This window comes from Microcaecilia unicolor, chromosome 11 (assembly GCF_901765095.1).
Source record: "Microcaecilia unicolor chromosome 11, aMicUni1.1, whole genome shotgun sequence".
In the NCBI taxonomy this organism is placed as follows: Eukaryota; Metazoa; Chordata; class Amphibia; order Gymnophiona; family Siphonopidae; genus Microcaecilia; species Microcaecilia unicolor.
This window is the reverse complement of record NC_044041.1, coordinates 161,850,930-162,099,773: the sequence shown is the minus strand read 5'-3', so window position 1 is coordinate 162,099,773 and position 248,844 is coordinate 161,850,930. Positions and strand designations below refer to the sequence as shown.

Genomic DNA, 248,844 nt, shown 5'->3' with positions numbered 1-248,844 from the left:
AAAAAAACGTCCAAATTCAGACTTAGATGCATTATCCAAAAATCCGCCTTGTGCATTTGACTTGCCCAAAGGCACAAGAAGCAGCAGTGGGAATTGAACCCATGTTGCCAGGATCAAAGCCTGCTGCACTAACCATTAAGCCACTCCTCCTCTGTTTTGGATGTCTTGCATTTGGACGTCTTTTGTTCGAAAATGGACCAAAGAAAAGTCCATCCAAATTACAGGACGTCCATCGTATTCTCGAACACAAAAGATAGACGTCCATATTTTTTGAAAATGACCTTCTTTCCTGTTCGGAATTTGGACGTCTTTGTAAAACATCCAAATTCTGATTAGATGTTTCTTTTGAAAATGCCCCTCTTTGTGAAGACTCAAGGAGCTGAAGCCAAGCCAAATTGTCCGATCTTGTATTGATAGTGCACAGCCCCACAGCATAAGCAGAGGAACTTTCTGTGTGCAGGGAGAATAGGTATGTGCATGCATGCTTCCTTGAGATCTAGAGAGCAACAGTAATCATTGAATTGTATCATGAGAAGTAGTGATCCCCAGCCCCCAAGGTCATCGTTGTCGTTGCCCCCCCCCCGGGCCACCGCGCCGCAGTCCCCACCCGCCCCCTCCGTCTGCCACTGGGCCAGGCCCTCTGCATTGAAATCATCACAGCGCCTCACCTGTCACTTCGCTCTGTGACTGAAAGCGCAGCAGCGACAGATCGAATTCGCCTCCCTTCAGGCCATCCCTCCCTGTGTCCCACCCTCACAGAAGTTACATCAGATGAGGGCGGGACACAGGGAGGGAAGGCCCGAAGGGAGGCAAATCCGATCTGCCACTGCTGCACTTTGTCACGGAGGTGACAGGTGAGGCGCTGTGATTTCAATGCAGGGGGCCCGCCCCGGTGGCGGATGGAGGGGGCGGGTGGAGACTGCGGCTCAGTGACCTCAGAGGTGGGGCCGAGGGCGGGTGAGATTGGGGACTGTGGCGCCGGACCCCCCTTGGAGGCCCGGGGAATTTTGTCCCCCCTGCCCCCCCTCTCGGTGGCCCTGCCCATTAGATATCATACCTTTCCTGGTGGGGATGCTGAAGCCCCACCAGTCAAAGAAATCTAACTGCCAAAGTGTCTTCTTCTTATTCTGCCTCAGGAGCGAGGAAGTCAGCAGGGTGCCTCCAGCCGCCAATGCTGGCACTTTCCGAACATGCTCAGTTCATGCATGAACTGAGCATACTTGGGGAGTGAAAGCATTGTTGGCCGGAGGCATTCCGCTGACTTCCTTGCTTCTGAGACAGTACAAGAAGGGGGTGACAGGCAGCAGCTTTCTTCGGCTGGTGGGGCTTGATCTACGCCACCAGTCATTGAACAAGTACTACTACTACTACTTATCATTTTTATAGTGCTACAAGGCATACACAGCGCTGTACACCATACACAAAAAGACAGTCCCTGCTCAAAGAGCTTACAATCTAGATAAGACAGGCAGACAGACAGAACAATTAAGGATAAGGGAATAAAGAGGTGATGATAAAAGGATAGGGCAAGTGAGCAGTGGTTAGGAGTCAAAAGCAAGTACTGCAGCTTTGAAGGGTGTCTGAGCCCAAAGGAGGGGGCCCAGGTCTCCAAGGCCCCTCCTCTGACCTCTTCCTTTCTCCTACCTCCAGGTCCCAACTCCTCTCTCTTATTCTTCCTCCTCTCCACTCCAGATCCATTATCTCTCTTGCACAGTCCGAGCCCAACATCTCTCCCTCCCTCCATCCTTCTCTCACGCAATTTGGCTTCTTTCTCTATTTCTCCTTCCCCCCACCCACCAACACCTCTTTTTCTTCCTTCCCTCCATCTTCACCCCAGGTCCATTATCTCTCTCTCCATCCTTCTCTCCCTCAATTTGAGTTCTCCCTACTACCCCCTCCCCATGTCCCACACCTCTCCCTTTCTTTCTTCCTTCCCTTCACCCTCTCAACTCATTTTTCTCTATCTCACTCTCTCTCTCTGAGCCCAACATCTGCCCCCTCTCTTTTCCCTCCCTCAATTCAGCATCTCCCCCTATTTCCTCCTTCCCCTATGCACAGTCCATCTCTTGTTGGTTAAGGTGATGGAAGGTATATATAGTCACTCGCCAATTCACGGACTACTTGACTTCCTTTTCCCACCTACACTGTTCACAATCAGGCTTCAAACTTATAGTACTGAGACAGTCCTTACCAGTACTACCTTTAGAAAATAAATCAGCATAGGTAGAAAAATCATTCTTCTTCAGTTTGACCTAGCTAGTGCATTTGATGTGGTCGATCACAATTTGTTACTAGTGCTAATGGACAATCTAGGAATAGGTACTTAATTGGTTCCAAGGATTTTTAAAATCCAGATCCTATCAGGTCAGATCACAAAGCTCTATTTCTCCCCCATGGTTACCAGACTGTGGAGAGCCACAAGGCTCTCCCCCATCGCCCATCCTGTTTAATATCATGACAGCCCCTCTAGGGAAGTTTCTGAATGTCCAAGGTTACAAAAATTTCATTTACACATATAACAATTTATATCCCTTTTGCCAATACCATTGAAGATGTGCTGAATAATATTAAATCTGGCCTTGATCTGATAGAAAATTGGGCCTCCACCTTTAAAATTAGAGAAAAAAAATTATTGATCTTATCTAACCCCATCACATTATACATTAACATATCTTTACCATCAATGAAGTAACTTATCCATTGGAGTCAGAACTAAAGATATAAGGAGTAATAATAAACTGGGTGTTTAACATCTACCGGACCTGGTGATCGCCTTTATGATATTATTGAGGCTGCTAATGGGTGGGAAAATGTGGGATACAAATGTTACAAATAAATAAATAAATATGCCTTTCGACGCCCAAGTTCAAGCAGTCGCATAAAAAGCATTTAGAGTAATGTGGAGGTTAAAAAGATTCCAATATCTTCAGAACCTTGGTACAATCAGTAGTACTATCACACTTTTGATTATTGCAAATGCCATTTATGCCGGCTGCAAAGAATTGACCTTAAAAAGATTACAAACAGCCCAAAACACCGCAGCCAGACTTGTTTACAAGGTCACACATTTTGAGAAAGCATTTCCTCTACTCAGGAAACTACACTAGTTCCCTCTAAAAGCAAGAACAGCCTTTAAACTCTGTGTATTTGTTTTCAAAACTCTATATGGGTTAACCCTAGATTATATGCAACCTTTAATTAATCTATCCTTATGTAACGCTGTTCCTGGTTCCAAAGACTATTTAACTCTCCATTATCCTAGTTGCAAAAAAAGTGGTATATAAATCAGTTTTCACACCAGGGTTCCCTTACCAATATACCAAATAGTGGAACTCCCTCCCGAAACTAGACAGCTGAGAGCATAATTATTTGAAACTCCAGAAATCTTTAAAACATTTAAAGAAATTTTTACTGATGGACCTCCCCCACCCCATAAGGAAGAATCCTAACCCAAAGTGTCCATTTCCATTCTTTTTCACTTCATAATGTTATTCTTTCAAATTAATTATCACATTCTATTTAATCATTGTTTAGTTCAACCCTACAAGTCTTTTATACTGATGTATGCATCAAGTAATTTGTATTGTTAGTTTAATAATGTTAGATACTTTGAACCCGATTTGTATTGTTAGTATAATAATCTGTTAGCCACATTGAACTATATTTATTTGTTACATTTGTATCCCACATTTTCCCACCTATTTTCAGGTTCAATGTGGCTTACATAGTACCGTAAAGGCGTTCGCCAATTCCGGTATGAACAAATACAGTAATGTTGTGGTAGAATAAGATTCTTATGTACAGACACATTAGGGAATCGTAGAGAGGAAGGGTTATTATATGTCCATTATGAGCTTTGGTTTCATTGTGTTGCAGGGTACAGGCATTTAAGTTGGGTCGGAAGGGTATGCCTTTTTGAACAGGTTAGTTTTTAATGATTTCCAGAAGTTTAGGTGATCATAAGTTGTTTTCACGGCTTTTGGTAATGCGTTCCATAGTTGTGTGCTTATGTAGGAAAAGCTGGATGCATAGGTTGATTTGTATTTGAGTCCTTTGCAGCTTGGGTAGTAGAGATTTAGGTATGTTCGTGTTGATCCTGTTGTGTTTCTGGTTGGTAGGTCTATGATGTCTGTCATGTATCCCGGGGCTTCACCATAGATAATTTTATGAATCAGGGTGCAGATTTTGAAAGCAATACATTCTTTGATTGGGAGCCAGTGCAGTTTTTCTTGGAGGGGTTTGGCGCTTTCGAATCGCGTATTTCCAAATATAAGCCTGGCTGCCGTGTTTTGAGCGGTCTGAAGTTTCTTTATAATTTGTTCTTTGCATCCCACATAAATTCCATTGCAGTAGTCTATATGACTTAGTACCATTGATTGTATCAAGCTGCGAAAAATTTCCCTCGGGAAGAATGGTTTCATGTGTTTGAGTTTCCACATTGAGTGGAGCATTTTCTTTGTTGTAGATTTCATTTGGTTCTCTAGTGTGAGGTTACGGTCGATTGTAAAACCGAGAATTTTCAGGCTGTCTGAGATAGGGAGGGTATAATCTGGGGTGTTTATGTTTGTGGGTTTGTTCGTTTTTTCTGTGTTGAGTTTTAGTTGAAATGCGTTTGCCCATGAGTCCATGAAATTCAAGCTGAGCTTGATTTCGTTGGTGATTTCTGTCAGATCACGTTTGTAAGGAATGTATATTGTGACATCGTCTGCATAGATGAAAGGGTTAAGGCCTTGGTTGGAAAAGGATTTGGCTAGTGGGGTCATCATTAGGTTGAAAAGGATCGGTGATAGTGGTGATCCTTGAGGTACTCCGCATTCTGCTTTCCACGGTGGTGATATGTTTCAGCTTGATTTCACATGATATGTTCTAGTGGTTAGGAAACCCTTGATCCAACTAAGTATGTGTCCGCCAATTCCGAAGTAATCTAGAAGTCTTAGTAGTATTTTATGGTTTACCATGTTGAATGCACTGGACATGTCGAATTGGAGGAGAAGTATGCTTTTGCCTGCTGCTATTTCCTGCTTAAATTTGGCGAGGAGGGTAATTAGTACTGTTTCAGTGCTACGGAGGGGGAGATATCCTGATTGTAATTCATGTAACATTGTGAATTTGTTTATATAATCAGTAAGTTGTTTGGTTACCATGCTTTCCATCAGTTTGACCACCAGTGGGATTGATGCTACTGGGCAGTAGTTAGTGATTTTGTTTGATTTTCTTCTTGGGATCTTTTGGTATTGGAGTGAGTAAGATGTTGCCATTTCCTTAGAGAAGAGACCTTGTTGAAGCACGTAGTTTAAGTGGGATGTAAGGTCTGTTTTGAAGCGGTGGGAGGCGGATTTTATTAGGTAGCTGGGGAAGGTATCCAATTTACAGTGAGTTGGAGAACCTATTAATCGCCTGGGTGACTGTTTCGATGGTGAGGAGAGCGAAGTTTGACCAGGTTCAGTCTGCTGGGTATTCACCAGGGGTTGGGTCCAAGCCAGTGATGAAATTTTCGATATCGGTGTTGTCCTGAGGTAGCGTGTTACGTAGGTTTATAATTTTTTCATTGAAGTATTTAGCAAGGTTGTCTGTATTGGTTGTGGTGACCAAGGTGATGTCTAGTAGTTTGTTCATGAGTTGGTATAATTTCTTCGTGTCTTTGTAATCTGGCCCTATTTTATAGTATGACCTTTTGGTCTGTCTTATTGCGTATTTGTATTTTCTTTGTATTTGTTTCCATGCGTTGAGTGTGTGTTCATCTTTATTTTTTTCCAAGCTCGTTCAAGTTTCCTGGATTGTGTTTTTATTTTTTTCAGTTCTTCGTTGAACCACGGTATCGAGTTATGCCTACGTAAGGTTCTTGTTTGTATGGGTCCTATTTCATCCAGTATGCTTCTGCATCTTTTATCCCATTCTGAGAGGTAGTATATAGTGTCCGTTTGTGCTGTCCATTCATTTTTGTATATCTGCTGCCGGAATGTTTCCGAGTCTATTTGGCCTCTTGTGCTGTAGGTTGTGTGTTCTTGTATACGGTGTGAACCCTTTTTCCACCATTTTAGGGATAGGTTTAGTTTGTAGTGGTCGGTCCATGGTGTTTCTGTCCATTTAATTTCTGTTATTAGGTTTATTTATTTATTATCTCATTTGTACCCCACAGTTTCCCAACAGTATCAGGCTCAATGTGGCTTACAATGCACCACAGAGGCAGGCGCCAATGCAGTAAAATGAAGCTAATACAGCAAACCTACAAGAGATAATGGGGAAGAATAGAAATGGATGGAAGGAGAGGGCAAAATTTGAGGGAAGGGGGATATGTCCAAATGTCTCTAGATCAGGGTGCTTCCAGCAGTGGATTCACTGGGGGAGTCCGCAGGGTAGGCACTTCTGAATAACATGGTCTTCAGCGATTTCCGGAAAGTTAGATGATCTGTAGTGGTTTTGATGGACCTTGGTAGAGTTCCAAAACTGAGTGCCAATGAAAGAGAAGGAGGTAGCGTACGCAGTCTTGTGCTTGACTCCATTGCAATTCGGATAGTGAAGGGTAAGATATGAACGGGAGAGCCGGAACGTATTCCGAAGAGGTGGGGAGATGAGATCTATCATATAGCCAGGTACTTCACCATAAAGGATTTGGTGAACTAGAGAGCAAAGTTTAAAGGTGATGCGATCTGTGACAGGGAGCCAATGTAGCTTCTTTCAAAGGGGCGTGGCAGACTCGAACTTGGACTTACCACAAACCAATCTGGCCGCTGTGTTTTGGGCTGTCTGCAGTTTCTTAAGCAGTTGCCGTTTACATCCAGCATACACTCCGTTACAGTAATCCAGGTGGCATAGTACGATGGATTGTATGAGGCTGCGGAAGACCTCGAGGGAAAAACGGTTTAATTCTTTTTAGTTTCCACAGCGAGAAGAACATCTTGTGGTGGCGTTAACGTGCTGCTCGAGTGTGAGCAGTCCAGGGTGACTCCTAAAATTTTGAGGCTATCTAGTATAGGCAGGCATAAGGTGGAGGGGGAGGCCTGTACTTGCTGTGTTGAGAAGATAATAGTAGGCAGTGGGTTTTGTCTGCATTCAGTTTAAGTTTGAAAGAAGATGCCCAAAAGTACATTGTAGTTAAACAGCCGTCCACTTCTCTTGAGATCTCGGACAGGTCATTTTTGAAGGGGATATAAAGTAATGTCATCAGCATAAAAATGCGGGTGAAGTCCTAAGGTACTTAAGGTCTTGGCCAGTGGAATCATCATAATATTGGAGAGAGTAGGCGACAGCAGAGAGCCTTGAGGGACTCCACAAGTAGCTTTCCATGACTTTGATAGAACTAGTTGGCGATTACCTGGTAAGTTCTGGCAGAAAGAAAGCCCTTGATCCAGTTATGAACATGTCCGCAGATTCCTAGGCTATCAAGAAGGTTCAGCAGTATGGCGTGATCAACCATGTCAAAAGCACTGGTCTGTGGACAGATTGTGTGAGATGAGGTCAAGTGTGTGCCCTTTGACATGGGTTGCTTGCATGTGTAGCCATTTAAGATCCCATGAGTGGATTGGGAAAATGTGGGATATAAATGAAATAAATACCTTAAAGGTGGTCTTCTGTTGATCCCTGCCAATGGCAGCATTGCACATATGCCTGATTCGAACCTTTCACCCTGGCCCATCCCACCCCCTCTAATATCACTTCTGGTTTCTGCCTGGGCAGGATGGGTCAGAGGGAAAGCTTCAGAGTAAGCCATGGCCAGAACATATGCAATGCTGCCAATCCCAAAACCAGCAGACCACCATTTAAGTAGACCTGCAGGGGTATTGAGAGGGGGACAGATGATGAACCCTGGATGGGGGGAGAAGTGTGAGCTGTAGCCCCACAAGCAGAACTGAGGGGTCACCGATGGATGCTATGGCCAAGGTAGTGAGCTCCAAAAGCCACAAGAGCTTGGTGCTGGCTCATGGGAGTAAATAGGGAGAGAGATAATAGACCCTAGGAAAGAAATGGAGACAATGGACCTGGGGGAAGTGGAGAGGGAGGGAAAGTTGAGAAAGGGAGAGATGTTGGATCTGGGGGTGGGAAGGCGGGAGATTACCTGGTACTTATTTTGTACCTAAGGCAATGGAGGGTTAAGTGACTTGGCCAGTCACAAGGAATTGCAGTGGGAAATAAATAACTACACACACAAACTATATATGTGTGTGTGTGTGTGTGTGTTAAATACAAAGAATGGATTCTTATTTTTGCTTTCCTTTTTTTTTTTTTTATAACAATATTGATTTATTAACTATGACACATGTCACATAAGGCCTTAAAAGTTTTTACACCATTCCCATTGCTACAATTACAATATCTGGTAGCAAATACATTTTAAAATATTGAATTAGCAGAAACTGTTCCCCAGAGACTTTACATTCATGCACTAAAATGATTGACCCTGGGGAATAAAACATTTAGAACCTCTTTTACCAAACCACACTAACGATTTCTGGTGCGGCAATGCAGCTTTGCAGGAATCACTAGTGCAGTTTGGTAAAAGAGGCCCCTAGTGGTAAAGAAAAATAATGTCTTTAGAAGAGGCAAAAAAAAAAGAATCAGTCCATCATTGATTCCAGAAAAAAATGCATCTACTAAGCCCTCCAAAAATAGAAAGCATCCAATTTTAACTCAGCTACTTTTTTTTTTTTTTTAGGACACACTTTTCTGGCTGCATAATCTCTCAAATCATTAACAACTTTTATTTTCTCTTTAATACTATTAACTCAATGTATGTTAATTCATCAATGTACATATAGAGCAAAAAAACCAGATTTTCATGTAAGTACCGGGAAATAAATGCTAATTTCAAGTTTGTTCAAGGATGTCTAATCCCCATACAATTAAAAATAAATTTTAAATGTACACAGGCAACCAAAAGGATTCAATATTTTCCCCTCTTTTATTATTATTAAACAAATAACTTATACTAGCTGTAGCTACAATTAAAAATACAACAGGTAATGCTGTACTTTGTTTTCCAAAAATTTAAAAAAATTGGGTGCTGAAAAACCAACTTAGGACATTATCAATATTGACATAGGTAGTGAACAGAGATGTCTGGTGGAAAGGCCTAACCGTGCTCAGAAGATGCAAACACAGACGGAATGGAGATATAAGGGGCCACTTTGGTCCCAGGCACAGAGGCCTGAAAAAAGAACACTAGTCCCATGTGAGCAAAGGGCTTACACATGCTTTCCAAAGCTCTTCTATGCTACCAGATAATTCTCGTTAGTCCAATAATAGGTTAAAATACCAGACTGCACAGTCACATCAAGTAACTCAGTTCATAGAGAGGTGCCCATCCTGGCACTTTGATCCTCTCCTTTGTCAATACATTTTGGTATCCGTAGTACTGATTTTCATATTAAAGAAAGGAGGAGGACAAGTAGCACAGCACATTGAGGATAGCTGAAAAGCCAGGATTGGCCTGTGGAGAATTTTACTCCTGAAAGTCAAGCTAGGTGCAGGAGAGGTTTATTTGCAGGCTCCCTTTCCTTAGTGAGAATAAATGGCACTGGTTAAAAAAAAAAATAGTATCACCAGTTATATACAAGTGTCTGTTGTGTTCAATCTGGGAAGGGTAGGAAAGAATCTGAAGGCCCTTTTACCTGGAAAGAATAAATAACCCCTGGTCTTGGCCTAGAGGTTTGCAAGGCCAAAACTCATATTTCAATTAGGGTAGCTCTAAGGATTTTTGATCTGTGACATGCTCATCTGCTCCCCATCCCAGAACTTTCTGTGGTGCAATAGGAAAAGTTAGAAGTGCTTCAGGCATCACCAACACCCATCAATCACTCATCTGTACCCTCAGCATCAATATATAGTAATACAATCCTTTTCAGTCTGTACATGCGACCACTGTGCAGGGCTAAAATCATAGTATACTGGAGCGTTTTTACATTATAAATGATCAAGACAACACTGCTCAGTTCTCTTCAGGAATGTACATGATCTGAAAACCCAGGCAGATTTTCAGCCTTCACTCCCTCCCAACAGGCTTTACTAGCTCAAAAACTTTTAACAAGGCTGCCAGCAGTCCATACACTAATTAAAAAAACTCCAACTGTCATTGGGGGGGGGGGGGGGGGGGGGGGGAGAGTTTTCATTATTTTCTCTTCCAAAATGAAGACAGCACTACACAGAGCCAATCTGAAAGTGCTAACCAGGCAGGGATGTAGCACTTATGTATGCAGCATAAGGGTCTGTATATTTGAAGGCCTATATAACCACAGAAAATGTAAACAAAAGCTTTCAACACTCCTCCTCCTAAACTTCTAGAGGTCCTCTTCAGGATACACTTCTGCTTTCCTTATGGTATAACATACTGGAACACTGTAGAGGTGGTACTGGGAGTGTGTCAAGTCCCTTCTCATTCCTAGAAGTGTAAAAAGCACTACATGCTATTACTGAGCAATAGCTGCCATTAATGGTATGTGCAAAATGTTGATGTTCTATCACATAAAGGGATAGGTTTTTATTCAAAGAAAATTAAAGCTGTACCTCTTAACTCAAAACAAACAAAAATCCCAAACAAATAAACTATGAAAGCAACAGGATTTGAGGACTAATTGTATGATTTTCTGTTCTATCAGTTTTTACCCATCTCAAAGATGCTGGGCAAGGCCATAAAGCTTCATTCTCACAATTCTTCCAGCAACAGGTAGCATAGGCTAAAATCAATGTGAAATAACTAGTTACTAAACTAATCTCCAATGCCACACTGACCATGTTCCAATTCCATTGTCATCTACAACAGAAATGAAAAAAAAATGAAAGGAGTCCAGGAGTTGGAATTAGTAACTACTGATTAAAAAAAATATATGCACACACACATACACAAGCTCCCCTGCTCTTGTTCACTGTGAAAACTGACCAGCAAAGACAAAATGGAGCTTATCAGGAGGGCTACTATGTAAACTGCTCCAACAAGAACTGTTGCCGTCTGCTGGGGATGGAACAGGGGTGCAGAGCCTTGTAAGGGTTTGTGAACGGTTTAGAGGTGCATATCTCTTTTCATATATTATATTTAAAAAAACTTTTAGCACTAAAGCAGCCTCATCATACATGTAGCACTGTCCTACTCAAGTACCTGAAGAGAGCTTTTCATAAATATAAAATTGACATTTAAATAATGATCACCCCTGTAACATTTAATGTATTTACTGAGCTTCAGTAAATTATTGGCAGAGTTGGAGAAAGCAATAACTGTCACACGTGCGGTGGCCACAAGCTGATATTTACTAGCCTGGTCACTGCCATCATGTTGCTCTTTACAAGTGACTTCTATGCAAGTCATCAGCCTCACCATAAACTAAAGCAGGCCTGGTTTTGCCCCACTACTTTGCAACAAATATTGTGTAGCCTTGCTTGGAAGTAAAATCAGGACTGGCTCAGCCTGTCCTTGATAATACAGGGCCACGTGGCAGTGGGATTCCTTTTGCCTCCCCAACTTCAGTCATATACCACCACTCTTCATGGACACATCCACACTACAGATTATAGATATGACACTGCTCAGCAGCCTGCAGAATGCAATCAACCGTCAACTACTTTGTTCTATTTCATGTGACAGTACTTGTATCCTGGCACTACCCCTCACAATTCTTATTCCCATCCCTCTCAGTGTATATGCTGTCCACAGACAGAATGAGGGGAGAGTACTCCTTCTCTACCTCCCAGAAAGATACAAAAATATGCATCTTGTATACCAGGGAGCTGCAACATATCCATTATTTACAGCAAATTGAGGCTTAGGTTGGTTTTGTTTAAAAATACGAATAGAAACTGCTGCTTATAGAATGTTTACAAAGATCTTTTGGGCACTATTTTGCGATACACAGAGTTCTTAAATGCATTTTATTTTTTTATTAGTACATAAATAACTCAATTTATTTCTAGAATGAATTGTTCGTTTCTCATGCCAAAAAAATGCATTAGAATCGGCAATTACAAAATCCAGAGCTACATATTATACAAATGAAAGATGGAAAACCCTTATCCTGTTCTACTGGTTACTTAAAGTGCAAAGAGAGAGAGAATGGGGAGATTATGAGTCACCCCACTGTTACTCTACATGCCTCAGCAACATGAGGGAGACACCACCCATGCAGCCCAGAAGAACTCTATCAACCAGGGTTTGAACAGATGCACCCAAGGGCTGGGAAATAATAGGGAAATGAACAAGGTGAAGACATATATGCATGTGCACTTGCATGCACTCTTGTGCATACACATACAACCCACAGGAAGTGGCAAACGGAGCATCTATAGAGAGGTGCTCCCCTACATTTTTAACACATACACACATCACAAATGCACATAAAGGAGGCACATATGCCACTCCGGGCATGCCTCTATGAGATGGGAACATGCAAAAATGTGCAATAGTTCCAGGAAATGTGGCATGAGGGAGACTTGTGTAGCTGATGACATGTAAGCGAAGACCCTCAGTCTGCACAGGTTCAGTATACCCTCAAGTAAATTGGACAGCCATATTATGTATCCCATTCTGCAATTACATATCTGTACCACCAATTTACACACAGCATTCTGACAAAATTAGAAAAGAGTGCAGAAATTATCACCCCATTTTGAATTCCTCCCTACTACAGATGCCTGCTTGCCAACACATGTGCAAAGTCATTCTTTAACAGGAATTTGCAGCAGGCAAAACCCTCACTTATTTCTTTACTAGAACGAACATACCATGAAGAGACTTAAATATTGTAGTGTATTATCTGTAGTGATGTAGTGTGCAACTGCTGCCACCCTCTCAACACACGCAGAGAAAAAGCCCCCCCCCCCCCCCCCCCCACATATTTAACAGTAGTGTTTCAGTGACAGTCTCTTAATATCTAGCTTGGCTCCTTCCTCCCTTGTCCCTTCCTATGCTAGGCTTTTATCTAGTTATCCTTTCCTCTAAGTGCTAATTACCATCTCTTGACTGCCAAATAGATGTTAATGAGTGGATACCAGATGGTGGCTCTGGCCAATCCAGAGTGATAAACAGGACCCATTGGCATACTGTATGTGTAAGTTGAGGTTGGGGGGGGGGGGGGGAGGAAGAGACCATAGATTCTTAGGTATAGGCCCAGTGTCACCTTTCTCATGCCACAAACAAAACAGTGGCTCTATGCCTCTCTCTGGAAATATACAGTGCTGCTGCTCCCCTCCTGTCAGTTATGTGGGTACAGTACACTATGAAGAATGCAAACAGAAGAGGCAGCAACTACTCACAAGTATTAAAAATTGTCAGTGTTGGAATAAAAGGAATCGCCAGAATCGGTACTGGCTGAATAGTGTTTACAGCCGAGCAGTGGCCTATAAGCAGGTAGTGATATGGGATTTCAGGAGAAAAGTGATGTTTGTTTCTCAAAGTAAAGCCAGCCAGTTCCTCCAAAGTAGTAGTTTCAACTGAACCTCTTTGCACTGTCTGTTGTAGGCTCTCAATACAAGTGGTGGTGGTAGCAGCAGCAGCAGCCAAAGAGCATATGCACAAGGCTGAATTCTTAGTATGAATTTGTGCACCCTCAGTTTTGCCAGAATGACATCCAACCCATACAACACAATCTCAGTACTTGAAAGATGAGTCTCCTCTCTAACAGAGGCATAATATATTGTGTCCCCCTCTTCATCTGAGCAGCTGCTTATCCAATGTCCCTTGCCAAACCCTCTCCAAGGCCTAGCTAAAGTTTGTAGTAATAGTACTGATGGTAGTAAAAGGGAATTGGGGTGGCTAATCAGATCCTGGGTCTCACGCTCTTGTCTCCACCTCATAGATGAGAACCTCCCCTTCCTCTGTTCCACTTCACAGTGTATGCTGTTCAGCTTGAAGCTGTGGGGGGAGAAGTGGCATCTGCGCTGGGGACTGTGGTGTGGGGGGAGGAGATTGTGGGGGAGATGGCAAGGTTGGAAAGGGGGTATGGGCTGTGAGAATGGAGGAAGGTGAGCTGGGCACAGCCCCAGAAGGATCAACAGGGGACTGGTGGTAAAAGAAGAAGGGGCACTGTTGAATAAAGAGTTCAATGATTGTCTGGTAGGTCCGAGTGGCAGTCAGGGCATCCATGGTGCTGAAGTCTGGCCGCATCAGTGTAGGCCAGAAACAGATTGACAAATTCTCACTGGTCATCAGATTCACCTTGTTATTCTGGCTAACCCTGGGGAACAAAAAAAAAAAAAATGAGTTAAGTTCATTGCTTAAAATCTAGAGATTATCCAAGCCTTTAATTAGTTTAGCTAAGCTTTATTCTCAAAAAAACAGATTTATGCTTTTTTTTCTGGTACTAGCATGAGCATTTCTGTAAACAAATTTTTTTTTTAAGTATTTGTTGGACAGATAGGATAAGATGAGACACAGGTGCTATCGTGAACTAACAGTATTCAATCCTGATCTGCTCTGCCAGAACCCTGGAAAGCACAAAAAGCTCTCTGAGGTTGTAGAAATGTTCCTCTGCCTGTGTGTAAGTTGCTCGTCTCCCTCAGTCTACTTCATCCATTTGGAAACAAATAACTACTACTACTTATCATTTCTATAGTGCTACAAGGCATACGCAGCGCTGTACACCATACACAAAAAGACAGTCCCTGCTCAAAGAGCTTACAATCTAGGTAAGACAAGCGGACAGACAGAACAATTAAGGATAAGGGAGGTGAGGATAAAAGGATAGGGCAAGTGAGCAGTGGTTAGGAGTCAAAAGCAGTGGTAAAGAGGTGGGCTTTAAGTTTGGACTTGAAAAAGGCCAAAGAGGGGGCTAGACGTACAAGCTCAGGAAGTCTATTCCAGGCATGAGGTGCAGCAAGATAAAAGGAACGGAGTCTGGAATTAGCAGTAGATGAGAAGGGGACAGATAAGAGAGATTTATCAACAGAACGGAGTACCCGAGGGGGGGGGGGGGGGCGTAGGGAGAGACAAGAGTGGAGAGGTACTGGGGAGCGGCAGAAGTCAATAAGAGAAGTTTGAATTGAATGCAGAAACGGATAGGGAGCCAGTGAAGTGACTTAAGGAGAGGGCTACTGTGCGCATAGCGACTTTAGCGGAAAATGAGTCGCGCAGCAGAGTTTTGGACTGATTGAAGAAGAGAGAGATGGCTAAGAGGGAGGCCGGTGAGAAGCAGGTTACAGTAATCATGACGAGAGGTGATAAGAGTGTGGATAAGGGTTTTGGTAGAGTGCTCAGAGATGAAGGGACGGATTTTGCTGATGTTATAGAGAAAGAAACGACAGGTTTTGGCAATCTGCTGAATGTGAGCAGAGAAGGAGAGAGAGGTGTTAAAGATGACCCCAAGGTTACGAGCAGATGAGACAGGGAGAATGAGAGTGCCATCCACAGAAACAGAGAAAGGGGGGAGAGGAGAGGTAGGTTTAGGGGGAAAGATGAGAAGCTCGGTTTTGGCTATGTTAAGTTTCAGGTAACGCTGAGATATTCAGGCAGCGATATCAGATAGGCAGGCTGAAACACTGGTCTTGATGCTGGTTGAGATTTCAGGGGTAGAGAGGTAGATTTGAGAGTCATCAGCATAGAGATGGTATTGAAAGCCATGGGATGATATCAGAGAGCCAAGGGAAGAAGTGTAGATGGAGAACAGGACAGGACCGAGAACAGAACCCTGAGGTACACCGATTGGTAGAAGGATAGAAGTGTAAGAGGATCCACTAGCGTGTACACTAAAGGTGCGAAGCGAGAGGTAGGAGGAGAACCAGGAAAGAACAGTGCCCTGGAATGCAACTGAAGACAGCGTATCAAGGAGTAGGCTGTGATCAACAGTGTCAAAAGCGGCGGATAGATCGAGAAGGATGAGGATAGAAAAGAGACCTTTGGATTTGGCCAGGAACAGGTCGTTGGAAACTTTTAAGTGCAGTTTCAGTTGAATGAAGAGGGCAAAAGCCAGATTGGAGTGGGTCAAGAACAGCTTGAGATGAGAGAAAGTCAAGACAGCAGTGGTGAACAGCGCGTTCAAGTAACTTGGAAAGGGGAGGAGGGAGATGGGTCGATAGTTGGAAGGACCGGTAGGGTCAAGTGAAGGCTTCTTCAGGAGTGGTGTGACCACAGCATGTTTGAAGGCATCGGGAACGGTCGCAGTGGAAAGAGAGAGATTGAGGATATGACAGAAAAGGGGTGAGAGTAGGAGAGATGGTGTTAAGAAGGTGGGTAGGAATGGGATCAGAGGAACAGGTAGTTCGTTTTGAGGAGGAGAGAAGATGTGATGTTTCTTCATCAGTGACTTCAGGAAAGGAGGAAAAGGACAGAGGGGTTAAGGAAATAGGGGAACGGACAAGGGGAGGGAGAGGTGGGGGTAGTTTGGTAGAGAATTAGAGGTTTATCTTCTGAACCTTGTCATGGAAGAACTCAGCTAGGGTCTGGGGAGATAGTGAGGGGGGTTGGGGGTGGAGGCACCTTGAGGAGAGAGTTTAGTGTGGCGAAGAGAAGTTGAGGGTTTGAGCCGAGAGAATTAGTCAGCTGGATGTAGTAGGCCTGTTTGGCAAGCAAGAGAGCAGATTGGAAGGAGGTCAACATGAACTTGAACTGTGTGAAGTCAGCAAGGGCACGAGATTTCAGCCAGAGGCGTTCGGCGGAACGGGTACAGGAACGTAAGTAATGGATTTTAGGGGTCAGCCAGGGCTGGGGTTTGGTACGTCTTATAGGAAGGGGCATGAGAGGTGCAAGAGTGTCTAATAAACAAAAAAACCTACAACCGCACTCCACACCCACCCACCCACAAGGGACACACAAACAGGGCAGCAGGTGGTGTTCTGCATGACAGCAGACAAGGCTCTACCCATCAGCAGCAAGGGAGCTTTGAATTCTGCTTAACGCAGGCTCCTGACCATTGTGAACAGCCCACATGCTCATGGAGCATTTTATTTAAATTTGCTACACCACCTTTGCTAACTAACAGTCCAAAGCAGCGTACAATAACCATTAAAAAATCAGGGAGAAAAGGGAATTACAACAGTAGATAAGAAAGAATGAGTCACGCACACAATAGGAAGACAAACAAAAAGAAAAACAAAAACAAAAAAACCCACCGAAAAAAAAAGCCCAGTTACATGGAGGGAGAGGGAGAAGGAGAAAGAACTGAGAAATAAAACAGGGTCAGTCACAAGGAGCTAAATGCAATCAGCCAGAGGGAGAGGGGAAGGCATGTTGAAAGAGACAGGCCTTAATCAATGATTTAAATTTTTTCCAGAGATAGTGGCACAGAAGCAGAACTTGCTGACGTGCTCACACCTATTTGGTACCTATAAAACCAACTTTACTTGTTGATAGCACATATATCCCAATACCTTGTGTTTTAATATATGCAAGGCCGGTATGTAATGGATTTAGTCTAGGGGATAGACTATGGTTTAGCCTTTGTTACTGAGACATAGTTAAATCAGGAAGGTGGTCCCAGACTGCATTTTATTTATTGCATTTGTATCCCACATTTTCCCACCTCTTTGCAGGCTCAATGTGGCTTACGTCATGAGTAGTGGAAATGCATGAGGAAGTATACATTTAGTAATAACAGAAGGATTTTGGGTAACATGATAATGATAGAACATGATAATATTTTTCAACAAATAAGAGATATATAAGAAATATATAAGAATTATATAAGAAAATATACATTTAGTAATAGCAAAAGGATCTTGGGTAGCGTGATGATGAGAAAACATGTTAATATTTTGGCAGGTAGATATAGTGGAGGTAGTTCTGGATATGTGTACATGAGTTCATATTTGTTGATCATTGTTGTATGCCTTGTTGAAGAGATGAGTCTTCAGCAGAATTCGGAAGTTAGCTAGTTCATAGATCGTTTTTAAATTGCGCGGCAGCACATTCCAGAATTGTGTGCTCAGGTAGGAAAAGGTTGACGCATCTGTTAGTTTGTATTTGAGACCTTTACAGTTTGGGAAGTTACACCCCCAGGTTATAGGGTTATTTATTAGTCTTGGTCTTCTAGAACAGTGGTGGAGTATTGATTTTACATAAAATTTAATGTCAGTTAAAGTTTATCAAAGCAATTGGAAAGGCAGCCTTGAATACCTCTTGGGCGTTAAGTCTATCCTCTACACAATCATACAGGATTGTTGCCTCATATCAAATCCCTAGTTAACACACGATCATGCTTAGATCTTTATTTAAAGTTATAGCTCAGCATAGCTTACATTTTTTGGAAATTTTAATTTACATTTTGAAGATCTAGATTTAAATGCCTCATAGTTCATGGAATTACTATCTTCCATAGGACTTACATGGAACCACAGAGAGGCAACACATACTGCCAGCCATGTGCCGGAAGCTATTTTTACATCTACACTACCAGTCAGATACAATTTAATAATAATGCAATCTCCCTTTTGATTTGGTCTGATTATACTAAAACTGAATTTATATAATCACATTTCAAGCTCAGATCAACCAGACTTTTATAGATACAATTCATGGAACACCAAGTTCAGAAATGATATAATATTGGAATACACAGCTCACACAGATAATTTATAACGTAGCTCCTAAGAAATGAGCCAAATCAAGAAAACACTACTCTCTCCCTGGTTCACTCCAGAGCTATTAGCTTTGAAATATCAGTGTAGAAAATTGGAATGATTATGGGTTCATTCCCATTCAGTTAATGATAGGGTGGAAATATAAAAAATTATAAGGCAAAAATAGTGGCAGCAAAGTATTTCTCTACTAAAATCAATTCAGGACAATATCAGTCTCGTACACTATATCATACTGTTGTCTCTTTCTGCTAAACCCACTCAAAGGTCTTCTTTAGTTCTCTCAGCAAATGAACTGGCAAAATTTTTAATTATAAGACTGAATCAGTAACAACTCAATTTAGTTCTTCACCTGAACATTTCTAGTTTGAAGGAAAGACCAATCCCCTACTAACAATAGTTCATAGTCTGGGAGTCTGGCTGGATTCTACTCTAGATGGTATGACAAGTCAATCATATTGTTACTTCAGTCTTTTTTCAGCTAGGTTCACTGCGTCAAATTTGCTCTTTTCTCTCAAGGTGATTTTCAGATACTGGTATCAGGACTAATTTTTTTCAGATATGGATTACAGTAATTCTTTATATTTAAGAATTTCTAATGTCCCAGCACACTCGTTCCCGTCAACGGCTTGCGTCTAAGGCCCCTGCGGCTCCCCAGCAAAAGGAAGGGACGGGCTTTTGAATGGCTCCAGTGCAGCATAGCCTCAGAAAAAGTGTCCATGCCGGACTTGCCGGTCGGGGGGAGGTTGATATTTTTTCACCAAAGGTGGCCTCTCTTAACCTCTGATCGGTGGGTTCTTCAAATAGTCCGCTCAGGATACACACTCAATTTGGAATCCAAACCTCCAAATTGCCCACCGGGAGCTCATTCTTACAGCTCCCAGCACAAGCAGGTATTTGTAGAAGAACTCTCCGCCCTTCTAAAGGCCAATGCGGTCGACCCCGTTCCACCAGGAGAAGAAGGGCTGGGATTCTATTCCTGGAATTACGAGCGATCTGGAACGCTCTCAAGGCTTTCAGAGATCGGCTGTCCAACCAAATCATGCTGATTCAGACAGACAATCAGGTTACTATGTATTACACCAACAAGCAGGGGGGCACCGGATCTCGCCCTCTGTGTCAGGAAGCCGCCCGGATGTGGCTTTGGGTGCGCCGTTACGGCATGTTTCTTCAAGCCACGTATTTGGCAGGTGTAAACAACAGTCTGGCCGACAGCTTGAGCAGGATAATGCAACCTCACGCGTGGTCTCTGAACATGGGCATAGTCCGCAAGATCTTTCGAGCGTGGGGCACCCCCTCGGTGGATCTTTTTGCCACTCAGATCAATCACAGTCCCTCAATTCTTTTCCAGGCTTCAGGCCCACAACTGACTAGCATCAGACGCCTTTCTCCTTCATTGGGGGACAGGCCTTCTGTATGCGTATCCTCCCATACCTCTAGTAGGGAAGACTTTGTTGAAACTCAAGCAAGACCGCGGAACAATGATCCTGATTGCTCCCTTCTGGCCTTGTCAGATCTGGTTCCCTCTTCTTCTGGAGTTGTCCTCCGAAGAACCGTGGAGATTGGCGTGTTTTCCGACCCTCATCACCCAGAACAAGGGGTCGCTTCTACATCCCAACCTCCAGTCTCTGGCTTTCACGGCCTGGATGTTGAGAGCTTAGAAATTGCCTCTTTAGGTCTTTCAGAGGGTGTCTCCCGAGTCTTGTCAACAAACTTGAATTTATGTCTCCATCGTTTTGACTCTCCTCAATAAGCAAAAGACATTTCAATATAGTTGTTCCTCAAAAAATGGAATTCTCTGCCTTTTAATGTTAGAATATAAACAAACTATCTGAGGTTTTGCAAAATGCTAAAAACCTGGTTATATGTTAAATATTCTAGATAATTTTTATAAATTATTTTTACATTTGTGCTGTTAAATACTTTCTTTTGTAAACTGTTCTCAAGCCCTTTGGGTGAAAAAAATAACAAACCATTTTTATATATTGTTATTCCCCCCCCCCCCCCCCCTCCCAAAAAAAAAAAAAAAAAAAAAGCATTGGCAACTGACTAAGGGCTACAGTGAATGTGATTGAGCATTGAATGGTGATCATGAGCACCTATGCTCTTCCTGTCAAGATCATGTGTGCGCTTCTCAGCATGGGGGAGACTTGGAGCTGCAGACTTAAGCTATACTCTGCTACCTTTTCTGAGGGTGCAGTCATTCCTAACAGGCTGTAATGACAGGGAACAAGGTGCAAAAATAAGGGGGCTGCCTGTTATACTTATTAACTCCCTAAACTCCTATCTTGCTCCCATTAACTTACAACCTCACTACTCAGTGGTAACTTACCCCCTTCATCATCACGATTCCATGGTGGTGGATTCTGCTCTCAGGAGAGCCAAGAGTACTAGGGACTATGCCTCGGTGCCCCCAGGCAGATAGTCTAGGACCTTGGATTCTTTTGGGAGAAAGACGTATTAGACCGCTATGCTCGCAGCCAAGATTCAAACATACCAGCTCTACACGATCATCCACTTGCGGAACTTGGTGAGGTAACTGTCGAGTTTGGTTGAAGCGCTTCCCCCGGAGCTTGCCGAACCTTTTCACCAGGTAGTCAGGCAGCAGAAGGTGTGTCGAAAATTCCTGGCCAGGGGTACTTGCTTATCTTCCCCAGGCAAGGGCAATCTCCTGGCCCTCGTGTCCATGGCTCGAGTGTCTCAACCTCGGAGACAGGCGCTCTACAGTCCATGTGGATGACCGAGTGCTAGAGCTACTGGGGTTCATGATCAATTATCCCAGTATCTGGGATCTTCCTCTTCCTCCCATGAATGCTCATCCTCGGTATCGGACAAAAGCTCTCTGAGAGAAGCCCGAACCCGAGCCTGTCTCAACGTCGAGGAACGATGACCTCGAGGGAGATGTCGAGAAGTCAACCCCTGCCTGGACTGTGGCGAAGCTTTCCCCGCTGACATCGGAGAGTTGACCCGGGTGGCAGCCGACGCTGATGCCGCAAGCGGCACTGAGGTCGGGGACCTCACCACAGGCGAAGGACCAGATGCCCAGATGCCGCTTCAACAGTCGGTGCAGAAGGCGCAAGCACCCCTGGCACCGAAGTACACTGGTGCAGCAATCCCTCCAGAAGCTCTGGAAGAAGGGCCCTGATGCGCTCGTCGAGAGCCTCCATTGGAAAAGGCTGTGGGACCGGTGCAGGAGCCAGTGGCAGAATCTGTGGGGGCTCGAGAGCTGGTACCAGGCTGCCAGAAGACCAACGCATCAGCACCTCCTGTATAGAGGGTGAGCGGTCCCTCTCGGCGCCGACGCTTCTTGGGTGCCGAATCCCTTGGCTCCCAGGAGCTCTCGGTACCGCGCATAGAAGGAGATTGATGACGGTGCTTCTTAGCCTTTGCTCGACGCCAGTCGAGACTCCTCGGTACCGAAGAGGAGGATGTGGAATCCTCACGCCTCCTCGGGGCCGGATCCGATGGTCCCGGGGGGCTTGCATAGCAGTAGGCCTCGAGACAGGTGGAGACCAACTCGATGCCTCGCTGCTCCCAGCACGATGTGGTCGTTCGGCAGCCATTACCTGTGCTCTCAAAGCCCATGCTTCCCTCGACGTCAACGCCGCCGACCTCGGTACCGAAGGACTGGACCGATCAGCAAAAGGTTTTTCCCCGTTGAGCCTCCCGAGACACTTGGGTCCATTTTTTCATCAAAGGACACAGCTTATAAGCAGCTGGTAGATGATCGGGCCCAAGGCACTGGAGACACCACGCGTGGGGGTCGGTACCTGAGATGGTCTGGTTGCACCGAGTACAACGCTTGAAGCTGCTGGGTGTCCTCGATGACATGGACGGTAAAACGGCAGCTGCAAAATTAAAGGGCGCGATTGTGCCAATCAAAAAGGCACAAAAAGGGAAAACTAAAAATGGCCACGATGAAAAGAAAGAAAACAAACTCGGTGAGAAAAGTTAGGAAATAAGGGACTAATAAAATTTTTCTTTTCTTTTTTTTAATTTTGTGAAAACTAAACAAAAAGGAAAATGAAGAAGCAAAAGAGGAAGCGTAACGCTAAGATCTCCTGGGCCGAAGGTAATGCAGCGAAAAAAACCTCTGTGTCACTTCAGTCGCAGAAAAAAAAGAAACTGAGAATGATACGCTCGTGCCACGGGCGTGAAGCCGTTCACGGATGTATGGTGCGCTCTGCCCGTGTACCAGAGCATTTTCTAGAGATTTTTATTTTGCTTGCAAAATTTTTGCTGGTTTCCTGGGCCGCCGCGGACATCGACCCAATCGTGAGAATAAGCAGCCTGCTTGTCCTTGGAGAAGCAGCAATTATACATCTCTTTGGTGCTACAATCAGCTAGCCTTGCACAACATGGGTGAGAAAGTATACTCATATACTTGTATTTATTTATAATTTTTTTGTAAACCTCGCAGTTTTTACTCTTCAAGGGAAGTACATAAGTATTGCCATACTGGGAAAGACCAAAGGTCCATCAAGCCCAGCATCCTGTTTCCAACAGTGGCCAAGCCAGGTCACAAATACCTGGCAAGATTCCAAAAAAGAACAAAACATTCTATACTGCTTATCCCAGAAATAGTGGATTTTCCCCAAGTCCATTTAATAATGGTCTATGGACTTTTCCTTTAGGAAGCCACCCAAACCTTTTTTAAACCCTGCTAAGCTAACCACCTTTACCACATTCTCTGGCAACGAATTCCAGAGTTTAATTACACGTTGAGGGAAGAGAATTTTCCCGGATTCGTTTTAAATTTACTACATTGTAGCTTCATCGCATGCCCCCTAGCCCTAGTATTTTTTGAAAGCGTAAACAGACACTTCACATCTACCTGTTCAACTCCACTTGCTGACATTAAATGTCATCTGCCATTTAGACGCCCAGCCTCGTAAGGTCCTCTTGTAATTTTTCACAATCCTCCTGCGATTTAACGACTTTGAATAACTTTGTGTCATCAGCAAATTTAATTACCTCATTAGTTACTCCCATCTCTAGGTCATTTATAAATATGTTAAAAACAGCGGTCCCAGCACAGACCCCTGGTGAACCCCACTAACTACCCTTTTCCATTGAGAATATTGACCATTTAACCCTACTCTCTGTTTTCTAACTTTTAACCAGTGTTTAATTCACAATAGAACACTATCTCCTATCCCATGACTCTCCAATTTCCTCCGGAGTCTTTCGTGAGGTACTTTGTCAAATGCCTTCTGAAAATCCAGATACACAATATCAAATGGCTCACCTTTATCCACGTTTGTTTGCCCCTTCAAAGAAATGTACTAGATTGGTGAGGCAAGATTTCCCTTCACTAAATTCATGTCGACTTTCTCTCATTACTCCATGCTTTTGAATATGCTGTGTAATTTTGTTCTTTATAATAGTCTCTACCATTTTGCCCGGCACTGACGTCAGACTCACTGGTCTATAATTTCCCGGATCTCCTCTGGAAGACCTAGAAGGCTCTTGATGTGATATGAGCTGGAGAGGAGAGCAATCACTGTGGCATGGACGCTTCTCATGCATTGAAGACATTGATGCAGGGGAGGTATGGGTCGAGTGTATAGAGGGAAAATGATAAAAATGCTTCTTAGGCTTTTTGCACTGCCAGTCACTCGATGCATGTAGCACCGATGACACGGACATAGAGTCCTGACACGTTCGTGGCATCAAGTCAATGTAGCACCCTCTCAAAGCTGCATCGGTATCTGATGTCTATGCAGTTTCCTCGTCGAGTACAGTGTCTCCTGCCATGCTTGATGTGGATGCCAAGGTTGATGCACAATCAAAATGTTTTTTTCACACTGCAGTCTGTGGGCTGCAAGAGACTTTGCCTGCATACACTGGCAGAGGTTACAGTGAATGTCTTGGTCATCTGGACCTAGGAACTGAACACATCAATTATGGGGGTCTCTGCCTGAAACAGTCCTATTGCATCAAGTACACTCCCTTAAAGCCACTCAGCACCCTTGATGACATGGAGGGAAAAACGGCTGATACAAGGTCAAAAGGCTCTATGGCCTGGGGAGATCATCTACCTCCAGCTCCTCACAGCAGTATTCTCTCTCTACTACTACTACTTAACATTTCTAAAGCGCTGCCAGGGTTACGCAGCGCTGTACAATTTTAACACAGGACAGTCCCTGCTCAAAGAGCTTACAATCTAATGGACAAGTGTAGAGTCAGTCAAGTAGGGGTAGTCAATTTGGGGCATTCACGATTACATGAAAGGTACAAAGGTATAAAGGTTAGGTGCCGAAAGCAATATTGAAGAGGTGGGCTTTGAGCAATGATTTGAAGACGGGTAAGGAGGGGGCTTGGCGTAGGGGTTCAGGAAGTTTATTCCATGCATAAGGTGATGCGAGGCAGAATGGGCGAAGCCTGGAATTGGCGGTGGTGGAGAAGGGTGTTGAGAGGAGGGATTTGTCCTGTGAGCGGAGGTTACGGGCGGGAAGATGAGGCTAGAGAGGTAATGAGGTGCTGCAGACTGAGTGCATTTGTAGGTAAGAAGGAGAAGCTTGAACTGTATGCGGTATCTGATCGGAAGCCAGTGAAGTGACTTGAGGAGAGGGGTGATATGAGTATATCGGTTCAAGCGGAATATAAGGCGTGCAGTGGAGTTCGGAACTGATTGAATGGGGGATAGATGGTTAAGAGGGAGGCCAGTGAGGAGTAGGTTGCAATAGTCAAGGCGAGAGGTGATGAGAGCATGGATGAGGGTTCGGGTGGTGTGCTCAGAGAGGAAAGGGCGAATCTTGCTGATATTAAAGAGGAAGCCCTTCATAGCCCCTTCACTCCTTCCTAGCCCTGTTCCCACAGCTTAAGTCCCAGCATCTGTACCCATCACTCATTCTCTCCTCCCTTTTCAGCTGCTGTCGTGTCTTTCACAGCAGACATCTCTCTCCTGCCAGTAACCCTCCTTTTAGTTCCTTTCATCCCTTTCTAAAGCCTCTTTATTATAGAGCTGCCAAGCAGGCCAATTTTTGAGGGGGTGATTTTGGGACATGCCTCTAGCCCAGCCCCACTCTGCCGAGCCCTACCCACTCTGCTTCCTGGCTCCCACCCTCCTGGTACACCTCAATCTCCTCTTCCTTCAATTCTTCACAGCATTAACAAGCCACCTCCCCCCTGTCAGCAGCAGGAGACATTAATAAAAAGTCATCCCCCGCTGCCATGGGACCAGTCTTTCAAAAGAGATCTGAATATAACAGAGGCAGTGTATGCAAATCTAGTTAATGCATATTCATTGCAGATATCCTGAAAACCTGACTAGCAAGGGGTACTCCAAGACTGGACTTGGGAAGCACTGTTCTAGTCAGTACATAAGAAAAAAATATTTTTTTCTGCCTTTGTTGTCTGGTCATTTTTCTAATTGTGCTGGCCCCAGTTTTTGGTTTCTGATTTCCTGTCTTCTCTTAACTCTTGCCATGGTTTCCTTGTCCATTTTGTCATTTCTTCTCTGTCCATGTTCACCACTCATGTTCCATTTGTGTTCCTATCCACCCTGCCCAGCATCACCTTTGTGTCCCTATCCTCCCACCATATTCAGCATCTTCACTCTATCTTGCCCTGTCCAGCACTGTCCTTCAGTGTCCCTATCCCCTCGTCACTAGCATCACTCCTCTGTATTCCTATCCCTTCTCTATAATGAGCATGGCCCCTCTGTGTCCCTATCCCCCTTTCCATGTTAAGCATTTACCCTGTGTCCCTATCCCACTCCCCATGTCCAACTTCTCCCCTCACTTTTCCCAAATTCTCCCACACCATGGCCCTCTCCCTTCCAGGGCTGGTATGTCTCCTTCTCTCTTCCTTTCCTCCTGTCCCCCTCCCTCACACCTCATCCCACCCCAGGGCTAGCAGCTCGCCCTCTCTCTTCCCTTTCTCACCCCTTCCCCCCTACCCTAGAAGTTCTGCATCTCTCTTTCATTTCTCCTGTCCCCCTTCCTGAGGTTCAGCATTTCTCCATATCTCTTCTCTTTCCCTTACCCTCCTCTCCAGGAATCCAACAAGTATCCAGTCTCTTCTTTCCCCCAACCCCTGATGGTCTAGTATCTCTCCCCCTTTCTCTTTCCCCCACAGGTCCCATCATTATTTCCTCATGTATGCAGTAAGCCTGCACAATTACATCAATATCTCACTGTGATTCTATAATATTTACACTGAGCAGGCCTACTGCGAACTTACTAGGTTCAGTATGTGTGCTGTAAGCCTGCTCAACGTAAATATTACAGAATTACAGTGAGATATTGATGGGGACAGATGGAAATAATCTGTTTAATCTGTTATGATGGCTTCCAAGGAAGAGTAGGAAACAGGGTACCTCACTGAGCTGCAGTGAAACCAGTCTGCCATAAGTTTTTCCTCAAGCAAAGATAAGCAAATTTTTTTCACATGTAAAATTTTTGAAGAATATGGGTACATTGAGTTTGAAAAAGCAAACTGAATACAGTTCCTGGTAGGTGTTGATACTATTGCATAAAATATACTCCACAATATTGGACCTCAAGGATGTGTGGATAAAGTCACCGATACAAGCAATAGTGGACGGTTTAGGCTCCATATTTGATGTTGTAGAAAGGTACCAGAGAGTGCTGACAGCGATATGGTGACACAAAAAGGTTCTATTTGCATATAAAAAATTTTTTTATTTATTATAGTATACAGCTACTAGTGGAACTTTCAACAATCAGAGGTGTGGTACATCCACCAAGAAGACAGCTACAGACTCCAAGCATGCTGACTGCGGTAGCTACTGTGTCCACTTCAGAAGTGCCTGGGCCATGCAAACTCCAGAAATTGCTGTCTGACCCTCAGCAATGACAACGCATAGACTCGTTTGAGCAACATGTCCATCTTCTGACTTCTGTCTTGACACTCCTTCAAAGTCAGGCTGCCCTCTACAGGGATCGTGCTTTATTTTAGTCATTGCCATTATGAGGGTAATTACATGGGGATGGCAAAACAGCTGTTTGAGCTCCTGCTGGGGCAAGGGATAGTATCTCTCCCTGTCTCTTGTCTCCTTCAGGAACGCTTCCAGTGTCTCCCATTTCACCATGATCATCCTGCAAAAAACTAGTGAAGGAGTAAGACTTTAGCACCTTGCACCATCACTCCTGGAGGGGGGCCAGTCCATCGCTTCCTCCATAAGAACCTCCGATATGCCGGGAGGAGACGGACCACCCGTGAGACACTACCCCCAGAGAAATCCTCTATCTTATTTATTTTATTTGTTACATTTGTATCCCACATTTTCCCACCTATTTGAAGGCTCAATGTGGCTTACATAGTACCGGAGAAGCCTTTGCAGGCTCCACTGTGAACAAATAAAGGGTGATGTTGTGGTAAGATCAAGTTCATGTGGCACTACCACAATAGGGAATCGGAGAATGGAAGAGTTGTGTTATGTCCATTACGTGCTTTAGTTTGGTTGTGTTGCAGAGATTAGGCATTTAAGTTGATCGGTAGGGTATGCCTTTTTAAACAGGTTGTTTTTTTAGTGATTTCTGGAAGTTTAGGTGGTCGTACGCCGTTTTCAAGGCTTTTGGTAATGCGTTTCACAGTTGTGTGCTTATGTAGGAAAAACTAGATGCGTAAGTTGTTTTGTATTTAAGTCCTCTGCAGCTTGAGTAGTGCAGATTTAGATAAGATCGTGTTGATTTGGATGTATTTCTAATTGGTAAGTCAATCAAGTCTGTCATGTAACTCGGGGCTTCTCCGTAGATGATTTTGTGAACCAGGGTGCAGATTTTGAAGGTGATGCGTTCTTTGATTGGGAGCCAGTGTAGTTTTTCACAGAGAGGTTTTGCGCTTTCAAATTGCGTTTTACCAAATATAAGCCTAGCTGCCATGTTTTGAGCAGTCTGAAGTTTCTTTAAGGTTTGTTCTTTACATCCCGCATAAATTCAATTGCAGTAATCTAAGTGGCTTATTTGTATCAGGTTGGGAAATGTTTCCCTCGGGAAGAATTGCTTCACGCGTTCACATTGAATGGAACATTTTCTTTGTTGTGGATGCCACTTGGCTCTCTAGTGTTAAGTTACGGTCCATTTTAACGCTGAGGATTTTCAAGCTGTCTGAGATAGGAAGGGTGTGATCTGGGGTGTTGATACTTGTGGGGATGACAGCACTGTGCTGGGATGAGGGAATGAGACAATGAGTTTTTTCTTTAATGAGTTTTAGTTGAAATGCATTTGCCCATGAATCCATGATGCTCAGGCCGAGCTTGATTTCGTTGGTGATTTCTGTCAGTTTGGTTTTGTAAGGAATGTATAGTGACATCATCTGCATATATGAAAGGGTTAAGGCCACAGTTGGATAAGGATCTGGCAAGTGGGGTCATCATTAAGTTGAATAGGATCGGTGACAGCGGTGATCCTTGCAGTACTCCACAGTCTGCTTTCCACGGTGATGATATGTTTGAATTTGATTTTACTCGATATGTTCTTGTGATCCAGTTAAGTATGTTTCCACCAATCCCGAACTTATCTAGTAATCTTATTAATATATTATGGTTTACCATGTCGAATGCACTAGACATGTCGAATTGGAGGAGAAGGATGTTTTTGCCTGTTGCTATTTCCTGCTTGAATTTGGCTAGAAGAGTGAGTAATACTGTTTCCGTGCTGTGTAGGGGGCGAAAGCCCGACTGTGATTCGTGTAATATTGAGGATTTGTTTATGTAATCTGTAAGTTGTTTGGTTACCATGCTTTCCATCAGTTTGACCACCAACGGGATAGATGCTACTGGACGGTAGTGATTTCATTTGTTTTTTTCTTGGTATCTTTTGGTATTGGGGTGAGTAGGATATTGCCATTTTCCTTAGGGAAGAGGCCTTGCTGAAGCATGTAATTTAGGTGGGATGTGAGGTCTGCTATGAAGCGGTCAGGGGCGGATTTCATTAGGTAGCTGGGACAGGTATCTAGTTTACAGTGAGTGTTGGAAAACCTACTAATCGCCTGGGTAACTGTTTTGACGGTAAGGAAGGCGAAGTTTAACCAGGTCCGATCTGTTGGGTGTTCTCCAATGGTTGGGTCCAATTCATTAAGGAAGTTTTCAATGTCAGTGTTATTCTGAGGTAGTGTGTTGCGTAGGTTTACAATTTTTCATTGATGTACTTCGCAAGTTTATCTGCAGATGGGATGTCTGTATTCGTGGTAGTGACCAAGTTGGTGTCTAGGAGTTTGTTCACGAGTTGGTATAATTTATTCATGTCTTTGTAAACTGTCCCTATTTTGGTTTTATAGTATGATCTTTTGGCCTGTATTATTGCGTATTTGTACTTTCTTTGTATTTGTTTCCATGTGTTGAGTGTATGTTCATCTTTTGTTTTATTCCATGCTTGTTCGAGTTTCCTGGTTTGTGTATTTAACTTTTTCAGTTCATCGTTGAACCATGGTGTCGAGTTATGCTTGCATGGGGTTCTTGTTCGTAATGGAGCAATTTCATCTAGCATGCTTTTGCATCTTTTGTCCCATTCTATGAGGTAGTATATGGAGTCTGTTTGTGTTGCCCATTCGTTATTGTATATTAGTTGCCAGAATGTTTCGTGTCTACTTGACCTCTTGTGCTGTAGGATGTGTGTTCTAGTATTCGTTGTATACCCTTCTTCTGCCAATGTAGGGATAAGTTTAGTTTGCAGTGGTCGGTCCAGGGTGTCTCTGTCCATATCGTATTTGTTATTGTTAGGTTCTGGTCTGTTGAGAGTTTGTGTGGGTTGCTTGCATTTGGGGCCATTTGAGATCGCATAAAAGGAGAAATTCCTTACATTCTCGTGCGTTGATAGAGTTCGGGTCTTCTAAGTGAAGGTTGATGTCTCCTAGTACTAGTGTATTGGAGTTGGTTACACATGTGTTTGAAATGAAGTCCATGAAGTTGGTCTGGCCTTCGTTCCAATTACCTGGAGGTCTGTAAAACAAGACACAATTCACATGATCGCGTAGGATTTTTTTGTGGATTCTGATTGAGGCAATTTCAAGTTGAGGTGTTATGGACTCAGCAGTGGTTTCGGTGGTAAAGTGGGACCGTTAGATTAGTGCTATGCCTCCGCCTCTCTTTTCTTTTCTGGTCCAGTTTGTGATTTTGTATCCTGGAGGGCACAGGTCTAGGATTATAGGGTCCTTTTGGTCATGGATCCAAGTTTCGGTGAGGAAGAGTAGGTCGAGGTTTTCTGACATGATCCAGTCTGTTAGTATTGCTGTTTTATTTACAGTGGATCTGGCATTGACGTAGCCCACTTGGATTGTTTGGAATGGGTCTTCTGTTTTGGGTGTTAAGTGGACTTTTGTTAGTTGTCGTTTCTTTGTTGAGGTGAGTTCCTTCCTTGATGACTTTGAGAGCCCATTGGTCTGAGGTAATCTTGGTCCACTCTTGGAAAAATAGAGTCAACCGACCCCCTATTTTAAGTCCAACAAGTGTGTAGGTCGAAAGGCTGCTCCCTGCCAAGCTCCTCTTTTGTCTGCATGAAAGGAATTTCGTTGTTGAAACCTAGGCCGCTGGAAGACTGGAGAAGGTCTACCTGGTCGATATCATCTGGTATCTTTAAATCGAGGCCTAGAGGTTCCCGAGGAAGCCGAGGGCTTGGGTCCTGTCTTCCAGAAGTCGTTGAGATTGGAATCCCCAAAATCCTTAACAATCTTTTCCAGCTCCTCTCCAAAAAGAAGTTTACCTCGAAAGGGTAACTTAGTCAGACGTTGCTGCCATGTCCGCGGCCCAATGCCGAGCTATAGCAACCTACGAGCGGTGACTGCCAAAGCCACACTCTTGGTCGAAGCTCTCACCAATCATATAATGCGTCGTTAGGTATGCTAGAGCCACCTCCATCTTAGGAAGGACTGACATCTGACAGGAAGGTCACGGGCTCCTGCTCCGCCAACAGCTGTAACCAATCAAGGGAAGCCTGAGCAGCGTAGGAACTGCACACAGAAACATTAAGAGCCAAAGCTGAAACTTCAAATGCTTGCTTCAGCATAGCTTCTAGACTTCTATCCTACATGTCTTTAAGCGCCACCCCCCGCCTTCCACCAGAAGGGTAGTTTTCTTGATGACCGCTGTCACCAAGGAATCGACACGAGGCAGATCAACATTCTCTGCCTGACTGGGCTGCACCGAATACTACTACTACTACTATTAAACACTTCTATAGCGCTACTAGACTTACACAGCGCTGTACAAATTAACATGAAAAGACCGTCTCTGCTCAACAGAGCTTACAATCTAAAATGGACAGACGAACAGACAGCTAGGGGTGGGGAAATTTGCAGTGGTAGGGGTGATAAGTGAGGGTGTTGAGTAAGACAGTCATGGTTAGGAGTCGAATAAAGGCGAACCATAGCTCTAGACACCTGCAAAGGGGCATCCGGCTCAGACCACTGCGCTGTGATAATCTCCTGGATGGCCTCATGCATGGAGAGGCCTTGGACTGTCCTCCTCATGCTAGCCATGCGCACATTCACAGCGGCAGCAACCGCGCCTCAGGGTCCTCATGTGCAACACTTCCAGGGCAGAAGAAACGAGGGAGGAAAACTCCTCCCTGTGAAAAAATCCATACCGCGGACATATCATCTGGTTCCTCCGCGGTAATCTCCCCCTCCTCTAAATCCTCTGTACCCAAGGCCTCAGGGAAGATCCTAAACATCCAGGAAGAGAGGGCGTGACAGAAAGCTGTCCAATAGAACCCCATCTGAGCCAGAATCTCTGCATCTGCGCTTGCATCAGACCTCCATTTTTAACCCTCTAGAGACACTACATGTCCTCATAAACCAGCTGAGGGAGGATGAGGAGGGGAGAAAGCACTTCAGCAAAAAAAGTCTGATGCAATAAGAGGGGATGAATTCAGGAGAAAAGTCTGCCCCGAATCAGCCACGCTGCCCTCCGCCGCAGCAATCATTCTAGAAGGACCAGCTCCCCTAGAGACATCTTCAGCCACCACACCAGTGAAATCCCTGCGTTTTGGGGTCGGAGTTTGAGTAAGCACCAGAGAACCAGGGGAAGAAACAGACGGCGATTCCAAAATGGCACCCGCATCAGCGTTCCCCACACGGGAAACTGGTGCTCCAGAAGAAAACGCCCCCGCATCTCCTCTGCTTGAGTTCAAACAGCCTGCGGAGCAAATACCTGCCGTCGACCTGCACTTCCCACAACGGGCACAGCGCTTAACATTTTCGGCCGCCATAGCCACAGGCAGCGCAATAGTAACACAGAGGTAACAGATAGAGAGAATCAAAAAGAGCTGCACTCACCCCAAGCTGAGGCAGCCAGACAAAATCCCTCAATCTCAGAATGCTGCCTCTGCAGACAACTGCCTGTCTGAGCAGAGGAAAACTCCCATACAGCAAAAGGAGCAGGAACAGAGCACTGCTTGAATCGCTCTCTGTTTCCTTCTTTTTCTTTTAAGTGAGGAAGTTAGCAGAGAGAAGCCAAGTCACAGGGAGAGAGGGACTTTCACAGGGTTAAGCAGGGACAGGCAAGCAAGCCAGAATGCCTTTAAAAGGGGGTCAGAGACCATACAGTCACCCCTGGTTTCAACTGGCTACCAGCCCAGGAGACTACACAGGCCCTGAAATATCCAGGAGTTGGGACAGGTCCGTCTACCACCTCCTGGAGATACAGATAAACTAAAGAGCTTAGGGGCTGGCCGGATGGTATAGCTCCCTTGAGTTTGGTTCTCTATCTCCAGTTGCTGGTAGGCGGACACAACCAACTGGTTTCTGGATTCATCTGCTGATGATGCTATGGAAAGAGGAATTTGGAAGGGAATACCTTTTTGTAGAAATGAGAAGCAACCCAGCTGCAAACATCAAAGAAATATTCTTAAGCAGAAAAACCACAGCAGTGGCTAGAGTGACAAAATCTTTTTTCTAAAAATATATAAAGATAGTACAAGCAGCACTTAGTTCAGCAGTCTGACATGGATATGGTCTTGTCATATTGGGTGTACATCTTAAGGCTGCTGGGGTCTTTTTTTTTTTCTGGGACAATTCACCTAATCCAGTCATTGCTGCTACAATTCTTGGCCTGGGGCCAAGCATTAGGCCTCTCACAAAATGTACAACTGTGGACCCTATATAAGGCAACTGAAGTTTGCTGTACAATGCCACCTCTCCCCATTCTCGACTATGAATACTTTCTCTGCAGTACAGGATGGCCTGAGAAACTAGGGACCTAATTCAGGAATGGTACTCCAGTCTTAAGGGGGTGTTTTTTTGCCACACTCAGTAACACAGTCACTGAGCCAGCCCCCATTCACTATGTTTGATGCCAGGGTAGCACAGCTATTCCTGCAACATAACTATCTTCTAAATATATTTCTCTAAATCTAGGGCTCTGGGTCTGTTCACCCTCTCTCTCTCTCTCTCAATTCCCTCCTTTCTCTAGGCCTGGGTAGGGTGACTATTTCTTGGCATGTCCATTCCATGTTTGCACTGCCAAACAAGGAGTCAGGCCTATTCATATCGCCTGTTTTTACTGAAATGGCGAGTACTAGTAATAACATTGGTTACAGTATATGACATAACAGAGCCCACATGCAGTTGGACCTCTGCCAGGAACTGAGATCATCATTTCAAGGGTCTATTATAGGGGCAAGTAAGGGTACTGAAAAAGAACATAGTACCCAGGCATATTAAGTACAAATACCTCCCCACCCTCTTGAGATCCCTGTAATGCATGGCTAGTACAATAATGGGTCATCCAAGCTCAGATACTGAGCACTCTAATGTGTCTTAGGAAATGGGGCCTAAAGACACATGCTGGACATACCGGTTTAAATGAGAAATGACGTATTTAAAGATCTCCTGGTTTTCTTTAGGAAACTTCTTCAGTACGTCCTTCAGTGCATACAGCTTGTGTTCATGATCATTGATTTCTGGAAGAGAATGAATGCTTTCAGACAAAATGAAAGAACCTAAAGGGACAGAAAAGCCATGTATGGATAAGAAATTTGAGTTTTAAGGGGGATAGGTGTTGGGGTTTTTTTCCCCCACACAGCAAGTGACTGGTGAGAGTATAAGACACAAGTTTCATCACAGTGTCACCAGCATTATGTTTCATCTTTATACCAGGAAACTAAGAGCTTATAACAGTGTAACTTTTCTTGTAATAGTTTTTTTTTTTTTTTAAGCGAGTTAAAGATACTGACTGCATCAGCAGCTCTTGTACAATAGAAGGCTACAGGGTATTATCCTTTTCTGCCAAAAGATGTCACTGCAAAATGTCAGCAGCAACTTACCAGCAAAAAGTGACCTACTGTTTAGCAGTGCAACCCTAAATGCATGCAATTGCTGCCACACCAAAACTTCAAGTCTGCAGCATCTACAGATCTCACCCAGCAAGCTGCAATTGGTGAGATAGGGAGGAAGGGGCCCTCAATAGTGAGCTCATAATTAAGAAACAGACCAAGTTCAAGAAGAGAGAATCTGAATGTGCAGTAGGACTAACTGTATAACTCAAAGTGTCCTAGATGACCTAATTAGACATGAAAGATCCTTCACACTGAAAATTCAAAACAACTTGTTCCATTCAGAGCAGAGAAATTTACACCCAAGCATACTGTGAGCTCTCTGACCAGAAGACGGCTTGACTGCTGTTACAAGATGCACCCTGGTGCACAGCAAAACATGGATTTCAGCATGCTTATGATCCCTGTTTCTCATGAAGGGAAAGACACACCAACACTGCTCACAATGCTGCCACAGAACACCACTTCTTTAAGGTCTACTAGCTCTGACTGTATGACTCAGAAGTACTTCCCAAATCAGGAATTGCTCTACATTTTCAACAATAAGAGCTCTTCCCTCAGTTTAATATAATCACCAATCCTACAGCAGTCTTTCATGACCCATTCTATTATCCTCTCCCAGACAGAACAGACTCACTGTGTGCCTCTACCAGCTCATTCTGCATATTGTAAGGTACAAGGGGATCTGGCAGCTCAGAGAAGAAGCTTTTCATTGCCCCAGCCACTGCATTCACTGTGAAGTCTTTCTCCACCAAGTCCAGGTTGTGATCTGAAAGGGAAGAAATGTTTGTCAAGGCAATTGCCATCCAAGCATGAAAGCAAGATGAAGCAACAATGGAGGGATAAGTTAAAGGGAAATGTATTCCAAGCATCTATCTCCATCTTGGCTCCACATGCCAAATCCAGAGCCTCCGTACGTATCCTGTCATTTAGCCACAGCATCCTAAAACTGGTAATATACAATGGGAGGGAGGAAGGAGGGAAGAAAAAATACAGAATGGCCAAGCCAGTGGCACAGCAAAGAAGACTGGCCTTCCACATTAAACACAGGAATGTCATCAGAACAAAACCATCTAACACCTATGTGCAAATTTCCTTCAGTTAGTCACCTTTACCTTTTATCTAACTCCTGTTACTCTAACTTATCTGCGTGTTCCACCTCCACTTACCCCCTTTGCTGTCTATTATGTTTTAATATGTATTCTGTTAACATTGTAAGTAGTACATTATGGCGCTTATTTTCAAAGCATATGGACATCCCAAAATGCTGAATGAAATGGAAGTCTATGTGCTTAACACATCCAAAACCCAATTTTGCAAAGGCAGGATTTGAATTCCAACACTGCCATAAGTCCAAATAGCAAGGAGGGCCCAAAATCACGACATCCAACAGCGATTACCAAAGTGGAAGAAACGTCTAAGTCTAAAAAGAAGGATATCCTTATTTAGACCTATTTCAGGAACGTCCAGGTACTAAAGGACACCCCGAATGAGCTGCTGTCCACTGGAAGGATTAATGCATGACACCTCCTTAATATCCCAGTAGTTACTGTCCCCTTCCCTCATCCATAAAAGTGACAATGGAAAGGGAAACTAGGATCCTTAACATCAGGTACGATGGGCATTCTTAAAGCAGGAAGCAAGTTTGAGAAGTAGCCTAGTGGTTAGTGCAAGGGACCCAGGTTCAAATCCCACTTCAACTCTTAATTTGTTTTATTGTGAGTCCTCCAGGAACAGAAAAATACTTATTTTACCTAAATATATAAGCCACCTGCAAGTTTGGGTATTCTGTTTCTGGAGGGCTCACAATTACATAATAAGAATAAAAGTGGGATTTGAACCTAGATCAATGTATTTCCTGCTCAAAAATACATGTGAGATGGACATCTGTTTTGGATGCCCTTTCGGAAACGCCTCTCTAGATAATTTGTACTGTTTGAATACTTTTACTGTTGTAATTGCTTCTTGCTTATGGAGAAATTAAGACCTACCTGATAATTTTCTTTCCATTAGTTCTTCATAACATGTGGGTAGTTATGTCCATCAACCAGCAGGTGGAGATGGAAAACTTCGAACTGAGCTGTACTCAGTCAGCCAGCCCAGTTCTCCAGTATAGCGAAGATACTTACCTGTAGCAGGTGTTCACCGAGGACAGCAGGCTGCTTGATCTCACGACTGGGTCGATGCCCACGGCAGCCCAAAAACGGCAATTTTTCCCAAGCAAAAATAGGCAAAGCTTTGCCAGAGCCTTCCAAAGCGCGAGGCGCGTGCACACCGTGCATGTGCGACCATCTTCCCGCCCATCGCGCGAGAGTCCCGCTTCAGTTATATAAAAAAGCAATAACAAGAAGAAGAAGAACTCCAAAGGGGAGGTGGGAGGATTTGTGAGAACAATCAGCCTGCAGTCCTCAGAGAACACCTGCTGCAGGTATGTATCTTCGCTTTCTCAGAGGACAAGCAGGCTGCTTGTTCTCACGACTGGGGTATCCCAGGCTCACTCAAAACAACAAAGAAAGGTCAATTGGGCCTCGTAACGGCGAGGACATAACAAGGATTGACCTACGAACTAGAACATCTAACTCGAGAGTGCAGCCTGGAACAGAATAAAAATGGGCCTAGGGGGGTGGAGTTGGATTCTAAACCCCGAACAAATTCTGCAGCACCGACTGCCCAAACCGACTGTCGCGTCGGGTATCCTGCTGAAGGCAGTAATGAGATGTGAATGTGTGGATTGAAGACCACATTGCAGCCTTGCAAATCTCTTCAATAGAGGCTGACTTCAAGTGGGCCACAGACGCTGCCATGGCTCTAACACTGAGCCATGACATGACCCTCAAGAGTCAGCCCAGCTTGGGCATAAGTGAAGGAAATGCAATCTGCTAGCCAACTGGAAAGGGTGCATTTCCCGACTGCGACTCCCCTTCTGTTGGGATCAAAAGAAACAAACATTTGGGCGGACTGTCTGAAGGGGCTTCTTCGCTCCACGTAAAAGGCCTATGCTCTCTTACAGTCCAAGGTGTGCAACTGACGTTCAGCAGGGCGGGTATGAGGACGGGGAAAAAATGTTGGCAAGACAACTGACTGGTGCAGATGGAACTCCGACACCACCTTCGGCAAGAACTTAGGGTGAGTGCGGAGAACTACTCTGTTATGATGAAACTTGAGATAAGGAGCATGCACTACCAAGGCTTGACGCTCACTGACCCTACGAGCTGAAGTAACAGCCACCAAGAAAATGACCTTCCATGTCAAATACTTCAGATTGCAGGAATTCAGCAGCTCAAAAGAAGGCTTCATCAGCTAGGTGAGAACGACGTTGAGATCCCATGACACTGGTGGAGGTTTGACAGGGAGCTTCGACAGAAGCAAACCTCTCATGAAGCGAACAACTAAAGGCTGTCCAGAGATCGGTTTACCTTCCACATGACAATGAAAAGCACTAATTGCGCTAAGGTGAACTCTTACGGAGTTGGTCTTTAGACCAGACTCTGACAAATGTAGAAGGTATTCAAGCAGGGTCTGTGTAGGACAAGAGCGAGGATCTAGGGCCTTGCTATCACACCAGACGGCAAACCTCCTCCATTTGAAAAAGTAGCACTTCTTTGTGGAATCTTTCCTGGAAGCAAGCAAAACCCGGGAGACACCCTCAGAAAGACCCAAGGAAGTGAATTCTATGCTCTCAACATCCAGGCCATGAGAGCCAGAGGCTGGAGGTTGGGATGCAGAAGCGCCTCCTCGTTCTGAGGTATGAGGGTTGGAAAACAGTCCAATCTTCATGGTTCTTCGGAGGACAACTCCAGAAGAAGAAGGAACCAAATCTGACGCGGCCAGAAGGGAGCAATCAGAATCATGGATCCACGGTCTTGCTTGAGTTTCAGCAAAGTGGAGGAGTGGCCTAGTGGTTCCCAACCAGAAGTATGGGAGGATATGGGTACAGAAGGCCCTTCCCCCAATGAAGGAGAAAGGCATCCAACATTAGTCTGTCGTGGGTTGAAGTCTGGAACAGAACTGAGGAACCTTGTGATTGATCTGAGTGGCAAATAGATCCACCGAGGGGGTGCCCCACTCTCGGAAGACCTTGCGTATGACACTCGAATTGAGAGACCACTCGTGAGGTTGCATGATCCTGCTCAGTCTGTCGGCCAGACTGTTGTTTACGCCTGCCTGATACGTGGCTTGAAAAACCATGCCGTGACGGCGAGTCCAAAGCCAGATCCAGACGGCTTCCCGACATGGGGGGCAAGATCCGGTGCCCCCCTGCTTGTTGATATAGTACATCGCAACCTGATTGTCTGTCTGAATTTGGATGATTTGATTGGACAGCTGATCTCTGAAAGCCTTTAGAGCGTTCCAGACTACTCGTAACTCCAGGAGATTGATCTGAAGACCTTTTTCCTGGAGGGATCAAACTCTTTGAGTGTGAAGCCCATCGACATGAGCTCCCCACCCCAGGAGGGATGCATCCGTTGTCAGCACTTTTTGTGGCTGAGGAATTTGAAATGGATGTCCCAAGGTCAAATTTGATCGAACTGTCCACCACTGAAGGGAATTGTGAAAATCGGTGGACAGCTGGATCGCATCCTCTAGATCCCCTGCAGCTTGATACCACTGGGAAGCTAGGGTCCATTGAGCTGATCTCATGTAAGACGGGTCAAAGGTGTCATATGAACTGTGGAGGCCATATGGCCTAGAAGTCTCAACATCTGCCGAGCTGTGATCTGCTGAGACGCTCTGGCCATGGAAACTAGAGACAGAAGATTGTCTGCTCTCGCCTCCGGAAGACAGGCATGAGCCGTCTGTGAGTTCAGCAGAGCTCCTATGAATTCTAGTTTTTGAACTGGAAGAAGATGGGACTTTGGGTAATTTTATAACAACCCGAGTAGCTGCAGGAGTTGAATAGTCATCTGCACGGACTGTAGAGCTCCTGCCTCCGAGGTGTTCTTCACCAGCCAATCGTCGAGATAAGGGAACACATGCACCCCCCAGTCTGCGTAGCGATGCTGCAACTACTGCCAGGCATTTTGTAAGACCCTGGGGCCAGATGCCAGACCAAAGGGCAGCACACAATACTGGAAGTGCTGCCCTCCCAGACAAAATCGAAGATACCTCCTGTGAGCTGGAAGTATCGGCATGTGTGTATAAGCATCCTTAAGGTCCAGAGAGCAAAGCCAATCATTTTTCTGAATCATGGGAAGAACGGTGCACAGGGAAACAATCCTGAACTTCTCTCGGACCAGGAATTTGTTCAGGGCACTTAGGTCTAGGATGGGACACATCCCCCCTATTTTCTTTTGCACAAGGAAGTACCTGGAATAGAATCCCAGTCCTTCTTGCCCTGGTGGAACGGGCTCGACCACATTGGCGCTGAGAAGGGCAGAGAGTTCCTCTGCAAGTACCTACCTGTGCTGGAAGCTGAAGGACTGAGCTCCCGGTGGGCAATTTGGAGGTGTGGAGATCAAATTGAGGGAGTATCCTAGCCGGACTATTTGAAGAACCCACCGATCAGAGGTTATGAGAGGCCAACGCTGGTGAAAAAATTTTAACCTCCCTCCGACTGGTATATGCGTCCGGCACGGACACTTTTATGGCAGCTATGCTCAGCTGGAGCCAGTCAAAAGCCCGTCCCTTGCTTTTGCTGGGGAGCCACAGGGGCCTGCTTTGGCGCACGCTGTTGACGTGAACGAGCGCGCTGGGAATGAGCCTGAGAAGGATGTCGAGAAGGAGGATTGTACCTACGCCTGTTATAGGCATAGGGAGCATTCTTCCTTCCCCAGACAAATCATCAACTAGTTGAGGTAGAGGCAGAAGGTGCCCGGCGGGAGAGATTGTCCATAGCTGTTTCCCGCTGCGTGATCTGATCGACCACCTGCTCGACTTTCCTCGCTGCATCTCAAGAAAGAATATAGAAACTGGAAAAAGGTGCAGCGAAAGGCGACAAAAAATGATAGCGGGGATGGACGAACTTCCCTATAAGAGAAGACTAAGGAGGCTAGGGTTTTTCTGCTTGGAGAAAGAGACGGCTGAGGGGAGACATGATAGAGGTATATAAAATAATGAGTGGAGTGGAACAGGTGGATGTGAAGCGTCTGCTCACGCTTTCCAAAAATACTAGGACTAGGGGGCATGCGATGAAACTACAGTGTAGTAAATTTAAAACAAATAGGAGAAAATCTTCTTCACACCGACGCATAATTAAACTCTGAATTCGTTGCCGGAGAACGTAGTGAAGGCGGTTAGCTTGGTAGAGTTTAAAAAGGGGTTGGACGGTTTCCTAAAGGACAAGTCTATAGACCGCTACTAAATGGACTTCGGAAAAAATCCACAATTTCGGGAATAACTTGTATAAAATGTTTGTACTTTTGGGAGCTTGCCAGGTGCCCTTGACCTGGATTGGCTGCTGTTGGGGACAGGATGCTGGGCTCGATGGACCTTTGGTCTTTTCCCAGTATGGCATTACTTATGTGTTTATTATTTATTTATTATATTTGTATCCCGCACTTTCCACTAAAAGCAGGCTCAATGCGGCTTACATAGTAATAGGTAACACAGAATTTTGTTATGTAAAGTAGGAAATTAAGTATAACATAATAGAAGGATGGATGGGTAGTAAATGGATGTTTAAAATGTTATCCCCCCGGCAAGGGACATCCGCAAGCCGCTGCTGGGTCCGACTGTCCAGGTCAGAGGCACGCAGCCATGAGAGTCTGTGCATCACTATACCTTGGGCAGCGGTTCTGGATGCAACATCAAAAGAATCGTAAGCACTCTGGTCAGGAATTTACGACACGCCTTCTGCTGCCTGACCACCTCCTGAAAAGGCTTGGCCTGCTCCAGAGGAAGCTTATCAACTAAGTCCGCCAGTTGCTTCACTGTGTTCCGCAAGTGAATGCTCGTGTAGAGCTGGTAGGATTGAATCTTGGCCACAAGCATAGAGGACTGGTAGGCCTTTCTCCCAAAAGAATCCAGGGTTCTAGATTCTCGTCCCGGGGGCGCCGAAGCAAAATCTCTAGAACTCCTGGCTCTCTTGAGAGCGGAATCCAAAAACAAAGAGTCGTGAGGTAATTGCGATATTGGGACTCAGCTTTTTTGGGGATGGTGGGATTACTTAGAGGTTTCATCCAGTTCCTTAGAAGGGTCTCCTTAAGGACACTATGCAAAGGAGCCATGGATGACTCCTTAGGTGGCGAAGGATAGTCAAGGACCTCGAGCATCTCAGTCCTGGGCACATCCTCAGATACCACAGGGAAGGGAATAGCCACAGACATTTCCCGGACAAATGATGAGAAAGAAAGACTCTCCGGGGGAGAAAGCTTCCTTTCTGGAGGAGTAGGATCAGAGGGAAGACCACAAGACTCCTCAGAAGAGAAATACCTGGGATCTTGCCCTTCATCCCACGAGGCATCCTCATCAGTATCGGACAAGAGTTCCTTAACTGCAGTCCAAAATCGGGCCCGTCTCGACGGCGATGCCAAAAAGTCGACTCCCATTCCGGCGGTGGTGAAGCTCACTCCAGCGATGTCGACGGGGAGTCGACCTGGGTGGCAGCGGACACAGATGCCGCAGGCGGTACCGGCGTCGGAGACCTCATCACATGCATAGAACCAAGTTGCCACTTCATCGACCGAAGCTGAGGGCACACGCACCCCGGTACCGGAGTAGACTGTCACAGCAACCCCTCCAGAAGACCTGGAAGAATGGCTTGGATGCGCTCGTCTAGAGTCGCTGTCGAGCAAGGCTGTGGGGTCGGTGCAGGAACCGGCATCAGAACCCGTGGAGGTTGAGGAGGCGGTACCTGGCTGTCAGGAGACCGACGCACCGACACCTCTTGTATGGAGGGCGAGAGATCCTCCCGGCGTTGGTGCTTCACGGGTGCCGAATCCTTCGATGCCCTGGAGCTCCCGGTATCGTGCCTAGAAGAAGATCGATGACGATGCTTCATAGCCTTTGCTCGATGCACGTCATCAATATCAATACTCCTCGGTACCGACGAGGACGTGGAATCCACGCGCCTCCTCGGGGTCAGGTCCGAGAGTGGTCGGTCCTGGTGGGCCTGCACAGCAGGAGTCTTCGAGACAGGTGGAGCCCCACTCGACGGCTCACTGCTCCCAGCGTGTGAAGGTCTCCGGACAGCCATTACCTGCGCTCCTGAGGTCGATGCGATCCCCGGTGCCGACGTCAAGGAACCGGACAAAGCTCCGAAAAGTCGGTCCCGAAGAGCTTGTCTTGACATCTGCGTCCGCTTTTTCAAGCTAAGACACAACTTACATGCGTCTGGGCGATGGTTGGGCCCAAGGCACTGAAGACACCACGCATGGGGGTCAGTACCTGAGATCGTCCGGTTGCACCAAGTACACTTCTTGAAGCCGCTGGGAGTCCTCGATGACATGGACGGAAAAATAGTGGCAGCGAAGTCAAAATTCTCGATGGTGCCAAAAGTACAGGGCACAAAAATGAGAAGCCGCGTATGACGGAAGTGAAAGAAAACTTAAGAGGACAAAAACTAGAAATAAAGGAAGTTTTTTTTTTTTTTAATTTGAAGGAAACAGAGTAATAGAAAGAAAAAGGGACTAAGAAACAACGGAGCAAAGCTCAAAAAACGAAGGCTCTTCATTGGCTGAAACGGAGAGACGGACAAGCAGCCACTCTCCACCACGGAAAAGAAAAAACTGAAGCAGGACTCTCGTGCGACGGGCGGGAAGATGGCGTGCATGCACGATGCACGCACCTGTTTGCTTGGGAAAAATTGCAGTTTTTGGGCTGCCCGTGGACGTCGACCCTGTCGTGAGAACAATCAGCCTACTTGTCCTCGGAGATTATCTAAACAAGCAGAAGGAATATACTAAACAACCTCTACAACAACTTTAAAGGATGCCAACAACCGGACTCCTGGAAGGTTCCTGGAGTCCTCTGAGAGAGACAAGAATGCGACAACCCGTGTACAAGTCAGAAATGCACGCCCCAGAAACAGGACCAAGGGTGGGCTCCTGGAATAGTGTGAAGAACTAATAGAAAGAAAATTATCAGGCAAGTCCTAATTTTTCCTTGAGTGGCCTAGTGGTTAGAGCACCGGTCTTGAAATCCAGAGTTGGCCGGTTTCAAAATCCCACTGGCTGCTCCTTGTGATCTTTGGCAAGTCACTTAACCCTCCATTGCCTTAGGTACAAACTTAGATTGTGAGCCCTCCTGGGACGAGAAATATCCAGTGTACCTGAAGTGTAACTCACCTTGAGCTACTACTGAAAAAGATGCGAGCAAAATCCAAATAAAATAATAATAATAAATTATGTTGCTTCCTACTACTCCAGGACATGTGGGATATCCAAAAGCGAACCCGGCTCTGCCACCTGGAGAACCAACATCCTGAATGCCCCCTCCGAACGGCACATTATTATTCTGAGAAGCCCAGAAAATATATTGTCGCTGCCCTGCAAACATCCACCGGGCTAACGAGGCAGAGCCACCCAGGAGGACGCCAACCACCAAGTAGCAAGCCGAAGAGAGTGTCCCTACCAACCACAAGTACATAAGTAATGCCTCACTGGGAGAAGACCAAGGGTCCATCGAGCCCAGCATCCTGTCCACGACAGCGGCCAAATGGCCATGGTGGCCAAGGACGCCCCAAGATCCAACATCTGTCACCCCCAAAAGGGCTGAACAGAGGAGTCAAACACCGGAAAGAAAGAAAAAAGACTCTTGACGGATGCCCAGAAGCCTCAGAAAGGCGAACACATCCCTCCCCTGGCGAAACGCCAGAGGATACACTGGACCAGCACATGCAAAAGAAGAGGTACGGTCTGAACCGATACCTCAGCCCCTGACAAAAGTGGAACAGGTCCCAGAACTACAGCACCTAAAACTCCACACTCCAGTGCACCGAGGAAAGATTCATCAGAAACACTGTCTGCAATGTGTGAACCATCACGTTGGCCATCCGGCGGGGTCTAAAGGGCAGGAACAGCAGAGTCCCGCAGCACAAGGCAGAGAGACCACACTGAACAGGAAGCCCAAAATGAGTGCCAAAGGCAACCCACCTCCGCATGAAAAACCAAGGATGAGGAGAAGCAAGGAACCATGCCCTGCACTGTGCTCCAGCCCCCAAACGTACGCCACACCTGAGCAAATGCCGAGGAAGGTGAGTGCCCACGGCCTGCAGCCGAAAAGCCAGAATGGACTCGGAGCCCCTTAAAGATACAAATCTACCAAACGTAGCTGAATGCAAGGACTTCCTCCAACTCTGGGAGCTCCATTGGCCAAAATACAACCCACCCATGTCAAAGGACACGCACTAGACATCATTACCCACAAATTCTCACCAGAGCTAAATATCACACTAAAAGATATAAAATGGACAGCCATACCATGGTCTGATCACTACAAAGCACACCTCACCCTTCATTGGCGAAAGAAAAATTCTCATCAAAAAACAAGATCAACTAACCTACACCAGGAGAGGCAAAATAGACCCACAAAGATTTTGGCAACAACTCTATATCAAAGAATGGACAGCACCAACAGAGTCTATCCAATTCCTTCAGGATTGGGGAGAACAGATGCAGAAGCACACTAGACCACATAGCACCACTTCAAACCAGAACCTCACATAGGAAAAAAAAAACTCAATACCATGGTTTAATGAAGAACTCAAAGAATTAAAAACAAAAGTCAGAAGACTAGAATGTGCCTGGAACAAGAAAAAAAGATGATTCTACATTCAATGATTGGAAACAATACAAAGAAAATACAAATACTCCATTAGACAAACTAAAAGATCTTACTATAAAACCAAAATCGGACCAGGCTACAAAGACACACACAAACTCTTCCAACTTGTGAATACATTAATGAATACCACCCCGGTCACTTCTAACAACACAGACACTCCATCAGCAGACAACCTGGCGCATTACTTCAAAGAAAAAATTATAAAGCTACGACTCACAATACCCATCAACACAACTGATTACGCAAAACTCCTTGAATGCCTAGACCCAACACCCGGGGAATACCCAGCAGACCGATTCTGGACTAACTTTGACGTACTATTGATTGACAACATCTCCCAGCTGCTAAAAAAAACTACGCCAAATCACAATGCAAACTAGACATTTGCCCTAGCTATCTTATAAGATCCGCCCCTCAACAATTCAAAACAGACGTCACGAAATACATGAATTACATGCTACAAAATGGTCTCTTCCCAAAAGACAAAGGAAACATCCTACTCACATCTTTACCTAAAGACGTAAAGAAATCCACAAGCGACCTAACCAATTATCGCCCTGTAGCATCGATCCCATTGATAACCAAACTTATGGAAGGTGCAGTAACGAAACAGATTCACAAACTACCTTAACAATCACTCAATTCTGCATAAATCTCAATCAGGATTTAGAGCGAACTACAGTACCGAAACAGCACTAGTAACTTTAATGAATAAATTTAAACAAATAATTGCAACTGGCAACAACATACTCCTTCTGCAATTTGACATGTCCAGTGTCTTCGATATGGTCAACCATGGAATACTACTGCACATCCTAGAATACTTCGGAGTGGGAGGTAATGTACTCAATTGGTTCAGAGGATTCTTGACAACAAGATCATACCAAGTAACAACTACAGCAGTGACATCAGCCCCATGGACACCTGAATGGGGAGTTCCCCAAGGATCCCCCTCTCGCCAACCCTCTTAACCTAATGATGGTACCTCTAGCCAAGCTCCTGGACAATCTAAATCTCAACCCATACATATATGCAGATGGTGTCACGATATACATCCCATTTAAACACGATCTAAAAGAAATCTCAAACGAGATTAACCAAAGCTTCCAGATTATGCACTCATGGGCGGACGCATTTCAGTTGAAACTCAAATGCAGAGAAAACACAATGCCTTATACTTACCTCACAACGTAACACAAATAAATTCCTCACCATAACCACTCCAAACCTCTCCCTCCCCGTCTCTAACACTCTGAAAATTCTTGGAGTGACCATCGATAGAAATCTCACACTTGAAAACCACGTGAAGATTACAACCAAGAAAATGTCCACTCCATGTGGAAACTCAAAGAGGTAAAACCTTATTTCCCAAGAGCCATTTTCGAACCCTAGTACAATCAATGGTACTACGTCACCTGGACTACTGCAATGCCCTTTACGCTGGCTGCAAAGAACAGACTATTAAGAAACTCCAAACCGCCCAAAATACTGCAGCCAGACCCATATTTGGAAGGTCAAAATATGAAAGTGCAAAACCCCTACTTGAGAAACTAAACTGGCTCCCACTTAACGAACGGATCACCTTCAAAATCTGCACGATTGTTCATAAAATCATTCATGGAGACGCCCCGTCTTACATGCTGGACCTCGTGGACCTCCCACCTAGAAATGCCAAAAGATCCGCCCGTACTTTCCTTAATCTACATTTCCCCAGCTGCAAGGGATTGAAATACAAACTAACACATGCATCCAGCTTTTCCTATATGAGCACGCAGATGTGGAATACTCTTCCAAACCACTTGAAAACAATTAACGAAATAACAAACTTTCTCGCTAAAAACTTATCTCTTCACCAAAGCCTACCACGAAACCTATAACTAACCACAACACATCAATACTTCCCCAACACTTTGATCGTCTTTCTATTATTGCTTGAGTAGATAGAATATTAGCCTTACTATTACTGTTATCTTTGTATTACCAAATGTATTTCTGTACCCTGAAATGGCGATGCCATGACAGGTTTTGTAAGCCACATTGAGCCTGCAAATAGGTGGGAAAATGTGGGATACAAGTGCAATAAATAAATAAATAAGATAGGTACTAAGGGAGCGTTTCAAAATGGGGGCACGCCAGTTCATGGATGAAACCTCTCGACGACAACGACGACAGCGAATAACAAGTTATACCTTTAACATTATGCCGCATACAAAGCGTAAAGGAGCGGTAAAGACCGGACCTCATCGGTCAGGACCTCTTCTCCTTCGCAGCCATCAATCGAGATGGTTCACCGTGTGAATGCCAGAACTATTAGCCGGGAGCTGTCCTGCTGTCTCTTTGTTGGGAGAACTACGAGAATTGGGATTTGATGTTACTCTTTCGCCCCGGCAACCCCACGTACCGTCTCTGCCCGAAGGTCTTCTCTCTCCTGTTGGGACGCCCGAACCAGAAGTGGTCGAGGTAGTATCCCAAGTTAGAGGTCAGGAATGGAGTCGAATCGACGGAGGTCTGAAATTGCTGGGTTTTCAAACCCATAGAGTTTCCTTGGTAAAACCTGAGACTGTTACCCTTGAGAGCATATGGGAAGCTCTCCAACAACTAGATACGAAGATTTCTAACGCAACTGATGGTATGGCAACACTCGTGAGTACTGTGGACAATCTTTCTAAATCTATAGATACCACAAAAACTGACTCTAAAAAATCAAATGGATCAATTTAAAAAGAAGTGGAAAAATTCCAAGGAACTTCTAATGCGATTATAAAAGATAATACAGCAATTCATAGGAAGCTTGAACAATTGGAAAATTATAACCGCAGATTGAATTGCGTTTTTTAAATTTTCCACAAACTGTTGGATTTTCACCTTAGACGCATTTAAAAGATACTTAATAGAGGTTTTGAAATATTCCCCAGAACTTATTCCTCCGATAAATAAAATCTACTATCTTCCACAAAAAAAGAAAAGTGAACCAGGAATGGATATGGAGTCACAAAAAGAAAAGAAAGGACAAAGCTTGAATTTAACTGAAATCTTAGAGTCCTCTTTAAATGAGGACTCTGAAAGAACTACTTTAATTGTTTCTTTTATTTTTGAACAGGATTTTGGAAGCAGTTTAAACGATTATTCTTTAGAAATGCACAGTCCCTGTTTTGTGGGGCGAAAATATGGATGTACTCAGATGTTGCCAGACAGACCCAGGAAAGAAGAAGGGCATTTTTAGCCATAAGAAAAGAGGTCTTAGAAATAGGTGCCTCCTTTTACCCTGAAACTACCCCTGTAAATGTGTGATAAAGTATTTGGGGCTTAAATATATCTTCTTCAATCCTGAGCATTTAAAACATTTGTGAATTCTAAGAAATTGTTGGCAACCTAGTATCTAAATGGGGTTAATTGAATTTGAATTTCTGGATTGGTGTATAAAGCTATATGCTGGTTTAATTTCTACTTAAAGTTTTCTTTCTCCTGGAATAATATGAAACTCCCCCTACAATAATTGTGGTCTAAAGAAGATTGTTACAATATGCCTAGAAAAATTTATCTGTTAAATTATATGCTTATCTGTATTTCTGACAAGTGATTTCACTTGAATTGTAAATTTAAAAATTACAATAAAATAAATAAACAAAGTGGGAGCTAAACCCATAACATCGTTCAAAGGTACGAACTATAACCACAAGGCCAGGGCTCTATACCACTCATATCCAACCAAGCCCTACCAACGGCTAGGCCACAAGACTAACAAGGAAGGGATCTACCAAGAGGACCAGTCCCAACCAAAGCAGGCCCCGAATCTGAGGAAGACCAGGTGAAACACCAACCCAACAACCACACCAGCTGAGTAGCAAGGCCGGGGCAGTCAGAATGTGGCGACCAAGACCCCTGTCCCTCTGTGACGAGCCATGTGCCACTACGGACAGCCTAACAAAGGAAAAAGAAGAAACAGGAGCTCCACATCCTGCCCCCGCTGAAAAGGCCATAGCTGGACCTAAAACCCTGGTCCTGTCAGCGATGAAAAAAAACTGCGGAACCTTGGCATGCACCTAAGTGCTAAGAGAGGGAACTCGGGAACCCCCTGGCGAGCCATAAGGAGCTGAAAGACCTTGGCAGACACTCCCCCATGCCAGCCCGAAGGAGGGGCCACCAAAGAGTCTGCCACCCCATTACAGGCCCTCTCAAACATGTGCCTCAGACAGTCAAAGAAGAGGCCCCACTGCCCAGGCCAGCAGCAGCCTAGCCCCTAAGGCCAATGGAGTGCAGCACTCAACTTATCATACACTACTAAGCCCAACTTTACATGGTTTTACTACTGTTTTATTAAAATTCTATTAACTTTGTATTTCAAATTACTATGTAAGCCGCATTGTGCCTGCATTGTGTGGGTAATGCGCGGCGTACAAATGTAATAATAATAATAAGCAGAATGGCCTGCAACTCCGATGAAAAAGGCCTGCCATAGCAACCTCCTGGGCTTCACGGTTACGGCTGTCTCCTTTGCGGAGTGGCAGACGCCTCCTGGGCTTCACAACTACAATAGTCTCCTCTCTTTACAGTAGCAGTTACTCTGAACTTCACAGACCGGCAGTCTCCTCTCTTCAGGGCTGTAGATGCACACAGCAAAGGGAAGCCTAGAATAGAGAACATTTCTACGCCACCAAGCCAGCAGGAAACCACTGACCCCCGCAGTGCCCACCAAAGAAGCAACCAAGGTACCATTTTTTTTTTTTTTACAAACCACTGAAGTGGAAGCTCAGCCCATGAACGCTCGTCAACCGCGGTTCCAAAGCAGAATTGCACCTCCCCCTCACTTTCACCTCAAAGGCATCTCTCAGCTCAGCCTCCACGACCGGGGGCTGTCCTGTGGCTGCACTCGAGCACTATCCTGCACTGCCTGCTCCATGTCCCAGGAGCAGCTGCAATGAAAAGAGCCCATCATCAGCCCTCTCTCTTAGCTTTAGCTGGCATCTTCTTTTTTTTTGTTTCCCCACCCAACTTTAAAGCTGTTGGTGTCAGGAAGCACTAGAGAGCAGAGGGAAAGTAAGAGCACAGGTTTCCACAGGGAACAGGGATAGGGATCTGGCACCAACAGTTACGACCCCCACTAGACCGTTATTCGCTAAGCTTGACTGGGAGACCAGCTGACCAACTGGACCAGGAGCAGGATCTCAGAACCAAGATGTAAAACATGTCCATTCACCTGCTGGAGATAAGAAAGTACTGGAGAACTGGGCTGGCTGACTGAGTATATATGAGACAGCTCAGTTCTGAATTTTCTATCTCCACCTGTTGGTCAATGGACATAACTACTCACACATCCGAGAATAGCGGGAAGTACAAATTATACTTGCTATACACCTCCTTGGGTGAATGTCTTCAGAAAGGCAGAAAATAAATTCTAATAAATAAAATAAACACTCCTCTTAGCTTGCGAGGTACGATGGAGAAGTTTAATTATTTTAAAAAAACACATACAGCGGTCTTTTGTGACTTAGTTTTATGAAGAACAAAACCACACAATGTCTCCATTAAAAATACCGCAGGAGCTAGTGTCTTCAAAATATCAACCAACCTGTATATGGTCCTCAGCACCTGCATAGCCAACATGCGGAGGGAAATACAAGCTCTAGACTTCCACCTTCACACACACAGCAGATGGATGGACTATATAACCAGCCTGGTGTTTTTACTGCTGCAACTATCAGACCATAGTCCACGTTTTCCCAGCTGAACTAGCTCAGGATTTATTGCAGTACCTCAAAATAGATTAACATCCAGATACATTGCATCTGAGAGTGTACACAAAGGCAAGCTTCATTTGACCTACCACATATACTTGTCTATAAATCAATCTCATCTGTAAGTTGAGGGCAATTTGGGACTAAAAATGACCAAAAATGATGTGATTCCATGTATAAGTCAAGGACCCTCACCGCCAACAGGTTTTTCTCCCTGCCTAACTCACACTCACACAGAGCCAGCAATATCCTTCTCCCTGCTCCTCACGCCAGCATGGCTACCACCATAGATCCAGCATGCAGTCTCTGCTGCACCCCCCGCCAACAGACCCAGCACGTCTCTCCTTTTGCTCACCCTACACACACACAGACAGCATGTCCTCCTCTGCTGCACACCCCTCCCCTCCCACATGCCACAGGCAGGATTGTCCTGATTTTTCAGAACACAGCCAGCTTGCCACCCTTTATATACACCCAGGACACTGGTATCAGTCTGCTGCCACCCCCCCCCCCCCGCCAGACACACAGTGCCACTACTTGTTTTCTCTGCTGACCCCCTTTCAAATACATACATCCAAGCATGTCTTTCTCTCCCCCCTCCCCCCCCCCCCCCCCCCCCGCCACAGCTTCTCACACAGCTAGCACTTTTTGTTTTCTTGGTTTCCCCACCCAATGTGTTTTAAGTTTTATTACCTTGAAATCTCTCCTTCATAGAGCACTGGCAGTGCAGCAGTAAACCTAGGTTGCCAAAGGTCTGCTCAAGAGCACTCCATCTGACTCATCCCGCCCCTCTGACTCAACTTCCTGTTTCTGCAAAGGAAGGTACGAGGCAGGGGGTGGGTTGGTGGGTGGGAATTGAGATGCTTAACTGCGGCTGGTGAAGGGAGAGGTGTGGAGGAGGATTCATTTCCTTAGTGCTATGAGGTTGTATCCATAGATAAGATGGCCTCAATTTTTCCGATACATTTTACAGCACAATTTTTCAACTTCATAGATAAGCATATGCAGTATGTTTTGAGGAAAGCAAAAAAGAGGTCACTCAATGATAGGTCTTATGATATAGATCTATGGTTATACTCTTGGGGAAGAAAAAGATGGATACAAGTTTATTTGAAAAAACTTCCCACAGAGATCTCTCTACCCTGTTGTACAAGAGTAGACAGAGGAATTACCTTGATCAAACTGTCTCTGCAGACTCTCCATCTCAGACTTGTTCCCACTCACACGGTAGATGCCTTCAGTACTTAACCCTATGAGGAAGCAGGAGAAAAGAAAAGTGGGTCACAAGAACAAAGAATGCAGGTTACAGAGCTAAGACTAAAAAAAAATACTGATGCTGATTGAGCAATGATACATCTTCTCTTGGAATACGGTGGCCCCGAATGGACTAAATATGGAGGTTGAGTGAGTCTAGGATGGGTTGCCTTTAAGAGATGGGCGGAGTTAGATTAAGGATGGGTGCATTTAATCTTGGTAATAGACTGTGAAGGCATGAAGCCTGAGGATCAGTAATCTGGGACCGGGACTGGACGCTAGTCCCGCTGGTGAGTAGTCAGAAATGCTATTTATATATTCCATGACTAAAGTTGATAAATATGGACAAAATATATCAGGTAAATTAATGATGAAGTTAAAGATGTGTTGTTGGGTGTTTATAGATAAGAAAATAGTTCCTCCTGAAGAAAAGGATTTGAAATGCGGCCAGCATTGGGAAACGTGGAGTAAAACAACTTGAGATGGCTATCTATTTTTCAGCTGTTCTGAACAACGCTCTCCTGCATTAATAGAAAATCACGTGTTGAAGACAAAAAGGTTATAAGTTGTTGAGGAGTGCAAGTTCGATGTTCTACGGCCAACCAATAAGGAATATAGAGATATTTTCAGGAAAAAGAACCTTTGGTTTTAAACGTTTGTTGAAACGTACGTGAGGATATGACAGCTTAAAAAATTCAAAAAGCTTAAAGGCGTTGACTGGATTTGAGAACTGAAGAGCGTGGAAACATAAACTGTGGAATGAAGGAACTTTCTGAAGCTGTGCCCACTTGATAACTTAGGGGAGTAATTGGTTGGGTGGGGTAACAGAACTTGGACCTCACCATCTAGTAATGTATTTAACTTGTTTGGTTAGGATAAGATTATTGTTAATAATGTAAAATGAACGTGATGTGATAAGAGGAGTCCTCAATGTGTATAAGTGAGTTAATTAATACATGCTGACAGGATTGAGCTTATTCAGTAAACAGGAAGGAAATGTTTGTTAATTGAGGTTTTTAATAAACCTATTGATAACTGAAAAAGATTTCTGGAGCACAATTTAATAAATGAGTTAAAATTTAATGCCAAGTAGTGAAGAGTGATGCACTTGGGGTGCAGAAATACAAAAGAGATGTACCGGATAGGAGGGGAGAGATTGTTAAGTTCAGCTCTGGAGAGGGTCCTTGGGATGATGGTGTCTGAAGATCTCAAGGTGACATAATGGTGCGACAAAGCAGTGGCCGAGCCCAGAAGGGTGCTAGGCTGTGTAAGGGGTATAACCAGCAGAAGAAAGTTGATGCCCCTGTACAAGTCGTTGATGAGGCCTCACTTGGAGTATTATGTTAAATTTTGGATTTGTCCGAGTTGTTTTTATAAAGCTTTCCAGTTTTATTCTGTTTGCCCACATCAAAAACAGAATAAAACTGGAAAGCTTTATAAAAACAATAAGCAAGCAAGCACTGAAGTCCCTGAGGAAGCCACTTTATGGTGAATCGGTGGCGCCGTTGGACATAAAAGCTAAGTGCTGCATTCTCTGCTTCAGTAGAGCGTATTGATGTTGTTCACAGTTGGCGCTTCCAGTATTATTATAGTGAAGAAATAGTTAATTTTGAGGCATTTTTATTTGCACAGAAAAAAGAAAAGAAGAATTAATGGAGATAAGTGCATAACCCTGATGACAGAAACTATCAACGGCCATTTTTTTTGGCATGTTGTAAACCTAGGATGTAAGGTCCGATAGGTTCTGAGGAGTTTTCTCCTACAAATCACTGTGTGATTGGCTATTTTGACTGGTGTGTTGTTATGTTTAGTATAGATTTACTGTTTGATCACACCGGTACACTCCTGCAGTTAAGGATTGAGTGTTGAATATATTTGTTTGTCCATAAGTAGGATACTGGCTACAAAGATAAAGAACACTCCTAGGCATTTGTATCTCACTATATTACAGAATGCAAACAAAAAATATCCCAAGGTTTTTCTCTCTCTACTCTTTCAATGAAGGGAATAAAAGCCATTTCCAAGTAACAATTTTACTTTATGATATATCTATTCCTTTATCCTTTAACTCATATAGGCTTCCTGAGGACTAACTGGAAACTATATTCACTTTAACAAGAATTTCTGCTCTACTGAAATACAAGAAAAACAAGATCACAAAAGGTTCCAATTCAGTCATACAATTATTGTTGTAGTACTTCTAGGTTAAGTCAAGTTTGCCGTATTTATAAGGATACAATATTTAATTTTTTTCTTTATGCTAACATTTTGTTTGAGAGAGATTCTGGATTCTACCCTGCTAAGAATAGTACCAAAATGAGCAGGTTAAAATAAATTACATAAATAGAACCTAAGCCAACAGCAGGATTCAGCGCTGGAGGCAATCTTACCTGTGTTTTCGATGTACTCAATACATTTTTCAATGAAGATGGGAATGGGTTTCTCTGGAGTTACTACACTGCTCAAAGGCACGCCAAAATAGTTACTCTTGGTGATGGATGGACGAGGTTTGAGCTTTGGTCTCTGAAAGAACAAAAAGGACCACAAACTCACAGCTGAATAAACTAGGCCAAATACACAAGCTGTCTCATTTTCATTTGCTCTCACATTATAATTTCTCTCAAAAGGGAACAAAATACTTAGAATAGAAAAGTGAGATGAACAGCAGGAGAAAGCTGTGTGATAGAGAACAACGGGCAATAGTAATCATATAAGGCGAAGATACTCACCTGTAGCAGATGTTTTCTGAGGATAGTAGGACATTTACTCTCATATATGAGCAACGTCATCCGACATAGCCCTGGTACAGATACTGCCCAGCATTCAAGTAGAATCTCAAAGCCTTTGGCAACGCTTTACCCCACATGGATGGGTGCCTTGCCATCTGACAAACACACGGACAGCAGTGCAGTAAAAAAGCTGATAGAGTACAACTCCAAGAGGAGGAAGGAGGTGATGTGAGAATAATCCATTTATTTATTAGGATTATTAACCGTCTTTATGAAGAGATTCACCCAAGGCAGTGTACAGCACATACAGTTTAACATAAAACTTGCTAAAAGCATAACAATAGTAAAATAACCAAGAATAAACATAAATACAATAAATGAGGTAAACTTGAAAACAGTAAATTGAAACCTAATAATAGAACTACCGTGAAACAGTATCAAAAATATACACATTTAATTGTGTATGTTTTTGATACTATCCTATCCATGTCCTGCTGTCCTCAGAAACATCAGCTACAGTTCAGTAACTTCGCTTTCTCCGAGGACAAGCAAGACATTATGTTCTCACATATGGGAATCCCTAGTTACCAGACAGAAAGCTAAGGCTCATTGCAGTCCAAGGTATGTAGTGTGCTTTCACTAGGATGGGTATGAGGTTAGGGGAAAAGGTTGACAGAACAATTAACTGATTAAGGTGGAAATCTGACATCATCTTTGGAAGGCTTAAGATGCGTGCAGAGAACCATTCTTTATGATGAATTTGTATAAGTGGAGTTAATTTAATACATTTATATCCTGCTTTTATCCAAGGCGGGTAACATATCAATACATAATTTTACATAGATGTCCATACATAGTCTAAGACAGTAGTCACGTACGTTGGTTTAGCTGGGTGGTAGTTATAATATATGGGGAGGACATCTAGTTGCCTGTGTCTATACATAGTCTTCACTATATAGGACCGGTAGTCACATATATAGTCTTCGATGGTTACAGTTATAATTATGTGGAGAGGAAACAGAATGGGTAGGTGCTGGGTGTTGGTTGAAAAGAAGCATAAACTGGAAATGGACTAGTTTAGGCCCTCATGTGGTTGGAAGGCTGTCATGAACAGATTTTTTTTAGTAACTGCTGAATTGTTAAGTGTCTTGTTAAATGTCTTCACATGTTCTCAGGTATCCTGGTTAGGGCATTCCACAAGGATGGGACGGCCAATGGATAAGGCTCATTATTTTGTCTGTACGTAGTTATTTGATTTTGCTGCAGGTAGACATAGTTGATGCAACTTCTTGGATCTTAGCGCTTGTTTCAGTTTATATGCTGGCATAATATTTCAGAAGTAGACTGGGACGTGTCCCCAAATATGTGTTGATGCGTCTGGGGGTGTAGCCAGACCTTGGCAGGAGGGGGGTCCAAAGCCCAAGGTGTTGGGGGGTGTAGCCTGTCTCCCCCAGACGCCGACCCCCCCCCTGCCACTTTTGACCCCTCCCAGCAATGGTACCTTTGCTGGCGGGGGTCCCCATCCCCCGCCAGCCTAGGTCTTCTTCAATGCCGGTCTCCGGTGGCGTTCGCTGATCTGTGCTGTGAGTCCTGATGTCCAGCACGTCCTGCACGTTCCTTTAACGGAGACAGGCGCTGAAGAAGACTAAGGCTGGCAGGGTTGGGGACCCCCGCCAGCAAAGATACCTTGCGACGGCAGGTCAAAAGTGGTGGGGGAGGGTCAGTGGGAGGAGGGTCAAAAAGTAGAGGGGGCCAGTACTAAATCTATGGTGGCCTATGCCCTCGTGGCCCCACCTAGCTACGCCCCTGTGATGCGTCATTACAAGAATCTTAAATTGGTACTCTGTACTGTACAGGAACTCCGTGCAGTTTCTTAGTGTTGGCGTGATGTGCTCCATGATTTTGGTACTCCAGTGATCAATCATTCAGCTGCATTTTGGATGACCTGTTAGAGCTTGAATTCAGGATGCTGGTATATCCAGAAATAGCGAGTTACAATAGTCAATTTAGTCAGTATTAGGCTCTGTACAATCATTCTGAAGTCATACGGTGTGACCACATCTTTCAACTTGCTCAACACGCGTAGCTGAAATCACATGGTCTATATGTTTTTCACATTGTCAAACTGGTGTCTAGGGAAAACTCCAAGGCTATAGACATAGGGCTTTATGATCACTTTCTCACCTTGATATTTGAACGCTGTTGGTAGGGATGAGTCAGGGGTCTTACAAACGTCTGTCTTTGCAATATTTAGAGCCTTTTGCCGGTCTCATCCAAATCAATAATTCAGTCAAAAATACTCTTCAGTTGTACGGATAAATCCTATCTTGTTTGAAATAGGGATAATGAATTGGACGTCGTCTGTGTATATTCTATATGAGATGTGCAAGTCTTGAAAGACATTTCCCAGAGATACCATAAATAGTTAAACAGTACTGCCAATAGGGCTGACCTTGTGGTACACCACTTGTAACTGAGAAGCAGTTAGACACTGATTCCTGTACTTTAACATGAAATTTTCTACTCTGTAGGTACGAGAGAAACCGGGATAAGACTTGACCCCCAATGCCCAAATCTGATAGCGCGTTGATTAGGAGTTGATGGTCTATGGTGTCAAAAGCTAGTGCAATGTCGAGTATGATAATGCAGAAGGGAAAATTAGGTTCTTACCTTGGTAATTTTCTTTCCTTTAGTCACAGCAGATGAATCCATAACTGATGGGTTGTATCCGCCCTACCAGCAGGTGGAGATAGAGAACACTGAAAAACCATAGTGCCTCTTGGACGGCTAGCCCCCAACTGCCTTCAGTATTTGGGATTTCCAAAGCAGAGTGAACCATAAAGGTATAGTAACACAAACTTTCTCACAGCGAACAAACGCCCCAGAACAGGAGCAGCAAAGGAGGGACGATCTCAACCTCCTGTAGTAGACACATCATGTAGAAATTCTGATAACTCGTTTTCCCAACTTCTCCCAATGAGATTTATATCTGCATGAAAGATCAGAACAAAAAACAAAGTCAGACAGGGAGGGATCATGGATTCATCTGCTGTGACTAAAGGAAAGAAAATTACCAAGGCAAGAACCTATTTTTCCCTTCATTGTCATCAGCAGCAGATGAATCCATTAACTGATGGGATGTACAAAAGCAATCCCTACTTAGGGTGGGAACAGGCCACACCACGAGCCAATACTTGAGCTCCAAAAACAGCATCCTGCTTCGCTGCAACATCCAGCCTGTAATGCCGGGCAAAAGAGAGCTGAGAAGCCTAAGTAGCCGCACTACAGATCTCTTGAAGAGAGAATGCACCCGTTTCAGCCCATGAGGAAGAGATGGCTCTCGTGGAATGCGCCTTAAACGCTTCAGGTGGAGACCAACCTGAAAGCAGATACGCAGCAACAGGCTTCCTTGAGCCAATGGGCTATAGTGGCCTTAGACGCTGGATCTCCACGCCGAGGACCTGACAACAAGACAAAAAGGTGACAGAAGTCATTAGACATCTGTAGATACTGCAACAGCGCCCCTGCGGACATCCAAAAGATGTAACTGCCCAAAGGAGTCCAGGAACTCTTCCCTAGAAAAGGAAGGAAGAAAAATGGGCTGGTTCAGGTGAAACGCTGAAACCACCTTAGACAGGAAGGAAGGCACTGTACGTACCGTTACTCCGGACTCCGAGAATTGCAGAAGAAAGGAGGAAAAGGGTCCCGACAGGACAACGCCTGCAGCTCAGATACGCGCCTAGCCGATGTGATGGCCACCAAAAAGACTGTCTTAAGAGTCACATCCTTCTCCGAAGCTCGCCGAAGCGGCTCGAAGGGTGAACACTGAAGAGCCTTCAACACTAGCCCCAGGTTCCAGGCCGGAAAGGGCAACCAGACAGGAGACGGAGCCTAAGCCACCCTCTGAGAAATCTGGCAATGTCCAGATGAGCAGCAAGGGACCAGCCAGCGACCTTCCCTCGATAGCATGATAATGCTGTCACTTGCACCCGCAGGGAATTGTAAGCCAGGCCTTTTTGTAAGCCCTCCTGCAAAAAGTCCAGCACAGTTGAGGACTGTAGCTCACGTGGTTGTGATCGCCTTTGAAACACCCCACGCCTCAAATTTGCGGCCAGATCTGCGCATAAGCTGCAGAGGTGGACCGCTTGCGGGCCTGCAAGAGAGTGGATATGACCTTATTAGAGTAGCCCCTTGTCTCTCAATTGCGCCCTCTCAACAGCCAGGCCATAAGACCAAATCGTAAGGATCCCCATAGCCACCGGACCCTGAAACCAACAGGTTAGGCACCAGGGACAAATGCACCGGCACGTTCACCAACATCAGGTGGAGATCCACATACACGGACGCCTGGCCATCTGAGCTATGAGAATCACGAGATCTCGGTAGTCATAATCCGCAGTAGACTCGTCCTATCAAGGGCCAAGGAGGGACACATACAGAGGCCCGAGGGCCAGGGTTGAGCCAGAGCATCAACCCCGCCGAGTGAAGATCTCTCTTCTGCTGAACACAAAAAAGGCGCGGTACTTTGGCGTTTGCACTTGACGCCATTAGATCCATTCCGGGTGTCCCCCATTGGCACAAATCTGAAGAAAAGACTTCTTCTGCCAGCTCCCATTCCGCCGGGTCGATTTGATGCCTGCTGAGAAAATCAGCTTGCACGTTGCTCTGACCTGCAATGTGAGCTGCTGACAGAAGCTACAGGTGTAGCTCGGCCCAGTGGCAAATCTGAGCGGCCTCCATGGCCAGGTGCCTGCACTGAGTGCCGCCCTGACGATTTATGTATGCCACCGCTGTCATGTTGTCTGACAGAACCCAGACAGCAAGCCCCTTCAGAGTCTTTTGAAAGGCCATAAGAGCCTGGAATATCGCTCTCAGTTCCAAGCGATTTATGGACCACCCCGCTTCCACGGGTGTCCACAGACCCTGAGCATAGCTTCCTTGGCAATGCGCTCCCCAGCCTAGAAGGCTGGCATCTGTTATCACCAGGAAGGAAGTGCCAGGGGCATTCCTCGGCACAGCGTCCTGTCGGAGAGCCACCACTCCAAACTGAGCCAGGCCGCAGGGAGCAACGCTAGTCTGCGTTGATATTCCTGGGACATCGGAGACCATTGTTGAAGGAGGGCAATCTGCAGAGGCCTCATATGTGCTCTCACCCAAGAGCACCACCTCCAAGGTGGCCGTCATCAACCCCAACGCTGGACAAAGTCCAAGCTCGCGGCGAGAGCATCCGCTGGAGCAGACAGACCTGATTCTGAAGCTTGCACCGCCTTTGGTCGGGGAGAAAGACCAACCCCGATGCCGTGTCGAACCAGACCCCCAAATACTCGAGAGACTGAGAGGGGGTCAGGTGACATTTGGGTATATTGACCACCCGGCCTAGCGCCTGCAGGACCGCCACCACTCTGGCTGTGGCAAGACGACTCTCGGTTGCCGAGTCCGCTCTGATGAGCCAGTCATCAAGATACGGGTGAACTCTGATACCCTCTCGCCTGAGACAGGCAGCTACTACCACCATTACCTTGGAAAGGGTACGGGGAGCTGTGACTAGGCCGAAAGGCAAGGCCTGAAACTGGAAATGCTTTCCCAACACTGCAAAACGGAGGAACCGCTGGTGTGGAGGCCAGATAGGAATGTGCAAATAAGCTTCTTTTAGGTCCAGAGACGTCAGAAACTCTCCTGGCTGTACCGCCGCAATGACGGAGCGCAGGGTTTCCATGTGGAAATGTCGTACTCTGAGAGCATCGTTTACTCTTCGTAAGTCGAGGATTGGCCTGAAAGACCCGCCTTTTCAAGGCACAACAAAATTAATGGAATAGCGGCCGCAGCCGCGTTCGGTGGGAGGCACCGGGACCACCGCTCCGAGGTGCAGCAAGACTTGTAAGGTCTCCTCTACCACCGCCCGTTTTACGGCAGTGCCGCATCGGGACTCCACAAACACGTCTCTCACCGGGGCACCGAATTCCAGTCAGTAACCTTCTCTGATCAGGTCCAGGACCCACTGATCTGAGGTAATCTTGGTCCACTCCTCTAGAAAGAGGGAAAGACGTCCTCCTATTGCAGGCAAGGAGGAGTGGACCGGTGTCCCATCATTGTGGAGGACGCCCCTGAACTCCTGGCCTTGAACCGGCCCCTGCGGAACGTTTGTCCGAGCGAAAGGAGTTCCTCTGCTGAAAACGGGCACGTTGAGAAAACCCAGCAGAGCGCCCCGGGCGATACCTTCGAGCTTCACGGAAGCGAGGTCTGGAAAAGGAGGGAAACAGAACCCTTGGAAGAAGGCCTCGGCCTGTCCTCGGGTAACCGCTGGGGTTTATATTCCCACAGGTCTTTCACAATCTTCTCCAATTCCTGTCCAAATAACAGGAGGCCCCAAAAGGGTAGCTTCACCAGTCTTTGCTTAGAAGCCATGTCAGCCGCCCAATGCCGCAGCCAAAGAAGGCGGCGGGCGGACACCACCACAGACATCTGTTTAACTGAAGCTCTGACCAGATCATACAGGGCGTCAGCCAAAAATGACAGGGCCGACTCCATCCGCGGGACAACCTCAGAAAGGGGGCCCGCATCATCGGCGGGCTGTTCCACCGCCTGCTGTAACCAGGAAAGACATGCCCAGACTGCATAGGAACTGCAAATAGACGCCCTCAATGCAAGGCCCGCAATTTCAAAGAACCACTTCAGCGCGGACTCAAGCCGCCGGTCCTGCATGTCTTTCAAAGCAACTCCTCCCTCTACTGGGAGAGTGGTCTTTTTTGTCACCGCCGTGACCATGCATCCACTTTAGGCATCCCCCAAGGGGCCAAGTGCTCCTCACGCAGAGGGTAAAACTGACCCATAGCCCTGGCCACTTTCAAAGGCCCATCAGGGTCAGACCATTGAGCAGAAATAAGCTCTTGGATGGAGTCATGCACAGGAAAGGCCCGAGTAGGCTTCTTAGTACTCGCCATCCTAAGATTAATAGAGGAGGCGTCGCCCTCAGCAGGATCATCAATCGAGAGGGCCTACAAGGCGTCAGTAATGAGAGCTGACAGCTCGTCGCGGGTGGAAAATCCGGACCGCATTGGGATCATCCAAATCCAGTGGCAAACAGGCACCCTCCTCTGGATCATCTGTCCCTGGGGGTCTGCCGGATCCCTCAGACTCTCCACAGCCCGAACACAGGGGGAAAAAAGGGTATGCGCCACTTTCAGACGGGGAATTAACCCGTCTATGTTTAGCGTGTTTCCAACACTCGGGGGAGGAAATAACCTCTGAAGTCATCCCCGGGGCATCAACACCCGGAGGGAAGCCAGGAGGCAACGCAGTGTCAGACACCTGCGGCAGAGCTCTTTTCAGCATGACTGCCTTATGCATTAAAAGCACAAACTCAGGGGAGAAAAACTCACCCTGACACTCCGCCTCCGAATTAGGAGAAACGGATGTAGGAGCTCTTCTGGCAGCCTCTAAACGAGGCGTCCCCCTGCCCTCAGACTCCTCTGCAACCGCGAGGGTCGAGGCATGCGGCGCTTCCAAAACGGCGCCGGCTGCCAGCTCCATCGAGCGGGAAGAAACATCGCTTGGCATGCTCAAACTAGCATGAGCGTCTAAGGAGCACGTTTTACACAGCCCCACTGCTGATCTGCGTTTACCACAACAGGAGCAGCGCTTAACTCCTTCAGCAACCATCGTCCGTTTTTTCACAGGACGGGAATATAGCAATAAAATGGCGGCTTCGCACCAAAACTTACCCCGATCGGAACGGCGTCCGCGGGACCTTCCCGGAGGAGCTGGGCACCACTCTCACCTCAGAACGAGCTCCGGTCAAGATGCACAGAACCAGGATCACTGGGAAAAGCCTCAGAACAGCCACGCAGTAAAAGCGCGCTTTTTTTTTTTTTTTTTTTTTTTTAACGCTGTGAGGAAAGTTGGAGGCAGGCAGCAACAGAGGGACTCCGGGAGGCGGGGGGGGGGGGGGGGGGGGGGGAATGGGTAAGGCAGGGAAAGGGCGAACCTATATGCCTTTAAAGTGGGCACCACCAGCCACAACACCCCTGCTCAACTGGCAAAGCACAGGAGCCACCCCAGGCAGTCTGAAATCCAGGAGCTGATCAAGCTACGTTCACACCTGCTTGGAGATAGGGAAATACTGAAAGCAGTTGGGGGCTAGCCGTCCAAGAGGCATTATGGTTTTTCAGTGTTCTCTATCTCCACCTGCTGGTAGGCGGATACAACCCATCAGTTAATGGATTCATCTGCTGCTGATGACAAGGAAATTAGTGTTCTGGTCCATTTCGATCCTTAGTTCATCTAGCATTGATAGTAGTAAAACTTGATGCTATGGTTGGTTCTAAATCCATACTGAAAATCATTTAGCAGGTGAGTTTCCTCCACAAACTCCTTTAGTTGGCTTTTCTCAATGATTTTTGCCAAGAAAGGGAGCACATAGATTGGTCTGTAGTTATTCATTATTTTTGGAACAAGTGTTGGTTTTTTTTTAGGAGTGGCTTAACAGTTGCCTCTTTGAGCAAGTCCACTAACATGTCTTCTTGAAGCGATTTATTCACTAGCTTTAAAAAAATGGGACAATTATGTCTGGCATTGCTCTCAGGATTATTGAACAGCAGGGATCTGCCTGCGCTCTGGTTGGAGATAGGCTTCACTAATTTTTCTATCATGTTCTCACCCAATAAGCAGAAAGGGTTCCAGGCTTGGTTTGCAGCCTCTTGTTTCAAAGCGTGTATAACCAAGGTCTCAGATTCAGAGATTGATATTTTGGGGTTCAGTTTCTGATGCAACCAATTTGCATATTCATGAGGATTCACATTCTGTGTTATCTCATCTTTCCTTCCCTCGATTAAGTAGTTTACTGTGTGGAATAGCTCTCTGGGCTTGTTTAGGGATGTTTTAATCTTGTCTTTGAAGTATGTTTCTCACTTCTTCCCATAGTATCTTGTATTCTACCATTTTGGTTCTATAAGTCTACAGGTTCTCATTGATTTTTGTTTTCTTCCATATTCTTTCTGCGGTTCTTAGGTCTTACTTGTTTTAGTGCTAGTGTCTCCTGAGCTCTTAATTTTAATAGTCTTTTTTGGTGCTATCTGGTCTAAGCTATCTATTATTGATTTTGTCCAGTGCTCAACTATGCAGTTTTGACTCTTATCTAAATTGTGTGCCTGTTTACCTGCCAGACAATCCTTTAAGTCTACCAGTTCAAATTTGGACCTTGTCATTAGTGTGACTCATCTATCTTTTTTTTCTTTTAAGTCTTTCAATAGAGAGTTCAAACATTACTAAAGTGTGGTCTGTCCATGCAATTTCTTGGATGATATACCCTTGCTGCGTGTGTAGGGTCTTTTACAATTTGAATAAATTGAAGCTGTTCTAGTAATAGCTTCCAAGTCCTTTGTTGTGGTGACAACTCCTCTATAGGTAGTTCACCTGGTACATTAAAGTCGCCTAAAATGCAGACATTCTGGGGGTCAACCGGTAGTGTGGATAGAAATTCTAGGAATGGTGAACAGTCGGTGGTTATTTTTCCTGGTGGACAATAGAATAAGCAGAAGGCTATGTGCTTACATTCTATTATAAGGAATTCTGCGCATCGCATTTTGAGCGACAGTGTCTTTTTATAGAATATTACTACTCCCCCTCCTCGTTTGTAGGACCCGCATGCCCATTCCCATTTATATTCCTCAGGGCAACGTTGTCTAACTACCACTATGCAAATAGGAAACAGACAATGTAGACTCAGCTCCAACCTTTCTTTCAGATGTCACTTCAAGAACCACACTTCTTGTGTGAAGATCTGGTCCCGATTCTCCCTTCCCACCCAGTCAAATGACCAACATATGATTAAGTCTGTGGCAAAATTCCCAGGTCACAATCAGCCTAGAGAAAAGGCAAATTAACAACCTCCAGATGCAACATGTTTGCATTCAAGCACAGCAGACTCAACAATGAACAAAGCTTTTTTTTTTTTTTTTTCTATTGCCCACAGTTCAGTTTTCCCTAGTGGATTCCAATTGGGCTCCTGTCTCTATACATGTGGCTTGTGGGTTTGTTAACTGGCTCTAGTTTCTGCATGAACAAACTGCCGATACAGCTCTGGTCTCACCTCACTAAACAGATGAGCCTGCAAGCCTGCTCTTCTCAGGTGGTGTCCCGTCACTGTTCCTCACTACTACTACTACTACTTAGCATTTCTATAGCGCTGCCAGCATCGCCGTGGCCCACACTGTTGGCCATCGCTGGGTCTGCGCTGCTGTTTCTCGCTGCCAGTCACTGTCTGCAGGCTGCAGGTAGGGATTCCAGCACACCTCTGCTGGTACTTGGCTCTGCACTCACGCCAGTCTCCATGGCAGTGAGGGCTTCGCCATTTGCCGCATGTCTCTCCAGAGCCGCTCAGTCCAACCGCCCTCCCCGAGTAGTTTGGCAGTGTGGGTCCGCTCCGACAGAAGTGGTCCGGTTGGCTGCCGATCGCTCCGGGATGTGGTCGGGCCCGCTGAGAGCTCGCTCTGGTCTGGAGCAGGTTGGCGCCACTTCGCTCCCCCACGTGGGTGGTCGGCCCTTCAGTTGGTCAGGCCGGCAACCTTGGCGCTGCTCAGGCAGTCAGGATTGTGGTTCCGGGCTCCCAGTTGGCAGGGGCAGCTGTGACCCAAGAGCTAGCCTCCAAGCATCTGTTTTAGTAAGCCATCTTATAATAGGCACAGCTACTAGGGCCTGAAGCTCACTGACCCTATGTGCTGAAGTGACCTCCACCAGAAATACCACCTTCCAACTGAAAAACTTCAAGTGACATGTCAAGCGACTCATAAGGAATTTCAACAACTGGATGAGGACGACACTGAGATCCTATAACACAGTGGAAAGCGTAATTGGGGGTTTCATTAGAAGCAAACCTCTCATGAATTAAACAACTAGAGGCTTACAGAAATGGGCTTACCTTCCCCATGATGATGGTAAGCGCCAATTGCATCAAGTTGAATCTTTACAGAGATGGTCCTGAGGCCAGACTCAGAAGGTACTCAAGCAGCTTTTGTGTAGGACAGGAAAAAAAGGTATAAGGTCTTGCCCCCAAATCAGACAGTAAGCCTCTTAATTTTAAAATTATATGACCTCTTTGTGGAATCTTTCCTGAAAGCAAGCAGGATTCTGGAGATCCCCTCATGCAGCTGAAGAAATACTAACTACGCTCTCAGCATCCAAGCCATAAAAGCCAGTAACAGAAGATTGGAATACAACAGTGATCCCTCATTCTGAGTAAAGAGGTTTGGAAAGCAGTACAATCTCCATGGATCTTTGGAGGCTAACCCCAGAAGTACAAGAAACCGTATCTGCCTCGGCCAGTATGGCGTGATGATGATCATGGTTTCCCAGTTCAGCTGAGTTTCAGTAAGTCTTCCACATTAGAGGTATTAGAGGATATGCATACAGAAAACCCTTTCCCCAGTGGAGGAAGGTGTGGAAGGTGTCCGATGCTAGCCTACCATATGATCTGAGTCTGGAGCAAAACTGAAGGACTTTGTTAAGGTAAGCGTCAAAAGGATTCACCACCGGGGTGCCCCATAATTGGAAGATCAGCTCAGCAATGCCCATGTTCAGATACCATTTGTGAAGTTGCATTATCCTGCTCAGTCTGTCTGTGACGCTGTTGTCTTTCCCTGCCAGGTATGTGGCTCTGAGTATCATGCCCTGAACAGAGGCCCATCGCCATATCCCAACAAGAGGTATGAACTCGTGCCTGTGTGCTCAAGGTAATACATTGCAACCTGATTCTCAGTTTGAACAATTATCTGATTGAACAACTGATCTCTGAAAGCCTTTAGAGCATTCCAAATGGCTTGTAACACCAGTAGATTTATGTGAAAGGAAGTCTGAATGGACCAGAGACCTTGAGTGTGAAGCCCATCCATATGGGCCCCCCAGCAAGGTTGGATGCATTCGTTGTCAACATCTTGTATGAAGAATACATTTGAAATGGAAGTCCCAAGGTCAGAATGGGCTGAATTGTCCACCCAAGAGGGACTCCTGTAGAGGAGTGACCGATATGAGATCCACTAAATTTCCACTGGGAAGCTAGGATCCACCGAGCCTCTCTCTCAAATGGAGATGTGCCATGGGCGTTACATGCACTATGGAGGAGGCCATGTGGCCTAACAATCTCAACATCTGCAGAGTTGAAACCTACTGGCCCTGCCAGACCCATAAGGCGATGGACCCTAAAACCTCAACCCAGGGAAGAATGCCCTGGCTTGAACCACATCTAGCAGGGCTCCTATGAATTCCAATTGTTGAGTGTGAAGGAGAAAGGACTTAGAGCTACTAGGGTTTGTCATAAAACACCCAAACGATTTTCTGCATGGTAGGTACCTGGAATCTACCTGCAGGAGGTGGTGGAGATGAAAACTAAAAAAATTCAAAAATGCATGGGATAAACACAAAGGAATCGTGCATAAAAGGAATGGAACCAAACCAACCTAGTGGCGACTGGATGGCAACTCCAGTAATTGGGAAGTAAAGCCAGTACCGGGCAGACTTCTTGTCTGTGCCCTGATCTTGGCTGGACAGATCTGGATAAGCCAGAGTGGGGCTTCAATGACAGACTCAGTAGTTGGAGAACAAGGCCAGTGCCAGGCAGACTTCTACAGTTTGTGCCCTGAAAACTGCAAGATCAAATAAGCATATATAGTATCGTATCATACCTTATGCTACAAGTTTATCTTGTTGAGTAGACTGGATGGACTGTACAAGTCTGTGTCTCCCATCATCTACTACGTTATGTTATTAACCCTGAGTGCCTTCTTTGGATATGTTCTCAGTCAATCACCCAGGCAGGGAAACAAGAAGCACTCCCGTCTACACAGTCATGCTGTAACTACAGCAAGACAACCGGTAAAGACTCAGTGAGCAGATGCAAGGCCCAAAGGCAGAATGCAATACTGATAATGGTGTTTCCCTACTCGAAATCTTAGGTACTTCCTGTGACTGGGAAGTATTTTAACTGAATCAAGGGAAGTAGGGTGCCCAGGGAAACCACCCTGAACTTCTCTCTGACCAGATATTTGTACAGAGCCCTTAAGTTTAGAATGGGATGACATTCCTTCATCTTCTTGAGCACTAGGAAGTCTTCGGAATAGAATCCCCTCCTTCTTCCCCATGGCGGCATGAGCTTGACTGTGTGGGCCTGTAGAAGGGAGGACAGTTCCTCTGCAAGCACAGCCTGGAGTTGCCAGCTGATATTTAACACTCTTGTTGGGCAATTTGGAGGAACCCAATGCCAATTTAGGGCATAACTCCCCCAGACTATTTGGAGAATCCACCAGACGGAGGTTATAAGGGGTCATCTTGCATGGAAAAAAAATTTAGCTTCCACCCTACCCAAAGGTTGCCTGGGAAGTTACTTTTATTTTGGCTTATATTGACTGAGACCTGTTCAGGCCTTCTGGGATCGCTGGGATGGCTGAGAAGGGCAAGCCAGAGAAGCATATCTATGCATTTTTGAGTAGTAGTATCTCCTTTGGTTCCCACCCAAAAACCTACGAAAAGTTGAGGTCGCAGGAGTGGGCCAAGATGGGGACATCATATGGGAAAATTAGGTTCTTACCATGATAATTTTCTTTCCTTTAGTCATAGCAGATGAAGCCATTACATATGGGTTGTGTCCATCAACCAGCAGGGGGAGATAGAGAGCACTCAACTTTTCACAGTGCCTCATGGCCAGCTAGCTCCACTGCCTCTCCAGTATTTGAAGCTTCCAAAGCAGTATGGCAAACCGCAATGGGAATAACATGAACTTTCCTCACAGCGAACGATGGCCCCTTAACAAGGGCATAAACTCAAAAAAGGAGGGAATGAACTCATCCTCCTGGAGGGAATAAACTCGTCCTCCACTTTGTATAAACGGAGGGAATACTTGCATCCTCCTGGAGGGAATAAACTCATCCTCCCAAAACATGAACTGGAGGGAATGAACTCATCCTCCTATAACCGTAACAAGAATCCTAAAGACTGTTTTCCGACTCCCCAAGGAAGGAATATAACTTCAGGAAACAAGAACAGCACCTAAAATCAGAATCACTGCAATACAGACAATCATACAAGGACGGCTCATGGCTTCATCTGCTATGACTAAAGGAAAGAAAATTATCATGGTAAGAACCTAATTCTCCCTTCCTTGTCATCAAGCAGATGAAGCCATTACGTATGGGATGTAACAAAGCAATCCCTAAATAGGGTGGGAACAAGCCACACCACGCGCTAGCACCTGTGCTCCAAAACGCGCATCCCTCCTGGCAGCCACATCCAGCCTGTAATGTCGGGCAAAAGAGAGCTTAGAAGCCCATGCTGCAGCACTGCAAATCTCGTGAAGAGATAGTGCTCGTTTCCGCCCAGGAAGAGGAAATCGCTCTTGTGGAATGTACCTTAAAGGCTTCAGGCGGAGCCCGGCCAGACAGCAGATATGCTGAAAAGATAGCGTCTTTGAGCCAACGGGCAATAGTGGCTTTAGACGCTGAAGACCCTCTGCGAGGACCTGCAAACAGCACAAAAAGATAATCAGGGGTCCTGAAATAATTTGTAATTCGCAGATACTGCAACAGAGTCCTGCGCACATCCAAAAGGTGCAACTGCTCAAATGAATCTGGAAACTCCTCCTCAACAAAGGAGGGCAAGAAAAACAGGCTGGTTTAGGTGAAACGCTGAAACCACCTTAGGCATGAAGGAAGGCACGGTCCGAACCGTGACCCCTGACTCTGAGAATTGCAGAAAAGGGTCTCTACAGGACAACACCTGGAGCTCTGACACCCGTCTCGCCGAGGTAATGGGCACTAAAAAGACGGCCTTCAGTGTCAAATCTTTCTCTGAAGCACGCCGAAGCGGTTCAAAGGGAGCCCCCTGAAGGGCCTTCAATACTAACCCCAGGTTCCAAGCTGGACAAGGTGCCCGCACGGGAGGAAGGAGCCGAAGCACCCCTCTAAGAAACTGTGCCACATCTGGATGAGCAGCTAAGGACACGCCTTCAAACTTGCCACGCAGGGAGGCCAATGCTGCCACTTGCACCTGCAGGGAATTTTAGGCCAAGCCTTTGTGTACACCATCCTGCAAAAAGTCCAGAATTGGCGAGACAGGAGCCTGCAACAGAGAAAGCGCTCTTGAAACACACCAGACTTCAAACTGGCACCAAATCCTGGCATAAGCCACGGATGTGGAGCGCTTACGGGCCTGCAGGAGAGTGGAAATTACCTTATTTGAGTAGCCTTTACCTCTCAATTGTGCCCTCTCAATCGCCATGCCATAAGACCAAAGCGGCAGGCGTCCTCCATGGCCACCGGACCCTGTGACAACAGGTGCGGAACCAGAGGTAACGGAAAGGGAGCCTCCAACAGCATCTGTCGGAGGTCCGCATACCAAGGCCTCCTGAGCCAATCTGGGGCGATGAGCACCACTTCTCCTGGATGCAGCCGAATCCGCAGGAGCACTCGCCCTATCAAGGGCCACGGAGGGAAGACATACAGCAAGCCCAGGGGCCAGGGTTGAGCCAAGGCATCCAACCCGGCAGAGCGAGGATCCCTCCGTCTGCTGAAGAAGCACGGGACTTTGGCATTGGAACTGGTCACCATAAGATCCATCACTGGCTTGCCCCATTTGGCACATATCTGCAGGAATACATCATCTGCTAGCTCCCACTCCGCTGGATCGATCTGATGCCTGCTTAGATAGTCGGCTTGCACGTTGCTCTGACCTGCAATGTGAGCTGCTGACAGGGACTGTAGGTGCAGCTCGGCCCAGTGGCAAATTTGTTCGGCCTGTGCAGCTAGAGCTCTGCACTGAGTGCCGCCTTGTCGATTTATGTAGGCCACTGCTGTCGTGTTGTCCGACATCACTCGGAAAGCCAATCCTTCCAGGGTCACTTGAAAGGCCAGAAGAGCCAGAAACACCACTTTCAACTCCAGGCGGATGAAAGACCACTCCGACTAGTCGGGCGTCCACAGACCCTGGGCATGCTTCCCCTGGCAATGTGCGCCCCAGTCCTTCAGGCTGGCATCTGTCACCACTAGGCACCAATCGGGGAGTGCCAGCGGCATTCCCCGCCGCAACATGCTGTCCGAGAGCCACCACTCCATATTGAGGCGGGCTGCAGGGAGCCAAGAAAGTCTGCACTGATAATCCTGAGAAACTGGAGACCATCGTTGAAGTAGAGAATACTGCAGAGGTCTCAGGTGCGCTCTCGCCCATGGCACCACTTCCAAGGTGGCCGTCATCAATCCCAACAGCTGGACAATGACCCAAGTTCGCGGGCGGGGCATCCTCAGGAGCAGACGGACCTGATTCTGAAGCTTGCACCGCCTTTGCTCGGGAAGAAACACATAGCCCGAGGCTGTGTCGAACCTGGCCCCAAAATATTCTAGAGATTGCGAGGGGGTCAGGCAACTTTTGGCCATATTGACGACCCAGCCCAGAGATTGAAGGACTGAAACCACTCTGGCTGTAGCTAGATGACTCTCTTTTTCTGAGTCTGCTCTGATGAGCCAGTCGTCTAGGTACGGGTGAACCCGGATACCCTCTCGCCTGAGAAAGGCAGCTACTACCACCATTACCTTGGAGAAGGTTCGGGGAGCTGTGGCGAGGCTAAAAGGCAAGGCCTGAAACTGGAAATGTTTTCCCAACACCGCAAACCGCAGAAACTTCTGGTGCAGGGGCCAAATTGGTATGTGCAAGTAAGCTTCTTTCAGATCCAGAGACGTGAGAAACTCTCCTGGCTGTACCGCCGCAATGACGGAGTGCAGGGTTTCCATGTGAAAATGCCGCACTCTTAAGGACCTGTTTAGCTCTTTTAAGTCCAGGATCGGGCGAAAAGACCCGCCTTTTCGTGGCACCACAAAGTAAATGTAGTAGCGTCCTAGACCTTGTTCGGCGGAAGGCACCTGGGTCCCAGCCCCTATCTGGCACAGACTGTGCAAAGTCTCCTCTACCGCCGCCCGTTTGGCGGCAGAACTGCATCGGGACTCCACAAACACGTCTCTCACCGGGGGCATCAAATTCTATTCGATATCCGTCTCTGATCAGGTCCAAGACCCACTGATCTGCGGAGAGTTTGGCCCACTCCTCGAAAAAGAGGGAAAGTCTTCCTCCGATGACAGGAAACAAGGAAGGGGCCGGCACACCATCATTGAGAGGGTCGCCCCTGAACTCCAGGCCTTGAACCGGCAGCTGCGGAACGTCTGTCCGAGCGAAAGGAGTTTCTCTGCTGAAAGCGGGCACGCGAAGTGAACCCAGCAGCACACCCCGGGCGGTACCTTCTAGCTTCACGGAAGCAAGGTCTGTAAGAGGAACGGACCGCCTGACCCTTAGAGGAAGGCTTCAGCCTATCTTCGGGCAAGCGCTGAGGTTTGGAATCCCCCAGGCCTTTAACAATGTTTTCCAGCTCCTCACCAAACAGGAGAAGGCCTTGAAAGGGCAACTTCACCAACCTTTGCTTAGAGGCCATGTCCGCCACCCAATATCGTAGCCAAAGAGTGCGGCGAGCCGCCATTGCTACAGCCATTTGTTTAGCCGAAGCTCTGACCATATCATAAAGGGCGTCAGCCAAAAAGGACAAGGCCGACTCCATCCGCGGAGCCACTTCAGATAAGGTCTCCACTCCATCACCGGGCTGTTCCACTGCCTGCTGTAACCAAGCCAGGCAGGCTCTAGCAGCATAACAACTGCATGCAGACACCCGAACAGTGAGACCTGCCAAATCAAAGGACCGCTTCAGAGCTGAATCAAGCCTGCGGTCTTGAATATCCTTCAGGGCAACACCTCCTTCAACAGGGAGGGTAGTTCTCTTTGTCACAGCCATGACCAGGGCATCCTCTTTAGGCATTGCAAAGCGAGCCAAATGTTCCTCACTCAGAGGGTATAATTGCCCCATAGCCCTGGCAACCTTCAAAGGTCCCTCGGGGTCAGCCCATTGAGCCGAAATAAGCTCTTGGATGGAGTCATGCAAAGGAAAGGCTCGAGCAGGCTTTCTGGTACTAGCCATCCTTGGATTAACAGAGGAGGCTGTGCCACTCCCAGGATCTTCAATCGAGAGGGCTTGTAAGGCATCTGAAATAAGCGCTGGCAGCTCCTCGCGGTGGAAAATCCTCACCGCACACGGATCATCAAGCTCCTGTGGCAATTCTGCACCCGACTCTGGCTCCTCAGCCCAAGAAGTTCTGCCAGACCCCTCAGAATCCTCATAGCCCGACCATGGGGGGGGAAAAGGGGGGTGCGCCACACTCAGAAGGGGAATTAGCCCTTCTGCGTTTATCAGGAGGATAAGAAACTGGCAAAGCCAACTCCAAAAGGCCAGGATCCACCGGGGGGGGTAGGCAGAGGTTCCGAAGATCCCTGTGGAAGAGCTCTTTTAAGCATGTATGCCTTATGCAGCATTAAAACAAAATCAGGGGAGAAAACCGCTCCCTGACCGCCCGGATTCTGCCCAGGGCTATCAGCTCTATTATTAGCCTCACTCAGAGGACCCCCCCCCCCCCCCCCCCCCGGATTCAGGGCTCTCCATCGCAACGGAGGCCGCACCACATGGAAAATCCAAAATGGCGTCCGCTGCCAGCTCAGAGCGCGAAAAATCGCCGCTCGCCATACTCGGGCCGGCTCTACCGTCTGTACAGCACGATTTACAGAGCCCCGCTGCTGATTTGCGCTTGCCACAGTTAGAACAGCGCTTTACAGTCTCCGCAGCCATCGCCGAAAATGGCGGTAAAATTCAAAATGGCGGTTCGCGCCAAAAACGTCCTGATCGTGGGCCCACCCCGGAGGAGTCAGAAAACACTCTTACCTCACTAGACCGAGTATCACAGCTCCGGTCCTGCAGAAGAATCTCACGAAAAAACCTCTTTTCCAAGATCGCTGTGCTAAAGTGCGACGCGACTTTTTTTTTTTTGACGCTGTGAGGAAAGCAGAGGCAAAAGAGGTAAATAAAATCACTCCGGAGGCTCAGATAAGTGGGAAAGGAAGGGAAAGGCGAACCAATGTGCCTGCATCCACTCAGTGGGAAAGGACAGGGAAAAGCAAGCTAATATGTCCACATCCACGGGGGGGCATGGATAATGCAGGGAAAGGGCTGACCTATGTGCCTTCAAAGTGAAGCTGCTATAGCCTCTAACACCACGGCTAACAACTGGCAAACCAGGAGCCACCCCCAGGCAGATTTTTGATGGAGCTCGAAGAAGCTGCAGCCACCCTGCTTGGGGAGATACTGAAGAGGCAGTGGAGCTAGCTGGCCATGAGGCACTGTGAAAAGTTGAGTGCTCTCTATCTCCCCCTGCTGGTTGATGGACACAACCCATACGTAATGGCTTCATCTGCTTGATGACAAGGAAATATTAATTTGCTTCTTGAAGTTATTGTAGTTTGTGTTATATTCTGTACATTATTATGTTTTATTCACTTTACTGTTTGTAAGCCACACTGAACTTGTGTCTATTTCAGGCTAGTGTGGGGTGTGTCATGAATAAATAAATAAATACATTTAATGGCTTATTATGAATAATCTGATTGCATTACAATCACTGTAGCCTAATGGCTCCAAAACTATTACCCCTACCAATAAAGACTAAATCAAATCAAAGTAGTTTCTCCTGTGGTCAGATCTTGGAACAACTGCTCCATGAAGCAGTCATTTATGGCATCTAGAAACTTTACTTCCCTAGCATGTACCGATGACACTTTTGCCCAAACAATATTACAGTAATTGAAATTTTCCATATTACATACAGAAAGACTGACATGGTGCATCCAGTCTGTCAGGGTAGAATCTACCATGCAGTGCAGATTACTTTTTTCATGTTTTTTAAAGATAAACACAATAGTGTTTTCTGCTGTTCCGAGTTTAGGGACTCCGTTTTTTGTTTCCATCCTCTCAAATGTTAGGGATCCACTCTATCCCACTATTTTTGAATTCCAGCCCTGTTTTTGCTTCCACCACCTCCTTTTGGAAGGGCATTCCAGGCATCCATCATTCATTCTATGAAGAAACAATTCCAGGTTGCATCTGAATTTAGCCACTGCCTTGTAATATTGTTTTGCTACCTTGGGATCCTCAGACACTGTCACCATAAGGTGTCCTTCTGGTCCACGCACACCAGCTTTTCTCTTTCAATTGCATACAGCTCCCTTGGGTTTCTGCAGCCCAAATGCATTACATTGCACTTCTTTGCATTAAAGTTTAACTATTAATTATTCAACCAATATTCTAGTTTTTGTAGGTTATTTCTCATTTTGCTACTCCCCCTGGGGGGTGTCCATCTGTTGCAAATCTTCGTGTCATCTGCATAAATGCACATTTTCCTCTGCTGTGTGTGTGGAAGTGGCTAAGAAAGCAAACAGAATGGTAGGTATTTTTAGGAAAGGCATGAAAACAAAAATGAGGACATTATAATGCCTTTGAATCACTCCACGGTGTGACCACACCTCTAATATCGTGTGCAATTCTGGTCACCACATCTCAAAAAAGATATAGTGGAATTAGAAAAGGTACAGAGAAGGGAGATGAAAATGATAAAGGGGATGGGACGACTTCCCTATGAGGAAAGGCTAAAGCGGCTAGGGCTCTTCAGAATGGAGAAAAGATGCTGAGGAGAGATATAATAGAGGTCTATAAAATGAGTGGAGTGGAACGGGTAGACGTGAATTGCTGGTTTACTCTTTCCAAAAATACTAGGACTAGGGGGCACGCAATGAAGCTTCAAAGTAGTCAATTTAAAACAAATCAGAGAAAATATTTCTTCACTCAATGTGTAATAAAACTCTGGAATTTGTTGCCAGAGAATGTAGTAAAAGCAGTTAATTTAGAAGGGTTTTTAAAAAAGAGTTGGATAGCTTCCTAAAAGAAAAGTCCTTAAGCCATTATTAAAATGAACTTGGGAAAATCCACTGCTTATTTCTAGGATATGAAGCAAAATGTATTGTACTGTTTTGGGATCTTACCAGGTACTTGTAACCTGCATTGGACACTGTTGGAAAAAGGATGCTGGGCTTGATGGACCTTCGGTCTATCCTAGTATGTTCTTAACCCTTCAGCAGTATTACTTAGAAAGGTACTGAACAGAATCAGTGCTAGGTGCCCTGAGGCACTCACTCACCCTTTCTTTCTTCCAAATTCATGTCACTATCACTGCCAGTGAACCAATTTGTAATTTAGTTTATCCTGGGGACCCACACCCAGGGCACTTACAGGATGATGATCAGAAGCCTCGCAATGTTCTAAACTGCGCTCTAAAAATAGCGCTGGAACAGTGCAAGGCTATAACGTCCCTATGATCAGAACTAACAGCATACAGATTTAGCCACACTATTAGTTCTGATCATAAGGGTGAAGGGAGGACTGTGCCTGAGAGCTCCCGCACTTGTTTGACAGGTCCGGGCTTTTCACAGCCCGGACCTGTCAAACCTAAGCCCGCCCCCACCCCCACCAGTGGACCTCCAAGCTTCCCCTCTCCCACCTCCCATATTGAACAAAAATGCCCTGGTGGTCCAGTGGACTGCTATCCCTCTCTCCTGACGCCGCCCCAACTCCCCCCCCCCCCCCCCTCGGTCCGCAGCCTACCTTGTTGTAGTAGTTGGAAGAGGGAGGGACTAGCACTCCCTTCTCTCCTCTTCAGGAGCCTCCTCAAAATGGCAGAGCCCTGCCCTGCCCAGTGCATCCTTTAGGGTTAACATCCAAATTAAATTTCATCTTCCTTTTGGATGCCCATTCTTCCACATTCCTAAGGTCCTCCTGCAATTTTTCAAAATCCACATGTGTTTTGACAACTTTGAATAGTTTTGTGTCACCCTCAAAAGCGAAGAGTAGCAGGCATTCTCTGAAGACAGCAGGCCTTACAGTCTCACAATTGTGTAATGCGATCCCCTTGCTGCTCAGTCCGGAACTTGTAACAAGCTAAAAAAACAAGAGCTTTGTGGAGCACAGGAGCCGCTACACCACACATCTGCGAGTGCTCTCCCACCTGCCGCAAAAGCATGGTTACTGCAGTTAAATACTACAGCATAAAAAAAAGGAAAAATAGGAGACAACTTCAAGGGGACGTGGGTGGATTTGTGAGAATATAAGGCCTGCTGTCCTTGGAGAATACCTGCTACAGGTAAATATCTTCACTTTCTCCAAGGATAAGCAGGCCATTAATTCTCACAACCGGGGTATCCCTAGCATCCAGGCTCATTGAAAACAACAAACAGTGGTCAATCGGGCTTTGCAATGGCAAGGACATACATCAGATTAACCTGAAACTAAATACAAACTGAGCGTGAGTGCAGCCTGGAACAAAATAAAACGGGCCTAGGGGAGTAGAGTTGGATTCTATATCTAGTCTCCCCTGGGCAGACTTCTATGGTCAACGCCCTGATCGTGACTGAATAGATAGGGATGGGATGGAGTGTAAATTTTAAGGGGCTTCGATGTTAGCTTCAGAACTTACTACAAGAACAGTACTGGGCAGGCTTCTATGGTCTGTGCCCAGAGAATGGCAAGGAGAAATCAAACTCAGGTATACATATAAAGTATCACATACCATGTAAAATGAGTTTATCTTGTTGGGCAGACTGGATGGACCATACTGGTCTTTATCTTCCTCCATTTGAAAGAATAATACCTCTTGGTGGAATCTTTCCTAGAAGCCATCAAGACCCAGGAGACACTCTCCGACAAACATAAGGAAGCAAATTCTAGGCTCTCAACATCCAGGCTGTGAGGGCCCGAGACTGAAGGTTGGTATGCAGAAGAGATCCCTCTTTCTGCATGATGGGGGTTGGAAAACACTGCAATCTCCACTGATCTTCTACGGATAACTCCACAAGAAGATGGAACCAGATCTGCCGGAAGCCAGTAAGGCGCAATCAAGATCATGGCCCCATTGTCTCTCATGAGTTTCAGCAAAGTCTTTCCTACAAGAGGAATGGGAGGTACATAAGACCCATCCTCCAATGAAGGAGGAACACATCTGACGCTAGTCTGTTGTGGGCCTGAAGCATGGAACAGAACTGAGGGACCTTGTGATTCATTTGAGTGGCAAAGAGATCCACCGAGAGGGTGCTCCACGAGTGGAAGATCTCACGGGTAATGCCCATGTGGAGACACAACTCATGCAGCTGCATAACCCTGCTCAGCCTGTCGGCCGGACTGTTAGTTTTGCCCACTAGATAAGTATTTAGAAGAAACATGTCATGAGGCAAGCCCAGCGCCACATCCAGATGGCCTACTGACACAGAGGGCAATATCCGGTGTCCCCCTGCTTATTGGTGTAGCACATGTGAACCTGAATGTCTGTTTGAATGAGCATAATTTGGTGAGACAGCTGATCTCTGAAAGCCTTATATGTACCTTATGTTCCAGATCGCCAGGAGCTCCAGAAGATTAATCTGAAGATCTGTTTTCTGGGCGGACCAAGCTCCTCGAGTTTGAGGACCATCCACACCCAACCCAGAAGAGATGCATCCGCTGTCAGCACCATTTGCGGCTGAGGAATTTGGAATGGGAGTCCCAGAGTCAAACTGGTTTGAATGGTCTACCACAGAAGAGAACAAACAAACTCTGGGGACACTTGGATGACATCTTCCAGACTTATCGTGGCTTGACACCACTGAGTATTATGTATACTGTGGACACCATGTTGCCCAATAACCTCAACATCTGCTGAGATTTGACCTACTGTGAGGCTCGTGACCTGCTGCGAGTGTCTGCTCTCGGCTCCAGGAGAAAGGCTCGAACCTTCTGTGTATCGAGCAGGGCTCCAATGAATTCCAATTGTTTAGTAGGGCGAAGGTGGGACTTGGGGGTAGTTTAAAATGAACCTTAGTAGCTCTAGCACCCAAACAATCCTCCAAATGGACTCCCGAGCACTGTTCTTCAACGTGCTCTTCACCAGCCAATCGTTGAGATAAGGGAACACATGGCCTTCTCAGTCTGCATAGCGATGCTGTGACTACTGCTACACATTTGTTAAAAACCCTGGGAGCTGATGCGAGTCCAAAAGGCAGCATGTGGTACTGGTAGTGATGTGATCCCAGCCGAAATCATAGATACTTCCTGGTGGGCTGGAAATATCAGGATGTGAGTATATACATTCCTTAAGTCCAGAGAACATAGCCAATCGTTTTCCTGAATCATGGGTAGAAGGGTGCCCAGAGAAACCATCCTGAAATTTTCTTTGACCAGAAATTTATTCAGGGCCCTTAAGTGTAGTATGGGACACATCCCCCCTGTCGTCTTTTGCACGAGAAAGTATCTAGAACAGAATCCACACCTTCCTCCCTGGTGGAACGGAATCGACCGCATGGGCCTTCAAAGGGGCTGAGAGTTCCATGCTGAGAGCTGCACCAATGAGCTCCCAGTGGGCAATTTGGAGGTTTTAGAAACCAATTTAGGGCATAACCGAGGCAAACTATTTGGAGAACCCACCAATCGGAGGTTATAAGGGGCTACCTTTTGTGGAAGAACTTCAGCTTTCGCCCTACCAGCAAGTAATCCGCTATGGACACTTTTACTATGGCTATGCTCTGTTGGAGCCAGTCAAAACTTGTCCCCTGCTTTGACTGGGGGGGAGCTACAGGGGCTTAGGCGCACACTGTTGATGTGAACGAGCGCGCTGGGGTTGTGCCTGCTGAGGCAGGTGAGAGGAGAAAGCGTATCTACACTTCTGCGAGTAATAGGCACCCCCTTCTTGACTTGCCCAAAAACTTCCTAGATGAGGAGGCAGACACAGAAGGCATTCAGCGGGAGAGTGTGGATGGTATCAGTGTGTTTTTTGATCTGGTCAGAGACCTCCTCCACCTTCATGCCAAAAGGATTATGCCCCCGGCATAGGACATCCGTCAATCTCTGCTGATCCACCGGTTTCAAGTCAGAGACATGCAGCCACGAGAGTCTGCACATTGCTATACTTTGGGCAGAGTTCCTGGAAGCCTCATCAGTGTCTTAGGTTTCCCTGACCAAGAACTTATGACATGCCTTCTGCTACTTGGCCAACTGGTAAAGCAATTCGGCCTGCTCTGGAGGGAGAGAGTCTGCCAAATCTAGCAGCTTCCACACTGAGTCCCGCAAGTACATGCTCATGAAGAGCTGGTATGACTGAATACAGGACATGAGCTGAGAGGACTGAATCATCTTCCTCCCAAAAGAGTTCAAAGTCCTGGCTTCTCTGCCCAGGGACATGAAAGCATAGTCTCTAGAACTCTTGGCTCTTTTGAGTGCGGATTCAACTACCAAGGAGTGATGAGGCAGCTGAAGCTAATAAAACCCAGGGGTACTCTGAACCTACTGCATTGTGTCAATCGTTTTGGGAAGTATCAGGACCGATAGAGATCTCATGCAGCGGGACAATCACAGCCTCTCTAGGAGGAGACTCGTAGTCCAGGACCTCGAGCATCTTGGCCCTGGGCTCGTCTTCCATCTCTAAAGAAAATGGAATGGCACTTGCCATTTCCTTGACAACAAAGGGAAAGGGAAAGGAAAGGCTCTTTAGCAAAGACTTTCTCTTTTCTTCTGGAGGGGAGGTGGTCAGAAGGAATACCATAAGACTCTGCTCTGAGAAGTACCGTGGATCTTCCTCAGACACTCCCATGAGCGTTCCTCATCAGTGTCAGTCAAAAACTCCATATGGGACAGCTGAGACTGAGCCTGCCTCAACTCAGAAGAGCCATGTCCTCAAGAAAGGCATCGAATGGGCAGCTTCCTCCTCAACTCTGGCAAAGCTTCCTCCACTATCGTTGAGGGCAAACCGGCTTGGGTGGTGGTGAACACCGGGGGCCACAAGCAACACTGGTGTCAGAGGCCACACCACAAGCTGAGAGCCAAACGAGGCCAAAACAAGAGGCATGGCAAGCACAAGCACCCTCGATGCCGATCCAGTCTGTTACATGAAGGAAGCCAGCCAGCAGCTCAGGGAACAAAGCCCAGATGCACTCGTTGAGGGCCGACATTGGGAAAGGCTGAGGGCATCAGCTCTGAGACAGTCTGCGGAGCTGCTGGGGTTGAGATGGGAGGCTGGTCCTGGCTGCAGCGAGACCAGCAAATCGGCACCTCCTGTGTGGAAAGAGAGTGGTGTTCCTGGTGCCGATACTTCTCGAGTGCCGAAATCAATGCCCTGGAGCTCCCTGCACCGTGTGTCATGGGGGAATCGATGCCGATGCTTCTCAGCCTTCACCCAAAGCCGGTCATCAAGGCACCTTGCTGCTGACGAGGATGACGTCAAATCCTCACGTCATCACGGGTGTCAGGTTCAACACTGATCCCAGTGTCAATAGGTCTAGTAGCTGTATGGACCAATGCAACACCCCGACATTGATGCCGGCACAACTGATGTTGATGTCGACACTGAGGATTCAGACCTGGCTCCAAAAATCTTCACACTGAGCCTCTTTGGATAACTGGGTTCTTATAACACAGGACACAGTAGGAAGGGCTATGATCTGGCCCCAAACACTGAAGACACCCACCAAGAATTGGTGTATATTGCAGAGATGGTCCTATTGCACCGGGTACAGCACTTAAAAGCCACAGGGAACTCTTGTGGATATGGAGGGAAAAACTTCCACAGCCAAATCAAACAACTCAATGATGCCGAAAAAGGGGCAAAGCACCAGAGGAAAAAAAAAAAAAAAAAAGAACGGGAGAACCTGTCCAAAGTCAAGGCCTAAAAACGGCCTAATGATGCAGAAAATAAAGGAAACTTAAAAGTGGGAAAAAGATAACTAAACCAATAAGGGTAAGGCAAAAAGAGTAACCAGAACATTGGAACAGCAAAAAGCAGTCGAAAAAAATGCTGAAAAGGCATCCAAAAACATCTTTAGGACCGAACTGTGAAGAGCAGAAATGTTACCCACGTGTGAGAATTATAACCTGCTCGTCCTCGGAGAATAAAACTTACAAAGTCCAATAAAACTAAAAATATCAAGGAGATAAATGCAAAAGAAAAAGGTGAAATTAGGACTTATCTGCTAATTTTCTTTCCTCTAGATCCTCCAGACCGTTCAAGACACTTGGGTTATGCACTACCAGCAGAGGGAGACCGAGAACACTAAAACTTCTTATACAAGTAGCCTGTGCAGACCTTCTACTAACCAGTAAAACAGTAACAAAGCAGAGGAAAAAAAAACACCTCCACCTAAACAAAACCACTGAATCCACACTCAGATCTCCTCCCCTTAAGACGGGGGAATTCAACTGCAGATGGGCACAAACTGATTGAACAAACTGCCCTTAGTAAAACTCCAGGACCCAAATCACAGGAGCTACTAGAAATATCAGCAACTGAAATCTAAAGAATTATCATACTGAACTGTTCGATACACTGGGGTGGGCTCTTGAACGGTCTTGGAGGATCTAGAGGAAAGAAAATTAGCAGGTAAGGCCTAATTTCACCTTCCTCAGCAATCCTCCAGACCGTTCAAGACGCTTGGGACGTACCAAAGCAATAAACACATCTAAGGGTGCAGGAGTGCAGCTCCAAAACTGGCATCCTCCCTTGCCTGTACATCCACTCTGTAATGTTTGACAAAAGAATGCAGGGAGTACCACACCGCTGCTCTACAAATGTCCACCGGTGGAACAAAACTACTCTCTGCCCAAGAAACCGCCATCCCCCTAGTGGAATGTGCCTTGAGCCCCACCGACACCGTACGGCCATGCAATATGTAAGCTGAAGAGATGGCATCCTTCAACCACCGAGCTATAGATGCCTTAGAAGCAGGCCGCTCCCTTCTTGGGCCCCCCATGAAGGACAAATAACCTGTCCGAAGACCTGAATTCCTCCGACCTGTGCAAGTAAACCTTCAACACTCTGTGCACATCCAATTTCGCCAAACGGCATCGAGAAGCATCCCCTGTCCAGTCCCCCAAGACCGGCAACGAAAATCACCTGATTGACATGAAAGGAGGATACCACCTTAGGCAAAGTGAAGGCACTGGACGCAGCGAAACCTTTTCCTTAGAAAACCAAAGAACGGAGGCCTACATGAAAGAGCCTGAAGTTCCGAAATTCGGCAAGCCGACGATATAGCTACCAAAAAGACACCTTCATAGTAAGGTCTTTTATCGAAACAAGACTCCAAGGGCTCAAAGGAGAACCGCCCAAGGAGTCAAGAACGATATTAAGATCCCACTGAGGAACTACCCGGCCGCTGAGGAGGACGAAGCAACTTCACCCCCCCTCAAAAAAACGGACCACATCCGGGGAAGACGCAACCAACCTGCCCATGCACCTTACTCCGAAAACACACCAAAGCAGCCAGCTGCACCCTCAAAGTGACAATGAAAGGCCCTTTCTCAAAACCATCCTGCAAGAAATCTAAAATGCACAACACAGAAGTGGTCGAAGGGACACATGCCCGGTCCCCAACCAATCTTCAAATATGCGCCACACACGCACACAGGCAAAGACGTTCGAACGTTTGAGAGACTGCAGCATCGTCTGAATCCCTGAGGGGAAAACCCTTTCCTTCTCAACCGTTCCTCTCAAGGGCCACACCGTAAGAGAGAACCATCGGATGCGGCATGACAATTGGACTCTGACACAACAGCACCGAGCCCCCCAGCCGCAGAGGCTCGCTTTCAACAAGCGCATCAGATCACCCTAACCATGGCCGACGCAGCCAATTCGGAGCCACCAACAACAACGACCCGCATGACATTCTACCCTCTGCAGGACTGACCTATCAAGGGCAACGGGGGAAACACGTACAGCAATACCTGCTGAGGCCACGGAAGGACCAACGCATCGATCCCTTCTGCTCACAGATCCCGCTGCCGACTGAAATACCGAGGAACCTGAGCATTCTGTGCAGATGCCATGAGATCACTACTGGCATTCCCCACTTAGAACTATCTGGTCGAACACCGAACGGTGCCGAGAGACCATTCTCTCCGGGGTCCAACATGTGCCTGCTTAGAAAATCCGCGTTCACGTTGTCCACCCCAGTCACGTGCGCCGTCGAAATCTGCACTAGATGCCTTTCCGCCCAACTCATGAGCAGAGTCGTCTCGATTGCCAACCGCAGACTCTTTGTACCGCCCCTGCCAGTTGACATACGCTACCGCTGTCGCGTTGTCGGACATAACTCTTACCACCTTTCTGACCACACTTGAGCGAAACGCCAACAGAGCTAGCCGAATTGCCCTCGTCTCCAACCGGTTGATAGTCCACTGAGCTTCCTCCATCGACCACCGCTCCTGCGCGGACCGACCGAGACACTGAGCTCCCCAGCCCAGCAGACTGGCATCCGTTACCAGAATCACCCACTGAGGAGGTTCCAACGGCATGCCCTTTTTCAGATGGGCCGAGCACAGCCACCCTCAATGGCAACCTCAATTCCAAACTGTGTACCTGAGGAGACCATCGGGACAACAGAGCCGCCTGAAGCTGACGTTTATGCGCCCTGGCCCATGGTACTACCTCTATTGTCGCTGCCATGAGGCCCAGAACCCGAAGGTACATTCGAACTGTCGGACTCTGAACGGACATTAACAGCCGGACCTGCTGCTGAAGAGAGGCGATCCGAGAATCTGGCAGAAAAACACGACCCACTGCTGTGTCGAACCGCACTCCCAAGTACTCCAGACTCTGCAATGGGATCAACTGACTTTTGACTACATTCACTACCCATCCGAGCGATTCCAGAAACGCGACCACCTCAGTCGTCGCCGCCACACTGTGAGCCCAAGACTTCGCTCGGATCAACCAGTCGTCCAGATACGGATGTACCAGAATTCCCTGCCTCCGCAAAGCCGTTGCTACCACCACCATTATCTTGGAGAAGGTGTGTGGAGCCGTTGCCAGACCAAAAGGCAGAGCACAGAACTGAAAGTGCCTCCCTAAAACAGCAAAACGAAGGAAACGCTGATGGGTCTCTCGAATCGGCACGTGCAGATATGCTTCCGTGAGATCCAGTGACATGAGAAATTCTCCCTGACGAACAGCCACTGTCACTGAGCGCAGAGTCTCCATGCGGAAGGATGGCACCTTGAGCGCCCCATTGACCGAGATCCAAAATGGGTCGAAACTGGTCCTCCTTCGGCACCACAAAGTAAATGGAATAACAACCCTTCTCAGCTCGTGCCGAGGAACGGGTACCACAGCTCCCAACTAGATTAAGCGACCCAGAGTCTCTTGAATAGCCCTTTAACTTGACTCGGAGAGTGACAAGGAGAGGGAAGAAACAGATCCGGCAGCGGGTGCTCGAACTCAAGCGCATAACCGGTCGCGAACGACCTCCAGCACCCACTGATCTGAAGTAATTTGGGTCCCCACCCCGACCTTCACCAGAGGTTGGACCCGCACACCTTCATAAGGAGGACTTATTACCATTTCATTCGGCACATCCGGAGGAGTTCTGACCTCCCCGACGACCCCCTCAAAAGGACTTGCGTCCGCTGGAAAAAAAACCGGCTTTTAGAAGGAGACACCAAATCGTGGCCCGGCCTGTACCGCCACGTCCTTACACCGACCTCTAGCCGAACCACCTCGACTAGCCCCTTAGGCTGTACTCCGGCAACCGTGAGACCTTGGTATCCCCAAGACCACTCATCAGTTTATCCAAGTCCTCTCCAAACAACATAGAACCTTTGAAAGGTAGAGAACACAACTTTGCTTTAAAGGCCGCATCTGCCACCCAGCCCCTAAGCCAAAGAGCCCTGCGAGCCGTCACCGCCAGAGCCATATTCTTAGCCAAAGCCCTTAGCAAATCATAAAGGGTGTCTGCCAAAAACGAAGACCCCATCTCCAGTTTGGCCAGGTCCTGAAACAAACCAGTCCTATCTAACGCAGGCTCATCCAAGAGCTTCTCCGCCCAACGGAAACAAGCTCTGGCTACCAAGACCCCACACCACAGGCTTGCAAAGCCAAAGCCGACAAATCAAAGCTGCGCTTCAGAAAGGACTCTAGCTTCCTATCCTGAGGATCCCTTAAGGATCCACTGGAATGGCCATAGGCTTAGTAACCGCCGTAACCACCGCATCCACAGTAGGTGGTTTCAGCAGGGCTAAATCTTCTGGAGGCAAGGGATACAGCCGCGCCATAGCCCTAAACACCTTACAAGTAGCCTCCGGCACAGACCATTCCTGAAAAACCATGTCCCTGATGTCTGAATTCATGGGAAAGGAACGGGAGGCTCTCCGAATCCCATTAACCAAGGGATCTACCTGGGGTCCCTCCGTAGAGGGAGTGGCCACTGGAGCAAACTTCAAAGTAGAGATCACCTGATCAATGAGCTCTAACAACTCCTCCTTATGAAAAAGCGAACCATTGAAGAATCTTCCCCAGGACTTAGCCCATCCTGATCCTCAGACACATCTAAGAGATTCTCCTCTCCTGGGTCACTTCAAACGTCCGACCCAGGCAGAGAAAGTATTTTCATAGGCTCTGAAATACCACCCGTGGGTGCTTAACTCCCACTGAACTAGCAGCCCCCGGGGAACAAACAGCCTGAGAGGGGCCAGCTCTCCAGGCATTATATAGAGACCAAACAAACTCAGGGGGAAGCCAGACCCCCCACCTGACGCTGAAGCCCCAACAACACTTCCCGCAGTCTCCGCAACGGACCCCCCCTCGCTCCCGAGGCGGCAGGTCCATCACGTGATCCACAGTTAAACTAGGCGCGCTTCCCGCCACACACGGGTCCCCCAGCGTCGGTACGGAATGTGCGGCCAAAAGGGCCGCGCTTCCCGCCAAAAACGGCTCCGTCGAGGATGACCCGGGACACGCAGCTAAAATGGCCACATTTCCCGCCAAAACCGGCCCCACCGTTGCTGGCCCGGAATGTGCGGTCAAAACGCCGCCCAACACCTCCGCCAACTCAGGGGAAAGCACAAGGGGCAAGAGCGCTGACAACGTAGGCTCCCCACAAAATTTACATTGGCCACCTTTCACTTCAATGCTGCGCTTCGCGCAAAACCGACTCCGCCGGCTTAGACATAATGGCCGCGAACACAATAACAACAAACAGTTGCTTTGTGCTCTGACAGACTAATAGGCAAAACCGCCTAAGGCAAGAACGCCCTTGAAGACGTTTTATCTCTGGACTGCCACAAGAACGGCCAAAATAGCCACCTTTTAAAAACGTTTATTTTTTTTTAAACCTCGTTGCTGATGCCTAAACACCTCAAGGGTACAGAATGAGGTCTGTAGCCCAGGTCAAGCAGTCCTCCAGAGGAAGAGCACAGGGGGGAGGGACCCGGCCACCCGGGTGTGACACCCCACAGGGAATAAGAAGCCCCTTAGGACTTACACCCTGTAATAGAGATCCAATTGTGGGTTCTCTAACATTTACAACCCAACCTAGAAACCCCAAACAGGCCTGCCAGACTGAGTACACTGCACAGGCTGCACACATCTACCCTCTGCTGAGACTGAGAAAATACTGGTTCGTAGAAGGTCTGCACAGGCTACTTGTATAAGAAGTTTTAGTGTTGTCAGTCTCCCTCTACTGGTAGGAGTGCATAACCCAAGCATCTTGAACGGTCTGGAGGATTGATGAGGAAAAGGGGAATTGGTCCAGTACTACTCACACAAAGAATGGCTAGAATATTTAGTATTTAAAGTCTGTACTATTGTCTTTTTTTTTTTTACGCACAGAGACAGGGAAGGCCACAAAAGTTTACCAAAAAAACAAAACAAAAACAGCCACACTGACAGCAGAGAAAACCATCCTCTCAGCTCCATGTAAAGACAACTATTAGTCCTGCGAGACTGAAGAGGGCTGCCAAAATCTTCTAGAAGCCTTAGAATGCTGGGCAGTGTTTGCACCAGGGCTCTATCAGCGTCGTCCAATCTGTGGTAAATGATGTCCTGCTTGTCCTCAGTGAAAAGTACTGCCAGCAGTGAAGGAGATAAGTGAAAAGAGAAGGACATGCTAGATGGGTATGGGTGTGAGTAGCAGCAAGGACGACATGCTAGATGGGTGAGAGTGTGTATGCATGTGTGTGCGTGAATGCGTGTGGTAAAAAGTACATGCTTGGTGGGTGTGGTGGGGAGCAGAAAACTGATCATGCTGTTGATGGTGCAAAAGTGGGGGGATGTCAACATTTGGCTTTGTGTGGCACGAGAATGAAGCAAATTTTAAAGTGCCCTAAAATAAAATAGTTGAGAAGCACTGATCTAAGGAAATATTTCATTTCAGAGGATGATGTATGCATGCAAGAGCCTCTTAGTGGAAGTCATGGAAACAAAGACAGGATCAGAATTCAAGAAAACATGAAACAAATACAGAGGATCTCTGAGGGAGAAGAACAAACTGTAAAACTAAGCATGTAGTGGATACACAGACTGGGTGGACCATATAGTCTTATCTGCTGTAATTTTCTATGTTGCTATGACAGCACATGCAATGAGGTTCAATCCTGTGATTGCAGGATGACACGACTTAAGCTGCTGTTTAACAAGGATAGCCCAGATCATTTCAGTTGACCTCAAAGAGAAAATCTTAGGAGCCATCAACTACGTTGAAAGAGGAAAATTAGATTTAAACCTAGTCTGCATCTTATCTTTATCTATCTATATCTGCCTGAAGCATGCCAACATGAGTGCCTCAGGAGTTCAAACAGAGCCAAAACCTCAAGATATTAAGAGGACAAAAAGAGTCCAGGAACCAAAAGCAAACCAACTCAAGTATTGAAAAACAGATCCAATGTCATATATCACGAAAAGACTAAGGGAGCAGCACAGGAAAGCAGCTGAGCAAAAACTCCTCTGCATACCAAAAGCACCTTCTCAGCTTCTCCAGGAAATGCTACATACCATCAATGATTTCAATCACTCAAATGGGGAAGAAACAATAGGGGTTCATTTTAGGCTGTGCCTTGGAGTACCCTATTCTACAACAATTACTTAAAATGAACTATGCTTGGGGTACATGGGCAACAAGGAACATGCAGTATTTATTTCAGTGGGTGGTTGGCATGAGCATGCATATAAAGTAGCATTTTTCAAGATACAATATGAGAACCCAAGGAATCCTCATTAGTTATTCCCTCATTCCCTCTCCTCCAACCCCCCTCCCCCCCCCCCCCCCCCCCCCCCCCCCCCCCCCCCCCCCCCCCCCCCCCCCCCCCCCCCCCCCCCCCCCCCCCCCCCCACCAACCCCCCCCACACACAACCACCACCTGTGCTGCCTCCCCTAGTTGTCCTCTCCTAGGATGCGCAAAATGTTCCTTCTCCTTGGATCCTCTCCATCAGGGTCATATGGAATGACAGCGTGTCCCCTCTCTATAGCCCTGTGAACTCAGAATCCTCTTCTTCCTTCCTTATATGCCCATCTCGTCACACTTCCAACACTGAAAACTGGTCCTATAACTTGCAATTCCCCTAGCTTTTACCGACCTGGTCCGATACAACACTGGCTTACTAATAATGGAAACTTTTCGGCCACGGTTCCAGGGAGCTAGTGTCCATTTCACTGTCTGAACCATTCCCACTGCATATTAGACTGAACCTTGTTGAGTTCAGGTATGGTGATAATTTACCCTGGTACTATCATGTGGAACAGAGTAGATATTTTCTTCCTCACTTCTTGGTTTTACCACTGAATCCATGGGTTCTGCATAGTCAGATGGATCAAAGCCATCTGAGGGTACCCAACTTACACATGCCAAGGACTTCCTCTGTCCATCCCTCGTTCCTGGTTCCAGGTATGTCGATCTCCCTTTGCAATGTCATAAGTAATGGAAGGCTTTGGTTTAACTGCCGGAGGTGTTTTGTTGTTCAGTTTGCTTTCAAAAGTGCTCATAACAGGACATGAATGATGATAGACTATCATTTCCCTCCAATTCCATGGAAAGCTTCGAGTGATCTTTGGGCAAAGCAGCCATGGATTGGTCCTCTCGGAATAAGATATGGTTGTGGTGGTGCCTCATTGTCTTCCTCAGAGTCCTGCAGGTTGGAGTTGCAGAGGGGTGAGCCTGCACGTGGTGAATTAAACACTTCTTCTGTGGTACTGCAGGCTTCAGCAGCAGTGTCATACATATGAGTGGCTTCTATTACATTTTTTTTTCTCCATCACATCTTTGAAAAATGGATGAAATATATCAAGTCTGAGTTTAGATGGCCACAAGGTATAAACTGTAAACTTTCCATCAATATCTTGAGCAATCTCCTCCCCTCAGTCCAACTGTTCTTGGCGTATATCATTGTCTAGACTGCTTACCAAGCCATTGGTAAGTGCCAACCAGTTTGATGGGTATAATGTCCTGAACTTCACATAGAAAGGCACGGAGCATGGCCAAGGATGCCCTACGCTTGGCTGAATAAAAAACAATGTATCCATGGACTAACTGGCTTTTCCTAATGCTAAATGAAGAATGGTAATGAGAGGACTGAAAGTTCAATGCGCTTTCTGTGTGTTCCTATTGGCAATTCAGCACAACAGAATTGCAGTTTTCCGCACTGGGAAGGTTTGCAGGTTGAGGACTGAAGGATAGGTAGAAGAATGTCAATCTGTGTTGAATGGGTCTCCACACATCAAGCACATAACAATTCGAGATCAAAATCCACCAGATCTTTCATACCTGATGTAGAACTTATAAGGTTCAAGTTACGCTTTGAGTCCAGCAACCCTTGCAAAACTTGAACCAATTTGCTTTTCATTAATGTTGCGCCCATAGCCAATGCCTGTAGAAGCTGGGTCAAGAAAGATGCCTGGAGTTTAACTAGCACCCTGCTGACCTTGCTGATTAAGCTGTGCGCTGTCTCACCGCTTGTGTCACCTCTCTTGTTAACCAATATTAATGTTAATGGCAGGTGAACTGTATGATTGTCCCTTCTGCCTAGGCTTGATTCTCTACTCTTTTCAATGCTTTCCACAATGTAAGACAGAGACTCTTTCGAATTATAAAGGCACAGACATCCATGGGGCTGAAATGTTGGTGTTTGGAAAGCATTCACTGGAAGTCGTACATTGCCCTCAATTGGTCTCAAGGAAAGTTCATACATTTGCCATCAATTACGTATTTGTCATCATTTGTGCAGAGCGCTCGTATCTCATTTGCCAACTCTCGTGCAAGTCCATCCTTACCAAGAATTACTAAATTTATTCGATCTACATTTGGGTCCAAAGAAGCATTCTTCTGATTGCGATCAGATGGCCTGATGACTCTTGAACTAACCAAGTGCTCAATTTTTGTGTCTACACAAACAGGGCTACTGGGGCAGGTTTCCTTTGTTGGGTAATATACAAAATGAATGTGTTTCAGGATCAGAGCATCCCTCTCTGCCTGTAGCTTTTGCAAAGCTTTAAATCTCGGTTCCTCACCAAGAACATCTTGAATAACACCCATTTTCTCCTTGCTGGCTTTGCATCCAGCTCCAGCTCATAAAACAACTCTGAATATTCAGAAGCAATTCCTGAAAGTCCTCTTTTGCCTTTTCTATGATTTCTTTTGGTGCTTGCTATAGATCTCCATATACACACTCTCTTCCAGCCACAGGTAAAATTCCTCATTCATAATAAAAACTACGAGCTTCTTCCCAAGGTTTGCCCAGGAGTTATGAAAAGGGATGTTTCCGGTTTCTCTTGAAGGCCTTTTTCATTTCGGCCCTCTCCTAGCAGTCCTCAGTTTCTCTAAGTGGGTTGCAAATAGAGCTCCTCTGCTGGTTGCGCCTGCAGTAGGTCAAAGGGAATCCTCTCGTCCTCCATATTGTCAATGGACTGGTTGCATCCCAGGGGGTCTCTTCTAGGATAAAGAACCATTTGGGGAAACTCTGGCTTGATTTCCAGGAGTTTCATCACTCTCACCAGTTTGACTGATCTATTTCATCCAAGTTTGGTATGAGTGTATCCAAAGCTGTGGGCAGTACTGACAAATAGGTCTTCCTTCTGTGCTCTATATGTTCCCAATTGAGACGATCCACGTGTTGCAAAACAGTTTCTTGGCTTTTTGTGTCCCTTCCAAATAAATATAGTCTTGATATTCTACTACAACTCTGCATTCTATGGCTGACATTTGGCCAAGTTTCATTATGGTTTTGACAATGCGACTTACAAGCCATTCATACTTGTCCTTTGCCGCAGCTATCTGTTGACTCTGTTGTTTCAGAGCTTCAAAATATGGGATGATTTTAGCTTTACCTCTACTCTTGTCTATTAGCTGCACTAAGGTGCTGAAAGCCAAGTCCACATTCACATTGGATCTAGCGGAAGTTTCCACCACCTGCAGATTCTTTTTACTTAAGGCGAAAGTATGCGCATCCCTAATGTACCGTTCTACTCCTTCATCGCACTTCATCAAAACCACCACTATGGGCTTTTTAGTTTTTGCTAGTTGATTGTAAAGGTTTGAAACAAATTTGAGCTGATCATCAAAGTTTCTGTTCATCCCCCTGCTGACATCTACGCAGAGAAGGAAGCCGTCTATTAGCAGCTTACCATCTGGCATCTGCTTCTGTTCAAAGTCCTGCTCTAGCCCCAGCTGATCAGTGCAAAAGTACATGAGTTTCTCAGCAGATGCCCAGTTTAGTTGAGGCTGCCCTTTTGATATAGGGCTGTAGGGCTGTACTACGCTGAGGCTGAAAAGTCTGATCATCAATAAATTCTGTCTGTTCAACGATGTGTATTTTACATTCCATGCAATCCTCCAGAGAACGCCCAACCCTCCCCCAGTACAAAAAGTGATCATTGTTGACAACTCGTCTCCAAAGTCAACTGGTGCTAAGGACCCGAGGTGTGATCAGGTGAAATCATCTGCACTAGGTCGTACAAACCGATTGCACAGACATGATTTCCCAAATGCCCGCCTTGCCCTTTTTTCTTTCTCGGTTCCAGACAATCCCACCACGCTGATATTGTAGGTAGGGATGCGACATCTTGCTTCCTTGCCATCATCATCGTTGTAGACTCATCCTGCCCAAATTAACTGCTGCCTAGAGGATTTGTGATTCCAGTACCCCCATGCAGTTTCTAATCAGAGAAAATAGAATATGTAACTATTAGTAGCTAGACAGACTACTGTTGCAGCCGATTGTTGTTCCATAATGCATGTGCCTGCAGCAGTGTGGTAATTGCTGATCCTCATAACTGGTCAATTTGTGTTTTATCCTAGAAAAAAAATAAAATAAAATAGTAGTCTAATCATGGAATACTATTTGAAATAAAATAAAAACAGCATAGAATGCAACCATAAGCTTGATGTTAAAATCTGAAAAAAACCTCATTTTACAGCCACTCTCAGGGTAATGTCTCCAAATAGTCTAATTTTGTTCATACCATTGTAAGGGAAATTACAGGGCTACTGACACAAATTATTTAGGATTACAGTGCAAGAACAGATAGAAGGTAAAGCCTAACCGATGCACAAACTGGCAAGATTATTAAAAGATTAATTTTAAAATTGTATTCCACTGAGGATCATTATTGGGAACTAGTAAAAAAAGGCCCGTTTCTGACACAAATGAAACGGGCGCTAGCAAGGTTTTCCTCGGAGTGTGTATGTTTGAGAGAGTGTGTGTGAGAGTGACTGTGTGAGAGAGAGTGAGACTGGTGCAAGTGTGTCTGTGAGAGAGAAAGAGTGTGTGTGACAATGAGAGTGTGCGCCATGGGCCCCTCCCTCCGAGTTCCAGGGTCGGGCCCTCCCTCCCTCTGAGTTCCAGGGTCGTCCCCCTCCTCCCTCCGAGTTCCAGGGTCGGTCCCTTCCTCCGAGTTCCAGGAGACCAAGTTTCAGGTTCCCCCCTCCCTCCCTCCGAGTTTCCAGGGTCGTCCCCGCCCTCCGAGTTCCAGGGGACCAAGTTTCAAGATCCCCCTCCCTCCCAGTTCCAGGGTCGTCGTCCCTTCCTTCCTCCCTCCAGTTCCAGCACCCCTCCCTCCGAATTTTAGAGTCATCTTCACTTACCAAGTAGGGGTTACGGCAAGCCGTCAGCAGCAGTAAAAGGCGTGCAGGCACGGCCCTTCTCTCTCTCTCAGCTCTGGTCCCGCCCTCATTTCCTGTTTCCGCAAAGGCAGGACCAGAGCTGCGAGAGAGAGAGAAGGCTGAGCCTGCACGCCTTTACTGCTGCTGCCGGCCGCCGTAAACCGGACTTTCGTAGTGAAGTGACTTTTAAAATTTGGAGGGAGGGGGCTGGAACTGGAGGGAGGGCGACGACACCCTCATGTGTGTGACATCGCATTCCGTTGCCTGGCACTGTGCAGCGTTCACTTCCGTGATTGGTCATTGCTGTTTGATGAGAAACCCGGAAGTACGTGACGTCAATTCAGGAGATGGATACTAGAGCACGAATGCTTCAAGGCTTCACCTTTTACGGAGTCAGCTTCAGAACGTTGCGGTGCTTTTTATTATATAGGAGGATGTTTTTTCCTACTGGCTGATAGTGGTGAAGTAGGACTATCTGTTAAACAGAAATAACAGTAAGAGCTTTCAAGATAGCAGTTGTCTTGTTTTAGATTCTCTTCTCATAGAAACTATTCTATTCAGGGTTATCATGGTGTGTGGGGACTCTCAGAAGGAACAGGAATTCCCTGCCAATCTGAAAGGGGGAAATGCTGCTTTCCTACAGAATGCAGTTTTAAGGAAAGTTACAGAATTTACTTTAAATGTAAACGCCATCTATTCATATTGTTTCACTTTGGAAACTGGTAATCAGTATTGTAGTCCACAACCTCCTGCTGTATGTTTATTTATATTAAGTAGTGAAGAAATGATGAGTATTTTTTCTTCAAAACTCTCCACTTTCTAGAACCCTTATTTCTATGATTTAAAAAGAAAAGGGAAACCGTTACCATGCCTTAAGCAAATAAACAGTCTGATGGCATGACGGAAATACATACTGATTACATACCAGATACGGCAGATTATTCAATAACTTCAAGTTTTATAATGACCCAAATACATTTCTTTATAACTCACATTTACATACACCCTCTAACTAGCTGAAGGGTAGTTATAAATCAATAACAAAACAATTATGATAAATAATCAACGCTAAACAGGACTTCACAATTGTTTTCATATTTAGGAGCTGGCCCAAATACTTAAGAGCCAGTGGCTGGGATCTATAACCCCGACTCCTCCAACTCAAGTTAAAAGCAGAGAAGGTGAGAGAGGGGTGAGGAGGAAGATTCTAAGGTCTGCTGCAGCAAATTTTATGGCCTGATGCCTGTTTTCCCCTCCCACTGCCACCTAGATTTGTAGATGGTCAGGATATAAACATTTTATAAATTAAATAAATCTATGTCTAAGGAAAAAAGAAAGCTTGGTAAATCTGCCACTTCAAGCACCACTGCAGGCCAATAGTAGAAATACAAAGCCAGCAGCCCCCCTCCCCTGGTGTCACTCCGTGTCCTTTTCTCTCCTCCTCCTCCCCTCCCTGCACTCTGTTGACAACCACTCTCGTCCCTCTCTTTCCCATCTGTTCCCCACCCCTTTATCCCCATAATTTCCTGTTTCCCAATATCAGCTATCCCTCCAACCCTAAAACACCCTCTCACACCTACCCAATATATGAACATGTAAATCCTCTTTACCTCAGCTTATGATCAATTGTATTTAAATCATGCACTGACTTTATCATAACCTTACTCTGTAAGCCACATTGAGCCTGCCAAAAGGTGGGATAATGTGGGGTACAAATGCAATAAATAATAACAACAACCAGTAGAGCCAGTCAGCCACCCACAGCAGCCCCCTATACCCCACCATGTAGCTAGCTACATCCCCTCAAACTAGGGCTCACCCCTCAGGAGTACAAACGCAACAATGCGTCCAACTTCTACCTCCAACTCTACGTAGCCAACTACTCTCCCCCCCCCCCCCCCCCCCCCCCCCCCCCCACCCCCCCCCCCGAGTTTGTCAGTTATCCTCCAGATTTCCCATCAGGCTAGCTCCTTACCTTGATCTTATCTTGACCTGTGGCAGCTACTACCAGTACAGGTGCTGCTTTTCTCTCTGCACTGCACACCTCTACAAGTTTGAGTAGCACAATGCAGAGATGCTCAAGTCTCACGAGTCGCATGGTACAGAGAAAAGGTGACACCTACACTGGTAGTACTGTGCAAGGAGGAAAAGTTCCTTTCCGCAATGTAAAGAAGAAAGTTCTTGCTTTGTAGACGTCAAGGTAAGGATAACTGCAGGAGAAAGTGTAAGGCGACCAGCTTGCTAGGGTAGGGACTGGGAGGTAGCTAACCAGGTCCCTAGGGTGATGATAGGGGCTTGCTAGGGTGATGACTGTGGGCAAGGGGGTGGCTGGGCAACTGTTCGGCTAACTGGAGTGGGGGTGGGAGGCTCGCTGATTACAGGATTGGGGGAGGGGGTTGCAGATATCTTCCAGAGCAACCATGCCTCAGCTAGAGCTTGAGTGAAAGTAGCTTGCTACCCAGATGGCAGTCTTATTTCTGCAAATGTAGGCAGCCTCAATAGTTGCCTTGAGCTATCTCACAATGGAGATCTTGGAAGCCACATGACTTTTCAGAGGGCCATGGAAGAGAACAAAGAGGTGATCTGAGAGATGAAATTACTTTATCACATGCAAGTACCAAAGAACCCTACAGACATCCAACTTGTGATGCCTTTGACCCAAAGCCACTGAGTCCACCCCACAAAGGAGGGCAAACATCCCTCCTGTTTCATGTGAAATGGAGAGATCAGCTTGGCAGAAAAAAAAGATAGTAGAGTATGAATAGACACTGAGGAGCCAATGCTCAAAGCTTACCGTGCCAGCAACGCCTGGTTCTAGCCAGTCTAGCGATCACGTTATTCAGGGGTAGATGCATCAACAAAACATAAAAGAACCAAAAACGTAAAAGTCACGTAGTAAACTTACCGATTTTGAAAAAACGATGGATGCTCTAAAAAAACAACTTGCAAATGTTTGGTGCGGTATTAAAAAGGTGGCTGCATGAAAAATATCGATATTCTGGTGATATTCTGGTGAAATCCCCGGTAGCGTGTAGGAAACGCATGTGCACAATAGTCATTTGCTAAACACATGGTATCACATGGTGTCACACATCATAGACGTGCGTCCAGGGCGTGTAAGATACACGTCACTCGGAAGCGGAGCTTATAGGCGCGCGAGTGACTTTTTGATCAAATACCTTTTTACACGCACATACGAACGTCCATATATGCTGGCAATACTTACGGATCTGGGGTACAAAGAACGCCTGTTGAACAGGCGCTGCAGTACTTCCCAGCCCTGGTCCAAGCGCATTATATTGCTCCTCTTCCTGGACGGGGGAATAAGCGCTTCTCGTTATTGTGAAACAGCTGCACCAGCCACAGCACGTCCATGTCAGAGAAGTTGGGCTTTCTCCCACGTGCAGCCATGACTTCTCAGACAAATGTACCCACGCATATATAGCACGTCGGAGGGTTATGCACGCACTACATGGACGTGTTATGACAGCTCTGGACTACCGGCAGGCTCTGAGCACACGTTCAATATATCATGGTAAAGGGTTTGGATTCCTTTTGTGCATGCATCGGAATCGGTAGTGCATCGCGGCGCGTCCACATTACTATAATAGTTAGCTCGTTTGCATTCCATTTTCATTAGTTGCTACCCTGATCGGAAAATGGCTTGGAGATGCCTTTTGTGCATGGCACATAAGTACATAAGTAATGCCATACTGGGAAAAGACCAAGGGTCCATCGAGCCCAGCATCCTGTCCATGACAGCGGTCAATCCAGGCCAAGGGCACCTGGCAAGCTTCCCAAACGTACAAACATTCTATATATGTTATTCCCGAAATTGTGGATTTTTCCCAAGTCCATTTAGTAGCGGTTTATGGACATGTCCTTTAGGAAACCGTCCAACCCCTTTTTAAAACTCTGCTAAGCTAACCGCCTTCACCACTTTCTCCAGCAACGAATTCCAGAGTTTAATTATACGTTGGGTGAAGAAAAGTTTTCTCCGATTTGTTTTAAATTACTACACTGTAGTTTCATTGCATGCCCCCTAGTCCTAGTATTTTTGGAAAGCATGAACAGATGCTTTACATCCACCTGTTCCACTCCACTCATATTTTATATACCTCTATCATGTCTCCCTCAGCCGTCTCTTCTCCAAGCTGAATAGCCCTAGCCTCCTTAATCTTTCTTCATAGGGAAGTCGTCCCATCCCCGCTATCATTTTAGTCGCCCTTTGCTGCACCTTTTCCTATTCTACTATATCTTTCTTGAGATGCGGCTACCAGAATTGAACACAATACTCTAGGTGCGGTCGCACCATGGAGCGATACAACGGCATTATAACATCCTCACACTGTTTTCCATACCTTTCCTAATAATACCCAACATTCTATTCGCTTTCTGAGCCGCAGCAGCACACTGAGCAGAAGGTTTCGGTGTATTATCGACGACTACACCCAGATCCCTTTCTTAGTCCGTAACTCCTAACGTGGAACCTTGCATGACGTAGCTATAATTCGGGTTCTTTTTCCCCCACATGCATCACCTTGCACTTGCTCACGGTTTACTACTTGCTCGCTTAATTGGCTAGAACCAGTTTAAAACCCACGTTACTGGCTCGTTTATTTTAGTGCATCTAGCCCTCAGTGTGTAATACACAACAGAGTTCTGAGTGGTTTTTACTGTTCGGGGTAGCAGCTAACGATAATCCTATGCAAATGTATTACAGGTGCACAAACAAGCAGACAGTCAATCTGGCTGGGGAAAGCCCCTGTAATGTCAGCTATGTCATCAGCTGGGGGAGTGGATAAACAAGCAGCCAGCCAATCAGCTAGGGAAAGCCCCTGTGATGTCAGCCAGGAGGGTGGAGAAACAAGCAGCCAATTAGCTGGGGAAAGCCCCTGTGATGTCAGCTGGGGGGAGGGGCAGAGAAACAAGCAGAGAACCAATCGGCTGAGGAAAGTCCCTATATCAGCTTGGAATCAGAGAGCAGAGGGAAGACAAGTAAGCTGCAGGAGAAAGGTGGAGCCAGAACTACAGCACTGCGAAGGAAAGGAGCCAGGGGGACAGTGGAACCAGCAAGTACTGCAGGGGAAAGGAAAGAGTACAACCAGCCCTAGCACATGTGCTAAGCGCTTTCCCTACCAAGCTGCTTGCAGCTCATTTGCTTGCAATATCCTTTGAGCATTAATCGCTATTTCCAAATCGTTTAAGTTCTAGAGAGGATCTAAACGGTTTTTAATGGGGACTTTTGTGCATCAGTCTCAAGTCCTCCACAAAGGAGAGGTAAGGGTTTCAATTATAGTGGTGACAGTCCCAAACAATTATCCGGTGAATCAGTGGAGGAAAAATCCTCATGTATCAAGAAATAGAGTCCAAACTAAGAAAATGTGGCAGAAAGACAGAAATATTTCCCATTGTTGGGGTGCCACAGGCTTGATTAAAAAGAACTTCAAAGTGCACCTAGATAAGTTGCCTGTACACGATACAACATGTGAACTCCAAAAGAAGCTCTCTTTGGCACAATGCAATTATTACAGCGAAATCATACTCTACATATCCTGGCTTAGAAGCAAGGTTCATTCCTGTCATGGTATGCACAAAACTAACCCATCTGGAGAATTGTCCCCCCCCCCCCCCCCCCCCCCCCGAGAGGTAAGGATCCTGAAAGGATGGGAAAATTAGGTTCTTACCTTGGTAATTTTCTTTCCTTTAGTAACAGCAGATGAATCTATTACGAATGGGTTGTGTCCACCTACCAGCAGGGGGAGACAGAGAACACTGAAAACTATAGTGCCTCCTGGACGACTAGCTCCATCTGCCTCTCAGTATTTGAAGCTTCCAAAGCAGTGTTAAACCGCAAAGTAGCATAACATGAACTTTCCTCACAGTGAACTAACGCCCCAGAACAGGAGCAATAACACAAAGGAGGGACGAACTCAACCTCCTGTAGTAGAACAGAAATCCTGAAGACTGTTTTCCAACTTCTCCCAATGAAGGAACATGTCTGCAGGAAAAACTGAACAGAAAACACAGTCAATCAGGGAGGGATCATGGATTCATCTGCTGTGACTAAAGGAAAGAAAATTACTAAGGTAAGAACCTAATTTTCCCTTCCTTGTCATCAGCAGCAGATGAATCCATTACGAATGGGATGTATCAAAGCAATCCCTAGATAGGGTGGGAACAAGCCACACCACGCGCCAGCACTTGTGCTCCAAAACGCGCGTCCCTCCTGGCAGCCACATCCAGCCTGTAATGACGGGCAAAAGAGAGCTTAGAAGCCCAAGTACAGTGGGGGAAATAAGTATTTGATCCCTTGCTGATTTTGTAAGTTTGCCCACTGACAAAGACATGAGCAGCCCATAATTGAAGGGTAGGTTATTGGTAACAGTGAGAGATAGCACATCACAAATTAAATCCGGAAAATCACATTGTGGAAAGTATATGAATTTATTTGCATTCTGCAGAGGGAAATAAGTATTTGATCCCCCACCAACCAGTAAGAGATCTGGCCCCTACAGACCAGGTAGATGCTCCAAATCAACTCGTTACCTGCATGACAGACAGCTGTCGGCAATGGTCACCTGTATGAAAGACACCTGTCCACAGACTCAGTGAATCAGTCAGACTCTAACCTCTACAAAATGGCCAAGAGCAAGGAGCTGTCTAAGGATGTCAGGGACAAGATCATACACCTGCACAAGGCTGGAATGGGCTACAAAACCATCAGTAAGACGCTGGGCGAGAAGGAGACAACTGTTGGTGCCATAGTAAGAAAATGGAAGAAGTACAAAATGACTGTCAATCGACAAAGATCTGGGGCTCCACGCAAAATCTCACCTCGTGGGGTATCCTTGATCATGAGGAAGGTTAGAAATCAGCCTACAACTACAAGGGGGGAACTTGTCAATGATCTCAAGACAGCTGGGACCACTGTCACCACGAAAACCATTGGTAACACATTACGACATAACGGATTGCAATCCTGCAGTGCCCGCAAGGTCCCCCTGCTCCGGAAGGCACATGTGACGGCCCGTCTGAAGTTTGCCAGTGAATACCTGGATGATGCCGAGAGTGATTGGGAGAAGGTGCTGTGGTCAGATGAGACAAAAATTGAGCTCTTTGGCATGAACTCAACTCGCCGTGTTTGGAGGAAGAGAAATGCTGCCTATGACCCAAAGAACACCGTCCCCACTGTCAAGCATGGAGGTGGAAATGTTATGTTTTGGGGGTGTTTCTCTGCTAAGGGCACAGGACTACTTCACCGCATCAATGGGAGAATGGATGGGGCCATGTACCGTACAATTCTGAGTGACAACCTCCTTCCCTCCGCCAGGGCCTTAAAAATGGGTCGTGGCTGGGTCTTCCAGCACGACAATGACCCAAAACATACAGCCAAGGCAACAAAGGAGTGGCTCAGGAAGAAGCACATTAGGGTCATGGAGTGGCCTAGCCAGTCACCAGACCTTAATCCCATTGAAAACTTATGGAGGGAGCTGAAGCTGCGAGTTGCCAAGCGACAGCCCAGAACTCTTAATGATTTAGAGATGATCTGCAAAGAGGAGTGGACCAAAATTCCTCCTGACATGTGTGCAAACCTCATCATCAACTACAGAAGACGTCTGACCGCTGTGCTTGCCAACAAGGGTTTTGCCACCAAGTATTAGGTCTTGTTTGCCAGAGGGATTAAATACTTATTTCCCTCTGCAGAATGCAAATAAATTCATATACTTTCCACAATGCGATTTTCCGGATTTAATTTGTGATGTGCTATCTCTCACTGTTACCAATAACCTACCCTTCAATTATGGGCTGCTCATGTCTTTGTCAGTGGGCAAACTTACAAAATCAGCAAGGGATCAAATACTTATTTCCCCCACTGTAGCTGCACTACATATCTCTTGAAGAGAGAGTGCTCCCGTCTCAGCCCAAGAGGAAGAAATCGCTCTTGTGGAATGTGCCTTAAAGGCGTCAGGCCGAGGCTGGCCAGATAGCAGATATGCAGAAAAAATGGCTTCCTTACGCCAACGGGCTATAGTGGCTTTAGACGCTGGAGACCCTCTGCGAGGACTGACAATGCAAAAAGGTGATCAGAGGTCCTGAAAACATTAATCATTCGCAGGTACTGCAACAGAGCCCTGCGCACATCCAAAAGGTGCAACTGCCCAAAGGATTCTGGAAACTCCTCCCTAGAAAAGGAGAGCAGAAAAATAGGCTGGTTTAGGTGAAACGCTGAAACTACCTTAGGCAGGAAGAAAGGCACAGTACGTACCATTACTCCGGACTCCGAACATTGCAGAAATGAGTCTCAACAGGACAGCGCCTGGAGCTCAGACACCCGTCTCGCCGATGTGATGGCCACCAAGAAGACTGCCTTTAAAGTCATGTCCTTCTCCGAAGCCCACTGCAGCGGCTCGAAGGGCAAACCCTGCAGAGCCTTCAATACCAGCCCCAGGTTCCACACCGGACCCAGGTTCCACACCGGACAAGGGGCCCGCACGGGAGGACGGAGCCGAAGCACCCCTCTAAGAAACTGTGCAATGTCTGGATGCGCAGCTAAGGAGAGGCCAGCGACCTTCCCTCGAATGCTGCCACTTGCACCCGCAGGGAATTATAGGCCAAGCCTTTTTTACACCATCCTGCAAAAAGTCAAGAATCGGCGAGACAGAAGCCCACATGGGTGTGATCGCCTTTGGAACACACCAGGCCTCAAACTGGCACCAAATCCGGGCATATGCAAAGGAAGTGGACCGCTTGTGGGCCTGTAAGAAAGTGGAGATGACCTTGTTAGAATAGCCCTTGTCTCTCAACTGCGCCCTCTCAATAGCCATGCCGTAAGACCAAAGCGGCAGGGATCCTCCATGGTTACTGGGCCCTGCATCAACAGGTTCGGTACCAGAGGCAAAGGAAGAGGAGCCTCCACTAGCATCTGCCGGAGGTCCGCATACCAGGGCCACCTGGGCGAATCCGGGGCAATGAGGGAGACGGGTGACTCCCTGGTGAAGCCGAATTCGCAGGAGTACTCGCCTTATCAAGGGCCAAGGCGGGAACACATATAGGAGCCCCAGAAGCCAGGGTTGAGCCAAGGCATCCAACCCCGCCGAACAAGGATCTCTCCGTCTGCTGTAAAAGCACGGGACTTTGGCATTTGTGCTTGACGCCATCAGATCCGCTACGGGCATTCCCCATTTGGCACAGAGTTGAAGGAACACTTCGTCTGCCAACTCCCACTCCGCTGGGTCGATGTGGTATCTGCTAGATAATCGGCTTGCATGTTGCTTTGACCTGCAATATGAGCTGCTGACAGGAACTGTAAATGCAGCTCGGCCCAGTGGCAAATCTGAGCGGCCTGCGCGGCCAGTGCTCTGCACTGCGTTCCGCCTTAACGATTTATGTAGGCCACTGCCGTCATAATGTCCGACAGCCAATCCCTCCAAGGTCGATTGACAGGCCAGCAACGCCTGAAAATTGCTTTTAACTCCAAGCGATTGATGGACCACTTCGATTCTTCGAGTGTCCACAAACCCTGGGCATGCCTCTCCTGGCAATGAGCTCCCCAGCCCTACAGGCTGGCATCGGTTACCACCAAGCACCAGTCGGGGAGCGCTAATGGCATTTCTCACCGCAGCTTGCTGTCTGAGAGCCACCACTCCATGCTGAGCCGGGCTGCAGGGAGCCAACTGAGTCTGCACTGATAATACTGGGAAACGAGAGACCAACGTTGTAGCAGGGAACACTGCAGCGGTCTCATGTGCGCTCTCGCCCAAGGCACCACTTCTAGGGTGGCCATCATCGACCCCAAGAGCTGGACAATGTCCCAAGCTCGCGGACGAGGCATCCTCAGGAGCAGACGGACCTGGGTCTGAAGCTTGCACCTCCTTTGCTCGGGTAAAAAAAAACCAACCCCGAGGCCATGTCGAACCGAACCCCCAAATACTCTAGCGATTGAGAGGGGGTCAGGTGACTTTTGGGTATATTGACGACCCAGCCCAAAGACTGCAGAGTACTGAGACCACTCTGGCTGTTACATGACGACTCTCTTCTGCAGAGTCCGCTCTAATGAGCCAGTCGTCCAGGTACGGGTGAACCCGGATACCCTCTCACCTGAGAAAGGCAACTACTACCAACATTACCTTGGAAAAGGTTCGGGGAGCTGTGGCGAGGCCAAAAGGCAAGGCCCGAAACGGAAACTGTTTTCCCAACACCGCAAACCGGAGAAACCGTTGGTGCGGGGGCCAAATAGGGATGTGCAAGTAAGCTTCTTTCAGGTCCAGAAACGTGAGAAACTCTCCTGGCTGTACCGCCGCAATGACGGAGCACAGGGTTTCCATGTGGAAATGCCATACTTTGAGTGACTTGTTGACTTTCTTCAAGTCTTTCCCTTTGCTTCGGTCTTCACCGAGGAGGATTTGGGGGGGACACCGGTGCCGGAAAGAATATTTGAAGCGGGGGAGTCGGAGAAACTAAACAAATTCTCTGTAACCTTGGAGGATGTAATGGGTCAGTTCAGCAAGCTGAAGAGTAGTAAATCACCGGGACCTGATGGTATTCATCCCAGAGTATTAATAGAACTAAAAAATGAACTTGCGGAGCTACTGTTAGAAATATGCAATCTGTCCCTAAAATCGAGTGTAATACCGGAAGACTGGAGGGTAGCCAATGTTACTCCGATTTTTAAGAAAGGTTCCAGAGGAGATCCGGGAAATTATAGACCGGTGAGTCTGACGTCGGTGCCGGGCAAGATGGTGGAGGCTATTATTAAGAATAAAATTGCAGAGCATATACAAAAACATGGACTGATGAGACAAAGTCAGCACGGATTTAGTGAAGGGAAGTCTTGCCTCACCAATCTAATGCATTTTTTTGAGGGGGTAAGCAAACATGTGGACAATGGGGAGCCGGTTGATATTGTATATCTGGATTTTCAGAAGGCGTTTGACAAAGTGCCGCACGAAAGACTCCTGAAGAAATTGCAGAGTCATGGAATCGGAGGTAGGGTATTATTATGGATTAAGAACTGGTTGAAAGATAGGAAGCAGAGAGTAGGATTGCGTGGCCAGTATTCTCAGTGGAGGAGGGTAGTTAGTGGGGTCCCGCAGGGGTCTGTGCTGGGTCCGTTGCTTTTTAATGTATTTATAAATGACCTAGAGATGGGAATAACTAGTGAGGTAATTAAATTCGCCGATGACACAAAATTATTCAGGGTCGTCAAGTCGCAGGAGGAATGTGAACGATTACAGGAGGACCTTGCGAGACTGGGAGAATGGGCGTGCAAGTGGCAGATGAAGTTCAATGTTGACAAGTGCAAAGTGATGCATGTGGGTAAGAGGAACCCGAATTATAGCTACGTCTTGCAAGGTTCCGCGTTAGGAGTTACGGATCAAGAAAGGGATCTGGGTGTCGTCGTCGATGATACGCTGAAACCTTCTGCTCAGTGTGCTGCTGCGGCTAGGAAAGCGAATAGAATGTTGGGTGTTATTAAGAAGGGTATGGAGTCCAGGTGTGCGGATGTTATAATGCCGTTGTATCGCTCCATGGTGCGACCGCACCTGGAGTATTGTGTTCAGTACTGGTCTCCGTATCTCAAAAAAGATATAGTAGAATTGGAAAAGGTACAGCGAAGGGCGACGAAAATGATAGTGGGGATGGGACGACTTTCCTATGAAGAGAGGCTGAGAAGGCTAGGGCTTTTCAGCTTGGAGAAGAGACGGCTGAGGGGAGATATGATAGAAGTGTATAAAATAATGAGTGGAATGGATCGGGTGGATGTGAAGCGACTGTTCACGCTATCCAAAAATACTAGGACTAGAGGGCATGAGTTGAAGCTACAGTGTGGTAAATTTAAAACGAATCGGAGAAAATTTTTCTTCACCCAACGTGTAATTAGACTCTGGAATTCATTGCCGGAGAACGTGGTACGGGCGGTTAGCTTGACGGAGTTTAAAAAGGGGTTAGATAGATTCCTAAAGGACAAGTCCATAGACCGCTATTAAATGGACTGGAAAAATTCCTCATTTTTAGGTATAACTTGTCTGGAATGTTTTTTACGTTTGGGGAGCGTGCCAGGTGCCCTTGACCTGGATTGGCCACTGTCGGTGACAGGATGCTGGGCTAGATGGACCTTTGGTCTTTCCCAGTATGGCACTACTTATGTACTTATGTACTTATGCTCCTAAGGTAAAATTATGTATAATCATACCTGATAATTTTCTTTCCATTAATCATAGCTGATCAATCCATAGACTGGTGGGTTGTGTCCATCTACCAGCAGGTGGAGATAGAGAGCAAACTTTTGCCTCCCTATATGTGGTCATGTGCTGCCGGAAACTCCTCAGTATGTCGATATCAAAGCTCCATCCGCAGGACTCAGCACTTAGAGAATTACACCCACGAAGAGACACTCTGCCCAGCTCACCACCGCCGAAACGGGGGAGGGGAATTAACCCAGCTCATCCCCACACAAGTGGGGGAGGGGAATCCGTCCAGCTCATCCCCGCGGAGCGGGGGAGGGACACCACACCCGCCGATGCGGGGGGATCTGGCTTATCCTGCAACCGCAACCGCGGGAGGAGCTGACTGACCCTAACACCGCCGAAGCGGGAGGGGTACAAAGCTGCCCTACAGCCGCACGAAGCGGGAGGGAGTGCCGGCAGAATTTATGTCTCAATCCAGCCCCGTAAAACGGAGGGGAGAGGAATGCAGCAGCTCACTGTAACACAAACTCGTCTCAACTCTTGAAGAATCCAAGTGAAAGAAGAACTTGAACACGAAGTCCTCCTGAAGTAACTGAAGGCTAAACTTGAACCTAAAATTCAACCAGAATATAAACAGTACAGATATCTGGGAGGGGCTATGGATTGATCAGCTATGATTAATGGAAAGAAAATTATCAGGTATGATTATACATAATTTTACCTTCCATATCATCAAACTGATCAATCCATAGACTGGTGGGATGTACCGAAGCAGTACTCACCCAGGGCGGGACATAGAAATCCCTGACCTCAACACTGAAGCTCCAAACCGGGCCTCCGCCCGTGCAGCCACAGTCAAACGGTAATGCTTGGAGAATGTATGAGCCGAAGCCCCATTGCCGCCTTGCATATCTCTTCCAAGGAGACGGATCCGGCCTCTGCCATCGAGGCCGCCTGAGCTCTCGTGGAGTGAGCCTTCAGCTGGATAGGCGGCACCTTCCCCGCGGCCACATAAGCCGCCGCAATGGCTTCCTTGACCCATCTTGCCACTGTAGGCTTAGCAGCCTGCAGACCCTTACGAGGACCTGCAAACAGGACAAACAGATGATCCGATTTCCGGAAATCATTGGTCACTTCCAAGTATCTGATGATGACTCGTCTCACATCCAGATATTCAAGAGCGGAGTACTCCTCTGGGTAGTCCTCCCTACGAAAGGAAGGGAGACAGAGCTGCTGATTCACATGGAAGCGAGAAACAATCTTGGGCAGGAAGGAAGGCACTGTGCGAATAGTCACTCCTGCCTCAGTGAACTGCAGAAAAGGCTCTCGACATGAGAGCGCCTGGAGCTCGGAAACTCTTCTGGCTGAAGTGATAGCCACCAAAAAGACTGCTTTCAACGTCAGGTCTTTCAGAGATGCCCTCGACAAGGGTTCAAAAGGCGGCTTCTGCAATGCTCTTAGCACCAGGTTGAGATTCCACGCAGGCACCACTGAGTGCAGAGGAGGGCGCAGGTGATTAACTCCCTTGAGAAAGCGCACCACATCTGGCTGCGAAGCCAGGGAAGCACCCTTCAGGCGGCCCCTGAAGCAAGCCAGAGCCGCTACCTGGACTTTAAGGGAACTGAGCGACAGGCCTTTCTCCAGACCTTCTTGCAGGAACGCCAACACTGAAGAAATTGGAGCAGTGAAGGGAGAAAGTGAGCCTGCTTCACACCATGCTGCAAAGATACGCCAAACCCTGGCGTAAGCAGTAGAAGTAGAGCGCTTCCTCGCTCTCAGCATAGTGGCGATGACCTTGTCTGAGAAGCCCTTCTTCCTCAGACGCTGCCGCTCAATAGCCAGGCCGTAAGACCAAAGGGAGAGGGATCCTCCATCACCACGGGACCCTGACGTAACAGGCCCTGCTCCACTGACAGCCGCAGAGGATCGTCGACTGAGAGCCTGATCAAGTCCGCATACCAGGGACGTCTGGGCCAATCCGGACCCACCAGGATTACCCTGCCGGGATGCTTTGCCACCCGGTCTAGCACCCTGCCCAACATGGGCCAGGGCGGGAACACATAGAGAAGCTCTTGTGTCGGCCACTGTTGGAGAAGAGCATCTACTCCCAGGGATCGAGGGTCCCGTCCTCTGCTGAAAAAGCGCGGCACTTGGCAATTGGCCGATGACGCCATCAGATCTAGGCTCGGCTGGCCCCAGCGCTTCGTGATGTCCAAGAACGCCTGAGCAGATAGTTGCCACTCTCCGGGCTCCAAGGTATGGCGACTGAGAAAGTCCGCCTTGACATTCATGACTCCGGCAATGTGGGCCGCTGAAAGCTGCTCCAGGTTCGCTTCCGCCCACTGGCAAAGACTCATAGCCTCCTTGGCTAGAGGGGCGCTCTTGGTACCTCCCTGGCGGTTGATATAGGCCACAGCCGTGGCATTGTCCGACAGGACCCGTACAGGCTACAACACCAGTACCGGGATGAACTCCAATAACACCAACCGAATGGCTCTGAGTTCCAGGAGGTTGATAGACCACTTGCCTCTGCAGGAGACTAGAGCCCCTGCGCTGTCCTTCCCAAGCAGTGGGCTCCCCAGCCCATCAAAGAGGCGTCTGTCGTGACGACAATCCACTCCGGGGTCACCAGAGGCAATCCTGCAGACAACTTGTCTGTCTGCGTCCACCAGCTCAGCGCCTTGCGCACTGCTGGGTCCACGGGAAGGCGCACAGCATAATCCTCCGACATCGGAGTCCAGCGCAGCAGCAGAGATAGCTGTAGTGGTCTCATATGAGCCCTGGCCCAGGGCACTACTTCCATCGTGGCCGTCATAGAGCCCAACAGCTGCACGTAGTCCCAAGCCCGAATAGGAGAGGCTACTAGGAACTAGTCCACCTGAGCCTGAAGCTTGACAATCCGATTGTCTGGCAGGAACACTCTGCCCACTTGGGTGTCGAATCGAACTCCCAGATACTCCAGGGACTGAGTCGGGCGCAGCTGGCTCTTCTTCCAGTTGATGATCCATCCCAGGGAGCTCACCAGAGCAACTACCCGGTCCATAGCTTTGCCGCACTCTGCATAAGAGGGGGCTCGGATCAACCAGTCGTCCAGATAAGGATGGACTTGTACTCCTTCCTTTAGCAGGAAGGCCGCTATGACCCCCATTACTTTGGAAAAGGTCCGCGGAGCAGTAGCCAACCCGAAAGGGAGGGCTCTGAACTGGAAGTGTCGTCTCAGGACTGTAAAACGCAGAAAGCGTTGGAGAGGAGGCCAGATGGGAATATGCAGGTTCGCTTCCTTGATGTCCAAGGAAGCCAAGAACTCTCCTGCCTTCACTGCCGCTATAACAGAGCGGAGAGTCTCCATGCGAAAGTGCCTCACTTTCCAGGCCCGATTGACCCCTTTGAGGTCGAGGATAGGCCGGACAGAACCTCCTTTCTTTGGAACCACAAAGTAAATGGAGTAACGTCCCTTGCCAATCTGATTTTTTGGCACCGGAACGACCGCACCCAGGCGGATCAGGTTGTCCAAGGTCTGCTGCACTGCCACAGCTTGACCGGAGACTTGCAGGGAGAGAGTACAAACCCGTCTCTTAAGGGTTGGCAGAACTCTAGCTTGTAGCCGTCTCTGATGACTTCCAGCACCCACGCGTCTGAAGTTATAGTGGTCCACTCGCCCAGAAACGAGGACAGCCGTCCTCCAATCTGCACTGGGGCGTGGACCAAGGCCCCGTCATTGGGTACGAGACCCTGGGGGAGGACCGGAGGGAGCACCTCCGGGACGGCGGTCTCTGCGAAAGGAATGCTGCTTGGGGGAGAAATTCCTCTTGAAGGAAGAGGGGGCAGAGGAACCCGACTTGCCCGGGCGGTACCGACGGGCTTCCAGCAACCGTCCTCTGGAGGTACCGGGACGAGTACTAGCCCGAGCCCTGACCTCTGGTAATTTCTTGCCCTTAGACGTGCCGAGATCGGTCACGATTTTGTCCAGCTCGACCCCAAAGAGCAGCTTGCCTTTAAAAGGCAATCTAGCCAGGCGGGATTTAGAGGCGTGGTCAGCCGACCAATGTTTCAGCCAAAGCCACCGCCGCGCAGAGACTGTCTGAGCCATGCCCTTAGCTGAGGCTCTCAAGACATCATACAGCAAGTCTGCCAAATAGGCTAAGCCCGAATCCAGGGCCGGCCAATCAGCCCTCAAGGAAAGATCCGAGGGGGAAGCCCGCTGCACCATAGTCAGGCACGCCCTGGCCACATAGGAGCCGCAAACTGAGGCCTGCAAATTTAACGCAGCCGCCTCAAAGGACGACCTTAAGGCCGCCTCCAATCTTCTGTCTTGGGCGTCCTTTAGGGCCGTGCCACCTTCCACCGGCAACGCCGTTTTCTTAGTCACCGCAGTGATTAAAGAATCCACGGTAGGCCACAGATAGGCCTCACGTTCACTCACAGCCAAAGGATAGAGGCGGGACATAGCCCTAGCCACCTTAAGGCTCGTTTCCGGGACATCCCATTGAGCCGCAATTAAGGTGTGCATGGCATCATGCACGTGGAAGGATCTAGGCGGGCGCTTCGTCCCCAGCATAATGGCAGAGCCAACAGGGGCTGAGGGAGAGACGTCCTCCGGAGAGGAAATCTTCAAAGTGTCCATGGCCTGTAACAACAGGTTGGGCAAATCCTCTGGGCTAAAAAGCCGCGCTGCAGAGGGGTCATCCGCTCCATCCGAGCGGGGATCTATCTCCTCCAAGGAATCCGCAAAGGACCGTTGGGAGACCTCAGACACGCTGCCCTCATCTACATCGGAGGAGACAAAGTCCTCCAAGGCCTGGAAATCAACCCGAGGGCGTTTACCTCTGGGAACCTCAACCTCTTTATCAGAAGAGGGAGCAGGGGCAGCGTTTTGCATGAGGAAAGCCTGATGCAGCAGCAAAACAAACTCGGGGGAGAAACCCCCCAGACTGTGCACTTCCGCAGCCTGGGCAACAGCCCTAGACGCACTCTCAACCGGCGCTCGCAATAGCGGGGGAGAGACATGCTGCGCATCCAAAATGGCGTCCGGCGCGAAACTCCGCGAAGGAGCCGCGCGGGAAGAACGGCGCTTAACTTTAGCCGCTTTGTGCCGTCGCCCAAATTAAGGGCGTTCATGGCATTAATGTCTCCAACCTCAAGGGCGGCCCACGAAGAAGCCGTCCGAGCCGCGTGGCCGGCCAAGATGGCGGAGGCGAGGAGCGGGGGATGGGCGTTTATGGCGGGAAAAAACCGCCACGCCGGAGGAACGACCGGGACATTCATCGGTCACTAAACTGTCACCCATCAAGGGCGAATCAGGTTGTAAAACCCCCGCATCCCCTCTAGAAGCGCTCCAGCGATCCGGGGAGCGACCCTTTGCGCCCTCGCCCTCCGACGCCATATGCCACGAGGAGAAGAATCGGGGAACCCCCTGCCCGCTATAAAAAGGTAAAATTACCTGCTTGCCGCTCCGAGCTGTAACGAACTGGTGTCCCAGTGAGTAGCTGCAATGAACGTTTAAAGAAACGTCGAATTAAACGCCTTTAAAGACGTTTAAAAATTTTTTTTTTTTTTTTAAACGGAGCCAGCGGGAGGGGGGAGAAAAGGAGGGACCTGGCACCACCAGGTTTGCACTTGCTCAAAAGAGCCCTCAACCCCAGGCCTCAACAAAACCTAAGGATTAGGCTTGGAGGCCTAGCCAGAGCTGCTGCTGTGTGTGACCACCACCTGCTGAGATAGAGAACATACTGAGGAGTTTCCGGCAGCACATGACCACATATAGGGAGGCAAAAGTTTGCTCTCTATCTCCACCTGCTGGTAGATGGACACAACCCACCAGTCTATGGATTGATCAGCTTGATGATATGGAAACACACATCCTTCCGTTTCTCCTATCTGAGATCCCTTCTCTACTTCCCTAATCTGAAATGTATCTCCCAGATCCTTTCACTTTCCCAACACCAACCACTAAAGCAAAGTTACTCACCTGTAACAGATGTTCTCCGAGGATAGTAGACCAAGTATTCTCACAGTTCATTCGAGGGAGCCCAGCGTAAACATTGCCTAGCGGTATTAACAGAAAGCTTAATGGTAAAGAATACAACTCCAACAGTGAGAGGGTATGTGAAAACACTTGGCCTTGCTTTACTTAGAGAACACCTGCTACAGGTGAGCAACTTCGCTTTCTCCAAGGACAAGCAGGCCTTCAGCTAGGAATGTCCAGCTATGAGGTTCACTGAAAACAACAATGCTAAGACAATAGGGCCTCAAATTGAGGCCTGCAATTCAGTCAGCCTGAAACTAATTATATACTAGTTGTGGACGTATAGCCTGGAACAGATCAAACCTGGGCCTAGGGGGGTGGAGTTGGATCCTACACACTGAACAAATTCTGCAGGACTGCTTGCCCAAACCAGCTGTCATGTTGGGTATCATGCTCAAGGCAGCAATGCGATGAGAATGTGTGGAAAGATGACCACGTCGCAGCATTGCAAATCTCCTCTATGGAGGCTGACCTCAAGTGGGCTGCTGACATAGCCATGGGTCTAACATTATGAGCCTTGACATGACCCTCTAGAGTCAGCCCAAAATGCGCTTAAAGATGTATTCTGCTAGCCAATTGAAAATTGTGCATTTGCCAATGGCTACCCCCCCCCCCTCCTGTTTGGGTCAAAAGAAACAAAAAGCTGGGTGGACTGTCTATGGGCTTTAGTCCACTCCAGATAGAAGGCTAAGGTTTGCCTGCAATCCAAACTATGCAGTACACTCTCACCAGGATGGACATGTGGTTTTGGGGAAAATGTTGGTAGAATGATTGATCAAGATGGAACTCCAACACTACATTAGGAAGGAAGAGTGCATGACAACTACTCTATTGTGATGAAACTTAATGTAAGATCAGCTACTAGGGCCTGAGGCTCACTGACCATGCGAGTTAAAGTGAACGTCATCAGAAATACAACTTTTCAGGTCAAATACTTCAGATGACAGGAATCAAGCCGCTCAAAAGGAGCATTCATCAGCTGGGAGAGGACAATGTTAAGATCCCATGAAACAGCAGAAGGTTTAATAGGGAGCTTTGTCAATAACAAACCTCGCATGAAGCGAACTCGAGGCTATACTGATATGGGTTTATCCCCTAAAAAACAATAAGAACTAACTACACCGAGATGAACCCTTACAGACTTGGTTTTCAACTCCGACTAAAGATAGGTATGGGAGGTATTCAAGCAGCTTTTGTGTAGGACACGTGAGAGGGTCTAAGGCCTTGCCCTCACACCAGATAGCAAACCTCCTTCACTTAAATTATTAACACCTCTTAAGGAAGTCTTTCCTAGAACCCAGAAAGATGCGGGAGACACTCTCCTGCAAATTTAAGGTTTCAAATTCTATGTTATCAACATCCAAGCCATGAGGGCCAGGGATTGGAGGTTGGGATGTAAAAGAGACCCCTCGTTCTGTGTGTTGAGGGTTGGAAAATAGTCCAATTTCTACAGATCTTTTGAGGATAACTCCAGAAGAAGAGAAAACCTTATCAGTCTCAGCCAATAAGGTGCAATCAGGAACATAGTTCCCTAGTTTTCCTTGAGTTTCAGCAGTCTTCTCTATGAGAGGTACTGAAGGATACACATACAGAAGTTCCTCTCCCTAATATAAGAGAAAGATATCTGACACTTGTCTGCCAAGTGATATGAGCCAGAAATAGAAATTTATAGTTTATTAAAATGTACTATACCACTGAAACTGAAATCAGAACAAAGCAGTTTACAAATCTAAAATATAGCAGGAAAGGAACTCCATAAATCATAGGAAAGAAACACAAGCACAACCAAAGAAATAAAAACAGGGATATAGTACAAAGAAGAAAAAAAAAATAAGGAGACAGAAAGAAGAATGGGTCAGCGTGAGACAGTCCTACAAGTTAATCAGGGGCGCCAAACGCTTCTTTGAATAGCCAGGTTTTGAGATCAACCTTAAAACTTTTTAACTGATGAATTTGTACGTAAAGATAGTGGTAAGTTGTTCCAAGGATAAGGGGCCAAAAAATAAAAAGCCATACATTGGGTGGAATCATGATGTGCAGTTTTCAGATTTGGCACAAGATGGTGGTCATTAAGAGATCATAGAACTCTATTAGAACAGTAAGGACTGGGAGAAGGTGGGACTTGGAGTAGTCCCTACTAACCCTATTTTATCTTTTACATGCTTTTATACATTATGTATTTCTTTATTTAAATGTTGCATTTTTATATATATATGCCAATGCACCTATTTTGTAGTTGTCCTCGATTTATATTGACTTTACATATTTATAGGCCTTAGATTATTATACACATATATTTGTTGCTCTCTACATTTTTTATGATATATTTTAAATCTTTTATATACATTTGTTGATTTCAACATTATTTATGATACATTTTATCTTTTACATGCTTTTATACATTATGAGTCCACACATATGTGTGTATAAAAATATTTTCTCGAGGTTTTCTGTGTATGATTCAGGATATCTCTATGCCTGTTTTACATCACTTTATATGTGTGTGTGTATATATATATATATATATGTGTGTTTTTTAATTATTGTATTTTCTTTGACTAGTTGTTTTAGACTCCTGAGGCAGGCCTGTGGCCAAAACACGGTACTGTGTCGAGTCTGTGAATAAAGTGGTACTTTATACATTAGTATCCCGTGTCCCTGGAGTCATTGGTCCACTTCCCTTTAACCGTTGTGTTCTCGTGGGAGTTAGTGTTCATCCACCTCGGTGGATCACCTTCTCCTTGATCCACTGGTCCTAAGTCAGAGACATGCAGTCATTATAGAGTCCATGCATCCCTACACCCATGGTAAAGAGCCTGGACTCGATGTCAAAAGAGTCACAGGTACCCCAAGCCAGATATTTTCTGCACTTCAGCTGCCTTCTGGTCAACGGGCAAAGCTCTGCGGTCTGCTCATGTGGGAGAGTATCCACAAGACTTAATGTACTGTGGACTACAGACTGCAAGTAGAGGCTCATGTAGAGCTAGTAGGACTGGATGCAGGCGAAGAACAATGAGGTCTCCTTCCAAATGAATCCAGTGTCCTGGCCTCCCTACCTGGGAGCGCTGAGGCATGAATCCTGGCTCTACTTAGCTCATCTGAGAAAGGATTCGACCAGAGAATGGTGCGATAGTTGAGCCCACTCGAATTTGGGAGCCTTTTGTATTCACCTTCTTAGGTGCAACTTGCAACAAGAGGGGAAATTCCCAGTACTTCATCAGTGCATCCTTAAGGAAAGGGTGCAATGGTACAGTGACCCCTTCCTTAGGGAGAAGACTCATAGTCCAGGACAGTCAACACCTCCACTCTGGGATCAATTTATTTGAAGAAGGTTGTGGTACGGTATGCTCCTATGTGTGTATTGTGGTCACAGGAACACTAATATTGTGGTACCCACTCTTCAACATTTTCATTTTGAGTTAGAGAGCTGCACGGAAACGAGGTTTGTGGCAGGGACGGAAGCAGTTATGTGGGGGTCCCACGGGTATGAAGCAGCTCTGCGGGGTTCCCATGGAAGTGTAAGCTACACCTGCACCAGCCTCTCATCGACCGAGTACCAAGTTCTTGAGTGCTGTCTCCTCCTCCTCTTCCTCCTTGCTCTAAAAGCACAAATGTGGAAAATTTTCCATTAAGGAGGTGGTAGAGACATAAATGATGATGGAATTCAAAAAGGCATGGGATAAACACAGAGGATCTCTAATTAGAAAATGGAAGTTATAAAAAACCTAACCTTAAATGGCTGCATGTGTGTGGATGTGTGAAGTAATGCTTAGATGGCGACTCTAGCTGTGATTAACTAGGGCCAATATCGGGCAGACTTGTATGGTCTGTGTCTAACATATGGAAGTCTGGTTTAGGATGGGCTGGAAAGGGCTTAGACAGCAACTTCTGTTTCTGGAACATAAGGACAGTTCTGGAAAGATTTTTACGATCTGTGTCCCACAAATGAGAAGACGCATAGATTGAAGTGGGCTTCAACGACAACTCCAGCAATTGGAACATAAGGATAGGGCCAGATAGACTTCTATGGCCTATGTTCCAGAAACACAAAAGAGAGACCATAATCAAGTATATATCACACTCATTGATTTAATAATGAATTGATAATGAGTGTGACTATTGGGCAGGCTGGATGGACCATTCAGGTCTTTATTTGCTGTCACTTACTATGTTACAATTAATCCTCTTTGCTCCCGGGCTGATGAGCAGATCTCAGCTCTGACACAGGCATGAGCATCAGATGTCACCTGACCTACTGGTGCGTGCATGTGACGACCTCTCAGCACACAGTGCCAGTAAATCAGAGACAAATCTTGCATGTGCACACCAGAATGTTCCAAGTTTCAGCTTCCATTCCTTCCTTGCCTACAGTGCTGTGGCTCAAATCCAGAGAGAGTGAGGGAGCTGACTGGAATTTTCTTTTATGTACCATTAAATTCTTGCAGGGAAGGGTGGGGATGGTTAAATTCTTGCGGGGACGGGTGAGGACAGGTTGGGATGGGTTACATTTTTGCGGGGATGGGTAAGATTCCAGTGCGGACAGGCGGGGATGGGTAAGATTTCTGTCCCCGTGCAACTCTCTATTTTGAGTTAACTAGGGCTGGTGCTTTTTCAGTGGCAGCGCCAGTGGAGTGATATAAACTACCCCAGCAACTAAAGGTGGAACCACAGCTTGCTATTTTTAAGAGGAACTTGAAAGATTACCTGTTTTGTAAGGAATATTTTGGGCCTGTTTGAACTTTTGCCTTTTTCTTTGGACTCATGGACATATAAAGGATGTTGCCAAAGTTTCCAAGGTTTGAGTATGCTTTTGTTTGCATTTTTATTGTGTATGTTTATTTTTTATCTCCCTGATAAAACCAATGAAAGAGACCCTCAGGTGGTTTCCTATAAGACTCCTCCTCCATGAAGTAATGTGGGTCCTCCTCTGAATCCCATGAGCACTTTCATTCAGACTCTTCATCATAGTCAGGTTGTACTGAATGAGTCTGTGCCTCTTCCATTCAGTGGATCTATGTCCATGCCCCAAAGAGCACTGAGGTACAGTCCTACTCTCTGACGCTAGAAAAGCTTCCTCCTCCAACACTGATAGTAGTACTGTATGCGCTGATATTGAGGTCGATGTCAACACCCAGAAAGATCCTGGCATCAAGGATCAGTGCACCAGCATGCAAGGAGCCTCAGGAATAATTGGCTCGATCCACAATTTGCACAAGCACTCTCAATGCCCAAGTGGTTTGCAATTGCAGCATCTGCACCAGCTCCACCCTGAGCATGGCTCAGAACTGCTCGTTGAAGAAAGGCATTGACAAAGGCGGGGGAGCCAAAAGAGAGGCAGCCTGAGAAGGTGTCCATGTCGGACTGGTAGTGGGGACCTGGCTGCTAGAAGACTTGCGCACCGGCACCTCTTCCAAGGATGGATAGCGGCCCTCCCAGCGCCAAACGCTTCTCAGGTATCAGCGATGTTGATGTCCTGGTGTTCCTGTCACCATGCATCAAGGAGGACTGACGCTTGTGTTTCTTGGCCTTCCCCTGATGCACAGTATCGTGGTTCTTCAGTGCCAACAAGGATGTTGAACCCGTACGTGCCCTCGGTATCATGGCTGATGCTGACTGGTCTCAGGGCCTACTCTCAGTACTTGATGTCAAGAGAGTTAAAGACCTCCTTGATGCTGGTGCACTCCCAGTGGATGCTGAAGTCATGGCAGCCATCGAGATCAATGTTTCCAGTGCCGATGTCCATGTATTAGGCTTTGAGAGCCAAAAAGCTTCTCCTGTTGAACCTGCCGCGCCCTGTGTGTCCTCAACTGCACTTGCAAACAGAGAACAAGAGTTAGGCTCATGGTCCGGTCCAAGCCACCTAATGCACCAGTTGTGCAGGCCAGTCATCAAAATCACCCGATTATACTGGGTGCACCTTTGGAAGCCACTGGGGGTCTTTGTTGGACATCGAGGAAAGATCACAGCCAAAATAAACTCCTCAATTTTGAACTGGAAAAAAGGAGCAGTGTTCAAACTGAGGTTGGTGTTCTGGCCTAAAATGGCCGAGCAACACAGAAAAATAAAGGAAACTTTAAGGGTCCAAAAACTAAAAGAAATTAAAAGGATAACTGAAGAAAGGATAATTAAAGAAAAAAAATTATCCAAGAGTACTGGGAAAAAAATGAATGGGAAGGCACAAGAGAAAAAGAATATGCACTTGAGAACAAAACACGCCCTCCTTGCTTGTGGAAAAACAAAGACTTAGGCGCTCACGCGTTGGGCAGGAAGGCACCAGCACATGCATGGTGGGATGCTGCTAGAATGTTCTCTGGTAATACTGTTCATTAGCATCCACACTGGGCTGTCAGCTGATGTCACCCAGCTGTGAGAATGTGAATGCCTGCTTGTACTCTAAGATCCCTTTTCCCCAAAAGTAGGGATCAAATTTGACACAAGAAACAGACAATAGTTCTGTTTTTTTATAAAGAGAAATTTATTCAGACCTGCTAATTTCCTTGAGTTCTGCTAGACTACCTGCTAATTTCCTTGAGTTCTACTACCTAGTCCAGACCAGCAGTATCTTGCTGAACAGTGCTGTCCTTTTTACTAAGGTGATTTCTCCCTTCCATCATTTTCCCCACTTTTGTTAACAGGATAATTCTGCTAAATCCCAGAATATTCACAAGCTGGATGTGATGGGATGCCCACGGGACCCTAGGGCCAGAATGGATCTAGCTGATTTCAGGGGCAGGAGACCCCAACTCCTGACAATCCGCAATCTGCTAAACTCATTCAGATCCTAGTGTGAATGGGGGAGTTCCATCACATTCAACTTGTGAATATTCCAAGATGTAGCAGAAGAGCCATTCCGTGTCAAGTGGACCAGGGGTCCCCACCTCACCATCTCAGATTTTGATGAAATTTGGTACATAGTTTCTTTATGATAAAAAACTAAGCTATGCAAAATTTTAGTTCAAAAGACTAAAAATTGGAGGTTCTAGGGGACCTCAAGTAAAGGGTTGCAAAATGTCGCCTGAGCAAAAATGACATTTTGGGCCAACTTCCAGAAGCTGTAAAACTGGAAGTTTTAGTAGTACAAGGGGGATATTTGGAGAACCTGCACTACTTTTAGGGCTTAATGAACCGGCAAATCCCCATGTTCCTAGTCCTCTTACTTTTTGAATGGTTTAAGCTCAAACTTTGCCAAAAAAAACGGCAAAAATCAATTTACAGCGATGTTGAGGCTGCTGTAGTTCCTAAACTAGTTGGCCTTTCAGGTTGATTTTTGGTAGGTGTACTAAATGCACGGCTGTAATGAGGCATTCCAATTTGCAGCACTTTCCTTCAAGTGGTTGAAAAATTGTAAGCGTTCAAAGTTGGTATAAAAAGCATTTTTGCCCATTTTGGGCTATCTTTGATGCCCTTGATCTCCAGTGGGACAGCTTCAATATTCTTTCTTTTAGCACCATTAGAAAGAGCAGATTTCCTTCTATCAGAATATGTAGTTTTCATTTTGGAGTCTCTTCATATAAGGATTGCAAAAATGCCCTCAAATGTTTGCGGGCAGCAGCCTGTGATTTCTTCACTACACCCTTGATACAAGTGTAGTAAAAGTGATTCTTCTTTCAAAAAGCACCAATTTTTTAAAATAAAGAACACATTATGTTATAAAACTGTATTCAAGAAAACTAAAAAAACAGGAATGTTTTTTAGGATGTGGAAGGATGAGGCCAGGTTTCATAACAGGTTTAAAGAAAACTGCAGTCAGTTAGGATGACCGACTTGGCCAATTATGATTGGTGGACCCTGTGATGTTGCTGGTGTTTCTTCACCCTTGCTACAGTTTGACCTCTTAGTGAACTGTAGGCATCAAAGTAAGCCTAGCAACAGACACTCAGGAGCCAGGAGGTACCAGAAGCATACAATTGGGCAATGAAACAAACAATTCTGCCTTGCAACAGGGTTCACGAATCATAATTGGCCAAGTCTAACTGGCTAAAGAAGTTTTCTTTAAACATTATGTTATAAAACTGTGTTCAAGTAAACTAAAAAACAGGGTGGAAACCATTGTATACATACATCTTGTTGAAGAAACTCGCACCTGCACCGACAGGCTCATTTATATTGAATTAAATGCCACAAATGAAGATATTAATCACTTTAGACTGAAGTAAAATTTTACCCATTGAAAACCTGATTGCAAGAATAAATGCGTTTGTTGAACTAATGCTAATGGTCATCAATGGATCCAGAAAGATCAGATGAATTTCCACTTTGCTCAGTTGGCTGTTCAAGTACATCAGAGTGTCATTTACTGACATACAATAAAAATAAAGGTTTGAAATTAATTGAAGAGCTTCTGCCTGATCAACAGAAGTTGTTACAAGAGCGTTCTGGTCAACTTTTCGATGCTGGATCAACTATTTACCTTCATCATGAATCCTTACTGTTGAAAAAGTTTGAATTTTTGCAAAGAACCTGCTGTAACCCATTTTCCAAAGGTGGTCATAATGCAAAAAGGGGCTTAAGAGTGCTGGATGACACACTAGCAGCCCAGCTAAAGGCCTTAACAAGCAAAATATTTGTGCCGGGTCAGAAACTATGTCCATCTTGTCGAAAAGACGTCAGTAACAGAGCTGCTGATTCTTTATCATCAACAGCAGCAGATGATGAACACAGTGACATTTCTGGCAAGTTGAACACAAGTTTGACATCTCTTGGTATTTCTCCATTAAAGTTCAAAAAAGTCAGCAAGCGTGATGTACGAGGCTACACCAAGCGCAAAATCAGGCGAGTGCAAAATACTTTATCATCTTGCAGTTGCTGGTGGCTTAGACCTAAATGAGTTTGAAACTCAACCTTCTACCAGTTAGAAATGTGACAAATGTTCTGATTATGATGACCTGCTAAACGAGTTGAAAAACAAAGTCCAAGTTTCAGCAAATCATGCAGAAAAACTGCAAATACTAACTTTAGCACCAAACAGCTGGTCTATTGAAAGAACTGCCTCAGAATTCATGGTTTCAACTAGAATGGTTAAAAAAGCAAGAAATCTGAAATCAGTTTGTGGAATTCTGGCAAAACCAGACAAGAAGAACGGTAAAGTTTTACCAGGAGAAACAGAAAAAAAAAATTCTTGGCTTTTTTGAAGATGATGAATTCAGTAGACTGTGCCCAGGGAAAAAAGATTTTGTCTCTGTCAGAACTGGCACTGAAAAAATTCAAATGCAAAAGCGCTTGCTGCTTAGCAATCTAAAAGAAATGTATGTTGCATATCGTACTCAAAATGGGCCAGAAGTGGGTTTTTCCAAATTTTGTGAGCTAAGGCCAAAATGGTGTGTCACTGTTGGCTCATCTGGTATGCATTCAGTGTGTGTTTGTGTCATTCATCAAAATGTGAAGCTTATGCTTGCTGGAAGCCATCTGCTGAACGAAGATTACAAAGCACTGATGGCTAAAACTGTGTGCAGTTTGGAATGCAAAGAATGCATGCTTCACAGGTGTGAAATATGTCCAGGTAAAGATGTGCTTGAAAATTACCTGACAGAAGTGTTCAGTGATGCTGACCCAGGTGAAACAATCAAGTTTAAGCAGTGGGTTCATACAGATCGCACCACACTGGAGACCAAACAGATGTATGTTGATGATTTTGTATCTGAGCTTGCATTGAAAGTTTCAAACCTGTCAATTCACCATTACATTTCCAAACATCAGACACAATACTTAAAAACTGTTAAAGAAAACCTAAATCCTTGTGAAATTGTTGTTCTCTTGGACTTTGCTGAAAACTACTCCTTTATTGTCCAAGATGCTGTTCAAGGTTTCCACTGGGAAAACAGTCAAGCTACACTGCATCCATTTGTTGTGTACTTCCGTGATGCTTCAAGTGAAATTCAGTGCATAAGTGTTTGCATAATAAGTGACAGCTTGCGGCATGATGCAGTTGCTGTACATGCATTCTTGGAAAAATTAATCGCGTTCTTGAAAAGCAAAATTGGAGAAATAAAATATGTAACATACTTTAGTGATGGCTCAGTTGCACAATACAAGAACTTCAAAAACTTTGCCAACTTGTGCTATCATCAAACAGAATTTGGAATAAGTGCACAGTGGAATTTCTTTGGCACAAGCCATGGCAAGTCACCATGTGATGCCATAGGTGGTACAACAAAGCGACTAGCTGCTCAGGCTAGTTTGCAACGACCTAAAAATTGCCAAATTCTCACAGCACAAGGCTTGTTTGAATTTTGTGATCAAAAAATAAATAAAATCAAGTTCATTTTTGTTTCCAAGGAGGAAATTGAATCTTCAAGATCTGCACAAGAGGAAAGATTCAGTAAAGCTTCCACAGTTGCTGGAACTCGTGAAAATCACCAGTTTATTCCCATTGACTTGAACCAAATTTCAGTCAGTAGAGTGTCAAATGATTCCTCCTCATTTGTTGTCAAACTTTGTCAGTCAGATGACCCAGTGAGTGTACCTGGCATAAATGTGTCTCAACTTCAGCCTGGGCAGTATGTTGCCTGTGTTTATGACAACAAATGGTGAATTGGCAATGTCTGTGACACATCATTTGAAGAACATGATGCCTTGGTCAACTTTATGCATCCATGCGGGCCTGCACGATCATTTCATTGGCCTAGCAGAAGAGATTCTTGTTGGATTTCTGAACAGCATATTCTAGCAGTTCTTCCAGTACCAGCAACTACAGCACTTGGATGACAGTATACATTTCCAGAAACAGCAGTGAAACTTATCAGTGAAAAATTCTTGTCACTTCAGCACTGAGGTTTAACTTGGGAACCATTAAGACACCCCCATTAGGCTTCAGAAACTAGGCAAAGACAACCAAATGAGGCTTGGGAACCTCAAGTAAGATGCCCACCTTCAGGCTTGGGAACCTGTGCCAAGTGGCTGGTCTTGCCTGGCTATCGGGCGTGACCTCTTGGCGATGAGGTTGCCACTTCCTATTGAATTGGTAGTGGCATAGCCACCATGGACCAACGCATGCTTAAAGCAACTGAGTGACTTATACAGCAATTAGAAACATCGATGGGCCCTATATTCGTTTCATCTATCATTCAACAATACTGGCCAAAAAACACTTTTTTTGCAATCCTTATATGGAGAGACTCCAAATTGAAAACTACATATTCTGATAGAAGGAAATCTGCTCTTTCTAATGGTGCTAAAAGAAAGAATATTGAAGCTGTCCCACTGGAGATCAAGGGCATCAAAGATAGCCCAAAATGGGCAAAAATGCTTTTTATACCAACTTTGAACGCTTATAATTTTTCAACCACTTGAAGGAAAGTGCTGCAAATTGGAATGCCTCATTACAGCCATGCATTTAGTACACCTATCAAAAATCAACCTGAAAGGCCAACTAGTTTAGAAGCTACAGCAGCCTCAACATCGCTGTAAATTGATTTTTGCCGTTTTTTTGGCAAAGATTGAGCCTAAACCATTCAAAAAGTAAGAGGACTAGGAACATGGGGTTTTGCCGGTTCATTAAGCCCTAAAAGTAGTGCAGGTTCTCCAAATATCCCCCTTGTACTACTGAAACTTCCAGTTTTACAGCTTCTGGAAGTTGGCCCAAAATGTCATTTTTGCTCAGGCGACATTTTGCAACCCTTTACTTGAGGTCCCCTAGAACCTCCAATTTTTAGTCTTTTGAACTAAAATTTTGCACAGCTTAGTTTTTTAACATAAAAATACTATGTACCAAATTTCATCAAAATCTGAGATGGTGAGGTGGGGACGACCTTTAAAACTGGTCCACTTGACACGGATTGACTCAGAATCATCCCCGTTGGCAAAAACAGGGAAAGTTAGGTGGAGGGGAGAAACAACTTTAGATAAAAAGGGTAGCACTGTTCTGAGAGAGACTACTGGTCTGGCCTAGTAGGATAAGGAAATAATTTTATTAATTATGTTATATATATATATATATATATATATATATATATATATATATATATATATATATATATATATACACACACACACACAAACAAATGTGACAATTTGCTACCTCTTCCCAATCTTGAAAAATCTGCCACATGAAATCAGGGGCTCTCACTGTGATAGTCATTAAGCCAGGATCTGCTTTCTGCGATTCCCCACCTTCCCTTCTATCCACTTGGCTGTGGTAGAATCAGACCTTTCCATCTCATACTAATCTTCGCTTCTGACTTAGGATGGTGGCCGCATAAAGCTTCAGGGCATGGCTTCCACCAAAGTGTCACACTTTGAAACAAATATGTCCCATATATTCAAAGCATGACAGCAAGTCCAGGTAGAAAAGGAGTAAGATGTGGCTTTGAGGTGCCACACTGCTGCTGTGCTCCTCTCTCTTCCTCCTAGGATAAGTGAGGGGATGGGGATAAAACATGAGAACAGAGGACATGAGAACATGTTTCCAGCTCCTCTCATTACTGTTCACTCCTTCCCCAAAAACAAAAAAACAAACAAAAAAAAAATTAAAACAAAAAGAAACCAATTAACTCTACCTTGTCTCTAGCTCTTCTCTCCTTTCCTAGGCCAGTGTCTGCCAACCAACAAATGTGTTTGAAAAAGAAAATCTTTAAGGGACAGTGCAAAGGGAACTGCTTCTGTAATGCCATACTCCTGACCTTCTCCATCAGTCAAATGCAGCCCTCAGTTCTATAAAGTTTCCCACCCCTGTTTTTATAAACATTTCTAGGAACAGTGCTTTCTCTCTTAATTCTTCCTCAGAACCTGGATCATTATACTACTGCAGGATAAGGTCAAAAATAATAACCAATTAAAAACTAGATTTATATTACACTGAAGTTTAAGTTCTGCACCCTTTTAATAGGTTCCTTATTAGCAGAGAATTCCTCTTACAAACAAAACAGCATCTTAACATGCTGGTTTCAGACATCCTCCGAGTTAGAAGTCTTACAGCCATGATGTGTCTTCAGATTTCTGCTTTTTCCTCTTCCTTTTAGGAAACACCACAGGTCAAACACTGGAGGAATGTATTAAACACACATACAACCAGCAAGGAGTTATAAAATGAAGCAAAGGTAACCTCCCCCACCCATCAAGCCTTTTTACAAAATACAAACCTAAAGATTACAAAATAGAACTTAATGACTTAAAATATATGTAGAGCTTGTATCTGCATTTGTAAACTGCTTCAGGAATTCCATTGAATTCCAGAGAGCTGGACAAAGTTTAACAAATAAAAATAAACTTATGCTGTTTTCACTTTTACTAAAATCAGAATGACTGCAGAAAACAGTGGCTGATTGGGAGCGGCAAAAGTAGAAACACAAGATTCCTGAATACATCCCTTATGACAGTATTTCCCAAGCCGGTCCTGGAGCAACCACTTGCCAGTCAGGTTTTCAGATTAGCCACAATGAATATGCATAAGATTTATTTGCATACACTGCCTCCATTGTATGTAAGTCTTTCATGAATATTTATTGTGAATATTCTGAAAATCTGACTGGCAAGGGGGTACTCCAGGACCCACTTGAGAAAAACTGCCTTACGAGATTGAAAATAAAATGTAAGATTTCAAAGCAAAACAAAGCATTTAGTGTCTATATTCATTTGCCCCTTCAAATCCTCACTACTGAAACCAGGGGCCCTGTTTACAAAGGCACGCTAGCGTTCTTTAGCAAACACTAAAAAGTAGCACACACTGTAGGCACCCATAGGAAAATTATGGGCGTCTACACAGCGCGCGCTAAAGTACACTAGCATGCCTTTGTAAACAGGGCCCCAGGTTTTTCTTTCGACAGCTAAAAAAATTTACATAACAAACAGATATGTAAAGTTGAACACCTGCTGGAACATGGACTATTTCTAGAAGTCGTCAGAGTGGTGCATTGATCTATTATGATACCTGTTCTATTCAAAAAGCTGCATTTACAGACTATCAGCAAATGGCCAAATTCCTGATGAAGTAAAATTCTTTCACGTAAAAGCTGTTCTTAAAATTGATCATGCAAAAAAAAAAAGTCAGTAAATAAGAGACATATTTTTGTGATTTATAATACCAAACCGGGAATCATAAGCAAAACCAACAACCTAAAAATGCCAAGGAAACCATGTCCTGCCATCCATCAGCATACCTTCAAAATACATTTACAAAACAAGCCTAATATAAAAATTTCATAACAGCAAAGCTACTAATTAGTTCGCAGGACATGAATAAATACTCTACAAAGAAGAACATAAGAACACAAGAACATAAGTGTTGCCATACTGGGACAGACAGAAGGTCCATCAAGCCCAGCAACCTGTTTCCAACAGTGACCAATCCAGATCACAAGTTCCTGGCAAGATCCCAAAACAGTACAACACATTTTATGCTGCTTATCCTAGTATCCTAGAAATAAGCAATGGATTTTCCCCAAGTCCATCTTAATAATGGTTTATGGACTTTTCTTTCAGGAAGTTAGCCAACCTTTCTTAACTCTGTTTAAATGCTTTTACTACATTCTCTAGCAACAAATTCCAGAGTTTAATTACACACTGAGTGAAAAAATATTTGTTCACTTCCTTGAATTTTACCATATGCTATATGGCAGCGAGACTCATATTGATTCAAATAGCATCCGCTGTTATCAGGATCAGATAGTAAACATAGTAATATAGTAACACAGTAGATGACGGCAGAAAAAGACCTGCATGGTCCATCCAGTCTGCCCAACAAGATAAACTCATATGTGCTACTTTTTGTGTAAACCTTACCTTGATTTGTACCTGTCCTTTTCAAGGCACAGACCGTGTAAGTCTGCCCAGCACTATCCCCGCCTCCCAACCACCAGCCCCGCCTCCCACCACCGGCTCTGACCGTATAAGTCTGCCCAGCACTGTCCCCGCCTCCCACCACCGGCTGTGCCACCCAATCTCGGCTAAGCTCCTTAGGATCTATTCCTTCTGAACAGGATTCCTTTATGTTTATCCCACGCGTGCTTGAATTCTGTTACCATTTTCATTTCCACCACCTCCCGCGGGAGGGCATTCCAAGCATCCACTACTCTCTCCGTGAAAAAATACTTCCTGACATTTTTCTTGAGTCTGCCCCCCTTCAATCTCATTTCATGTCCTCTCGTTCTACCTCCTTCGCATCTCCGGAAAAGGTTCGTTTGCGGATTAATACTTTTCAAATATTTGAACATCTGTATCATATCACCCCTGTTTCTCCTTTCTTCCAGAGTATACATGTTCAGGTCATCAAGTCTCTCCTCATACATCTTGTAACTCAAATCCCTTACCATTCTCGTAGCTTTTCTTTGCACCGCTTCATAGTAACACTGATATGAGGCAGATAATGACCTTCATGGATCCAAGATGGCCGCCAGTGCTTAGCTAGTAGGAGACGCTCACATTCTTTCTACGAAAATGCCAAAAAGACGAGGAACAGCGTCAGCCCGAGCTTCGCAGCCACCTTCCAGATTACCTTCAGGCCTAATGAACCATTTTGTGGGCACTCCGGGACAGAATCATAAAATCGGGAGCGGACCCCTAGAAGGCATCGGTGATATGCAGGAAACTTCAACGTCCTCTGGGCATAATATCACTCTGAGCCCTGATCAACGAACCCTACCCCCACAGTTGTTTAGCTCACCCCTCGAAGGATCGTTGGGACTCTTGCCAAAGTGCGATAGGGTAAAACCCACGATGGAAGCTCAATTACAACTCGAGGGAGGATCCAGAGGCCATTTGCAGTCTTCTGAGTTGAGCAACGCTTCTAAAATGACTGTGGGGCAACAAGCTATGGATTTAGAGAAGTGTCCAGACCTCGTAGATAATATACCTCTTAAAATAATGGAGAAGCCGGTAGAAGTAACACTAGATTCCTTATGGGATTTAATATCCCAGTTTATGCTAACCTCAACTCAGAAAGTAAATCTTATATAAGAGAAAGTTTCTCAAATTGATCAAAAGTTATTAAAATCAGAATTGGATGTTAAATCCTTAAATGAAAAAAGAGAAACCACCGAGAAAAAAAGTTACAGAAATGGACAATTTGCAATTAGTAATGTTAAAAGACATTTCTAATTTAAGAAGGAAAATGGAAGTACTGTATATGACAACTACCTGAGGAATAATAATGTGATACTTATAAATTTTCCTAATATTAAATTGGTGAAACCGATGGATATGTTAAAAAGATATCTCCGTGAAATATTAGAGATTCCTGAGACTAATTTACCACCTTTTAATCAGGTGTACTATATTCCACAAAAGGATTTACCTCAAGAGAATAAAGATTCCTTAGACCTGACAGCGTTTTTGGAAACTTCTGAAATAGAACAAATACAACCTGCAACATTGATAGCAACTGTAGCTTTAACTCCAGACACAGTGGCTCTTTCGCCTATTTTTTAAGAACAGGGATAAATTATTCCTGGGCTTAAGAATAAATACGTTTCCTAATATTGTAAAAGAAACTCAGAAACGGCGTAAACAATTTTTGTTACTAAAACCTGCTGTTCTCCAATTAGGTGTTTTCTATTTAAGGTTTCTCTGCAAATGTATTATACGTTTTGATTCAAGCAAATATGTTTTTTTGGACCCTTCACAAATAACATCTTTCATATCTTCTAAAAGAACTGGAGGGATTCAAGTTAATTAATAATTTCTGTCCTTTCTAGGTGCTGAATAACCATTTTCAATTTTCCTTTTGATTTTCCTGTCTTTGAAATCTTGGATCCATATTATGGTGGACTTGAGTGTTTAATCAGTACTTATTTATATTACTTTATATTTTCCTAGTAAATTCTAAAATGTATTAACACTTTCTGAATCAAGTGTATAACCTTGAAAAGATGTAAAAAAATTTTTGCAAAAAAAAATAAAATAAAAAAAGACTACTACTACTACTTATTTCTATAGCGCTACTAGACGTATGCAGCGCTGTACACTTGAACATGAAGAGACAGTCCCTGCTCGACAGAGCTTACAATCTAATTAGGACAAACAGGACAAACAAGAGATAAGGGAATATTAAAGTGAGGATGATAACATAAGGGTTCTGAACAAGTGAATAAGGGTTAGAAGTTAAAAGCAGCATCAAAAAGGTGGGCTTTTAGCTTAGATTTGAAGATGGCCAGAGATGGAGCTTGACGTACCAGCTCAGAAAGTCTATTCCAGGCATAAGGTGCAGCAAGATAAAAGGAACAGAGTCTGGAGTTAGCAGTGGAGGAGAAGGGTGCAGATAAGAGAGATTTACCCAGTGAATGGAGTTCCCGGGGAGGAATGTAGGGAGAGATGAGAGTGGAGAGGTACTGAGGAGCTGCAGAGTGAATGCACTTATAGGTCAATAAGAGGAGTTTGAACTGTATGCGGAAACGGATAAGATGCCAGTGAAGTGACTTGAGGAGAGGGCAAATATGAGCGTAACGACACTGGCGGAATATTAGTCGTGCATCAGAATTTTGAACAGATTGAAGAGGAGAGAGATGGCTAAGTGGGAGACCTGTGAGAAGCAAGTTGCAATAGTCCAAGCGAGAGGTGATAAGAGTGTGGATGAGAGTTCTGGTAGTGTGCTCAGAAAGGAAAGGGCGAATTTTGCTGATATTATAGAGAAAGAAACGACAGGTTTTAGCAGCCTGTTGTATATGTGCAGAGAAGGAGAGGGAGGAGTCGAAGATGACCCCGTTACGAGCTGATGAGACAGGAAGGATGAGAATGTTATCTACAGACATAGAGAATGGGGGAGGAGGAGAGGTTGGTTTAGGGGGAAAAATAAGAAGCTCAGTCTTGGTCATGTTTAGTTTCAGATGGCATTGAGACATTCAGGCAGCAATGTCAGACAGGCAGGCTGATACTTTGGCCTGGATTTCGGCTGAGATTTCTGGTGTGGAGAGGCAGATCTGGGAGTCATCAGCGTAAAGATGATACTGAAAACCATGGGATGAGATCAGAGTACCAAGGGAAGAAGTATAGATGGAGAAAAGAAGAGGTCCCAGGACAGATCCCTGAGGTACACCAAGACAGTGTGGTATAGAAGTAGAAGAGGATCCACTAGAGTATACACTAAAGGTACGCTGGGAGAGATAAAAAGAAAACCAGGAAAGAACAGAGCCCTGAAATCCAAGTGAGGACAGCGTATCAAGGAGTAGGCTGTGATCAACAGTGTCAAAAGCAGCAGATAGATCGAGAAGGATGAGGATAGAATAGAGGCCTTTGGATCTGGCCAGGAACAGATCATTGGAGACTTTAGCAAACGCTGTTTCAGTTGAATGAAGGGGGCGAAAGCCAGATTGAAGTGGATCAAGAATAGCTTGAGATTAAAGAAAGGCAAGGCAACGGCGGTGAACAGCACATTCAAGTATCTTGGATAGGAAAGGGAGGAGGGAGATGGGGCGATAGTTGGTAGGACAGGTAGGGTCCAATGAAGGTTTTTTAAGGAGTGGTGTGACTACTGCATGTTTGAAGGCATCAGGAACAGTCGCAGTGGTGGTGACCTGGTTGAGAATTCAAGTTTAATCTTGTGAACCTTATCATGAAAGAACTCAGCCAGAGTCTGGGGGGAAAGTGAAGGGGGAGTTGGAGGTGAAGGCACTTTGAGGAGAGAGTTCAGTGTGGCAAAGAGACGACGAGGGTTTAAGCCAAGAGAATTTGTCAACTGGATGTAATAGTCCTGTTTGGCAAGTGAAAGAGCAGACTGGAAGGAGGTCAGCAAGAATTTGAAATGTATGAAGTCAGCATGGGCACGGGATTTCAGCCAAAGGCGTTCGGCAGAGCAGGCACAGGAACGTAGGTAGCGGATTCTAGAAGTCAGCCAAGGTTGGGGTTTGGTACGTTTTACAGAACGGGGAATGAAAGGAGCGAGAGTATCCAGAGCAGAGGAGAGAATAGTATTATAGGAAGAGACAGCCTCATTGGCAGACTTGGATAACATAGTGGTAGAGAAGAGACTTGAAACATTTGAGGACAGAGTAGAAGGGTCAATAGCCTGAAGATTCCTAAACGTATTGGTTAAGATTGGACGGGACTGGGGAGGAGGGTGTTTAAGTGTGAAAGTTATCAGATGATGGTCAGAGACGGGAAGAGTTGAGGCACAAAAACTGGAGAGTGAGCAGTTTGAGATGAGGATAAGATCAAGACAGTTGCCATTCTGGTGAGTGGGGGCAGTGGAGCACAGTTGAAGATTGAAAGAGGATGTTAAAGCAAGAAACTGCGAAGCATAAGAGTCAGAGGGCTCATTAGCATGAATGTTAAAATCCCCAAGAATGAGCGAAGGAGATGAAGGTTCAAGAAAGAAGGAAAGCCAAGCATCAAAGTCAGTGAGAAAGGAAGAAAGGGACTTATCGGGGGTCGATAAATGACTGCTACTCAGAGAGGCAGAGGAGCAAATAGACGGATGGAGTGGACTTCGAAGGAAGAAAAACAGTGAGACTGAGGTAGAAGAAGAGGTTGAAATCTACAAGAGGGTGAACGTAGTAGCCCGATACCACCTCCGCGGCCAACGGGGCGAGGAGTATGGGAGAAAAGATAACCTCCATGGCATAGGGCCGCGACTGAAGCATCTAGTCCTCCAAATAAGACTGCCCGAGCCACAACTGCCACTCTATGCAAGTTACACTTCGTCATGATCAATACTGGCATAACTAATAGGGCAGTCACACAGTCATAGAAGAGTGGATTTCTAATGTTGAAGAATCACATGTATTGTCAATAAGTGAATAAACCAGCAATTCAACAATGCTGCAAACTGACATATTACTCTCTATCAACCTTTAGGTGAACATGACACAAAAAGTGAACACTTGTTCTTGACCTGTCCCTGCTATCCTCAGGTTGCACAGACCATAGAAGTCTGCCTAGCACTGGTTCGACTTCCCAATTGCTAGAGTTGCCATTAAAGTCCACTTCTGCCCATCCATAACTGGGACACAGACAGTAAAAATCTGCCCCGTTTTTCCATTTTGGGGACACAGATCATAGAAGTCCGCCCAGTGTGGCCTTACTTCCCTACTACGGGAATTGCCATCTAAGCACATACAATTTTTTGTTTTGATTCCATCCTTTTTCCATTCAAGGATCCTTTGGGAGCTGATACTGAGACCGCAGAGGGAGCCCAGCTAACTCCTGCGGTTTGCGGTGAACCCAGAAATTCGATGCCAGGGCTGTATCCGGCGACCGGCATTGAATTTCTGCATTTTTCCACTAAAACATAGTCATTCAAGCTGACACTCATTGACTGACCAGCCAAGCTACAGTGGCCAAAGATAGATCTGCTATTTACGCAGATCCACCTGGTCACTAAATTTAGCCAGTCAGCCAATGAATATTGGTGCTAACCGGCCATGTTGCGCAACATAGCCGGTGACCGAGCTAGCTGCTAAGCGGTGATATCCAGCCAAGACAGCTAGCTATCCCATGCTGAATATCAGCACCCAGCCAGCTGTTCCAGGCTGGTTAAATAGTTTTAAATATAGGCCGGTTTGTGTTTATCCCATGCAAAAAATGTTAAAATTTGCAATTCTGAAATAAATGTGAAAACAAGTTTACACCGATCTTTCATCTTAATATGGCTGAATGAAAAAGGCTTAGGACAGTTATAATAAAGTAATGCTGGTTAAATAATCTATGCTATAATTTTCATGGGTCAACTATTAAATAATATGTTTTGACAAAACACATATATAAGATGCACTTGAAGCTACTACCTTTAATTAAATACACAGTGTATTATTTTATTAAGAGGCCCTTTTACCAAGCTGCGTTAAAAAGTGGTGAGAGCTGTTCTCAGTGAATGGGTTTTCCACGCACTGTGGCCACTTTTAGCGCAGCAGTAAAATGGCCACATTGCCACACTTTTCTTTAATGGCCATGTGCTGGTTTCCCAATTAGTACATGGCCACTAACGTGGGAGCTCTTACTGACACCTATTTTGTTGGTGGTAAGGACTCCCATACTAACCCCGCAGTAATCAGGCAGCATGCGGCAATGTGCCCACGCTATCCGATTAGAGAAGTGTATGTTAACTCTCCGCCCATAGTCATGCCCCCCGCACTGAAAAATAAAAAATATTTTTCAGCACAGGATTAGCAAGCGCTGATGGGCACACTACAGCGGAATACCTCAGAACATCCAGCAGTGGTAGTTTTTGCCGTGCAGTGGGCATAAGCTAGTGCCTACCCCAGTTTAGTAAAAGGGTCCCAAAATTGCCTGCAACCAAGATAAGCATATTTTAGTCCAATCCTACAAATCCACAGGACTTCATATGCTTCTGTTTGATTTCAACTGATCCACAAATTTAAAATAGGCCTAGAATTTTGAACAATTATTTCACAACCCCAAAAGGTAAAGCTGATTGATAAGCTGGAAAAAAAAATTCTGCTGGGTACAAATCTTCCTAGAGCCACTCGCCCATCTATTCACCACTCTACTCCTACCCCATCACCCTGGAGAGAAAATGCCAGCAACAGCAGCAGGTTACAGAAATGTTAAATGGAAAAAAAAATTAAAAAGTCTAAAAAAAGGAGAATGTTATGCTATTTTATGCTAATTAGAATAGTGCAACTATTAAGAGCACTAGCAATAAATTTACAGAGACAGATTGCACCACATACTCTGATTTACGAGTGACGCTCACTCTGCAAAACAAATCCATTTGGAGACACTACCCCCTGCAAACATACTCATACACCTGGACATACTTTTCAAATGGAAACAAACTGTTCCACTGTCATTAATAATCAGAGCCTGAATATAGTCCTTTCAACTTAAATCTCTGCACTTTTTAGCATTTCCTAAGGATGTTTCACATGGAATGCCAAATGCAATAGTAGTGATCTGATAAGGGAATGAAGAGACCCTGATAAAGACAGAAGAGGAGAACCACTGGGGTTCAGGCTCAGAAACAGATGAAAATCACCACTAAGCTAGAAGAAGAGTGATATAATCACATTAGAAAAGGAAATTAGGGCAAAAGCACATTCAAGGAACAAAGGGTACAAGAGGAAATCAGACTGGCAAAACAATTTCTAGCCCAAGATAGGAAATGAATGGGCACCCTCCCATTTAGCAGGAGAGGGATGAAGGGGCAAACATTTAGAGAGGCAACATTCAGACCAAGATAGGGGATAAAGTCAGAGTAAAGCTCAAGGAAAGAAGGGGCACTCTTTGTTGGAGTGATAAAAGTATAGACAAGGGCAATGAGGAGGTAGGAAAGAGTAGAAGAATGCTGCAAGAGAAATTAAAGAGAAAGATAAGATTTAAGGCACAAATGGAAACTACAGCTAGGGAGCAAGAAAAGAAGTATAAACCAATGAGTGGAGGAGTAGCCTAATGGTTAGTACAGTGGGCTTAGAACCTGGAGAACTGCATTTGATTCCCACTGCTGCTCCTTGTGAACCTGGGCAAGTCACTTAACCCTCTACTGCCCCAGGTACAAACTTACTGTGAGCCCACTAGGGACAGAAAGAGTACCTGTATTTATATATAGTATATGTAAACCGGTTTAGCTGTACCCACAGAAAGGCAGTATTATCAAGTCCATACCCCCTAGAAAGTGCAGGAGAGAAGGAAGATGAATGGAAAGGCAAGATAATATGAAAGGAAAGACAGTAGGAGGAAGGCAGACCAATGAGGATGAAAAAGGAAAGCACATGGAAGGCCAAAAAGGGGCAGAAGTAAGAATGGATGTAGGGACTACAGGTGAAAGAGGACGGTTCAGGCATGGAGCAGGGTAAAGACAGCAGAATACAAGGCAATGAGGCATGAGTGCGAAGTAGAAGGACTCAAAGAGAAAAAGGCTGAAAATGCCTCTGCAATAAAGAATTGGCAAGGGGGATGAAACATGAAAGAATACATTAGAAGAGTGCAAGTTCAGTTCTGAGAGGGGCAAGAGGCCCGTACTGGATGGAAAACAAATGCAAGATGTGGGCAAATAAAAAACTATGAATAGTATATAGTGCTCCTCCTACCGTCCAAATTTGGGGGGGGGGGGGGGGGGGAAGACAGAGAAATTAGAGAAAAAAGACTGGACAGGTAATCAGTGTGGAGGGAGTGCAAATATGCATGATTATACCTTTAGGGTCAGAAAGCATGAAAAGATCCTAAAGAACCACTGCACAGATCCCGGGCAGTATGAGGAAAGAGAATTTTCTTGAAGTCGCAATGTCCTTCCAAAAGGGGTCCCCTCCACACCAGTATCTCGGCCACCCAGGGGTGGCTCATATGATAGTCAACCAGCCTATGCTGCTTTTAAAGTGACCACCCTTGTGGCACCATGAAGTCTCTAGGCATCCTCACTTTTGTACCCTTCCCCAAGGCAGGTACCTGCCTTTGTCTAGCCTTCCACCAGCCCAGGAATGTTTATGTGAGAGGGGAATTTAAAGGATGTGGAAGAAATGCGTAATATCCCCAAAACCAGAAGGGAGAGAGAGCCAACACAGAGATTATTGTCTTTGCACCCAAACCCACTTCTCCTCTCCCTCCACTTTCTATCTCAGTCAATGGCACCCTCATCCTTCCCGCAACCTCGGAGTCATCTTCGACTCCTCCCTCTCTGCGCATATCCAGCAGATAGCCAAGACCTGTCGCTTCTTTCACTATAACATCAGCAAAATTCGCCCTTTCCTCTCTGAGCACACCACCCAAACTCTCATCCACTCTCTCATTACCTCTTGCCTTAACTACTGCAACCTACTCCTCACTGGCCTCCCACGTAGCCATCTATCCCCCCTTCAATCCGTTCAGAACTCTGCTGCACGTCTTATCTTCCACCTGGATCGATATGCTCATATCACCCCTCTCCTCAAGTCACTTCACTGGCTTCCGATCAGGTACCGCATCCAGTTCAAGCTTCTCCTACTAACCTACAAATGCACTCAATCTGCAGCCCCTCATTACCTCTCTACCCTTATCGCCCCTTACGCTCCTACCCGAAACCTCCGCTCACAGGACAAATCCCTCCACTCTGCACCCTTCTCCGCCACTGCCAATTCCAGGCTCCGCCCTTTCTGCCTCGCCTCTCCCTATGCTTGGAATAAACTTCCTGAGCCCATACGCCAAGCCCCCTCCCTGCCCATCTTCAAATCCTTGCTCAAAGCCCACCTCTTCAATGTCGCCTTCGGCACCTAAAATTATACCTCTATTCAGGAAATCTAGACTGCCCCAATTTGTCTGCACATTTTGTCCATTAGATTGTAAGCTCCTTTGAGCAGGGACTGTCCTTCTTTGTTAAACTGTACAGCGCTGCGTAACCCTAGTAGCGCTTTAGAAATGTTAAGTAGTAGTAGTAGAGCGCGATTAAGTCTACTATATCTGTGTTTAATCATGAAGTGGAACCTGTGGAGAGGGCCAGATTCAACTCTGGCCATCTTGTTAGGCAGACTGGACGGACCACACAAGTCTTTTATCTGCCAACATTTACTATGAAGAAATCCAGAAGCAAAGCAGTAAGGAGATCAAATATGAAAGGAAAGAGTGAGAACAGGCAGAAAGAAGCAGAAACACTGAAAGAAAGGGGGAGAAAGCAGGGTCATAAGGAACAGGGGATGAGGATGGAAGAATGCAGGGAAGAGGTAAGAGTGACCAGAGATTTGGACTGAGGAAAAGCACTGGATGTGATGTACTTAATGCCTTTGATATGGTCACACAGGCAACTTCTAAATAAACTGAGCACCTTTGGTATAGGCCCTAGTGACTGACTAGGTTAGTTTTCAGGCCCCTAGTATTGTAAACTATTTAGATTTTTGATTAATCTCACTTAGTAATACTGCATTTCTTTTTCTCTCTTATATCCTGATATAATTTATACTTTGTATAGGATGTTTATCTTCTTTTATAATTCAATTTTGTAAACCACCTAGGACCACATTTTTGGATTATGAGCTATATAAACCTTAACTAAGATAAGAAACTAGTTGAGTGCAAGGCAACAAAAGTTATTAATAAATGGCTTTCACTGAGGATTAGTGCATTACTAGTGGAGTGCCATCATTGGTCCTGTTTTTTGTTTTAACATTTTGTTAGCCGTACTGTGGAAGGGTTATAAGTACATAAGTACATAAGTAGTGCCATACTGGGAAAGACCAAAGGTCCATCTAGCCCAGCATCCTGTCACCGACAGTGGCCAATCCAGGTCAAGGGCACCTGGCACGCTCCCCAAACGTAAAAACATTCCAGACAAGTTATACCTAAAAATGAGGAATTTTTCCAGTCCATTTAATAGCGGTCTATGGACTTGTCCTTTAGGAATCTATCTAACCCCTTTTTAAACTCCGTCAAGCTAACCGCCCGTACCACGTTCTCCGGCAATGAATTCCAGAGTCTAATTACACGTTGGGTGAAGAAAAATTTTCTCCGATTCGTTTTAAATTTACCACACTGTAGCTTCAACTCATGCCCTCTAGTCCTAGTATTTTTGGATAGCGTGAACAGTCGCTTCACATCCACCCGATCCATTCCACTCATTATTTTATACACTTCTATCATATCTCCCCTCAGCCGTCTCTTCTCCAAGCTGAAAAGCCCTAGCCTTCTCAGCCTCTCTTCATAGGAAAGTCGTCCCATCCCCACTATCATTTTCGTCGCCCTTCGCTGTACCTTTTCCAATTCTACTATATCTTTTTTGAGATACGGAGACCAGTACTGAACACAATACTCCAGGTGCGGTCGCACCATGGAGCGATACAACGGCATTATAACATCCACACACCTGGACTCCATACCCTTCTTAATAACACCCAACATTCTATTCGCTTTCCTAGCCGCAGCAGCACACTGAGCAGAAGGTTTCAGCGTATCATCGACGACGACACCCAGATCCCTTTCTTGATCCGTAACTCCTAACGCGGAACCTTGCAAGACGTAGCTATAATTCGGGTTCCTCTTACCCACATGCATCACTTTGCACTTGTCAACATTGAACTTCATCTGCCACTTGCACGCCCATTCTCCCAGTCTCGCAAGGTCCTCCTGTAATCGTTCACATTCCTCCTGCGACTTGACGACCCTGAATAATTTTGTGTCATCGGCGAATTTAATTACCTCACTAGTTATTCCCATCTCTAGGTCATTTATAAATACATTAAAAAGCAACGGACCCAGCACAGACCCCTGCGGGACCCCACTAACTACCCTCCTCCACTGAGAATACTGGCCACGCAATCCTACTCTCTGCTTCCTATCTTTCAACCAGTTCTTAATCCATAATAATACCCTACCTCCGATTCCAGGTTGTCAGGTAAGGTTTGCCTCTTTGCAGATGATACTAAAATATGCAACAGGATAGACACCCTGTAACATGTGGATAACACATGGAAGAATCTAGCAAAACTTGAAAAATGATTTAGAATTTGGCAGCTAAGATTTAATGATTTAAAAATGTGGTGTTATGAGGTTAGGCTTCAAAAACCAAAAAGGATGAAGTACTTCTGAATATGAAAGAAGAACAGGGCCTGAGGGTGAATGTATCTGGTTATCTTAGGTGACCAAAAAGGTAGAAATGGCAAAAGCCAGAAGGCCGCTTAGTGAACAGGGAGAGAAATGGCAAGCAGGAAAAAGAAGGTCAATAAAAGTCTCTGGCGAGACCTCAATTCTGGAAACTACACCATCAAAAAGATAGAAATAGGATGGAATCAGGCCAGAGAGCAGCTATTAAAATGGTCAATGGTCCTCCACAGGGGGTCAGTATATATATACTTTGGAAGAAAAACAATAGAAATCAAACAAAATAAAACATGGAAAAGAAAATAAGATGATACCTTTTTTATTGGACATAACTTAATACATTTCTTGATTAGCTTTCGAAGGTTGCCCTTCTTCATCAGATCGGAAATAAGCAAATGCTTCCAATCTGACGAAGAAGGGCAACCTTTGAAAAATAATCAAGAAATGTATTAAGTTATGTCCAATAAAAAAGGTATCATCTTATTTTCTTTTCCATGTTTTATTTTGTTTGATTTCTATTGATAACCTTAAGAGTGGACTAACACGGCTACCACACTCCTCTACTTGAAGAAAAACAAGAAAGAGAGAGGAGATATCATGAAAGACATTTACTGTAAATACTCTGTGGCATAAATGCACCAGGAGATAGGCCTCTTTCAATTGAGAAAAAAGCACTACAAGGAATAAGCATAGGATGAACATGAAATGGGATAGACTAGAAAGGAGTAATCTAAGGAAAAATTTTTGACAGGGTGATGGACAGGTGGAACAACCTTCCATTAGAGGTGGTTGAGAAGACTATCTTAATTCAAAAAGGCATGGCACGAGAAAAGGATTGTAGTGAGATTAGTTGACATGGATGGGCAGACTGGACAGATCATACGGTCTTTATCTGAAGTCAATTTCTAGGTTTCTATGAATTAGGAGCACCAATTGGAAGAAAACATGCAATTTTTGTGTTCTGTTTACTGTGTTATTTTTAAACTGCTACAAAACACCTTGAGTGCCCTTTGATCAGGGAGATGGTACAGAAATACGATCACAATATTATCTTATTTATAGTTAGCTCAAACCTTTCCAGATAGAGTTCAATGTGAGTTGCATTCATGTACAGTAGGTACTTATTTAATTTCATATATACTACTTGAAAGCTACTGAATCAATGTACATTCAGGTACAGTAAATATTTTTCTGTCCCTGAAGAGCTCATAATCTGGGTTTGTATCTGAAGCAATAGGTTATGGGACTTGCCAAAGATCACAAGGAGCTGCAAAGGAATTTGAACCGGTTCTCTGACCACTACTCCTCCACAAATAGCAGTGAGGGGATGACGGATGCAGAGGTACAACGGGGAGGGGTGGGAAAGGGGTGGAAAGATGCGGGATGCTGGGGGGGGGGGGGGGGGGGAGGGGAGAGGGAGGATGCAGGGGGAAGTTCGAAGACAGATGTGGGGCAGTGAGGAATAGGGAACTTTGTCCAGAGATTTGCCCTCACAAAGGGGTGTGAGTGAGATAAGTGAAATTGCCCTTTTGGTTAAGAGCACGGCTGTAAAGGTACAGACAGACCAGTCCCAGCGCACTCCTCCAGATCTAAGCCAGCGAGATCAGGCTTCCCCCTTAGCCTGCCAGTAACTGACAGAGGTAGCTAAGGAGACATAGTACCTACCATAGCAGCGTCCTTCGGTCAGGCCTACGGGCGCGGCCGAGGCAGCGCTCCGTCTCCTCGCACACACAGATGGTCCCTCGGGGCAAGAGCGGCCTATAATAATAGTTGCAGCTCCTGCCTACCAGACAACTGGGACCAGGCTGGGAGATCTTCAGAAGCAGGAGTAGGGGACAGAAAGATAGAAAGAAACGGGGCGCGAACTGATAGAGAAAGAAAAAAAAATCGGGAGGAGCGAGACCGTGAGAGCGCGCGAGACGCAACGTGGGGGGGGGGGGGAGCCGGGAACGCAGAGCGCGTGCACGAAGAGAGGGCAAGGGGCGTTCGTTGGTTTACACAGAACGCGCAACAGAAGACGCGCGTGCCGCGTTCACAAACACAAAAAAAAAACCACACCGCTGCGCGCTGTGCACTGCAACACAGAGTAGACTCCTTAACGACTACGGGTAGTTGGAAGCGAAGGGGGGAGGGTTGAGGGTGCGCCTGAACCAATGCCCTAAAAGAACGAGCGAAGCTTAACGCAAAACAAAATGAACGCTGATTGGCTTTGTCGATAAGAGAATAAAGAGGGAGGGGCAAGGCGCGTGAAAGAAGAGACGCAGAGTTGAAGAAGAGACACGCCTACCGCCCCTTTTTGGAGAAAAGAAGGAACGAGGGAATAGAATGGTGCGTGCAAGGAAACCTCCTTGGGTGCGTGTCGTGACAAAAGAGAATGGTAGGAGCCAAGCAAGGGAGGGATACATGGCACGTAATGAGCCACTGCGTGCGCAGACAAGAGGAGTGAGAAGCTGTCTGAATTAAAGTGCGATTGGATGAGATGGGGTCGCTCCGCCCTGTCCCTTGTTATGGACGTCTGAAAGAATGTAGGAAGCAAGCAAAAGCAAGCCAAGCATTGAAGCAAGCGCAGTTGGAATAGTTATAACAGCACGACTGCGTGCGAACTGCGAAGTCATGACTGTGCAGTATGCATTCAATGTGTTCATACTCCCGTACTCTTGCATTTGTACTCGTCGCATAGCATATTCATACCTAACATGTAATTTTATAAGAGTATGCCTAACATACGTACGACATATTTTATAAAAGAACGCCTATATCCAACTTCGAGAAAAGGTGCTTTTTTCTAGAAATACAATATAAGGGCTGGTGCAAGAGGATTGGGCACCCTAGGGAACAAACCTTACACCCACGCCCATTAATTTTCAAGTCCCTAGCTCATCTACTTCTCTAAGAGTTGAGAATTATGATTATCCTACTACAACAATGCTATAAAAACGCTTGATATACTTTGAAATGTTGAATGTTGTATTACAGGTAAAGTATGTGCTGATGTTTTAAGTTCTTGTGACTGTCAGGACTCGTTGTTTGCTCTGACTGCATCCGTTTTTTTTGTTGCTCCCTAGAAACTACCACCCTAGTTGATTGTCTAGTCTTGCCTAACGGTTAAACCATCCATCTCTGGCAATAAAGGTATCTAGAGAAAGTGTTAGTCGAATACAAATCCGGGTAGCGGAGCATTTCTTTTTTTTTTTTTTTTTGCTTTGGACTCTGGAGGGCTAAAAAAACAAAGCTTTGTTCTTAATCTTGGCCCCTCATTTTCCTGGTTGCTGATACTGTGTGGAGCAAAAATTCGGTAGGACCAGCCACAACCATTCCACAGCCTTGAGTGTAAATGTGTGTGGTGTGTGTAATCTCTCTGTATGTCCATGTGTATTTTTTAAATACAACCTACCCCCCCCCCCCCCCCCCCCCCCCCCAGGAATGCCAACAGTTTGGTATTTCAAGTTCTAACTCTCATTGTTCTGCATGTGCTTTACTTTGTGTATAATGTGGATACTCTTTCTGTGATTTCAGGCATTGTGGTTACCTTGGTGTCCCTTACTGGCCCCCTTACCAGGGTTGCCATATAAAAAAAAAATTCCCACACAAAACAGCCCAAAACCCACCCAAAAACCGCACACACCCCACCCCTTCCGTCATCGCCCCACCCAATACGTCAACAAGCTCTACCCCCCCGCCGGCCGAAAAACCGCCCCAAAACCCGCACAGAAAAAACAAAACGAGCCCAAAAAACCGCAGCCCGCCGCGGGCAAAAGTTTCCCGCGGCGGGTTGCGAAAAACCGCCCAATTGGGCGGGAAAACCGCCCATCTGGCAACCCTGCCCCTTACTTGATTTGATGTGATTTACTATGTAAGCCCTACCTGGAAGTTCCAGCAATTATATTCATGCTGTCAGCAGTGTTTCACACTGTGGGCATGCACCAAAGGAGCTCACCCACGCCCAGGGAGCAGGATAAGCACCAATGAGCTCGCCCAGGGAGCAGGACATGCTCCTTTATTTTACTTGTTTCAGGCTCAATGTGGCTTACATAGTACCGTAAAGGCGTTTGCCAATTTCAGTATCAACAAATACAACAACAAATACAATAATGTTGTGGTAGAATAAGGTCCGTGTGTACAGACACATTAGGGAATCGTAGGGAAGCGTTATTATATATCTATTACGAGCTTTGGTTTTGTTGTGTTGCAGGGTACAGGCATTTAAGTTGGGTCAGAAGGGTATGCCTTTTTGAACAGGTTAGTTTTTAATGATTTCCGGACGTTTAGGTGTTTTCAAGGCTTTTGGTAATGCGTTCCATAATTGTGTGCTTATGTAGGAAAAGCTGGATGCATAGGTTGATTTGTATTTGAGTCCTTTGCAGCTTGGGTAGTGGAGATTTAGGTATGTTCATGTTGATCCTGTTGTGTTTCTGGTTGGTAGGTCTATGAGGTCTGTCATGTATCCCGGGGCTTCGCCGTAGATATTTTTATGAACCAGGGTGCATATACGTTCTTTGATTGGGAGCCAGTGCAGTTTTTCTCGGAGGTGTTTGGCACTTTCAAAACACGTTTTTCCAAATATAAGCCTGGCTGCTGTGTTTTGAGTAGTCTGAAGTTTCTGTATAATTTGTTCTTTGCATCCCATATAAAATTCCGTTGCAGTAGTCTACATGGCTTAGTACCATTGATTATATCAAGTTGCAAAATGTTTCCCTCGGGAAGAATGGTTTCACGCGTTTGAGTTTCCACATTGAGTGGAACATTTTCTGTGTTGTAGATTTCACTTGGTTCTCTAGTGTCAGGTTATGGTCGATTGTAACACCGGAATTTTCAGGCTGTCTGAGATAGGGAGGGTATAATTTGGGGTGTTTATGTTTGTTCGTATTGTATTGAGATGAGAGGATGAGACAGTGTGTTTTTTCTGTGTTGAGTTCTAGTTGAAATGCTTTTGTCCATGATATTCAAGCTGAGCTTGATTTCGTTGGTGATTTCTGTCAGATCACGTTTGTAAGGAACTTATATTGTGACATTGTCTGCATAGATGAAAGGGCCATCAGGTTGATACTGGTGATCCTTGAGGTACTCTGCATTCTGCTTTCCATGGTTGTGATATGTTTGAGCTTGATTTCACTTGGTATGTTCTAGTGGTTAGGAAACCCTTGATCCAACTAAGTGTGTGCCCGCCAATCCTAAAGTAATCTAGCAGTCTTAGTAGTATTTTATGGTTTACCATGTCGAATGCACTGGACATGTCGAATTGGAGGAGAAGTATGCTTTTGTCTGTTGCTATTTCCTGCTTGAATTTGGTTAGGAGGGTAATTAGTACAGTTTCAGTGGTATGGAGGGGACAAAATCCTGATTGTGATTCATGTAATATTGTGAATTTGTTTTTATAATCAGTAAGTTGTTTGGTTACCATGCTTTCCATCAGTTTGACCACCAGTGGGATTGATGCTACTGGGTGGTAGTTAGTGATTTCGTTTGATTTTTTTCTTGGGATTTTTTGGTATTGGGGTGAGTAGGATGTTGCCATTTTCCTTAGGGAAGAGACCTTGTTGAAGCATGTAGTTTAAGTGGGATGTAAAGTCTTGTTTTGAAGCGGTGGGGGGCGGATTTTATTAGGTAGCTGGGGCAGGTATCCAATTTACAGTGAGAGTTGGAGAACCTATTAATCGTCTAGGTGACTGTTTCCACGGTGAGGAGAGTGAAGTTTGACCAGGTTCAGTCCGCTGGGTATTCACCAGTGATTGGGTCCAAGCCAGTGATGAAATTTTTGATATCAGTGTTGTCCTGAGGTAGCGTGTTATGTAGATTTACTATTTTTTCATTGAAGTATTTAGCAAGGTTGTCTGCATATGGGATGTCTGTATTGGTTGTGGTGACCAAGGTGATGTCTAGTAGTTTGTTCACTAGTTGGTATAATTTCTTCGTGTCTTTGTAATCTGGCACTATTTTAGTTTTATAGTATGACCTTTTGGTCTGTCTTATTGTGTATTTGTATTTTCTTTGTATTTGTTTCCATGCGTTGAGTGTGTGTTCGTCTTTTTTTTTTCCAAGCTCGTTCGAGTTTCCTGGATTGTGTTTTTATTTTTTTCAGTTCTTCGTTGAACCACGGTATCGAGTTATGCCTACGTGAGGTTCTTGTTCGTAAGGATGCTATTTCCTCCAGTATGCTTCTGCATCTTTTATCCCGTTCTGAGAGGTAGTATATAGAGTCCGTTTGTGATGTCCATTCGTTTTTGTCTATCTGTTGCCAGAATATTTCCGGGTCTATTTGGCCTCTTGTGCTGTAGGTTGTGTGTTCTTGTATAGCGAACTCCAGGGGCGATAGTATTTCCCTAGCTTACTATTATTTGCTCTTTGGCTTTTTTTCATCTATAACCATTTGTTTCTTCTCCTTTGATGGCTCCACTGGTAAGTTCACTATCATATACCAATGGCTCCTGTATTCTGACTTTCTGCTATCATCGTCCCCTACCTTGCTGACAAACATCTGCATGTTACACTGAAAACCTCAAATATTGTCCACTGTCTACTGCAACACCCTCCCCTTCTATCTCTCTAACAGTCTGTTTAATTCCCGCTCAGTCCATAATAAATCAGTCCTTACCAATGTTCTTTTTCATAACTTTCATTTAGATTTACTGTGCATCATAGAAACTTGGCTTAGGGAAGGCGAAGAGGCCTACCTATACCAATCTCCCACCGGGGTTCACTGCTTATCACTCTGCTCAGCTTTCAAGAAAAAGGAGATATGTAGCATTTGCCTTCTTTGCTTGCTGTGCTTGAAGTTCTTCGTAATACTTTTCTGTACTCCAAACTACTTGCTCTGAAAATATCCACCACTTGCTCTTTTATTATTTTAGTCTGCTATTGTCCCCCTTCTGTTTCCGCTCATGTTTGGGAGGCATTACTGCAGACTCTAGCTGATGCTTTCATTTGCTTCTCTGATCTTCTTATTGTTAGCGACTTTAATATTCATGTCAATTCATCTTCTCATTCACGTTAGACTTCTTTTCTATCTCTTAACGACATTGGCCTTGAACTGTTAATCCTTTCCCACTTTATGTAGCTGGACATACTTTGGACCTTGTTATTACATTTTCCACCTCTAATTTCCCCTCTCATAAGTACATAAGTATTGACATACTGGGAAAAACCAAAGATCCATCAACCCCAACATCCTGTTTCCAACAGTGGCCAATCCAGATCACAAATACCTGGCAAGATCCCCAAAAAGTACAAAGCATTTTATACTGCTTATCCCAGAAATAGTGGATTTTCCCCAAGTCCATTTAATAACGGTCTATGGACTTTTCCTTTAGGAAACTGTCCAAACCTTTTTTAAATTCCGCTAAGCTAACCGCCTTTACCACATTCTCTGGCAACAAATTCCAGAGTTTAATTACACGTTGAGTGAAGAAAAATATTCTCTGATTCGTTTTAAATTTACTACATTGTAACTTCATCGCATGCCCCCTAGTCCTAGTATTTTTGGAAAGCGTAAACAGATGCTTCACATCTACCCGTTCAACTCCACTCATTATTTTATAGACCTCTATCATATCTCCCCTCAGCCACCTTTTCTCCAAGCTGAAGAGCCCTAGCCGCTTTAGCCTTTCCTCATAGGGAAGTTGTCCCATCCCCTTTATCATTTTCGTCACCCTTCTCTGCACCTTTTCTAATTCCACTATATCTTTTTTTGAGATGCGGCGACCAGAATTGAACACAATATTTGAGGTGTGTTCGCACCATGGAGCAATACAAAGGCATTATAACATCCTCATTTTTGTTTTCCATTCCTTTTCTAATAATACCTAACATTCTATTTGTTTTCTTAGCCACAGCAGCACACTGAGCAGAAGGTTTCAACGTATCATCAATGACGACACCTAGATCCCTTTCTTGGTCCGTGACTTCTAACGTGGAACCTTGCATGACATAGCTATAATTCGGGTTCCTCTTTCCCACATGCATCACTTTTCACTTGCTCACATTAAACATCATCTGCCATTTAGACGCCCAGTCTCTCAGTCTCGTAAGGTCCGCTTGTAATTTTTCACGATCCTCCCGCAATTTAACAACTTTGAATAACTTTGTGTCATCAGCAAATTTAATTACCTCACTAGTTACTCCCATCTCTAGGTCATTTATAAATATGTTAAAAAGCAGCGGTCCGAGCACAGACCCCTGGGGAACCCCACTAACTACCCTTCTCCATTGAGAATACTGACCATTTAACCCTACTCTCTGTTTTCTATCTTTTAACCAGTTTTTAATCCACATCCCATGACTCTCCAATTTCCTCTGGAGTCTTTCATGAGGTACTTTGTCAAACGCCTTCTGAAAATCCAGATACACAATATCAACCGGCTCACCTTTATCCACATGTTTGTTCACCCCTTCAAAGAAATGTAGTAGATTGGTGAGGCAAGATTTCCCTTCACTAAATCCATGTTGACTTTGTCTCATTAATCCATGCTTTTGAATATGCTGTGTAATTTTGTTCTTAATAATAGTCTCTACCATTTTGCCCGGCACCGACGTCAGACTCACCGGTCTATAATTTCCCGGGTCTTCTCTGGAACCTTTTAAAAAAAATCGGCATTACATTGGCCACCCTCCAATCTTCCGGTACCACACTCGATTTTAAGGATAAATTACATATTTCTAACAATAGCTCTGCAAGCTCATTTTTCAGTTCTATCAGTACTCTAGGATGAATATCATCCGGTCCAGGAGATTTGCTACTCCTCAGTTTGTAGAACTGCCCCATTACATCCTCCAGGTTTACAGAGAATTCATTAAGTTTCTCCGACTCGTCAGCTTCGAATACCATTTCTGGCACCGGTATCACTCCCAAATCTTCCCCGGTGAAGACCTTCGATACAGCTTTGTCTTCCCTGATCACCCCTTTTACTCCTCGGTCATCTAGCGGTCCAACCGATTCTTTTGCCGGCTTCCTGCTTTTAATATACCTAAAAAAAATTTACTATGTGTGTTTGCCTCCAACGCAATCTTTTTTTCGAAGTCCCGTTTTTCATGTGGGATATTTATATTTTAATGTTTTCTAGTGTGATATTTTATTTTTACATTTTACATTTGTTAGAGCCCTACGTACTTTAAGGATTCTATACAAAAACTTCTATATTAATTCATATGTGCCACTTTTAGAATACACATATCATTTTACATTGGTTGCTCTTGGGTATATAAATCATTGATTTTTATGGATATTAATACATTTTTATATGTTTTTAATTTTGTATATCTAGATACATTTTGTTTGTGATTATACAAGTTTTTAAATGTCATGTCATTTGTTTTGTAGCCCCTGACGCAGCCCTGCTGGGCGAAACACGGCCTGTGTCGGGCTGATTCTGAATATTTTTGTTATTTAATAAATTGATATTTCTCTCATCGATCTGCTCTTTTGTGTTTCCATTTTGTAGTTTGCAGACCGGTTGCCCTGTTGTTTTCTTGGACCCTCATCTTTTGGAAGAAAGCTGTTGTCAAGTCCATTTTCAAGAAGACTTCTTCAGATCCTTCTCTCCCTGAGAATTTTTGTTCAGTTTCAGATCTCTGCATTGTCTCAAAACTTACTGAAAAAAGTTGTTTTTGATCAGCTGATTTCTCATACTGATTAACTCTCTATACTTCATCCTCGCTAGTGAGGCTTCCATTCGTGACTCTGAAACTACCGTTACACATTTTTTAAGATAGTTTTTAATAAGTTTTGATTATACTGCTCAAGCAAGTTTCACTCATCTGTCGATGCAGGTGATATAATTCTTGTGGTCTCACTTGACGTTTTGGCTGCTTTCGATCTGGTAAATCATTCACTCTTGTTGGACCGTCTAGCAATGTATTTAATTGGTTCTCGTCATATCTTAGTGATCATACCTTTTTTGTTACTATTCACACATATACCTCATCTGAATTACCCCTTTCACGTGGTCCCCCATATATGTATACACATGGTTGTAGCCTCATTGCATGTTTGTGGGAAGAACTCGGAATTCATCTTTGACAACTTTTGAATATCAGGGAGAAAAATTTATTGTGAAACCATTTGTTTGCAGTCTTGGAGTTTTTTGGATAGTAATTTGGCAATGCAAAAACAAGTAGACCATGTAATTTCTACATTAAAAAAAAAAGTTTGGGTTTTTTTTTTTTCGAACTTCGGGTTTTGAGTAAATTGAAAGGTACGGTGACACCTTATGATTTTCAAATGATTATGCAGAGCCTGGTACTAACAAAAATAGATTTTTGAAATTCTTTGTTATTGGGTTTGGCATCTTCCCGGTTCCAGGCTCTGCAGGTTATCCAAAATGCAGCCCCAAAGGTTGATTACTGGAGTTTCAAAATCAGAACATTACTCCCATGTTTAAAAAAAGACCCATTTCTTTTTGAAAGCCTTTTTGGAAGAATTATGTGTATAATTTTATTTCTATTTTAGCTAATTGTGTTAATCTTATTGCATTCATTTTTCTTATGTTTTATTCTTTGTTACCAGCCTTGGATAAAGGTGAGATGATAAAATAACATTTAAAAAAAATTTTGGAACATAGCAACAAAGCCAGCAAAAACTCCTTGTAGTGGCCTAGCTAGGAATGAATGAGCCTTGGATGGAAAAATTAAAATGGGCCCCTATAATACCTTCTCTCCTAAAATAGTAGGGACTGGGGTGGGGGGAGGGGGGAGGAGCACAAACCGTTTCACAGCTCCAATACACAAACCCTGCAAAAAGCAAACTCATTCCTCGCCTATGTAGGTTACATGACATAGTAATAGACTCAAATACAAGATATCATAGATGCACATTTCTGAAAGCTGATATAATAAATTCAGCAAAAAATAAATTTTTCTACCTTTGTTGTATGAGCATTGCTGTGGTCCCAGTGTCTCTTTTCTGTTTTCTTTTTTTTCTTAAATTTCTTTCCAGGGTCTCCTGTCCAGCATTGCTCCTCTATGTCCCTGTCCCTTTGTGCATTCCATACCCAGCATCTCTTTTCTGTGTTCAGCTTCTCCCTTCTGTCTTCCATTCCTCCTGCACCTCCTACCCTGGGACCAGCATTTCTCCCTCCCTCTCTCTTCTGTCACCCCTGCCCTCCACTGCAGGGCCAGCATCTCTCTAGTACCCTGACCCCATCAGGCTCCTCTCCCCCATGGTCTGGCATATTTGTTTTTATTGGTCCAGTGTTTATTCCCCTCAGTCCTCCCTTTTTAGTCTGGGAGTCTCTCTCTTTGTGTCCTCCCCCCCTGCAGGTCCGGCATTTTTTTTTCTCCTCGCTCTTCTCTCCTCCTCCTCTTCCCCCCCCCCCCCCCCCCCCCCGGATGTCCTCCAGAATCCCAGCAGAAGCAGCAATGTGAACAGGCTGCCTGTGACTGACCCTGCCAGAAGCAACATCGCAGGAGGCAGAGGATAGGCCTGCTCACATCACTGCCTCTGCCCATCACCCACTGGGATTCTGGAGGACCAGTTTGGGGGGGGGGGCAGAAGATGATGCTGGACCTGCATGGGGAGTTGGGGGGGGGAGGCAAGGAAGAGAGTGGTACTGGAAACTGTAGGTGGTCAGTTGAGGATGGAGAGCATAGGGGGCAGCAGGTGGCCCCTACCATCGAGTGGCCCTGGGCATTTTTCTAGGCTTGCTCAGTGGTAGCTACACTCCTGATTCCTTGCCTGTCAACAAAACAGATCATCCAAGATTTGTAAAAGATAATTGAACTGCAGGGGAGGAAGGTTTGGACCAACAAGGTCATTAATAAACTTACCTCAAAGAAACACTAAATGAGGCAAACTATCTCAGACTACATCTCCCAAATTGCAAAAAAGTGATCTACAAAACTATCCAGTTTGCAGACTTCACTTACCTAGGAACCAAATGGTAGAACTCCTTACCACCCAAAATAAGAAATATACAGGAATATGCTAGATTCCGCAAAATCCTCAAATCGTTCCTATTCAAACAAACCCTCACAAAGAACGACCATAGCTCAAAGAATTGGTTATTACTCTATTTACCATTAACTTTCTCTTTGCTACATATGCAATTTCTCATTCATAATAGATTTTCTAAATGTTAAACATCCATAGCTATCACAGTATGTTTATGATATTGGATTGTAAAATTGGATTCTTACAACAAATTACTTTCTTATGCATTATTCTTTATGTATTCTATACTGTTTATTGTAAGCCTCATTGAACTCGAACTTGTTTGGGATAATGTAGAATATAAATGTTACAAATAAAACAAGGATATTGCAGAGGAATTTCATAAATACTACCAGCTGCTCTATACATCGGAGGGTTGTGGGGATGTGGAAGGTCTGTAAAACTATATAAAGGGGCACATCTCCTGGTCATTGAGGAGGGAGACAAAATTCTGTTAAATTAGCCAGTCGCAGCTGAAGTGGTCTCAACAATTAAAAAAATGATGGAAGGGGAAGGCTGGGGGACGATGGCTTCTCAGATGGATATTATCAGATGATGTCTGACTTTTACTGGTCTATTGACCAGAATGATGAGTGAGGCCTTAGTTGGGATAGGGTTCCTGAATACTATGTATAAAGCAAATGTGGTAATATTACATAAAGCAGGAAAACCATCTGATAGATGTGATAGCTACTGACCTATTGCTCTACTAAACTGTGATGTTAAGATTATAGCGAAGAGGCTTGAAGATGTATTGCCAAAAATAATATACACCCCCGACCAGATGGGATTTGTGAAGGGGAGCCTCATTTCTGATAATGTATGCAGGATAGTAAATATTGCCACTTGGTTGCGGCCCAAAAAGGAGAAAGGCCTGTGTGTTGCATTAGATCCTGAGAAAGCCTTTGATAGAATGAAGGGGGATTTCTTGCTCACTCTCTTAAAAGCCGTGGGGATAGACCATTTTACTGTTTGGGTTAAGGCTTTGTTTGTATTTATATATTGGGATTTATTAACCATCTTTATGAGTAGATGCACCCAAGGCAGTGTACAGCAGGTCCATTTTAACATAAAATTTACAATGTTAACAGCATAACAATATTAAAATGACCAAATATAAACATTAAATAGAATGGTAAAATTATGTTTTACCTGATAATTTTGTTTCCTTTAGCCGCAGCAGATTAATCCAGTAACTGGTGGGTTGTGTCCGTCTACCAGCAGGTGGAGATGGAGATTACTACCTGAAGTGATACTGGACGACCAGTCCTTCCATCAGCCAGTGTATGTCTCATCGCAAAGCAGAACCTGGCAACAATCTGGAAACCTTCCTTGCTAACTGTAAACCACAGCAATCGTAACAGAACTATAATTCATGGCATTCTGGCAGCCAGTCTACCATATCCTGTCTGTTCCTCTTCGTAAACCTTTTTTTTTTTTTTTTAAACATCCTAGCAGAAAGGGAAAATACACGCAACAGGAAAATAAGGGAGGGATCCTGGATTCATCTGCTATGGCTAAATAGAAGAAAATTATCAAGTATGACATAATTTTATCTTCCTTAGTGCAGGCAGCAAATGAATCCAATAACTGGTGGGATGTACCAAAGCAATCCCTAACACGGGAGGGAAGCCATTGCCCCCCCCCCCCCCCCCCCCCCCGTGCCAACACCGCCACTCCAAAGAAGCATCTGACCTGGCGGCCGCATCCACTCTATAATGCTGAGAAAATTATGCAAAGAGGCCCAAGTGGCCGCTTGACAGATCTCATCCAGGGACAGCACCAACGTCTTTGCCCACAACGTCCATTGTGTACTAGTAGAATGAGCATGCAACGCCTCCGGCGCAGCATGACCACATGTAAGGTAAGCTAAAGAAATCGCATCCTTGATCCATCTGGCAATAGTAGTTCTTTGGGGTTTTTTTTTTCAAAGCCGCATCACCCCTTCATCGGTTTGTTCTTTTGGGTGCCAGATCTGACCGTCTAAACTCATTGGACATCTTCAAGTAGCAGAGAAGGACTCACCAATTGTCCAAGAGTGGAAGCCTCCCGAAATCCTCAGGATAATCCTCCTCCTGGAAGGATGGAAGAAAAAGAAGCAATTTAAGATGAAAAATCAAGATGACCTCAGGCAAAAAAGGAGTCAGCAAGGTGACTCCAGGTTCTGAAAACTGCAAACGGGGATCTCAACACAACAGGGTTTGGATCTCCGAAACCCTGCGCTCTGATGCTATCACCACCAAAATCACTAAGGTGAGGTCCTTATCAGAAGTCCTCTGCAAGTGCTCAAAAAGTAATGCCCTAAGGACTAAATTAAGGTTCCAAATTGGACATAGCCAGCGCAACAGAGGGCGCAGATAAAGCACCCCTCGCAAAAAACCAAACCACATGTAGATGAACCCAACACCCAGCTCCGAAAACAGGCCAGAACTTCAACCTGCACCTGAAGCAAATTATAGGCCAAACCTTTCTGTAACCTGTCTTGCAAGAAAGCCAAGATCTGGGACACGGATGCTTGCAAAGGAGACCGAGCGCTGGCCTCACACCACGCAACAAAGGTGCGCCAAACTGGGGCATACGATGAGGTAGATCACTTCTGAACTTGCAACAAAGTAGCTATCACCGCATCCGACTAGCCCTTTTTTCTCAAACATGCCTGCTCAACAGCCAGGCCATAAGACCAAAGCAGCAGGGATCCTGAACTGACCCCTGATGAAGCTCGGGGTGGACCGGAAGTCAAACTAAGTCCGCATATCAAGGGCGTTGAGGCCAATCTGGAGCCACCAGAATGGCATGTCCTGGGTGCTGCCTGATCTTGAGCAGGACCCGGCCGATCAAGGGTCATGGAGGAAAGACGTATAGAAGTGTTGACTCAGACAAGGGCTGGAGAAGCTCATCCAGCCTGGTGGAACCAGACTCCTTTCTTCTGCTGAAGAAGGCGGGCACCTTGGCATTTGCTCGGGTTGCCATTATTATCTGTGGTGTGCCCCATTTCCGGCAAATCAGACAAAATGCCTCTACAGACAGCTCCCATTCTGCTGGCTGCAGGATATGACAGCTGAGATAATCAGCTTGTACATTGCTGTGTCCCGCAATGTGCGCTGCCGATAGACACTGAAGATGGGCTTCGGCCCAGAGCTCAACTCTGAATGTCGCTTTGACGATTGATGTAAGCCACTGCCGTTGTGTTGACCAAAAATATGCAGACTGCCCTGTCTGTCAGCAGGTCCTGAAATGCCTGTAAGGTGGTCAGAACCACACGCAGCTCCAGGCAATTGATCTGTCAATCTGTTTCCAACACAGTCCCAAGTCCCCTGTGCATAGCGGTGAAGGCAATGAGCCCTCCAACCTGTCAGGCTGGCATCCATCACCATGACCACCCACTGTGGTGGTGCAAGTGGCATTCCCTTCAACAAGTTGATGTCTCAAAGCCACCAGGCCATACTGTTCCGGGACTGAGGCAACCATGGAAGATGGTGTCGATTTAATCCTGAGAGACCGGCTGTTATGAATCTGCTGACAGGCAGGGGAATGTTTGGGACTCGCTCCTGATTGGCTTATCAGGGGCTGAGCTGACGGCTGAAGCAGCAGATGTCGGAAGCCTGGTCTACTTAAGCCTACCTTTCCCTACCTCTCTTGCTTTAGCGTTGATTGCTGTCAGCTGAAGCCAGCTTTCCTCTCTCTGTTTGTGCTAGTGCACACTGTGTTCATGTTGGAGATTTGCTTTCTCTCCTCGTAGCTTGTAGATTCTGTGTGAGTGCTGGGTGTTCCCAGCGTGTGCCTGATTGCCTCACTACACTGCACCTAGGTCTATTCTCTGCTTGGCTGGTGTTGTATTGTTCATGGTAAGCTTGTCCTTGTATGGTTCCAGTTTGTTTGTTTAGTTTCCCTTTCCTCTGTGTTAACCCTTTTTGTGCCGTGCTTAGTGTTTGCCTTGTAATCCTGCCTTTGTTGGCAACCTCCTGTCCCTTTGTATCGTCCTGGGGGTTTTTTTCCCTTTGTTTGCTTTAACCCTTTCACTGCAGTGTAAGCCTGCTTCTGGCAGGTTAGTGTTTTGTTTGTTTTTTTTTTAAGCAGGCTGTTACGTTCCTCACCTGGTTCCAGGCATGCGCGGCCGATTCGCCGGCGAGGCACGGTCCGGCAGAGAGAGCCGGCTATTCTGGATGTGATTCTCCAGGATAGGTCAGTTTCTGTTTCCTATTTCTGGCAGCCGTCATCTTGGTTGGATCAATGTCCGCAGCCATCTTGGATAGCTGAGTCAGCCATCTTGGATAGATCTTATCCTAGGAAGCCATCTTGGGGGGGGGGGGGGGTAAAGACGGCAGCACCGCACCAGTCGGGAGGAGGGAGGAAGACATACAAGGCAGCACCCCCTCAGGAGCTGCACTCTGGGTGGTCTGCCCCCACCGCCTCGCCCTTGGTACGCCACTGCGTAGGTGCTGTCTCCAGAACTGCACGCAGTACTCCAAATGAGGCCTCACCAGAGACTTGTACAACGGCACTATCACCTCCTTTTTCCTGCTGGTCATGCCTCTCTTTATGCATCCAAGCATCCTTCTGGCTTTGGCCATCGCTTTTTCTACTTGGAATGTTTTTACGTTTGGGGAGCGTGCCAGGTGCCCTTGACCTGGATTGGCCACTGTCGGTGACAGGATGCTGGGCTAGATGGACCTTTGGTCTTTCCCAGTATGGCACTACTTATGTACTTATGTACTTATGTACTTGTTTGAAAGCTTTAAGGTCATCAGACAAAATCACCCCCAAGTCCCACTCTTCCTTTGCACACTGAAGCACTTCACTCCCTGTACTGTACTGTTCCCTCGGATTTTTGCGACCCAAGTGCATAACCCTGCATTTTTGAGGATTAAACCTTGGTTGCCAAATATCGGCCCATTCCTCTAGCGTCGCTAAGTCCTTCCTCATGTCATTCACACCCTCCAGGGTGTCCACCCTGTTGCAGAGTTTAGTATCATCCGCAAAGAGGCAAACCTTACCAGACAGCCCTTCTTCAATATCACTTGCAAAGACATTAAAAAGAGCCGGCCCTAGGACCGATCCCTGCGGTACTCCACTGACGACATCCTTTTCTTCAGAGCAAGCTCCATTTACCACCACCCTCTGTCTCCTACCATTCAACCAATTTTTAACCCAATCAGTTACTCTGGGTTCCAAACCGAGGACACTCTATTTATTTATCAGTCGCCTGTGTGGAACTGTGTCAAAGGCTTTGCTGAAATCCAAGTATACCACATCAAGCTGTTTGGTCACCCAGTCGAAGAAGACAGATTCATCTGACATGACCTGCCACTAGTGAAGCCATGCTGCCTCGGGTCCCGCATTCCATGTAGTTCAAGAAATCTCACAATCCTCCTCTTTTAGAAGCATTTCCATTAGCTTACTCACCACTGAGGTCAGACTGACAGGTCTGTAATTCCCAACCTCCTCCTTACTTCCACTCTTGTGCAAAAGAACCACATCCGCCCTTCTCCAGTCCACCGGGACCACTCCAGTTTCTAAGGAAGCATTGAAGAGGTCCGTCTCCGCACGATCACAGTCCTCCATAAACGGGTCTTGGTCTACCATACATCCATCCCCTTTAGCCTTTTTTTTTCTGCAGCCCTATCCGCGGTCTTTTATTCGTGAACATAGAGCTAAAATAATCGTTAAGCAGTTCAGCTTTATCCTTATCTTCCACATATTTCTCTCCCTCTGCTTTTTTATTTATTTATCATTTTACTTAATTACATTCACATTTATCACACAAATGTAAGGAAATACAGAAATTAATATAAAAAGGAAAACATTTTCTCTCAACAATATATATTTACATAATTGTCCACAATTGGAAGATCCAAGATCAGGAAAACAATCAATGAAAATAAGAAAAACTCAAAATGGTTAATCTTACACTTCACATTTTCTGAGGGAGGAAGGTTAATCGGTTATTGCAGCCGGTACAGTGGTAACTGAAGGAAGTTGCTGCAGAGGATTCTTCATCTGTTTCCACAAACTCTTATAATTTCTTAGGTGCAAACAAATAAGTAATAAGGAAATAAAACACTTACAAGGGAATCGCGCTAGGAAGGTCCCACCTAGGGCAATGATTCCCGGCTTAAAAGCCAAGACCTCACACCTCCCAGTCTGCGATTCCCTTGATGTGTCAGGAAATATATGCATCTTTGAACCCAAAAAACTATCAACCATGTATCGGAAATACAATTTCAAAACATTGTTCCTATCTAAATCAAAGACGAAAGTCACTAATAATAAATCTATAACTTCTGAATTTCCCAAAATGTCAGTTAAACTTGCATCTCTTTTCTCTGATAAAGAAGATTTTAAAGGAAATATAATTTTAGTCACCAAAAGGTGGCTATCAGAAGGTATTAGCAAAGTATCAGAGAAATATTTCTTCAAGAATTCAGTAGCTGATATATAGGATATTATAGGTAAATTTATCATTCTCAAGTTATTTTCCCTTAATTGATTCTCCAGAAATTCCAATTTTTACAAGAAAGATGGCTGTCCTTCATTACCAAATTATCTGATTTTCATAGAGAAGCCATTTCCGTAATCAAAGTCTCTATTTTTTATATCTTGGACTTCCACTTTGTTAGATAAGTATTAATATAAATTCTTTAACTCACATAGTGAAAAATTTTAAACATCTGAAGAAGAGAGTTATTCACATTCTGCTGCAGTTCCTATAGTACATCCATTATGACATTATTGGCTTCACCAAGTCCAATTTCTCCACAGAAACCGCTCCAGATATCTTCGGGGGAAGAGCTCACTCTCCAATCCCCAGTGGTTTATTATCCGAGTCGATGCTGCGCCAGGACCTCCTCGGGTCACATGAAAATCCTAACCCACCGGGTGTTTCCATTATTGACCTCCATAGCGAAGCATTACTATTTCCGGGTCTTGGAGGGGTCATGCCAACAGGGGGACAAAGTTACTCCCTCCACTGAGATTCGGCAATAAAGCCTTGCTGTTCCCCGAAGCAAGAACCGATATCCCCGGCGTTATGACCCCAAATCTCTCCAAAATAGACTGAGAAGTGGTGGGAACCCCAGCCGTGTTCAAGGAGGACAGCACCACAGCTTTGCCTTTTCTCTTCCCCATTCTCTGGGGAGCACGCCCTCTTCTTCAGGCATTCTGGTGTAAAACGGGAACTCAACTAGCATACGTCCTCCCTCAACGCCATCTTGGATCCTCCAAGTTGGGACACTCTTTGTCTGGTTTCTCCTCAGAGGCCTGTCTGATATGGGTAACCCTGCAGCATAGCCCTCTGAGTCATTGAAACACGGAAGCCCCTCCACCACTTACAAGGTGGTGTCCCTTCGGAGGGGTCTCCCTCTGCTTTTGAGCCTCACAATGCTGTTATGGCACTTCCTCTTGTCACTTACATATCTGAAGAAGGTCTTTTCCCCCAATTTTACCATATTAGCTATCTCTTTTCTTTCATTTGCCGCTTTGCTTTCCTGATAGCTTTTCCAGCTTCTCTTCGCTTGTTTAGGTATTCTCTCCTGTCTTCATCTTTCTGAGTCATCTTATAATGTGCAAAGGCTAGCCTCCTTTCCCTTATCTTTTCAGCTACTATATTCGAGTGTTGGCTTCCATAGCTGGTTAATATGGAAAGCAAAGGTAAGTGAAGAGTCAAGCAAGACCCCTAGTACTCTGGTTTCAGATTTGACCATTGGTCAAGGATGTTGATGATGGGACCTCAACTCCCTGATTTCAGAACCACAGGACCTTGCTTTTTTGCACATTCAACTTCAGCTTATTGGTCAGGGCCCAGATGATCAAACTGTAGGGAATACCCTTCCCCAGAGTTCCCAACCCCTGAGGAGATCCCTTGAGCAACCGCCATAGACTATGAGGAAAACCCTGCAGAAATCTCGGTCAAATCCGCCAGACTGCGTAAAGGCTCAGAAACCGCCATCAGCTGACTGGCAGGAGCTGCGTTGGTAGCAACAGAAAAAATGGCGTGCACACCCAAACCTTCAGCGTTGGAAATGGCCACCCATGCATCGGAAATATCGCTGCCTGGCAAAGACTCAGAGCAGCCCACCACGCACAGTCCCACTGCAGATCTTCTCTTCCCACAGTGGGAGCACAGCTTAACAGTCTCAGCCACCATAGCCTCCGACACGCACATTGTGGGAAGGGAAGAAATCAAATATAAACAAGGCATTCACCAATACCATTCAGTCTGGGCGTCCTGTGCTTGCTCCCTCCTTTAGCTTTTTTTTTTATTTGTGTTTTGTTTTGGTTGCACAGCTGCTACTCTTTTTCTTCTTCTTTTTTATAAAGTGTAAGAAAGTTAGCGAGCAGCAAACACTGGGAGGCAAGGGGACATGGGGTGAAGCAGGGACCCAGAATCAGTTATGCCTCTAAAGATGACACCAAGCAGCCAGTCGCCCCCAGACTCAACTGGCCCAAACTAGTCCAGGAGTAGCCCCACTATAAAGAATACAGGAGCTGATGAGAAGTTGTCCACCACCTTGCTGGTGATACAGATAATACTGACTGATAGAGGAGGGGCTGGTCGTCCAGTATCACTCCGGTTAGTAATCTCTATCTCCACTTCTGGTAGACAGACACAGCCCACCAGTTACTGGATTCATCTGCTGCCTGCACTAAGGAAAAATGAGATAAACTTGGAAATACATTAGTACAATACAAACAATACCATGATAGCATGGAAGAATATTCAAATGAAACACCTAATAAGCAATGGCCACCGGCCTTGTGTTCAAATTTGTTGATCCCTTTGCAAAACACCAAGTCTAGCATATAGCCCTTTTCATAGGTTGGAGATTTGATCACCTGAGCAAATCCTAGAGCTGTCCGGTATGAAGTGTTAATGTGTTACAGCTTGAGACCCCTCCACTGGTGGGCCGAGTACTATAGCATAGTCTGCTAAGAAGCACTGACTAGGCCAGAAATCTGATGATGGCTTTGCAGCTGAGTACTTGCTGAAGCAGCACTGGTTGGCAGGCCTTATCAGGATCTGGTGTGACATCCAAATACAATGTAAGGGCCAAGATGGAGGAATAAATGGCTAGAATAGTAAAACGTTAGGTCAATAAAATGGAGTCTGTTTTTGTAAGATGGAGTCCTGTTCGTGAAATATGAATACTTGTCTTTGCACTTTTTTAAAGACTTGTTTACAAGTCAGGGTGTTACAGTTATGAAGAAATAGATGAAGGGAGGGTGAGATGGGCTTCCGATCTGCGGTTGAGCTAACTGTCAGAAAATATGATTCACATATGAAAAAAATGTGTGCCCATTGGGTTTAATGGGTAAGGAGAGGGTATTTAAGCTCTGCCAATTTGGGAGGAGTTTGGAATTTTCCCCAACGCTACCCAGAGGGCAGAACTACGGTCGGTTAACCTAAGATCTTGACTGATGAGCGTGCCAGATTGATTGAAGTACCAGTTGGTAAGAATAAAGATCAATTCTAACACTTTTCTCTCGTCTATATGCAATTTCTTGGCTGCATATTTATTTCTCTGAATACACCAACACAAATTATTCCCCATAATATTCACATAAGCAAGGAAACTCCTACTCATCAGTGCATTATGTGGGAGAATAGATGCTCAAAGATGCACTTAGATACTAGGAGCCAGAAAGCCGAGATCTCATTTAACAGACTTAGAATGAGCCTTCTGAAACCCTCTCTTCACCTCCGTGGGCACAGGTCCAACGGAGATCTAGAGAGGGGTACATAAAAACAGAAGGAATCCAATTATAAGGGTTACCTTCTTATCACTGGACTCCCCAATTACACATTGGCACAAAAAGTCCCAGCATGTATCACTTCAAGTGTACAATTTATGGATGACTTTAATTTATACCTACCTTCTGTTTTTATTTCATAACACTTCGCTTTCTCAGTTCAAAATATTTTTGTGGACTGTCAGAAATAGCGAAGAGCAGTAATGCAATAATGCAGTATACAACTGCATTTTCTTGCTGCCAATCCTCATTGGTCCTGTTTATAAAATTGCAGTCTACTATGTTACTGTGGAGCTCATTTTCAAAGCACTTGCTAGGCTCCTATGTAACTTTGTAAGTCTAAGTGCTTTGAAATTACGCCTCCACGTTATCTGGTCCAGTGGTTAAACTGACCCTGTTTCACCTCCTCACCCACAGTCCATCTATACCATAGTCATATTCCTTTCTATTCCTCATTATTGATCCTCTCCGTTACAGAACTTTTTCAGACCATGATATCAAGAATAGTGAGTTTTCAGTAGGAAGATGGTTAGCAGATTGTTTGCATAGAATGCAACAGAATATTGATGTAGTTTTTGGTAATAAACATCATTGCAAAAGTAGATCTGCTTCTACCAGGCTGTTAGAATCTTCTTTGAGAAAATTTTCCATTGTCTCATTTTCTTCCTTCTCTACTCCTATGTTACTTTCTAAATGCAAGATCTGTGTATAATAAGACTTTTATTATTATGGATTTAATTGATGACTCTGATTATAGCTTGGCTTTTATTGTGGAAACATGGTTACGGGACCACTCAGACCCTGTATTACTAGAGCTGGGTTACAAAAAAAAAAAAGAGGTGGTGTAGCTGTGATTTATAAAGGCTTTTTATTATCGCTTTCAATGGTTAGTTCTTGTGTGGAGCCAGTTTTAGAAATGTTACGTCAAGGGGTGCACTCTAATGAGATGTTAGATATTCTGTTAGTCTATACACCTGGTACTGGGACCTCTATAATATCAATTTTGTTTGAACAAATTTTAGAAGCACCCTAGTTTTCTGATCACTTATTGGAACAGAAACAAGAATGCCAAAGATTGGAGAGAGCTTGGCACAAGCCAACAAATGCTGCTGCAAAAGATCACTGAAAACAGCATTTGATTTATGTGACAGATAAGAGAAATTAAGAAAACATTATTCTAGTTTGGTGGGGATTGACTAACCAGATTTGGGAAAGTTATTCAAATTGATAAACCTTCTTACTACATCTACTGTTGACTCTCAGCCCTTGGCTAATGCTCTTGCTTATTATTTTTCTAATAAAGTGAAATAATTCATAAGTCCTTACCGTGCTACCAAATGGCATCCAGTGTTGGGAGGATAATAGTATGAACATAACTTCTGGGGTTTCTGCAGATTGGGGATGGCCTAATTTCTCTCTAGTTAGGGATAATAATATAGAAGCTTTCTACTACCTGCTTATTGGATTAAATGCCCTTTTCTTTGGACGTAATTAATTTGGCAGTAATTAATTTGTGGTTAATTTTGTAAATTTGACCTTGCATTTTGGTTGGTTCTCTTCATCCATGAGCAATATTGTGTTGAGACAAATTCCTAAAATGGCTGGGCTAGATCTAACCTCAGTTGCTAATTTTCAACCAATAGCAAATATACCTTTTTTTCAAAATTGATTTTTTTTTTGTAGGCCTACAGCTGTTTGATTACCTTGAGAAAATTAGAGAGGCATTTTTCAATATTTATTTTATTTATTTTTGTTACATTTGTACCCTGCGCTTTCCCACTCATGGCAGGCTCAATGCGGCTTACATGGGGCAATGGAGGGTTAAGTGACTTGCCCAGAAATATGATATCCAAATGGTGAAATAAACATTGGAAGTGCATAATAAAAGGGGAAAAAAACTCTTTTCTGATAGTCAAAAATACACCAAAAAAATGTATTGAAAATTTCCTAAGTGGATGAACACTAACTCCCACGTAAATATAAAAGCACAGAGAGAGTGGGAAGTGGACCAATGACTGCAGGAGAATGGGAGATAGGATTTCAAAGAACCACTTTAGTCAATGACTCTGTGTATCATATTTGATAGTCTATCTTGGTCTAAACAAAAAGGAAAAAGACAGATAATAGCTTCTCTGTGGTGAGGTGCTATTGGGGGCATCATATCTAAAAATCACGGGGGTTGAAAGATTGTATTAAAGGTCTTATATCTGTGATTTTTATAGATAGACAGAGAGATCTAGTTCACGAGTCCTTCAGGAGCGAGGGTTTTTAATTCAAATATCAATTTTTGTTCCTCTCTCAGAAGTTGACTGTCAATATTTCCTCTTCTCTTGTTGATTTGTAGTGTCTTAAACACCAAGAACTTCAGATCAGAGATATCATGGTTGGCTGTAAGCCAATAGGTGACCAGTGGAGCACTTTCAATTTTTCTATTGATACAGCTGCGGTGTTCTATCAGCTTTGTTTTTATGGCTCTAACTGTCTTGCCAATGTATAACTTGAGGCACGGGCATTGTATAATGTAGATTACACATGCAGTATTACAATCTGAAGTGTGAGGTAAATGGAAGGTCTGAAGAGTTTTGGGATGCAGGAAGACAGACGTGTCCATGGAGTGTTTGCATACACTGCATTTGCCACAAGGACGGTGACCATGATGGGATTCTCTTCTTTCTGGCAGATAAGATGGTATTAGGTGTTCTTTAAGGTTTTTATTCCTTGAGTAGGCCACAACCAAGTTCTTATCTTTAAAGCAGTCCAGACTATCTAAAATGTGCCAATTGCGTCTTATTGATTTCTGTATATCTTTTGCTAGATGAGAGAAACGTAAGGTACATACTATGTCCGGTTTCTCTCTGTGTTTGGCGGATTGCAGTAGAACAGACCTGTCTTTAGAGAGTGCTTTCGTGTATCCGTACTTGATACATTTCTCCGGATAGCCCCTATCGCAAAATCTCTTGCTTAAATGTTCTGCCTGCATGTTGAAATCTTCAAACTTGAGCAAATCCTGCGTAATCTCAAAATTGCTGAGGGGTAAGTTTCGCTTCAATGATGCATTATGATAGCTGGTGTAATGCAAAAAAACATTTCTATCGGTTGGGTTTCCTGTAAATAGATGTCTGAAAAAATATGGGCCTTTAGAGATGTTAAGATCCAAAAAATGAACTTGTTCTTCATTATACTCCATTTTGAATTTGAGATTGGGTCTCGCGAGTTGAGCCAAGTATAGAATTGATGTAAGGATTCTATACTACCTTGCCACAGGATGAAAATGTCATCAATATATCTTCTATATATCCTTAATATGTTCTGAGAAGCTACATGAAGTAAGATGTTGTTCTTCAAAGTTACCCACGTACAGGTTGGCCAAATCGGGAGCCATGGTAGACCCCATGGCAGTCCCTTTAACTTATTGTTAAAAAGCGTCCTGGAATAAAAAGTAATTTTTGGTAAGTGCTAATGTCGCGCACGTTAGAATGAGGTGATTTGGAATCCTTTTGTGAGTAGTTCTTTTAAGAAGAGTTGATTCGATAATCTGTAATGCTTCTATCTGAGGTATATTCGTGTACAATGATTCGATGTCCAACGTGACCATAATTGTGTCTGTTAAGGTTCCTTCATAATTTTCTAGTATGTTAATCATGTCAGTGGTGTCACGAACATAAGAGGGGATCTGAGGGACAAACGGCCGAAGGAAGAAGTCTACAAATATGGATAGTGGTTCTAGGACAGATCCATTCCCTGACACAATGGGTCTACCCGGTGGATTCTCTAAAGACTTGTGAATTTTAGGCAACAAGTAGATAGTTGGAATGACTGGATGCTCGACTTGTAGGAATTCTTTTTCTTTCTTTGTCAGAAAACCTATTCATGAGGATATATCAATCAATTCTTTGATATCTTCTTGAAGGCTGGGGTAGGGTCCTTATCTAGAGGAATATAAAATTCCAAATCAGATAACTGTTGTAGGACCTCGCCCTACATATTGGTCTCTGTCCATCACCAACGATCCCTCCTCCTTTATCAGCCGGTTTAATTACTATTTCTTGATTACGGCCTAATGTGCAATTGCTTCTTGCTCTCTTCTGGTGGTGTTGTAGTAACGTAAGTGTTTTTTCTTTTCAAGTTGGCGGACATCATTTTCAACACATGCGGAGAAAGCTTGAATAAGAGAATTGGCTGGACCTGGTGGGATACAGGTGGAGGTTTTTTTCACTATAGACATATCACTGGTTGAAGTTGTAGTGTTAGAAAAGGCTTGGATAATTTGTAGTTTCCGATTGAATTTAAAAAGGTCAATCCTTGTTTGAAAGGCATTGTATTTGACCGTGGGTACAAACGACAATCCTTTTTGCAAAACATCTTTCTCTACACTGGTCAATGTTTTACTGGAGAGATTGAAAATTGGGAATATCATCTCTAATGGCTGATTAGTTCTTGATTGTGTGGGTGTATTCTCCGAGGACAAGCAGGCTGCTTGTTCTCACGACTGGGTGACGTCCGCGGCAGCCCCCACCAACCGGAAAGAAGCTTCGCGGGACGGTCGGCACGCAGGGCACGCCCACCGAGCATGCGCGGCCGTCTTCCCGCCCGTGCGCGACCGCTCCCGCCAGTTCCTTTTTTTCCGCGCCTGGAGAGAGTCGTGTTTTGCGCTCTCTCTGTTCAGCCGCCGGATCGTTCGATCGCGTTTACGCTGATCGTGCTTTTTTCTAACTTTGTTTTTCGGTTTTAGTTACCGCCCGGTTTCCTTTTAAAAAAAAAAAAAAAAAAAAGAAACCCTGCGCGTGTGGGACACGCGCTCCCTTTTTTCCCTCGCTTCCAGCGGGGACGCCACGTTTGCGGCCTAGTGGCCGCTCGGTCGTTTGTTTTTCGTGGTGTGATTTTAGCCACCATTGATGACTTTGACTTCGCCGACGCGATTTTTCCGTCGATGTCCTCGAAGGTCCCGAGTGGATTTAAAAAGTGTGGTCGCTGCGGCCGGCCGATCTCGCAGACCGACACCCACGCTTGGTGCCTCCAGTGCCTCGGGCCGGAGCACAATCTCAAGTCGTGTTCTTTGTGTCTCGGTCTCCGGAAACGGACTCAGGTTGCGAGGCAAGTTCTGCGGGACCGTCTTTTTGGAACTTGCGCCGGCCCCTCGACGTCGACCTCGAAGGCATCGGTATCGACGCCCGGCCCTTCGGTACCGGTATCGATGCCCGAGACTTCGGCACCGATGGCAGCGACCCCAGGAGAACAGGTCCCGTCGGCCCGCCGGTCCTCCGGTGAGAGTGGGGAGAGGCCGCGTGGGCAGTCGGCCCCGGTCACGCCCTCAGCTCGTGGGCCGCGGGGATCCGAACCCTGTCTGACCCGGTACCTCGAGACCGAGGGGGATCGACCTCCTCCTCCTCCATGCCCTCCGGCGCCGGTGACGTGCATCGGAAGAAAGACAAGAAGCGTCGTCACCGGTCGCCTTCGGTGCATCCCGATGTCGGAGAGGAGACGACGCCGAAGCGTCATCGTCGTGAGGAGAGGTCTCCGTCGGTTGTGGAGGTACCGACGCGTCGGTGTTCCGGCACCTCGGTGCCGTCTCCTGGCCCCCAGCAGCTTCCGGCACCGACACCCTTACCGGCCCCACCGCCTTTCCCGGCAGCGGGCCTGGACGAGTGCCTCAGAGCCATCCTTCCGGGGATCCTGGAAGGGCTGATGCGCCAGGCTGTGCCGGCGCCGGGGGTGCTTGCGCCCTCAGCGCCGATGACTGTGGCGCCGGCGAGCTCTAGCCCGGCGCCGGGGCTGTCGACACCGCCGCCGCTTGCGGTGCCGGTCTCGACCGCCACGCAGGTGGAGTCCCCGTCGACGTCGATGGAGGGAGCTCCGTCCCCGCCGGCGCGGGAGTCCACCGCTCGACGACACCGAGACCTCGGTGCCTCGACGTCGAGCCGGGCCCGGTACAGGACTCAGCTACATGAGCTAATGTCCGATACCGAGGATGAGGACTCGTGGGGGGAAGAGGAGGACCCTAGATATTTCTCCTCAGAGGAGTCTACGGGCCTTCCCTCGGACCCCACGCCTTCACCGGAGAGGAAGCTCTCACCTCCTGAGAGTCTCTCCTTTGCCTCCTTTGTGCGGGATATGTCTATCAGCATTCCCTTCCCCGTGGTCTCTGTGGAAGAGCCGAGGGCCCGAGATGCTCGAGGTCCTCGACTATCCATCACCACCTAGAGAGTCCTCCACGGTGCCGCTGCACAATGTCCTGAAGGAGACGCTGCTCCGGAACTGGGTGCGACCATTAACTAACCCCACCATTCCCAAGAAAGCAGAGTCCCAGTACAGGATCCACTCTGACCCAGAGCTCATGCGGCCCCAATTGCCCCATGACTCAGCGGTCGTGGATTCTGCTCTCAAGAGGGCACGGAGTTCGAGGGATACGCCTCGGCGCCCCCGGGGCGGGAGTCTCGCACTCTGGACTCGTTTGGGAGGAAGGCCTACCAATCCTCCATGCTCGTGACCCGCATCCAGTCATACCTGCTCTATATGAGCATCCACATGCGGACCTATGTGCAACAGCTGGCGGACCTGGTCGAGAAGCTCCCGCCGGAGCAGTCCAGGCCTTATCAGGAGGTGGTCAGGCAGCTGAAGGCGTGCAGAAAGTTCCTGTCCAGGGGTATTTTTGACACCTGTGACGTGGCATCTCGTGCTGCGGCCCAAGGTATAGTGATGCGCAGGCTCTCATGGCTGCGTGCCTCTGACCTGGACAACCGCACCCAGCAGAGACTGGCTGACGTCCCTTGCCGGGGGGATAACATTTTCGGTGAGAAGGTCGAGCAGATGGTGGACCAACTGCATCAGCGGGAAACCGCTCTCGACAAGCTCTCCCACCGGGCGCCTTCAGCATCCACCTCTACAGGTGGACGTTTTTTCCCGGGCCCGGCAGGCTGCACCCTATTCTTTTGCGAAGCGTAGGTACAACCAGCCGGCCCGAAGGCCTCGTCAGGCACAGGGACAGCCCCAGCGCGCTCGTTCTCGTCAACAGCGTGCGCCTAAGCAGCCCCCTGCGCCTCCACAGCAAAAGCCGGGGACGGGCTTTTGACTGGATCCACGGGAACATAGCCGCCCTACAAGTGTCCGTACCGGACGATCTGCCGGTCGGAGGGAGGTTAAAATTCTTTCACCAAAGGTGGCCTCTCATAACCTCCGACCAGTGGGTTCTCCAAATAGTGCGGTGCGGATACGCCCTGAATTTGGCCTCCCTGCCTCCAAATTGTCCCCGGGAGCTCAGTCTTTCAGCTCCCATCACAAGCAGGTACTTGCAGAGGAACTCTCCGCCCTTCTCAGCGCCAATGCGGTCGAGCCCGTACCACCCGGGCAGGAAGGGCAGGGATTCTATTCCAGGTACTTCCTTGTGGAAAAGAAAACAGGGGGGATGCGTCCCATCCTAGACCTGAGAGGCCTGAACAAATTCCTAGTCAAGAAAAGTTCAGGATGCTTTCCTTGGGCACCCTTCTGCCAATGATTCAGAAAAACGATTGGCTATGTTCCCTGGATTTAAAGGACGCATATACTCACATACCGATACTGCCAGCTCACAGACAGTATCTCAGATTCCGCCTGGGCGCACGGCACTTTCAGTATTGTGTGCTGCCCTTTGGGCTCGCCTCTGCCCCACGAGTGTTTACCAAGTGCCTCGTGGTGGTAGCGGCCTACCTACGCAAGCTGGGAGTGCAAGTGTTCCCATATCTCGACGATTGGCTGGTCAAGAACACCTCGGAGGCAGGAGCCCTCCGGTCCATGCAGTGCACTATTCAACTTCTGGAGCTGCTGGGGTTTGTGATAAATTACCCAAAGTCCCATCTCCAGCCAACTCAGTCTCTGGAATTCATAGGAGCGCTGCTGAATTCCCAGACGGCTCAGGCCTACCTTCCCGAAGCGAGGGCCACCAACCTCTTGGCCCTGGCTTCGCAGACCAGAGCGTCCCAGCAGATCACAGCTCGGCAGATGTTGAGACTTCTGGGTCATATGGCCTCCACAGTTCATGTGACTCCCATGGCTCGTCTTCACATGAGATCTGCTCAATGGACCCTAGCTTCCCAGTGGTTCCAAGCCACCGGGAATCTAGAAGATGTCATCCGCCTCTCCACCAGTTGCCGCACTTCACTGCTCTGGTGGACCATCCGGACCAATTTGACCCTGGGACGTCCATTCCAAATTCCGCAGCCCGGGAAAGTGCTGACGACGGATGCATCTCGCCTGGGGTGGGGAGCCCATGTCGATGGGCTTCACACCCAGGGTCTGTGGTCCCTCCAGGAAAAGGATCTGCAGATCAACCTCCTGGAGCTCCGAGCGATCTGGAACGCACTGAAGGCTTTCAGAGATCGGCTGTCCTGCCAAATTATCCAAATTCGGACAGACAATCAGGTTGCAATGTATTACGTCAACAAGCAGGGGGGCACCGGATCTCGCCCCCTGTGCCAGGAGGCCGTCGGGATGTGGCGTTGGGCGTGTCGGTTCGGCATGCTCCTCCAAGCCACGTACCTGGCAGGCGTAAACAACAGTCTGGCCGACAGACTGAGCAGAGTCATGCAACCGCACGAGTGGTCGCTCCATGCCAGAGTGGTACGCAAGATCTTCCGAGCGTGGGGCACCCCCTCGGTGGACCTTTTCGCCTCTCAGACCAACCACAAGCTGCCTCTGTTCTGTTCCAGACTTCAGGCACACGGCAGGCTAGCGTCGGATGCCTTTCTCCTCCATTGGGGGACCGACCTCCTGTATGCTTATCCTCCCATACCTTTGGTGGGGAAGACCTTACTGAAGCTCAAGCAAGACCGCGGCACCATGATTCTGATAGCGCCCTTTGGCCCCGTCAGATCTGGTTCCCTCTTCTTCTGGAGTTGTCCTCAGAAGAACCGTGGAGATTGGAGTGTTTTCCGACTCTCATTTCGCAGAACGACGGAGCGTTACTGCACCCCAACCTTCAGTCTCTGGCTCTCACGGCCTGGATGTTGAGGGCGTAGACTTCACTGCGTTGGGTCTGTCTGAGGGTGTCTCCCGGGTCTTACTTGCCTCTAGGAAGGATTCCACTAAAAAGAGTTACTTTTTCAAGTGGAGGAGGTTTGTCGTGTGGTGTGAGAGCAAAGCCCTAGAACCTCGTTCTTGCCCTGCACAGAACCTGCTTGAATACCTTCTGCACTTATCAGAGTCTGGCCTCAAGACCAACTCAGTAAGGAATCACCTTAGTGCGATTAGTGCTTACCATTATCGTGTGGAAGGTAAAGCCATCTCTGGAGAGCCTTTAGTCGTTCGATTCATGAGAGGCTTGCTTTTGTCAAAGCCCCCTATCAAGCCTCCTACTGTGTCATGGGATCTCAACGTCGTCCTCACCCAGCTGATGAAACCTCCTTTTGAGCCACTGAATACCTGCCATCTGAAGTACTTGACCTGGAAGGTCATTTTCTTGGTGGCAGTTACTTCAGCTCGTAGGGTCAGTGAGCTTCAAGCCCTAGTAGCTCATGCTCCATATACCAAATTTCATCACAACAGAGTAGTGCTCCGCACCCACCCAAAGTTCCTGCCGAAGGTGGTGTCGGAGTTCCATCTTAACCAGTCAATTGTCTTGCCAACATTCTTCCCCAGGCCGCATACCCGCCCTGCTGAACGTCAGTTGCACACATTGGACTGCAAGAGAGCATTGGCCTTCTACTTGGAGCGGACAGAGCCCCACAGACAGTCCGCCCAATTGTTTGTTTCTTTCGACCCTAACAGGCTAGGGGTCGCTGTCGGGAAATGCACCATCTCTAATTGGCTAGCAGATTGCATTTCCTTCACTTACGCCCAGGCTGGGCTGACTCTTGAGGGTCATGTCACGGCTCATAGTGTTAGAGCCATGGCAGCGTCAGTGGCCCACTTGAAGTCAGCCACTATTGAAGAGATTTGCAAGGCTGCGACGTGGTCATCTGTCCACACATTCACATCACATTACTGCCTCCAGCAGGATACCCGACGCGACAGTCGGTTCGGGCAGTCGGTGCTGCAGAATCTGTTTGGGGTGTAAATCCAACTCCACCCTCCAGGACCCGAATTTATTCTGGTCAGGCTGCACTCTCAGTTAGTTGTTCTTCGTAGGTCAATTTCTGTTGTTTCCTCGCCGTTGCGAGGTTCCATTGACCTGGGTTCTTGTTTTGAGTGAGCCTGAGAGCTAGGGATACCCCAGTCGTGAGAACAAGCAGCCTGCTTGTCCTCGGAGAAAGGGTATGATACATACCTGTAGCAGGTGTTCTCCGAGGACAGCAGGCTGATTGTTCTCACCTACCCTCCCTCCTCCCCTTTGGAGTTGTGTGTTTCATCTTTTGCTAGTCATTCAACTGGCGGGAGCGGTCGCGCACGGGCGGGAAGACGGCCGCGCATGCGCGGTGGGCGTGCCCTGCGTGCCGACCGTCCCGCGAAGCTTCTTTCCGGTTGGTGGGGGCTGCCGCGGACATCACCCAGTCGTGAGAACAATCAGCCTGCTGTCCTCGGAGAACACCTGCTACAGGTATGTATCATACCCTTTCTCCTCTGATTCTGATAATGACCTCTTGAATTCTATGTCTTTGGTCCACAGTTTCTCTAAAAAAAATACGTGTGTGGTCACCTTGCACGTTTTCTGATGGTGGGCAACTTTCATCTGTTGGTAGGTATGATTCCCTGATGTCATTCTTCGATGGTTGTTGAAAGTTAGGTATTCCTGTAGGGCTACAAATAGGTGATGTAAATTCATCATCTGATTCACTCCTAATTCTTTTCCGTCTCTGTTCGTTGGGTGCCACCAATCTCGAAGGTCCTGATGTGGTAGGTAACCTTTCTCTTCTAGTGTCGTCAGAAGGAACTGTATGATTGTTCCTATGAAATGTTATGTCGTCAGAGGGAACTGTATGATTGTTCCTATGAAATGTTATATTACTTTTATCTCTATGATAGTAAATTCTGGCTTTCGCAAAAGGATACACATTGCCTCTCTTGTAATCCAATTCGTCTCTTGAAAATTTATGGTTTTTAATCTCTTTAATTTCATTTCTAAATCTGGACATCTTGTAGTCCACATCTTTGGAAATGTGTTCATGATTCGGATCTACGGAATGAATATTGTTGATCTTGGTTTCTAAAACTTCTTCTAATCTAGTACTTTTTTGTTTAGATGTTTCAGCTAGTAGGATCATAAGGTCTAAACTGCATTTATTTAATATACAACACCACTTATCTAAAAAGGATTGATCATCCAAAAACATAGTGGGTGCTTTTGTCATTCTGAGTCCCCTAGGGATTCTTTTAGCTTTTACATAACTCAACGACACTAGAAGAGAAAGGTCCTTCTGTGCCTCACGTGCAGGAGGCAAATATTCAAGCACTGTCACCTCCCGCCCCACAATGTCTTCATGCGGGCTGGAAAGGTGAGTGTGAAACTTTGCCACCCAGGAACACAGCACTACTCATTCAAGCACCGTACATATGCAGGGTCGCATGCACTGAGGTCTCTTTTGTGTTGCAATACATGATATTGCTCTTTCTTAAGAGAAAAAAATTTGCTGAAATCAGAATGTACAGAATATCAACTAATTATGGGGTCCCCCTCCGCTTACCATGCAATGCTAAAATGAGGGGCTGCACACATCTGGACCCCCTAACCTTCCCCCGCATCCCATCCCATGCCTACATACTGATAGGAGTGTTGGCAGGAGCTCACTAAAGTATATTGATCAGCCCACAGGCATACCTGCTTTACCCCACTACCCATCCCCACCTCCCAGCAACAGTGCACATGCTCAACAGCAAGGCTACCATGCCACCCTCTGTCCCCGTAATCACCTCAGCTCACATAGCACCTGTGCCAGTGTAATGCATACTCAGCCCCCCCGCCCCCCAATCTGCATGTTGCCATCTGTAACCGGCTATGTGAGGAGCATTGCACAACATGTCAAAAATAATAATGTATGTGACGGCAAGAAGGCCTACCACCTGAACCTTGTCTCCACCACCTTGTGTTTTGCAGATGCTTTGGAATTCACCGGGACCTTGAATTGCTTTGGTGCCAGTACAGGCACATCCTGACTTGAGGACCCCGCCGTAATCTGGTGCATGGAGGAAAGCCTCCGGGCCCAATGTAAGTACCACAGATATAGCACAGCTCTGTCCCCAATCAAGGCCTTAGTATGCTTCCTTAGAGTGTGCCCACAACCCCTATATCTATTAGAGTATGTTATAGCCAACCCCAACCTATGAGATAACATTTATTCAGATTTATTTACCTTTTTGGAAGAATTCATTCAAAGCGGTATACAGGAAGAATACATCAAACATAAGCAATAGACAATTACAGCAGTAAAAATATTCAAATAGCAATACAAAGTATAGCATAGTAAACTACAATGTCAACACAATAGGTAATAAAACATTTTAATAGATAGCATAGGGTAAGCAAGGGGGATGGAAATGAAGGGGGGGAGGGAGGAAGTCCTTTGGACAGCATCTTCCAGTGACCAATACAATAGTGCCCAGTGTGTCACACATACCTACCTTGCACGTTACAGCCGCCATGGCAGGGAAAATAAAACAATAACCCCAAACACCCACACTGGGAATTTGGGCACACAGCCCTAACCCCTATGTCAAAACACAGTAGCAAGACTGATATTCAAAAAGTCAAAATATGAAAGAGCAACCCCACTGCTGCAATGTTACACTGGCTCCCAATCAAGGCCAGACTGTTTTTTAAATCTAGAACTCTTATTTTTAAAATATTATTTGGAATGTCACCTGATTGCATGCTAGATTTGATCAAATTATCACTGATTAAATTCAATACCAGAAACCAGAGGTTACTTACTAGTCCATCTACCCAACTGTAGAAACATAACTTACAAATCCATCTATACAGCTGGATTTAGTTATCTGGGTTCTAAATTGTGGAATTCAATTCCTAAGGCCATAAGAAGAAATACCAAATACCTTCAGTTCAGAAAAGATTTAAAACCCTATCTTTAAAAAAAAATTTGTGGTTTAACCATATGTCATACAAATACTATATACTGTGTGTAATTGTAAATGTCAATACTGTAATTTCTCCTAACTGATAATTGTAAGCCACATTGAACCGAACCTTATTTTGGGATAATTGGGGGATATAAGAATGAATAAATAAATATTAAAAATGTGCATCTGACAAAGGAGTGTTCATGGAGGACAGTACACTGACCATAGAGGGAAAGGGACTTGGGACTTGATATACTGTGGTTGTTGCAACTACATTCAAAATGGTTTACATAGTAGATACAGATACTTATTTGTACCTGGGGCAATGGAGGGTTAAGTGACTTGCCCAGAGTCAGGCGACCCTCAGGGGGAGGAATGCTGGCTTCGGCCTAACCCTTGGTAAGCCTTTCCTCAGCTGAGAGGTGCCCAGCTGTACCACCGGCTGCCTTTCAGGTGCTGTGGAGGACTTGCAGCTCATCTGCATATCCTTACAGCCTTCTCCGGGGTGACACCCAGGGCCTCCGCTCTAGGTGCCCAGCACTCCCACCAGGTGCTGTGGAGGACTTGCAGCCCTTCTGCATTTCCTCACAGCTGTATCCGGGGTGACTCCAGGTCCACCCCGAGCTTCCCAGGGCTCTCGCTCCAAGTGCACAGAGTCTCCAGGTGCTTTTTGGCTAGGATTCCTTTAAACACTATCACTCCCTATGCCTTAGCTGCTGCCTGCTGTCCCTGTCCTAGCCTTCCTGCCTTCCTCCTCTACTCCTATCACCTTAGCCACGTTACATCTATCCGCATCCACCTTAGCCCCTATATATGGCCCCTATACACATTCTCTTCATCGCCCTGTCCCTTCCTAACCTCTTCCCCCCTCCCCTTCCACTGTCTACCTCAGGAACTCACTGCCCACCCTTGTCCCCTCCTGTCCTGCTCATTACTCCCCTGCTCTCCTGCCCCCCTCGTCATTCCTAGCTCTCAACCTTCTACACTTCCTCCCCACCATTAACCCATCCCCATTCCTCCTTAACACATCCCATCTTCATCATCTTCGTCAACCCTCCTCCTCCACCCTCCTCCGCACTCTCTTACTCCTTCTCCTACTTTCCGCAGGTGACATCAATCCCAATCCAGGTCCCCCCCCCCCCCCACCTCTCCTCTCCATATCCATGTAACCGATCCCAGAATGCCTCCAATCTCATCTCTATTCCCCTTCTCCCCTCCGCTTCCCTCCCCTTCTCGTGTGCCCTATGGAATGCCCACTCAGTATGCAACAAACTCTCCTTCACCCACGATTTGTTCATCTACTGTTCCCTTCAACTGCTCGCTTTAACTGAAACTTGGATAACCCCTAACGACACTGCCTCAATCGCAGCCCTATGCCATGGAGGATATCTTTTCTCCCACACTCCCTGCCCAGACGCATGCGGTGGAGGCGTTGGGTTTCTTCTCTCACCCTCTTGTAGTTTCCAACCCCTCCCCCTGCCACAGTCTCACTGCTTCTCATCCTTCGAAACTCATGCCATCCGGTTATTCTACCCGACACCACTCAGAGTTGCAGTCATCTACCGCCCCCCTGATTAGCCCCTCTCTTCCTTCCTTACTGACTTCGACGCTTGGCTCACCGTCTTTCTTGATCCCTCATCTCCATCCCTCATTCTTGGTGATTTTAATATTCACGTTGACGACCCATCCAACTCCTACGCTTCTAAATTCCTCACTGACATCCTCCTTTAACCTCCAACTATGCTCTACCACCCCTACCCACCGTAATGGCCATTGTCTCGACGTCGTTCTCTTCTCTTCCTGCTCACCTTCCAATTTCTGCACCTCAGTCCTTCCTATCTCAGATCATCACCTAATCACCCTCACACTTCATCACCCTCCCCCTCAACCTCGCCCAACTATAGCCACTACCTTCAGGAATCTCCAGGCCGTCGACCCCCCCCCCCCCCCCCCCCCACACCCTATCCTCTCACATCTCCAATCTCTTCTCTTCCATCTCGTCTTCCGAATCTGTCGACACAGCTGTCTCTGCCTACAATGAAATTCTCTCCACTGCTCTGAATACCCTAGCACCATCTGTCTCTCGACCCACTAAGCGCACTAATCCTCAGCCCTGGTTAACCCCTTGCATCCGTTACCTTCGCTCCTGCACCCGATCTGCTGAACGACTCTGGAGGAAATCTCGCACCCTGTCAGACTTCACCCATTACAAATTCATGCTACCCTCCTTCCAGTCCTCCCTATTCCTTGCCAAACAGGAATATTATTCTCAATGAACTAATTCTCTTGGCTCCAACCCTCGTCGCCTCTTCGCCACCCTCAACTCCCTACTTAAAGTGCCCTCCGCTCCCACCCCCCCTCACTCGCTCCTCAAACACTAGCTGACTACTTCCGCGATAAGGTGCAGAAGATAAACCTTGAATTCACTTCCAAGCCTTCTCCTCCATGTGACTTCTTAACCCACTCCCCCAACCAACCTAGCCTGGCCTCCTCCTCCTTCTCCTCCTCCCCTGAGATCACTGAAGAGGAAACTGCTCGCCTTCTCTCTTCCTCTAAGTGCACCACCTGTTCCTCTGATCCCATTCCCACCAATCTGCTTAACAACATCTCTCCTACAGTCAACCCCTCAATCTGTCACATCCTCAACCTCTCTCTCTCCACTGCTACTGTCCCTGACACCTGTAGTCACACCACTTCTCAAAAAACCATCACTAGACCCCACCTGTCCCTCCAACTACTGTCCCATCTCTCTTCTACCCTTCCTCTCCAAATTACTTGAACGCGCTGTCCACAGCCGCTGCCGTGATTTCCTCTCCTCTCAAGCCGTCCTCGATCCGCTCCAATCCGGCTTTCGCCCACTACACTTGACAGAAACAGCACTCTCTAAAGTCTGTAATGACTTGTTCCTTGCCAAATCCAAAGGTCACTATTCCATCCTCATCCTCCTCGACCTATCTGCCGCCTTTGACACCGTCAATCATAATTTACTTCTTGACGCACTGTCCTCATTCGGGTTCCAGGGCTCCGTCCTCTCCTGGTTCTCTTCGTATCTTTCCCAACGCACCTTCAGAGTATATTCTAATGGCTCTTCTTCCACCCCCATCCCGCTCTCTGTTGGGGTTCCTCAAGGTTCTGTCCTTGGACCGCTTCTTTACTCGATCTACACCTCTTCCCTGGGCTCGTTGATCTCATCACATGGTTTCCAGTACCATCTTTATGCTGAGGACACCCAGCTTTATCTCTCCACTCCCGACATCACGGTCGAAACCCAGGCCAAAGTTTCGGCCTGCCTTTCAGACATCGCTGCCTGGATGTCCAACCGGCATCTGAAACTGAACATGGCAAAGACTGAGCTCCTTGTCTTTCCACCCAAAACCTCTTCTCCTCTTCCCCCACTTTCCGTCTCTGTTGACAACGCCCTCATCCTCCCCGTCGCTTCAGCCCGCAATCTCGGAGTCATCTTCGACTCCTCCCTCTCCTTCTCTGCCCATATCCAGCAGACAGCTAAGACCTGTCGCTTCTTCCTCTATAATATTAGCAAAATTCGCCCATTCCTCTCTGAACAGACCACCCGAACCCTCGTCCACTCGCTCGTCACCTCTCGTCTTGACTATTGCAACCTTCTTCTCACTGGCCTCCCGCTTAACCATCTATCCCCCCTTCAATCTGTCCAAAATTCTGCCGCACGTCTTATCTACCGCGTGAACCGATACTCTCATATCACCCCTCTCCTCAAGTCACTTCACTGGCTCCCGATCCGCTACCATATACAGTTCAAGCTTCTCCTTTTAACCTTCAAATGCACTCGATCTGCAGTACCTCTCTACCCTCCTCTCCCCGTATGTTCCCGCCTGTAACCTCCGCTCTCAGGACAAATCACTCCTATCTGTAGCCTTCTCCACCACCGCTAACTCCAGACTCCGCCCCTTCTGCCTCGCATCACCATATGCCTGGAACAGCCTTCCCGAGCCCATACGTCATGCGCCCTCCCTGCCCATCAAGTCCTTACTCAAAGCCCATCTCTTCTCCCTTGCTTTTGGCGCATAACCACCTTCCCCACTCATGATACCTACACTGACTACATAGTTTGTAACCTTTAGATTGTAAGCTCTTTTGAGCAGGGACGGTCCTTCCCCATGTTAAACTTGTACAGCACTGCGTAACCCTGGCAGCGCTATAGAAATGCTAAGTAGTAGTAGTAGTAGTCACAAGGAATTGAACCCAGTTCCCTAGGATCAAGGTCTATTGCACTAACCACTAGGCTACTCCTTCAGAGGGCTAATTACATAAGTATTGCCACACTGGGACAGACCAAAGGTCCATCAAGCCCAGCATCCTGTTTCCAACAGTGGCCAATCCAGGTCACAAATTCCTGGTAAGATCCCAAAAAAGTTCAATATATTTTATGCTGCTTATCCCAGAAATAAGTAGTGGATTTTCCCCAAGTCAATTTAATAATGGTCTATGGACTTTTCCTTTAGGAAGCCGTCCAGACCTATTTTAAACCCTGCTAAGCTAACCGCCTTTACCATATTCTGTGGCAACGAATTCCAGAGTTTACACGTTGAGTGAAGAAACATTTTCTCTGATTTGTATTAAATTTACTACTTTGTAGCATCATCACATGCCCCCTAGGCTTAGTATTTTTGAAAAGTGTAAACAAACAATTCACGTCAACCCATTCCACTCCACTCATTATTTTATAGACCTCTATCATATCTCCCCTCAGCTGTCTTTTCTCCAAGTTGAAGAGCTCTAGATGCTTCAGCCTTTCCTCATAGGGAAGTCGGCCCATCCCCTTTATCATTTTTATCACCCTTCTCTGTCACATAATCAGTTGCCCCCCAAATGGATGTTCTCTCATGCCCCATAACCCACATTCACTGGATATACCATTGTCTGCTCCAAAGGTCAATATGCTGTCCTGTGAGACATCCCTCAAAGCCCAAGCCTCCTGCCAGTCTCCACATTAAAGTGGGTCCCCAGTCATCCATGAATTTGTGTTAGCCTCGTATGAGAAAGTGGTGGATGCTTGGAATGCCCTTCCGTGGGATGTGATGGAGATGAAAACGGTAACGAAATTCAAAAATGCATGGGATAAACATAAAGGAATCCTGTTCAGAAGGAATGGATCCTCAGAAACTTAGTGGAGATTGGGTGGCAGAGCTGGTGGGGGGAGGCGGGGCTAGTGCTGGGCAGACTTCTACGGTCTGTGCCCTGAAAATGGCAGATACAAATCAAAGTCAGGTATACACATAAAGTAGCACATATGAGTTTATCTTGTTTGACAGACTGGATGGACCGTACAGGTCCTTCTGTGCCATCATCTATTATGTTACTATGACACAGGAAGTCACTTAACATTCTTGAAGCAACGGGGCTGTTTGCTCTTTCCAATGACTAGTGGTTCCAACTTCTCACTCCCATCCATATTGCAGCACAGGAGGATCGTCAGTCGTTCCTTCAACGTTTTACTTCCTGTAGTTTCGGCTTGTTTGAATGCAAGTGTTCCATCAGGAATCGCTCGCCAGTAGAGACCGTTTTCGTCAGCATTGAAAATGTCATGAGGTGCAAACTCGTTCAAGATGGTAGGAAGAACTGAAACAACCCAATTTTCAGCACCAAAGTCATCAGCATCTTGTTTTTCACCATGCCGTTTCTTTAATTTTATGTTGTTCCTCTCCGTCCATCTTTCCAACCATCCAACAGTGGCTTTGAATTCAGTTAGTCCAAGACTTTCAGCTAGCTGATTAGCTTTCTCCAAAGCAGTGGACCACTGACAGGAAACTGTCTGCTCCTGACTTGAGAAAACCACTGAAGAAGAGCATCTTCTACATCCTCAGCTTTTCCCGCCCGTTTACATTTCCGGTGTGGATTTGTATTGTTTTGCCAGTCTTCCAGAAGCTGGTCTTTCTGCTTCAAGATACTTGAAATTTGATTGGGATTGACGCCATATTCTTTAGGAATAGATGCTTGACTTTGTTTTCTAATTTTTTAAGAACTTCTATTCGTTCAGCCAGTGCTAAAAGTCTTACAGTTGCGCAACGACTCCTCCTCCAGTGTACACTCTAACAACATACTTTCGCTTATTCTGCCTATGGCAGTTAACCAACGAGATTTCAAATTTACCGCCCCTTTGTCAGGCGCCAGTCGGCTTCCATATTCCGTGCATGCGCTTATGCGGAGTCTTTCCTGCAGAGGAGCGGTCTTAAAACCATGCATGTAAGCGAATCTTGCACTTATCAGTGGTGTGCTAAACTGAAGTTTGTCCCCATAGAAATTGATGGCTCCAAAAACAGGACCGAAGTACAGCATGCGCTTATCCGATGTGCACTTAAATGGAGTGCACTGTATATACTTTGATACTTTTTCAGCAACTTTGTTACTTGCTAGCTTTTTATAATGATTTTGTGAAAACAGCAAGTAAAGCCAATCAGTAGAGTTGTGAAACCTTTTACACACATAGGGCATCCTCCAGCTGATGAACAGCCTTCACAGGCCCAGCACACCCCACCAGAGCCTTCCCAGGACCAGCTTGCCCCCAAGAGAGCAGCCCCCCAACTCCGCTCCTTCATCAAGTCTCCCATGCACAGAGACTTGATACAAGAGCTGGTGGCCCATTGCCATATACTGGGATAGATTCTGGCAGAATGTTCCATTTGGAGTGGGGCCAGCCTCAATAAGGGCAATGGACAATAACCATCATATATAATTTTTAGTGTTTATTTAGTACAAATACATCCCATCCCAATAACTAAATACACTGTTTATTTATTTATTTGTTTGTTTGTTTGTTTGTTGCATTTGTATCCCACATTTTCCCACCTATTTGCAGGCTCAATGTGGCTTACAATGTTCCGTCATGACAATCGTCATTCCAGAGTAAAAGATACAATTGGTGTTACATAAAGAACATGGATAACAGAATTAAGCAATCAGGTATAGTGAGATAACATTCAGAATATCAGGTAAATGGTGATGCGTTGCAGATTCCTATTATAGATCATTGTAGTATGCCTTGTTGAAGAGATGAGTCTTCAGTGATTTACGAAAGTTGGTTAGCTCGTAGATTGTTTTCAGGGGAAGTGGCAGTGCATTCCACAACTGTGTGCTCATATAGGAAAAGCTGGACGCATGTATTAATCTGTATTTTAGTCCTTTACAACTGTGGAAGTGAAGATTCAGGAATGTGCGTGCTGATCTTTTAGCATTCCTGGTTGGCAAGTCAATGAGGTCTAACATGTAGGCCGGGGCATCTCCGTGAATGATTTTATGAACAAGAGTGCAGACCTTGAACGCGACATGCTCTTTAAGTGGAAACCAGTGTAGTCTTTCTCTTAGGGGTTTGGCACTTTCGTATTTTGTTTTTCCAAATATGAGTCTGGCTGCAGTGTTTTGGGCTGTTTGAAGTTTCTTGTTGATTTGCTCTTTACAGCCAGCATAGAGTGCATTACAATAATCAAGATGACTCAGAACCATTGATTGTACCAGGTTGCGAAAAATAACCCTTGGGAAGAAAGGTTTTACTCTTTTAAGTTTCCACATTGAGTGGAACATCTTCCTTGTTATGTTATGTTTAGTTTTTCACATACAAAGGCCTGTCTCCACTCTGTAAAAAATGCTACAGTTACCTAGGCATGAAAATACAAAGCAGGTCACAGTATTGGCCAGACTGCCCACCTACATCACCATTGCTCTCTGTAGGTATCTGTTCCTTGTGGGGGTTCACTATCTTTCCAATAACCTATACAGCTGCTGCCAATAGATATTCAAGGCTGCAGGTGCTGTGGAGTCAACACTACTAGGCAAACCCTTGAGACTGGGGGAGGGGGGTGGAGAAGGGTTAAAAGGGCCCTTAGTGTCCACAATCAGAGCAGCTCCCCCTGAATGTCAAGTGCTCAAGCAGAGGGTTGTGCTTACGGAGAGGATCTAAAGTGCCCTGCAAGAGAAGAAGGCCATGTGGGATTCAAACCTGACGCCACCCCCCAGATCTCATGCCGCACCACAAACCATGCTGTACCTCCAAAATAAGGTGACGTCAAATATCTTAGGGCCTGTCACAGCTAGCGATATAGGTGGAACTAAAGTTGCCCATCACAGCACTTGACACAGGTGTAAGGTCTGTGCAAGCTGCTACCTAGTTCTCCAATGGGGGAGGGGGAACGTGCAGGCCTGCAATCTCCCTTTCCATTCCCTTCTCCCAGATCATGTCTGTAGGGCATCTGGGAGTGAGGCCATTCCTTAGCTGACTGATGAAGTCAGATATTGCCCTGCCAGGTCCTTGGACCAGGCCGGCCCCTCAGTTGGCAAGGAGAGGGCCAAGACAAATGTCTGAGAGATGTGGCCAGTGCATGCACATATCTGACAGGTTCCTGGACCAGCTCCTCAATAACTGAGAGGCTGGCCTGCCCCCAGGACCTGACAGGTGCCCTATATCCATGAGTTCTTCCTGTGTCCCTCAGGGGATTAGGGGAAGGTTTTGAAGGTGGAATGACCAAAGGAAATAATCCCCTAATGTAGCTACAGTTACTAGACATAAAAATACAAAGCAGGTCAAAGAAACAGTAGTGTGGGTCACAGTACAGGCCAGATTGCCCAAATACATCACCATTGCACTCTGTAGCTATCTGTCCCCTGGGGGTTCACAAACTGTCTATTAACCTATACTGCTGCCAACAGATAATCTGGTTTGAGGGAAAGCCGGGGTTGATGGGGCTACATGGTCAATGACATTAACATTGGTGTAAACCTAGCATGCTGGAGGCTGTAACCGAGTTCTCATCACAGGTGTCCCTTACCAAAGATCCTAGGTAGGGGGCTAAATGTACTGATGTCTACAATTCCCCTACTCTGAGCATTTCCCTGTTGGTTCCTGACAGCTTTCAGCCCCTTGTTGCCCCACACTGTTAACGTGTGTTGTTTCGGACTATCCATCAGCAGTATGGATAGGCAGTGGCTAGATTATACTTTACTCTCTGTTCTGCATGCATCCTTGCCCACAACCAACAGGGTAAACATCTGCTTCATATCTTCGTATTGACAAATTTACAGCAATGGTGGAAATTGGAGGGGAGGGAAGGGAAACAAACTAGACACATATATACATGAGGAGGGAAATGAACTGTTATAGTCAGCACGTGTCCTTGCCCATAGCAGAGACTAGCGTTTACTCTGTGTTTAACATGCCAAAGGGCAGGGGATTAGTTTAGACACCAGCCAGAAGCTGTCTGCTGGGAAGGAATACCAGAAACTGTTTACTAGAGGAACCCACATACCACCCCCCCCCCCCAATAGATTTTGCAGATGGCCCTGTAGAGGGTGAGGGGCCCCAACTCAGAGCCTACTAAACATGAGTGGCAGGACAGGAATAACATTAAAATAAGATGGAATTCTGATGCTTGTAGGGGTGAGTGAACTTTTTAGGACTTACAATACATAACATGGTCGGTCCCCTTCAACCTTGGGAACACGTGGGCACATGAGCAAGGAGCCAGCTGAAAAGAGATGTGAAGTGCAAGGCTGGAGAAAAGCTATCAGATGTGGACCTTGTGAACCTCAGGCCTGTGGAGAGCATGATGCTTAGACCCATTCCCAGGTCATCCTCCCCTCCCCTTTTCTGGTCAGGCAGCCACAAATGGGTGTATCCATGACATTCACAGATGCACATATCCCTTCAGTCCCATTGCTTCAGTTTTTAAACTATAAATAGGTAAATAGCATGAAAGCAGTTTGTATCACAGTCCGCTGTTGTCCCTTGTGTTTGCTGACCAGTGCCTGTGCTGTATCTTGTTGAGCAGCCATGTCCTGTAAAAAGGAAGGAGTCCTTTGTTAGCAGAGCCATAAGGCAGACCAGGTCTCGGGTCAGCTCCCTAACAGAAGGGGAAGGGTAGGATCAGAGGTCTCTGATTACCTGGAGACAGTGGTAAAAGGAAAGATAGCTCATGGCTTCTAGGGTTCAGCTGCCTGATGCTGCAGAGACAGAATGGAGACCTGTGACAAAACAGTGGGTTTGTAAGCCTGTAAACTGTATTAATTATTTGTGTAATTCTCTAGTTTGGCCAGCAGGTGGTGCGTGTTTTATGTTTAAAGCTGTTACAAAAGAAATTACTGTTCCTTCTTTAGTTTAACACAAAGAGGAAGTAACCTGCAGTGATGTGGCCAGCTACTTTTAAAAAATGTTCTGGGCGCTGATGGGCCTGGGAGCTCAAATTCATTCTGGAAATACTGGATTTTTCTCCAGTCTAAGTTTGGAAGTAGAGAAGGAAAGACCACTTTACTGAGACCCTGTGAGCAGCTATATTTATTGTACTTCCCAGGCACTATCCAGGTAGTGATACGTTTAGGTTTTTTTTCCACTTTAAATGTTTTATTGAATGTAAAAGCATATAACACACAATACATTACCTTGTCAACACACTTACCAAGATACATGTATATAGCTTTTAATGAATCAGAAACAAAATCGAACCTGGGGCCTGGGTCAAAAAAGTCATGACATACCAAACTTCAAATGTTTCAAACTGGATTCAAGGCCCCTGATAACAGCATACCCCCTTTGATTGACTGACTGTAACACGCTCCAAAGTTACTTCCCATTCCCCTACTTAGCTCTGTCCTCCCCCCCCCCCCCCCCCCCCCCCCCCCCGCCATAGAACAAGCCCCAATCAAAACACATCATGTCTTAATTTTTTCCAAGCAGTCTTGCAGTCGGGACCATCCCCGCTTACGCCATAACTCTCCATCCCTGCGATACGCCGTAAGGTGTTCCATGGTTATAAATTGTACCAGTCTACCTTTCCAATCCCCCACAGACGGAGGATCAGCAGTTCGCCACCTCCGTGCTGTAAGACACTTTGCTGCCGCAAGCCCCCATCTCATCAGTTTGCTCCTTTCCCATGAGTCACTCTCATTATTTGTTTTTATCTGTATAGCACTAGATTTCTGGAACAATTGTTTTTATCTCACTTCTGATAGGTATTGTAATAAACACAGTGGTTGCCCTACCCTGAGGAGGCCACTAGATGGCTCTCTCCTCCAAGAAATAATGCTCTGTTCTGATCCCTAGGGGGAGCTCCAAATGGAACATCAGGGTAATGACCTGAAGGAGCCAGCAGGGGGAGCTCCAGCCATGGACTGTACATGGGGATCAGGGAGTATGCAGTAGAGGTTCCCTGTTAAGAGAAGGGCAGCCAGAAGGCTCTGGACTCTTCCAGAACTGGGAGGAGGGGCCCAGAAAGGGTGTGGTGGGCTATTGGCAGCCCTATATAAACCATGTCTCCTGGAGAAGGGAAGGGAGAAGATGGGGGGGGGGGGGGGGGGGGGGACCTGCAGTGCCCAGAGCCTGAGGATTACAAATGAGGAGTATCGGGAAGATGCCAGAGAGAGAGGGAAGGAAACTCTGAAAGCTGGGAAGGTACTTTCCAGGCTATGTTGCTGATGAACTTGTGACTTTTGTAAAATGGACTAACAGCCGTGGGGTGGAGGATAGGACTGTAAGGTCAATGCGAGTGAAGAAGTCCTATCCACGGGTGGTGGCTGTTTTACACTGAGGCCCCGGTCTCTCAAAGTAAAGGGGCTCAGTCAGTGTATTTGCGAGTGAAGGATACTTGGAAGGAAGTTGTGTCCCCACAAGACCGAATCCAAGTCCTAATAAAGTGAATTTGCATTTTGGTTGTCTCATTTGCATATATGGGAAGGCTGGAGAATCCTAGTTGCAGTTCCAGGAGAGTGCGAGGGGTCACGGCTCGTGGATCAGAGGGGTGACCGGGGCACCCTGGACTGGACCGGAGAGGATTTCCAGCCGAAGGAAGGCATGCCTGAGCGGTCACCCTGAGTAAGGCGGGAGCCCCAGATAGAGAGGTGGGTGCTTGCAAGTAACTGGGAGAAGACCAGCCAGAGTCCTGCTCAGGAGCCTGAGGCTAGGTAGAGAGCAGGAAGGGCATGTGTCTTCACAGACTGTCTTGAAGCCAAGTGCCAGGGAGCCTCAAGGGGGCTTAGTTGAAGAATACCATGAGGAGGGGAGGATAAAGGAAACCCCTATTGTTTTGAACTGTTTGTTTCTGTGCTGTGCTTGCAGGAGTTACCCTGAAGGAGGGGGGGAAGGGAAGATAAAGGAAACTCCCTTGTTTTGGAACTGTTTGCTTCTGTGCTGTTTTTGTTGGAGTTACCAGGGATTTACCACAAGTTGTTTTGAACTGTCTGTGGCTGAGCAGTTTGCCGGGCCAATCGCAATACATAGCTTGGCTTGGGAGCCAAGGGAACTCCAAGGAGACTGGCGAGACCCCAGCCAGCAGAGGGCTGCATTTCTGGATTACCCAGGGGCCGGGAGCTTCACAATTGGTGGCAGTGGTGGGATCACAGTGAACTTCCATGTAGAGGAGAAGAGGTCTCGAGAAAGCAGAGGGAGTTCCAGACCAGACCAGTCGAGTAGCCGGAGCGAGGTGGTGGTGTCCGGGAGGTTCCTGAAGCCCGTCGAGGGGGCCAATGCTGACAAAGGCGCATTACTCGCCTACCCAGGTAAAGGGTACCTAGGAGGGAGGCGAGGGAGGATCCAGTAAGCTGAGAAGAGCAGTTCATGTAAAGGATAGAGAGGCTTGTTTGGTGTGAATTCTGGTACGAGTTCCAAGAATTAGCGCAAGTGTAGGACCAGGGAAACAGACAGTCCGCACTTGGATATTTCTCTTGTGTTGCAGGCTACATCCCATCAGACAGTCGAGGAGGACGTCGGAGCCATGGGAAGGTGGGGACGGTTCAGACCGAAGAGAGAAGTCCAGAGGCCCGAGGAGCTGGAGCCCAAGTCACCAGTAGAAGGAATGGACATGGCAGAGTTGGACACCATGATCCAGGTTCTGGGACTTGGAAGGGGACTGTGTGTAGAGACTGTTGTGACATTGTGTAAGCCTGAAGGGATGTTGTGGGAGGACTGGACCCCGAGGAGAAGAGATTGAGCCAGAGTGTGACCAATGTGGGGAAATGGGCCATGTTGGGAAGTGGTCTCTGGCAGTATTCAGTTCAGAGGATGAACTGGGAGACTGGGAGGAGGGAAATCCTACAGTCAGTTGGTGGGGGTTAAGTGACATAGCAGGCAAGAGGAAGCCCAAAGGCAATGGGAGTCGGGAGGTGACCCAGTCCTCAGGGGCAGGCTTCATGGTTAGGCCGGGAACTCAAGGGGAAAGAGGTGTCTGCAGGGAAGAGGGTCAGGAGGAACCCGCTCAGGGGTGTGCTGGTAAATTTTTAACAACAGGCTCTTTCTCCAGACGTAGCCAGCTCTGCAGTTGGAAGGGCCAGGGGTGGCCGGGGGGGGGGGGGGGGGAGCAACACTTGCCTCTCTCTCCTCTCTCCCTTCGTGCAGGCACTCTAGGCATACCTTTGCTGGCAGCCAACAAATGGACTGTCACCACTCCCAACGTCTTGCTCTGAGCAGCATGCTGGAAACAAGGAGCGGAGAGCAGCAGTAGTCTATTTACTTGGCTGGCAGGGCTCAGCATCCCCACCAGCAAAGTAAAAGGTAATTCAGCAGGGGGCCCAAGCCCACATTTTGGGAGCCAGTTGTTAAAGTATCCATGGAGGGCCCTACTTGAGCAATGTCTGAGGGAGGTCCTGGAACATAATAAGGGACTGATGGTAACTTTAGTGGGCAATATACAGCAGTAAGAGGAGTCCCATAAGGTAATGGAGAATGGTCTAAGGGAGGCGGAGCGGAGATGGGTCCTAGTTGAGTCAGGTTGTAAGAGAGAAATGGCTGCTTCAGTGCATGCCTTGGAGGCCAAACAGGCAGAGTCCCTTAAGCAGAAGGAAGGCTGTGAGGCACTGCTAGCCACTGTTAGGGCTGAGCTGCGCACAGAAAGTAGGCTAAGGGAGGAAAAGGAAGCACAAGTAGCCCATCTTACAGCTACCCTGAAAGAGACCCGAGCCTTAAATGAGACCCGATTAGCGAAGCTGCAGTCCACACATGATCAAGAGATAAGGGACCTCACAGACAAGTTGCAACAAGGCCAGGAGCAGAGGGTAGCCTTAGTTAAAACTGGATTCCAGAATGCTCGCCGGGAGTGGCAAAATGAGCGGGAGGTATAAGGGAACAGCAAAGCTTGATTCTACTCCAGAAGCAAAGGGAAAATAAGCTTGTCACCTCTGTAAAGGCAGAATTAGAAGAAGCCAAGCAGGAGGTGAAGCAGAAGGAAGTGGAGTTGGCCAAGAGGCAGGAAAGCATTAAGGAGATGGGTAAACTACAGCAAACAGCTATAGGAGAGCTGAGGGAGAGTTTGACCCGGGTAATGGCTTGGCTGGGAGAATTAAAGGGCCAACAGGAAAGCCAGCTGAGAGAAGCGCAGTAGGGGTATACTGAAACGGTGGCTCAGTTAACTGAGGCCTGGCAGCAGGCCCAAGCTGAGGCCAGGGGCCTGAGGGAGCTTAAGGAGGAGAAGGTGATCCAGTTAGAGAACCTGCACAATGTATACACCCAAAGGATAGACGGGGTACTTGTGGAGCTGCAGGCAGCGCAGGAAAGGGTTGGATACCTGTCCCAGAGGAACCTCGAGTTGGAAACTCAGATAAAGGAGTTGCAACAGGTTCAAGCTCAGGTGGTAGCTGAGTGGGCTGTAGAGAAACAGCGGGCTAAGGAAACCCTAGAAAGGGCAGGAAGAGGCAGGGAGGCCCTGGAAGAGAAGTGCAGGGTGCTGACCCTAGCTATAGATGTCTTCTTCCAGGATGGGCAGAGAAGACTGAAAGAGCTTCAAGAAGCCCAGGCCTGCATTGTAGACCTCCAGAAAAAGCTGGAGGGAAAGAAGGACCCAGGAGGGGTTAAATTAAGTAAACTCCTGTCCATGAGTAGGGGTCATGATCCCACCACCAGGGTCTCCCCAGATCTTACCCCCTTCCCCCTCCTCCACCCTCCCTGTTTACCATTATCTTCACCCCTACCCCCCCCCCCTTTTGCCGATCTCTGTTGCAAAAGATCAGCCACGGTGGAAGAATTAACGTACTTTCCCAGAGGCTCAAACTGGTTACAACAATACCAAACCTCTCCTACCAACCACCCTCTGTAACCAAACATACCCATAACCTGCACTTCCCCTCCAGCCTAGTCCCCCACTAGCCCAATAACTTCCCCCTTACCCAACTCCAACCCCATTTATCCTCCCATCTAAACCCCTTTGTCCACCAGTATGCTTATCTGTACATTGTCCATATTCCAGTCACACGGCCTGTATAAAGCCTCAGGTTCTTTCTCCATCTGAGTTGTGTTCCACCTCGCGTAACAGACCAGGTCTTCTCTGTTCATCCTTACAGTTGGCCACAATACAGCCATAATCAACCAGCAGCTGGCAGATAGTATCTCCACACTCGATTCTCACCATTCTATGTAACACCCTTGCATCTGCCATGTTGAGTCATTTCAGTACACCAGTCTTGCTTGTCTATAATACTTCTATGATGAATCATCAACTCTTGTATAACTTCCAGTTTTTGTTTTTTTTTTTTCCTTTCATTATGATTATTATTACATCCCATTTTTCAGAATGCAATGTTACCTGGCTAACCAGGTCCTCATGAGACTTGCTTGTCAGTCTTCTTCCTGCACTCCACCACCACCTGCCACGCCGAGTCTTTCCTAGGCGCCACTGGCTCACGCAACTCCTGTGCCTGCACCGGCATGTCCAAGCACCCCATGGCCTGCAACGCTGACCACGCTTCTTCCGATGTTTTAACTTTGCGTGACTTCCCAGCCACTGTAATCCCCACTGTGAAAGGGAAGAGCCATCTATATCTGATCCCTTTTGAGTGCATGAATCCTGTGACCTCTCTGAATGTCCTGCGTTTCTGCAACGTAATGCACACCAAATCCTGATAAACCCCAATCATAATTTTTCCAGGTAATGTCCTTGCACAGCCAGGCCTGTTTCAGGATTTGTTCTTTAATGGGGTAGTCCAGAAAGCATACGACGACATCCCTTAGGTTAGAATCTCTCCACTGTCCCGCAGCTCAATGTGCCCGTTGGATACGTATATCCGGGGGATGGGCCTCTACTCCCAAGGTCAATATATACTGGCACAGCTCACGTATCACAGCTTCAGAGTTATTAAAGATATCCAATTCAGGGATGCCCTTAAATCATAAATTATTACGCCGGGACCTGTTTTCCAGGTCTTCTACTTGCTCCCTGAGCTGGCTCAACTCTTCGTGCTCCACTGCCACTTTCCCCCACATTTTATCCATCTCTGATTTGAGGGTCGTCATTCCCCCTTCCATCTCGCCCACGCGGGACCCCAAGTCATGTAACTCATCCCGTATCTCTTTAAGGGCATTTTGTACATCCTTTCTAATCCCGCAAAATCTGCCTTTAAGTCCTGCAGCAGCCCCACCACATCCGATTGAAGCATACTTGCAACTTCTGTATTGTCTTCAACCCATTCGGCTTGCTCGTGGGTTTCATGCACAGGCGCCATTTTGTTTCCCCGCAGCTCCGGTCCCGATTTTCCTTCGTTCCGGTGTGAAACGGAACCGCTCCAGCGTTTTTTTCAACGGCATAGCCCAGGGCTGTTGCTATCACTCGCTCTCCGCGCTCCTCACTCCGTTTGGGTAAGGTTTTTTTAGCTCACTTAATCATCAGCCCCAGCAGAGCTCCTCGATCATGCCACCATATTGGATCGTTACGTCACCTTCTCCTCTAGCGTTTCGATAGTTTTATAATTGATCCTTATTCAGTTACCTGTTATTTTCCATCTGTTTTTATAGTTAACTGTTCAATATTTTTAATGACAAATGTTTTAGTTTATTGACTCTGCTTGTCTGGACTAACTAAGAATCCTGGTGGTTTGTGTGTTGGGCTTTGGGGACAGTAGAGCAAGTATTATTGGATGTGCCGGGGGCCTTTAGAGGCAGAAATCGCTTTGAGATATTAATGCTCTGCAAGATGTGCCTCGTAGCTAGGAAATGCATTTTACAATATTGGACTGTTAAAGATCCCCCTGCTTACTGGCACTGGAGAAATCAGCTATGTCTGTTAATCTCTTGGGAGGCTAGAGATTCTAGGCTTTCCCAGAGGAGACGAACTGCTTTTCTGGCCACTTGGGGTCCCTATCTGCAAATTCTAAGCCCTAAGGGCGTAGCTTAGTTTTTTAATGAAGGTTGAACCCATTATCATGGTAATATATAGGCTCCCTAGGTTCCTGGGTAGAAGGGGGGGAGATCCAAGGGATTAGGGGTCTTAGTGGGGGAGGGGATCAGATTGGGATTAGTTATGTTCTGAGGTGGAATATATAACCTATAGAACTGTAGCTGACTAAGGTTTCTGTTGTACTGTTAAGTATTCTGTAGAAAATTGCAACTTGGTTTGAGTTGTCTTTCATAAAAATGTTGAAATATGTGGAATGGAAACTAAAATACTCAGAGAAGACAGTGATAAGATGAGGGGGGAAGGGAGGGTGGTCATGGATAAAATAATTGAGGATGTCACCATTGATATGTGTACACTTAGATAGTTTTGTCTACAGTATACCTTTGAATTGTATATTGATGGTGGTAATTGTTCATTTGTACAACCAATAAGAAATGTTGAAAGAAAATAAAAAGAAAATTATTGTCATGTTGTTTTGACCACTATTTGATTGTAAAGCAAAGCTTATATTAGGTTGAGTGGGATAGTCCGTTGAATTGGTTAAAGCTTACTTCACTAATTACCATTTTACTATAATTGTTCTGTTGTTGATTCTTTTGCAGCTGGATTATTGTAATGCCATTTATTCTGGTATATCTTTGAAACTTGCTTTCTCGAATCCAGGAGCCTTCTGGATATGATACTGTGTATCCACCTTCTGCACTGTGAGAGGAGACTCTCGATTCTTCATCACTGCATCCTTAAGGATAGACTACAACATCTCTGCCCGGGGCTTCTCCTCTGTCTCCAACTTAAATGGGATAGCCACAGCCATCTCCCTTACAAAACTGTTGAAAGAGAGCACCACTGGAGGAGATTTCAGTCCCTCTTGAGGAGGAGAGGGATCATAAGGAATTCCACAGGACTCCTCCTCCGTGAAGTAATATGGATCCTCATCTGACTCCCATTAGTCCAAATCAGACTGTTCACCATACTCAGGAGCAGGTGAATGAGGCCGTGCAGACCTTGATATGGTGGAATGATGTCCATGCTCCGAGGAGCAGCTTCAGACTCTGGGGAAGCCTCCTCCCCCAACATTGAGGCGGCACTGCCTACCCAGGCATTGACACTGGATGCCTGACGAGGCACCAGTGAAGGCCTGGACACTGGAACTGAGGGAGCCTTGAGGGCCTGATGCTGTTCTAGCAAAGGTGTAAGCACTCTTGATGCCAAGGTGAGAGCCCCTTGCAAGCAACTGCGTCAGATCCTCTTGCAGCATGCTGCGGAACCACTCACTGAAGATGGACATTGGCAAATGTGGAAGCCGGGGCAGAAGCAGCCCGAGAAGAAGTCACTGCCGAACCAGTGGCAGGGACTGGTCTGCTTGGTGACTCGCGTACTGACACCTCTGCCAAGGAGGAGCAGTGCTCCTCCCAGTGCTGGTGCTTCTCGGGTATTGGATCCACCGATGCCCCAGTGCTCCTGGCACTGGTGCTTCTCGGGTATTGGATCCACCGATGCCCCAGTGCTCCTGGCACTGTGCATTGAGGAAGACCAGTGCTTATGCTTTTTGGGCTTCCCCCAATGCTTACAGCCCCGATCTCCCAGTGCCGATGAGGACAACACTGAATCCTCATGGGTGTCGAGTCCAGTGCTGACCTGCCCCGGGGTCTGCTAAGAGCACCCGGTGTCGATGCAGGTGGAGATCTACGTGATGCCAGTGCACTCAGTGGATGTTGGAGTCGGAGCATCCATGAAGATTGATGCTGCTGGTGCCAAAGTTGATGGTCCGGCCTTCAAAGGGCCAAACAGTTGCTCCCTTTGAGCCAGTTGCACTCTCTGGATTCTTGCCTGCATATGCAAACAAAGGTCACAAACAGAGGGGTCATGATCTGACCCAACTGTGCATGTCTGTGGCAGATATCATGTGCCTGCATTTAGTGCAGTGCTTGAAGCCACTGGGAGTCTTCTGGGACATTGTAAAAAGAATCTAGGCCAAATTAAACTCCTCAGTCTTGAATTTAAAAAAAGTGGAAGCATTCAAATTGATGCAGCTTCCGAGTCTCTGAAGGCCCTGCAAGCTCTACTATTACCTGTGGCCGAATACCTCAAGCTTGCAGTTCACCCCTGAGCTCAGAGACAATTAAACTAACCTTGTCTCCAAAGTTCTAAACTAGGGAGAAGACAAAACTAAAAGGATTTTAAGACCCAGTAACCAGACAAATGGTAAGTACAAGTTACTAGTTGCTTATTTAAACCCGATTTGAGGTATAGAAAATGTGGTGTTAACACATTAGGGTCTTTTGTCGCATAAACATACGTTTAAAAATAAACTAACAACAGAAATTTTTCTAACAGGTGCAGTAGTATAGCTTAAGAACAACAGTGAAATCATCAGATAAGTATTAACCTATCAACCAAAGTATCTTATCTGATCTCTCTTACTCTATAGTTATAACTTTCCTTTATAGTGTGTGTCTCAAGAATCAATTCTTTTTGAACTAATTTATGTCTTTCAGGTGTGAACACCCTGAGCCAGTTTCTAGAACAGGTAAGTCAGATTAAAACTCGGTGACCTTTCAGTGTCCTTTCTTTAGCTGTGCATGGGAGTGCAGACTTATCTTTGGTTGAGTTTCTTTCTTCTCCTTGCTTGTACGTTGGAACTCAGGTTCTTCTCTTCCAGTACAGGAACCTACTGCCTTACACTTTAAATAAAATCAACAACAAAAAAGACTTCCTCCTTGACTAACAGCAGGAACAGCCCTACCTGAGATTCAGGGATAACAGTGGCTTTCTAACTAACAAAATAAATAATAATTTTGTAACCTTAAATAGTTTTTCTATTCTTTTACTGACTTTCCCAACTAAGGAAGGGCACTCTTCATTGGATCCTGTAGTCATACTGCCCACAGCAACTTGGTCTCTCCAAAATCATTCAATCTTCCACACTAGCAGATCATGCACAACACACATGCTGCAAGCCCAACCTTAAGCTTTGGAGACCAGTCTTCCTAGTGACTTAACTAGGATTAATTCAATTGCACAAACTTGTTTTACACAATCATACACTTGGTCTCTCCACCTCAGTCTTAACTGCAAAACTTTTAAACAGCACACAAACCCTCCACAAAAAAAATCAGTTTTAGAACTTTTTTTTCTCTACTCAAATCTAGTACCTTTCTCCTCCAGCACTCACCCTCAGATAATCAAAACCCCGTGCTGTTCTAAACGGTGCTCCAAAAATAGCGCTGGAACAGCGCAGGGTGTTATTAGACCTATGATCAGAGATAATTGCATGCAAATTTAAGCACACAATTATCTCTGATCATGGGGTAGAAGTGCGGGAGAATTGTGCCTGAGCATGCGCTCAGCACAATCCTCCCACACTTGTTTGACAGGTCTGGGCTGTCAAAAGCCGAAACCTGTCAAACACAGGAGCTAGAGGTCCATATAAGGGAGAAACTCTTATATGGTGTGTAGCCCCACCCAGCGCATCCCAGGATACAATGGGCAGGGCTGGGCGCCACCATTTTGCAGCATCGAAGGAAGAGGAGAGAGGCAGCCTACCTCCCTCCTCCAACCCACAAGGTAGGGGGGTATGTAGGTAGGGAGGGAGGGGGCGAATTGATCACTGGACCACCAGGTACCCTTTGCTGGGGGGGGTTAGGGGGGGCTGGAGATCCACCGGATCTCCAGCCCTCCCTGAACCTGGGGGGGGAATCGTCGGGGGGGGGGGGGGGTTGGTTGCTCAGTCGCCCACTAGGCTACCAGGGACTGTTTGTTGAGGGGAGTTAGGGGGGGACTGGAGACCCACCGGATCTCCAGCCCTCCCTGAACTTGGGGAGGGATCGTCGGGGGGACCGGAGGTCCGCCAGACCTCCAGCCCCCTGTTGCTGGGGGGGGGGTCCAGGTTTGCTAGGGGGAATGTGGGCCTGCCAGCATGAAAATGCATGCTGGACAGGGCTCACCATTCCTTCTCAATGATCTGCAAACCCTAATGCCAGCTCGGAGCCAATCTTTGGCGTGCTGGTCGCTGATCATTGGGGATGTTAGCCCTGTTTTGCATGCTAGTTGCGTTCAGAGCCCTCGAGAGCATTGTTTCACGCGCTCGAGGGCTCTGATCATGGGGTGGTAGCAAACGCCGGCGCTGGTATGGGGCTAACAGCTTCTAGTGCCAGCATTTGCTTCTGATCATCATCCCCCTGTCAGTGCTCAAACACTTGCAGAAAAACTCCCTTTCACATACAAACAGCACACACACACACAAATCAGGTTTTTTTTAGAACTTTTTTCCTCTGCTCAAATCCAGCACCTTTCACCTGCATTCAGTGCTCAAACACTTGCAGAAAAATTTACTTTCACATACTTTGTCTCAGAAATCCTGTCATGCAGTCAGAGCTCCCACACACATATCTTCACTCTTCAGTGTCTTCAGCCCCTCTCCCCATTTCCTGGCAGCATGTTGTTGCCAAATGGAGACCGACTGAGTCACCAGCTGACCTCTGCTAGCCAATCAGGTTTCAGAATACAGGGTGTTTGCCTCATGGACTCTAATTAGCATTTTTTCACAGTCTCCATTTTGGAAAACAACTTTCTATAGAAACCCTCCCCCCATAAAATTTCTATACAATTTGATCAAAATATCCTACAATCATTAGTGCCATCGAACTACACATACAATGCATTTTTTAAAATAAATTTCAACACACATTTAAAGACATTTACAGATTTTTATTATAAATCTCTATCAAAACTTCTATAAAACTAGAGAGAGGTTGCTGTATGGCTCCAGAAAAAGGAGGACACATTGATCCAGTCCGGGTTTTGCTTCCATTGAAAGCAATGGAAGTAAAACCCAGACTGGCTCAATCTGTCCTCCTTTTTCTGGACCCATATGGTAACCCTAACTAGAGATAGTCACACTAATTAAATTCTGCATCATCCCACACACATGCCCGAGTGATGCCCACTAAAAAATGAAAATCCAAAGCTCAGAGCATTGGGGTAGGGTTACCATTTTGTGTCCTCTGAAAAAGAGGACACATGTCACGCCCCCTATTCCCCTCCCCGTCACATACTCCCCCCCCCCCCCCGTCACATACCCCCCCCCCCCCCCTCACTTACTATCTAGCCCCGGTGGTCTACCACCTCATTTTGAACTAAAGGTTCACATTATGACATTATGAGACCATTTCCCCATATCTATCTTAATCTATTGAGTTGATCTTCAAGAACTTGTCCAAAGCTTTCTTAAAATCAGTTACACTGTTTTTACCATATTCTTTAACAATAAGTTCCAAAGTTTAACAAGATGTTGAGTGCAAATAAATGAAATTATATTAAGTGGACTAACTTTGTAACTTTATTGATGTCCCCTTACTTGCATTTACCTTTTCAGCTCCTCCAGAGATTTTATTACCATGCAACATTCTGTGCCAGAACTCGTCCCCTCCCTCATGGTCTGCCAACTCTTCTTCTCTCTTCCACTTCCCTCCCCATCCGCGATCCGGTACAATAACCCTGAATCTCAAACTCCTTCTCCCATCCTAACCTTCAAACTCATGTTTGAGATTGCCCATCACCATCAGTCACCGGCCGCCACAGCGACTCCCACCGGTTTTCTTCTCCGACTCCGGCACTCTGCCCCTTCTCTGACATAGCCTCTCCGAGGAGTTTAGGTTGAGATGAACCTCCTCCTTGGCAACAGGAAGTACGACAGAAAGGGCGGGACGCGACGCCAGAGAACGAGAAGGAAAGCTGTGGGGATGACGTCAAAACACTGAAGCCGAGTAGGTTTATCTCCCTTTCCCTCTCCTCCGCGCAGCCGTAATCCCCAAGGAGGTTGGATAAAACAGTCGGGAGACGAAGTGAGCCTATCAAGTCCGTTATATGAGAATGCCAGTAGGCGGAGCTTGCCGTTGCCGTGATTTTAGTACACCCAAAACAATAGCAAACGCTATAGTCTAAAGCTCTTTCAGTTGGATAGGAAGTGCCTTAAAAAAAGGTGGAGGAAAAAATAACATTTTTTGTTTTATTTAGGGTTACCATTCGTCCCGACGAAACCCGGACAAATCGGGGAAATGCGAAAATCCGCCCGGACTCCCCATGGCGCCCTCAAAAAGAGGACATGTCCGGGGAAATCCGGACGAATGGTAACCCTGCATTGGGACAAACTGCAGACAGCGCTGCTCCGCGCAGGAAGCCCAGGACTGCTTTTGAAACCACAGCACTGGCCACCAACAATTGCTGGAAGCCCGGAGCCTCCCCCGGATCCCAGGTAAAAATAAAAATAAGAAAAAAATTAAATTTAACCCACTAGGTTACACTGAGGTCAGGGCTACGGCCTAAATGTAACATAGTAACATAGTAGGTGACGGCAGAAAAAGACCTGCATGGTCCATCCAGTTTGCCCAACAAGATAAACTCATATGTGCTACTTTTTGTGTATACCTTTCCTTGATTTTATATCTGCCATTTTCAGGGCACAGACCGTAGAAGTCTTACCCAGCACTAGCCCCGCCTCCCACCACCGGCTCTGCCACCCAATCTCGGCTAAGCTTCTGAGGATCCCTTCCTTCTGAACCGGATTCCTTTATGTTTATCCCACGCATGTTTGAATTCCATTACTGTTTTCATGTCCACCACCTGTCACGGGAGGGCACTCCATGTATCCACCACTCTCTCCGTGAAAAAATACTTCCTGACATTTTTCTTGAGTCTACCCCCCTTCAATCTCGTTTCATGTCCTCTAGTTCTACCACCTTCCCTTCTCCGGAAAAGGTTTGTTTGCGGATTAATACCTTTCAAATATTTGAACATCTGTATCATATCACCCCTGTTTCTCCTTTCTTCCAGGGTATACATGTTCAGGTCAGCAAGTCTCTCCTCGTATGTCTTGTAACGCAAACCCCATACCATTCTCGTAGCTTTTCTTTGCACCGCTTCAATTCTTTTTACATCCTTAGCAAGATACAGCCTCCAAAACTGAACACAATACTCCAGGTGGGGCCTCACCAACGACTTGTACAGGGGCATTAAAACCTCTTTTCTTCTGCTGGTCACACCTCTCTCTATACAGCCCAGCAACCTTCTAGCTGTGGCCACCGCCTTGTCACACTGTTTCGTCGCCTTCAGATCCTCAGATACTATCACCCCAAGATCCCTCTCTCCATCCATACATATCAGACTTTCACCGCCTAACACATACGTCTCCCGTGGATTTCTACTCCCTAAATGCATCACTTTGCATTTCTTCGCATTGAATTTTAATTGCCAAACCTTAGACCATTCTTCTAGTTTCTGCAGATCCTTTTTAATGTTTTCCACTCTCCAGGTGTCCACTCTGTTACAAATCTTAGTATCATCCGCAAAAAGGCAAACTTTACCTTCTAACCCTTCAGCAATGTCACTCACAAATGAACAGAATCAGCCCCAGCACCGATCCTTGAGGCACTTCACTCCTCACCTTTCCGCATCCGAGCGAATTCCATTAACCACCAACCTCTGGCGTCTGTCTGTCAACCAGTTCCTAATCCAGTTCACTACGTCGGGTCCTATCTTCAGCCTGTCAAGTTTATTTAAGAGCCTCTTGTGGGGAGCCGTGTCAAAAGCTTTGCTGAAATCTAAGTAGATTACTTCTATAGCACATCCATGATTCAGAGCTGGAGCTGAATGACATTTATATTTTGCAAATAGTGATATAGTGGAGTGGCTTAATGGTTAGTACAGCAGGTTGTGGACCTGGGGACCTGGGTTTAATTCCCACTGATGCCTGACCAGGTTCAATTCCCTTTGCAACTCCGTGTGACCCTGGGCAATTCACTTAACCCTTCATTACCCCAGGTACAACAGTAGTACAGTGTACTACTTAAATTGTGAGCCTACTAAGGACAGACTTAGTACCTGTAAAATGAAACTATAAACTGCTAAGGTCTAAAGCAGTATATAAATGCTTGAATGAATGGCATGTCCTTGTTGTCAGAACAGAGTAAATCATTTCTTAGTTATTTTGGCAGGTGGAAACAGTTGAGTGGGCTTATAGGGAGGGAGGGTAGAGTAGAAAAGGAAGGGTTATTGGGGTATGTTTCTCTGTAAAAGTTTATATTGTGCCATTTTGGATGGTTCACTGTTTTTTTCTTGTTCTGTATGAAGCTTATCTACCAATATGTTGTGCTTTGAATAAAGATGATTTAAATATAAAAAAGTTTTAGATGTACTCTGTATAAGTTGTTTCCTTTTGCAATGTGTGTATGGATGCCTAATCTGGTGTGTGCATGTGATAATGTTTAAATAACTGTCTATATTTATGGCTATGTTTTCTGATCATGCAGCATCATTTAAAGGACAGGCTTTTAAATGCCCAGTTGGGTATATATGGTAATCTCAACTTAGAATTCATGGGAACAAATTGATATGTCAGAAACATTTTTTTTCAATTATTCTGTCTCACTGTATTTTCAAATGTAAGCTACATTGAACCCAAGTTTGCTTGGGATAATGTAAGATATAATTGTCAAAAATTTTTTTTTTAATCCTTTATCCTCCACCTTTCAAGGCACACTGCCTATCCAACTGGATGGTGATGACACAAGGAAAGTAAGTGTGGTCCAGTGAAGACTAATTCAAAATAACCTGCTCCTTTGCTGGACTCTAGTATTACCATATTGAAAATGCAACCACGTCGTATGTTTGTTGATATGCTCCACTAATAGGTTAAACAATTGCTGGAGAAGGTAGTGACGGCAGCTGGCCTTGCTGAGTTTAAAGGGGGTCTGGACAGATTCCTGAAGGAAAAGTCCATTGATTGTTATTAAATTTTGGGGTTTTGCCAGGTTCTTGGGGCCTGGATTTGCCGCCATCGGAGATGGAGTGCTGGGCTTGATGGCCCTTTGGTCTTTTCCCACCGTGGCAGTGCTTATGTACTTATGTACGATTAACTGGCTTTCTTGAAATGATTATATAACCTATGGATGTATGGCTAGGAACAAAAACACGCACTTGTTTGTGCAATATCACAATTCTTCATGTACAGTCACAAAACAACATTTTAGGGTGGATAGTGTTCGCAATGAGCTCCTTTTATTATCTACCAGATAGAAGAGATAAGAGTTTTCAGTTTTGGCACAGTATAAGAAAACCAATGGCCTTTCATTAGGGGCTTATAGCCCAATTAGTTATGTTTAAACAAATAAGAGATCTGCATGAAACAAAATATTTTTATTATTTTGATTTATAAAACCACTTGTCCCTGAAACATGCTCAAAACAGAATAATCTATGTATCTAAAATGTAAACTTCTACAAAAGAGATGAAGTGAAGATGTGATTCCATGTGCCCTAATGAAAGGAGGTATAATTTTACTTCCGTTTAATTTCAGTATATTCCATCTTAATAGCACCAAGCTTCCCAAGGCAGATTACAACAACGATTAAGATGAACCCATCAGGAAACAGGATATCCTCAATGTGATTTGGCCATGTATTACTATTTTCTAAAGAACACTGTAGAAAAATTAGCACAAAAGACATAGTTTATTACTGCTGTTTCTACCAGCTACAGTAACTTTTTAATGCTATTTTAGTTATTTTCGATTTTATTTCATGGTATATATGGGAAGCTGTAAAATAAAAAATAAAATAAAATTCTTTATTTTCCACCCTTTAACTTACTGCCTATTCAACTGGAACAGCTTTAGACTTTTTACAGATGGACCACGCATAGGCAGTCCGTTATTTCTAATAAGCATTTTGCTATTGTTTTCAATAGTGTTTGCTATTGTTTTGGGTGACTCAATGTGCTGGCAAGCTCTGCCTACTGACTTCGGCCTACAAAGTAAAAACATAAGTGTTGCCATACTGGGACAGACCAAATGTCCAACAAGCTCAGCATGTTTCCAGCAGTGGCTAATCCAGGTTACAAGTACGTGGAAAGATCCCAAAACAGTACAATACATTTTATGCTGCTTATCCTAGCACTTGAAGCATTTTGGTGGTTTTTTTGACCGACGGCGTTAGACAGCAGCTTTTGCTATCAAAATCTTGGGGAGTTGCATACTTATCCAAAGGATTTGCTTTTATTGAACTCCCTGCTTGTGTATCATTATATTGAAATTTGAACCCTTGAGGCAGGCGTTGTTTACGCCGAAACACGTCCCGTATCTGGTCTGATCTTAATAAAGGACTCCTGTTGTCTCAGTCTTGAAGGCCCAGCTGTGCTTTTTCTTTGTATGCTGCTTATCCTAGAAATAAGCAGTGGATTTTTTCCAAGTCCATCTTTATAATGGCTTATAGACTTTTCTTTTAGGAAGCTATCCAAACCTTTTTTTAAATCCCCGCTAAGCTAACTGCTTTTACTACATTCTCTGGCAACAAATTCCAGAGTTTAATTACATTAGTACTACTACTACTACTATTTAGCATTTCTATAGCGCTACAAGGCATACGCAGCGCTGCACAAACATAGAAGAAAGACAGTCCCTGCTCAAAGAGCTTACAATCTAATAGACAAAAAATAAATAAAGTAATCAAATCAATTAATGTGTACAGGAAGGAGGAGAGGAGGGTAGGTGGAGGCGAGTGGTTACAAGTGGTTACGAGTCAAAAGCAATGTTAAAGAGGTGGGCTTTCAGTCTAGATTTAAAGGTGGCCAAGGATGGGGCAAGACATAGGGGCCCAGGAAGTTTATTCCAGGCGTAGGGTGCAGCGAGACAGAAGGCGCGAAGTCTGGAGTTGGCAGTAGTGGAGAAGGGAACAGATAAGAAGGATTTATCCATGGAGCGGAGTGCACGGGAAGGGGTGTAGGGAAGGACGAGTGTGGAGAGATACTGGGGAGCAGCAGAGTGAGTACATTTATAGATTAGTAGAAGAAGTTTGAACAGGATGCAAAAACGGATAGGGAGCCAGTGAAGGGTCTTGAGGAGAGGGGTAGTATGAGTAAAGCGACCCTGGCGGAAGATGAGACGGGCAGCAGAGTTTTGAACCGACTGGAGAGGGGAGAGGTGACTAAGTGGGAGGCCAGCAAGAAGCAGATTGCAGTAGTCTAAACGAGAGGTGACAAGGGTGTGGATGAGGGTTTTGGTAGAGTGCTCGGAAAGAAAGGGGCGGATTTTACGGATGTTGTAAAGAAAGAAACGACAGGTCTTGGCAATCTGCTGGATATGAGCAGAGAAGGAGAGAGAAGAGTCAAAGATGACCCCAAGGTTTCGAGCTGAGGAGACAGGGAGAATGAGAGAGCCATCAACAGAAATAGAAAACGGGGGGAGCGGGGAGGTGGGTTTGGGGGGGGGGGGAAATGAGAAGCTCGGTTTTGGTCATATTTAATTTCAGGTGGCGTTGAGACATCCAGACAGCAATGTCAGACAAGCACGCTGAAACTTTGGTTTGGATGCAAGGTGAGATATCAGGGGTAGAAAGGTAGATTTGGGAGTCATCAGCATAGAGATGGTAGGAAAAGCCATGGGAAGAGATTAATGAACCAAGGGAAGAAGTGTAGATAGAAAAGAGGAGGGGACCAAGAACAGAACCCTGAGGTACGCCGACAGGCAGAGGGATAGAAGTAGAAGAGGATCCAGCAGAGTGAACACTAAAGGTGCGGAGGGAGAGGTAGGAAGAGAACCAGGAAAGGACTGAGCCCTGGAATCCAAGTGAGGACAGGGTATCAAGAAGTATGCTGTGATCGACAGTGTCAAAAGCAGCGGAAAGATCAAGAAGAATGAGGATGGAATATTGACCTCTGGATTTAGCCAGTAATAGGTCATTGGAGACTTTAGTAAGCGCAGTTTCGGTTGAGTGGAGAGGGCGAAAACCAGATTGTAGTGGGTCAAGAATAGCATGTGAGGAGAGAAAATCAAGGCAGCGGTGGTGAACAGCACGCTCAAGTAATTTGGAGAGAAAAGGAAGGAGGGAGATGGGTCGGTAATTAGAGGGACAAGTAGGGTCGAGTGAAGACTTCTTAAGGAGAGGTATGACCACAGCATGTTTAAAGGCAGCAGGGACAGTCGCAGTGGAAAGTGAGAGGTTGAGAATGTGACAGATAAAAGGAATAAGAGCAGGAGAGATGGCATTAAGAAGGTGGGTGGGAATGGGATCAGAGGTACATTTTGAGGAAGAAAGGAGAAGTGTAGTTTCCTCAATAGTAACTTCAGGAAAGGAGGAAAGGGAATGAGGGGAAGGAGAGAGAGGGGAACAGACTAGTGGAGGGAGAGGTGGTGAGGTAGAGAAAGCAAGGTTTATCTTTTGAACCTTGTAGTGAAAGAATTCAGCAAGGGTTGAGTGAAGAAATATTTTCTCTAATTTGTTTTAAATTTACTACTTTGTAGCTTAATTTCATGCCCCTTAGTCCTAGTATTTTTGGAAAAAGTAAACAAGTGATTCATGTCTACCTGTTCCACTCTGTCATGATGGTGACTGTTTTCTTGTCTGTGCTCACCTCACCCTCTGGTGGCCAGAACTGGTGGCTGCTATGGACTGTCGCACGTTCCAGCCTTCAGCCCAGTCTGGTCTGGATTTTCCGGGCTGCCAGACTTGCTTCTCTTGTTTGTGCCTGCATAGCACCCTTAGCTGCCTTGTGATTCCTGCAGCTGAACTATAGCTGCTGATGGGCTTTATTAACCACCTGGAAACTTCTGTGTTTGCCTTTGCATCATCTAAGGTCCCTGGTATGTTGGTGTGCTCTGTGCACTTCTGCCTAGTCCAGTTTCTTGCCTGTCTGGTTCTAGTTAGTCTGTGTGTAGTTTAGTTTTGGTTTTATTGCTTATTTCCTAGTCTTGTTTCTGGTCTGTATTCCTTGTCTAGTTCTTGGTTGTCTGTGTTTCTTTTCTTAGTGGCTACTTGGCAGCTTTCAGTCCTTGTTCTTGAGCCTATCTGCTTTCAACCTAGTGTGGTATTGTTGTCTGAGAGTCCTAGTCTAGTATTCTGCCTAGCTGCCCTTGTGTATTCTAGACCCTGTGTGTATCCTGTTGGCATCTAGTTCCTGCCCTGTCCTGTAAGTCCTGCTGGCCGCCTGCACCCAGGGGCTTAACTCCTGGGGAACAGCGGTCAAGCGCAGGTGAAGTCTAGCTGTTCCTGCTCTGCCTGTTCCAGCTTGTTTGCCTCAGCTGCAACTCCAGTCCGGGGTTCCAGTTTTGTTCTGCCTTGTCTCTGGTTTGGGGGTGGTTTTGCCTGCCACTGCCGCTCCATGGCAGTGGTCCAAGGGCTCACAAACCCAGTGTTTCCGTGAGAAGCCTAACACACTCCACTCATTATTTTATAGGCCTCTATCATATCTCCCCCTCAGCTGTCTTTTCTCCAAGCTGAAGAGCCCTAGCCGCTTTAGCCTTTCCTCATACGGAAATTATCCCATCCCCTTTATCATTTTCATCGCCCTTCTCTGTACATTTTCTAATTCCAATAAATCTTTTTTTTGAGATGCAGTGACCAGAATTGCACACAGTATTCAAGGTGTGGTCGCACCATGGAGGAATACAAAGGCATTATAACGTCCTCATTTTTGTTTTCTATTCCTTTCCTAATAATACCTTTCTATTTGCTTTCTTAGCCTCTGCCAAACACTGAGCAGACGGTTTCAAAGTATCATCAATGTTGACACCTAGATCCCTTTCCTGGTCGATGCCGCCTAATGTGGAACCTTGCATCACATAACTATAGTTTGGGTTCCTCAGAAAAGGAAACTACCCTAATTGGCTTCAACCTTTTGATGTCATTCTATCTCCTTTCTCAAGCCTCCTTGGTTACAGCCCAGACTTATGTAGGGTGACACCTGCAACCGGACTAGGCTCCACCTAGCCTTTGGGTTAGGTTGCCATTCTTCCCATCTGTGGCCCAAGGGCTCACTTTCTGTGGTGTGACAGGTTGCAAGGGCCATGAGCTCGGGAGAGTCACACGCTTTGCAGCTACTTGAACAATTGTTGCTTCAGCTCCAACAACTCTCTGGTTCCGTCCAGGACCTAACTACCATCTCCAGATATCGGTAGCACCACAGGCGGAGGCCTCTCTAGAGCCATGCTCCAGTTCTGTCAAGGCAGTTGTGTCCACGACACCTGATATCAGATTTGTGGCTCCTCCAAGATATGATGGGAGTCCAAAAACCTGCATAGGGTTTATAAATCAATTCCAGATCATCTTTGAACTTCAAGTGAAGGACTTTGCTTTGGACAGAGCATGATTGGCCTACATCATCTCTCTACTATCAGGTCAAGCCCTTGTTTGGGATTCTCCTCACTGGAAGCAGAACGACCTTGTACTGAATAACCTTGACAACTTTCTACAGCAATTCAGGAGAGTCTTTGAGGAGCCTGGGAAGCCTACCTCCGCTGCCTCAGAGCTTCTCGAACGGAAACAGGGTTTACAAACCATGGAAAGTTATGCCATCCAGTTTTGTACTTTAGCAGCAGAACTAAAGTGGAATAATAAGAGCGTAGTGGCAGTTTTTTGCAAGGGTTGTCACCACAAATCAAGGATGAGTTAGCAGGATGGGATCTTCCTACCACAATGGATGACCTTATCCATTTATGTAATCAGGTAGATATCCTGTTCCAAGAGCAAGCCCGGGAACAGCAATCTTTTTGTCGGATACTCCATCTGTTATCTAGCTTCCAATGAGCCATGCATCCAGTCATGAAGGAGTCCCTCTCTCCTGATCCTGGGGGGTCCCAATCAGGTGGACTATTTCTCTTGGAACTTGAGAAGTAGAGACGATGAACACAGAATTTGTGTCTCTACTGTGCTGAGAAAGGACACTATGCGCTTAATTGCCCTAACAAGTTGGGAAACTTTCAGGCCTAGCCCTGGCCTGGGAAACAGCACTAGGATCCTCTAACCAGATTCTCTGCACCCATTCTGGGTACCAGCATCTCTCAAGTTAGACAAAGAACTGGCTATCACTGAGGCCTTCGTCAACTCTGGAGCTAGAGGGAACTGTATTGATGAGGCATTCATTTGTCACTACAAAATTCCTACCCTGGAGCTTCCTAGACCCATCCTGGTCTTCTCGGTGTATGGGAAAAGGCAGGGACATCTGAAAGTCAAGACCATTCTGCTATGCCTTAGAATTGGAGTTCTTTGCAGGGAGGCTGTTGCCTTTTATGTGTTTCAAACTTCAGTGAATCCTATTATCTTGGGGTACCTTGTTTGCAAGAACATAATCCAGAAATAGACTGGGCCCAAGGGGAACTTATTGCCAGTGGTGTAGCTACAGGTGGGCCTTGGCTCAGGCCCACCCAGCAGCTGAACCCCACATCAACATCTGTCCTCCGGCACCCCAGCATCTGCCTGCCCATCGCTGAACCCTGTCTCTCCCCGGTGTACCTTACAGGTGTCCCCAGCACATGCAGTGATACATTATTGCTGCCTGCACTGGCCCCGCAGGCTTCCATTGGCTGGGTCCTGCCCTTGCTGATGTAATTTCCAGCTTCCTGCCTCGAGCTCCCAAAATGTGGGCTCAAGTGACTTGGGTCCCCTCTCAACATTGTTGTCCTCTTCCTCCCCTGTGGCTTATTCTGCAGTGGCATAGTTACAGGGGGCCTTGCGGGCCCAGTGCCCCCCACTCCATCCTCAGGACCCCCCAATCTGGTGGCCATTCAAGTGCCTGGGTTTTGGGCACTACTGGCTGCCCTCTCACTCCCTGCCCTCTCGCTCCCTGCTTCAGCCATCATGCCGTCTCCTGTTCTCAATCTAACCACCTTAGTCAGCTCTCTCCTACTCCCTTTCGGCTCCCTGCAGTGCTGCCTTCTTCAATTTTCCAGGCCATCAGCAGCTTGAGTGAGATATGCACACTGCCTTCGGCGGCCCAGAAGCTTTCCCTCAGCTGCAAATTCCATGCTGCAACAAAGGGAGAGCTGCTGTGTCCTCCGAAGTCAGTGTGCTTACCTTACTTATGCTGATGGTAGCCTTGAAAATGAAGAAGGCAGTGGTACTGGGAATGAGAACTAAAGGAGTAGGTATGAGAGAGCTGACCAAGGCGGTTAGATTGAGACGGCTGAAGCACATGAGGTTTGTCTCCCTTTCCCTCTCCTCTGTGCACCCGTCTTCCCCGTTACCCAAACAAAGCAAGCAAATCTATGAGCATCTCTATGCATGTTGTTCTTTATTGTTGATGGCATTTTTATTTGGTCTTGCTTATATTTTTCAACATGCCGGCTAGTGCAGCATACGGCTATACACAGAGGAAATATTGGTTTCATTGATTAGAGTAGTAATGAGTTCTAAATCATAACCATTATGTCATTTGGAGGGGCTGGTTAGAGGGACTCACTGTATTCTGATATTTTCACCTAGTAAAGGGCCACCAAAACAGACATTGAGTATCAGGTGCTTATCAATCCGACTTACGTTTTATAAGTACAGTTTTTAAAAAATCATTAATTAGGTTGAGACCTGGGAGCATTTAACATCTTTTTTTTTTTTTTTTTTTTCCTGTGCCTACATCAAAAGAAAAAGACGTCCTGTGGGAACTTGCTCCTTTTGTTTTGTGGATTGCAGGGGTATAGTATAAAAATGCACTTGCCTTTTTTTATTACTACTATTTCACAGAAAAGGTATTGAATAATGGCGGAAGGGTTGCCGTCATGCAGAACTGTCCAGAGTCAGTCTAAATGTGCCAACATTGTTCAGTTCAGCACACTATTAGCCACCAAGTTCATACAAAGTTAATTATGTTCAATGGAAAATAAATCTGTTGGCTCAGGCTGCTTGCTGTGTGAAATTTCCATCACTGTTTCATTATTTTTACCAAATATTACATATTAAGAGCATTTGCTTTAAACTTTGTTTTAATTTGTTTATCCAGTCCTTACATGCACATGATTTTGCTTTTTAAACCCAAAGGTGAATGCTAAGGGTGGTTGAATAATTACGTATAAACTATGTTTCTGACTTTACTTGTTTTGGACTACTTTGGGTCCTGCTGATCTGTACATCTGCTGTCTGGAATTTTGGAGGATGGAAGTGAGAAAATAATTACGTTTTGGATGTATTATGTATACGTCAAATTTTGAATGTGCATCTGCCAGAACTGGTTTTAGATATGGCTGGAGCCCACAAGAAAAACTTTACTCATTGGCCTTCAGTCTCTAAAATAGAGGTGGTAAATCTCCAGTTTTGACAGGCCACCCTTGGCGTCTTTGAACTCCTTTACCTTTGCTGTCAGGGATACCGAGACCCAGCACATAAGCACCGCCATACTGGGAAAAGACCAAGGGTCCATCAAGCCCAGCATCCTGTCTCTGACAGCGGCCAATCTAGGCTTCAAGAACCTGGCAAAACAAAAATAAACAAAAAAAAAATTAATAATGTTCAATGGACTTTTCCTTCAGCCAAATAAATGGACTGCCGCTGCTCTCCGCTGAACAGAATGCCAGGACTTCTTGTGCAAGTATACCTGAGAATTCCTGGCATGCTGCTCACAGCCAGAAACAAGCAGCAGGGAGTGGCAGTAGTCCATTTATTTGACTGGTGGGGGGAGGGAGGATAGAGAGGAATGTCTTGCTCCCTTAGTCCGTCTGAGGCAGTGGCGTAGCAAGGACGGGGCGGTGGGGGCGGTCTGCCCCGGGTGCACGCCGCTGGGGGAGGTGTCGGCTCTGCTAGTTCCCTGCTCCCTCTGCCCCGGAACAGGTTACTTCCTGTTCCGGGGCAGAGGGAGCAGGTAACCAGCGGAATCGACACCCCCCAGCAGCGTGCACACGGCAGGCAAGAATGCACTCGGGGGGGGGGGGGGGGGCTTGAGTGATGCACCAAGGGGGGTGTCATGCTGCACCTGGGGGGGGGGCGCAGCAGCGAACCGCCCCGGGTGGCAGCCGCCCTTGCTACGCCACTGACCTCGGGGGCCCCCCCCCAAATTGCAGGCTGGATATGACTGGAGAGAGCCTGTTGTTAAAAATTTCCCAGCAAACCACAGATTAGACATCTCTCTAGTGGTAGGATGGTCATTGGAAGGCTCAATCTAATGTTGGTCACTTTCTGTTTGAAGTTCCACCCATGACTCTTCCATTTCTTCACCCCTTTTTTTACTCGCACGTAAAATTCCAATTAAATCTAATTAGTAACAATAATTGCTTGTTAAAAAGCCAGTTGGCACTAATGAGCTCATTATTCAATTAAATTGCACATGCACAATTTTTTGGTGACTTTTATAGAATTAGGGGGAAATGTTTATTTTGCCGACGACACCCAGCTTTATCTCTCCACACCAGAAATCACTGCGGATACCCAGGCCAAAGTCTCGGCCTGCTTATCCGACATTGCTGCCTGGATGTCCAACCGCCACCTGAAACTGAATATGTCTAAGACTGAACTTATTGTCTTCCCACCCAAACCCACTTCCCCTCTCCCTTCACTCTCTATCTCAGTTGAGAACACCCTCATCGTACCCGTCTCATCTGCCCGCAACCTCGGTGTCATCTTCGACTCCTCCCTCTCCTTTTCTGCGCACATCCAGCAGATAGCCAAGACCTGTCGCTTCTTCCTCTATAACATCAGCAAAATTCGCCCCTTCCTCTCCGAGCACACCACCCGAACTATCATCCACTCTCTCATTACCTCTCGCCTTGACTACTGCAACCTACTCCTGACCGGCCTCCCACGTAGCCATCTACTCCCCCTTCAGTCCATCCAGAACTCTGCCGCACGTCTTATCTTCCGCCTTAACCGATATACTCATATCACCCCTCTCCTCAAGTCACTTCACTGGCTCCCAATCAGATACCGCATACAGTTCAAGCTTCTCTTACTCACCTACAAATGCACTCGATCTGCGGCCCCTCCGTACCTCTCTACCCTCATCTCCCCTTACGTCCCTACCCGTAACCTCCGCTCTCAAGACAAATCCCTCCTTTCAGTACCCTTCTCCACCACCTCCAACTCCAGGCTCCGTCCCTTCTATCTCGCCTCACCCCATGCCTGGAACAAACTCCCTGAGCCCATACGCCGTGTCCCCTCCCTACCCATCTTCAAATCAATGCTCAAAGCCCACCTCTTCAACGTCGCCTTTGGCTCCTAATCACTACACCTCTTCTCAGAAAACTTATCTACCCCAACTTGACAATTCGTCCTTTAGATTGTAAGCTCTTCCGAGCAGGGACCGTCCTTAATTGTTAATTTGTACAGCGCTGCGTAACCCTAGTAGCGCTCTAGAAATGTTAAGTAGTAGTAGTAGTAAATGTTTATTTTAGCAGAGCCCACAGCTTTAATGCACAACTTATTACACCAGCCTCAAAATGTGCTTGCAGATAGCAGTAGATTGCCTATTGTGAGACCACAAATTTTTTTGTCTCCCTATAAACTACCTTTTCATCTTACCATTTAAAATTTTTATTTATTTTATTTATTTATGACATTTATATCCCACATTAGCCGAAGTAGAACTCAGGTTCAATGTGGCTTACATAACATTTAGAAAAGCATGAACATGTTCAAAATATATTAACAGAAAGTAAAATACATCATATAATGTTAGACCAGTAGAACTTGAGTTAGGAGCAGACGTAATTAACTGCTAAATAATAGTGATTTAAGCAAGATAATTGAAATATGGAGAAAAAAAGTAAGGGTTAGGATACGTGCATAAAGCGAATGCTACATACCTGTAGAAGGTATTCTCCGAGGACAGCAGGCTGATTGTTCTCACTGATGGGTGACGTCCACGGCAGCCCCCTCCAATCGGAATCTTCACTAGCAAAGGCCTTTGCTAGCCCTCGCGCGCCGATGCACACCGCGTATGCGCGGCCGTCTTCCCGCCCGAACCGGCTCGTGTTCGTCAGTCCCGTATGTAGCAAGACAAAGACAAGGGAAGACACAACTCCATAGGGGAGGCGGGCGGGTTTGTGATAACAATCAGCCTGCTGTCCTCGGAGAATACCTTCTACAGGTATGTAGCATTCGCTTTCTCCGAGGACAAGCAGGCTGCTTGTTCTCACTGATGGGGTATCCCTAGCCCCCAGGCTCACTCAAAACAACAAACAAGGTCAATTGGGCCTCGCAACGGCGAGGACATAACTGAGATTGACCTAATAACTTATCCAACTAACTGAGAGTGTAGCCTGGAACAGAATAAACATGGGCCTAGGGGGGTGGAGTTGGATTCTAAACCCCAAACAGATTATGAAGCACTGACTGCCCGAACCGACTGTCGCGTCGGGTATCCTGCTGCAGGCAGTAATGAGATGTGAATGTGTGGACAGATGACCACGTCGCAGCTTTGCAGATCTCTTCAATAGTGGCTGACTTCAAGTGAGCCACTGACGCTGCCATGGCTCTAACATTGTGAGCCGTGACATGATCCTCAAGAGCCAGCCCAGCCTGGGCATAAGTGAAGGAAATGCAATCTGCTAGCCAATTTGAAATGGTGCGTTTCCCCACAGCCACTCCCCTCCTGTTGGGATCAAAAGAAACAAACAATTGGGCGGACTGTCTGTTGGGCTGTGTCCGCTCCAGATAGAAGGCCAATGCTCTTTTGCAGTCCAATGTGTGCAGCTGACGTTCAGCAGGGCAGGAATGAGGACGGGGAAAAAATATTGGCAAGACAATTGACTGGTTCAGATGGAACTCCGACACTACCTTCGGTAAGAACTTAGGGTGAGTGCGGAGGACTACTCTATTGGTATAAGGAGCATGAGCTACCAGGGCCTGAAGCTCACTGACTCTACGAGCTGAAGTAACTGCCACCAAGAAAATGACCTTCCAGGTCAAGTACTTCAGATGGCAGGAGTTCAGTGGCTCAAAAGGAGGTTTCATCAGCTGGGTGAGAACGACATTGAGATCCCATGACACTGTAGGAGGCTTGACGGGGGGCTTTGACAAAAGCAAACCTCTCATGAAGCGAACAACTAAAGGCTGTCCTGAGATCGGCTTACCTTCCACACGGTAATGGTATGCACTGATTGCGCTAAGGTGAACCCTTACAGAGTTGGTCTTGAGACCAGACTCAGACAAGTGCAGAAGGTATTCAAGCAGGGTCTGTGTAGGACAGGAGCGAGGATCTAAGGCCTTGCTGTCACACCAGACGGCAAACCACCTCCATAAAAAGAAGTAACTCCTCTTAGTGGAATCTTTTCTGGAAGCAAGCAAGACACGGGAGACACCCTCCGACAGACCCAAAGAGGCAAAGTCTATGCTCTCAACATCCAGGCCGTGAGAGCCAGAGACCGGAGGTTGGGATGCAGAAGCGCCCCTTCGTTCTGGGTGATGAGGGTCGGAAAACACTCCAATCTCCAAGGTTCTTCGGAGGACAACTCCAGAAGAAGCGGGAACCAGATCTGACGCGGCCAAAAAGGAGCGATCAGAATCATGGTGCCGCGGTCTTGCTTGAGTTTCAACAAAGTCTTTCCCACCAGAGGTATGGGAGGATAAGCATACAGCAGGCCTTCCCCCCCAATCCAGGAGGAAGGCATCCGATGCCAGTCTGCCGTGGGCCTGAAGTCTGGAACAGAATTGAGAGACCTTGTGGTTGGCTCGAGATGCAAAGAGATCTACCAAGGGGGTGCCCCACACTTGGAAGATCCGGCGCACTACTCTGGAGTTGAGCGACCACTCGTGAGGTTGCATAATCCTGCTCAACCTGTCGGCCAGACTGTTGTTTACGCCTGCCAGATATATGGCTTGGAGCAGCATGCCATAATGGCGAGCCCACAGCCACATGCTGACGGCCTCCTGACACAGGGGGCGAGATTCGGTGCCCCCCTGCTTGTTGATGTAATACATGGCAACCTGGTTGTCTGTCTGAATTTGGATAATTTGGTGGGACAGCCGATCTCTGAAAGCCTTCAGAGCGTTCCAGACCGCTCACAACTCCAGGAGATTGATCTGTAGACCTTGTTCCTGGAGGGACCAGCTTCCCTGGGTGTGAAGCCCATCGACATGAGCTCCCCACCCCAGGAGAGACGCATCTGTAGTCAGCAGTTTTTGTGGCTGAGGAATTTGGAAAGGACGTCCCAAAGTCAAATTGGACCAAATCGTCCACCACTGCAGGGATTTGAGAAAACTCGTGGACAGGTGGATCACGTCCTCTAGATCCCCAGCAGCCTGAAACCACTGGGAAGCTAGGGTCCATTGAGCAGATCGCATGTGAAGACGGGCCATGGGAGTCACATGAACCATGGAGGCCATGTGGCCCAGCAATCTCAACATCTGCCGAGCTGTGATCTGCTGGGACGCTCGCACCCGAGAGACGAGGGACAACAAGTTGTGGGCTCTCGTCTCTGGGAGATAGGCACGAGCCGTCCGAGAATCCAGCAGAGCTCCTATGAATTCGAGTCTTTGTACTGGGAGAAGGTGGGACTTTGGATAATTTATCACAAACCCCAGTAGCTCCAGGAGGCGAATAGTCATCTGCATGGACTGTAGAGCTCCTGCCTCGGATGTGTTCTTCACCAGCCAATCGTCGAGATAGGGGAACACGTGCACTCCCAGCCTGCGAAGCGCCGCTGCTACTACAGCCAGGCACTTCGTGAACACTCTGGGTGCAGAGGCGAGCCCAAAGGGTAGCACACAGTACTGGAAGTGACGTGTGCCCAGCTGAAATCGCAGATACTGCCTGTGAGCTGGCAGTATCGGGATGTGCGTGTAGGCGTCCTTCAAGTCCAGAGAGCATAGCCAATCGTTTTCCTGAATCATGGGAAGAAGGGTGCCCAGGGAAAGCATCCTGAACTTTTCCTTGACCAGATATTTGTTCAGGGCCCTTAGGTCTAGGATGGGACGCATCCCCCCTGTTTTCTTTTCCACAAGGAAGTACCTGGAATAGAATCCCAGCCCTTCTTGCCCGGATGGCACGGGCTCGACCGCATTGGCGCTGAGAAGGGCGGAGAGTTCCTCTGCAAGTACCTGCTTGTGCTGGAAGCTGTAGGACTGAGCTCCCGGTGGGCAATTTGGAGGCTTCGAGGCCAAATTGAGGGTGTATCCTTGCCGGACTATTTGAAGAACCCAACGGTCGGAGGTTACAAGAGGCCACCTTTGGTGAAAAACTTTCAACCTCCCCCCAACCGGCAGATCGCCCGGCACGGACACGTTGATGTCGACTATGCTCTGCTGGAGCCAGTCAAAAGCTCATCCCCTGCTTTTGCTGTGGAGCCTTGGGGCCTTACTGAGGCGCACGCTGCTGACGAGAGCGAGCGCGCTGGGGCTTAGCCTGGGCCGCAGGCTGTCGAGAGGGAGGATTGTACCTACGCTTACCAGAAGAGTAGGGAACAGCCCTCCTTCCCCCATAAAAACGTCTACCTGAAGAGGTAGATGCTGAAGTCTGCCAGCGGGAGAACTTGTCGAAAGCGGTATCCCGCTGGTGGAGCTGTTCTACCACCTGTTCGACTTTTTCTCCAAAAATGTTGTCCGCTCGGCAAGGAGAGTCCGCAATCCGCTGCTGGATCCTATTCTCCACGTTGGAGGCACGCAGCCATGAGAGTCTGCACATCACCACACCTTGAGCAGCGGCCCTGGACGCAACATCAAAGGTATCATATACCCCTCTGGCCAGGAATTTTCTGCACGCCTTCAGCTGCCTGACCACCTCCTGAAACGGCTTGGCTTGCTCAGGAGGGAGCTTGTCTACCAATCCCGCCAACTGCCGCACATTGTTCCGCATATGGATGCTCGTGTAGAGCTGGTAAGACTGGATTTTGGCCACGAGCATAGGAGAATGATAGGCCTTCCTCCCAAAGGAGTCTAAGGTTCAGGAGTCTTTGCCCGGGGGCGCCGAAGCATGCTCTCTAGAACTCTTAGCCTTCTTTAGGGCCAGATCCACCACACCAGAGTCGTGAGGCAACTGAGTGCGCATCAGCTCTGTGTCCTCATGGATCCGATACTGGGATTCGATCTTCTTGGGAATGTGGGGATTAGTTAGAGGCTTGGTCCAGTTCGCCAGCAATGTCTTTTTTAGGACATGATGCATGGGTACTGTGGACGCTTCCTTAGGTGGAGAAGGATAGTCCAAGAGCTCAAACATTTCAGCCCTGGGCTCATCCTCCACAACCACCGGGAAGGGGATGGCCATAGACATCTCCCGGACAAAGGCCGCGAAAGACAGACTCTCGGGAGGAGAAAGCTGCCTTTCAGGAGAGGGAGTGGGATCAGAAGGAAGGCCATCGGACTCCTCGTCAGAGAAATATCTGATGTCCTCCTCCTCCACCCACGAGGCCTCACCATCGGTATCAGACACAAGTTCACGAACCTGTGTCTGAAGCCGTGCCCGACTCGACTCCGTGGAAACACGGCCACGGTAGGAACGTCGAGAGGTGGACTCCCTCGCCAGCACCGGCGAAGCTCCCTCCGCCGACGTCGTCGGGGAGTCCGCCTGGGAGGCAGCCGTAGCTGGTACCGGGGACCTCACCTCGGGCAAGGGGCCCGCCGTCGCCTCACTCGACGGTACCGGTGGCGCAAGCATCCCCAGCACCGGAGAAGGGCGCAACAGCTCTCCCAGAATCTCTGGAAGAACGGCCCGGAGACTCTCGTGCAGAGCGGCTGTGGAGAAAGACTGGGAAGCCGATGCCGGTGTCGAGGTCAGAGTCTGTTCCGGGCGTGGAGGCGGTTCCGGGCTGTCCAAGGGGGAGCACATCGACACCTCCTGAACAGAGGGTGAGCGGTCCTCCCGGTGCCGATGCCTACTGGGTGCCGACTGCCTTGGCGACCCAGAGCTCTCAGTACCGAGACGGGAAGGAGACCGGTGACGATGCTTCTTTGACTTCTTCAAGCGAAGCATGTCACTGGAACTTCCCGGTACCAACGAGGACGTAGAATCCAACCGTCGCTTCCTCGGGGCCGAGGCCGAAGAAGGTCGATCTCAGGGGAGCTGTACCGCAGGAGCCCTCAGGGTAGGAGGAGACCCACCCGAAGGCTCACCGCCACCAGCAGGGGAATGGACAGCCCTCACCTGCACTCCAGATGAAGCACCACCGTCCGACGACATCAGCAACAGCGGAGGCCTCAGTACCACCGACGTCGACGCAGCCTTTCGATGCCTTGGTACCGACGATGCAGTCGATGCCGAGGTCGATGACTTCGATGCTGTCGACGCCGATGCGCTCGGTGCGTCCTGTGCTGTTGTCATCGAAGAGCCCGAGAACAACGCGTTCCACTGGGCCAATCTCGCTACCTGAGTCCGCTTTTTCAAAAGAGCGCAAAGACTACAGGCCTGCGGGTGGTGCCCAGCCCCGAGACACTGAAGACACGACGTGCGCCTATCAGTGAGCGAGATTACCCGGGCGCACTGGGTGCACTTCTTGAAGCCGCTGGAAGACTTCGATGACATGGGCGGAAAAATCACGCCGGCGAAATCAAAATTCGCGATGATGACGGAAGGCACCAAAAAGAAGGGAGAAAAAACCCGTACCGAGGCCAAAAATGCCGGTCCCGAAAGCGAAAGGAAACTTACGCGGGGCAAAAGCTGGAAGCACGGGAAAGGGGTAAAGACCGTAAAGGCCCTTCTTTTTTTTTTTAGCGAAAATCGCGAAGACGCGCGAGGTCAACTTGAGGGGCACGAAACGGCGGCAAAACACGACCTTCCCGAGCGCGGACAAAAGAAGACTGACAAACACGAGCCGGTTCGGGCGGGAAGATGGCCCGCATGCGCGGTGCGCATTGGCGCGCGAGGGCTAGCAAAGGCCTTTGCTAGTGAAGATTCCGATTGGAAGGTGCTGCCGTGGACGTCACCCATCAGTGAGAACAAGCAGCCTGCTTGTCCTCAGAGAAATGCTATTATTCTAAACTTTGATGCATATAATCAGCTTATAAATTTTAACACCTATGCTATAGAATTGTCCCCTAATGTCCTCTTGCTACTCATCCATTTAATATGATTACTGTATATTTTTTTGCTCTTTTCCTTTAACAGTTATGGACTAAGAATTTCTTTCAAATGTAAATTGCTTGTATAGGCAAACCATTGTCTAGTCTTGAAAACATGAAAGTAATGATAAAATATTATGGTGGTAGTGTCTTATCGTGTTTTGAAAAGAAAACCGTACAACACAGGTAAGAATATCTTCTGTACTTTCTCTCATAGATTTATTGGCATTTCATTTTTATGTCACACATTTTTTTATATAGTCTTCCATATGGATGGTTTATGTATTCAATATTTATAGCCCCCTAAGACATATTTATGCATTCCACATTCCATGCGTTTTAACATTTAATTTTCAATAATTGTTTTCTAATAATGTTTAATATTTAACTCATTGGAGTCAGGTTCTTATTTTTATTCAGTTTCATATTTATTTATGTAAAATCACTAACCATTGATGTTTCTGTGTTATTTTATAACATATACTTAATTTTAATTTTCTGTTTTATTTTTAATGTCCTGTTTAGGTTGCTCAAGACCCCTGAGGCAGGCCTTTGGGCCGAAACACGGCCGTGTCGCGTCGTCTTTTTTTAATATAATAAAGCATTTTTTGGTATCCTCATTCATTTTCCTCACTTTTTTGTTCCATATCTCAGTGTTATTATGTAACATAACAATTAGTTTTTATATATCGTCTCAACCTATAGCTCAGAGTCATTTACAAAGTACAGTTACAATAGTAATTACAATAAAACCAATCAGAAAAAGTATTTGATAAATAACCATGTTTTTACACATTTCACATGACCTTGCTTCTGCCAGTTCCAGAAAAAAGGGGCTCAACATAAATCTAAAGGTTGTAGGGATTGGCAGCTCAATTTTTAAGTAATTTCATTTAAAATGCCAAGTCATCAGGACTCAGACCATGTAAATTTTAAAGGAGATACAGAGAGGCCCTTTTACGAAGCAATGGCAAAAAAGTGGCCTTAGCGTGCCCTTACGAGGATGTTTCCCACACGCTAATGCCACTTTTTGCCACAGCTGGAAAATGGCCAATTTTCCATTTTCTGATGTAATGGCCATGAGCCAATGTTCACGTATCCAGCCTCTATCTCACATAAACAGGTGTTTTGCAAGCTCGAAATAAACCTTTAAAGCAAAATATGACTAGTGAGCTTACTTAGAAACTCTTATATATAATATAAATATTAGAAGAATATTTGGGGGGGGGGGGGGGGGGCCTCAGTGGAGAATGTTGATGGGAATAACTTTTTTTTAACCACCAAAATAAATGTCTCCGGTATTGTCACTGGTCTTGTTTTTTAATTTTACAATATCTTGAAATCACTCCAAAACTCTTCATTGGTTCATATATTTTCTCAAAATCATATAAACTTGAAAATGTATAAGAAATCAATCACTTAGCTTACAACGTTGTTAAGGGGGTCTGATGGTCCAACATGAGTCATGTTTCGCCTATTGGCTGTTTCAAGGATCAACAAACCCCCCCCCCCCCCCCCCCCCCCATTTTTCCACCAAACCATTCATGCCAACTAACTTCTCTACTTTAAGCTAAGTGATTTGATTTCTTACACATTTTCAAGTTCATATGCCGTTGAGAAAATATATGAATCTATATGTAGTTTAGGAATGATTTCAAGATAATGTAAAATTTAAAAAAACAGGACCAGTGACGATATTGGAGACACCTATTTTGATGGTTAAAGTTATTTCCATCAGAATTCTCCACTGAGGTCCCAAAAAAATATTCTCCTAATATTTCTATTATATATGTTTCTGTGAAAGCTCATTAGACATATTTTGCTTCCATGAGCTAACATTACGATTAGCGTGCAGCCATTAACAAAAATTAGCATGTGAGCCCTTACTGACACCTATTTTGTAGGCGGTAAGAGCTCACATGCTAATCCTGCACTAATAGTGTGCAGTAATGTAGCTGCACTAACTGATTGGAGCAGAAATGCCCACTCTCCACTCCCCAGACATGCCCCTCAGCTAAAAAATAACATTTTTTAGTGCCTGGGTAACACATGCACATTTGCAACTTACGGTGGGACATCTCAGCGTGCCTCACAGTACTCCATTTTAAGCTAAGGTAAGCACGCATTGGTGCTTACTGCAGTTTGATAAAAGGCAGGGCTTTTTTTGAGGGGGTACTTGGGGGTACCGGCACCTTTTCCATTGTCTGCTAAAATTGACCCATGGACCCCAAGTTTTAATGAAAGAGCTCAGGCTCTACACACCAATTCTGCCTTGTCATAGATTCTGGGACTGTTTGAAAGGTCGTGGCTATTGTAGGATGGGTCCCTCAGTGATCACCCCACCCCTGAAGGGTGGCCAAGCATTTGAGTACCAGCACTTTTTTTGCTAGAAAAAATGCACTGATAAAAGGGCCCCAGTTTTAAACTTGATTCTAGCATCTAATGGAAGCCAATGCAGCTGCTTCAGTAGAGGCGTAACCCTGACAAATTTTGATTTAAATAAAATAAGCTTTACAGCAACAGAGGCCTATAACATATGAAGTGGAACAGGTAGACGTGAACCGCTTGTTTACTCTTTCCAAAAATACCAGGACTAGGGAGCACGTGATAAAGCTACAAAGTAGTAAATTTAAAAAAATCAGAGGAAATCTTTGTTCACTCAACGTGTAATTAAACTCTGGAATTCATTGCCATAGAATGTAGTAATAGCAGTTAGCTTAGCAGGGTTTAAAAAAGGTTTGGATGGCTTCCTAAAGGAAAAGTCCATAGACCATTACTAAAATGGACTTGGGGAAACTTCACTGCTTATTTCTAGCATAAGCATCGTAAAATGTATTGTACTTTTTTTGGGATCTTGCCAGATACTTGTGACCTGGATTGGCCACTGTTACAGGATGCTGGGCTTGATGGACCTTCGGTCTGTCCCAGTATGGCAGTACTTATGTACTTAAATACTAACATTTTGAAGCAACTGAATTCTCGTCAAGGTTTTCTTAGGCATCCCTAAATATAAAACATTGAAATAGTCTAAGGGGTCCTTTTACTAAGGTAGTTAACTGATTTGATGCACATTAACATATTACTGTGTGTTAAGTGCCATGCAGCCTATAGGTATACAATGGGCTGCATGGCATTTAGCACACACTACATCCATTAGTGCAACTTAGTAAAATGGCTTGCATAATGCTCTGTAAATCATGTAAGGAAAATAATTCCAGATGTGCCAAAATAATTGTAATTTGCAAAAAAAAAAAAAAAAAATTCTTGTTACCTGTGTTACTTGAGAGTTCATTTCCAGTTTAGAGTCAATGAGTACCTCAGTACTACCTATTGCAGAATTTAAAGAGAAAACTGTACCATTAATTTCAGGAGCTTTATTGGGACTAGGCCTCCTTTGTTCCGCTACCCATAAGAAAAATTGAGTGCCCTCGGTATGGACCCTAGAGTAACTGATTGGGTTAAAAATTGGTTGAATGGAAGGAGACAGAGGGAAGTGGTACACGGAACTTGCTCTGAAGAAAAGGATGTCGTCAGTGGAGTACTGCAGGGATTGGTCCTTGGGCCGGCTCTTTTTAATGTCTTTGTGAACAATATGGCGGAAGGGCTGTCTGGTAAGGTTTGTCTCTTTGCGGATGATACCAAATTCTGCAACAGAGTGGACACCCTGGAGGGTGTGAATGACATGAGGAAGGACCTAACAAAGCTGGAGGAATGGACCAATATTTGGCAACTAAGATTTAATTCCAAAAAATGCAAGGTCATGCATTTGAGTCGCAAGAAACTGAGGGAATGGTACAGTATAGGAGGTGCTTCAGTGTATGAAGGAAGAGCGGGACTTGGGGGTGATTTTGTCCGATGACCTTAAAGCTTCCAGACAGGTAGAAAAAAACAATGGTCAAAGCCAGAAGGATTCTTGGTGCATAAAGAGGGATGACCAGTAGGAAAAAGGAGGTGATGGTGCCATTTTATAAGTCTCTGGTGAGGCCCCATTTAGAGTACCGTGTACAGTTCTGGAGACAGCACTTAAGGAAAGATATAAACAGGATGGAGTCAGTCCAGAGGGCGGCTACAAAATTAGTAAGCAGTCTTGAACACAAAAAAATATAGGGACAGGCTTATGAACCTCAACATGTATATGCTGGAAGAGAGGAGACATGATAGAGACATTTAAATATCTCAAGGGCATTTATGTACAGGAATCTAGCCTTTTTCAACTGAAGGAGAGCTCTGGAACAAGGGGGCATGCGATAAAGATAAGAGGGAATAGGGTTAGGAGAAATCTAAGAAAGTATTATTTCACGGAAAGGGTTGTGAAGTTGAGGACTGTGTCAGAATTTAAAAAGTCATGGGATAAGCTTGTGGGATCGCTTAGGAAAAGAAAGAGGTAGGAGTTACAGAGGATGGGCCGACTGGATGGGCCATATGTTCTTTATGTGCCATCATATTTCTAAAACTGTCTTCTCAATATTCAGTTTAGAGCATGAGCTGTCATTGTTCTGTCCCCTAACAACCTTACACTAGTCTATAGTGTGGGCCTAAAATATGTTTAATGCCTCTACTGTTATTCTCACTTCTATGGATTTTTACTGCAGCAGTCCTCACTGCAAAGATATATGAGCAGTGCATTATGTGTAATGTAGTCTCACATGTAATGTAGTTATCCCTGCTTGTTTGTATAAAGTCTGTTACTAGTGATCTATTCTCCTTCAAAGACCTCCTCTCTTGCTCAGCCAAGCTTGGCTGTTTTGTCTACCTGCTATCATTTTCTGGTCATTCTTACTATCTCTGTCCTGAGAGGTCAGCTGGATTTGACCTTTTCCTCCAATCAATGACTGCCCCTGGGACCATCCCTGCTGTCTGATGGCAGGTTCTGTCCCTATTGGTCCCTTTACCTCCTCTTTCTCCCTGGGCTTGTGTGAGCCTTTTCTTGAGCTGCCCTTCTCTATGAGGCATTCTCCATCTTGTTTCAGACAGCACTTGTCCTTCTACCCCCCCCCCCCCCCCTTGTAACAAACCTGTTTTTTACCTCGTTCATTCTTTCTTATAAGCAGAAGCGGAGCCAGGATGAGCCAGGTTGACGGCGCGGGGGAAGCAAGAGCGGACTTCTGCCGGTGCACATTTTCAGTGCAACAGGATGAAAAAAAAATAGGTGCTAGCAGAACTCCATTTGGGGAAGCGGCCCCTCCCCTGGCGTCCCACCTAGCTACGCCACTGCTTATAAGATATTACATATTCCTGCCACCCAGCTCTGAACTGCTTGCATCAGTTTAACTATTCTTCCATTTTCAATATTTTTATATTGTAAACCGCTGTGATCTCACTGTTGCCAAGCAGCATAGAAAATCTAATAAACTATAAATCAGTTCATTCGGCTGCTTTTACTTATCAGAGTGTTAAGTGATGGAACGCTTTACCTAAATCCATTACATGGCAGAACAACTATATGAGGTTATTAAAATTTTAAAAGCTTTCTTCTTTTAAAAAAAATTCTATTATCAGAAAATGAACTCACAAATTAATTCATTATTTCTGGTATTAATTCAGGACTATAATGATGATCTTATCATACCGGTTATTCAACTGTCACTCTACTTCTGGAATGGATTTTAACTGTATTTTGATTATCCCACCTTATGTTTTATCTTACAATACGTATATCCAATTGTTGATTCTTTATTGTTATACAAACAAACCTCTAGGAAGCAAACTATAAATCTAGCTGTTAACTCAAAAATCAAGTAAATATATGTTCCAAGCACTTACGGTTCCTGAAAACATACTCATGAAGGGGTCCTTTTACTAAGCTGTGGCAAAAGGGGGCCACTAGTGGCATCAGGGTCTGTTTTTGATGCACGCTGAGGCCCCCTTTTACCGCAGTGGGTAAAAGGCTGGGTTTTAAAAAAAATGAAATGGCCACATGGCAAATAAAGCACTTGCCACGTGGCCATTTCAGGGGGAGCACTTACCGCCACCCATTGAGGTGGCGGTAAGGGCTCCTGTACTAACCCAGTGGTACCCAGGCAGTGTGTGGCACTGCCCGATTACCACCGGATAAACACCGGCACTACAAAAAGAAAAAATATTTTTGTCGTGCCAGAAGTGGCACGTGCTGTGGTAGCCCGGCAGTACTTGCTGCTTAGTGAGTGGTAAGCCTGCATTGGACTTACCACCACTTAGTAAAAGACCACTTAAATAATTGAAATCTTAAATCTCCCGAAAGGGGAAAATAGAAAACTATTAATAGCCCACTATAATATAGGGAGTCCTAACAAAGCAGTAGAATTTTATAGTTTACAAACTGATACGAACCCCAGATCTTTAAGTCCTGTCTAATGGGTGTCAAAATGTTTCATCATTTTAACTTCAAAGGACTTGCGTTCCTGGATTATTTTAAAATTTCCTTTTAATATTTTGATCATAAAATCATTGATGCAGTGCTCTAGTCTTGCAAAGTTCTCTCCCACAGAGGTGTCACCGTGGTTAGTCTTGGGGTCAACTTCTCCAAATGGGTTAGTTTTGCATATCTCATTCTTAAGCCATTCCTACGAATGATCTCAGTCTCTCAAATTTACTGCTAATACTCACCCGGTGTTTAATGTAGTTTTGCACATCTCATTCCTAAGCCATTCCTAAGTATGATCTCAGTCTCTCAAATTTACTGCTAACACTCACTCACCTGGTATTTAATGTGGTTCCTGTGTATGTTGATTTTTGTCTTTAGCATCTGGCCTATCTCCCCAACATAGAATCCTTCATGATTTTAAGAAAACATTTGAAGTGGTTCTCCATAGTAAACTGAGCACACTGGAAGTATGACTACAGCTGGACAGTTTGATCCAACTGAAGCGTTAAGTCCCTTTTGCAGCTTTCTCATCTTGAGCTGAGCAAGAGGACTACATATACTGTGGAAGCCATATAATTGAATGTCTATAGAGAGATTCTGGTTCTGATCCAAGGGGACCATTAGGGTTACCATATTTGTGGAGACAAAAAAAGAGGGCACATTCCCATACTGATACTGCACTATCATCTTGCTCAAACTTTCCTCCCATTCCAATGGTTCTCATTCACCTTGCTTTGTCCCACCCCTCCCCACTAGGATCACTTCTCTATATTCCCCCCCCCCCCCCCCCATCCAAAGTTGTCCATGTGCCTCTCTCTCACCCACCATCTAGCATTGCCCATCTTTTTCTCTCTCTCTCTCGTTCCCCCACTATAGAGCTTTGTCTCTCTGTTTCTCCTCCCCCTCCTCCATTGTCCTGTCTCTCTCTTTTTCCTCCCTACCCACTCATAAGCCCATAGACACCTACACCCAGCAGCCGGCCATAACAGGAAAAACAAACAGAGCTTACCCTCTCAATCTACCTGACCTGCTGCCTCCTCAATTTGGTACCAGCGAATAAACAAACTATGTGCAGGGCCATAGAGCTCTGCACGCCACTGCTGGTCCTCCTTGAACAGGAACGGGCAGGACTGGTAGTGGCACACAGAGCTCTATGGCCCCGCACACAGTTTCTGTTTATTTGCCAGCACTGAATCAGGGAGGCAGTGGATCGTTCAAGTAAGCAGGGGAAGCTGGTTTTCATTGCTGCCATGTAGATTGTGATCGTGGTTGGGCTGGGGAGTAGAGACCTGCTGAATCTGTGGGAGTCCTGTAGAAATCCCCTCTGGAGCTGTGGGGTTCCTGTGGGGATGGAAGCAGCTCTGCGGGGTTCCTGTGGGGACGGAATCAGTTCCTGTGGGGTTCCCGTGGAAGTGTAAGATGCACCTGTGCCAGCATCTCACCTACCAAGTACCAAGTTCTTTGAGTGTCACCTCATCCTCCTCTTTGCATTAACAGCACAGATGGAGAAAGTCTTCCATTAACCATCTCTGCACCCAGGCTGATGCACAGGCCTCAGCTCTGACACAGGTACGAGCATCAGAGGTCACCTGAGCTATTGATGCATGCATGTGGTGACCTCTTAGCACACAGTGCTAGTGAATCAGAGATAAACCAAACATATGCGCACCAGAGTGTTCCACCTTCCATTTCTTCCTTGCCTGCAGTGCTGCGGCTTGAACTCAGAGACTGAGAGCCGACCGGAATTTTTTCTAGGTACCATTAAATTCTTGCAGGGATGAGAGGGGACAGGTTAAATTTTTGTGGGGAGAGGTAAAATTCCAGCAGGAACTACTACTACTTACCATTTCTATAGCGCTACTAGACGTACACAGCGCTGTACACTTGAACATGAAGAGACAGTCCCTGCTCGACAGAGCTTACAATCTAATTAGGACAGAAAGGACAAATAAGAGATAAGGGAATATTAAAGTGAGGATGATAAAATAAGGGTTCTGAATAAGTGAATAAGGGTTAGGAGTTAAAAGCAGCATCAAAAAGGTGGGCTTTTAGCTTAGATTTGAAGATGGCCAGAGATGGAGCTTGACGTACCGGCTCAGGAAGTCTATTCCAGGCATATGGTGCAGTAAGATAAAAGGAACGGAGTCTGGAGTTAGCAGTGGAGGAGAAGGGTGCAAATAAGAGAGATTTACCCAGTGAATGGAGTTCCCAGGGAGGAGTGTAGGGAGAGATGAGAGTGGAGAGGTACTGAGGAGCTGCAGAGTGAATGCACTTTATAAGTCAATAAGAGGAGTTTGAACTGTATGCAGAAACAGATAGGGAGCCAGTGAAGTGACTTGAGGAGAGGGCTAATATGAACATAGCGACATAGGCGGAATATTAGTCATGCAGCAGAATTTTGAAGAGGAGAGAGATGGCTAAGTGGGAGGCCCATGAGAAGCAAATTGCAATAGTCGAAGCGAGAGGTGATAAGAGTGTGGATGAGAGTTCTGGAAGTGTGCTCAGAAAGGAAAGGATGAATTTTGATGATATTATAGAGAAAGAAATAACAGGTTTTAGCAGTCTCCTGAATATGTGCAGAGAAGGAGAGGGAGGAGTCGAATATGACCCCAACGTTACGAGCTGATGAGACAGGAAGGATGAGAGTGTTATCCACAGAAATAGAGAATGGGGGAAGAGGAGAGGTTGGTTTAAGTGGAAAGATAAGAAGCTCAGTTTTGGTCATGTTTAGTTTCAGATGGCGCTGAGACATCCAGGCAGCAATGTCAGACAGGCAGACTGATACTTTGGCCTGGATTCCTGCTGAGATTTCTGGTGTGGAGAGGTAGATCTGGGAGTCGTCAGCGTAAAGATGATACTGAAAACCATGGGATGAGATCAGAGTACCAAGAGAAGAAGTATAGATGGAGAAAAGAAGAGGTCCCAGGACAGATCCCTGAGGTACACCAACTGACAGTGGGATAGAAGTAGAGGAGGATCCACCAGAGTATACACTAAAAGTATGCTGGGAGAGATAAGCAGGAAAGAACAGAGTCCTGAAATCCAAGTAAGGACAGCGTATCAAGGAGTAGGTTGTGGTCAACAGTGTCAAAAGCAGCAGACAGATCGAGAAGGATGAGGATAGAATAGAGACCTTTGGATCTTGCCAGGAACAGGTCATTGGAGACTTTAGCAAGCGCTATTTCGGTTGAATGAAGGGGCGAAAGCCAGATTGAATTGGATCAAGAATAGCTTGAGATGAAAGAAAGTCAAAGCAACGATGGTGAACACATTCAAGCATCTTGGATAGGAAAGGGGGGGGAGATGGGGCGATTAGTTGGAAGGACAGGTAGGATCCAATGAAGGTTTTTTAAGGAGTGGTGTGACTACGGCATGTTTGAAGGCATCAGGAACAGTCGCAGTGGAAAGTGAAAGATTGAGGATATGACAGATAAAAGGGATGACAGTAGGAGAGATAGTGTTAAGTAGATGGGTGGGAATAGGATCAGAGGAACAGGTAGTTAGTTTCGAGGAGGAAAGAAGATGTGTAGTTTCCTCTTCAGTGATTTCAGAAAAGGAGGCAGGGTTTGGAGAATTGAGAGAATGGACTAAGGGAAGGAGAGGTGGAGGTGACCTGGTTGAGAATTCAAGTTTAATCTTGTGAACCTTATCATAAAAGTACTCAGCCAGAGTACTGGCTGGAACGGGTGGAGACGGGTAAGATTCTAGTGGGGATGGGTTAGATTTCTGTCTCCATGCAACTCTCTCCTGGGGAGGTGCATTTACTGCCAGAAACCTGGAAAAATGGTATAACAAAACCACCCAGATGCCTACCAGGCCCTTGGAAAGGAGGGCATGTCTGGGGAAACCCGGATGTATGGTAACCCTAAATAAGTACATAAGTACATAAGTAGTGCCATACTGGGAAAGACCAAAGGTCCATCTAGCCCAGCATCCTGTCACCGACAGTGGCCAATCCAGGTCAAGGGCACCTGGCACGCTCCCCAAACGTAAAAACATTCCAGACAAGTTATACCTAAAAATGCGGAATTTTTCCAAGTCCATTTAATAGCGGTCTATGGACTTGTCCTTTAGGAATCTATCTAACCCCTTTTTAAACTCCGTCAAGCTAACCGCCCGTACCACGTTCTCCGGCAACGAATTCCAGAGTCTAATTACACGTTGGGTGAAGAAAAATTTTCTCCGATTCGTTTTAAATTTACCACACTGTAGCTTCAACTCATGCCCTCTAGTCCTAGTATTTTTGGATAGCGTGAACAGTCGCTTCACATCCACCCGATCCATTCCACTCATTATTTTATACACTTCTATCATATCTCCCCTCAGCCGTCTCTTCTCCAAGCTGAAAAGCCCTAGCCTTCTCAGCCTCTCTTCATAGGAAAGTCGTCCCATCCCCACTATCATTTTCGTCGCCCTTCGCTGTACCTTTTCCAATTCTACTATATCTTTTTTGAGATACGGAGACCAGTACTGAACACAATACTCCAGGTGCGGTCGCACCATGGAGCGATACAACGGCATTATAACATCCGCACACCTGGACTCCATACCCTTCCTAATAACACCCAACATTCTATTCGCTTTCCTAGCCGCAGCAGCACACTGAGCAGAAGGTTTCAGCGTATCATCGACGACGACACCCAGATCCCTTTCTTGATCCGTAACTCCTAACGCGGAACCTTGCAAGACGTAGCTATAATTCGGGTTCCTCTTACCCACATGCATCACTTTGCACTTGTCAACATTGAACTTCATCTGCCACTTGCACGCCCATTCTCCCAGTCTCGCAAGGTCCTCCTGTAATTGTTCACATTCCTCCTGCGACTTGACGACCCTGAATAATTTTGTGTCATCGGCGAATTTAATTACCTCACTAGTTATTCCCATCTCTAGGTCATTTATAAATACATTAAAAAGCAACGGACCCAGCACAGACCCCTGCGGGACCCCACTAACTACCCTCCTCCACTGAGAATACTGGCCACGCAATCCTACTCTCTGCTTCCTATCTTTCAACCAGTTCTTAATCCATAATAATACCCTACCTCCAATTCCATGACTCTGCAATTTCTTCAGGAGTCTTTCGTGCGGCACTTTGTCAAACGCCTTCTGAAAATCCAGATATACAATATCAACCGGCTCCCCATTGTCCACATGTTTGCTTACCCCCTCAAAAAAATGCATTAGATTGGTGAGGCAAGACTTCCCTTCACTAAATCCGTGCTGACTTTGTCTCATCAGTCCATGTTTTTGTATATGCTCTGCAATTTTATTCTTAATAATAGCCTCCACCATCTTGCCCGGCACCGACGTCAGACTCACCGGTCTATAATTTCCCGGATCTCCTCTGGAACCCTTCTTAAAAATCGGAGTAACATTGGCTACCCTCCAGTCTTCCGGTACTACACTCGATTTTAGGGACAGATTGCATATTTCTAACAGTAGCTCCGCAAGTTCATTTTTTAGTTCTATTAATACTCTGGGATGAATACCATCAGGTCCCGGTGATTTACTACTCTTCAGCTTGCTGAACTGACCCATTACATCCTCCAAGGTTACAGAGAATTTGTTTAGTTTCTCCGACTCCCCCGCTTCAAATATTCTTTCCGGCACCGGTGTCCCCCCCAAATCCTCCTCGGTGAAGACCAAAGCAAAGAATTCATTTAATTTCTCCGCTACGGCTTTGTCCTCCTCGATCGCCCCTTTAACACCATTTTCGTCCAGCGGCCCAACCGACTCTTTGGCCGGTTTCCTGCTTTTAATGTATCTAAAAAAATTTTTACTATGTATTTTTGCTTCCAACGCTAATTTCTTCTCAAAGTCCTTTTTTGCCCTCCTTATCTCCGCTTTGCATTTGCCATCTAGCGAGAGAAAATCTTTTGCTTGATCTGTGTCAACAAGCCTTTTATAAAACACTATTGCAGTTTTGCACACATTAACCTAAACATTTGTTTTCTGACATCCTATACAAATTAAGGAAATTCACATGCTACTTCCTCCCTAGGCTTGGTTGAATTTTGCTACCTGTTTTTTGCTTCCCACCTCTCCTTGGTAATCAATAGAAATCAAACAAAATAAAACATGGAAAAGAAAATAAGATGATACCTTTTTTATTGGACATAACTTAATACATTTCTTGATTAGCTTTCGAAGGTTGCCCTTCTTCGTCAGATCGGAAATAAGCAAATGTGGTAGATGACAGTATATATAAGTAAAACATCCAAGCCTTTCATTGGCAGTCTAACAGGGTGGGAGTGGGTAGGAGGTATGCATGGGAACATCAAAGCATTTCAGAGATAGTCTAACAGGATGGGGGTGGATAGGTGAGAGGAGGGTGATAAACATAGCAATACAACTTTATGGTTTATAATGGGCTAGAAAACTCAGATCTTTGTTAAGTCCTGTCTGTTGGGTGTCAAAATATTCAATCATTTTGACTTCAAAGGTCTTACGTTCCTGTATTGTTTTAAAGTTACCTTTCATGATTCTTACTATGAAGTCACTGGTACAGTGATCTGGTTTTGTAAAGTGCTGACCCACATGGGTGGGAACCAGGCTGGCACCAGCATTCTTCATGTGATGTCTATGTAGATTAAATCTTGTCTTTAGCATCTGCCCTGTTTCTCCAATATAGCATCCTTCGTTACATTTTTTACACTGAATGATATATACCACATTGGAAGATAAGCATGTGAAATATTCCTTTATGTTGAATATTTTTCCTTTGTGAATGACTGTGGGGTCCTGTGAGATGTTTTGGCATAGCTTGCAGCTGGATATATTGCAAGGATGTGTGCCCTTCTCTTCTTTTTCAGTCCTTGTTGGGAGTTTACTTCTGATTAGCTTGTGTTTCAAGTTGGGTGGCTATCGGAAGGCCAGCATTGGTGGGGCTGGGAATATCTCTTTCAGTAATTCATCCTCTTGGAGTAGAGGCTGAAGATCTTTTATGATTTTTCTTAATTTTTCCAGCTCTGGGTTGTATGTCACTATAAGGGGGATTCTGTCTGTGGCTTCTTTTCTTTGTATTGTAGCAGATTTTCCTGGGTGTTTTGAGGGAGGAGGCCATATTTTTGGAGATTATTTTGGGGTTGTAGCCTTTCCGTTTGAAGGATGCAGTCAGGATTTCAAGATGTGTGTCTCTGTCCCTTGGGTCAGAGCAGATACAGTAGTATCTTGTGGCTTGGCTGTAAATAATGGAACTTTGTATGTGAAGGGTGGAAGCTGGAGTTGTGGAGGTAGCTGCATCTGTCTGTGGGTTTCTTGTATATAGCCATCACTGATTGAGACCATGGTATCCAAAAATTTGACTTTTTCTGGGGAGTAGTCGATTCCCACCCCTGTGGGTCAGCACTTTACAAAACCAGATCACTGTACCAGTGACTTTATAGTAAGAATCCTGAAAGGTAACTTTAAAACAATACAAGAACGTAAGACCTTTGAAGTCAGAATGATTGAATATTTTGACACCCAACAGACAGGACTTAACAAAGATCTGGGTTTTCTAGCCTATTATAAACCATAAAGTTGTATTGCTATGTTTATCACCCTCCTCTCACCTATCCACCCCTATCCTGTTAGACTATCTCTGAAATGCTTTGATATTCCCATGCATACCTCCTACCCACTCCCACCCTGTTAGACTATCAATGAAATGCTTGGATGTTTTACTTATATATACTGTCATCTACCACATTTGCTTATTTCCGATCTGACGAAGAAGGGCAACCTTCAAAAGCTAATCAAGAAATGTATTAAGTTATGTCCAATAAAAAAGGTATCATCTTATTTTCTTTTCCATGTTTTATTTTGTTTGATTTCTATTGTTTACCTTTAAAGTGGACTAACACGGCTACCACACCCCCCACCTCTCCTTGAAATGGGTCCCAGGATGATAAAATGGATTAAAGATTGGTTGACTGATAGACTACAGATGGTGGTAGTAAATTAAAATCTTTCAGAAGAAAAAAAAAGTAATGAAGTGCCTCAAGGGTCAGCCCTAAGATCAATTCCGTTCAATAGGTTCATGAGTGACATTGCCAAAGATGTGAAGGAAGAGATTGTCTTTTTGCATATGACATGAAAATCTGCCACAGAATGGACATCCCTAAGGGAGTATTGATGACATGGGAATGATCTGGAGGACTAGCTGAATGCTTGGCAGTTACACTTTAAAGCTAAAAATTGCAGAGTGATGGATTAGGGGTGCAGAAACCCTATGCGATAGGAGGGGAGGCACTGATGAGCATGAACCAGGAAAGAGACCTTGCAGTAGTAGTGTCTGAGGATCTCAAGGTAGTAAAACAATGTGACAAGATGGTGCCCAAAGTCAGAAGGATGGCAGGCTGCACAGAGAGAGGCATAACCAATAGGAAAGAGGATGAAATACCCCTATACAGGTCATTGGTGAAGTCTCAATTGGAATACAATTACATATGATGGAAAACTCTGGAAAGAGAGGGCATAGGATGAAGTTAAGAGGAAAGAAAGGGCATAGGATGAAGTTAAGAGGAAATAGATTTAGAAGGAATCTGAGAAAATACTATTTTACAGAAAGGGTGGTTGATACGTGGAATGACCTCCCAGTGGAGTTCATAGAGACCAGGACTGTATCGGAATTTAAGCATGGGACAGGCACATGGGATCCCTTAGGAAAAGGAGGAGCTAGTGGTTACTGAAGAAGGGAAGACTGGATGGGCCATTTGGCCCTTATCTGTCATCCTGATTCTATGTTTCTATTTATATTCCACAATAACCAAAAACGTTCAATGCAGATTACAGTAAGACTAACCATCCAAAAGATCTGTGACTATACAGACATTATAATCAATTCTAACAGTTTAGACAGTAAGACTAGACAGCCAAAAGATCTGGAAATAAAAATTAAAATCAATTCTGATAGTTTAGTCACCTAAATACCATCCAAATATGAAATCCATATCTCAGTAAGGATAGAAAGACACTCAAGCTGGTCCAGAGAAAAGCGAACAAAATGGTAAGACATATGTATACCCTCAAGGAGAAGAAGGACAGAGAGGATATGATACAGACCTTTAAATAATTTGAAAGGTATTAGTGAACAAACAAGTCTTTTCCAAATGAAAGGAAGTTATGGAACTAGAGAACATGATATGCAGCAACAAGGAGATAAATTCAAAAGCAATAACAGGAACTATTTCTACATGGGAAGAGTGATGGATGGCTGTAATGCCCTAGGATGGGGTTGTTATAAATCCAGTACTGTCCTAAATTCTCCCTCCTTGAATTGAGTCACTTGGCAGTTTTGATCCAATTAGTCAGATTATCACCTCTTTTTTCTGGTAGTAATTAACAGGGAATGAATCCACTCTTTGGGATCCTTCCTGGTTCTTGTGACCTTGACTGAAGGGATACTAGACTCGATTGATGATTGGTTTAATTTAGTATGGTATTTTTCTCAGTGGAGGACGGTGAATAGTGGAGTGTTGAAGGGATCCATACTGGGACCGGTGCTATGTAACATATTTATAAATTATCTGGAAAACGGAACGATGAGTGAGGTATTAAATTTGCAGACGACACAAAACTATTCAAAGTTGTCAAAACACATGCAGATTGTGAAAGATTGTAGGAAGACCTTTGGAAACTGGAAGACTGGGCATCCAAATGTCAGATGAAATTTAATGTGGACAAATGCAAAGTGATGCACACTGGGAAAGGATCTAGATGTCATAGACAATACACTGAAATCTTCTGTGTGTGGCAGCAGCCAAAACAGCAAACATGATGATAGGAATTATTAGGAAAGGGATGCAAAATAAGACCAAAAATATTATAATGCCTCTATATCATTCCATGGTGCGATCTCACCTTGTGTATTGCATTCAGTTCTGGTTGCTGTATTTCATAAGTGCATAAGTATTGCCAGACTGGGACAGACTGAAGGTCCATTAAACCCAGCATCGTATTTCAAACAGTGGCCAATCCACAAATACCTGGCAAGATCACAAAACAGTACAATACATTTTATACTGCTTATTATAGAAATAAGCAGTGGATTTTTCCAAGTCCATTTTAATAATGGCTTATGGACCTTTCTTGTAGGAAGCTATCCAAACCTTTTTAAAAACTCCACTAAGCTAACTGCTTTTACTACATTCTCTGGCAATGAATTCCAGTGGAATTAGAAAAGGTTCAAAGAAGAGTGACCAACATGATAAAAGGGATGGAACTCCTTCCGTATGAGAAAAAGGCTAAAGAGGTTAGGGCTTTTCAGCTTGGAAAAGAGATGGCTGAGGGGGATATGACTGAGGTCTATAAAATCCTGAGTGGTGTAGAATGGTAGAAGTGAATCAATTTTTCACTCATTTAAAAAGTACAAAGACCAGGGGACACTCAAATTACGTGGAAGTACTTTTAAAACAAATAGGAGGAAATATTTTTTCATTCAAAGAATAGTTAAGCTCTAGGACTCACTGAGGATGTGATAACAGCGGTTAGCATATCTGGGTTTAAAAAGGTGTGGACAGGTTCCTGGAGAAAAAGTCCATAGTCATTGAGATGGGCATGGGGGAAGGCACTACTTGGCCCAGGATTGGTAGTATAGAATGTTGCTACTAATTGGGTTTCTGACAGGTACTTGTGACCTGGATTGGCCACTGGTGGAAAAGGATACTGGGCTAGATAGACCAGAAGGAATGGGAATGCAAGTAAGAGCAGAGATTAAATTGAGGGATAAAGACACCCTCCCCTTCCACACCCCCTTCAGTGAAAGAATAGCCAGAAATTCTGCATTTGCAAGAGTACAAGATATTAATAAGAATGCAAAGGTTTTGCCATTTTCAGATAGAATTAATTATTAAGTACCTTTTTAATAGCTTCAACCCAAAAGTGCAAACTTTCCTCTCTCTTCTTCCCCACTCCTCACCCCCCCCCCCCCCTTCTTTCTGTGAGGACTCAGGAGAAGCCGGAAGAGCCAACTCTGAGCAAGCACCTTCCAGCTAATCAGTCTAAAGACACAATGCAGAAGCCTGCAGGAAACCTTGCAGAGCTTCCTCAGATATGTCAGTGCTGAGCCCAGCAAAACTAAAAACAATTAGTTGATATTGACTTCAATTGGAGCCTGGTTTCCTGAACATGGGGACAGTTGCTGTTGGCCCCCTGAGGTCATCTGGATATTGTATATAAGATTAACAGGGAAGGCAGCTACATACAAGTTACTGTGCCAGGGTAGGACAACACTGATCCTCAGTACCTGTTAGCTGGTTGGATTTTTAGGATATCCACAAATATATATCTGCATACAATGGAGGTACTGCATGAAAATATATGTCATGAATATTCAGTGTGGGTGACTTAAAAATCCAACCAGCTTGCAACACTTGAGAATCTAAGTTGCCAATTTGTCTACTGTATGCTACCATACACTGAATTGGAGATACTAGCTCAATGACTCTAGCTGGAAAGGAACAGTCCAAGCAAACCATATTTGGAACCCATTGCATCCTGGGAACTACAGAATCCTATATATTATGGGACAAATCTAGGACCAGTGAGCAAGTCATCTAATAACCCTACATATAGCCATCATTATTATTAGTATAGATACAGTCAAGTGTATATGAAATAGGAGAGAACTTTTCAGAAGAAAGGAAGTTTTAGAAAAAGGCAAGGAAACTTAGGAATAGCAAAACGAAATTGTGGATGCATAGAACAAATCTCCAAGAAAGGGTGAGAAACAGAAAATGGTAACAGAGTTCAACTGAGCCAGGGCAGAAAATAGCATACACGTATCCTTAATTTGTATAGGATATCTAGGTTCATGCATGGAAAATTGTAATTGTGTCTTATAAAAGGCTTGTTGACACAGATCCAAACAAGCATTTGACTACACTAGCCGACCCAAAATGGCAGGTGAAATTTAGTGTAGACAAATGCAAAGTGATGCACATTGGGAAAGGATCTAGGTGTCATTGTAGACAATGCTCCATTTGAGTCAGAATAAGAACCTACCTAAAGACACATTGATCATATGGCTTCCACAGTGCATATAGGCCTAGATTAAAAATAAATGGCACCTAAGGTTAAGCACTGGGATTATCCATGCTAAACTAGTATTCTGTAAAGAGCCCTCTGCGTGGAGCGTCCTTTATAGAAAACTGTTTTAGCATGGATTTTCACGCCTGAGAATGAGAATTAGCATGAGAATGCCCCTGACCCGCTCATGCCCCTCCCATGGCCATGCCCCCTTTGGAGTTGCACTATGAAATTTAGGTGCCTATGTTATAGAATATGGTATAGGGCAGATCCGTGCATTACTCCTAATTACTGCTATTTAAGTGCTTGTTAACTCCAATAATTGATTATTAGTGCCTAATTGACTAGTTTGCATGCAAAGCTGGGATCTGCACCCAACGTTGGGTGACCTATACAGAATCCGGGGGACAGCCTTTGCTCAAGATGAGAAAACTACCAATGGGACCTAGTGCTTCAATGGACTCAAACTGTCACATTTTAGTCACACAAAATCTTTCCTTCTATTTGACTTCAAGCCACTCTCCAGTAGTAGACTGCAGAATCCAACCTTCTCTTCCCTTTACACCTCAACAATATCATTGTGTCCTTACCACAGATGCTTCCACCAATGATTAAGAAGTCCAGCTCAGCCTTTACCATATCCACAACAATTCTTAATCAAGAGCTGAGAAACCTCTGCAGATTAATCATCTGGAACTGAGGGACATATTCTACTCTCTTTGGTATTTTGCAACCCTTTTCACAGAGGTTCAGTGCTCATCTAAACAATGAAGTTGCAATGTTATATATTAAGAAGCAAACAAAGGAAGGTTCCTTTCATCTCTGGCAAGAGTCAGCAAGTATGTAGAACTTTGTGATTCTCAATTAAATATCCCTCCATGTCACTTACATTCTTGGAAAGCAAAAACAGTCAGGTAACAGACCCAACAGAGTTCTCCAGCCTCACAAATAGTCCCTGAACTCAGCAGTGGTACTTATAGAACCACGGAAACAACAGAAAATGTCAGAGTTTTACTGCAGATGCAAACTGGTTATTTTCCCACCCCGTGGGAGTAGTAATAACCCCTGCACCCACGGTAAAACGGATGCCTACCTTTTTACTGTCCATTCTGCCCTGCTTGCTACTAGTCGGCTGCTCCTCCCAGGCTGCAGTGTACTATAGCGTGCAGGCACACACACAACGTATGCCATCCTTCGTGAACATAGTCCCCTCCCGCCCAGCACACACGATGTCACCAGAAGAGAGGACGCCCAATTGGTCTCTCTTGAGTCTTCCTCTTTCATTCCCATTCACGCAGGAGAAGGAAGACTCAGGCAGCTCAGCAGCTGAAAGGACTTGAATGAGTTGGAGAGGCCTTGGAGGCTGGAGCTAGTGTGCATGAGCCCAAGCCAGGAGCCGGAGATTAGAGACAGTTACAGCATTCATACTCATGGGCGGCCCTTTCTGAAGACCGGTAAGCTGCTTATTGCAATGTCTGTGTCCAAGAGAACTTTAAGTGCAAGAAAGATTAGAAAATGAAGAACATAGACTACCCCAACTTGTCATTTCGTCCTTGGATTGTAAGCTCCTTTGAGCAGGGATTGCCCCCCCTTTTTGTTAAATTGTACAGCGCTGCGTAACCCTAGTAGCGCTATAGAAATGTCAAGTAGTAGTAGTAGTAGTGTATGTGTGATATTTGTTTTTCTTTCTGGCACCTAATTGCAAGTGCTGTTTTAGTTAAATTTGGTTCCACATTGGGATGTTTACTAACTGTAGCATATAAACTAAATTTTGAGCTCTCTGACCCTGGTTGACTTAAATTTGGCCTGTTTTCCCTTTCTTTCTATAACTAAAATAATCAAATGGTTTGTGTGCTTAATAGGAAATAACATAAAATTCACAACTGGGAACGTGGGCCATTTATTTATTTATTTATGCACATTTATATCCCACTTTTTTCCACATGTATGCAGACTCAAAGTGGCTTACAATGTACTGATAAGGCTATCGCCAGACCAGTTGTTATACAATTACAATTACATGAAATAGGATAGAAGGAACAGGGTAAGAAGAAAAAGGGAAAGGGTAAGAGAGACTAAAAAAGGTCTATGGACATGTTATTAGGAAGGACTGTAGGTAATATGTGGAATTTCTGAAGTTGGCTTTCTGAGATAGGCTGGACTCAGGTAGATTCCAGATGCTGAGATGATTCAGAGTGGCGTGAACAGCTATCGGCAAGGCAATCCATGATGGGGAGTGGTTGTAATACCCATCCAGACCAGGAGAAATAAGCATGGCACGATTAGAACCGTTTGAGGCAGGAAGAGATGTGAAGTGGCTGGACTGGCCATGCTGAAATAGCATGTTGCAAATGGTGTTGAAATCTGCTTCTAACCGTCCACACCAGCTCCCAAGACGATTGGTGAAGCAGGAAGCGGCCTGGAGTATGGAAGAGGGAACCGTCAAAGATGGAGCAGAAGACTGTCCAAGCAATTGGTTTTTTATTCAAACCAGATTAGTAGTTTCTCCAGATGGCTGCCATCAAAATGCAACACATCAGGGCTTAATACAGAGTGACAGATGTTTTAAGGGATTCAAACCCTACAATGAGATTTATTTTATACCAACTAAAATGTTTATCTGTTCAGCATTCTTTAAAAATAATTGTTTGAAAAGTAAGTAATATATATATTTTTCTGTTTATAAAGCATAATAGGACTGGAAGGAACTTCTGGTCATTTAATTCATTTGCTGCCTCCAAGCAGGATTCACTGTACCTAAGATAGTCATATGATTTTGCTTTTATAAATCTCGAAGTGTATTACATATTAAGGGCATTTGCTTTAAACTTTGTTTTAATTCATTTATTTAGTCCTTACATGCACAAGGTTTTACTTTTTAAACCCAAAGGTAAATCTTAAGGGTGGTTTAAAAATTAGCTATAAACTGTTTTGTTTCTGACTTTACTTGTTTTGGATTGCTTTGGGTTCTTTGCTCCTACTGATCTGTACATCTGCTGTCTACAATTTTGGAAGATGGAAATGTGAAAATAAAATTTAAGTTTTGGATGTAATTTGAGAGTCTCCGTAGAAGTTGGTTTGTTTAATAAGTTTTGAAGTGTGTGTACATGGAATATGGGTGCCTGTTGTGCACTGTGCATGATACATAATGGATATGATTTTTGAACATATGATGCGACATCATGTAAGAAGAGACTGTTTTAAATACCCTGTTGGGTATGCTATTGCTTCTAATCTCAACTTTGTTACATCATGTTTCAGACATTGAATCCTATTATTCTGTCTCACTGTATTTTCAAATGTAAGGCACATTGAACCACCTGAGTTTGCTTGGGATAATGTGGGATATAATAAATGTAAAACAAACAAAAAAATCCTTTACCTCCATCTTTTAAGACACTGCCTAACAGTGCCTATCCAGCTGGTGATGACACAAGGATAGAAAAGCAAGTTTGATCCAGTGATGACTAACTCAAAATAACCTGTTCCTTAGCTGGGCTCTACCATATTTAAAAGGCGACCATACCGTGTCTCTGTAGTTATGTTCCACTAATAGCCATCACCTGGGCCTTTAACTTTTATGCTGTGCTGAAATGAGGCAGAACAAACGCCTGCTGCACAGCCTGCACTGAGTTTCAGGGAAGAGAGAAAGAGAAGACAGCTGCCTGCCACTACTATGGTGAAAGTGTTGATGAGACTGAAAGGGGAGGAGGGAGGGAAGATGAGGGGATGTATCTTCTATTTTTGCTTTATAAATGACAGTTCAGAATATTGTTTGTTCATGTTTATACTGTAATAAAAATATTTAAATATAAAATCAACTGTTTGAGGCCTCTGTGAACAGGGACAGAGTTCACGGGCATGAGGCAGGGACGGGAACAGAGTTCGCAGGGAGAAGGGATAAACTTTGTCCCCACGTAATTCTCTAGGCATGAGATTTCAAGGACCATCTGACAAAGTGGACTCTGGTCCTCAAATGCTCATTCCTCAATAAATTGGTTAATCTATAAGGTGCCACCTGTCTCTGCCATTTCAGCAGTGGTACAGTCCATCTTTTAAGAGTGCAGAACACTTTAAAATATCTGTTCTCCACCAGTGAGCTTCTGCTCCAGACAGCCATCTGTAGATCACCTAGCACAGGCTGTCCTGGCCACATAGTGGGCTTTGAATCTTCCCAGTCCCTTAATAGTCAGGACACTACAGAAATTAAAGTGAATGCTGGGCATTATGATTCTCAAAGCACTACACTGAGCTTAGCCAAATTAATTCCCTGAGTGTTTCTGACATTAATAATATAAACCAAATCATTTCTTTGCATCTCAACTTCAAGTTGGCTCTAATGGGCTGGAAGTACAGAATGGCACAGGGACGGGGACCCACGGTAATCCACAGTAAAGCGTGGTAAAAGGTTTCCAAGGTTTACCGCAGGTGCAGGAGTGAAATTTTAAAACTTTGCTCCCACGGTAAAAAAATAAAAACCACGATTACTGCGGGTCCGGCATCTCCTTTCTCCTTCCTTCCTTTGTTCATCCCTTCCTTACCTTCCTCCACGTCGCAATGCACGGAGATTCCCATAGGCCTGCTCCAGGGCCTTCCCTCCTCTGCTGACTCCCGCCTTCTGATGCAACTTCCTGTTTCATGAAAAGAGTAGTTACCTGTAACAGGTGTTCTCCGAAGACAGCAGGCAATATATTCTCACATATGGGTGACGTCACGTCGGCCCGGAGGACTTTCTAGTAAAGTCTTCATCAAAATGAAAAAATGTCACTCGCCGCACGGGCGGATGCAGTGCGCATGCGTGAGTCCCTTTTCCCACCCGCCGCGAGGACACATTCCTCAGTTAAATTCCAAGAAATAGAGGAATACAACTCCAAAGGGGAGGTGGGAGGGTTGTGAGAATATATTGCCTGCTGTCTTTGGAGAACACCTGTTACAGGTACAGTGGGGGAAATAAGTATTTGATCCCTTGCTGATTTTGTAAGTTTGCCCACTGACAAAGACATGAGCAGCCCATAATTGAAGGGTAGGTTATTGGTAACAGTGAGAGATAGCACATCACAAATTAAATCCGGAAAATCACATTGTGGAAAGTATATGAATTTATTTGCATTCTGCAGAGGGAAATAAGTATTTGATCCCTCTGGCAAACAAGACCTAATACTTGGTGGCAAAACCCTTGTTGGCAAGCACAGCGGTCAGACGTCTTCTGTAGTTGATGATGAGGTTTGCACACATGTCAGGAGGAATTTTGGTCCACTCCTCTTTGCAGATGATTTAGAAATCATTAAGAGTTCTGGGCTGTCGCTTGGCAACTCGCAGCTTCAGCTCCCTCCATAAGTTTTCAATGGGATTAAGGTCTGGTGACTGGCTAGGCCACTCCATGACCCTAATGTGCTTCTTCCTGAGCCACTCCTTTGTTGCCTTGGCTGTATGTTTTGGGTCATTGTCGTGCTGGAAGACCCAGCCACGACCCATTTTTAAGGCCCTGGCGGAGGGAAGGAGGTTGTCACTCAGAATTGTACGGTACATGGCCCCATCCATTCTCCCATTGATGCGGTGAAGTAGTCCTGTGCCCTTAGCAGAGAAACACCCCCAAAACATAACATTTCCACCTCCATGCTTGACAGTGGGGACGGTGTTCTTTGGGTCATAGGCAGCATTTCTCTTCCTCCAAACACGGCGAGTTGAGTTCATGCCAAAGAGCTCAATTTTTGTCTCATCTGACCACAGCACCTTCTCCCAATCACTCTCGGCATCATCCAGGTGTTCACTGGCAAACTTCAGACGGGCCGTCACATGTGCCTTCCGGAGCAGGGGGACCTTGCGGGCACTGCAGGATTGCAATCCGTTATGTCGTAATGTGTTACCAATGGTTTTCGTGGTGACAGTGGTCCCAGCTGCCTTGAGATCATTGACAAGTTCCCCCCTTGTAGTTGTAGGTTGATTTCTAACCTTCCTCATGATCAAGGATACCCCACGAGGTGAGATTTTGCGTGGAGCCCCAGATCTTTGTCGATTGACAGTCATTTTGTACTTCTTCCATTTTCTTACTATGGCACCAACAGTTGTCTCCTTCTCGCCCAGCGTCTTACTGATGGTTTTGTAGCCCATTCCAGCCTTGTGCAGGTGTATGATCTTGTCCCTGACATCCTTAGACAGCTCCTTGCTCTTGGCCATTTTGTAGAGGTTAGAGTCTGACTGATTCACTGAGTCTGTGGACAGGTGTCTTTCATACAGGTGACCATTGCCGACAGCTGTCTGTCATGCAGGTAACGAGTTGATTTGGAGCATCTACCTGGTCTGTAGGGGCCAGATCTCTTACTGGTTGGTGGGGGATCAAATACTTATTTCCCTCTGCAGAATGCAAATAAATTCATATACTTTCCACAATGTGATTTTCCGGATTTAATTTGTGATGTGCTGTCTCTCACTGTTACCAATAACCTACCCTTCAATTATGGGCTGCTCATGTCTTTGTCAGTGGGCAAACTTACAAAATCAGCAAGGGATCAAATACTTATTTCCCCCACTGTAAGTAACTACTCTTTCTCCAAAGACAAGCAGGCTAATATTCTCACATATGGGTATCCCTAGCCCCCAGGCTCACTCAACATAACAAAGAGCGGTCAATTGGGCCTCGCAACGGCGAGGACATAACTGAAATTGACCTGAAACAAAACACAACTAACTGAGAGTGCAGCCTGGAACAGAATAAAAAGGGGCCTGGGGGGTGGAGTTGGATTCTAAACCCCAAACAGACTCTGCAGCACCGACTGTCCAAACCGACTGTCGCGTCGGCTATGTTTCTGAAGGCAGTAATGAGATGTGAATGTGTGGATTGAAGATCACGTCGCAGCTTTGCAAATCTCTTCAATGGTGGCTGACTTTAGATGAGCCAGTGACGCAGCCATGGCTCTAACATTATGAGCCGTGACATGACCGTCCAAAGTCAGCCCAGCTTGGGCATAAGAGAAGGAAATGCAATCTGCTAGCCAATTAGAAATGGTGCGTTTTCCGACAGCAACTCCCCTCTTATTGGGATTAAAAGAAATAAACAAATGGGCGGACTGTCTGAAGGGGCGTGTCCGCTCCATGTAACAGGCTAGTGCTCTTTTACAGTCCAAAGTGTGCAACTTGCTTTCGCCCGGGTTCATGTGAGGAGGGGGAAAAATGTTGGCAAGACAATTGACTGGTTTAGATGGAACTCCGACATCACCTTCGGTAAAAACTTTGGGTGCGTGCGGAGAACTACTTTGTCATGATGAAAGACAAGGAAAGGTGCATGAACTACCAGGGCCTGAAGCTCACTGACCCTACGAGCTGAAGTAACCGCCACCAAGAAAATGACCTTTAAGGTCAAGTACTTCAGATGGCAGGAATCCAGTGGCTTGAAAGGAGTTGTCATCAGCTGGGTGAGAACGACGTTGAGATCCCATGGCACTGGAGGAGGTTTGACAGGGGGCTTTGTCAAAAACAAACCTCTCATGAAACGCATCACCAAAGGCTGTCCAGAGATGGGCAGACCGTCTACACGTGAATGATAAGCACTAATTGCGCTAAGATGAACCTTGACCGAGTTGGTTTTAAGACCGGACTCAGATAAGTGTAGAAGGTACTCAAGCAAGGTCTGTGCAGGGCAAGAAAAAGGATCTAGGGCCTTGCTTTCACACCAGATGGCAAACCTCTTCCATTTAAAAGAATAACACCTACGTGTGGAATCTTTCCTGGAAGCAAACAGGACTCTGGAGACACCCTCAGGGAGACCAAAAGAGGCAACCTCTACGCTCGCAACATCCAGGCCGTAAGAACCAGAGACCGGAGGTTGGGATGCAGAAGCGCCCCCTCGTTCTGGGTAATGAGGGTCGGAAAACAGTCCAATCTCCATGGCTCTTCTGAAGAAAGTTCCAGAAGAAGGGGAAACCAAATCTGACGGGGCCAAAAGGGCGCTATCAGAATCATGGTTCCCTGGTCTTGCTTGAGTTTCAGTAAAGTCTTCCCCACTAAAGGGATGGGAGGATACGCATACAGGAGTCCTGTCCCCCAATAAAGGAGGAAGGCATCCGATGCTAGTCTGCTGTGGGCCTGAAGTCTGGAACAGAATTGAGGAACTTTGTGAGTGTCCTGGGAAGCAAAAAGATCTATCGATGGGGTGCCCCAGAGTTGAAAAATCTTTTTGGCAATAGTCATGTTCAAGGACCACTCGTGAGGCTGCATAATCCTGCTCAACCTGTCGGCCAGACTGTTGTTTACACCGGCTAGATAAGTGGCTTGGAGAAACATCCCGTGATGACAGGCCCATAACCACATCTGCACGGCCTCCTGACACAGAGGGCGAGATCCGGTACCCCCTTGCTTGTTGGTGTAATACATTGCAACCTGATTGTCTGTCTGAATTAGAACAGTTTTGTTGGATAGCCAATCTCTGAAAGCATTTAGAGCGTTCCAGATCGCTCTCAATTCCAGGAGATTGATCTGGAGATGCTTCTCCTGAAGAGACCAAGCTCCCTGAGTGTGAAGCCCATCTACATGCGCTCCCCACCCGAGGAGGGATGCATCCGTCATCAGCACTTTTTGTGGCTGAGGAATTTGGAATGGGCGTCCCAAGACCAGATTGGATCGCATGGTCTACCAATTGAGGGAGTTGCGAAAATTGATGGACAGCTGGATATCATCCTCTAGATTCCCTGTAGCTTGAAACCACTGGGAAGCTAGGGTCCATTGAGCAGATCTCATGTGTATACGTGCCATGGGTGTCACATGAACTGTGGAGGCCATGTGCCCCAGAAGTCTCAACATCTGCCGAGCTGTGATCTGCTGAGACGCTTGCACCCTGGAAGCCAGAGACAGAAGTTTGTCTGCTCTGGGTCCTGGAAGATAAGCACAAGCTGTCTTTGTGCACAACAGAGCTCCTATGAATTCCAATTTCTGGGCTGGGACGAGATGGGACTTGGGATAATTGATGACAAAGCCCAGCATCTCTAGCACCTGAATAGTCATCCGCATGGACTGCAAAGTTTCTTGCGGGGAAGTGTTCTTCACCAGCCAATCGTCCAGGTAAGGGAACATATGCACTCCCAGTCTGCGTAGCGACGCTGCCACAACTGCCAGGCACTTTGTAAATACCCTGGGAGCAGACGCCAAGCCAAAAGGCAAAACACAGTACTGAAAGTGCTGTGATCCCAGCTGAAATCGAAGATACTTCCTGTGAGCTGGAAGTATCGATATGTGGGTGTAAGCGCCCTTCAAGTCCAGAGAGCATAGCCAATCGTTTTCCTGAATCATGGGTAGAAGGGTGCCCAGGGAAAGCATCCTGAACTTTTCTCGGACCAGATATTTGTTCAGGGCCCTTAGGTCTAGGATAGGACGCATCCCCCCTGTTTTCTTTTCCACAAGGAAGTGCCTGGAATAGAATCCCAGCCCTTCCTGCCCTGGTGGAACGGGCTCGACCGCATTGGCGCTGAGAAGGGCGGAGAGTTCCTCTGCAAGTACCTGCTTGTGGTAGGAGCTGAAAGACTGAGCTCCTGGTGGGCAATTTGGAGGTTCGGAAATCAGATTGAGAGTGTACCTGGACTGGACTATTTGGAGAACCCACCGATCGGAGGTTAAGAGAGGCCATCTTTGGTGAAAAAAGTTTAACCTCCCCCCGACCGGTAGATCGTCCGGCACAGGTACTTTGATTTCAGCTATGCTCTGCTGGAGCCAGTCAAAAACCTGTCCCTGGTTTTTGCTGGGGAGCTGCAGGGGCCTGCTTCGGTGCCCGCTGCTGACGAGAGCGAGCGGGCTGGGGTCGAGCCTGAACCGGCTGACGGGAATAAGAAATGTACTTGCGGCCTCTAGAAACGTAAGGAGCACTTCTTTTTCCCTTAAAAAACTTCCTAGAGGTGGAAGTGGATGCAGAAGGCGCCCGGCGGGAGAGAGAATCCATAGCGTTGTCACGCTGGTAGAGATGATCAATCATCTCTTCCACCTTCTCTCCAAAAAGGTGATCCTCCCGGCATGGGATATCTGCTATCTTCTGCTGAGTTCGTTCCTCCAGGTTAGAGGCACGCAGCCATGAGAGTCTGCGCATCGCTATACCTTGGGCAGAGAAGCGAGATACCACATCGCAAGTGTCAAAAACGCCCCTGGACAGGAACTTGCGACACGCCTTCTGCTGCCTGATCACTTGGCGAAAGGGTTCAGCTTTCTCCTGTGGGAGTGCGTCTACCAAACTCTCAAGTTGCCTCACAGAGTTCCGTAAATGAATACTCGTGTAGAGCTGGTATGATTGAATTTTGGCGGCGAGCAGACCAGCCTGATTCGCCTTCCTCCCAAAAGAGTCCAGAGTTCTATACTCCCGCCCTGGGGGCGCCGAGGAGAAGTTCCTAGAACTATTGGCTCTTCTGAGAGCGGAATCCACCACCGCTGAATCATGAGACAATTGAGCCCGCATGAGACTGGGTTCCCCGTGGATCCGGTATTGGGACTCAACTTTCTCCCGAACAAAAGAGGAGAAAGACAAGCTCTCGGGAGGAGAAAGCTGTCTTTGGGGCGAGGGAGTAGATTCAGATGGGATGCCTTGAGAGTCCTCACCAGAGAACTCCCCATGCATTTCATCATCATCCTCTGATGAGGTATTATCAGATGGGGCTAAAAGCTCAGACAGAGCCGCCCGAATTTGAGCCCGTCTCGACGAAGAGGCTTGACGTCCTCGATGATGATGTCGAGAAGTTGACGGTCCCTGAGACTCCGGCGAAGCTTCCTGCACTGATGTCTCGGGAGAGCCGACCCGGGAAGTCAATGACACCGTAAATATAGGCGATATGGGGTAGTGATTGGATGGAGAAGTGGAAGAATGGATGAGTTGGTAGGGATAGGTGATGTGGGGGGTGATGTGGGAGATGTAGTCTGGGTCAATGTCATTGTCGTTGCTTCTTCGGTGTTCGTTAGGTACAAATACAAATAAATAAATAAATAAATATCATCAGAATAAAACAATTTAGCACCTCTTGCAATTTTCATTCAGAAACACTGATCCCCAAGTCCTGAATGAAAATTGCAGAGAACATATTCAGCTTCTAATCGCCCAAGATTCTTGAGCTTTAAGACTTCAGGAATATCTCAAGGATAGCCTTTCTAAGATCACTTCATGTCTTTCCTGGCACAAACTAGTCTTCAACCCTGCAAAATCTGAGGCACCTTGGCTGTCTAGGCAAAGCTCTCCATTAACTCTTCAACCATTGACAGATCTTACACCTATCCTGTTTGAAGTCACTATCTTGTCTTTTGTTGTTCTGTTTGATGGTTCCCTATCCTTTGGCCCCCATATCTCTCATGTAGTCCAAAAATTATTATTTTTTTAATTTCAAGAAGAATTTATTGAACATTGACAAAAGTACAAACATCAGCAAAGGCCACAGGAAAAAGTCCATACATAAGGCCCAACAACATTTCTCCTCAGCCCGAGGAATATGATCGATGACAAAAGTCAACAAGATCCATATAACAAACAGAATCTTGCTTTCAGAAAAACTCATTTGCTGAAGTCACTCCTGGTCACTCATGCATTGACGTCTTTGATTCATGCCTTAAATGCAGATCTGGGTGTTCCACAGTTTTTCTCTCCTTGTTGGACGCCATTAAACACTCAGGTTTTTTCTTTCAGCCTATCCTTGAATTCTCTTTCTCCTTTTCTTTGTGCTGAAACATAAGAAATTCAGATAAGGTTTAAAAACTGTTTTCTTGGAAGCTGTTTGCAGCTGATTAGACACTTCTGGGGCAGCAAGAGAAGACAGGTGCCTTCATATTTGTCACTATAATATCTTGATGTTGTTTAAAAGCTGTTTTTTTTTCTGATTGTGCTTTAGGATTGATAATTGTGTGCTTAATTTTGTATACTTTTGTACTTTTAATTGGTATACTTTTGTTTTATTTTCGTTTTAATTGTAAACCACTTTGTTGATACTGCACAAAAGGTAGTAAAGAAAGTGACATAATAAATGTCCACTTTCTTTGCACTGCAGCAGTCTAGGTGTGCCAACAGGAACCAGGAGGCTGCTGTAGCCTGCTGAGCTGGAGATAGATATGCACAGCTGCCAAGCTGCTCAGTTCCAGGAGGGAAACTTTTTGGCTAGTTCTAATTTTGAATTCCCATCTGAAAGTAATGTGGTATTTCTTGTCCCTGATTCTCCCCATTGAAATCAGTCCTCCAGGTCCCATAATGCACCAGGACTGGCTTGTAAAAAATCCAATACTGGCCCATAATCTCCCTCCTAGAACTGGGTAGCATGGCAGCTATGATGTGAGGGTTTAGACCATTGTATATCTGGGAATGGACAGGGTGAGAATTTACTTATTTTGTTGTGTATAAGGGGTAGGGGATTTGTATTTATTTAGAGCCTGGCTGTTTCTTCCTGTTCCTTGGGCTGCCAACAATGAAGCAGAGTTCTGCCTAGATAACTGAACTCAGGTCCTCTGCAAAACAGCACACAGCCGTGCCATTGAGCTGCTATAATTTTTTTCCCAAAATAATCTATGCAATTATATTCCTAATTCCCAGTAATGGGTGTGGGTTAAACTCTTATGCACTGATTAAGACACTAGATGGTGCTGTTGCTTATGTAACAAGACCCTGTCTTTGCCTGTACTTCCATCACATTCCTCTGTATTTGTATACATGCCTCTGTTAGGGACGTGCCTGGACCTTACAGTAGGTTGGCTAGATTTAAATATGTGTCTAAATATAAATTATAATCTTTTCCACCCTCAAATTTATTGAAAACATTTAACATAACAACTACTCTTATATAGCACTACAACCTCACAGTTTTAAGTGGTTAACATTAAAAGAAACTAGAACAAACGACTAGGAATTACATAAATAACAATAAAAGTAATTTACGATTCTTGCATTAACACATATTTTAAAAAAAAGAAACATTTTCAAAGAATTTCTAAAAACGTTGTAGCTATAAGAGTAAAGAAAAAGGTTATAAATCTCCTCTATTTTAGCTTCCTGAAAAGCAAGTAGTGATTCATAAATGTTCATTCTGTATCTCTTTTTCAATGATGGAAACACAACTGGATTATTATTATATGTTCTCCGAGTTCTAAATGAGTTAATAAAAGAAAATTGCTCTACCAAAAAAACTGGTGCCTATCCATTTAGAACTTTATATTTATTTTATTTGTTACATTTGTATCCCACATTTTCCCACCTATTTGCAGGCTCAATGTGGCTTACATAGTACCGTATCGGCGTTCACCAGTTCCGGTACAAACAAATACAAGGTGATATTGTGGTAGAATAAGGATCATGTGTGATAGACACATTGGGGGATCTTAGAGAGGAAGAGTTCAGTTATGTCCATTACAATCTTTGGTTTTGTTGTGTTGCAGGTAATCAGGCTTTTATGTTGGGTCGGTGGGGTATGCCTTTTTGAACAGGGTTGTTTTTAGTGATTTCCAGAAATTTAGGTGGTCATACATTGTTTTTACGACTTTTGGCAGTGCGTTTCATAGTTGTGCGCTTAGATAGGAAAAGCTGGATGCATAAGTTGATTTGTATTTGAGGCCTTTGCAGCTTGGGTAGTGGAGATTTAGTTATGTTCGTGCTGATCCTGTTGTGTTTCTGGTTGGCAGCAGTGGCGTAGGAAGGGGGGGGCAGGAGGGGCGGTTCGCCCCGGGTGCACACGCTCGGGGGGTGCCAGCCCCGCTGGTTCCCTGCTCCCTCTGCCCCGGAACAGGTTACTTCCTGTTCCGGGGCAGAGAGAGCAGGGAACCAGCTGGGCTGACACAGCTCTGAGTGACGTGTACTCGGGGCGGATCGGCCCTCCTGCAGGTAAGAATGCGGTCCGGTGGGGGGTGCGCCACAGAGGGGGGGGTCATGCCGTGCTGCACCCGGGGGGGGGGGGGGTGCACAGCGGCGACCCGTCCCGGGTGCCATTAGCCCTCGCTACGGCACTGGTTGGCAGGTCTATGAGGTCTGTCATGTATCCCGGGGCTTCGCCATAAATAATTTTATGAACCAGAGAGAGAAAGAAAGAGATCTGGTAGAGACAGACTCCAATCTGCTGGGCAGAAACTGTTGTTCAACACTACAGAACTTTGTAATTTTTCTTTTGTTTGATTTGCGTTAAAGTAAAAGACAGTTTGAACAGAATCCTTGCATCCAAAGGAAGCCAATGCAGTTTTTTTTATAGAAAGGTGAAATACTCTCATATTTGCCTGTTAAGAAATATCAGTCAAACCTGTTCTGCCTCCATTTGAATACATGCTAAGTCCCTTTTTTGATTTTTGAATGAACTGTGCAGTGAATAGCACTTATTAGTGCATGATTATCATAGAGACATTATATAGAGATTTAATCATAGTAAGTTTTGGCGCACATTAGAGATATGGGATGCGCA

At 45.7% G+C, this 248,844-nt stretch overlaps 1 protein-coding gene across 1 annotated transcript; it reads right to left on the bottom strand.

The window, feature by feature from the left end:
- Positions 1–8,242: 8,242 nt before the first annotated feature.
- On the bottom strand, positions 8,243–140,528 carry ARHGAP35 (Rho GTPase activating protein 35). The gene is given in 36 exon segments (XM_030219979.1): positions 8,243–14,156; positions 34,250–34,355; positions 35,365–35,496; positions 52,357–52,434; positions 54,829–54,961; positions 57,620–57,692; positions 78,497–78,680; positions 89,356–89,533; positions 89,535–89,582; positions 89,584–89,629; positions 89,631–89,799; positions 89,802–89,901; positions 89,903–90,007; positions 90,009–90,152; positions 90,154–90,324; positions 90,326–90,466; positions 90,468–90,593; positions 90,595–90,641; positions 90,644–90,728; positions 90,730–90,833; positions 90,836–91,093; positions 91,096–91,446; positions 91,449–91,493; positions 91,496–91,534; positions 91,537–91,609; positions 91,611–91,699; positions 91,702–91,732; positions 91,735–91,805; positions 91,808–92,017; positions 92,020–92,071; positions 92,073–92,125; positions 92,128–92,605; positions 92,607–92,788; positions 92,791–92,958; positions 92,961–93,192; positions 140,264–140,528. Coding segments are annotated over 35 exon segments (4,641 nt in total). The 5' UTR covers positions 92,983–93,192; positions 140,264–140,528; the 3' UTR covers positions 8,243–13,807.
- Positions 140,529–248,844: the final 108,316 nt, after the last annotated feature.